This window comes from Bos indicus, chromosome 2 (assembly GCF_029378745.1).
Source record: "Bos indicus isolate NIAB-ARS_2022 breed Sahiwal x Tharparkar chromosome 2, NIAB-ARS_B.indTharparkar_mat_pri_1.0, whole genome shotgun sequence".
Taxonomy (NCBI): domain Eukaryota; kingdom Metazoa; phylum Chordata; class Mammalia; order Artiodactyla; family Bovidae; genus Bos; species Bos indicus.
In genome coordinates this window covers 90,772,326-90,995,199 of record NC_091761.1, presented here as the reverse complement: position 1 = coordinate 90,995,199, position 222,874 = coordinate 90,772,326, and the positions used below count along the sequence as shown (strand labels likewise).

The following is a 222,874-nucleotide window of genomic DNA, read 5'->3' as shown; positions in this document are numbered from 1 at the left end:
TGAGTTGATGATGCCATCCAACCATCTCATCCTCTGTTGCCTCCTTCTCCTCCTGCCCTTAATCTTACTCAGCATCAGGGTCTTTTCCACTGAGTCCGCTCTTCTTCCCATCAGGTGGCCAAAGTATTGGAGCTTCAGCTTCAGCACCAGTCCTTCCAATGAATATTCAGGGTTGATTTCCTTTAGGATTGACTGGTTTGGTCTCCTTGCAGTCCAAGGGACTCTCAAGAGTCTTCTCTAGCACCATAGTTTGCAGCATCAATTCTTACGCATTCAACCTTCTTTATGGTCCAACTCACATCTGTAAACCATAGCTTTGATGGGACGGCCCTTTGTCAGCAAAGTGATGTTTTTGCTTTTTAATATGCTGTCTAGGTTTGTCATAGCCTTTCTTCTAAGGAGCAAGCATCTTTTGCTTTCAAGGCTGTACCCTACAGTAAGTTATTTCTAAGGTCTACTTCATCTTTAATGTTTTAAAATAATATTAGGACAGCACTCAAGCCTCACAACACTAACACAGTTTTATCTTACCCCAGATTAGTAACAGAAAAATATATATGTAAAGAAGGTGGTGAGCAAAAAATATTACAAAAATATATATGTAAAGAAGGTGGTAGATAGCTGATTGTGAATTCAACCAAAGAGATAATTATAATTATTATCCCTTTTATCTCTTATCTGCTTGCCCTATGCCTGGCCTTCACTCTCGGGACAAAAAAGATACCACCCATGCTCTTGAGGAGCTGTTGGCCTAGAGGAAACACCTCTAAGACTCTGTATTCATAGATAATCTCTAATCTAAGTACTATGGGTCTGACCAAAGATCAAACAAAATTCAGTCTGTTCAGGAAGGTTTTGCCAGAGGCATCTTGGTAGGCAACTTCCTGGTTTCTTTTCTCTTCTTACATCTCCAACAACTCCCAAGCATTGCAAGCAGTAGGAGCTGCCTGGTCGGGGCAGGAACCCACCTGAAGAGCATTCCTAATTCATGCTAACTGGCCAGTAGCATGGTAGGTCAGACGCTGGAATGTCAAAGCTGTTCACTGAGAGTACTATACACAATAGATGTAAATAGCCATTAAGTTACATTTTATCAGGGATCAAAGCAAAATGCTAGGAACTCGGAGTGCACACACATGACTTTTCTCTGAAAATGGACAACTTGGCAAAAGCATCTCTTTCTGTTTAGGAAATCGAGAGCCAGAAGGGGTCTCTGACACGTGTACCTCTGCAGAGGATTCTTAATTCTAGAGGTAGGTAGTCTCAAAATTTGTCAGAAGTGTAAGCAAGGTGCTTAGTTCAAGAGGCCCTCTTTATTGTGAAATTAAATTTTCAAGTTCTGCCATTGTTGCACACTACCTACTTATACAAGTATAGTGTGCTAATCCGTTGCTACTCCATGTAACAACCAGGGTAGTAGCTGCATTTTCATGGCCATGCAGGTGTATTATATACAAAGTGAAAGCTTACCCTGTGGAGTTGTGTGCATAGGTAACCTTGAATTACTTTATGACGTCTTAACTTAGGTGTGTTGTCCTTTTATTCAAGTAGTACCTGTTTGGAGCATAAATTGCCCACGCTACAGAAGTGGGGGAAAGGAAAGAGAGACAGGACTATAAGAAAATAAGTAGAGTGGTAGGCCCAGCCTATAAGAAATAGCAGACTTTAAAAGAAAAATGCCTATAGTCAATTCTCCCGTGGTGAATGAGATATAAATAAGCACCTTCTGCTTCCTAAACTAGAAATCATAGACATTAGGGCTCTGAACATATTTACCCTGCTCTCTTTCTGGGAATCTACCCTCTTAAAGTTTTTCTTCTTTATTTAAGTATGAAAATAGAGTTCAGAGCCTGTCTGATCATAAGCCCTAAACCAAGATGAATCATTCAGTTATAATGTCACTGGCAACGTCTTATGATTACACAAAAACCTTTCCAAACAGCATCCAAAAAAGACTACACTGAGCACAGTCTGAGCACAGTCTGAGCACAGTGAAAAAGGGCACACTGAGCACTTCACTGCCCTTTACATGAGCAGGCCAACCCTACATAGGGGCAAACAGAACCAGTCAAGAACACTGAGTGAGCTTTCACATCCCACTGAAACTCACTTTAGCAGCAAGAAAGCTGAAGGAAAACTACCTAAGTAGAGAGCTGTTCCCTAAACCGTGCTTTAGGTAAAAGGTAGATTTCCTCATCTTCTCTGTGTGTGTGTGATGATGATGATGAGGGGGCAGGGAGGGAGGAGTTGTTTTTAAATATTGCAAAAATTTATTGTGGAAAAAATTTAAATGTACAATTAAGCAAAAAATAAGTTAACAAAAATAAAACAAACGAAAAACACTCATCATACCCTCAATGTAATTTCTATGCTTTTGTGTATGTACTTCAGACATAGAAGAGAATACTACTACGCATATTAATTTGTAGCCTATTCTTTTCACTGAGTAACATACATCATGAAATTCTTTCCATGTCATATAGATTACTAGAGCTATTTTTAATGTCAATATTAAAAATTTGCACATGAAATAGAATGTATATATTATGTGAATGTATAATTATGTGAATGAATCATAAAGTATTTACCTAACTTCCAATTCTTGGATTAGGTTATGCTATGGGCTGAATCATGTCCTAAAATTCTTATGTTGAAGTCCAAAGACCAGTGTCTCAAAATGTGAGTATACTTGGGAGATTAGATTTTAAAGAGGTAATTATGTTAAAATGAGGATATTAGCACAGGCATTAATCCACTATGATGGGTGTCTTATAAGAGGAGGAAATTTGGACACAGACATACGCAAAGGAAAGACTGTATAAAGGTATAGGGAGAAGATGGCCATCTACAAGCCAAAAACAGAAGCCGTAGAAGTAATCAATCCTGCTTAACTTTGAATTTCTAGCCTCCAGAACTGTGAGAAATTAACTTCTGTTAAGTCACCCAGTTTGTGGTGCTTTGTTAGGGCAGCCCTAGCAAACTAGTATAGGTTGTTTCTAATTTTTTCTTTGTATTTAACTCTCTGGGCACATGTCCTGTTATTTTCTTGGAATACATTTCTAAACAGAATTGCTGGGTCAAAGGGTGAATAGCATTTTTAGGCTTCTGATATGAATTGTCAAATGGCCCAGGACAAGACTGGGTTTCGAGTTACTGCTAAGGATATTAGTCAAGGTTCCGTAATTTTTCATAGCTTTCTCTTTTTCTTCTAATTATGTGTTTTTCAAATTTTCCATTGGGAATACATACTGCTTTTATAATAAGATATACTTCTTTTTAAAAAAGGAAAAGAGAGCCCTATACAGTATAAATGATTTCAACATATGACAGAATTAAAATAAAAGTTACAATGAAATTGTGGTCTGAAGAGACAAAATTGAAGGTTAGCCAAGATAATGAGAAGAGAAGCCACAGACTGGGAAGAAATATTTGTAAAAGACATATCTGATAACCATTATCAAAAATATACAAAGAACTCATAAAACTCAACAATAAGAAAATGATCAACCTGATTAACATATGAGCAAAAGACCTGAACAGACACCTCACCAGAGCAGATACATGTGTGTGTGATGATGATAAATAAGCATATGACTGATGCTCAACATCATATGTCATTGCTGCTGCTACTGCTGCTAAGTCGCTTCAGTCATGTCTGACTCTGTGCGACCCCATAGACGGCAGCCCATCAGGCTCCCCCGTCCCTGGGATTCTCCAGGCAAGAACACTGGAGTGGGTTGCCATTTCCTTCTCCAATGCATGAAAGTGTAAAGTGAAAGTGAAGTCACACAGTCATGTCCAACCCTTTGCGACCCCATGGACTGCAGCCTGCCAGGCTCCTCCGTCCACAGGACTTTCCAGGCAAGAGTACTGGAGTGGGTTGCCAGTGCCTTCTCCGTATTTTAAAGCAGAATTTCTAATTTCAAGTCATATGTTCAGTTCAGTTCAGTTCAGTTCAGTCGCTCAGTCATGTCCGACTCTTTAAGACCCCATGAATCGCAGCACGCCAGGCCTCCCTGTCCATTACCAACTCCCGGAGTTCACTGAGACTCATGTTCATCAAGTCAGTGATGCCATCCAGCCATCTCATCCTCTGTCGTCCCCTTCTCCTCCTGCCCCCAGTCCCTCCAAGCATCAGGGTCTTTTCCAATGAGTCAACTCTTCGCATGAGGTGGCCAAAGTACTGGAGTTTCAGCTTTAGCATCATTCCTTCCAGAGAAATCCCAGGGCTGATCTCCTTCAGAATGGACTGGTTGGATCTCCTTTCAGTCCAAGGAACTCTCAAGAGTCTTCTCTAACACCACAGTTCAAAAGCATCAATTCTTTGGCGCTCAACCTTCTTCACAGTCCAACTCTCACATCCATACATGACCACGGGAAAAACCATAGCCCTGACTAGATGGACCTTTGCTGGCAAAGTAATGTTTCTGCTTTTCAATATGCTATCTAGGTTGGTCATAACTTTTCTTCCAAGGAGTAAGCATCTTTTAATTTCATGGCTGCAATCACCATCTCCAGTGATTTTGGAGTCCTCAAAAATAAAGTGTGACACTGTTTCCACTGTTTCCCCATCTATTTCCCATGACGTGATGGGATCAGACGCCATAATCTTCGTTTTCTGAATGTTGAGCTTTAAGCCAACTTTTTCACTCTCCTCTTTCACTTTCGTCAAGAGGCTTTTGAGTTCCTCTTCACTTTCTGCCATAACGGTGGTGTCATCTGCTTATCTAAGGTTATTGATACTTCTCCCGGCAATCTTGATTCCAGCTTGTTCTTCTTCCAGCCCAGCGTTTCTCATGATGTACTCTGTATAGAAGTTAAATAAGCAGGGTGACAATATACAGCCTTGATGTACTCCTTTTCCTATTTGGAACCAGTCTGTTGTTTCATGTCCAGTTCTAACTGTTGCTTCCTGACCTGCATACAAATTTCTCAAGAGGCAGATCAGGTGGTCTGGTATTCCCATCTCTTTCAGAATTTTCCACAGCTTATTGTGATCCCCACAGTCAAAGGCTTTGGCATAGTCAATAAAGCAGAAATAGATGTTTTTCTGGAACTCTCTTGCTTTTCCCATGATCCAGCGGATGTTGGCAATTTGATCTCTGGTTCTTCTGCCTTTTCTAAAACCAGCTTGAACATCAGGAAGTTCACGGTTCACGTATTGCTGAAGCCTGGCTTGGAGAATTTTGAGCATTACTTTACTAGCATGTGAGATGAGTGCAATTGTACGGTAGTTTGAGCATTCTTTGGCATTTCCTTTCTTAGAAAACTGTAAATTAAAACAGCAGGAAGATACCATATAACACCTATTAGACAGGTAAAAATCCAAAATACTGACAACATCAAATGCTGGCAAGGATGGGGAGCAGCATTCATTGCTGATGGGAATACAAATGGTGCGGCCATTTTGGAAGACAATTTGTCAGTTTCTTACAAACTAAACATACTTTTACCTTATGACCCAGAGATTATGCCCCTTCATATTTACCCAAAATAATTAGAAACTTATGTCTACCTAAAAACCAGCATTTGAACTTTTATTGAAGCTTTGTTCATAAGTTGACAAGGCTTGAAAGCAACCAAGAAATCAACCAAGGATAAATAAACTGTGATACAGCCACACACTGGAATATTTTTCCCTGTTAAAAAAAAAAAAAATGAGCTACCAAGTCATGAAAAGACATAGAGGAAGGTTAAATGCATATTAATAAATAAATGAAGAGGTGGCAAGAATACACAGAACTATACAAAAAAGATCTTCATGACCCAGATAATCATGATGGTATGATCACTCACCTACAGCCAGACATCCTGGAATGTGCAGTCAAGTGAGCCTTAGGAAGTATCACTACAAACAAAGCTAATGGAGGTGATGGAATTCCAATTGAGCTATTTCAAATCCTAAAAGATGATGCTGTGAAAGTGCTGCACTCAATATGCCAGAAAATTTGGAAAACTCAGTAGTGGTCACAGGACTGGAAAGGTCAGTTTTCATTCCAATCCCAAAAAAGGCAATGCCAAAGAATGCTCAAACTACCTCACGATTGCACTCATCTCACATGCTAGCAAAGTAATGCTCAAAACTCTCCAAGCCAGGCTTCAGCAATACGTGAACCGTGAACTTCCTGATGTTCAAGCTGGTTTTAGAAAAGGCAGAGGAACCAGAGATCAAATTGCCATCATCTGCTGGATCGTCAAAAAAGCAAGAGAGTTCCAGAAAATCATCTATTTCAGCTTTATTGACTATGCTAAAGCCTTTGACTATGGGGATCACAATAAACTGTGGAAAATTCTGAAAGAGATGGGAATACCAGACCACCTGACCTGCCTCTTGAGAAACCTGTATGCAGGTCAGGAAGCAACAATTAGAACTGGACATGGAACAACAGACTGGTTCCAAATAGGAAAAGGAGTACATCAAGGCTGTATATTGTCACCCTGCTTATTTAAGTTATATGCAGAGTACATCATGAGAAATGCTGGGCTGGAGGAAGCACATGCTAGAATCAAGATTGCCAGGAGAAATATCAATAACCTCAGATATGGAGATAACACCACCCTTATGGCAGATAGTGAAGAAGAACTAAAGAGAGTCTTGATGAAAGTGAAAGAGGAGAGTGAAAAAGTTGGCTTAAAGCTCAACATTCAGAAAACGAAGATCATGGTATCTGGTCCCATCACTTCATGGCAAATAGATGGGGAAACAGTAGAAACAGTGAGAGACTTTATTTTGGGGGGCTCCAAAATCACTGCAGATGGTGACTGCAGCCATGAAATTAAAAGACGCTTACTCCTTGGAAGGAAAATTATGAACAACCTAGATAGCATATTGAAAAGCAGAAACATTACTTTGCCAGCAAAGGTCCGTTTAGTCAAGGCTATGGTTTTTCCAGTGGTCATGTATGGATGTGAGAGTTGTACTATAAAGAAAACTGAACGCCAAAGAATTGATGCTTTTGAACTGTGGTGTTGGAGAAGACTCTTGAGAGTCCCTTGGACTGCAAGGAGATCCAACCAGTCCATCCTAAAGGAAATCAGTCCTGGGTGTTCATTGGAAGGACTGATGTTGAAGCTGAAACCCCAATATTTTGGCCACCTGATGTGAAGAGTTGGCTCATTTGAAAAGACTCTGATGTTGGGAAAGATTGAAGGCAGGAGGAGAGGGGACGACAGAGGATGAGATGGTTGGATGGCATCAGCAACTCAATGGACATAAGTTTGGGTAAACTCCGGGAATTGGTGATGGACAGGGAGGCCTGGTTTGCTGCGGTTCATGGGGTCGCCAAGTGTCGGACACGACTGAGCAACTGAACTGAACTGAATAAGTAAATGAAGCCAATCTGAAAAGGCTATATACTATATATTTTTATCTATATAACATTCTGGAAAAAGCAAAACCATGGAAGACAGTGAAAAAAAGGGAGTGATTAGCAAAGAAAAGGAAAAGGGAGAGATGAGTAGGCAGAGCCCAGATTTTTAGGGCAGTGAAACTATTTTGCTAAATACTATAATGCTGGATACATGTCATTATATACTAGTCAAAACTTAAGGAATGTACAACAAGAAGAGTGAAACTTATGTTGGAGAATAGTATGGAGGTTCCCTAAAAGACTAAAAATAGAGTTACCGTATGATCCAGCAATCCCATTCCTGGGCATATATCCAGAAAAGACAAAAACTCTAATTCAAAAAGATATGTGAACCTCAATGTTCATATTTACAATAGTCAAGACATGGAAGCAACTTAAGTTTCCATCAACAGATGGATAAAGAAGATGTAGTATATATATGGACAATGGAATACTACTCAGCCTTAAAAGAAGAATGAAGACTGCCATTTGCAGCAACTGAATGGACCTAGGGATTATCATACTAAGTGAAATAAGCCAGACAAAGGAAGACAAATATCATATGATATCACTTACATGTAGAATCTGAAAAAATGATACAAATGAATTTATTTACAAAACAGAAACAAACTCACAGACATAGAAAACACACTTATGATTACCAAAGAGGAAAGGTAGGGGAGAGATAAATTAGGAGTTTGGGATTAACAGATACACAGTAATATAAACATATATACATATATATATGTATATACACATGCATATATATATATATAAAATAAACAACAAGGACCCAGCACAAGTCCCTGTATATAGCACAGGGAACTATATTCAATACCTTGTAATGACCTATAACGGAAAAGAATCTGAAAAAGAATATATATATATGTGTGTGTGTGTGTGTATATATATATATATATATTGCTGAATCACTTTGCTTGTACACCTGAAACTAACGTAACATTGTAAGTCAACTATACTTCAATTTAAAAAAAGAGTGAACACTAATGTAAACCACGGATCTGGGGTGATGGCACATGAATGTAGATTCACTGATTTTAACAAATGTATGACTCTGGTGCGGGATGTGGACAGTGGGAGAGGATGCAGACAGTGGGAAAGGCTGTGTGTGGCACCAGAAGGAATCCTCTGTATTTTCTACTCAATTTTGCCAAGAATCTAAAACTGTTATAAAAGATAAAGTTAATTAAATAACAAATAACTAAAAGCTCATTGAGAGATGCATTATTAGGAAACAGGTCACCAAACTTCCCATTTAAGTAAAAGACACCACCTTCCTTGGCTCAGTGGTAAAAAAATCTGCCTGCAATGCTAGAGATGCAGGAATTGCAGGTTCAATCTCTGGGTCAGGGAATTTAGAAAGATGGTAACGATGACCCTATATGCGAGACAGCAAAAGAGACACAGATGTAAAGAACAGACTGTTGGACTGTGGGAGAAGGTGAGGGTGGGATGACTTGACAGAATAGCATTGAAACATGTATATCATCATATGTGAAATAGATTGCCAGTCCAGGTTCGATGCATGAGGCAGGGTGCTCAGGGCTGGTACATTGGGATGACCCTGAGGGATGGGATGGGGAGGGAGGTGGGAGGGAGGGTCAGGATGGGGAACACATGTAAACCCATGGCTGATTCATGTGAATGTATGGCAAAACCCACAATATTATAAAGTAATTAGCCTCCAATTAGAATTAAAAAATAAATAAATAAAAATTAAAAAAAAAAAATCCCTGGGTCAGGAAGATCCCCTGGAGAAGGAAATAGTAACCCACTCCAGTATTCTTGCCTGGAAAATCCCATGGACAGAGGAGCCTGGCGGATACTGTCCATGAGGTTGCAAAGCTGGACATGACTGAGCACATACAGACACCACCTTTCTCCTAGTTATACAAACCAGTAACCCGAGGATCATTCTTGATGACTGCCCTTACCTTACTCCCTACTTTAACCTCTCTTGCTGAAAATATAATCTTAATATTTTCCCCAATACTGTTGCAACCTTTATAGGCCAAGCCAGACTAGAAACAGTCTCTCTTATCTTTCTCCAGACTAGAGACAGTCTAACTGTTCTTCTAGCTTCTGTTCTTGCCAGATTTTAATCCGTTCTCCACACAGCAGCCAGAGTAATCATTTGGAAACATAAACTTATGTCATTTCACTGCTTAACATTTGAAAGGATTTTTTTCTGCAATGTGAATAAAAGCCGAACTCTTCAAAGCTGGTCAGGTGTCCACTTATCTTCCAACCTCAACTCACTCCCCTCCCTCTCTTGATCATCAAGCACTGAAAATATAAGCCTTCTTTCATCGTGTTGTCTAACAGACTTTCCATTACTCTCCATTTCTGAATATGGTTTGTTTCCTTCACAGCCCTTGGAATTTATAACTTGCTTGTTTACTTATTCTCTCTTGACCTCTCCCACTAATGTGAAAGTCCCATGAGGACCAGAGTTCATTAGTTCTGCCTAATGTGGCATTCTAATACCTAACAGTGTGGCTTGAGCTTAGTAGGCAGCTGTGTACCAGGGATGGGCAGTGGGAAGAGTACCCTCCATGGCTCAAGCAATAAGAGGATGTGTTTAAAAACAGTAATTCAAGGCAACTAGGAGTTGGTTTACTTTTTATCATCACCATGAGTCTTAAACAGTGTGACAGAGTACTCCTCCCTCTCAAATTCTTTTTTAAAATTAATTTTTATTGGAGAATAGTTGATTTCCACCCCCAAAATTCTTTTGTTGACATAAATTCTGTAACAATTGTTGCTGGACTTCCCAGATGGCTCAGTAGTAAAGAATCTGCCTCCCAATGCAGGAACTGCAGGAAAGGGCAATCACTCCAGTATTCTTGTCTGAGAAATCCCACATACAGAGGAGCCTTGTAGGCTACAATCCAGAGGGTCTCAAAGAGTTGGACAAGACTGAGCAACTGAGCATGCACACAATTGTTGATATTACTGTTTCACTGATGAAAGCTTCAAATTAACATATTTGTATCACTTTTGCTTCAATAAACATTTTATTTTACATAAAAGTTAATTGGGAGAATCCCCAGTTAGACATGCAGACTCAGCTATACATAGGTACTTCAAGAGTAAATTTACGGGCCGGAAGTTCAAGAGCAAGGGGACATGTACGTATCATATGTATACATATATGTATATGAGGGGACATAGGTATACATATGTATACCTATGGCTGATTCATGCTGATGTATGGCAGAAACCAACACAACACTGTAAAGAAATTATCCTCCAGTTAAAAATAAATTAATTTAAAAAAGAGTAAGTTCATAACAGTTTAGAATTATTCTACTTATTTCGGGAGCAGTTCACATTTCAAGCCCCTGTAATACAACATATTCTTGAATTTAAACATTAGATTCAAAATAAATGATAGCCTGTGCTTATATAGATTAAGACATGGAATGATTTCTATTCTCTCACTCTATGTGATCATTTAAAGTTTCATTTGTGCTTAAAATTTACAACAATGAAATAGTGCATGTGGTAAGATTTTATCTGGTTAATGTATGTTTTAGTTCATACATGAAATAATTTACTGAATTTGAATAATATCTTTGAAATTGAAAGTCTTTAAAATTGTTATTCTTATTATTTAATAAGCTAAATATCATTATTCATCAATAGATGAATGCTGCTGCTGCTAAGTCACTTCAGTCGTGTCCGACTCTGTGCGACCCCATAGATGGCAGCCCACCAGGCTCCCCCGTCCCTGGGATTCTCCAGGCAAGAACACTGGAGTGGGTTGCCATTTCCTTCTCCAATGCATGAAAGTGAAAAGTCAAAGTGAAGTCACTCAGTCGTGTCCTTGGCAGTCCAGTGGTTAGGACTCTGTGCTTTCATTGCTGAGGGTAAGGGCCCAGGTTCAGTTCTAGTTTCAGTTCCTGGTTGGAGAACTAATATCCCAAAGCTGCATGGCATAGCCAAAAAAAACTTTTATCAATTACTTCTTTTCTTTTTTGTACTTATGCATTTTATTATTTAGTCATATCAAGAGTATATAAATATGTGTGTATATATGTATATATACATATACATACACACACATATAAAATTCAATGAAAGAAAATTTTTGTCCTCAGATTTCTTTTCTGGCTACTATTGCTCATTTCATTTCATGATTCGATAAAAAAATATTGTAGAATGTATGAATTAGTCAATTTGAAATGTCAGCAACATATAAAATGATTTAATCACTTTCCAATATAACTAGACTACACGCTATTTAACATTATACCTAAAGACAGTGACAATTTTATTTCCATCTGGTAAAAACCATTTACTTACAGAAAATTCAAGCCCAGACAAAGCAAAACATTCCTACCCAGAACATGACACTGACATCAAGGTTTGACCTAGACCATAGTCACAAAGCAACAGTTTTAAAACAACCCTTAAGTTCTGTGAAGTAAGCCACCCATTTTGGAAATGCAGACTCCTGCGCTCACCAGACAAACGTGTAGAACTGAGAGAGCACTGACGCTTCTGCTATTAGTTCCCTGAGAAAAGGTGGGAAGAGGGTCCCCCCACCTCCTCCACGAGAAGAGGAGGCAGCCTTTTCAAACCACCACCTCCTTTACCTTTGTGACTGTAACCCGCTGTTTCTAGGACAGTAAGTTCCCTATGTTTTATCACTTCTAACTTCTGGGTAACAACGTAAGTGAAATGGATTTTCCACTGCTCTAGGGATCAAAGGAGTTCTCCGCTTTGAGCTTCACAAATTCCAGCCACTGATACTGTTTTCTGTTTTCATTTTCTCTCTCTTTCTCTTACACACACACACACAGTCGCTAGGAAATAAAGTTCCCTAATCCCAGCTTCATAGGAGTTTTGGGTGTTGGCTCACACCTTTGAGATATCAGTGCCAAGGGTGGAGCTTATTTGAAAAATTCAAGGAACTGTTTGAGTTAAAGGGAAGTTCTTGCTTTGTCTGGTTTAGTTAAAATGTAATCTTAAAAAATAAAGAGTAAGCCTCCAAATCAATTTAATTATTTTGAAACTTATAAAGGAAGAGAAATTAATAAATATGTTTACTTTTTTTTTTTAATTGAGGTGTTAATTTGCTTTCTGTTTATCCATTACTTTTTGAGGGGAGAAGCTTATTTATTTAGGCTAGAGGATAGTAGAAATGAAGCCCTTTAAATTTCACTTTTGAGTAGAGACTTATTAAGAAAGGTGCAGGAAGATGGAAGGGAGGTTCAGGAGGAGGGGACATGGGTGTGCCTATGGCTGATTCTTGTATGACAGAAAACCACAAAATTCTATAAAGCAAATATCCTTCAATTTAAAAAATTAAGTGGCCAAAAACAAAAAAAAAGAAAGAAAGGTATAGGAAAGAGCAGTATAGAATAATTTGACACAAAGTCATATTGGTTCTTTCCCTAAAATTAGCAGTTCTTACATTGCTTCAGTTTGCACATAGTTTTCTTCTCACCCTCTCAAATTATACAAGTGCATGTTCATTCACACAATAAATGTATTACTGAAAAGATGATTTGTACCAGAGGAAAACCTATTTTAAAAAAAAGGGTGGGGGGAGGATTGGTGAATCCTTGAATCCTTTTAATTGAAGAATCTCTTTCTATTCTACAAAGCCAGGTTTTCAGGTAGTCGATTTGCTCTTAGAGAGGCACACCTGTCTGCTATATAATAAAACATACTCCTTTTGAATTCTAGCTTAAATTTCACTCAAGTTTTGGTCTAGAAAATCCAGTTTAGCAGGATTAGTCATCAATAACCTCCCCCAAGATGAAATTTTAAGTTATCCATTGAATGTTAAAGTTGAAGGTACTAAAGGTCTGATTTGGGCCACACAATTTAGGTGAAAACAAATCAGAGAAAGGTTAGCAATAAATGAGGAGAGAAAGAGGCTTACAGGAAAGTGGAAGGGGATTTTAGAGTCTGGAGATGAAAAAACTATGGGGAAGGTTTTATGTTAACTGTGAAAGCTGTTTAAAAGCACATCACCAATTATTTTTGTTGACATGAACAACTGAAAGAATATCCTAGTGTTAAAACCAGAAAAAAATTAGGTGAGCAACAGCATCAGTAGGTCTTGACTTATGAAGGAGAACAACACAAAGGTAAGTTTCTGAGGTCAGTATCCCTGTTTCTGTACTTCTCTGGTTCAGTGTGCCATGAAGCCGGGGCTCGACTTGGAGATAATAATTTCTGAAAGCCTCTTCTCTCTGGTCCCCCCATTCTAAAAGGCTAAAGTGAAACTTCTGTCTCACCTTTCCTTTCTCAAGAGTGGCCTTTCTTGTCTACTTTTCCTGACCATCTCACCTACCAAGTTAAAAAAAGTAAAAAGGATTAAGAAACAGAAGCTGTTACAGAAACCAAGCAGGCTTCAAGTAGGGGTGACTGTTGATGAAATTTTCTTTGGGTTTAAAGAAGCCATATTGGGACAGTATACAGCTGTATATATAAAAATATATATACTTTAAAAGTAGTCCTCTATCCCATGAGTGAGGATTAAACCCATATTCATGTTCAGGTTTCAATGGGAGATGAAGGGAGAATGGAGAAATACAACAACAGAGGACTTGCTACAGAAGAAGAGCGCTCACCAGTGGAAAGAGCACAAGAGTTGCCTTGCTTCACAGTTTAAGGTGGGGCTGTCACTCCTCTCAAGTTTACCCCAATATTATAAGCATTTTGTCTAGGTCCTTATTTCCATGTTATGCCTGGGATAGAAATTCTTGGAAAGGGAGCACAGATGAAAGTTAAAAAGATTAGGAAGTAAAACATAAATGGGTAAATCTTTGGTATAAGACAATAAGGAATTGCTGGATTTGGGGAGAGTTCAGGTCACACCTAAAAGACATTTAAATTAAAACACATTTTAAACATTATGCAGGTCAAACAGCTGGTTGGCTGAGTTCAGTTCTTGGCTCCTTTTTATTCCTTCCCTAGAGAATAAAGTATTCTCCTCTTGTGTGTCAGATATGGAAACGATATAGAGAAACAAAACTAATTAAGAGGAAGGTGGAGAGTACAATTTAGTGAACTTTTGCATAGCTTAGGAGAGGTTATTTCTAGAATTTTAGTCACACTGTGAATTTAAACCAATCCTGGTTCTGATTTCTTATTTTAATTCTTCAAATCAATTTTGGGCTGAGCAATATATTTTTGTATAAACCTTTCTGAAAGAATGGAGCTTCCCCTTCTCCCCCTCAAATAGTTCAAAACTCAATTACTGCCCTTTTTGGTTCTTGCTTACATTCTTCATTTTTTAATTTATTTTTTAAAATTTATTTTTAACTGTAGTATAGTAGATTTACAATGTTATGTTAGTTTCTGGTGTACAGCAAACTGATTTAATTATACATATGTATATAATCTTTCTTATATTCTTTTCCATTATGGTTTATTGCTAGATATTGAATATAGTTCCCTGTGATATATAGTAGGAACTTGTGTATCCATTCTATACATAGTAGTTTGCATCTGTTAACCCTAAACTCCCAATCTACTCCCTACCCAAGCCCCTCTCCTCCTTGGTAACCACAAATTTGTTCTCTATGTGAGTCCATTTCTGTTCATAGATAGGTTCATTTGTAACATAGTTTCAGTTCAGTTGCTCAGCTCAGTCCTGTCCTGTAGGACTCTTTGCAACCCCATGAATTGCAGCACACCAGGCCTCCCTGTCCATCACCAACTCCCGGAGTTCACTCAAACTCATGTCCATCGAGTCAGTGATGCCATCCAGCCATCTCATCCTCTGTCGTCCCCTTCTCCTCCTGCCCCCAATTCCTCCCAGCATCAGAGTCTTTTCCAGTGAATCAACTCTTCACATGAGGTGGCCAAAGTACTGGAGTTTCAGCTTTAGCATCACTCCTTCCAAAGAACACTCAGGACTGATCTCCTTTAGGATGGACTGGTTGGATCTCCTTGCAGTCCAAGGGACTCTCAAGAGTCTTCTCCAACCCCACAGTTCAAAAGCATCAATTCTTTGGTGCTCAGCTTTCTTCACATCCAGCTCTCACATCCATACATGACTATTGGAAAAATCATAGCCTTGACTGGACAGGCCTTTGTTGGCAAAGTAATGTCTCTGCTTTTGAATATGCTATCTAGGTTGGTCATAACTTTCCTTCCAAGGAGTAAGCGTCTTTTATTAATTTCATGGCTGCAGTCACCATCTGCAGTGATTTTGGAGCCCCCCAAAATAAAGTCTAACACTGTTTCCACTGTTTCCCCATCTATTTCCCATGAACTGATGCTAGTAAAGTAATGTTCAAAATTCTCCAAGCCAGGCTTCAGCAATATGTGAACTGTGAACTTCCTGATGTTCAAGCTGGTTTTAGAAAAGGCAAAGGAACCAGAGATCAAATTGCCAACATCCTCTGGATCAACGAAAAAGCAAGAGAGTTCCAGAAAAACATCTATTTCTGCTTTACTGACTATGCCAAAGCCTTTGACTATGTGGATCACAATAAACGGTGGAAAATTCTGAAAGAGATGGGAATACGAGACAACCTGACCGGCCTCCTGAGAAACCTATATGTAGGTCAGGAAGCAACAGTTAGAACTGGACATGGAACAACAGACTGGCTCCAAATAGGAAAAGGAGTAAGTCAAGGCTGTATATTGTCACCCTGCTAATTTAACTTCAATGCAGAGTACATTATGAGAAACGCTGGGCTGGAAGAAGCACAAGCTGGAATCAAGATTGCCGGGAGAAATATCAAGTAACATAGTTTAGATACCACATATAAGTGATACCATATGGTATTTGTCTCTCTCTGACTTACTTCACTTAGTATGATAGTCTCTAGTTTCATCCATGTTGCTGTAAATGGCATTATTTTGTTCTTTTTATGGCTGAGTAGCATGCCTTTGTATATATATGTACCATATTTTCTTTATCCATTTGTCAATGAACATCTGTTGTTGATTGGATGTTGTGAATAGTGCTGCTATGAACACAAGGGTGCATGTATCTTTTTGAATTACAGTTTTATCCAGATATATACCCAGGATTGGGGTTGATATTTTTATTTTTTTGAGGACACTCTATACTGTTTTCCATAGTGGCTGCACCAACTTACACTACAAGAATATCATTCTTGATGTTGCTAAAGATTTTCATGTTGAAAGAGATCCTCTTTGAAAACAAATGGAAGTCTTAATAAACAACCCTCAAATCCAAAAAGATTTGAAAGATTGGGAAAATAATTTATCTTTTGAGAACTTGAGAAAATAGTGGCTCAGATTTAGATAAAAGACAAAATAATATTGAAAATTACCCAACATTTCTGAAATAGGTAACTGAGGTCACATTTGACTCAGGCATGATCTATCTATTCTAGCCCAACGCTCTGATCATTTGGGGTATTTCAGTTTATCAGGATAGAGGCAGTGATGTCTCGTCCTTCCCTCACTATCTCATTTTCATTTTTAGTAAAGGAGATATCAGTAGCTTCATTTACCATCTAAAATTTTCAAGTAAGTTCTTAGAATTGGGGAAGTTCCTGTCAGTTTGTACATCTGAAGGCATCTTAATGGAAACTTAAAGACTCAAAAGCTTTAGAGTAAAAGAAAAAAATTGTACCCATTTCCCCCTTCTTATGATACTATACAAAGTAATACTGAAAGCTGCTCAACAATTCTGAATACTGATAGGAATGAAATTTTAAGGTAGAAAATAATCAGAGAAGAGAAAATACAAGGAGGGAAAATAATCAAAAATTGTTTCCTCAAAAAATTAAATATCAAGAAAGCCAAAGTAAAAATAATTAAAAAAAACCTAAAAGCTAAGTTTGCTTATAAAATGCCTTTATAGAATTTTGCTAAATTTTGATAGAATTCTGGAAAATGCCACTGTTTCATGAAAATGTTTGAACAACCTGCGATTAGTCACTTCTTCCAATGTCTCAGGAATTGTCCACCATGTTTCATTGCAGGGCTGTAGTGAAGTCATAAAGAAGGTCATGTTTGTCAAATCCAGGCTTTGGAGAAAAGGGAAACTGGACTAGTAGCTCAAACCTTAGTCAACACTGGACTCTTCTAATGTAAATTGCGTTCATAGAACCTGTACTGCTTATTATTCATAATCAATAAGAAAACACTATGAACCAAATTTGAGATGTGTAGACACTGAAAACAATGGAGAGGCCTCTAGTTCTTGGAACATGAAATAAGAGAGCCTCCTGGTGTTCAACATGAAATCAGAGAGCCGCCAGCAAGCACAGGCTTGCAGCTGAGGGAGTGATTTTACTATTTTATTAACATGACTGAAAATGTAAAGAGAAAAAGACTCTTGTTATAAAAAGCAAAAGATAAAAGCATTTAACTTAAGGACCTATTTCCCAAACCCACTTACTCTCACTCACTTTTTCTAGAATCATGCCTGTTGAATGTAGTTTTATAGGCAATACTGGTATTCGTTTATTTAAAACTCTCTGTACTTAAATATCTTAAACATCTTTAACATCTCTCTGTACTTAAACATGCTTAATTAAAATAAAGCACATCCACATGTTCTCTCAGTGCTTATCATTTTGGTCAATTTTAACCCCAAAGGTGTGCCATGAATCTCACAAAATAACTTACAGAAGGACCTGCAGTTAAGTTATTGCAGTTCGAGCACACAGAGAACGCAGGTGGACTAAGAAGTCTGATTAATAGAAGTTAGGTGAGAGTCTAAAATATTTTAAAAACTATTTTAATTTTCATCACTCCAGGTGGTGGATCACAAAAGATCTTGCTGTGATTCATCAGAATGTTCTGCCTATAATCTCCGTTAAAAGTTTTATAGTATCCAGTCTTACATTTAGGTTTTTAATCCATTTTGAGTTTATTTTTGTGTATGATATTGGTATCAGCATCAGTTCAGTTCAGTTGCTCAGTCATGTCCGACTCTTTGTGACCCCACTGAGTGCTGCATGCCAGGTATCAGCATATCAATCAAAATTGGAACTTCAGAGACAGAAAAAATTGATAAGGCTCCCTCCTTGAAGTAAAAAGATAAAAATCCAGTAAGAAGATAAACAACAAGCAGCTATAGACTACAGACGGAATCAAGTGGTGGATGATAAGGCTGGAAAGGAATTGGCTGACACACTGTAGACAATTTAGAATTTCAGGTCGAGGAGAACGAGCCAATGGCAACCTGATAAGGGTACTGACAAGATGACTGGGAGCAGAGTATAGAATTGCTTGAAGTAGGGAGAAAATTTTAAAAGGGAAGACTTAAGACCTATCAAAACAGCTCACCTTCTTAGTTAAGAAGGTGCAGTGGGTGTTAGGAGAAGGAGACAGAGATGTAAGAGGTTTTATTTCAGAATTTTCTCAATTACTTTTTTTTGTTTTTTTTTACTTTTCTAAATGTGAGAAGATGTGACTTACAGAGGGCATCACCAGTGTCACAGAGAAGCAAGTTTAATAAATGTATTTGTTTGCTTGAAAAACTAAATAAAATTTGTGCTTTAAAAAACCCAGGTAGTTCTGAAGTTCTGCATGACATTTAAAAGAAAATAGCTTACTTTCCTACATACATTTCTTTAGATGTCATCTTTTCTCTGACATCTTACACTGAGTATGGGTTCAAAGGAAACTTCCCTCTTACCTGTCTTATTTATCACAATTACAAAAAACAAACACCCATTTGGGGGGTTTGTTTCCTTGGATAGAAAAGTTTCTGGGTTTTCTACCTTCTTTTCATATTAAGTAGAGAAGGAAGAGCTCCAGTGTTGAGAAGTTAAGCTGCCTGAGGACGTGATGGGAAGGGGAAGCACCAGGCAAGAGAAGAGCAGCTCTCCTTGGAAGATCATGTAACTACAATCAACACAACCTCTGCAGTTATCTTCCCACCACTCACCACTTTAGGATATCTTTTTGTTGCCATAGTTTAAGGCTGCTTTTAATACTCTTTTTATGGGGCAGGATAACCCCCAAAATATCCCAGTACAAAAATTTGTCAACAAGGTGGTCTAATAAGGCACACAGTCAAAAAAATAGAAACTTGTGTGTGCCTTACTTTGGGCTAATTGTACTCATCTCACACGCTAGTAAAGTAATGCTCAAAATTCTCCAAGCCACGCTTCAGCAATATGTGAACTGTGAACTTCCTGATGTTTAAGCTGGTTTTAGAAAAGGCAGAGGAACCAGATATCAAATTGCCAACATCCGCTGGATCATGGAAAAAGCAAGAGTTCCAGAAAAACATCTATTTCTGCTTTATTGACTATACCAAAGCCTTTGACTATGTGGATCACAATACACTGTGGAAAATTCTGAAAGAGATGGGAATACCAGACCACCTGACCTGCCTCTTAAGAAATTTGTATGCAGGTTAGGAAGCAACAGTTAGAACTGGACATGGAACAACAGACTGGTTCCAAATAGGAAAAGGAGTACGTCAAGGCTGTATATTGTCACCCTGCTTATTTAACTTCTATGCAGAGTACATCATGAGAAATGCTGGTATGGAGGAAGCACAAGCTGGAATCAAGATTGCCAGGAGAAATATCAATAACCTCAGATATGCAGATGACACCACCCTTATGGCAGAAAGTGAAGAGGAACTCAAAAGCCTCTTGATGAAAGTGAAAGTGGAGAGTGAAAAAGTTGGCTTAAAGCTCAACATTCAGAAAACGAAGATCATGGCATCTGGTCCCATCACTTCATGGGAAATAGATGGGGAAACAGTGTCAGACTTCATTTTTTTGGGCTCCAAAATCACTGCAGATGGTGACTGCAGCCATGAAATTAAAAGACACTTACTCCTTGGAAGGAAAGTTATGACCAACCTAGATAGCATATTCAAAAGCAGAGACATTACTTTGCCAACAAAGGTTTGTCTAGTCAAGGCTATGGTTTTTCCTGTGGTCATGTATGGATGTGAGTTGGACTGTGAAGAAGGTTGAGAGCCGAAGAATTGATGCTTTTGAACTGTGGTGTTGGAGAAGACTCTTGAGAGTCCCTTGGACTGAAAGGAGATCCAACCAGTCCATTCTGAAGGAGATCAGCTCTGGGATTTCTTTGGAAGGAATGATGCTAAAGCTGAAACTCCAGTACTTTGGCCACCTCATGTGAAGAGTTGACTCATTGGAAAAGACTGTGATGCTGGGAGGAATTGGGGGCAGGAGGAGAAGGGGATGACAGAGGATGAGACGGCTGGATGGCATCACTGACTCGATGGACATGAGTCTGAGTGAACTCCGGGAGTTGGTGATGGACAGGGAGGCCTGGTGTGCTGCAATTCATGGGGTCGCAAAGAGTCGGACACGACTGAGCAACTGAACTGAACTGAACTGTGCTTGAAGTGTTTCTATAGAAAATAGGTGAAAGGAATCTGTATATATTTTTTGAAACAAAAATTTGAAAATGTTTTGTTTTCAATGTCAAAACAATGTTCCAAATGTCAAAAATGTCTATTTTAAAACCTATAAATTAGTCTCCTCTGTTAGCCTGTGCATTCCCTGAGATTCCTTTTTAATCCTGACCCAATCTGCTTCCTCTTCCCTACCATCACTGACTCAGCCTTGGTTCAGGCTCTCATATTCTCTCAAGAGTGAGTCTCCATACTCAATTACACTTCACTCCCTTCCTCTCAATCCATTCTTTATACTACCAGCTGAGCTATCTAATTTGAACCTTTCCTGCTTGAATTCTTCCATTGGTTTCCAGATAGGTCCAAACTCTCAGTATAGTATGCTAGAGTTTCTGTGTCCTAGTCCTGTTTGGGTCATCTCTTTCCACACTTCCAGCTAGCATTCCAAACTCTACATCCCAACAAACAAGAAAAAGCTCCACCCTTTCCAGCCTCTAGGGCTTTGTGGATGCTTCAACTTCTGCTAGAAGGTCATTGCTCATCTCTTAACTAATTCCTTATATTTTAAGACAATCAGTAATCTCAAAAGGAGAAATTCTGACTCAGTAAGACTGGATTAGCTTTCCTTGCCATGTACATCCATAATACCCCTAGTTTTCACTCCGTCATAGTACTTACAATCTGCACTATAATTTTAAGTCTACTGTAAGGGTGGGCTGTGTCTTTTATCTTCTACTACAGTGTTTCCAACACAACAGGTGTCAAAATTTTTTGATGACCCTTCAAAAAAGGAACTGATAACAACTGAAATTCCATTTGGCTTGAAGTTTCTCTCATGCCCTCAGTCCCACCACTCTCCTTTACTTTATCCTGCCCATCTGTGACTCTAAACTTCTCCAAATTACTTCCAGGCCTTTCCTACCTAAGAAACTTCAACCTCCGTATTGTCTATCACAGCAAGTCCAAAACCTGGCTTTCCAAAGTCTTAATGTCTGTTTGGTTCTGTATGTTCTGCTTTATATTCTCTATGCTCCTTTATTTCTGGTCACTTCAAGTATTATGCCTTCATTTTCCCTATTGAAATCCCACTTGTCAAGACCCAGCTCAATAATCATTCCCTCATTGTAGTCTTCCCTAGCTCTTCAAACACATATTGAATATGTAGTTTATCACTTATTGGGGTACTTACATGTCATCTTCTTTGATGTCACCACTTCTTGGATGAGCCTTCTCTCCTCACAAGATGCCTTCAGCTCCTGGGGGGCAGGAATCATGTCACACACTCAGTACACAATAATGATTCAATTTTAAGAAAGTGAACATATTATTTACATTATACCAATAAAATGAAGGCCACCCTAATATGGAATTTGGCCTTAAGTTTGAAAGACACCAGGTAGTGCAGTGGTAATGAATCCACCTGCCAACGCATGAGATGTGGATTTGATCCCTGGGTTGGGAAGATACACCCTGGAGGAGGAAATGGCACCCTGCTTCAGTATCCTTGCCTGAAAAATCTCATGGACAGAGGAGCATGGCTGCCTACAGTCCACGGGGTCACAAAGAGTCAGACAGGATTTAGCAACTGAGTACAGCACGAGAAGATAAAAAAAGATTAGTCACTATCTAAGTTTGCCCTTTGCAGAGAAGTATATAAACTGGGGAGATGAATCACACAGGTGTAGGTGTAAATGAGAGTAATTTTACTTTTGGCTAGTCGTTACTAAAGGTTCAGCAGTTCATTACTATACATTTTCCCCAGGTCATATTTTCTCTAGGGACATTTAGTTAATCATCTTGAATATTACATAGTGGGTTTTATAGAGAATTGCAACATCCTGTAACATTATATTGTTAAGGTTGGGCATGTGAGTCAAAAGGAAAAAGATACCCCACACCTATTATCCCCTACAATATCTTTTAAGGTGACAACAGAGCAAATGGGAGTAGACCATGCTTCTCCTCAAGCAAAAGTTCCTTCTAAAAATACAAAGGTCTAACTGAAAAGATTATTTGATGCTGTGAAGCACAACAGCATTGTCAAGCCAATAAAGATAGTTGTTTTGGTAACTTTTCAGTAATCTCAAATTGCTTCATGTTATGTTCCTGGAGCCACTAGCGGATTTCCATTTTTAATTTTGAGTTTCTCTTTCTATAAGCAGAAACTGAAAACTATATAGTTCAAAGCAAAATGGAAAATACATTAGAATCTCATCTTTACAAGATCTGTGGCTTTGGGCAAGGTCTGTGGCTTTGACTTCTCTGAGTCATTTTTTATATATAAAATGTTAATAGTAATATGCATTTTGTAGAACTGCTATAAGAATTACCAACATACATAAAATAAATAACACCATACCTGGCATACAGTGAGTGTGCAACTATTATTCTAATGTTAGTTGATTTTTGTTTTGATGTATCATACTGAGTAATGAAAGTCATACTATATCAAACAATTGCTATTCTGATGCAAAATACCTAAAATATCATACTAACAATCATATTTGTTGATAACCTCATAAAATCAGGATACAATCACTGTTGTCATTAATATGATCTTTAATAAATGGAATAATGCACCATTTTACAGCAAGCCTTTTTTAAACCTAAAGAACTCCCTTAAAATCTCCTTCTCGAATGTCTCTGTATCAATACAATCTTTTTATTTAGGTTTATATATATCAAAGCATTTACTTACAATTATTCATAGAAAACTCTTTAGTGGCTTAATGTCAGCTTTCATAGTGGCATCCATAGATAATACAAAAGAAAAGTGATTTGCTTTATTTCATACTCACACCGATCCATCAAACACAACTTACACAGCATAGCAAGGTCTCAGACGGCTTATACAAAAGCAAAATAACTGAAAGCAATTATTCATAAATTCATATATGATATTCTATTGGTAATGTAAGAGCAAAACACACCAACAAGAGATACCCGTTAACAAGAAAGAGGGTTCTGAGGAATTGCCAATATTTTTCAGCCTTTCTCATTAGAGAAAAGCATCCTCAGAAATGAATACTCTGTAGCTTATGTTTCTCCTGTCCATTTAGAAAAAGCACGGTGGCTACACATTTCCATGTTTCAGCTACTACAACACCCTAAGAGTTAGTGTATTTTACAATTATCCACTTATCTTCATCTGAAAAATTATCAACAGAAAATTAATGATGATTCCAGCTTATACAAACACTTATACAATATGATCTCTATGGAAACATGACAAGGCATACAAAAACTGCTTAAATAAGTAAATGTGACCAGAAAAAGAAAAGCCACAGACTCTAAGCAATTTAGCATTAAACCAGGACTTATCTTTGAAGTTCATCTTTTATTAGTATTTCAGTTTTCTTACTGTTAAGCTTTAAAAATGTGTTTCCCTATCACATTTCAGAGGGTTGGTAATAAGGTGGAGAGCCTGAGACAAGAGACTTGTTACAAGTAACTTCACTGCAAGGATTTTAAATATACAGCTTACTAATTTGGAGTTTGAACTTGTCTGGAAGAAAAATTCTATTTGGATGTGATGATGTGATAAATAGGTTACCGTAGGTTACCTTCTCAAAACCATCCAAGCTATTACTAAAGCTATAAACTCACTAGTTCACTTTTGAAGACAGTTTAATAATGTTAAATTACCTCTTGAAAAATTTTATTTCTGAGGAACTACTTTACCAAACTCCCCCATTAAAAAATGAAACGAAATGAACTGTCTCATGTATAACTATTTAACCAAACAACAGAAACGGGTTGAAGACTGTGCTTCAACTCTAAGGCCTACATATGCTGTAACATGTAGCGAATTAGTTGAGTCATTTCCCTCTATTCAGTAATTATAAAACTGGGCAAGTTTTTACAATTAATGAAATTTGGTATCTATGTAAGTTAAGTCAAATCGTAAGATGAAACATTAAATGAACTCTGTGTGTAACAAAAACTTAAATATTCAACTGTATCTAATTGCTTGTTTGCTATCAATTGAAGTTTTTCAATGTGCAAAGGGATGAAAGAGACCCTGAGTTTTTAAGTAATATTATGTCTATAGAGTGAGTCTAAAACAGGAAGATGGTTTTGAAATCTTAAAGTACAAATAAAATGGAAAAAAACCTACATGTTGCCTTTTAAAACATTAATGACAAAAACAAGTTGCAGTTTAAAATACAGTAATTTGCTTAATATTGTCATAAACTGGACATGCTAATCGGTGATAAGATTCTTTGTCTCTTACCCAGATTTTAAAATCTGGGTCTCAAATTAAGTTAAAAAAAATAATTTTATAACATTTAATAGTAACACGATGGATATCACAGTAATAACGGAATTAGAATTTTCAAGATATATTTATTTGGGGCATAATTTTAATACACAGCATAAATTCTTAAATATTTACTTTTCCAATGTTACCAGCCATGAGATAAACCTTTTCTTTATATGTACAACACTCAATTTTAACCACTTAAAAGTTAAATGAAAGTTGTTATAGTCCAGTCTATGTTGCAAAAAACAATGACAAGTATTTCAAAAGTGGTCTGCAAAAATGTTTGTAGATAATACTTGATTGTTGTAGGGTTTGCTTTCAAAAGTTAATCTTGCATTTTGTGTTTAATATTTGATGCAAAGAAATATGTAAAATGTTGTGGCTCAATCATAATGTTAAGCCTGCTGCAATATAGGTTAAAAATGACAATAAAGTGATATACAATTCTGTATGCATGGCTTTTTAGTTATAAACTATTGTATAAAATCACAGAACTCCACAATTTGACTAAAAAAAAAGTTAGATAATATAAACTGAAGTGCTTATTTGCTGACAATCTGATGGTTAGATCTACTGTCAAATGGAAACATCTTAATTCTGAATTCTACCCTATTTAACCATAAATGGAGTAATGAACTTGAATATAACAAAGCATAATTTTAGGTGTTCTTAAATATAAGTAGGTATGAAAATAGTAAAAACTGAGGAGAAAATGGCAAAGGAACCAAAGAAATTTTGTGTGAAGAACTGAGACTTAAGTGTCGAGAAGCTTGAAGCATCCTGAATAACAAATGTTGGAGAGGATGACCAGTCGGTCACCCTCCTTTTTATTTTATCTGCTGGTTAAGATAAACAGATACAAAATTAAACAGGAGGGAAGCAGAATAAATGTGAAGAAAACCTTCCAGACACAGAAGATTGCAAGTCAGATAACCAAGGGACAGAGTAAGACAGAAACTAACAGGTGAATGAAATAAAGTAGACCCAGAGTGCCATCCAGGGATTTCCCCTTTTCTTGTATGTTAATCAGGGAACCTGTAGAAAAGCCTACTTTTGATAATATTTGTGTAAACTAGTTCAAATAGTGATTTGCCAGATTTACTTAATCAAGGATTATCATCTATGAGTGGATCACACAAGGTAGTTTTGGCTAAAGTTTACACAGTCCAGAATCTAAAAGTTAAAATGAACTTTTATTTGCTGATGAGCAAACTGACAGTAAAAGGTATGAATATTTAGAAAAATCTTACTCTGAAAGACTCCTGGGGTGTCTATGGGATAATTACATAATTTCTAGGATAATTGATCTAGATAATCAACCAACATGTGTGTACAGATTCCAAGTTTAAGAAGTTAGCTTGGAAGATAGAGTAATATATATAGCAATCTGTGAATAGTTATTGATATGTAATAGCCTGCATACAACTGGTGGTAAGTTTAACATAAATTTATAAAAGGTTGTAAAGAAATAGAATGTAATCTCATATTCTAGGAGCTAATTACCTCCAATGAAATATTTTTATAAATAAGAAAAAAGAGTTTGTGAATTTCATTTGGCTTTAGAAGCCAGGATGGAAAATATTTTAAATAAACATACTTGCCAAATTTTGTGATAATTCCCACTGAAACACATACTTATTTGAGTGTTCCTACCTTTAATTATTGTCACATTCAGAACCAACACATTTTCCAGAGTGAGTGGATACACCTAAGGAAGCTATACAAATTGCTTTATAAAAACAGTATTTTCCTTCTATTCTTCCTACAGCCTCTTCTATTAGTTCTCTGGATTAGTAAAATTTTCTAAAGTCATTAAAAGTAGAAATTTTCAAAATGAAGTGCAAGGACTGATGGGACACATTAAACTAATTCCACCAGGTCAAGAATGGAATCAGTTTAGGAAAAGGTCTCTGTTCCCACAATTCACTTTTGCCTTTCCCATTTAGTTTTGTAATATAAGAATATCGGGAGTGAAGAGAAGTTAAATGATTTTAAGATTCATGATGGCACATGTGGGATTGAATTTCATCTTGAATTAGTAATTATTTCTCAAGCAACAAACACCACAGACATGTCTGTACATCTTCTTATGTTTTCCTAACTCTAAAGCCATTAAGGTATCTGGTTTGGCTTATATTCAAGCCACAATTGTGCTGGAGTTTAATGACTAAATTTCTTACAAAATGTTAGTCCATCATGCATTCTGTCATACAGCATGTAGGCAGTGTGGTGTGGATGAAAGAGATGTTAAGAGAGCAAGCCTAGGTTAAAAAAATCACAGCTTTGTCATTTACAAGGTGTAGACCTCAGGCAAACTAGCTAGCTTCTCTTAGCTTCAGTTTCCCCTATTGTAAAATGGGAATGGTAACCATAATGCTCATATGGTTGTCATGAGGAATCAAAGAGATAACGTATTTGTATCGCAGCATTCAGTATGTAATAAATGGCCAATTACTATTTGTATCTTTGCCTTCCCATAACTTTTTACACCAGTATTTTTTTCCCCCAACTATGCATTTATAAAGAGGGAACTTTTTAGGAGCTATCATTAAATCATTTTGTCTACATTCAATTCAAATTAAGTTCTTTCAAAGACTTAGTTCTGATATACAATTATGATAGTTAAGGGAATTATTTTGATTACCTATTATGATGCTTTTAAGGTTACAATACTTTTAAGGTTGAATTTTAGTATTTTTTTCATTAAATGAATGGCCTCTTATTCAAAGGAGCCCAAATGATTTTCTACATGCAAAAATTTTTGAATACAGTTAAATATTAGATTTAAGATACATTTATTATTAAATAGTTTGCAAATGAGTATTTTATGTAATTTTGCTTGCTTGTATATTTCCAAACAGATTCTAAATCAGTCTGAGGTAAATTTAACTTAAAATTTATTAAAATGATCTACACTCTCTATTTCTCCTACTTTACCAAGAGTCTGCTAATAAAAACATAGAGAAAGAAAATTATTTGTTTTAAGCATGCCTGCATAAAATGGGAAACTATAAGGAGTTCTTTTAATTTGGTATACCAATTTTTGAGAGCATTTTACTATTAAATACCAAAAAATCCTGAAAAACTTACAATCATCTGGCCCAAACACAGTGTAGTAGAATGTAAGGCAACTCTTCTTCTGTCTGGAAAAGATCAGTTAGACCTCAAATGGTCATTTATCTTTGATGCTTCCAATTGAAGAAGAAATAGAATTTATTTTGACTCAAAGGTGTTCTACAATTACTTAAAAATAATATCCTGAAATGCAGTTGGAAGACATTTAAAATTAAGAGAACCAAGGGAAATTTTACAGGAAAAAATATAAATAAATCATTACATAGATAAAAAAATAAATGAAAAATTTTTATGCCAGATGACTGAAAAATATATTAAGGGTCCGAATGAATAGAAGGGCCAATAAAATACAAAAGGTGGAAATCTTGGGCACTAGCAAAATAATGTCACTTCTAAGATTTCAAAACTGTGTTCATCAATCCAGCTGAATAAATGTTTAAGCACTGTGACATCTCTCTTCATAAGATCACAATAGATGGCAAACAAAAGAAGGCTTATATACACAAGTAAGTCATACATATTTTGGATAGCAAATTGAGAAACAGAGTCTGTCTTTTTTTTTTTTTTTGACAGAGTCTGTCTTTAGCTAAGTGATGCAGATAGAAGAATATGAGTGTGAAAACTTTGTCCAGGAGATAAAAATCTCAATCAGGAATTTGTGTTTTCCTGTGAGCTTTTTATCTCCAGAGAAATCTAAGAACTGAAAGTCTATGAAGTAATCTGAGAATCTGGGGGAAAAAGTGAGCTCTTCATTGTTTGCAAATTGATAGAAAATAATTTGTGCTTATAAAAAAGGCCCTCATTTGACATAAAGTGCTTTATTTATAAAGAAAAAAAACATGCAGAAGTTGTTTTAGAGACGATTATCAGTAATGAAAGAAGCAAAGGAAGCTTTAAAAAAAAAACATGATCTGAATATACATGATGTTATCACTAAAAGGTACATTCTAATATAATGTAAAATCATAAAACGATGCTCACATATCAAAGATATAAAAACTGGCAAATGGAAAAACGATGAAAATAAGATTAGTGAAGAAACACAGTTTTGAAAAGAGAGAGGTAAGTCTCAGTCTGCTCAAAAATTATAGGTTTGGCAGCAATTCTTCCTTCCACAGGGACTTGGCATGCCAGTTGAATGATTTTTCCACACAGTGTTTTAGGTCATGGGAAAAGGAATAATTTCCAGATAAAGTTACTAGGCCTCGTTTGGGAAAATATAAAAAGATACTACAGGTTCACAACTATGAATTACTTTTGAAGTTATTTTGAACAGGATGTAATTTTATTTATGTCAAACACAGCATATTCAGAGAATGAAGACTATAATACTACATTGTGTTAACCATCTACCTACTTAAAAATTCCATAAGGAAAGCTCTGTAAGTTTTCTGATAAAAATGTGCTTCTTAAATAAATGAATATGGAACATGAACATATATATATATAAAATAAAATGGAAAACAGCTAATATTTGACTTGCTCTTTGTTCTGTGCTCTTACGAACTTCCAAAACCAGAAACCAAGTATGTTTATTAAAATGCCCGGAAGGAAATGTTTAGGATTTGGAAGGATAAAAGAAATGGCATTTCAAATTAGGTTTTGGTAGTTCCTTCTTTAGAGCCCTTTGAGACGTTTCTGCATTCTCCATAAGGAGAGAGAAAGCAAGAAATCAGGTAGCTGCTTTCTCTTGTGCAAAAACTCACTGTCAAAGAACTGACCTGCCAAAAGTATGGAGGGTGGGGAAGGAAAATGTTCATATCTTGGAAGAATGTGTGCTCTGTTAGGAAGAGAGCTTACGAGAAAGCTTATTTGTGGCCTATAGACTATTGCACATTCAAACAAAACACAGAGAAAAGAATGTCCAACAGATGATGCGTTCAGGAACGTATCAACATACAAACTAGCTTGTGCCCAGAAATAAAACATGGATACCAGACACCACTGCAGTCAAACCTGTCTTAATTTGCTTCTGATTTAATGACCTTTAGAAACTGGTCCAAACTGATTATCAGCAATACATTGTTTCTGCTTTTTTTTCTTAAAAAAATATTTTGAGACCACTTTTGATACACACACATATAATTCTGTGGTCATAACAGACAAATATAACTTCAGCGAGACTAAACAAAAGTGCAAAACTTAAAAAAATTAAAAAATATGGAAGCATAAGCTAAATTTTTCTGCATAGCTGAAATCTATTTAAAGCAAGTCCTTGTTGCAGGGGTAGGAGGGGGTACTGACAGGAGGATAAAGCAGTTTTTTCTTTTAATGTCTTCTGCACATTTAAATGATGCAAAAAATAATTTCACTCCATAGGTTTGAAAACATTTCACAGACAGTTCATCCCTATATCTTTAGACACCATCGTCGTGGCAGTGCCTCCGTCTGCAAGGTAAACAGTGGTGCTGGATTTGGAATGCACTGCCCTGTCTTTGCCATTGTTGTTGACCTCACAGTCCAGTGGTTCAGTGGAAATGACCCAGGTGGAAGGGCGCCACCGCTTAAGAGAATAGGGAGTTTTCACTCGTTTCTTGATCTTTTCACCAGATCCTGATTTGCCATCTTGTGTTGAGTCACCTACTGAAAATAAAAGTGCAGAAAAATGAACTATACATAAAGAAACTACTAAAAAGTAAAAATTAGGGTTGTAAATGGAAAAGAGATCAAATGAACATCTACAGGAGAAGTTACCAGACATTTCTTAAAATTTATGATGCCAGATAGTATTTTTCTAACTTTACCAAATTATTTTTGAGATTCTTTAAGCACGATGTTTCTATAATTGGTTGAATTATTCTATAGGCAAGGAAGAAAATATAGAAAAACCTCAAAAAGCAAAAACAGAGGAAAAAATTCCAAGTTCTCAACTATATTCTCAAATCCTTTGGTTATTGGTAGAAATCCTAATTTGGCAAAATGCATTTAATCTTTCTATTTCATGATCAAAGCAGGCACCTAGAATATAATTATTTTTTCAGAAGAATGACATAAACACTAGAGTGTAAATTTTCTAGTAACTTCCCGTTCCCATACCTGACAAGACATTTTAAAAATGTGGACCCTTGCTATAATTTATGTCAACTCTTCAATACAAGCTACTCAAGCAAGGGGCTAGATTCTACAGATTTTTTGACAATCTAATCCCAGTAGCCCATTTTGTAGTCTTTGACAACAAACATAAAATGCAACTTCTTCATAACTGCTATCAGTCTAAAAGAAATGTCATTTTGTACAATAATGACTGTTTTAGTGAGCTCCCCTGTCTTGTGTTATAATCCCTCAACGGCCATAAACCAAGCATCAGGTTATTTGTGTAAGTGGCTAAGGGCCCCATAGCACCGTGCTACAGGCACACAGCTCCTGAAAAAACTGACATGAAAAACCAAGAATAACTTTGTAGTTTCTTTACAGTGACTTCTCTGAATTTTCTTTATACTTTTCAGATTTATTAAGATTAGTCTGATAAAACCTAAATGTGTATATAATAGGTATAATATGCTCAACAAAGTGCTTCTAAAGTTGTATTGATTATCATTTTACTCAGATGCTTTAAACTAGAAAGTACAAAATCTCAACTATGTACAGCAAGTATGTGAGCTGCATTATAAGCTGCATAAGATACACATTACGTTGGTAATTATTCTGATTATTGTGACATTGACTTTTTAATTATCAGCAAAAAATTACCTTTTTAAAAACAAATGTCTAATTACTTTTGAAATCCAACCAAATGTGGTAAAAGTAAATAACTGCTAGTTGAAACATAATCTGTTTCTAGCTAAGTATATTTAAATGGTCTCAAAATCCCTCCATTTACACAATCCCTCCACTTACACTGCAAACTGTTGCCATCAAGGACATTGGTGGCTGAAAGATCCAGAGAATTAGGCCTCTGTGCTCTTCTAGGCTTTGATGGTCCGGGGTCTGCTACTGTGCTTGGAACACCCTGTGTGAGAACTTCTTGCTCAGAACATGGATTGCTGTTGTTGTTGTTGGAATTAGTTCGGCCGCCTTCTAGGGGCCGTTCTCTCCTGTCCACAAGACGATCCAGAACACCTTCATCATGGCCAGCCTGCTGCTCTCGTCTCAGTAAAGGTTCATGCTCATCAGGACTAGAATTAATGTTCAGCCGAGTGTCCTCACCAATGAACTGATTCTGCAGCATTTCTTGGGCTCTGTGTGCCACTGTGTTAGCTGTCTGGCCAGATGGTACTACGCCATTGGCATACTGAGTAGTGGCAGTATGGGAATTAACGCTATGGTTTCTACCTGCCACACCATTCATAGTGACTGTCACTATATGAGGTTCTGCAGCATTGATTGTATTCATCTTGGCAACTCCAGTTTCTACTTGTTTCAAGTTTGATTTGTGCTTGCTGCCAAATTTCAGCCTGGGCTCCTTTGTCGAATTTTTGGTGTTTAAAGGCAAACTAGTAGGTCTCTTAGGAAGGTTCTGTTGCTTGGGGAGAGGATAGATCTGAGCAGGTGGGACATCAGGAATTAAACATGCTTGGCCATTTGCAGCCTGTGTGAAGTCCTGCTGCCCAGTCACTTCAACTGCAAGCTTTATAAGTGGGTAAAGCAAGCTAGAACTGGTACTGCTCAGTGGGTCTGGCCCACTGAATTGTTTAAGAGAATGCTCCATGAGATTCTCATCAGAACTTTCCTTGAGATTTTTATCGACTTCTTTTGGGTCCAGCTTGTTGGTCTCCAAGTCTTCTTCGGTCAGTTGTAAGCAGACAGGGGTTGGCCCGACTGGCTGTGAAACATTGGTGGCATGCAGACTTGTTTCATCTGGGTATGGCACCTCGGATATAGTGGTCATGCCGGTACTTGGAGTGAGGCCAGTGGTGTTTGTGGTTGTGGTGTTGGTAGACAAGCTGGTGACACTTGTTTCAGGGCTGGGGATTCGAGCTTGTGCTTGCTGCCGTTCATAGTTAATTGAGTTTCGGTTCTTTTCCCCTATAGTCAAAGGTGTGCTGGACATCGAATGCTCAGAGGAAATGTTCTTCACAATGCTGTCAGTGTGATGAATAGAATCTTCAATGTATGAGGAAGAAGAATAATCTGGATAAGGGCCAATCTTTGGCACACGCCTATTGTGTGACAGGTTGCTTAAAGAAAGAAAAAAGTGTCACATTGAGAATACATTTATGACAAAGTGACTCTTCAAGTTAAACAACTCTGATTTTTAAAGTACAAACTGCCCTCTCTTTTATTCCTAAACCCATGTTAATTCTTGAAGCTATTTAAAAATTCTAACCAAATGTTAATCCAGTATTGACAAATATGAACTAATAATTTGTTACAGGCTAGTTTAATGCCATTTAAGCCTATCAGAAAACGGATGGGGATCTATATGATTTTTATAGATTCTCATTATTTTAGTTTATAAGAGTTATTAATTTTAAAAAATTTCCCCTATAGTTTTGTAATGTTAGCAAATATGTCTTTATGAATTGTATATTTGCTCAATTAGACATAAATGTCCATGAAAGAAGGAACCAAGACACTTGTCTTTTGTGTTTCTGTAATTCTAGATACACAGTGGCTACTCAACAAATATATTACCAATTAAGTTCCAAATGGTAAAAAGAACACAAGCTTTTAGGCTGTTCCAAAGTGCTCCATTAAGTGGCATACTCTAGCAAAGGAACATATCTTCCTAGGTAGAGACTGAGCCATATCAATGGAAGTCCTAGAGCCTAGAGTATAAGGCAGAATGTGATACTCAGATTAAAAAAAAAAAAAATCTAAGACTCAGAACTGCTCTCCAGTTTACCAAGGGTTTTACACTGTCACTGTCACATCTTGAGAATGATGGTTCTTGGGCAGCATACTGTAACCTAGTTATGTTTTTAAAAATAAAAACCAGGCCAAGATACCTAAGCAACCCAATATTGTTCACTGATAGGTGAACAAATATACTATATGATTTTACTTTTATGTTGAATCTAAAAAACCAAACAAATGAACAAACAAAACTAAACAGAAACACAGGCAGGGATACAGAGAAGAAACAGGCAGGAGCCAGAGAAGAAGGGGTTGGAGGGAAGAAAAGGATAGGTGAAGGAGACGAAGAGGTATAAAATTCTACTTTCAGAATAAATGAGTCATAGGTATGAAATGCACACTGGGGGGAATACAGCAAATAACTATGTGATATCTTTGTATGGTGATATACCATAACTAGACTTATCTTGGTGATCATTTTGAAATGTACAGAAATAACAAATCACTATGTTGTATAACACAAACTAACATAATGTTGTAGGTTAATTATATTTTTTAAAAAAACTCACAGAAAAAGCAATAAGATCTGTGGTTAACACAGGCAGAGGGGAACAGGTAAGGGGAATGGGATAAAGGCAGTCAAAGGTCTTTCAGTTGTAAGATAAATAAGTACTAGGGATCTAATATATAGGATACAAACAATTAACACTGCTCTATGCTATATATGAAAGGTGTTAAGACCGAGTTCCCTGGTGACACAGTGGCTAAGCCTCTGAGTTTCCAATGCAGGGTATGCATGTTTGATCCCTGATTGGGGAACTTAGATCCCACATACTGCTTGACATGGCCAAAAAATAAAACAAACAAAAAATAAAATGAAAACTGTTAACAGAGTAAATCCTAAGAGTTCTCATTACAAGGGGAAAAACTGTTTTTTACCTATTTCCTTAATTTTTTATCTATATGAGAATGATGAATATTCACTAAACATTGTAATAATCATTTTATGTATGTAAGTCAAATGATCATTCTACACATGTTAAATTTATAGAGTGCTACATGTCAATTATATCTCAATAAAACTGAAAAGAAAAATAACATAAAAGTGAAGGGTAGTTTAAAATCAAGTATAAACAATCAAATATAGACAATGGGAACATTAACAGATACAAGCATTACAGGAGAAAAGCAACAACTAAAGGAAAACTGCTATGAAGAAAAACTGCTGAAGTTATGAGGCGAATGACAGGAAGGGGAGGAACAGAAAAGCTTTTGTATTGCACAAGAGGGATGGAGGGAAAGAGTCAATACAATGAACCCTAGAGTAGAATGAATGTGAGATGAATTACTATTTGAAGGAAAATTCCAAAGTCACAGGACATGAAAAGCAGCACAGGGTACAACTGAATGGCTCAGGAGGCAAAAATGGCCACAGCAAAGGAAAGCATCAAAAAAAAAAAAAAAGATTTCCTCCTCCCAGTTAAGGAAAGTTAAAGCACTTAAAGTAAAAGTAGCTGACTCTTATAAGACGTACAAATAGCATACTAAAGCACACAGAAAACACAGAGATAAGGGGTGATGGAAGCAGAAGACTATCTTCAAGGTATTTGTAAGGTGAGAAATTTATATTTAGAAATGCTAATTTCTATCTTCCTTAACTTGCTGATATATTAATAACAGAAATAAAGGTTTATACCCTGAAGGTAATTCAGTCCAAGCACAAGCAGTGTAAACCCAATGTGGGATCCATAGTTCAGAATACAAATTTTCTTGAAAAATTAGAACAGAAAATATCAAAGAAAATGATTCAAGAATTCAGTTATTTTTTATCTCAATTTTCCCTGCTTACTCTTTCTTTTCTGAATCCTTCTCTGAAAAATTTTAACATGTTTTATTTAGATAAAATGAAAATTTGTGGAAGACTTTATCCCCTAAACACAGAATGAAGAAACACAGATTACATGGTCTGAAAAGTTTCAAGTTTTAGAATTTTTTCTAAAAGCCCTTCTAAGAAGTTCTAATAAAGACAGCTTAAAAAAAAAATCATGGTTCTAATAAAGAAATGTCTCATAAAACAAAGTTCATGATGAGACAAAAAGACTTATGAACTGCTTTCATGTAAAAGTAGCAGCATTCTATAAAGAAAGACCACTGGATAGGGAATCTGGAAACCCTAGTTTCCAGTGAAGCAATGGTTAGATACATATGCAAGTTCACAGTTCTATTTGCTTTAAACAAACAAAATTCAGGGGAAAAAGAAATAAAAACCACGAAGGATAATCAAGACAAAATAGTACGCAGAAGTGCTTATAAAACTTTTGGAACTATGAAAATGCTTTTCCTTTATTATTGTAGGGAACTTTGTGCATTAACAAAGACTAATCTTTTACTGTATTGTTAGATATAAAAACCTATGGATTTCATCTTGCACTTACATTAAACAAGAATATTCAGTAAAAGAACAGGAATACTGAAAGAAAAGTTATGACATTAGACTGCACCAGTTAATCACTGTATGCTTAGACTGTTTTAATAGTATTTATTTTCTGTTCTCTAGTATCAGATTTAAATTCTGACAGACGGATTCCAAACCCTTAGTGTCTTACCGCTCATTCTGCATAGCAGTAGACATTGGATTGACTGTTGGGCTCACAGACTTGTTTCTTTCCCATATCATCATAAGTTCAGCCATCCTCTCTTCAGCACACTGAGCAGTAAGCCGAGCCTCTGCATCCTGGTCCCAACAGTCTTCGATTGTCTCCTTGAGTGATCTCACTGCCTGTAATAAAGTATATGTCAAACACTGTCTCTTACCAAAATATAACTGAGTTTTTTTAGTGACATGAGGTGAAAGAAAAAATATCAATTTTATTTAACCAATATTTTACATAGCTATAATAAAATATCTTAAGACATCAGAGATTTGTAAAGGGCCGTATTCTCAAAAGGTGAGGAACAAGTACAGTAAGAAAATTTTAATTGAACACATTGAAGAATTATCCACAAGAGCAAGCAGTTGTAGTAAGTCATACGTATCCTCAATGCCGTGTGTTTATGTTGTTGTGCATCCACAGCACTGTTATTTCAATCAAGAGCCACTAATTCTACTTCAAAAATGAGTTTAAAAAATTTTGACACTAGACTGTCTTTAATCTCTAAGCTCTTCCTCCTTTACTCCTAGTAGTGTGCTTCATTCTAATCATAAATCTTAAAAGCCTGACACTTTCTTCTTATTTAAACTAGTTTCATTAGTAGTATCAAAATCAGTCCTATTCTGTAACATTCATATATATCTGCAATGAATAGCAGTGTTCCGTTTGGAGAAAGTTGGTGCAAACTCCCTTTTAAAAAGACAGACTTTATATACTTTGATGGACTGGCATCCAGAATTCTTACTCACACTTGTACTCTGATTTTTTTATTAGGTGTCAAGCTCTTCACCTGCCAGTACATTTCTTGTGTCTTCAAGACACTTTCAAAATAGTAAGGCCAGGATTGCCAGATTTAACAAGTAAAAATATAGGATACTACTTACTTAATTTTAGTTTCAGATAATTGGACAAACCATTTTTTAGAGTAGGTATATTCTTGCCAATTCATAAATCAAAGTATTTTATCTGGCAAGCCTATTTTAAGCTAAAAATTTCTGTAAGGAATCTTGGTAACATTTTTAATGTTTCCTAATAATTTGTGTTCTGTAACAACTTGAACCTTAGGTCTCTGGGAAACATCTGTTGTTGCTGTTGTTCACTCACTCCGCTGAATCTGACTCTTTGCGACCCCATGGACTGCAGCACACCAGGGTTCCCTGTCCTTCACCATCTCCCAGAACTTGCTCAAATTCATGTTCATTGAGTCAATGATGTCATCAAACCATCTTGTCTTCTCTTGTCCCCTTCTCCTCCTGCCTTCAATCTTTCCCAGGATCAGGATCTTTTCTAATGAGTCAGCTCTTTGTATCCAGTGGCCAAAGTACTGGAGCTTCAACTTCAGCATCAGTCCTTCCAATGAATATTCAGGATTTATTTCCTTTAGGATTGACTGGTTGGATCTCCTTGCAATCCAAGGGACTCTCAAGAGTCTTCTCCAACACCACAGTTCACAAAAGCATAAATTTTGGGGTGCTCAGCCTTCTTTAAGGTCCAACTCTCACATCCATACCTGACTACCAGAAAAACCATAGCTCTGACTAAATGGACCTATGTTTGCAAAGTAATGTCTCTGCTTTTTAATATGCTGTCTAGGTTTGTCTGGGCAACATGATAGTGTTCTTTCTGAATACAGGCTCACTGGGTACACGCACCACGGTCTACCCTTAATACCATTTTCCCCTGGCTCTTCTGAGTTGTCTGCCTCAGTACAGTACTGCTGATTCTCCAATCCTGCCCAGAACACAGATCAAAGAGTGTATCTTTTAAGACTCAACTTTACTTTGAGTTTTGAAATCTATTTAAAAGTATGTTCCAGGCTCTATTGAGTAAAAATTAAAATATGAACAATAGACATAAAACACCAACAATCTTTTCATTAAGCAATAAAAATCTACCTATTTCTTAAGATATGGAAGAACCACAAGAATATATAATGATAATCTTGAGTTTAATAGCAAGTGTATCATCTCCCTGAGGTAAAAGTTTGGTGTTTATAAGTATGGTTGAGTCTGTTATCGATAGCAGTCATGTTTCTATAAAGTTGCTGTGCACTGAATTAATGATGAAACATTAATCCTAGAGGAAATCCTGTGAGTCTCTGAATATAACATTTTCATCAACTGATCAATAAATAATCTTGTTTTACTTGTGTTTCTGTTTAAAGACACCTTTTAAAATATATATTATCAGTTTAAGTCAGATAGAAAAGGAGAAATACTGTATGACATCCTTTATATGTGGTATCCACAAAGAGATGATACAAATGAAATTACAAAACACAAAGAGACTCACAGACTTAGAAAACAACTTATGGTTGCCTATACACACTGCTGTATTTAAAATGGGTAACCAACATGGACCTGCTGGAACTCTGTTCAATGTTATGAACAGGAACTCTGTTCAATGTTATGTGGCAGCTTGAATGGGAGGTGAGTTTCAGGAAGAATGGGTTTATGTATACGTATGGCTGAGTCCCTTCACTGTTCACCTGAAACTATCACAACATTGTTAATTGGCTATACTCCAATACAAAAAAACAAGTTAAAAAATACATAAAATCACTTCATTAATTTGTACTCATGGTCACAGCACTACACCCCATGCCCTAATGGAGTTTATCTAGAACATGTTTTCCTTTCTTCATAAGGAATATCAAACTTTTCTTGTGCTTAGGAATATCACATAAGAGTTCAGCGTTATACTTAAGGACTATTTTAAATGGTGAAATCACCAAAAAACGCAAAAAAAAAAAAAAAAAAGTGAAAAATAGGGCAGTGAATACATTGCAAAAAAGATACTTTTTTACAATACAAGATATGAAACAGGAAAGCCTTATTAGACCTTCAGTTGGGAACATGTACATCTGAACTCAAAATTTTCACTGCTCTGCACACATACACAAATGACTGGGACAGTGTTCTGACTAATGATTCGGGGATTACAAACACACTCTGGCAAGTAGTTGAATGCCAAATATGAAATTCATGAATAATGAGGAAAGACTATATTTAATGAATTTAAAAATGACTTGGATTTTAAGATAACTCAAGAAACTCAAGAATAACTAACTTTTTATGATAAATATACCTCTAAAAACTAGTTATATATTTACCTTAGTATATTTGTAATATTGGTTTGAAAAAATGAACTCGTCGTAAGTTATGAAGAGAGGAATTTTTCTTTTCCTTTTGAAATAATTTCAAACGTACTTTTCTTTTCTTTCATGATCTTGACATTTTAAAAGACTATGCAGACCTAAAAGTAGCCCAGTTACTTTTGAAAATGTTCCTCAATTTATCTGATATTTCCTCCTGACCAAATTCAAAGTTTGCATCTTTGGCAGAAAATCACAGGAGAGATTGCTGTTCTTCCCACTGTTCTTCCTATCATGTACACATTTTTTATTTGTCCCATTACTAGAGAACTTAACCTTAACCACATGACTAAGTTGGTGTCTGCCAGGTATCTTCCCTGTAAAGTTCCATTTTTCGTTTAATAATTAATCACTGTTTTGGGAGGGGGAGAGTACTCAAAGCTCCTGTATATATCTTGTTCTGCATTCAACTTTTCACCCATTGGCTTCAGCATCTCTTGCTGTTTCTTGGATGAATCAATTATTTCTATGACACTTGCCAGTAAGAAGACATTTAAAAAGTGATAGTAAATCCATAACAAGAATATAGATAAAGTGCATATAAGTAAGAAAAACAAACACCTTTAAAATATGCTAAAATGCTCAACCTTATTCACCATGTTGAGGTAGTACAATGAAGTAGTTAAGAATATTAGTTCCAAATTTGTAGTATTAGTACCAGCTCAATCAAGATCCTGTTTTCAAATACTGCCTTTATTTTTTACTAGGTGCAAATCAAAATAAGATTTATTTTTCCCTAACACATTAACTGATGAGAAGAACTGACTCATTGGAAAAGACCCTGATGCTGGGAAAGGTTGAAGGCAGGAGAAGGGGATGACAGAGGATGAGATGTTGGATGGCATCACTGACTCAATGGACATGAATCTGAGCAAGCTCTGGGAGCGTGTGATGGACAGGGAAGGCTGGTGTGCTGCAGTCCATGCGGTCACAAAGAGTTGGACACAACTGAGCGACTGAACTGAACTGAGCGCATTAACAAAAACAAAATTGCATACCACCTAGTGTTAGTGATGGGAAAACAGGCACTTGTATATTATTATTGGGAGTGCCATCACTTTGGAGGGTAAATTTGTATTTTAAAACTTACCCATGAAAAAACCTCCATGTCTGGATGGCTTTAGGAAGGAATTCAACCAAACATTAAAAAAAATAATAATAATGCCAAGTCTTAACAAGTCTTCCAGAAAATCAAACAAGGAAGGTTATTTCCTAATTCATTCTGTGAGGACATTAGTCAAAACAAAGCAGAGCAAGGAACTTTGGGAGGAAAAGCACTGAAAACTTCGCAAATATCATAATCAACTTTACTGAAACGCTGGATGTTAGTCAAATGTTTACAGCAACCAACTTAAAAACATAAATAGAAGGAGAAAGGTCACTGAAACAGGCTAGGAGACTCTGTCGTGTTTTAATTTAGAGCTGCCCCTGGAGTGATGGCACATATGAAGATGGCAGTCCGTTTTTCCCAAGACAGGCACCTGTTCCCAGAGGGAACAGAGTGACCTTGTTTCCAAGGGAATTATGCTGTCTGTTTTGACATGTCTTCCCTTGAAGATCCAATGCAATAGGCCTGTCTTTGTTCTACCTAACTCAGAACTCTCTTAGCATAGGGAAGTGGCTATGACTAAGTGCATAACATTCTTTGGAAAAATTGAAAGACCAAAGAACAAATGCTACAGCCTGGGGCAAAATGTAATAGTTGAGGCACACAAAAGAAATGCTTGAAAGTCAAGGAAGAAAAACTGGGTGTGAGAAACTTTGGGGAATAAGGGCATTGAAAAGCTTCTGCATATACTGAAGAATCTAAAAATCCACACACAAGTTCAGAGCAGGATGCAAGCTCAGAGAAGACCACAAGCTTTCACAGCTGACTGGCTCAGCCAATGAGAAGACTCAGAGAGTCTTTTCCTTTTTTGTTTCCTTTTTGTCCATAATGATATCCAAAAAGTGATTTTAAACAAAAAATTACAAAGCATGTGAAGAAACAAGAAACTATGCCCCATTCACAGGAATGAAAAAAGGAACAGAACTGTCCCACAGGAAATACAGACATTGGAGTTACTGGCAAAGACTTTAAATATGCTCAAAGAACTAGAAACCATGGATAACGAATGAAAGGAAACTGGGAAAACAACATCTCAACAAATGGAGAATAGCAATTAAGAGACAGAAATTGTAGAAAGGAGTTTAAAAGAAACTTGGGAGGTCAACAGTAAAAACACTGAAATGAAGAATTCACCAGACTGGTTAATTGAGGATTTGAGCAGAGAGAAAAAAGAATTACTAAACATGAAGATAGGAAATAAAAATTACCTAGTCTGAGAAGCAGAAACAAAAAAAGAATGAAGAAAATGAATAGAGCCTAAAAGACTTGTGAGGCACCATTAATCACATCAAACTACACAAAATGAGTGACAGCCCCAGAAGAAAAAATGGAGAAAGAATATTTGAAGAAGTAATAATTCAATAACTTTCCAAATTTAGTAAAAGAAATGAATCTACACATCCAAGAAACTCAATGAACTCAAGGAGAGTTCCATACTGAGACACATTATGATCAAATTATCAAATGCCAAAGAAGAAAAGAGAATCTTGACAGCAGCAAGAAAAGCCACTTGAAATAAACAGTTCGGTTCAGTCACTCAGTCTTGTCTGACTCTGCGATCCCATGGACTACAGACACCAGTTCTCCCTGTCCATCACCAACTCCCAGAGCCTATTCCAACTCATGTCCACTGAGTTGGTGATGCCATCCAACCATCTCACCCTCTGTGGTTCCCTTCTCTCCCCGCCTTCAATATTTCCCAGCATCAGGACCTTTTTCAGTAGACAACTTAATAAAATATATCATATCATCATTTGATATGACTAGAGCCCATATCAAAACATTTGATGACTGCATTTATGTAAAAATCATTAACTTTCTCATCTAACACAAGAGGGAGCTCTATAAAGGTGGAGGCTGTATCTAGTGCTCTCTATATTAAGCACACAATACACAGGATTCATTTAGTGAATGTTAATGAATAAATTCAGAGAAGGCAATGGCAACCCACTCCAGTACTCTTGCCTGGAAAATCCCATGGACAGAGGAGCCTGGTGGGCTGCAGTCCATGACGTCGCTAAGAGTTGGACACGACAGAGGGACTTCACTTTCACTTTTCACTTTCATGCATTGGAGAAGGAAATGGCAACCCACTCCAGTGTTCCTGCCTGGAGAATCCCAGAGATGGGGGAGCCTGGTGGGCTGCCATCTACAGGGTCGCACAGAGTTGGACACGACCGAAGTGACTTAGCAGCAGCAGCAGCAGCAATGAACAAATTCATTAACTCCAATAACCATTAACTCCAATAAACTCATTGGAAAAGATTCTGATGCTGGGAGGGATTGGGGGCAGGAGGAGAAGGGGACAACAGAGGATGAGATGGCTGGATGGCATCACTGACTCAATGGATGCGAGTGTGAGTGAACTCCAGGAGTTGGTGATGGACAGGGAGGCCTGGCCTGCTGCAATTCATGGGGTTGCAAAGAGTTGGACACAACTGAGCAACTGAACTGAACTGAACTGAATTAATAAATAAGCTGAATGACACTGTATTGGTTTCTTAATGATCTGCAGTAAGTTCAAAATTCAGTTCACTTCAGTTCAGTCGCTCAGTCGTGTCTGACTCTTTGTGACCCCATGGATTGCAGTATCCCAGGCTTCCCTGTCTATCACCAATTCCCAGAGCTGGCTCAAACTCATGTCCATTGAGTAAGTGATGCCATCCAACCATCTCATCCTCTGTCATCCCCTTTTCCTCCTGCCTTCAATCTTTCCCAGTATCAGGGTCTTTTCCAATGAGTGAGTTCTTCACATCAGCTGGCCAAAGTATTGGAGTTTCAGCTTCAGCATCAGTCCTTCCAATGAATATTCAGGACTGATTTCCTTTAGGGTGGACTGCTTGGATCTCCTTGCAGTCCAAGGAACTCTCAAGTCTTCTCCAACAACACAGTTCAAAAGCATCAATTCTTCAGTGCTCAGCTTTCTTTATAGTCCAACTCTCACATCCATACATGACTACTAGAAAAACCATAGCTTTGATTATACAGACCTTTGTTGGTAACATAATATCTCTGCTTTTTAATATGATGTTTAGGTTGGTTCCCTGGGAATTTTTAAAATGGGTTTTTACATTCATTAATTTTTAGAAGATTTTGAGTTTTGTTACTACAAAAATGTTTTGTAATTTCAATGCAACTATGAAGCAAAATGTCTTCATAGAAAGGGGGGATATTTCATACAGAAACTATGTATTTGCTATCTAATTCTAGTACTAGATTGTCATTGCACAGAAGCAGCAGTTCTATTGACTATAGCACATTAGATTTAAATGGATTTATTGGAAGTGAACCAAATATTACTTATTTCTTACTTAGCAACCTCATCTAAATTGAGAGTAAAAAGTTTTCAGAAAAATATGCATATGGTGCATATCCCATAATGGCAGGGTTGCCAAAAGATACTTTAGAATAAGTAGTCCAATTTCTCTGGTGAAATAAAACCATTTATGGCAGATGAAGTTGTATTTTAATAGATAAAATTTCACAAAGAGATTTTTCTTTGAAGCATACTCTGTTGTGAGGCTGGCACATCTAATGAACCCTGGGAAAGGATTCAGCCTCTTACCTGACATCAAGGACCTCTTAAGAAAAAATCTGTCCCAGTTCCTACCGGAGAAGGCAATGGCACCCCACTCCAGTACTTTTGCCTAGAAAATCCCATGGACGGAGGAGCCTGGTAGGCTGCAGTCCATGGGGTCGCTAGAGTCGGACATGACTGAACGACTTCACTTTGACTTTTCACTTTAACGCACTGGAGAAGGAAATGGCAACCCACTCCAGTGTTCTTGCCTGGAGAGTCCCAGGGACGGCGGAGCCTGGTGGGCTGCCGTCTATGGGGTCGCACAGAGTCGGACACGACTGAAGCGACTTAGCAGCAGCAGCAGAGGGAAGGGAAGGGGAGAGGGAGGGGAGAAGAGAAAGTAAGCCTAGGGCCAAAAAAATCAGAAAAGCCAGGGGATGGTGACTTTTAAAACATCATTCCTCAAAAGGCAGTAGCTTCTAGTGACTAACATAGGATTTTCACTTCCTCATTTATGAGTCCAAGCACAACAGTACATTGTGCCAAGGACGTTTCCACAACCATAATTCTACAAAATTCCCATGTTTTTATTTTATTAAAAATTTTAGATCTGTATACAAAATAGAAATTAATACAGTATTATACTAAATTATTATACTGTATTATACAAATACATTATTGTAAAATTAGGAGAGGATAAATGAGAGACAACATAAATAAGAATAAACATAATATTTAAAGTTATAATGGGAACTTCCAGAAGAGAAAGTTTAGAAACAAAAACAAAACCTCAGAACACTGTTAACATGAATTACTTCTGAAGGTAGGACAGGAGAAGTCTTTTCTTTTCTCATTTCCTCTTTTAGCCATTCCATTTAATTTGATTTTGTTTACCATATATAAGCATAACTTTAATTCTTCTAAAAGGTTTTTAAAATAAGAAATACAGGGTACTATCATGCAATTTAATAATTATGACATATAATGAAATACTGATCAAATGGAGAGAAAGTGATAAATCTATATATGTAATGACATGAAAAATTAGTAAAAAAACAAGCTTCAGAAATGACAGTGGATAATGAGATGATCCTACTCACATTAAAAAAATATATAAGAGTGTGTGAATATATCTGTTGTGTGCAAATGTTTGTTAAGATGCTTTTAGAATTGTAGCAACAATTTACTGAAATGGCAGGAGCCTCTGAAAATATTTCAGCATTGTAAACTTTATTTTTAATAAGCAGAATTTATACATGGTACTTTGGTTTCTTTTTGGTGCAGTTTAAATTTCTATCAGTCAGTGAATATATATGTCTGAACTAATTAACATTTTTGGTACCACTCTCAAGAGAATAAATGGAATGGAATTTCAATCATGTTTGAAATATTATCACGTTAATTATTCCAGCTGTTACCCAATGCGGCAAACTGCAGACATAAGTTAGTCTCTCTAAGGAGTATTTTATACTTGAAGAAAACAAATTAAAACACCTCCAACTTTGAAAATATACAATATCATACAAATCAAGTAAGTTAGATTTTTGGCATTAGACAACTCTAAAAACTATTACCATCAACAATCTATTTTTGCTTCAGGCAACATTTGAAACATATTCAGTCATAAGTCCTCTTTTTTAATAATTTAGTTTTTCCTTACCAGGCTATTTTCTTTCCAAGCTTCTGGGAACTTGGGTCTCTGTTTTTCCCTAGACACCAGAACCTGCATATCTTCAAAAGTGGGATGATTTCCAACCTCTGTCTGAAAAGCCATCTGGTATTCTGGTACAGATTCACCTGTGAATTTTTTTTTAAAAAGGAATAAAATTTATTATTATCATTTTGGGTTTCATGCATTATTAATAAAAGCTCTACTTGTAACAGTCTTTGTTTGATAAATTAAATGTTGCTATAAATTAAATGGTAGTTATAAATTAAATGGTAGTCCTTTTCTACATTTTATCTCACATATACTTCTTCAGCATTTCCATATCTAGGATAACAGGGTATCTTAATACCACTCTCTTCATTTTCCTTTATTTTTAAACTGTGGTTAAATGTACGTAACATAAAATTTACCATTTAAACCATTTCTGAATATACAGTTCTGTGGCACTAAGTGCATTCACAAAGTTGTGCGTTCATGTCCAGAACTTTTTCTGTCTTCCTAAACTGAAATTCTGTATACATTTAAAAGTAACACTCACTTTTTCCTTTTTTAAACTCTTTCTAACATTATTTCAATTCATCTTATATCTCCATTAAAATAACATTCTGCAAACAAGATTTAATTGCCTTTCCTGTGCAAACATTTGATATTGCACTTTATAATTTAACAGTACAAAAGCAATAGCTATTCTTTGAATGTAGTAACTGTTTAAAAAAACATTGCTGATAGCCATGTATTAACTTAAGCTGATACAAGAATCATTTTAGTCACATATGCTTCTAAAAAACAAAAGTTCTGGATTAGGATTTTTAAAATACTATGGCCGAAGTTTCAATAATAGAAATTAAAACTTATAAGGTTCCAATAATATGTGATACTACTGTAATCACTATTTCCAAAAAAACACTTTGAGTACCCAATCAGTGAGTCAGTTCAGGAGCTCAGTCCTGTCCGACTCTTTGCGATCCCATGGACTGCAGCAGGCCAGGCCTCTCTGTCCATCACCAACTCCTGGAGTTTACTCATGTCCATTGAGTCAGTGATGCCATCCAACCATCTCATTCTCTGTCGTCCCCTTCTCCTCTCGCCTTCAATCTTTCCCACCATCAATGTCTTTTCAAATGAGTCAGTTCTTTGCATCAGATGGCCAAAGTATTAGAGTTTCAGCTTCAGCATCAGTCCTTCCAATGAATATTCAGGACTGATTTCCTTTAGGATGGACTGGTTGGATCTCCTTGCAGTCCAAGGGACTCTCAATAGTCTTCTCCAGCACCACAGTTCAAAAGCATCAATTCTTCAGTGCTCAGCTTTTTTTATAGTCCAACTCTCACATCCATACATGACTACTGGAAAAACCATAGCTTTGACTAGACAGACCTTAGTTGGCAAAGTAATGTCTCTGCTTTTTAATATGCTGTCTAGTACCCAATACTTCTATTTAATTGGAAAATATACTTCTAAATAATAACTGATTGAATTGCCAGTAATCTAAATAATTATTAATTTATTCCATTATATTTTAGAATTATAAGCTGTCGATAAATGTTTTTTCTTTTTTAGGGGCTGGGGAATTGCACTGTGTGCCATGTGGGATCTTACTTCCCTAACCATGGATCAAACCTGTGCCCCATGCAGTAGCAGCACAGATTCCTAACCACTGGACCACCATGGAAGGCGCAAATGCTCACTATTTTTGAAACAACAACAACAAAAAAATCAACCACATTACTAATCTGTTTTTATTAAGTAGTTCCATTTGTCTAATGCTGGGTCAATTCACGGTTTTTCATTTCCCCATGCTATTAATGCTGTTATTCCTACAATATAGAGACCACTTATATTGGAGAAGACTCTTGAGAGTCCCTTGGACTGCAAGGAGATCCAACCAGTCCATCCTAAAGATCAGTCCTGGGTGTTCATTGGAAGGACTGATGCTGAAGCTGAAACTCCAATACTTTGGCCACCTCATGTGAAGAGTTGACTCATTGGAAAAGACCCTGATGCTGGGAGGGATTGGGAGCAGGAGGAGAAGGGGACGACAGAGGATGAGATGACTGGATGGCATCATCGACTCGATGGACGTGAGTTTGGGTAAACTCCAGGAGGTGGTGATGGACAGGGAGGCCTGATGTGCTGCGATTCATGGGGTCGCAAAGAGTCGGACACAACAGAGCGACTGAACTGAACTGATGTCAAATTATTTTTATGCAACCTAAAAGAGTGCAATGCACTGGTAAATACACTGGTAATTAGTTTAAATTTTTATTAATATATCACAATGTCATTGATATAATCATAACAAAAGGAGAAAAATACATACTCATTTTGCTATTTCAAGTTAGCCTCAAATAAATATTTACATTGAATGAGTTGTTCTTTCATGAAAGGAAGGAAGACAGATAGGAAGGCATGAAGACAAGAGAAGGGAAATTTTTTTAAAAAGGAAGAAAAGGAGAATTTTAAAAAAGGAAGAAAAAGATAATCCAATGGATAGTTCACTACTTCTAATTCCTTACTCAGTCAATTCAGGTAACACTATGAAGTGCAGCTTCGAAAATGCTCAGAGGTTGCATAAGGAAATGATAACTGCTAAAGCCATCAGAGACCAAACTGAATACAGGTAAGCTATTATGAGCAATTAATTAAATCACCCTCAGATGCAAACCCGGAGTTCTTTCTAAAAAGTTTTTTCCCACTGACATCTTTCTGCTAATAATATTTTTGAACACTAGATGGCAATGAAATTAAGGTTTAAATGAAAGCACAAACACATAAAAGTAGACTTAATATAGGTAGAAGAAAGATGTAACTGCTTCACTTCAAAACATACATTAATTCTGACAACAATTCCCTCACCTGGAAAGAGGTCTGTACATCTCATAAATATCTCCCAATAAATTAGTCCAAGTGCATACATATCTACTTGTTTCAAAGCTGATTCACAGTCCCTAAGGTTCACAGCTCCTTCCAGAACTTCTGGTGCCATATATCTGATTGTGCCAACCTGATAAAAAAAAGTGTTATGTATTTCAGGAAATAATGTAGCATATTCTGAAGGGCATACATTAGGCTAGAAGTTATACATAAATTCAGGTCAACAGTAGCTCAATATGCTTATTTGAACCTAAGTATGGCACTGAACCTTTTTAGATCTCATTTTTTAAAATATAAAATACCCTTTTCAGAACATCTTGGTTGCTTCTAGTTTTCGGCAATTATGAATAAAGCTGCTATGAACCTTGATGTGCAGGTGTTTGTGTGAATACAAATTGTTAACTCAACAGGGTCTATATACCTAGGAGTGTGATTGCTGGAATACTATGTTTTCCAAAGTGAATACTATCCAGCATTCCTACCAGCAAGGAGTGGGTTGCTGTAGCCCCACACTGTCTCCAGCATTTGAAATTATTGTTTTTTTTTAAACCATTCAAAGGCAATGGCATCCTGTTTTGATTTGCAGTTCTTGAATCATGAATCACGTTGAGTAACTTTCACATGCTTATCTGCCATCTATCTATATAAATACTATCTTTGGTCAGGTTTCTATTTAGATCTTCTATTTATTAATTGACTTATTTGACTTCTTACTGTTGAGTTTTAAGAGTTTTTATATTCTGGATACAAGTCCTTTATCAGATATGTGTTTTTCAAATACATTCTCCCAGTTTGAGGGTTGTTTTTTTCATTTTCTTAATACTGTCTTTCATAGAAGTTTTTAATTTTAATAAAATTCATCTTAGCAATTTTTTCTTAAAAAAAAAAAAAATACCCTCTTGAAATAATTAAGGTGTGATTTAGTCATCCTAGTCAATAGTGCTTATGCTTATGTGTGCTTAGTTGCTCAGTCGTGTCTGACTCTTTGTGACACCATGGACTGTAGCCCACCAGGCTCCTCTGTCCATGGGATTCTCCAGACAAAAGTACTGGAGTGGGTTGCCATGCCTTCCTCCAGGGCATCTTCCCAAACCAGGGATCAAACCCAGGTCTCCCACACTGCAGGTATGCTTTACCATTTGAGCCACCAGAGAAGCCCAGTCAACAGTATTCCTCCTAATGCTTGACAAAAATAAGGTTGACTGGCAGTGATCTCCATAATGAATTGATGAACTTCATGCAGTGTTTTCTGTATATCTTAATTCTGTAATTCCTAATATGCTATAATTGGATAAGGACAACTGTCCTGAGTACTTAGTAGGTTTTTAAATTCAATTTATTATGTTTTAAAAGTATGTCAGCTTGATACCCTTTGTATGCACTCACCTCACTAATGGCTGCATTATCTTCTTCCCCTGGGCGCACCAGTCTATTTCCAGTCAGCTTCATGGACAACCCAAAGTCACTAATAACGCAGGTTCCATCATTTTTCACCAGAACATTTCTGCTGTTCAAATCTCGATGGGAAATTGCAGGTTTATAATGATCTGTTTGGATAGTTTTCAAATATTTATTAATGCTTCAGTTGCACTACTGAACACAAAATGAGCAGAAGGTAATATAAAGAAGACTGCTTTTTTCGTTCCCTATACTTTTCTAATAACAAAAGGACGTAAATAAAAATTTCAACTCACAATCCTGTTTTCATTATATTTCACAACATAATTCCTTTTGCATCTATAATTAATTAAGCTTTAAACATTCAGTTGCAATCACTAGTCAATAGGATCTTGCTTCTAATTTTAACATATACTACACTTTGGTCCTTTTTTTTCCCTCTAGTAGGAAAAGGAGGCAATAAAAAAAGGAATATTTGGTAAAAACAAAAAGTAAATTTATCTAAAACAATTATCACTATAAAACTGGCATGGCTCTGAAATTGGTATATGTTATCTTATAACCTATGACAGAAAATCCCAGTTTTGCACTGAGGCTTAGCTATGTATCTAAGTCCACCACAGTTCTTCAAATCAAACTAGAAACAGTTTTGCAATGGATTGTTTTCTGATTTTACAAAACAAAACACTATTATACTCATTCTGTTACTTGTTTATCAGAAGACGTTTATGTTCTATGAAGGCAGAGAGAGGACATGTTCTGCCTGATTTCAAAAGGCCTGACACACAGACACACACACACTGCCTGAAAGAATATATCCAATCAAGGAGCCTAACTAAAATCATAATTCTTTTCCTCTTGATAAGAAAACCATGGAGGAGGGAGGAAGGAAGGAAAGGACTGGGAGTTTGGAATTAGCAGATGCAAACTGTTATATATATAAAACAGAAAAACAACAAGGTCCCACTGTATAGCACAGGGAACTACATTCAATGTCCTGTGAAGAGCGACAATGGAGAAGAATATGAAAAAGAATACATGTGTACAGCTGAGTCACTCTGTAGTACAGTAGAAATTAATAGAACATTGGAAATCAACTATACTTCAATAAAATTAAAAAAAAACTTTATATAAATCTTATATTGAAATAAAACCACAGCTCTTAAAAGGAAAAAAAAATCTATAGTACAATACTCAAAATTTAAAATAACTTCTTAGTTATATAAAGAAATAGAGCAATGAGAACAAAGTCAATGATAAAAACAAACAGAATGCTTACATTTAGGCACAAAAGACTCAGTATTTACATTTATTACTCTCATTAACATGTATTAAACTGCAATTTCACCAACAATAAAACCAAAGACAGAAGATAATGATTCCTTTGACCAAAAAGAAATGATACAAATGAACTTACTTACAAAACAGAAAGAGACTCACAGACATAAAATGAACTTACTTACAGGGCTGGGGAGGGATAGTTAGGGAGTTTGGGATGGTCATGTACACACTGCTATATTTTAAATGGATAACCAACAAGGACTATTGTATAGCACATGGAATTCTGCTCAATGTTATGTGGTAGCCTGGATGGGAGGAGGGTTTGTGGGAGAATGGATGAATATAACTGAGACCCTTCGCTATTCACTTGCAACTATCACAACCCTGTTAATCAGTTATAGCCCAATACCAAATAAAAGCTCAAAAGGAAAAAAAAAAAGGATTCCTTTGATACAGGGAGGAAAACGCAATAGCACAACTGGAAGAAAAATAGCAATTATTAGGTTTCTAAGAGTTGATTTCTTTCTCATTTGTTCCCCTTCCTACTTACTTCCTGGTCCAGTCTTCCTAAAGTTTGTACTAACATGGCTCACTCAACTAGTAAAAGAGCTACATTTCTTATTCTGGATAAAACCAGAACATAAGTATATATGGTTTAATCTTGAGCTGATATTTATATAACAAAATTTATAGAGATACCTGAAAATGTTTGTATAACACCATACCAATACAACGCAATGAGTCAGTGAGCCAGCAAGAGGGGAAACTAGGGTAATACTTTGTGATAATATTATAAAGGAAATAAAAGGTGGAACAACTGAGCCCACGTGCAGTAACTACTGAGCCTGGGCTCTAGAGCCCAAGAGTCACAACTACTGAAGTCCATATCCTTTTCCCCCTTCCCCTTTGGTAACCACAGTTTGTTTTCTACGTCTGTAGGTCTATTTTGTTTTGTAAATAAGTTCATTTATATCTTTTTCTGTTTGCAGACTCTACATACAAGTGATACCATATGATATTTGTTTGGCTTAATTCACTTAGTATGATAATCTCTAGGTCCATCCATGTTGCTGCAAATGGAATTATTTCATGGCTCAGTAGCACATAACACAATATTCCCTTTATATGTGTGTATAATTTATATATATTTCCCTTTTATATATATCATATCTTACTTATCTTCATCTATTGATGGACATGTACGTTCCTTGGATATTGTAAATAGTGCTGCAATGAACACTGGGATACATGTATCTTTTTGAATTATCGTTTTCTCTGGATATGTGCCCAGGAATGGGACTTTAGGATAATAAGGTAACTCTATTTTTAGGTTTTTAAGGAACTTCCATACTATTCTCCATAGTGGCTGTGCCAATTTATATTTCCACCAACAGTATAAAAGGATTCCTTTCTCTACACACTCTCTCCAGCATTTATTCTTGTAGACCTTTAGATGATGGCCATTCTGACCAAAGTGATTTGCGGAATATTTTTTAAATAATTAGGTACTAAAAATTTAAATAGCTATTATACTGATGTTTTCTACAATAGCATATACTCAGTTGTTTTTTTATTTAAGGTTAACTATTCAGTAATAATATAAGGTGATGTTTAAGAATAGAATCTGTGTTTAAATAAAACTCCTATATGATGGCAATCATTCTTTCCAGCCAAAGTTTGACTGGAAAACTTTCTGAATCATGCGAGCTTTGAAAAGGAGGATAGGATGGTATTTTAATTTTTGTTTTAAGCCAGCTCTTTAAAGGAGTTATAATATTTAAGAATAAAGAAACACAATACAAATGGTTAACGCACTAAAGTAAGTGCATCAAGTTGCTGACATAGGCAATAACATTGACCAATTCTGTATTCAAGAAAAGCAAGATGTCAAGATAAATGAACTGATAAATTATTCAGGAGAAATTACTTATATATGAAGCAGCAGCTAAAAATGATGATCCATGCTATTATACAATGGAACAAAGATCTAAGAAATTGATACATTAAAAATTCTCTTCATTACAGAGGTCAGAGAAAGTGAAAAAAGAATGTATGGCAAGAAAATTGCTGTAAGGGATGTAAACGCAAAGACAGTTTTATAGCAAAGCTAATTTTGAGGGGCCTGTGATATGATATGAGGTGTACTTTGAAACAAAGTGAAGAGAACAAATATATTTAAAAAGATGCTTTGGAAAACTAGCAAAAATGTACATAAAGGCTAAATAAAACTGTAGTTATAGCACTATACTCATTGACATAATACAACCATTCAGTATTGACACACTGGCGAAGACTGACTCCTCACCATGCATTCTCGTTATCTGAAGCAGCAATGCACCTAGCTAAAACTAACAAACACACATACACTGCACTGAAACATCCCTTGCAGCTAAGTGTGGTGGGAAAGCATGGACTAACCTCTGGGAAAGAAAACAAGCACAAGAGTGGGACTTCTGGAAGTAAAAAGGGGCATTTCCTTCTATTCTTTCTTTTCTCTGATTAGCATATAGCATGATGGACAATGAGGTGATCCTGAAAACATCAGCTACATATAAAGATTAATGGAGGAGAAATATATGAGTCTGGGCCCCTAAAACTACTATGGTGCTACCAAAAGAAATGTGAAGACTGTCTCTGTCTAGATTCTTACATGAGAAAGGAAAAAAATAGTCATTCTCATTGAAATCTGTTTTATTCTCCTCCCTGATAAATTTGAACAAACCTAATGCTAGCTATGGAGAAGGCGATGGCACCCCACTCCTGTACTCTTGCCTGGAAAATCCCATGGACGAAGGAGCCTGGTAGGCCGCAGTCCATGGGGTCACTAAGAGTCGGACACAACTGAGCGACTTCACTTTCACTTTTCACTCTCATGCACTGGAGAAGGAAATGGCAACCCACTCCAGTGTTCTTGCCTGGAGAATCCCAGGGACAGGGGAGCCTGGTGGGCTGCCATCTATGGGGTCGCACAGAGTCACACGACTGAAGCGACTTAGCAGCAGCAGCAGCAGCAGCAATGCTAGCTAAGAGAAGCACTGATTTATAAAAAGATACAATTGGGTTTTATACTAAAGACCAACCAAACTACAGAATGTGTACCTAAAGAAGTAACAATGCATTTGTAGTTCATTTAAATAAGCAAAATAAATACAAGGAAAATACAATGCAGTCCAGCTAAGAGGTTCTTAAACTAGGGCCAGAGAGGAACTTCAAAAGATTGAGAACCCCTACAATCACAAGAATATTTTTTAAAGTATGCCCATACGTGTATCTTTACAGGGAGAGTGTTCATAGCTTTAATTAAAATCTCAATGGAATCCATGACTTGGCTAGAGTAATGAAGTCCTTTTTCTTATTCTTCTTGTTAAATTTCAAATACGTTTCCTCACACTAGATCTTTTAAACAACTATCTGCTGTAATATAAAACATACTTTTATTCTGAAGACACAAATAAAGCTTCCCTTTGTGAATTGTGTCCCCACATGGTTTTCAGAGTCTTGTCATTGTCTTACCTCCCCGTGGTAATTCAGTATGAAGATAAGCCAATCCTCTAGTCACAGAATGAGCCAGACGGCAAGAGCTTACCCAGTCACTTGTATGGAGACTTAAATACTTGCATAGAGATCCCTATACGGAGGGAAAAAAGTAAAAGGGGAAGGGGAGAAAAAGTGGAATTACTTTATTTGAACATGAGGAGGTAAGTGAGCAACTGTATAAAGGGATTTGCATATGTCAGGATTCAAAGGAGGTCTAATGAATCATGACATTTCAGAACACTGAAGTAAGAAAAGACATTTCTGTGGTTAGAGAAAGGAAGAGAGAATGGAAAGTAGAATTTAGACATTATCAATTTTTATGCCTCAAGTATTAAAAATTATGAAAGGTTATTTAATTTCATTTTAAAGGCTTCTTTGATTTATCAACAAGATAGAAAAACTGTTTCTTTACACGGTTTCTTTACAACTGTTTCTTTACACGGTATATTTTACCAGGACAAAACCAAATTATCCTATTATGTTTTACAAGTAGAAAACTTTTTTACAATCAGAAGGCTTTTGTAAATATATGTGTCATTGCTACTCAAGGTCCTCATCCATAAATTCTTTATTACCAGGCTGAGATAAAGAGCACGCATCAGAGTAAATGTCAATCAAAGCACTGCCTCCTTCATCAAGAAGTCTTGCTAAGAGACAGACAGAGACAGAGTGACAGAGGTTCAGGGCACTAAACAGTTTCATTCACATTCTGGGATAAAATCCTTATTTCACTGTAGACCATTAATACTCAGTTTGCAAAACAGCAACTCTCTATGTAATGGGGATCCTCTTACAAATCCAATTAACATAAATGTCAGTAAACTTTTTAAGAAGAACTTACATTGGGATAATACTCCATCACAAGCAAATACTCCATGCGTCCATCTGCAGTGACTCTCTCATCTCCAACTATAAAGCGAGCAATGTTGTCATGTTCCATCAAAGGCACTCTGTAAATGTTCTTCTCATTGATAAAATTCTGACGGTTTGCAAAGGAAAATACTTTTACAGCAACTGGACGTTCATCTAAGGAACCTTTATATACAGCTCCATATCGACCCCGGCCAATCAGCTGTAAGTTTGTTTTGAAAAAAAAGCAAGATGTTATTTCTTCACAACTGAACAATCAAATTTACTAAAGTATAAATCCATATGTATCCAACAGGTCTCTAACGCTTAGTCTGAATTACTCCATTATCAATAAACTAACAAATTAGGCATCCTACACAGCTCAGAAACAAGTACCATACCCAGCCCTTCCAAAGATGACAATTATAAACTCTGAACAAAATTTTTTAAAAGAAATCTAAAAATGTGGTGGAATGAACAAAAGAAGGTAGATCCTGAGGGGAGTTAACATTTAAAAGAAAGAAATGGCATAGCCTGAGATATTCATTTTATAGTGTTCAGTCTGTGAGCAGGCTGAAATCTGCACTGTTATTGGGATCAAAAATTGCAATAGAAAATCTTTCAGGCCTCAGAAACCAGGGAACAGAATTTAGGGCAACAATTGCCGATGGAGAATGAAGGCAGAATCCCAAAAAGAAGAGTCAGAGAGTGGGAAATCCAACTAATGCGTGGGACAGACTCCAGGTAAAGGATCAATAACAAGAGATAAGTTTGTAATATGCCTAACGAAGATAACTGCCTACCAAAACCAACAATGAAATGAACACACTTTATAAGAATAGAACAGAATACAGTCTTCACAACATAATATTTATAGATTCTAGTATAATACAATAAAAAATTACTCAAAACCCCCAGCAATTTACAACTGTTCTCTTCATTTCTGGCTTCTGGAACTTCTCTGCCTTTTTACTGAAAAAAGCTTAGGAATTTACCACCATTTATTTAATGATTATTTGTTATATTTCATTCACTATTCCTAATTTAAATATTTACAAACAGATAAGATTGCCCTTTAGAAAGGCTGTATCAAAGCAAAGGTAAAAAGCAATGGTTGGATTGTTTCTTTTACTCAATCCAGAACAATATCCTAATGGTTTTAATTCATATTTTTTCCAATTTAGTAAACAGGACATCTTATTATACATTTACTAGGCATACTTCCCTGTAACTCAGACGGTAAAGAAAGTGAAGTCACTCAGTCGTGTCTGACTCTTTGTGACACCATGGACTGTAGCCTGCCAGACTCCTCTGTCCATGGGATTTTCCAGGCAAAAGTACTGGAGTGGGTTGCCATTTCCTTTTCCAGGGGATCTTCCCAACCCAGGGATTGAACCCAGGTCTCCCACATTGTAGGCAGACGCTTTACTGTCTGAGCCACCAGGGAAGCCAGATGGTAAGGAATCTGCCTGCAATTCAGGAGACCCAGGTTCGATTCCTGGATCACGAAGATCTTCTGCAGAAGGGAATGGCAACCCACTCCAGTATTCTTGCGTGGAGAATTCAATGGACAGAAGAGCCTGGCGGGTTACAGCCCATGGGATAGCAAAGAGTGGAACACAACTGAGCGACTACCACTACTACTACTACTAGGCATACTTCTGTGAATTGACAATTCATCTCTTTTGTCTATTTTTAATGGATTGTTTATTTCATGTTGATTTCTACCAGCTCTTTATCAATTCTTTACGCACTGAAATACCTTTTTTGAATTTTGCTTTTCACTTTTACTGTATTTTCCTCCCAAAAAGAAAGTTCTTAAAATGTTTTATATACCAGATCTATCATTTAACAGTCTCTGGTTTAGACATTATACTTCAGTTATCCTAATAAACAGCATAAAAACATTCATCATGGTGAGACTTTTAACACAGGTTCTGAGATATAACCAAATTAAAATTTAATTTTATGCAAAACATAATATTTGTATGTACCTATACAATACATAAAACACAAACAAGTAATGTTTATTTGGCATCTACCATGGATTCCTTGCCTGTACATTTTCTCTGAGAATCTGTATATCTGTATTCCCATAGTCTGTTCAAGTCTCTACTCAAAGATTTTCTCCTTTCTTAATATACTTTCCTTACTAACCCCTTTCTGTAACTTTCTCATCTCATTTGCATTTTTTTCTCCATAGCACTTACTACTACTTGAAATATATAGTGACCTTTCCACAATGTGGGGTTAGGGACACCTAATCTCCACATAGTCCAAAAATCCACATATAGCTTATAGGTGACCCTCATACAAACATGCTTCTTCTGGTCCATGGTTCTACATCCACAGATTTAATCAAATATGGATGGTGTAGTAATATCTATTATTGAAAAAATATCTGTGTACAAGTGGAACCATACAGTTCACACTCATGTTGTTCAAGGGTCAACTGTACCTTCATTTATTTACCCTCTTGTAGACTCCTTCTCACTAGAATATAAGCCTCATGTATCTGTATTGGTCACCAACATTCTCAGTGCCTTGAAGAGGTCTTAACACAAAATTCATAATAAATGGTCATTGAATAAATGAATTAATCACTGTCTCAGATGTACTATGTGGACAGAAAAAAACAAAAAAACAGTCTATAATCTGAATGCAATCTTACCTCCAGCAGTTTCAGATTATCTAGGTCAAGAGAGGGCTCTGATGCTGCTGCCTCCATCATATTCATACTGTGAAGACCTTGTTTGCGGTCTCCTACAGAAATTAGAAAAAGAACTTCCTAATTCGTGGTTCTCTTAAAAGTGAAAATATTTATTATACATTTTTATATATTACAGTTAAATAGAAGATCTGCAGAAGGATAGACAGCATAACTTATACCTAATATCAAAGGGACTAAAACTATTTACTAAACTAACAATCATCTATAAATGAAGATAAATAATGAATAACATGAAAACTGAACTCTGGGAGATGGTTCCAGTACACCCAGTGTAAAACCCTAAGAAATGGACAGAAATATTAAGGAAGGTTTTATTAAAATTATTCAAATCAATGAACGGGTGCTCATTTCCTAAAAAGCTTATCAAATCAAACGTTTATTAGAACCAACTAGACAGCTGAAGCAGAGAAGGCACTGGCGACCCACTCCAGTACTCTTGCCTGGAAACTCCCATGGACACAGAAGCCTGGTAGGCTGCAGTCCAAGGGATCGCTAAGAGTCAGACACGACTGTGAAACTTCACTTTCACTTTTCACTTTCATGCATTGGAGAAGGAAATGGCAACCCACTCCAGTGTTCTTGCCTGGAGAATTCCAGGGATGGAGGGGCCTGGTGGGCTGTCGTCTATGGGGTCACACAGAGTCGGACACAACTGACGTGACTTAGCAGCAGCAGCAGTAGCAGACAGCTGATGATTAGGAATTATTTTTAATTACTGTTATTTTTAGATGTGAAAATGGTATTGTGTTTATATATATTTTAAGTCTTTATACTCCAGACATAATACTAAAATATTTATAGATGAGGGATACTTTCAATTTATTTCAAAATAATCCAACAGCATGGAAAGGTAGGGTGAGTGGGCCTATAGATGATGTACAGATGTGATAATCATCGAAGCTGGGTGATGAGTATTCTGTTACGTTTGAAACCTTTCACAAAAACTAGGGGAAAAAGTTTAAGACAGAAGGATGGCTGCAGGGCTACTGCAGCAAACAGATGCTTTTTACAATGAAAAATTGTTTTTTAAAGAAAATCAATTCTGATTAAACACAATGTTTAATAAACATTACAAAATAAATAATAAACAAAACAAAAACCTGCATTTTTACCTGTCAGCATCCTATATCCAAAGCATAAGGCAACTATCAAAACAGCTAATACAGAGACTGATGCCAATGCAATGATTATTGTCTCATCTCGGTTAAATGAATGAGGTGGACCTAAAAGAAAGTAAAATTTTTAAATACAGTCATCCTTTCTATCCGGTATTTTGCTAACTACTTACAGACAGGCTATATCAATATACAGTCAAATCAGCAATGTTTTTGCATCAAAGGAAAAGAAAAATTAATAACAAATTTGTAATAATTGAAAATTGCACATATATTTAATCATACAAATTATTTTATATAGACCCACAACACTGAAATGCCTGGTAGCTGTGCTTCTATTTTCTAGGAGAAGTTGTAGATAACCGGCATCATTTCTTCATTAAACAGTTGCTAGAATTAAACAGTGAAACCATCTCAGCTTGGTACTTTTGGTTTAAGGAAGCATTATTTATTTATTGAATTTCCTTAATAGATAAATACCTATTCAGATTATATATTTCTCCCCATGTGAGTTGTGGTAGATTGTCCAGTACAATTGTCCTTTCAAGGAATTGGTCCAGTACATTGAAGCTATTGTATTTGTTAACAAAAAGTTGTTCATAATTTTCCTTTACTATCCATGGGATCTGTAGGTATGACATTTTTTTCATTTCTGATTATTAGATATTTATTTTTTTAATTTTATCTTGGAAGCCTTGCTAGAAGTTTATCAACTTTATTGATCTTTTTAAAAAGCCAGCTTTTGGTTTTGTTGCTTTTTCTCTATTAATTTCCTGTTTTCAACTCAACTGATCCCTCATCTAACTTTTATTCTTTTTCTTCGCTTTCTTTGGATTTAATTTGCTCCTCTACTTGCAGTTTCCCAAGGTAAAAACTTAGGAAATCACTACAATTTATAATGAAATAATAAAAGGACATACGAAATTAAATCCAATTTCATGTAACATTTAAAAAGAAGTACCTGCCTAGAATCTTAGCACCAATGTGAAACCAAGAAGGACCCTGTGGGGTTTCTGGGCACAAAACCCCATGTCCCCTGTTTCTTGTTTGAAGGAAATAGGTTTCATTCAGCCTTTAAGACTTCCCCTGAGTTTCAAAGGATAGATCCAAACAGTTGCTAATCAATAAAATGAGAGGGCTGCAGAGAAATGGAGGAGCAGTCAAGAAACAATAGTGCAGTTCTGAAGCAGGGTCCTGGTTCCTCCTCAAGGAATATACATATCAATATCCTTGAGTTCTTCTACAGTACTAAAACCTCCACCAAATGGAACATGTTAACTAGCTGATGAAGCATTCTTCATTCCAGAGAGAAGGTCACAGTTACCACAGAATCCCAGAATCCCATCAGGAGACCACTAGATGAATCCTAAATTAAAGGGATGCAGGCCTTGCAGGAACCCAGGTCCTTATAGGCAACCCCACTCCTTGACTGTGAGACTCCTCACAAACCATCTCTCCCAGGTTAGGACACAGTTTTGAGGGCATTAGCTGGCTATTGCCCCCTTTGCATGGCAAAGCAATAAAGTTATTCTCTTCCATTTCACACAAACTCTGTCCCCGAGACTCAATTCAGTGTGGATATACAGAGACAAATTATCAGTAGCAAATGTGACAGACAAAATTTATTTTTGATAGAATGAAGCTGTTCTCTAACTGGATTAATAAAATTCACAAATCTAATATGAAACAAAGATTTCCTATTTCCAAATTAGAAAGGCTAATTATTTAAATGGGTATTTATTTTCTTGTGTAATTCAAACACATACATGAGTTAATAATGTCTTAAAAACACTACAAGACATTATAAGACTATAAAAACACTGTAAGATTACTAAAATAGGCACTGCTAAGTCGCTTCAGTCGTGTCCAACTCTATGCCACCCCACAGACAGCAGCCCACCAGGCTCCCCCGTCCCCAGGATTCTCCAGGCAAGAACACTGGAGTGGGTTGCCACCTCCTTCTCCAATGCATGAAAGTGAAAAGTGAAAAGTGGAAGTGAAGTCGCTCAGTCGTATCCAACTCGTAGCGACCCCATGGACTGCAGCCCACCAGGCTCCTCCGTCCATGGGATATTCCAGGCAGGAGTACTGGAGTGGGGTACCATTGCCTTCTCCGAAAATAGGCACATAATAAATCAAATAAACCGGGCTATCTACATCTTAGAAGAATCATTGACATGGGATAATCAAATGATTTATTTAGAATGATCTATAGAAGGGGAGGGAGAAAAAAAACCATTTAAAAGATGTTAAGTATGAATATAATTAAACTGTTCTGCATAGCTGTAAGCTGTTGAAAAATCATTGCTAGATAGATCAGACTGATATGAAATCAGAAGTTTTGGAATGGTGTTTATGAGGAGAAGCTTGGCATTGATTATGAAGCCAACAAGAATGTTACAGAAATAAAAAAAGAACAGATTCTATAAGGAACAAATGCAGTCGTAAATCAAAAAAATGTTTCTCACAGTTGTATATCTATTCAGACAGCAGCCTGTTCAGCATTATCTATATGTAAATGGTTTTGATAATGACATTTTCAGATTACAAAGCAATGGCTACCATTAGAACCATAATCAGGTAAGGTTTTCTTCTGCAAAAGATCCACATTTTATTTAGCAAAATTAATAAACATGGCATTATCTTTAAGTAATGGAGAAGATTTAAAAACAAAGGGGTCAGAAACCTAAATAAAAATCCATCTTATTCTGTAGTGGAATTCAATAGATTTTGTAGTCATTATATGTTTTTTACTATGCAAAGAAAACCTGAAATAGCTGAGAAGAGATCTATGTACCCAGTCTTAAAAATGGTACTTGAGCCACTGACAGATGTTTTAAGGGGTGTGATTTAAACATGCTTGATAAGAATATAACTGCTGAATTTATAAGTAATAAAAGGCAAGTGATATCCTCTGAACAGGCCAGATGTAGAAAAACCACAAGGATGGAAATATGAGGCACTATGTTTCACATTTGGCCTAAATGAAGACATTCTTGAACAGGAAACTTGTAGGAAGAGTCAAAATTTGGATTCTCTAAACCAATGTTGAGGAGCTAGAACTCACAAGCTTTTATCTGACACAACTATTTAGCTGTGTACAAATAATTATGTGAATGCACCTTGAAAATCTCTTAGATTAAGACATAAACAGCTGATTTCTAGAATATATGCATTAAATAACTGCATTCTGCTGGAGAAGGGATAGGCTACCCACTCCAGTATTCTTGGGCTTCCCTTGAGGCTCTACTGGTAAAGAATCTACCTGCAATGCAAGAGACCTGGGTTCGATCCCTGGGTTGGGAAGATCTCCTGGAAAAGAGAAATCCTACCCACTCCAGTATTCCGGCCTGGGGAATTCCATGGACTGTATACTCCATGGGGTTGCAGAGTTGGGACACATTTGAGTGACTTTCACTTTTTAAACAATTCATGTGGATCACAACACATTGTGGAAAATTCTTAAAGAGATGGGAATACCAGACCACCTGACCTGCCTCCTGAGAAACTTATATGCAGGTCAAAAAAAAAAACAGTTAAAACTAGACATGGAACAATGGACTAGTTGAAAATTGGGAAAGGAGTACGTCAAGGCTGTGTATTGCCACCCTGCTTATTTAACTTACATCCAGAGTACATCATGTGAAATGCTAAGCTAGATAAATCACAAGCTGGAATCAAGATTACTGGGAAAAATATGAATAACTTCAGATATGTATATGATACCACCCTAATGGCAGAATGGACTTCCCTGGTGGCTCAGATGGTAAAGTGTCTGCCTACAATGCAGGAGACCCAGATTCAATCCCTGGGGTGGGAAGATCTCCTGGAGAAGGAAATGACAACGCATTCCAGTATTCTTACCTGGAAAATACCATGGACGGAGGAGCGTGGTAGGCTATAGTCCACGGAGTCACAAAGAGTCAGACATGACTGAGTGACTTCAATTAATGGCAGAAAGCAAAGAGGAACTAAAGAGCCTCTTGATGAAGGTGAAAGAAGAGAAGGAAAAAGTTGGCTTAAATTTCAACATTCAAAAAACTAAGATCATGGCATCTGGTCCTACCTCTTCAAGGCAAATAGATGGGGAAAAAATGGAAAACAGTAACAGACTTATTTTCTTGGGCTCCAAAATCACTGCTGATGGTGACTGTAGCCATGAAATTAAAAGACACTTGCTCCTTGAAAGAAAAGCTATAACAAAACCAGGTAGTGTATTAAAATGCAGAGACATAACTTTGTAGTCATGTACAGATACGAGAGTTGGACCATAAAGAAGTCTGAGTGCCTTAGAACTGCTGTTTTTGAACTATGGTATTGGAGAAGACTCTTGAGGGTCCATTTGGACAGCAAGATCACACCAGTCAAACCTAAAGGAAATCAACCCTGAATATTCATTGGACGGACTGATGCTGAAGCTGAAGCTCCAATACTTTAGCCACCTGATGCGAAGAGCTGATTCATTGGAAAAGACTTTGATCATGGGAAAGATTGTTGGCAGGAGGAGAAGGCAGCAACAGAGGATGAGATGGTTGTATGGCATCTCCTACTCAGTGGACATGACTTTCAGCAAATTCCGGGAGATAGTGAAGGACAGGGAAGTCTGGCATGCTACAGCCCATGGGGTCTTAGAGTCAGACATGACTTAGAGACAGAACAACAACAACAATCAATTGATGTACATACCATTCCTTTAACAAATATACTTTATATTCCCAATTGAATATTTTAGAGCTATCTAAACAACATACTTAGAACTAAGCTCCTTATTTCTACCGATTCCAATTTACCTTGCCCAGTAGCACCACGGTAAAATGATTAGTACAGAAGAGCAAAAAATCTTAGTAAAAGACAATGAGTAGCATGGAAGCATATATACTAACCTATGTAAAACAGACAGACAATGGAAATCTGCTGTATGACTCAAGGAACTCTGAAACAACCTAGAGTGGTGGGAAAGGGTGGGACATGTGAGGGAAATTCAAGAGGGAGGGGAATATGTACACATATGGCTAATTCATGTTGATGTATGACAGAAATCAAACCAATACTGTAAAGCAATCAGCAATCCATTAAAAATAAATACAATTTTTAAAAAAGATAGTATCTACAATATTTTTTTTAACTTAAAGCATTTTGTATAAAATGCTCTTAAAAAGTGTGTATTTTTTATGCCTTCTCAAACTAAACATACTGGAGCAAATTTCTACATGACTGGGCCATAATTTTGGATGTCCACTAGTCTATGGTGATATTCTCAAGGACTATTAAGGATTCTCACACCTTTGAGTTTTCCTGGATTACTGCATCTGATTTCCAATTTTTCCATCTCATCCTTTGCAATCTCTTCTTTATGTTGTCAATATGCTTACCTTAAGGTTTTTATAATCTAGCTCAGGTTTTAAAAACAGACAGCTTAATTTGTTATAAGTGAATATAAATTTTAAGAAAACACACTTTTAAAAAAGTCTAAGGGACTTTTCTAAAAATAGAGAAAATTTAATAGAAAAATTTTGTAGCATCTATTGTGGCCACTAATAGTAAAGAAAATTAATTGATAGAGACTCGGTACTGCAGCAGTCCATAAAATTAGACATTATTAGGAGTTCACTGAAATTTGATTTCCAAACTTTCCTTTCAATATCTGGTATGAGAAATTACCCAGGAAGTCAAAACAAATCTGCACTTTCACAGTGCAGGAAGCAAATGAAGCCTGTGTGTTTGGCCTTTACTGAAGACACAAACCTGTGTGTTACCCATGCCAAAAATGTGTAACAATTATGCCAAAAGACATTCAACCAGTATGCTACATGTGTGAAAAATAAGCTTAAGAACCCACTCTGACAGAAAACATTTCATTCTAAAAAAAAATTTTTTTCCCCTCTCCTTCCTGTTATTCATAATTTTGAATATTAGACATTTCCCCCTGTGGAGTCAAAAGATAGGATTCTGAGTGGAAAAGTAGAGGACAGATCAGGTATTGGCAGTTTTTCCATTTAAACCTGTATGTCAATTTTTAATATAAATGTGGACACACAAAAGCACAAATGCAAGTCAAAATGTCTCAGTGAACAAGTTTCAGCAGTTCAATGTCATAATAGTTATAAATAAACCTGTTGAATGTTTCTGGACAATGCCACCACTTGGATTTTTGTTTTTTTAAACTAAGCAAACTTTTTATTGACAGCAACTGAATGGTGTTTGTAACATTATCATCATACAGTATATTCCACCCATTTACTATACTTTTCAGAGTTGTACTACATGCAACAACAGATTTTTAATGTTGTCTGTCTTCCGTGCTGTTCCTGTAAGTTTGCTATTAAAATAAAACCATTTTCAAAAGGTATTTATACTTGGTGACTTCCAAAGTCCTTCTAACTCCAAAATTCTGTTTAACTCCTCTAGTTTTTTTTTTCTGAAGGTTCAGCATTCTCTTTGCTTTTATTCTCAAATTTGCACAAAAAAGTTAAACATAACATTTCATAAAATAATGCAAAATCTAAAATAGAGATTATTAATCCACATAATAGTAAGGAAAAGGGTGTTAAAATAGATTTTAAAACATGTTAAAATCATGCTAATGGTTAAATATTTTAAATTAAAAGCTTTCAGGATATGTCACATGATCTAAAATATGAAATCCCTGAAAAACTTCCAGGAAAAATATTTCAATATGTGTATTCACACACGTGTGTAATTAAAAAAAGCGTTTACCAAAAAAACTACAAACTTTTTTTTTCTTTTTATAAAATATATTTAAAAGAAACATATATGCTATATATAAGCTATCTTTGAAATTGCTGTGTCCCGCTAGTTCTAATACACCCTTTTCTTCTTCCCTATTAGCTTTTTCAGTTAAATACTCAGCCAAATGTAAACACTGCTATGTATGCCTGTGTGCAATGTCTGGGCTTGTGAAAGCAAGCGCTTCCTGAATGCATAACAGACAAGGAACTGCTGTCTGCCTCATTGGAGCCTGGGATGTTTCTGTTTACAAATCCTGGAGCCAGGCAGGGGCCACTACTGGAGGCGTGCTGTCTGCTTCCTTGCTACACTTAGCCTTTGTCTGGGTCTGTGTCAAAGAAAGAACAACATTGTTGCATGTGCAATAAGCAACAAAGGAAATCTTAAACATAACACAAACTGGTTATGTTGGCTCCTTAATCTTTTACAACTTCAATGCGGAAAGGCAAATTAGGGATTAAGTTTTAAAAAAAATTTAAGCATGTGCTTCTCATAAAAGCAGAGAAAAACATTTAAAATCAAAACAATTAATGTGATCAGAGTTAAATGAATTACTTAGCAAAATAATTCAGATTGCTAAATACTGTTCCAGGAATGATGATATACCGTGCAGCTCAGTGTTTTGAACAAACATTTTTACAAGGAATAAACAATGTTGACTTGTTTTAATTATTATGTTTGGAATGGCAACTATACCATAATCATAATCAGATTAATGTTTATGTTTAATGTCCCAAAAACAAACTGAGTGGAGGCAGATTTCTTATTTTTCCCAAGATGGTATTTAAACTTGAATATTTAAGATCATTTTAAATTTAATTTGCCTTGTTAATCACTGTAAACAGAACTAGCCTGTAAGAAACAAATACAACAAATCACAACAGTAAACAAAACATTTCATATTCTGTTGAGTTTAGGCATTCTATGACTGAATTATAAAAGGAACAGCAGAAAACTAAAGACAGAAAGCGAAACAAACTGCATTAACCCTCTTCCCTATAAAAACTTTAAAAGAAAACAAAGGAAAGGTAAAATCTATCAAACTTAATTTGTAAGTCTTTATAATAATTTTAATATCTTTAAAATAGTTTCTTTGTGATTGAAAAGACTGAATTGCAGGATTATGCTTCTCTCATTAAGGAATAAACTAAAACTAACAAAGTTAATTATATTTCACTGGAATAAAGTCATTAAATAAGTCTAAAATCAACATTTAAATAAATAGGTTAAAATTCTCAGTAAATATAATTAAACAGGAGATATAGATTAATCTGCAGACTATGCTACCTTCAAAAAAATTTCATAAAAGTATAAAGAAACACCATTAGTCATGTTCTCAAAATATTTTTGGTATAATTCTACCAGGATGTAATTGTCTCTATTTTTTTCAGATTTTATTTTTCAGCTTTACATGTAGATATGACAAAACAAAAGTATCATTACTGCACACAAAAGCTTTTGAAAATAATTATTTCTATTTCTTAGAAATCAATAACCTAATTGAGAAAAGCTAATTTGAGCCTACAACAGAAATCCAATCATTCCAATATTCATTATGTAAAACAAACCAAAAGCAAATTAAAATTCTCACAATACAGAATCAAACCAAAAAGTCAAATAACTCAAGAGATCGCTAGGCAATTTTTCTAACTGGCATATAAATGATACTTCGAAATCCAGAATTCATACTAAAGATCCTTCAGAAAATGACCATAAAATAACCTGACTATAAAAGTGGAAGTTGTATCTTCCAGTCATTTGCCAACCAGACAACAAAATATAAATTGCATTATACAAATAACTCCTACCCCTCTGACTGATGTTCTTTTCATTATGATCATAACTTGTGCCCATTCTTATAAGGAAAGCAAAATAAGATGTATTAAGAAAAGCTATCTTTTTTCCTATTAAATTTGTTTCCTAGTTTTTCTGATAACTGGCTTCCTTCTTTTAAACCATTTTTATTACAAAACATAATCCACATACACAAAACTGTTGATAATACAAATGTAGTGTTTGGTGAACTATTATGAAGTAAATACTCATATAGTTACCACCTAGGCCAAGAAACGGAGAAGGCAATGGCACCCCACTCCAGTACTCTTGCCTGGAAAGTCCCATGGACGGAGGAGCCTGGTGGGCTGCAGTCCATGGAGTCGTGAAGAGTCGGACATGAATGAGCGACTTCACTTTCATGCATTGGAGAAGGAAATGGCAACCCACTCCAGTGTTCTTGCCTGGAGAATCCCAGGGACGGGAGAGCCTGGTGGGCTGCTGTCTATGAGGTTGCACAGAGTCGGACACAACTGAAGCGACTTAGCAGCAGCAGCAGCAGGCCAAGAAATAGAACATCTAGGTTCCCCCAAAACCCTTACCTGCTCTTGGGTCATTACTATGACCCCTCTTCCCAGAAAAAGCCATTATCCTAACTTTCATGGTAAGCATTTCCTTGCTTTCATAATAGTATTATATTTTTTACCTGCTTAGTTTTGACCATTTCTCTATTCCATATAAATAAAACTTTTGTGCCTTGAATCTGTTATTCAATAGTACATTTTCAAGATTTAACTGTGCTATACGTGCAGATGAAATTCATTCAGGGCTGCTCTTCTATATAACAGGTTATTTTTCCTTGCAACGAGCCTAGGAGTTATGATAATAATAATGAACAGATCATTGTAGGTAATCCCTATCAAGCATCATAGAAACATTACACATTTCACTTATATTTAATACTTTTAAACTATCTAATTTTATTAATAAGAGAAGAATATTAAACCAAACAGACAAATGAAAAACGATTGGTTTCTACTGTTTTGGCAGCAGAGGCAGTAGCCGAAACCAAAAAGGCCAGAGTTAATAAAAGATGAACTGGGGCAGAACAGAGAAGAAACAAAAGCTTGGCAATTGAGATAAACGTGTCGTTGCTCAGTTGTGTCCAACTCTTTGTGACCCTGTGGACTGTAGCCTACAAGGCTCTCCATCCACGGGATTTTCCAGGCAAGAGTACTGGAGTGGGGTGCCGTTTCCTTCTCCAGGGGATCTTCCCAACCCAGAGATCAAACCTGGGTCTCCTGCATTGCAGGCACACGCTTTACCCTCTAAGCCACCAGGGATGGGGCAGAGGTAAATATGTCTTATTGGACAGTTTATATGTAATTAGCACCATTCAGAAAACCATCCTTAATATATATCTAAAACCTTAATTTACCTATTTCATGATTTCCAAACTATTTCCTCATCCCTCAAAGCACCTACCATGTTATCTGACAATTCTTTAAAAGGGACCTTTGAAACAGCACAGCTGGTCTTCCATGAAAAGATCATCAGCTCATCCATCATTGATTATTCCCACTCACACTGTTTATAGATATTTGCTCAGTTCCTACAAACCCCACTCCTCAGACAGTGAGAGAAGGGTGGTAAAGTGACACAATACCTAGGGCAGTGATAAAGCCAAAGTGGAGTTTAGAAAAACTGTGGCTGGTACTGTACTATTCTCCAACACAGACACTTCTCTTTCTTATGTCCTCAACTCTTCCTTTTTACAATTTGTCTTTTTATCTTTCCTTCTCTTTTACATTCCTTTATTTTCCCTGAACATATTTTTGTCTGCAAACTTGTCTTAAAGGCACTGACATCTCCTGCTTGAACTATAAAAATAGCTCAGCCCCGAAGAATTGATGCTTTTGAACTGTGGTGCTGAAGAAGACTCTTGAGAGTCCCTTGAACTACAAGGAGATTAAACCAGTCCATCCTAAGAAATTAGTCCTGAATATTCAATGGAAGGACTGATGCTGAATCTGACTTTGGCCACCCGACGTGAAGAACTGATTCACTGGAAAAGACCCTGATGCTGGGAAAGACTGAGGTCAGGAGGAGACGGGGATGACAGAGCATGAGATGGTTGAATGGCATCAATGACTCGATGGACATGACTTTGAGCAAGCTCTGGGAGTTGGTGATGGACAGGGAAGCCTGGAGTGCTGCAGTCCATGGAGTCACAAAGAGTGGGACATGACTGAGCGACTGAACTGAACTGTCCCACTTAGAAGCACTAATGAAAGTAAGAAGTTGGAGTTTCACCACAACTCTACCTAGGTTTTCTAACAAAAGCAAAATATATTTATCATATAATCTCTGTGAGATAAAAACAATTTATGTTTTTATAAATATCTTAGTATTTTATCAAATTGGAAAGCAAGACATATTACTCTTTAAATGAGTGACTTGTTTAGTAGCTCTTAATCCTTTGACAGATCCACTTCAAGAATCATCAATGAAAAATACCAACCTAATTTTTTAAAAGTATTGATCTGTACAGTAACTAATAGGCTATTTTAAAGTAAGAAGAAAATCACCTAACTAGAGTATCTGTAGTAAAAGCTAGCAGAGTGAAAATAATTTTGATTTATACCACTTGTGGGTATATTTTGGATGTCCATTCTTATATGCAACAGATTTTATTTTAAAAGGAGTGAGGAATTTATTAGGGAAAAAAAGAGCTGGTACTAAATATATAGGTGCTAAAGAAATTTTCCTTTTAAGTTTAGAAAGTAACTCTTCTTGGTTTCTAAAAGTCTCTCTTGCTGTAACAAATATATTGACATTCTCCTATGGTCTCATGATAGATGGAATGTACTTCCCCACCTGTTGATATTGAATTTGGCTACGTGACTTACGTGGACAACAGAAGGCTGGCAAATATATAAAACTAACAGAGATCTAAAATATGCTTGGGCAATTCTATTTGAGCTCCCTGTGATCAACTAGCCCATTCTGAGTAAAATGCTGCCCCTTTATCCTGAGCCCCAGACAGCGAAGGCCTGAACTGACCCTACATCCTGAACCTGAGTACAGCCTGTATCAGGCAAATCCAGCAGATCTTCAAGAATGGTGATCGTAATAAATGCTTGTTGATAAGGCCAGTGAACTCAGAGGTGGCTTACTGAAGAAGTATTATTGGCAACAGTTGACAAATAAATAAGTACACCTTCTACTGTAACATATTAAATAAATGTGTGCAATATATACAACTTTTGGTTATCTAAAAATTAGACATTTAGGAATAGTTTAGAAAAAAATATTTTTCTACTTTTACCTGTTTTTCTCACAATTATAGACATATTAACATACAAACAAGAGGCTATATAAGAAATGCCTATAACCCTGCTATTAACTACAGACTGAACTATTAAAACTGGAAAAATCAATGGTATTTGTTTATTTAAAACACAGCACTTTGGTTGTTTTCTGGAGTAAGACATGTAATACTCTCCAAAGATCAACATTTTATTTAACTTTTGTGAGCTTCAGATTTGCAAGACGAAAAGAGATCTGGAGACTGGTTGAATAACAATACTGAACGGAACTATACACTTAAAAATGGTTAAGATGGTCAATTTTATGTTACGTGTATGTTACCACAATTAAAACAAAACCACTCTACGAGGATAGTTCTCACTTTTTTCAAAGTTAACATTTTATTTTTAAAATCCAGGACATATACATATACATAAAGACCAGAACTCAGTAACATAATTTCTAGTAGTTATAAAAATGTTTTACAGATACTATTAGCATTTATTTCAGTATATTTTTAGTCTATGATAAAGGAAATAATAAGCTCAATTTCCTTTTCCTTCACTTCCAAGCAACGACCTCTGGTCAGCAGTTCTGGCAGCTAGAAATACCACGTGACTTGCTAGGTTGAAGGCCACTAAGATGTGTCTGATTGATTTTTTTAAAAAAGGAAAATAAGTGATCCTCTACTTAATAAAATGCACTGTGGCAGACAAAATCGTCCCCAAATTAGCATGGAGGAACTCAGGACAGATAGAAAAAGAGAAGTCCTTACAGTGAAATAATTGTAAACAACTCTTTTAAATATATGTATAAATTTCTATTGGGAAAAAAAATGCAAAAATCTCTCTTAAAATCACACATAAAAATCAGCAGGCAAAATTCTTTTCCATGGTAACAACAGCAACAAAAACCAAAAAACAAAGAACAATAACAAAAAAAAAACAAAAACAGCCAGAAAAAAACGCTCCATAAATTCTGAAACAGAAAGCCTAAATTTTGAATTGAACATTAGGCTTTTAATCTCTGTGCCAATATTAGTAGAAACTGAAATTAAAGAATGCCATCTTTTATTGCCATTTGCAGCACGGAAGGAGCTAGTGATGATCATACTAAGTAAATTAAGTCAGAAAGACAAATATTGTATCACTTGTATGTGGAATCTAAAAAATAATACAAATGAACTTATTTACAAGACAGAAACAGACTCACCGATGTGGAAAACAAACTTATGGTTACCAAAGGGGAAGGGGGGTTATAAATTAGGAGTATGGGATTAACAGATACACACTATACATAAAATAGATAAATGACAAAGATTTACTGTACAGCATAGGGAACTATATTCAATACCTTGTAATAAACTATAATGGAAAATAATCTGAAAAAGAATATAAATATATGACTATATATAAACATATAATCAAATCACTTTGTGTATACCTGAAACCAGAATTGTATATCAACTACTGTTCAATTAAAAAAAAAAAATGCCACTTTTCTCCATCATAAAACACTTCAAAATTGGGGTCAATAGGATACATATAACCATTTAAACATTACTTTCTCATAACTTTAAACCAATAGATCTGTTGGGTAAGCCATTTTCACCAAGCTATGTCAGTCTTTCTTTCTATCAATTGATTTTTAATTAATGTAACAAATTATTCAACATCTTGAAATACAGAAGAATAACTAGAAAAAAATAGGGATATGTAATGGAAAAGACTGAGGTCTTGTGGATGTAGCCTTTAATGTAGGATTAAAAGGTAATTGAAATAACTGGCAAGAATATGAAAAAAAATTTTAATTTAAAAAAATTAGTTAAGCCTTTATAGTAGTTAGTAAATAATTGAAATAAAAAAAGGGAAAGCCAAAAAATGGTCCAGTGATAAACATATTAGGGTGACTACATCTCCATGCTACTATCCAACATTTTATATCAAAAGGACAATAACAAGTGTTGGTGAAGTGCTGAGAAAAGAACACGCTGTGTGCTGTTAGTGGAAATGAAAATTGGTGCAGCTACTGTGGAAAACAGTATGGAGTTTCCTGAAAATATTAAAACTAGAAGTAACATATGACACAGCAACTCCACTTCTGGATACTTATGTTTGAAGAAAATGAAAACATCTACTCAAAAAGATACATGCACCCCATGCTCACTGCAGCATTATTTTCAATAGCCAAGATATGGAAACAACTTAAGCATCTACTGATGAATGTATGGATAAAAAAAAATGTGGCATAGGTATATAAACACACACACACACATACATATTCACCATAAAAAAGGAAGGAAATCTATTTGCAACAACATGGATGCACACTTGAGGGCATTGTGCAAGGTAAAATGAATCAGACAGAGAAAGAAATACCATATGACCTTTTATGTGGAATATTAAAAACAGAACCCGCCGGCCAATGTAGGTAGGTGTAAGAGACACAGGTTCAATCTCTGGATAGGGAAGATACCCTGGAGGAGGAAAAGGCAACACACTCCAGTATTTTTGCCTGGAGAATCCCATGGACAGAAGAGCCTGGTGGGCTATGTTCCACAGGGTCACAAAGAGTTGGACACAACTTGAAGTGACTCACCATGCACCCATAGAGAATGTCAAGATTACTATAAAGATTATGTTGAACATATGAAACTAAATACAATGTTATATATGTCAATAATATCTCAATTTTTAAAAACCAACGTATTATTTTAAAGACAGCTGCTATACAAACCACAACTGGTTTTGAGACAGGCTGGAACCTGGGACCTTTTGCTGCAGGGCCTGCAACTGGACCAGTGTCTCTTCAAGCAACAAAATACAAACAAACCAAAAGGGCCTTAAAAATAACCGCATGCATTCACAGATGGGGCAAATTGTGAATAAGAAGATACAAAAAAGATGAAAAACCTAACTGCCACTTCTGAGGAGGCAGGAGCAAAAGCAGGGTACTGCAAGTGACCCCTGTACATAGCGCCACCGATGAGATGAGTAAGCCACCCCATCACTCCCCTGGAAGGACTTGTGGACCCACCCCTAAAAGGGACCAGTTCCCATCCTTCGACCCTCAGGGAAGGAGCAAGGCAACATTTTACTTATTTTCACTCCCTCCTGCTGTAACAGAAGTCCCAATAAAGCCTTGCCTGAATTTCGTGTCTGGCCTCTTATTAATTTCTACTGATAAAAGAGTCCTGTAACCCAGTTTCATCTTGGCTTTGGATGTGCTGGAAAATTTTCATGTATCTATAACTCTACTTTTTATGATATGCTGGCATCTGAAACCACTAAATATTTATGGATTTAAGAATAATGAGTTCTTCCATATGAAAAGATGCAAAAAGTTCTCAGTAATCAAAGAGATACAACAAGAAAATGAAGCCCAATTAGTGCAGGCCAACAGGTACAGAACACATATGGACATGGAAATCATAAAAGACAAGAAAATTTATTGTAGTTATTGAAATGAAGACATGGAAATTATTTCTTGATCAATATCCACATTTGTATCTCAGAAGACGTTTATTTTTAAATATCAGTCTATTCTTTTTTAGAGTTAGGGTCAAGTTGATAAACATGGAATGGGATGGACTTTCAATGGTAGCAATGGTAGCAAAACTTCAGAATCAAAACTGTCTGATCAAGAACATATAATATGTATAAATAGAATCTTGTTACTATAGCATTATAGTCGATTATATTCTTACCAGGGGGCTTCCCTCATGGCTCAGTGGTCAAGAATCTGCCTACCAATGCACTTGGGTGCGATCCCTGGGTGGGGAAGATCCCCTGGAGAAGGAAATAGCAACCCACTTCAGTATTCTTGCCTGGAAAATCTCATGGGCAGAGGAGCCTGGAGGGCTACAGTTCATGGGGTCACAAACAGTCAGACACGACTGAACAACTAAACAACAACTACAGCATTAAAGAATTAATATTTTCTACAGGAATGCATTCCTCTATTTCTTTTGTGCCACCTCTTCTCCACTAATATTTTTTTAACATTTTAATTTATTTATTTTTACTTGAAGGATAATTGCTTTACAACATTGTGTTGGTTTCTGCCATACATCAACATGAATCAGCCATAGGTATACATACACCCCCTCCCTTTTGAACCTCTCTCCCACCTCCCACCCGTCTAGGTTATCACAGAGCCCGGTTTGAGCTCCCTGAGTCATACAACAAATTCACACTGGCAAACTATTTTACATATGGTAGTGTATATGGTAGTGTATTATGTCTAATAATATTTTTAGTAAGTATAAAAAGGAACAGCATATTTTGTTTTGATTCTTACTAAAATGCATCATGAAGTATTAAGCATAAAAAAATTTTAAGACATTCTTATTACCCATTTTCTGTCTACTCAATTGCTTTAATGCTGCCACAGAAGCAGTAAAAACCGAAAAAAATCACTATAAATTCACAATAGCTAAAAACCTACCTGTGGCCCTATGCCAATGTCAGTGTCTCTGAATGTAGGCTTTCATTTCTAGCTTAGTGTGAGATAAAGACATTTGCTGCCAGATGCTGAAATTAGAATTTCTAATCTTAACAAACAGCACAGCATAAATTAGAATTTCTTAAACACAGCATTAGATGCAGTTCAATCTTTATTTTTTTTTGCAGTTTAATCTTTATTATCAACCTGATCTAACCATCAACTTAATGAATAACATACAAGAAAAGTATTCTACATTTTTATACTGATTTTCATCCAAGAACTTCCAATACTAAACACAGTGAATAAAGTTTAATTCTTTTAAATGACAAATTTTTGCCTGCTTTTCTACTAACTTAATTATCTTGTTTATAGTTAGGGAGGTTAATTATACCAATTCCAGAAGTGTTATCAAGAAACTTTTCTAAAATAACTGCAAATACTGCATTAATTATATACTTCTTTCAAACTCTTGGAATTTACAAACACACGAAGGGTGAACTGAGGGTTTAAGAAAATAAAAGAATACTGTAGATACAAATTCATTTACTTAAAAGACTGGCTTTCTTTTTAAACAGAGTAAGTACCACAAAGTCCCTCATAGTTGGAAAAAACTCAATACAGTTCACTTTCCTAAAGTGTCAGACTTTGTAGGTGCTACATGGACATATATTAGTGAAGTTTCTTTCTTTCTTTTTGTCTGGTTATTATAAAATAAAATCTCAACTTGGTGACAGTTTAATTCTATTACCTCACAAACTTTGCTATTCTCTTCTTTAACACAAAGAAAGCAAGCCTGAAGTTTCAGACAATTTGATAAGCAACAATATCTAGCTAATTAACTAATTTACTTTCAACTTATTTACAATTAAATAAGTAATTTTTAAAATTTATTTATTGAAGGATAATTGCTTTACAGATGTTTTCCATCAGACCTCAACATGAATCAGCCATAGGTATACATATATCCGCTTCCTTTTGAATCTCTCTCCCATCTCCTACCCCATCCCTCTAGGTTGATACAGAGCCCGTTTGAGTTTCCTGAGCCATACTGCAAATTCCCGAATTCCTGATGTCTATCAATTTTACATATAAGTTCCATGTTATTCTTTCCATACATCTCACCCTCTGCTCCCCTCTCCCCATGTCCATAAGTCTATTCTCTATGTCTGTTTCTCCACTGCTGTCCTGTAAATAAATTCATCAGTACCATTTTTCTAGATTTGGTATATGTGTGTTAGAATATGATATTTATCTTTCTCCTTCTGACTCACTTCATTCTGTATAATAGGTTCTAGGTTCATCCACCTCATCAGAACAGACTCAAATGCGTTCCCTTTTTTTTCATGCTGGTTTTTTTTTTACATTTTAATTGAAGGATAATCGTTTTATAGAATTTTGTTGTTTTCTGTCTAAATGTATTTCCTTTTATGGCTGAGTAATATTCCATTGTGTATATGTACCAAAACTTCTTTATCCATTCATCTATCGATGGACATCTAGGTTGCTTCCATGTTCTGGCACCACTGTAAATAGTGCTGCAATAAACAATAGGATACATCTGTCTTTGTCAATTTTGGTTTTCTCAGGGTTTATGCCTAGGAGTGGGATTCCTGGGTCATATGGTGGTTTTATTCCTAGTTTTTAAAGTAATCTCCATACCATCTTCCATAGTGGCTATATCAGTTTACATTCCCACCAACAGTGCAAAAGCATTCCCTTTTCTCCACACCCTCTCCAGCACTTACTGTTTGTAGACTTTTTGATGATGGCCATTCTGACTGGTGTGAGGTGATATAAATAAGTGATTTTAAAGTTCTTCTTTCTTATAATACTTACAACACCTTCTACTTACCATACTGGCTTTCCATTTACAGTTGATGAGAAATTTCCCTTTAAAGTACTTGTAAGTATTTTTTAATGAGATGATACAAAGAAAAATAGATGTCCTTGAATTTGGGGAAAAAGTCATAAGCATGCTCAAAAAAATCTTTTCATTCTACCAAATGAATGAACAAACAAGTATTAATTTGTCTGCATTTGTGTGTAGAGAATAATGGTTAAGGATAACTGAGTATGGACAGTAATGGTTAAAACTAATAGAAAGTAATGTTTGGTAACACATACTCTGGAGTTAAAACATCTGGTCTGTAATCTTGGCTCTACCACTTACTAGCTGTGTAACTTGGTAAATTATGTATCTGTGCCTCAGTGTTATCCATGTGAAACAAGAATGTAACAGGAACCATTTCATATGTTTCTGTAAGGGTTAAATGTAAATGCTTAATGCATACAGAGCCCTTAATGAGTACTCAAAAAATGTTATTTAGCTAGTTTCAATTTCCCTATGTAATAAAGGCCTGGAGTCCCTTTAATATGTTTACTGAAACTGCTCTATCAATTGTATAATCCTGATAGACTGAATTGAAATTTTATTAGTAGATGTATCCTATCTGAAAAAAACATTTTCTAAAAATCTAAAGTTTACTGCAAGTAATATTTTAAGAAGCAATACTCATTGAATAACTATCTAACACTAATGTCTTAAGGCCAAAAGGAAATAGAATTAAGATCAGCATATGCAGATTGGGGAAGGAAACAAAGTACATCAAAAGTAAACCTATCATACTGGGCACAAAACATGGACGGTTTCCTAAGAGAAAGGAAAGGGCCACAGAAAAGGAGATCTTGAGGGAAGAAGAGTACCTAATCTTCCTGAAATCCATAACTGTGTCTAGAACCAGGTTTATTTATATTAATGCATAAACAGGTACAGAACTACTGGATACTGTTTTTTAAGATTCTCATACTTTCTCATTTTTAAAATACAAATAGTCAAAATCAGGTACCCATTCCCTTAAAAGAGACAAACAATTGAAACAGACTTAGTAGTAGAAGAGAAAAATCTTTGAAAAAAGTGACTGAGGAGCAAAGATCTACATGAGTTATCAATCAATCCATATATCTCCTTATCTCTAGCCAGTTTTATTTTGGAGAATTATCCGATAATGTGACTCAGTCTGAACACATGCTAAATGTTGACAACAACCCAAGATCAGGGGTTACAGCAAAATATTTGACATGCATTTCTAAATATCAGAAGCTATTTTTCTTTTCTTTTTCAACGGTAATAATTCAACATATAGAAACATACATATGGAAAACTATACTTCAGATGCTGTGATTGGAGGAAAAATGCTTGAGACCAAAGAGCTAGCGTCCTAACTAGCTAGAAATCATTGGTGATCTATAGTCCAAATAGAATGTTAATTTTTATGGCATATAACAATGCTCATACAACTTTTTTCAACATTAATAATTAACTGCTGGTATTTAATTATTTTAAAACAGACATTTCATTTATGCCTCAACAAAAGCATCAGTGGACTTCCTATTCCACTAAATTTTTTAGGAACCAGTCACACTTAACTTACAGCTGATATTCCTGTAACTTTTTGCCTATTATTATATTGGTAGACAATAAATGTCAAATGTTAATATTTCAGACCCCAAACCAAAAAAAATTTAACCTTTAAATTAGAGGTTATGTTAAACTTACAAAAACTTATATAAGAAGGGGAAGAAGGGGATGACAGAGGATGAGATAGTTGGATGGCATCACTGACTCGATAGATAAGAGTTTGGGCAAACTCTGGGAGTTGGTGATGGACAGGAAGACTGGCATGCTGCAGTCCATGGGGTCACGAACAGTTGGACACGACTGAGCAACTGAACTGACATTTTTAAGGGAAACAAACTCCCTTTTTGTAACAGAACATCCTTAATTTATGACCTGCCTGATTTACCTTTGTGATTAGATTTAGGATATGCATTCTTGGTTGAAATACAGTACTGTATTAGCACATTGTGTCCTCAGGGTATCATGGATGTCCATCTGCCCTTCATTAATGACACTATTAATACTTGTCTAAGGTACTGTCCAATTTTCTCACTCCATAATTACTAATTTTCCCTTGCAATATATGTTGGAGAAATTCTAAACTCAAATACCCTCTGTCTTTACTGACTGCCCCCTAGATTTGAGATCATTTGATGATTCTTGCCTGACCCAATACTTGGAATGATAGCTGCATAATGATAATTTTCTAACTTCTCGATTTACCACTTGGCATTCTACTATAAACAACTGCCCTATCTTCTCTCTCTCTGCTATCAACAGAGAACTAATTCATTTTCCCTCCAAAGGTTTATAACTTAATACTGTAGTTTTTTAGCACTACAAGGATCTCAAATGTAGCTCATGGAAGGATCCTTCAAGCTGATTACTGTGACAAGTCTCCATTCTTTGAGGGGGTACTTCTTTCCTTACTTTCTAGTGTTACAAGATGTTGCAGGCTTATTTTGTACCTATACTGCACCAATCCTAGAATAAGTCATTTTTCCAAGGAGCCCAAGTTTCATTGACTGAGGAGTCATCAGTTCAGTTCAGTTTAGTTGCTCAGTTGTGTCTGACTCTTTGTGACCAGATGGACTGCAACACACTAGACTTCCCTGTCCATCACCAACTCCTAGAGCTTGCTCAAACGTGTGTCCATTGAGTCAGTGATGCCATCCAACCATCTCACCCTCTTGAATCAGGTGGCCAAAGTACTGGAGCTTCAGCTTCAGCATCTGTCCTTCCAATGAATATTCAGGACTGATTTTCTTTAGGATTTACTGGTTTGATCTCCTTGCTGAGTGTTTATATGAAATATAACTGGCTTCATTTGCTTTCAGTTTGGAATTGTGGGGAGTCATAGTAGAAACTAAATCTGTGTGTTATGTACACTTATAGTTACCGGAGTGCTTTTGTTTCTTGTCAACAAACAAAGGGAAGAAATATATTTAGGTAGGTATATATGTATACACACACAAATACACACACACACACACACACAGCTTCATATAAATGCATATAACACATATATGTGGATATTTTTAAAGGCATATGTCCCTAATGATATTTTAAACTACAATCTATTCACATAGGATTCTCTTTTATTTCCACATCTATAACTATGTTTCCTTATTTCCTTCAGTGAGAACAAGAGATCCCAAGAATATCAACACCTACATTCATTTTCTTAATCCTATAATACAAATATATCTACAACTTCAGAACTGCTTTGTCGACACTACTGAATATAAAATCTTCTAAAGAGATTAGTATTTATTTGCAATTACCCCCACTATCTCTTACATCACATCTTGCATCAAAGAGTATATACAGTCAAATACCATTTTAGTAAAATGCTTAGTTCTTTCGTTTCCCCTTAAGTGTGATTACAATGTTTATGTGAAATACAGCTGGGCTCATTTGCTTTGAGTTTGGAATTGCACCCCCTTCCCATCCTTAATGACTTAGTTATACTTTTACACACACAGATTAGCAACAAGACTCCAAAATTCAAAACTACATGCATAAAGCTATGTTCAGAGGACTCTTTTTCCCTGTATCCTTTTTGCTCCATTCCCTCCAACCCTTGTAAGTAACCAACATTACTGTTTTCTGGTTTATCCTTTCTTCACTTCTTTTTGTAATGATAAGCTTTCTGTTTTACATAAAAGACAGCATATTGTATAAGCTTATTACACACCTAACATTACCTCCAAATATAGCTTTAAAATTAGTACTCCATTACACGTACATACCATAGTGGATTTCAATCAATCTTCTATTCTTAGGCTTTTACGTGGTTTCAATACTATGCAGTTACACACAACACTGCAACGGATACTTTATGCATATGCATTTAATACTGTTGGGGGTATGTCTTCAAAGATCAATTTCCCACAAATGGGAGTGCTGGGTAAAAAGTAGGCACACATGTTGTATTCTTAATATTGTCACTCCCTTCAAAATATAGTTGGAAAGTATTATATTTTGATTCATATCTTGGAAATCCTGGTGTACCTTTTTTCGATTTCAGCCATTCTCATTATGCTGGAACTCTCTCCCTTTTACTTTGGCCAAACCGGAATATTTGTATAATTTAAATTCTGAAAATCTTTGGAGAAAGGAATTTTCAGGAAAAAGTATGTTACTTTACTCACTGAGTGGTGTTGTGTCTGGAGGTGGAAAATTCTCAGTAAAGTTGACATTACACAAGTCTGTGCTACAGCAGCAGAACCGGTATGTTCCATTCTGAATTGAGGGTGGGGTGGTAGTTACTACACATTCTTCATAGTGACACTCCTGGGGATCACCAATGTGAGACCAACATCCTACAAGTAGATATTAATGTAAACAAGTTAAGAGTCTGTAGGATTAGAAAGAACTAAAAGGAAAACAACAAACAAATTGCAAACAATGTGATGGAGTACAAATAAGTTATAAAACTCTCTTGCAAACCAAAAGGAAACCACATTTTTTTAAATAACAGAAAAAGGTAGAGCATAAAAAGGCATTTGTGGGAGGAAAAAGCCATTAATAAAATGTTTCACATCATAATTAATCGAAGAATTTATTATTAAAACATCTATAGGAATACTTTTTTATCTATTAAACTGTTCTGGTTTTTAAAATAATGATATATAATGATAACAAGGATTCAGTAATACTCTCATACAGTGCTGGAGGGAATGTAAACATATACAACATTTTTAGAAAGTTACATAGTAGTTTTTATGAAGAGCCTTAAAATATTCATGTTTGATAATCTAAAAATTGTACTTCAAGAAGTCTATTCCATATGTATGGTTAAGGCCTTCTGCTGTTCACCTGAAACTACCACGACATTGTTAATCAGCTATATACCAATACAAATACTTTTGGTGTTTAGAAAAAATAAAGTAGAAGTCTGTTCTGGGGATTCCCTAGTAGCTTAGGTGGGAAAGAATCTGACTGCCAATGCAGGAGACACAGGTTCGATCCCTGATCCGGGAGGATCCTGCATGACACAGGCAACTAAGCACATGAGCCACAACTACTGAACCTGTGCTCTCTGAGTCCAGGCTGCACAACAGAAGCCACCGCGATGAGAAGCCCAACGCACTGCAACAGTGAGCGGGAGCCCCGGCTCACTGAAACTAGAGAAAAGCCCATGCACCGCAAAGGAAACTCAATGCAGTCATAAATAACATTTTTTAAAAAAAGGTCTATTTGAGATACAAAGAATTATGTTCAAAGATATTCACTGAAGCATTATATTACAATGAAAACCGGACAACAACATAATGTCCAACAAAAGAGTAATGCGTAAGTAAACTGAGATACATGTATACAATGAAATACTATATAGATGTTGAAGGTGTTCTCAAAGAATAGTTAAAGATAGGAAAATATCCATGATATAATTGAAAATGGGAAAACTGTATATTAAATTTTTTATATAGTATTACCATAATTTGGAAAAAAAATTACACAAACATATAACATAGGAGTACAAATGTAGTACCTGAAGGGAATAAACCAATGTAGTTTAAAAAAATTTTTATAGGTATGGAATTGTAGACATTTATTCTCTTACAGTTTTCTGTATTTTCTAAACTTCATAGAATGTCATTATATTATTAATATTGTAATAACATACTATTAAATAAGCTAAAAATCAATTACCCTTTGTAAATTTGGAGCTTGTTTGGGCATACATACATGAATACATACTTTTAAATGTACTATTCTCCTGCAGTGTTATACTCTATCTCCATGCCCTTTTTAGATAATCTTCAATTGTATGAAACAGTGATTTCAGGTAAGAAAAGTATTACTTGCCTTGTTTTACCAGATTGATGTCCCCTTTTGATTTCTCCCAAAGGCCATAGCAGGTGCTACCTTTTGAGCATAATATTGTTCCGTTTTCATGAGAGATTCTACTTTCACCTATCCCAAGGTCTTGTTGATATGGATCTTTAAATGCACAGAGACGTTCTTGATTCTGAGAAGCTAAAACAAAGGGAAAAATGACAAATTCGTTATATGATAATCTTTGCAAAAAATTATTACAAAAGCCTTTATAGTCTTTTTGAAAGCCACTTTAAATTTCCCTACTAAATTCCTAACAAGGTGTGGGTAACTGAGAAATTTTATACATATTTAGTAATATTTTCTATTAGTTTGTTAACTTCCTGAATACACATTTCTCAAAAGCAATACCCTCTTATACAAATTATTCTCATCACTCTATGGAATATTAATGTCTGAATTAACAAATATCATCAGAAAAATGTCCATGCTCTAAATTATTAAAAATTAAAAATAAAGAAATCAACAAACCTAGAAGGCTGAATAATTTTTGGAAATTCTACAGTATCCCCTTCTACCATATTTTACAGCAAATTGTAAAACGCTAAACCTAACATCATTAGCCATATTAAACTAAGGATGAGGACTGACTGCAAATGGATACATGATTTTTATCTGGACTATTCCAAAATTACATGTGGTAATGTCTGCACAGCTTTTTAAAATTTATCAGAAAAAAAAATAACTCTTCACTTAAAATGACTGAATTTCATGCTATTATATAAATTATACCTTAATAAACCTGTTTTTAAATATTAAGCCTATCAGTGGTCAAAAAGAAAATGATTTTCCATTATTAAAAATATCAATAAAATAGCCAGAAAAAGAAATGCTTAATAATCCCTTATACTAAAGGTCACCCGAATGTATTTTCAATGCCAGTCAAGCTTTCTCCATATACATAATCGATTTAACTAATCTCAGCACATTTGCCACATAATTTATCAGCTAACAAACATTTACCAACACTGCTGAGACTACCAAAGAAGTAAATGGTCATCAAAAGCAACGGCTGATCTTTATTTGGTTTCATAAAGCAGACACTCCTAATGGTTTGACTAGCTAGTAGCCAGGCTCTTCTGTCCACGGAATTTTCTAGGCAATTAATACTGGAGTGGGTTGCCATTTCCTACTCCAGGGGGATCTTCCTAACCCAAGAATCAAATCCGTGTCTCCTGCGTTGACAAGTGAATTCTTTAGCACTACACCACCTGGGAAGCCCATGTTAGCACTAAAGACGATCTATTAAAATAATGTTTCTTATACAAAACTAAGGACCAAACCCTAGAAAAGAAATGAAAGACCAACAACTGTGGGCTCAAGTCCATTCAGAAACACAGACCTGCCATATTTATTACAACAGACCACATTCAAAGTACTGGGCTAAGTAAATAGGGGATTTATAAGTAGATAATATAGAGTTCCACCCCTCAAGCATCTTAAAGTCTACTTGGAGACAGAGAGTAATTACTTAAAAAAAACACAAAAGTGATTTCCACAATTAAAAATTACCTCAGGCAGTCTTCTAGAAGATATCCACTAATACCAAATAAATGGCCAGAAAATACAGTATATCTTTTCATAAAAACTAATCTTAGGACATTAGCCTGATTATAATTCTACCATATTTTACCATAAATAGTCACATATTCAAATTCCTTTAATGACAAACATTTATATTATCTTGCATATTGAATATCAATATTTCCTTAGATATACCCTAATTTGCAAACTTTCACAAATAGGAAAAGGAGTACGTCAAGGCTGTATATTGTCACCCTGCTTATTTAACTTATATGCAGAGTACATCATGAGAAATGCTGGACTGGAAGAAACACAAGCTGGAATCAAGATTGCTGGGAGAAATATCAATAATCTCAGATATGCAGATGACACCACCCTTATGGCAGAAAGTGAAGAGGAACTAAAAAGCCTCTTGATGAAAGTGAAAGAGGAGAGTGAAAAAGTTGGCTTAAAGCTCAACATTCAGAAAACGAAGATCATGGCATCTGGTCCCATCACTTCATGGGAAATAGATGGGGAAACAGTGGAAACAGTGTCAGACTTTATTTTTTGGGGCTCCAAAATCACTGCAGATGGTGACTGCAGCCATGAAATTAAAAGACGCTTACTCCTTGGAAGGAAAGTTATGACCAACCTAGATAGCATATTCAAAAGCAGAGACATTACTTTGCCAAAAAAGGTCTGTCTAGTCAAGGCTATGGTTTTTCCAGTGGTCATGTATGGATGTGAGAGTTGGACTGTGAAGAAGGCTGAGTGCCGAAGACTTGATGCTTTTGAACCAGGGTGTTGGAGAAGACTCTTGAGTCCCTTGGACTGCAAGGAGATCTAACCAGTCCATTCTGAAGGAGATCAGCCCTGGGATTTCTTTGGAAGGAATGACGGTAAAGCTGAAACTCCAGTACTTCGGCCACCTCATGCAAAGAGTTGACTCATTGGAAGAGACTCTGATGCTGGGAGGGATTGGGGGCAGGAGGAGAAGGGGACGACAGAGGATGAGATAGCTAGATGGCATCACTGACTCGATGGATGCAAGTCTGGGTGAACTCCAGGAGTTGGTGATGGACAGGGAGGCCTGGCGTGCTGCGATTCATGGGGTCGCAAAGAGTCGGACACGACTGAGCGACTGAACTGAACTGAACTGAACAAATTATTATTAAGATCAAAATAAAATATATCTCTACATATAAAGTACATACAGCACAGAGACTGATACTTAAAAGATGTAAACTAAAAAGAAAATTCTATAATATAGACCTTTCAAAAAAGCATGCCTATTTTAACTCCCTATCCCCGTTTCTTGATTAAAGTTAAAGGCTCCTTAGCTACTACCACTTGCTGAAATTATATAACCTACTCTGCTTCCCTTTTTGTCATTATTGTTAGAAATTTTGCCATTATTGTTAGAAAGGTCAGAATGAATTTATAAACTAAACATCTCTAGTTTTTCACAACCAAGATAATCGATTTTTTCTCCTCCTCTTCTGTTCTTATCCATTTTGTCTAGAATTTTGTATTGAATATTGAGTTGATGAATAGGGATCTAACCATATCTGGAAGTAGAATTAAATGCCTTATTTACTTTAAAAATAAAAAGAAAATGAATATTATCATGAAATGACACAAAATAAAATTTTTTCCTCTTCCTGGATTTCTTTTACAATAGAAAAGCAGCAAAAGGCATGAGCATAACGGCATAAATTTTTAGTGCCATTATTAAATAATTCAATGAATGAAACCTAGAAGACTCCTTATAGATAAAGACAATAAACAAATCCAATCTCTTCTATGTTTCCCTCTCTCTTCGTCCCAATATCATCAAAGCAATAAAGGTACAAATGTAGGTACACTGAATCGTACCTTTATTGTCTCTCAGTTTTCACTGATTTTTTTCTTAAAATTACTTCAGCCTGGACTCCCCTGGTGTTTCAGTGACTAAGAATCCACCTGCCAATGCACAGGACACGAGTTTGATCCCTGGTCAGGAAGATCCCACATGTCCCGGAGCAGATAAGCCCAGAAGCCTCAACTACTGCACCCATCTGAGGCAACTACTGAAGCCCATAAGCTCTACAGCCCACGCTCCACAACAGAGAAGCCACCACAATGAGAAACTCCCAACGAAGAACAGGCCCTGATCACTACAACTAAAGAAAGCCCGCACGCAGCACTGATGACCCAGTACAGCCTAAATAAAAAAGTCTAATTAGTATAGGGAAAATCTACTTTGCTATTTTAAGAATAACTCTTTCAAATTTTGATTCAGCAAATTACCATATAAAATAAAGATGTCTAGCAAATCACCTTTTGCTCAAATAAAAAAAAAAGAAATCCGTTTCATAAAAGAGTGCTTATAGCTTTTTAAATGCTATTTGTTGGAATGTTTCAGCAGTATCTCTATAGAAAGTTTTGGATTCTTCATAAATCATGTAGGCAAAAAAGGCATGAAATAAACAGTATTATCAGAGAGTCTAGCCTAGCATTATACTGTCACATACAGAGACCTGATTATTTACATGTGGTTTTCTAAATTTATCAACAGCTTGGCAAATCTTGATCAGTTGAATATAGTCAATTAGCTCTCTTAAGAGACATCCTTAACCAAGTACTGTGATTAGACATGAGTCTTTTAAAAATTGCTCTCCTCATTTTAAAGAGGTGATATTTGGTTGTAATAAGCACTAAAACAATTTTGATTAACTTAACTATGTTAAAATGCAAATAGTCACATCCAAAGTGCTAACAGAGATATCTTCATAAAAGATAAAGTGGACCATGCTTAAAATCTATTAGCTCCCTGAAGTTGCTAGAATGAAATTCAAGCACTTCATTTAGCATTGAAGGCCATTTATAATTAAGACCCAATAGGAACATGACCAATTTTGTGGGCCCTAGGAACTTTTGTTTTCATGGGACCTTTCCTCCATTAAAAAGTATACTTTATAACTGCATTGGGAGAAAAACATTAACACTAAATATCAGAACATTTTCTTTAACAATAAACTTCATTTTTTTCCTTCTGATTTTAAAACAAATTAAAACATTCTCATGGGCCTGCAAAAATACTATGGGCCCTGGATTCTATGCCTTCTGTGCCTAACAGGTAAGTCAGCCCTAGGACTCAATCTACTACTTGCCATTCATGCTATTTCTCCATTCTTCACTTTCCACCACACGAATAGGCCAAGGGCTTTTACACATAATATACCCAATATCCAGAATGCCATTTTTGATGCTCTGCTTTAGCATTATATGGTACTATATTTTATCAATTTAACATACATATCTTCCCCACCAAGCAGGAGGGTGACTTCACTTGTTCCCAGAGTCAGATTAGATTTACATAACTCATTTTGTATACCATAAATCCCCAACAGTGTTAAGGGCAGTTTTCGTATCTACATGAATTATACTTAATATCATATTCCCACTCAAAGATTATATATCTGGGCAATAATCATCCAGTCCTTTGACCATGAAACTATAAATGAAGCAATAAAGATACTATTAGTATAAAGACAACATATACTATTTCGCTCCAGATACATATAAAACTGAAAATAAAGTAAACATTTTCTGTTTACATAAGCTTCCTGGGATCTGCATTTGCTAATCATATGCAGCATTTAATTTCCAGGAACAGGTGTGGCATGTCTAGAATACTCAGCTGTCGTACATTTCCCACTCTGTGACATAACACTATCAAGAATGCAGGGTATAAAGGTATGGCATAGTTTCATCATGTCAGCATGAGTTAACTGTCATTACAGACATAAATCAGCATCATTATGCTTACACTGAAAAATACTACCCACTTGCTTTTATGAGGGAAGAAAAGAAAGGAAAAAAAGGCTGTACTGAAAATATTAACTCTATGTGTACTCAGTCATGTCTGATTCTTTGAAAACCCATGGACTGTATAGCCCAATAAGCTCCTCTGTCCATGGAATTTTCCAGGCAAGAATCTTGGGAGCGGGTTGCCATTTCTTCCTCCAGGGGATCTTCCCCAGTGACTCGAACCTGTGTCTCCTACATTGACAGATTCTTTACCACTGCATCACCTGGGAAGTGAAACTATTAACTATTTGCCCTTTTAAAACAAACAAATACTATCATATTATTTGACCTTTCATGAAAATATATTCATGATTACTTATATGTTTCAAAGACAAAAGTTTTTGAATGATTTTATGTTAGATTTTTTACTTTTAAATATCAATATATCCATAGGTAATTGAAAAGAAATACAGGGAAGAGAATTTGATTTGCAAACTAGGTTCCCACTTCTCCATTCTTTGGCCACTGAATAAAATGTATGCTAGTCCAGTCTAGAAAAGAAAAAGAAAAATAGAGAGTAGTTCCAATCCCTCTCTCATCAATGCACACATCCCACCCACACAATCACTATACAGTAGTAACAAAACCAAGAGATCAATATTAGCATAATCCACAGAGTTTAATCATATTTTATCAACAATACATGTACCTATCTGTGTGAGAAAAAATTTAAGCAATTTTGTCATATACTATCACAATCAAAACATTCAACTGTATTATCACTCTGTTAACCCTTCAAAATCATGATCCCTTCGTCCCCCATTCCTAATCAATAGTAACCACTAACCTGCTCTCCAACTCAATGATTGATATTTCACAGGTGTTCATATAGTACATATTCTTTAGAGACTGACTTTTTTCACTGAGAAAAATTCCTTGAGGTTCACCCAATTTGCTGCATGAATCAATAGTGAATTACTTTTTATGTAGTAGCATTTCATGATGTAGATGAGATGTACAATCTGTTTAATTTTTCATCTTATGACGCTTATGGGGTAGTTTTCAGGTTTTTTTGGCTATTAGAAATAAAACTGTTATGAACATTTGTATATATGTTCAATTTTATCAGGATTTTTGTTTAGAGTAAAATAAGATTAAAGTCCTAGAAAAATAAAGTATGACATCAGCAAAAAAGAAACTTGACACTAAGACCATGTGCTCTACCAACAAAATACACTGCACCCCATTATATACATTAAAAGCTTATTTCAGAGCATTCAAAAATCTCTAACCTCTGTTAACCAAGTAGTTCTAGTATGGGGAGAACTGGGTTGTGCTATGGGATCTTGGTCTAAAGAACCATTCGTGTAGTATACTCTTTATATGTATATGTATAAATACAAGGTACACATGGCACAAAGTCTTTAAGATGAGAGATTCCAGTTTGGGGATGCTGGTGTTTAAAGGAAGCCTAGTTCTTTGTAACAAAGTCCAACAAATACAGCAGAGCTCTGTCCCTTTGATGCCTGGACACCCAGAGCCCTTTAATGTGGAAGCCTCTGCTGGTGAGCTTTTCCTAGAAATACAAGAATAACACTGATCCATCCATCTTTATTTCCTTTTCCTACATTAAAAACAGACACATGGCAAATAAATTTTCACATTAAAAGAATGTGACTCTAAAAAAAAACAAAACAAAACAAAAAAGAATGTGACTCTAACATGAAAATTCAAATTAAAACTGCAATGAATGATAAAATTCAATATCCATTTAAGACAAAAACTTCAACAAAGTAGATATAGAATGAATGCACCTCAACATAATTAAGCCCATATATGACAAATCACAACTAACAAAATACTCAATGGTGAAAAGCTGAAACCTTTTCCTTTAATATCAGGAACTAAGACAAGGATGCCTACTTGACACTTCTATTCAACACTGTATTCACAGTCCTAATCAAAGCAATTAGGCAAGAAAATAAAATAGAAAGCATCCAAAATGTGAAGAAAGAAGTAAAACTGTCACTATTTGCAGATGATATATTATATATAGAAAACCCTAAAGATTCCACCAAAAAACCAAAATCTATGAGAACTAGTGAATGAATTCAGTAAAGTTGCAGGACACAATTCTAACAGACTGAAATCTGCAGGACTTCTACATACTAAGAGCGAACAAACAGAAAAATGAAGAAAACAATCCCATTCACAGTTGCATCAAAACGAGTAAAATGCCTTGTGATAAATTTAACCAAGGAAGTGAAAGACCTATACTCAGAAAATGTAAAAAAAATGCAAAGAAATCCATTTATCAGTGCTCATGGATTGGAAGAATTAGTATTATCAAAATGTCCATACTACCAAGCAACCTACAGATTCTATGCAATTCCTATCAAAATAACAATAGCATTTTTCACAGAACTAGAATAAATAATTCTAAATCTACATAGAAATACAAAATGCCTCAATAAACAAAACAATCTTGAAAAAGAACAAAGCTGAAAGTAACAAATTCCCTAATTTCAAACTATATTACAAAAGTCTAATAATCTGAACAGTATGATACTGCCACAAAAAGAGATACAGAGATCAAAAGAACAGAACAGCAAGCCCAGAAATAAACCCAGGCTTATATGCTCAATCAATATAAGCCAAAGGAGGCAAGAATATTCAATGGTTACAGTCTCTTAAATAAATGGTGCTGGGAAAACTAGACAATGGAATGCAAAAGAATGAAATTGGACCACTTTTTTACATCATACACAAAAACAAACTCAAAAGGGGATACGGAATTAAATCTAAGATTGAAACTATAAAACTCTCAGAAGAAATCATAGGCAGTAAGCTCTTAGGCATTAATCTTAATATTTTTGGGGTATATCTCCTCAGGCAAGGGAAACAAAAGCAAAAATAATCAAATGGGATAATATCAAACTAAAAAGCTTTTGCACTGCAAAGGAAACCATCAATAGAATGAAAAATCAACCTACTTAGTGGGAGAAGATATTTGTAACTCCAATAAGGAGCTGACATCCAAAGTATATAATGACCTCATTCAACTCATAAGAAACTGTGAAAAATTCTTAAGGAGATGGGACTACCAGACCACCTTACCTGCCTCCTGAGAAACCTGTATGCCAGTCAAGAAGCAACAGTTAGAACCAGACATGGAACAATGGACTGGTTTAAAACGGGGAAAGAATTACATCAAGGCTGTAAATTGTCACCCTGCTTATTTAACTTATATGCAGAGTACATCATGTGAAATGGCAGGCTGGATGAATCACAAGCTGAAATCAAGGTTGCCAGGAGAAATATCAACAATCTCAGACATGCAGATGATACCATCCTAATGGTAGAAAGAAGAGGAACTAAACAGCCTCTTGATGAAGGTGAAAGAGGAGACTGAAAAAGCTGGCTTAAACTCAGCATTCAAAAAACGAAGATCACGGCATCCAGTCCCATCACTACATGGCAAATAGATGAGGGAAAAAATGGAAACAGTGACAGACTTCATCTTCTGGGGCTCCAAAATAATTGCAGATGGTGTCTGCAATTAAATCGCATTAATTTAATGAAATTAAAAGACACTTGCACCTTGCAAGAAAAGCTATGACAAACCTAGACAGCACATTAAAAAGCAGAGACATCACTTTGCCAACAAAGGCCCATACAGTCAAAGCTATGGTTTTTTCAGCAATCATATATGGATGTAAGAGTTGGACCACAAAGAAGACTGAACACTAAAGAATTGATGCTTTCAAACTGTAGTGCTAGAGAAGACCTGAGAGTCCCTTATACCGCAAGGAGATCAGAGTCAATCCTAAAGGAAATCAACCCTGAATGTTCACTGGAAGGACTGGTGCTGAAGCTGAAGCTACAAAACTCTGGCCACATGATGCAAAGGGTCAACTCATTAGAAAAGACTCTGATGCTGGGAAAGACTGAAGGCAGGAGGACAAGGGACAACAGAGAATAACTGACTCAATGAACATGAGTTTGAGCAAACTTTAGGAGAAGGCAATGGCAACCCACTCCAGTACTCTTGCCTGGAAAATCCCATGGACGGAGGAGCCTGGTAGGCTGTAGTCCATGGGGTCGCTAGGAGTCGGACAGGACTGAGCGACTTCACTTTCACTTTTCACTTTCATGCATTGGAGAAGGAAATGGCAACCCACTCCAGTGTTCTTGCCTGGAGAATCCCAGGGACGGAGAGCCTGGTGGGCTGCCGTCTATGGGGTCGCACAGAGTCAGATACGACTGAAGCGACTTAGCAGCAGCAGCAGCAGCAGGTAGATGGTGAAGGACAGGAAAAGCCTGACATGCTGCAGTCTACCTGGTCAAAGAATCAAACACAACTTAGCAACTGAACAACAACATTCAACTCAATACCCCTCACCCCACCAAAAACCCCAAACAACACAATTAAAAAATGGGCACATGTACATCTGTGGCTGATTCATGTCAATGTATGGCAAAAACTATCACATATTGTAAAGTAATTAGCCTCCAATTAAATTAATTTTTAAAAATGGGCAGAAGACCTGAATAGATATTTTTTTCAAAGGCATACAGACGGCAAACAGGCACATGAAAAGATGCTACATGTCAGCAGTTGTCAGGAAAACACAAATCATAACCCTTATGAGACAGACACCTCACACCTGTCAAACTATTCTCAAAAAGACAACAAAGAACAAGTACTGATGAAGATGTGGGGAAAAGGAAACCATTGTACACAGTGGGAATACAAATTGGTGCAGTTACTACAGAAAACGGTAGGGAGGTTCCTCAAAAAATTACAAATAGAACTACTATACAAGATAGAGATTCAACTTCTGTTTATCTGGAGAAAATGAAAACACTAATTTGAAAAACTATAAGTACCCCTAGGTTCACTGTGGCATTATTTATAATAGCTAATATATGGAAGCAATTTAAGTACCCATCAATTTAGATGTGATGTTTATATACACACAATGGATATACAAGAAAAATAAGATGTGGTTTATATATACACAATGGAATATTATTCAGATATAAAAAAAAGAATGAAATCTTGCTAATTGGAACAACATGCATGGATTTAGAGGGTATCACACTAAGTGGAATAAGTCAGAGATATACCATGTGATTCTACTTTTCACATGTGGAATAAGCAAAGAGATAAACAGAACAAAACAGAAACAGCTCCACAGATACAGATAACAAATTGGTGGTTTCCAGAAGGATGGAGGATGGTGGGGTGGGATATCTAGGTAAAGGAGATTAAGAGGTATAAACTTATAATTGTAAAATAAACACATCATGGTGCTGTAATATACAGTATAGGGATTACAGCTAATAATATTGCAGTAATTGCAGTAATATTGCAGTATGGTGACAGACAGTAGCTGGATTTATCATGTGATCATTTCATAATGTATAAAAAATACCCAATCACTATGTTATACACCTGAAATTAATATAATATTGCATGTCAATTATAACTCATCTTTCTTAAAACCATGAATGAAAAAAATTTTAACTACCATGAGATACTATTGCACACCTATTAGAATGACTAAAATTTTAAAACAACAAAACAAAAAACTCCTGACAGTATCAAGTACTGATCAGGGTGCTGACACAGATGGGACATATGCTTACCAATTAACTTAGCAGTCCCATTCCCTGATACCTACAGATACTGATATAAATGTAATGAAAATCTATGTTCACACAAAAATCTTTATGTGAATACTTATTGTGATTTTACTTATAGCCACATAAAACTATTTATAACCCAAATGTACCTCAACTGAAAACCAGATAAACAAAAACTTCTCAGCAATAAAAAAGGAATGAACTATTGACATGAGAAAGAACATGAATGAATTTCAAATACATGATTCTAAATGACAGAAGCCAGACTAAAAAAGCTGTATACTATTTGATGTATTACATGACATTTTAGAAAGGTAAAATTACAGGAACGGAGAAGAGATTACTGGTTACCAGAGCCCTGATGGGAGCAGGAGGGAGTAACTGATTATGGTGGTACTGAAAGAGTATTTCTAAGGGGTAGAAATGTTCTGTATCTTAATTGGGGTGGTAGTTAACATGATTATGTACTTGTCAAACTTCACAGAACTGTATAACCAAAAGAGAAAATTTCACTTAAGGAAATTTAAAACTAAACCTTAAAAATAATTTGGTACAGATAATTTTTGAATATGTATTAGTAGATAAATATATTAATTCCTTTTTAAATTCCAATTTGAATTCTAAAAAGGGATATCTCTACATTACAAGAATTAAAGTAAATTAACCCAAAATCTCTTCAATTTCATGAAGGCTGACAGAGGTGAAGAAGCTGCAGAAGAAGAGTTTGAAGTGAGCAGAAGTTGGTTCATAAGATTTAAGGAAAGAAGTCATCTTCTCAACATAAAAGTGCAGTGAAGTAGCAAGTACCAATGTAGAGGCTGTACCAAGTTACTCAGGAGATCTAGCTAAGATACTAATAATTAAGGAAGGTGGCTACACTAAACAACAGATATTTTTAATGCAGATGATGAAACAGACCTGTGCTGAAAGAAGATGCCACCTAAGACTCTGAGCTAGAGAAGTCAATGCCAGTTTTCAAAGCTTCAAAGGACAGGCTGACTCTCTTGTTAGGAGTTAATACAGCTGGTGACTTGATGTTGAAGCCAATGTTCATTTACCATTCTGAAAATCCTGGGGCTCTTAAGAATTATGCTAAATCTACTTTGCCTGTGCTCTATAAATGGAACAACAAAGCCTGGATGACAGTACATCTGTTTACAACATGGTTTATTGAGGATCTTAAGCCCACTGTTTGGACCTACTGCTCAGGAAGAATCCTTTCAAAACATTACAGCTCACTCACAGTGCACCTGGTTACCCAAGAGCTCTTAAGGTGTTGTACAAAGAGATTAATGCTGTTTCCATGCCTGCTAACACAACATCCATTCTGCAGACCAAAGATCAAAGTGACATTTCAACTTTCAAGTCTTATTTAAGAAATACATTTTGTAAGGGTATACTGGCATAGATAGTGATCTCTCTGACAGATATGCACAAAGTCAATTTAAAACCTTCTGGAAAGGATTCACCATTCTGGATGCCATTAAAAACATTTGTGATTCATGGAAAGAGGTCAAAAATTTCAACAGGAGATTGGAACAAAGGATTCAGAACGTTACATAAACTTAGTTGATAAACCAACACCTGGGTTTCAGAGGATTGGCTCCACTTTTGAAGAGTACTATTGTGGATAAATTGCTATCAAAAAGCACCACATGAAACACAGAAGTTTGTTTGTGAAAGGAAGAGTCAATTGATGCAGCAAACTTTCTTACTCTTATTTTTTAAATCATAGTCACCTACTTCAGTAACCACCACCTTGATCAGTCAGCAGCAATCAACGTGGAAGAAAGACTCTATGACTACAAAGATTATGAGCTGCTAAAAGTTCAGATGATGGTTAGCATTTTTTAGCAATAAAGTATTTTTAAATTAAGGTGTGTACGTCTTTTTTTAGACATAACTTACACATGTATTAGGAAAACAAGTAAGTTACATGACTTACTTTTTTGGTGATATTCTGGAACCAAACCCAGAGAATCTCCAAAGTTAAATAACCCAAAATAATACTCTAGGTTATCAATGCATACCTTATGTACTAAAACTATAGGTACATGGGAAAAAAAGCAGATTCATTCCAACTCAAGAAAGCATTAGTTTTGGGGAGCAGAAAATGGGATGAAATTAGGGAGTGGAGTTTTAACCAATGTGATCTACGCACACACACATTTTTAAACAAACATAGTACAAACATGACAAAACGTTAACACTTATTAAATCTTGGTATTCAGTCATTTCTCTGAGTGTTAATGTGTTTAAAATACTTCACAACAAAAAACTGTTTAAGCTTTAAAAGTTGGGATTTTTGGCAATGACAGCTTAAATGCTCTAGACATGATTCACAGAACTAGAGCACTGAGAAGAACTTAGGTGTTAATAGTTCAAAACTGGAGTAAACGAAAACAGTGCATAAAAGTAGAATACCTTGACAGAGTTTTGAACATACAAGGCTAAGACTCACCAGGCCAATCTACAGCTGAGCATTTGGGGAAATTTTTTTTAATGGGGGAATGTATCCCAGGTGTAGAAGGTTAGTTTGAAATCCAAAAATCAATTAATGTAATCTATCACATCAATAAAGAAGAAAATTCATATGATAATATCAATAGATGAAGGAAAAGTGACAAAATCCAACAACTACTCAAGAGAAAAGCCATGAATACAGAGGAACTTGTTCATCTTGATTCTGATAATGAAGGAGTCTGGGTTGGGGGAGGGGAGTAGGTATGTGGGAATTCTATACTTTCCAGGCAATTTTGCTGCAAACCTAGAAGTGCTCTAAAAACTAAAAGTCTCTTAAAAAAAAAAAAAAAAGGATGGGAGATAGGGAATGGAATGGCACCATGAAAAGGTGGGTAAAAGACGGAATTACTGAAACAGGTGCATTTTAAAAAACATTTAGATAGCCACTAAATGTATTTTAAGTGGTGGCGGTGGTGGTGTAGTTGCTAAGTTGTGTCCAACTCTTGCGACCCCATGGATTGTAGCCTGCCAGGCTTCTCTGTTCATGGGATTCTCTGAATACAAATCAACAGATGAACAGTCGTTCCTAATTTGGGCAGGATGGCCTGTGGTGGGAGGGTAGCAATTTAGAGACAAGTGAAAGAGGTATATTTTGTTTTGTTTTGGTTGTCAAAATGATTGGGGGGTTTTCACTGGCTTTAATGTCAGTGGCCAGGGATGCTAAATATTCAGCAATATGCAAAACAGCTCTGCAGGCAAAAGAATCACCCCTTCCAAAACGCAATCCCACTCCCACACTAGGGAGGTACAAAGGGAATTGCTGATATGATTTCTGACATTTAAGGAGACAAGTATAACACAGACAATTAATCCACATTATGTGAATATGCTTGCCAAATAACTAAGAGGATGTAAAAGAAATCTTTTTCTTTGCTTTATCATTAGGTAGTCAATTGCAGTCAATTCTTATTCTCAGCCAAATGAATTGTTGCTTCTGATTTCAAATTCTCATATTTTCTTCCTTCCCCTGATTCCTGGAAGCATCATTTTTATGTCAAACTTTTCATAGTGAATATCAGATTTTCAAAGATGAAGCTTGATTTTAATATTTCCTTTTCACCAACCTAGGAAGTTGGTAGACTAATTAACTGCTTGTTTTTTTCTCTTTACTTTAATAAATTTATTAGCATGAGTCTAAGTACTGTTCTCTTTTCATTATACATTTATTGACACTCAGATAATCCTTTCAATATAAACAGTACAGTCTTTTATTCAGATCAGAAAAAGAATACTGTTTCAATAACTGTTTTCAATCTTTTCCCTTGTTTTCAAAATGACAGTTATATTATGAACCCATGATTCCCAAATTCAGTACAATCTATATCACCAATTCTCCCACTTTCTTCTATGACATTGGGGTATCATTCCAGACCTCTTTAATTTTGTGGTACCACATCTATTTTTTAAAATATTTTTATTTATTAATGGCTATGCTAGGTCTTTTATCTTTTTTTTGCAGGGGGCGGGGTATTAGGTCTAAAAGGTCTTCAATGAACCATTCAACTTCAGCTTCTTCAGCGTTACTGGTCAGGGCATACACTTGGATTACCATGATATTGAATGGTTTGCCTTGGAAATGAACAGATTTGTCGTTTTTGAGATTGTACCCAAGTACTGCATTTCAGACTCTTCTGTTGACTATGATGGCTACTCCATTTCTTCTAAGGGATTCCTGCCCACAGTAGTAGATATAATGGTCATCTGAGTTAAATTCACCCATTCCAGTTCATCTTAGTTCACTGATTCCTAGAATGCCAACGTTCACTCTTGCCATTTTCTGTTTGACCAATTCCAATTTGCCTTGATTTATGGATCTAACATTTCAGGTTCCTATGCAATACTGCTCTTTACAGCATCGGACCTTGCTTCTACCATCAGTCACATCTATAACTGGGTGTTGTTTTTGCTTTGGCTCCATCCCTTCATTCTTTCTGGAGTCATTTCTCCACTGATCTCCAGTAGCATATTGGGCACCTACCGACCTGGCGAGTTCCTCTTTCAGAATCCTATCATTTTGCCTTTTCATACTGATCATGGGGTTCTCAAGACAAGAATACTGAAGTGGTTTGCCATTCCCTTCTCCAGTGGACCACATTCTGTCAGACCTCTCCACCATGACCCACAAATGGTATGGACTTAACAGAAGCAGAAGATATTAAGAAGAGGTGGCAAAAATACACAGAAAAACTGTACAAAAAAAGATCTTCACGATCCAGATAATCACGATGGTGTGATCACTCACCCAGAGCCAGACATCCTGGAATGTGAAGTCAAGTGGGCCTTAGAAAGCATCACTATGAACAAAGCTAGTGGAGGTGATGGAATTCCAGTTGAGCTATTTCAAATCCTAAAAGATGATGCTGTGAAAGTGCTACACTCAATATGTCAGTAAATTTGGAAACTCAGCAGTGGCCACAGGACTGGAAAGGGTGAGTTTTCATTCCAATCCCAAAGAAAGGCAATGCCAAAGAATGCTCAAACTACCACACAATTGCACTCATCTCACACGCTAGTAAAGTAACGCTCAAAATTCTCCAAGCCAGGCTTCAGCAGTACGTGAACTGTGAACTTTCAGATGTTCAAGATGGTTTTAGAAAAGGCAGAGGAACCAGAGATCAAATTGCCAACATCCGCTGGATCATGGAAAAAGCAAGAGAGTTCCAGAAAAACATCTATTTCTGCTTTATTGACTATGCCAAAGCCTTTGACTGTGTAGATCACAATAAACTGTGGTAAATTCTTCAAGAGATGGGACTACCAGACCACCTGACCTGCCTCTTCAGAAAACTGTATGCAGGTCAGGAAGCAACAGTTAGAAGTGGACATGGAACAACAGGACAGGAACCTATTTGAACATGGTTCCAAATAGGAAAAGGAGTACGTCAAGGCTGTACATTGTCACCCTGCTTATTTAATTTATATGCATAGTACATAATGAGAAACGCTGGGCTGGATGAAGCACAAGCTGGAATCAAGATTGCCAGGAGAAATATCAATAACCTCAGATATGCAGATGACACCACCCTTATGGCAAAAAGTGAAGAGGAACTAAAGAACCTCTTGATAAAAGTGAAAGAAGAGAGTGAAAAAGTTGGCTTAAAGCTCAACATTCAGAAAATGAAGACCATGGCATCTGGTCCCATCACTTCATGGCAAATAGATGGGGAAACAGTAGCTGACTTTATTTTTCTGGGCTCCAAAATCACTGCAGATGGTGACTGCAGCCATGAAATTAGAAGACACTTACTCCTTGGAAGGAAGTTATGACCAACCTAGATAGCATATTCAAAAGCAGAGACATTACTCTGTCAACAGAGGTCCGTCTAGTCAAGGCTATGGTTTTTCCAGACGGCATGTATGGATCTGAGAGTTGGACTGTGAAGAAAGCTTAGCGCCAAAGAATTGATGCTTTTGAACTGGGGTGTTGGAGAAGACTCTTGAGAGTCCCTTGGACTGCAAGGAGATCCAACCAGTCCATCCTAAAGGAGATCAGTTCTGGGTGCTCATTGGAAGGATGCTGCTGAACCTGAAACTCCAATACTTTGGCCACCTGATGCAAAAAGCTGACTCATTTGAAAAGACCCTGATGCTGGGAAAGATTGAGGGCAGGAGGAGAAGGGGATGACAAAGGATGAGATGGTTGGATGGCATCACCGACTCAATGGACATGAGTTTGGGTAAACTCCGGGAGTTGGTGATGGACAGGGAGGCCTGGTGTGCTGCGGTTCATGGGGTTGCAAAGAGTCAGACACAACTGAGCGACTGAACTGCACTGAACTGATCCTAGGTCTTCATTGCTGCACGGGCTTTTCTCAAGTTGTAGTGTGCGGATTTCTTATTGTAGTGGTTCGTTACAGAACATGAGCACATGAGCACGTAGTGGTTCGTTACAGAACATGAGCATGTTACAGAACATGAGCTTCAGGGCGCATGGGTTCAGTAGTTGAGGCAAATGGGCTCAGTAGTTGCAGCTCCAAGGCTCTAAAGCACAGGCTCAATAATTGTGGCACAGGGGCTTAGGTACTACATGGCATGCAGGGTCCTCCCAGATCATGGATCAAATCCATGTCTCCTGCATTGACAGGTGGATTCTTGACCCCTAAAGCCACCAGGGAAGCCCCACTTCTATCCTTTACTACCTTTAAATACTATTTTTCCTATTGAATTATTTTATTATAAAAAGTTTAAAATCATGGAAAAGTATAACATAAAGCATAGTACTCACCACTCAGATTTAACAAGTGTTAATACTCACCCATATTAGATTTGATCTAGTCTAAATGTTGGAAACTTACCTGATCTTTCCCTGATCTTATCTCCTGAGGAGTAACCACATTCATGAAATTTGTGTTTAACCCTCAAATTTATCTTTTAATATTTTTATTCCATATATATGAATATATGGATCCACAAACAATATTTGACAATGTTCAAGGGTGTTTTAAATTTGCAAAAAATGTACTTCATAGAATCCTGAAACTTATAAAACATTATACTTTTGAGACTCATCAAATTTTATTGAATTTTTAGTTACATCTCTTAAAATATAAGAATGTTCTTCCTCTCTGCTTTCAAATAGTCTTATGGTTTTATTTTTCTTAATAACAGCGTTATTCTAATGCCAAATGCCAAACAATTTAAACATTGTCGTGGTTTTAATTCTATCTAGTTCTCAGATGTGAATCAACCTCTGAAGAATTCTAAATAATATTCTATTTTTCATAGTATGTGTTTTTATTAGTTTTATTCACCAGAACTAAGTAGAGCTCTATTAATAAAGCATGTTTGCCAAATAACTAAAAGTGGATAAAAGGAGGAGTATGAGGAGTCGGAGTAGCCAGGTGGTAGCTGACAAAAGTTTTTATTAAGAAGAATCAAAAAAACTAGAACTTTAGGAAAACAAAGGAAGAGTTCACTTAAAGGGGAATGCTTAAAGAAAAATAGCAAGAATTCTAGCACAGACATGAACACAACAGTATATCTGGCAGCAGGACATCTTACTTTCTCAGTCCAACATGTTGAGAACAGCCTACACTTTTTCTATCTTTAAGATACAGCTTGCAAGCTAGGTCTATAAATGTAAAACTCTAGAAACTGTACACCAATATAGAGAATAATTTTTTCAAATTAACTCCACAACAGCTTTTTAGAACCTAGTGATAACCAATTTATACCCTGAGATTTGAGAGACATGAAAATTGTAGTTATAAATAGCAGACTACTTTATAGGCACAAACATATTGGAGAACAAAATAAATAAAATTAGTTTGAATAATGCAGAAAATTCACATCTCAAGTGAAAGGGAAGGCAACTTTTAAAAATAAAACGGAGGAAACTGTGACATGAAAGAAATATTTAGTTTGGTTGGCATTTACTTTGAATATCTGTTAAACTCAGAGATACAGAAATGGGCTTCCCTGGTGGCTCAGGGTTGAGGAATCTGTCTGCCAATGCAGGAGACACGGGTTCAGTCCTTGATCCAGAAGATCCCATGTGTCATAGGGCAGCTCGGCCCATACACCACAACTACTCAGCCTGTGCTCTAGAGCCTGGGAGATACAACTACTGCATTCACGTGCTGCAGCTACTGAAGCCTGCCAGCCTAGAGCTCCGCAAGAGAAGCCACCACAATGAGAAGTCCACAATGCAACTAGCGAGTAGCCCCTGCTCTCTCCAACTAGAGACAAGCCCATGAAGAAACGAAGACCCAGTACAGCCAAAAATAAGTAAATAAAATTATTTTTTAAAAATTCTAAGAAGCTGATCAAAAACATTTTTAAAGAGAGATACAGAAAGAATAAAAAGAGTTTGAAACAACAAAGCCAAGGTCAATACCTTCTAAAGAAAATAGTAACAAAGAAAACAAATATTAAGCATTCAAATTTTTTTAAAAACTCAATTTTATAGATGTGGCAAATGAATGCTTTCAGCAGAAAGTATCATTACATAGAACTGACCATGTGTTGTCATGCAATATAAGCAAAACGTGTCCAATAGTTTACTTTAAAAAGTGAAATTTGGGGACTTCCCTGGTGGTCCTGGGGTTAAGAAACCACCTTCAAATGCAGGGGACATGGGGGAGATCCCTGATCAGAGAACAAGACCCCAACCTGTCACGTGGCAACTAAGCCTGCATGCCTCAATTAGAGAACTCACACAACGCAACTACTGAGCCCACCAGTTACAACTAGAGAGAAGTCCACGCATTGCGATCAAGGGCCTGAATGCCACAATTAAGACGCAATGCAGCCAAAAACAAGTACATAAAGATTTTTTAACTGAAATTTTGTCGCCTATGTTTTGTTCTTGGAGTAAAAATGTCCATTTTGACACTAAAAAGATTTAAAAAAAAAAAAAAAAAAAAGCTTTGAAAAAGAATGAGCATGTGTTTCCCAAAGGTCTCAATGGCTTATCTATAATGCCTTAAGAAATATATAAAACCAAAGCTTGCTAAAAACAAAAATATTTATTTGTATTACTTTCTCTCCTAAAAAAATCATTAAATATACACACTGCTGAAGAAATTAACAAAAATATGATTGTGCTGAGAAACAGTTATCTTATAGCCATGTAAATGAGCTATACTAATAGAAATTCACTAAAATAGAGCTAGGGTGTTTTACTAATAAGAGATTCACTATAATAGAGCTAGGGTTTCCTCAATGGCTTAGCGGTAAAGAACCCACCTGCAATGCAGGGGACGAGGGTTCAATCCCTGGGTCAGGAAGATCCCTGGAGGACAAAATGGAAACCCACTCCAAAATTCTTGCCTGGGCAATCCCATGGACAGAGGAGCCTAGTGGGTTACAGTCCAAGGGGTTGCAAAGAGTAGGATACAACTGAGCACCCACACATAATAGAGCCAAGAGCAAGATTCATTAAGTGAGACTTTAGTATAAGAAATTTATTATGTTGAAAGTTTTACATAAGAAGTGGTTAAAATTTTTCACATATTATCTACTGTTATAAAACAGATCTCCACTTATGATCTATCTTGAAATCAATGTCTTACTATAGTACATATAGGGAACACACATTAATAAACAAATACTGATTTGGGGGCAATAAGTACATAGTACTACACTACATGCCATATGAAATCTTAAAATATTTACAAGACAATTGTCACGTGCTAAAAATTTGTTCAACAAATAACTACAGAGCACTTTCTTCGTGAAAAAGTTGTGTCAGATACTGAGGATGAAATGATGAACAAAAACTTCCATCATAAATAACTGAAACAGGATGTACCCATTGGCACATGTGCCCAAATATACCAAGGCTATTATTCTAGCTCAAAATCTCACAACATGAAGTTTAATCTCATTCATTATTTTGGATCAGATGCTAATAATACTAGGGTCTATAGATAGATGCACAAATAATAAATCCATTCTGAAAATAGGAGCAATTTGGCAGACACTGGTGTACAGGGTACTAGAAAAGTATATTCTCCCTCTAAAACTTCAAACTGATATTTAACACTTTTAAAATAGAAGGGAAGGAGGGAGGGAGGCGAGGGAAGAATACAGGTCAATTTTTATATTTATTACTATTAGAAAGGAAAATTTATACTACTCTGAACCTTTCAAGAGATGCCCACATGTGAAGCTATACATACTGTATAGTTTACACAATCTCCAAACTCATGTCCACCATTGTTTACAGAGGTATGTGAAAGGGCTTTGAAAAGTATTCTACATATAGAAATGACTTTTCTGAAGAGATCTGAAACAAGTAACTAGCAATACTACTTTTAAGTAAAAAGTATACCAAAGAACACACCATGATAATAATATAGCAAATAGAAGTTTAAAAAATCAACTTTAAAATGAAACGAACCACTGCTTCCAAACAAAAACTCTCTACTTCTTAAAAGGATTAATTATAGTGGATTTTTACTTTGTTTTCCTAGCCTCAGAGCAAGTACTATAAAAGTGTTCAGTGTCTTAACAAGATACTAGATTACAGAAGGTCAGACTGTCAACAAGCCTCTTATAAATCATGCCTCTTGCCAAAATGATTTCCTGCAAATACACTTGTTATGTATATGAAAGTTTTCAACATTGGTATTCTAGTAGTATCTTGATAAATTCTACTTAATCAGAAATAACCAAGAAAACTAAATAAGTAGTCATCTCAGTCTTACTCTAACATTCTGCTCATCTAATAGCAATCCTTATCAAAATTTAGGGTTAACACTTACAGTAACATTAGACTAAAACTTGATTAAAAGTAAACAGAATTAAAGATGGCAGGTAGAATTTCTGGAAATGAGGAGATTATAAAGTACTTACTCAAAAAACTTGATCACAGTACCTACAATTTGACCTTATCATTTCCTTGATTTTCATTTCCAAAATTCTTAAAATGATGTAGAAGGACCTTCTTGACTGAGTAACTACAGATACTCCCAGCTTCATCCAGACAGAAATGATAGAGTACCATTCTCTTTCTCACCTTATCACACAGTCTATTTCTTTTACCTAGAAGGCCTCATTTACTCAACCGCTATTCATCTTTACATTTCTTCTTCAAAGACTCTCTCCCTGTTCAACCCAGACCTGGGTGGGGGGATCTGCTTTCATATTCTCCATAACATTCTTTACACAACCTCCATTTCTTATTCCTTGTATGTGCCTGAATTATTCACCAAATTGTAAGGTCTAAATAAGAGCAGGGGCTGAGTTCTTGTTCACCACTGTAACTTCAGCACATGGCACTATATCAAAAGCATTCAATATATGTTCATTGAATAGGTGAAAGATTAATGTGTTTCCCTCCCTTATTTTTTACCTAGGACAATAAGTACAAATTTTTTTAAAAAGTGGGGCACACCAGCAAAATGAAACCCTATGCCTATGCAAAAACAAGTATAATATCAGCTTTGTTTACAATGGCCCCCAAATGGAAACTAACCAAGTGTCCATAAATTGGTAGACAGATCAACAAAATGTAATATATCCAAATAAATATTAATGAAAAGCAAAAGGAATAAACTATTGACACATGCAGTAATGTGGATAAATCTCAATTATCACTGTGTTAGTGATAGATACTATATATGATAATGTTTCATATGATTTCACTTATATGAAATCCTAGAAAATGAAAGAAATTTAAAGTAGAGCAGTGCTTGCCTGGTACTAGTGGTAAAGGAAAAAAATGACTACAAAGAGCACAAGGAATCTTTAGGGGATGATGACAATTTTGTGTATGCTGATTGTGGGGGAGGGATTTCATAAGCATACACAATTATAAAACTTCATCAAACTGTACAGTTTAAAGACATGCAGTTCCTCAACTGGGTCTATTTTCAAAGACAAGTACACAGAGTAAAACTGAACAAGAACAGGACAACATAGCTCAGAGGAATTTTTTCAGGCATGTTGTGAAATGATAATATACAAATGTTTTCCTGAGTCACAGAATCTTATGCCTAATCTGTAATCCTCTTAAAAGCCGGTTCTATGAATGAATATAAATTTTCCCTTGGTGTTGTTGGCAGGAATTTTTTTTAAGACCTTCACTGCTTATCTAAACAATCCAAGAGTCACATAACATCCATTTTTCAGTAGCTGTAATATATTTATCTGTACTGGAAAAGTCTAAATGCCTTATCTTTACCCTGGAACAAAGTTCAGGGACTAGTTCTGGGTATGCTGTGTGTTTGGCTTCTGTTTATCTAAGTGTCAAAATGAACTATCTAACATAAACAACACAGGAACCTTGCAGTAATGGGGCAAATAACTGAATAACTGAAGCAACAGTATCCTGTTCTTGGAACACAAATTTCTCAAGGCAAACATAACTGGGATTTCAGAGTATTACTACAAAAAGAGTGTCTTAACCTAACAGAAATGTTCCTTAAAAAATCTGGTATAAACTCAAATTTCTAAACTGAATTATAATACATCAAGTACTGACGTTTCTTCTTATGAAAGTTAAAAAATTACCTTTTAACTTACACATTTCTTTATCCAGATTACAACACATTAAATTGTCATTCTGCTGTGCATTCCCATAATGTCAAAAAGAGAGCAGAGTGGGAAGATTACAGTCTTCAAAAGGTGCCTCTTTAGGATGTTCCTGAATTTGATGTTATGGTGGGAGTCCTTCAAACTACGCAAGGACTCACAGGACTCGGACATCATCGTACTCATGGGTATAATTTACTAAAGCAGATAATCCAGAACCAAAGTCAGCAAAGGGAAAAGCTCTATGAGGTGATGTCTAGAGGAAACCAGGTACAACTTTCCAAGGGTCTTCTGCCCACAGAGCCACAGAGGATGCACTTAATTCCTCCAGCACCGAACTGTGACAACATGTGTGAAATGTCTAACCAAGGAAGCTCATTAGAGACTCAGTGTCCCAAAGTTTTTATCACGGTCACGTACACAGCCTCTGCCTGACACACACAAAAAATGCCACACTCTGAGAAGAAAAGGAGGTGCTCGACATAAACCATATTGTTGTGCAAAGAGTTCAAGCATAGTAAACCACTCTTATCAGTTATGAAATGGTGAGAACACTCCCAGAATATTTTTTTCCTCAGATGCAGGCCAAGGGCCAATCTTAAAAGCAGATCTTTCTAAGCACAGCAATCTTGCTGTGTTAACTCCTTTTCTGCATAGATTCTGAAAAAGAAAGGCAACCAAACGCTGATTAAAACACACACAAACATTTTGAGTACAGGGTTGCAAGGCTAACCAGTTGTCTGAACAGACATGGGCCTCAAGACACCTTGTTGCCAGGATCGACCAGCTGTCGAACTGGACAGAGGGCTCCAGGTCACTAGTTCAAATAATCAGACACGGGGCCCCAGGTCACTAATTCAAATAATCTCCTGGTGAAACATGGCTGAGGTGAAATATTAACTTTAAAGGTAAATCATAGAGAATCTCAGATAAATTCTCGTTCAGAAAACAGGCAAGAAATAATAGGTTTATCTTCACTGCAATTATTACCATCATTTATTAATGTTTCAATGTTGTAGCAGTGGTGGTTGCCAAAAGAAAAAAACCCAAGTAAAGTTTCTGTCCACAAAGATGCCCACCTGACTGAGGGAAAAAAAAAAAATGCGACACACCCTCAACAACAACTCTGGACTGACAAAATACCTCAGGTATTCCAAGCTCTTCAGAACAGCAGTGACATACATTGTTCTCCCCTAATTCACAGCAACATGGACAGAGGAGCCTGGTAGGCTACAGTCCATGGGGTCCCAAAGGGTCAGACACGACTAAGCGACTTCACTTTCACTTTCAATTCACAGCACCAGAAAACCACAGACTGCATAACAATCAGTCATTAAAGAGTCACTCAAATATTTATTAGTACCTGTTAACATGCCAAGCACTATTCTAAATCTGGAGATATGGTAGGAATAAGATAGAGTATATACATATAAAGTAACACATAGTGAGTCTACCTTCAAGATGCTTATATTCTAGTGATGGAAATATAAAAGTCATAAAACTATAAACAAATAAATATGTAAGAATTTCATAGGATGGTTTTGAATGACTCAGTTTTTCCTCCTAAGTTGCAATCAATGGTCATTCTCAGTAACTACTCTTTCAGGAGTAAATTTTAAAACATTCTAAAAGTAGTCTTTATCTACATAGTTTGCCAGTTTTCCAAAAGAGCAATTTAGTGTTTTACATAAAAAATTTTAATGCAGATGTTCTTAAGCCACCAAATTCCCTTTCAAATTTTTATGCTAGGAAATAAAGAACCAGTATGTAAGTATGTAAAAAGAAAACTTACTGGAGCACTGTTTGTAATAGTAAAAATTGGAAACAATCAGTTCGCTGCTGATAAATATTTAAGTTACCAAAATCAGATACATCCAAAAATAAAATACTATGCAGACATAAAAAATTACTTAGATGTGATTTCCTGATGGGGGGGGACGATGATATATTTAATGATATTATCGTCGAAAACACAGTATTAAACATTGGTGTATCGTAATTTCATTTTGGAAATTTACGTGGGCAGGAAGAGGAGGAGGAGGAAAGAATGTGTGTATGTAAAAAAAGTCTGGAAGGATATACTCCAAAATATTGTGAGATTATGACTTAGCATTGTTAACACATTATACTACATTAAACTAATAGGACATCAAAACTGGAGGCCTAAAAGACCCATTATTATGTTTTATAGAGACGATCAATCAGCAAAAACAGAAGCAGATGCAGTATTTCAGAAATTTAAAATTATAGTGAACATCTTTAATTATGAAGAATTTTCTCAAGAGTATATTAATCTTCAAGTTTAAAATTCTTCACAATTATGTTTATATATCCCAGGTGGCTCAGAGGTTAAAGCATCTACCTACAATGCGGGAGACCTAGGTTCGATCCCTGGGTCGGGAAGATCCCCTGGAGAAGGAAATGGCAACCCACTCCAGTATTCTGGCCTGGGAAATCCCACAGATGGAGGAGCCTGGTGGCCTACAGTCCACAGGGTCACAAAGAGTCGGAGACGACTAAGCAACTTCACTTTCACTTTCATCTTAAAAATACTTATTTACAAAGGGACACAGATAGTATTTTAAAGTATATGGAGACAGGCTGTAACTAGGATGTCACTTAACTACTACTCTTAAAAATGTCTAGTTCACTACAAACATTACTTGCTTTTGCTTTTTAAAACTTACCTGTGGTGGATTCATTTTGATATTTGGCAAAACTAATACAATTTGTAAAGTTTAAAAATAAAATAAAATAAAAAAAACAACGTAAAAAACCTAAGGTGTATTTCTAAATGGAGAGTTAATTATAGGGGTAAAGATGGGTAAACAAAAAAGGATTGTTCAATCAAAGATTTTACTGATCAAATTTCTAGTACTCAAAAACACACACATAAAAAGCAGAACAAAACAAATACTGGCACCCTGCATAAAAAATTTCTACCCAAAAGAGTTTCACATATGAACATACTAAGGTCTTCAAAGTCATGATATATATAAACTGACACACCAAAAAAACAACCTGGGAAAAAATGCAGAGCAACTGGAACTCTCATACATTACTGGTGAAATGCAAAACAGTACCGTCACTTTGGAAAAGTTGAGCAGTTTACCAATGTACACAGCAATATCTGTCCTCCGTGAAATGGAAAACATACCAGTATTCAAGATATTCATTTATAACAGCATTATCTACAACAGTTTAAAGACTACTACTCAATAAAGAAGGAACTACATACGCATGCAATAACATGGGTAAATCTTTTATATATATATAAAAGATTATATATATATATATATTCATATTCTGCCTGGAATGCAGGAGACCCCAGTTTGATTCCTGGGTCAGGAAGATCTGGTGGAGAAGGGATAGGCTACCCACTCCAGTATTCTTGGGCTTCCCTTGTGGCTCAGCTGGTAAAAGAATCTGTCGCAAAGAATCGGACACGATTGAGCGACTTTCACTTCACTATATACATATATATATATAAAATACTGGGTCTTTCCCCGGTGGCACAGCGATAAAGAATCTTGGGAAGATCTCCTGGAGAAGGAAATGGCAACCCACTCCAGTGTTCTTGCCTGGAAAATTCCATGGACAGAGGAGCCTGGCGGGCTACAGTCCATAGGGTCACAAGGAGTCAGACACTGAGCAACTGAGCACATATGAAATACTGCTGCTGCTAAGTCGCTTCAGTCGTGTCCGACTGTGAGACCCCAGAGACAGCAGCCCATCAGGCTCCCCCGTCCCTGGGATTCTCCAGGCAAGAACACTGGAGTGGGTTGCCATTTCCTTCTCCAATGCATGAAAGTGAAAAGTCAAAGTGAAGTCGCTCAGTCGTGCCCAACTCTTAGCGACCCCATGGACTGCAGCCTACCAGGCTCCTCCATCCATGGGATTTTCCAGGCAAGAGTACTGGAGTGGGGTGCCATTGCCTTCTCCGTATGAAATACTAGAGACAAATAAAAAATGTCTAATCACTATCAGAGTCATTTATTTTTAAAGATGAAAAAGAATAAGATACACTTCTGAATGAACCGTTAAATTTATGATACTAATCAATAAATTGATTTCACATATATTAAATACTAAAGATAAAATCATAGAAAATGTATCAATAGTAATCTGGAGCAAGGGTTGAGAACACAAAGCAATGGTAAACAGTTAAGAGGGAAAATTTTGAGAATGATGAAATGTCATTCTTTGTGGTGATAATCACACAAACATATTCATTTTCCAAAACTTATCAATCTGGGTACTTAAAAGAATGTTATGTACATTAAACTTCAACAATACTACACACACAGACAACTCAGCCATAACTTACTATTTACTACGTGCCAAAACAAATTCCACCAAAAACATCTCCAAAGTCTTAAGTAAAATACACATGCTACTGGATCAAATGTCATTATATAATAATAAGTGTATCTACAATAGCCACATGAATACTTAAGTATACATATATCCATGTGCCCAGGTATCTAAGATAAACTCTTAAAAGCAAGTCCTAAGCTTTTACTGTAACCAATTCTTCATTCATATAAAAATTTCTACCAAACCACTTATTTATACACACAAGTATATTTTTCATAATACGATCTATTCCAGAACAAATTAAATTGGTCAGAGAGAGTTTATTACTTCAATAAAACATGGAGTTATAGAGAAAGTACTAAACTGGGAACCAAAAGAACAGGACTTCCTAATGATATAATAGAGCACAGAAGTTTTGTTTTGTCGAAAAGCAAAGAGGCCCAACTTTTACTTTTTCAATCTATCAAGATTTTATTTTTAGTTTATTTTTCCATCACACTAAATACAGAAAAGCCTTCTCCTTCCAAAGATATGTCTTTAACTTAAAAAAAAAATTGATTAGCTTGTTTTTTTTTTAAGATCAGCTTTAGAAGTTGAACGCAAAATTGAGAGGAAGGTATAGAGGTTTCCATATGACCTCTGTTCCGACACACGCCTCCCCTATTATCAGCATCCTCAAAAAAACTGCTGAATTTGTTACAACTGATGAGACTACAAGGACTCATCATCATCACCCAAACCCTATAGTTACCCTAGGGCTCCCTCTTCTACATGTGAGGGTTTGGACAGACACATAAATGACATGAATCCATCACTAACTGTCTCGCTTTTTTTTACAAAATTGTTTTTTAACTGTTTATGATTATATTCCATCTATCATCTATTTTGGAGGTATGATATGAAGTGAGACTATAAATTAACTTTTACCTAAAGGCAACTGATCCTTCCATCCCCATATATCAAATAATTTACCATCTCCACTAAAAAACAAACAGAACAAAACTCAAAAAACAAAAAAGTACACCTTCACCCCCTACCAACAAAACACCGCATGTCTTTTGATCTCATTTCTGTCATCAGTCAGGTTACGATGGTACTTGAAACAAACTACGTAATTTCTCTAGGTTTCATTCTAAATATCAAAAAATATGCTAACTTAAACCTTCCTTAATGTCTCATGTAGCTCAGTATCTAGGGTTATGTAATTCTAAGAATTTCTTCACGAGCAAAATCTTTACTTTGAAAATAATTCTAAGGAAAAAAAATGAAGATACGTTATCCTACAAATCTAACTTCAAACTCACTGAGGAAAAACTTTCCCAAGAATTATCTAGCAAGTTTTTAGGCAACAATCCATTTTTCCTATTTGAAAGATTAAAATTCTGCTGAGCAAAATTAAATGCTGTGAATGACAAAAACAGCAAAATCCACACTGACAAAAAAAAAAAGGATATGAACAAAGAATAATATTTTCTTTCTTCCTCTAAGGCAGTAAAGTTCTCAATCAGGGGCAATTTTCCCCCAGGTGACTTACGGCACTATTAAGAGGCAATTTTAGTTGTCACAACTGTAGATGATGGTACCACTGGTATCTGCAACAGAGGACAAGAGTCCTGCCAGAAATTTTAAAATTCACAATACTTCCTCACGCAAAAAAAAAAAAAAAAAAATGATCCAGCACAAGATGTCAATAATGCCAAGGCAGAAAAGCCCTGCTCTAAGGATATTACAATGCAACAGATCTTCTGGGCAGGGATATAACAACAGTAGAATTATCTATTTGGAAATACAAATAAACACAAAATCATACTCTTTCTTGCACCAATCTCAAAAAACCTTTCTATGTGAAACATCCAAAAAATTACAATGGCGTGTACTAGGATGGCTATAATGAAAACAACAAACAATAAGTGTTGGCCTATCACAACACTGTTAATCAGCTATACTCCAATATAAAATAAAAAGCTTAATAAGAAAAGGACTGCTGGCTAAGTAGAATGTAGATACAATGGAACGCTCATATATTGCTCATGGGACTATAAAATGCAGCAGCCGCTTTGAGAAACAATCTGGCAGAGGCTCAAAACTCTCCTAGGTATGTACCAAGAGAATTGAAAATATATATCACATAAAAACTTGTACACAAATATTCATAGCAGCATTAGCCAGAAGAAAAACAAACTTGGAAGCAACCCAAATCTTTATCAACTGATAAATGGATAAACAAAATGTGATTCAGCCATACAATGGATTTTGGGATAATATTTTTAAAATGAAGTAATCATATGGAATCTCAAAGAATCCTGAATAACCATAACATTCCGAAGAAAGAACAGAGCTTAGAAGCCTCGTATTTCCTGATTACAATACACTATAAAGCTACAGTAAGTAAAATGGTAGGATACTGGCATAAAAACAGATACATACACCAAGAGAACAGAAAAGAGTGCTTAGAAATAAACCCTTCCAAGTCATCAAAAAAAAAAAAAAAAAAAGTCATCAAAACTCATTGATGTCCAACGCATGGATTGTCATGCTTAATAGTGATAAAATGCTCGGTTCTTTTTAGTCACTCAGTCGTGTCCAACTTTGCGACCCCATGGACCGCAGCACACCAGGCCTCCCTGTCCATCACCAGCTCCCGGAGTTAACCCAAACTCATGTCCATTGAGTTGGTGAGGCCATCCAACCATCTCATCCTCTGTCGTCCCTTTCTCCTCCTGCCATCATTCTTTCCCAGCAGATAAAATGCTAATACTCCCCAAATTGATCTATTGATATATACTCAATGTAATCCTTATCAAATACCAACCTCTTTCTGCAGAAATGATAAGCTGCTTCTAAAATCATACGGAAATGCAAAAGACTCAAAACAGCCAAAACAATCTTAAAAATACCATAGTTGAAGGGCTCACATTTCCTGGTTTCAAAACTCACTACCAAAGTGACACTAATCAACACAGCATGGTACTGGCATAAAGACAGACATACATATTAAGGAAACAGAACTGAGATTTCAGAAATAAATCCTTACATGTATGGTTAACAGATTTTTAACCAAGGGGTACCAAGACAACTTCAATAAGGGGGGAACTTTTCCTTCCTTTCCCATTTCCAAGAATGAAATGGGATCCTTTGACATCACACCACATTCAAAAATTAACTCAAACCACAGCGTCTAAATATGAGAGCTAAAACCATAAAACTCTTAGAAGAAAACATATTTTGCTTGTGACCTTGGATTAAACAACAGTTTCTTAACTGACACCAAAAAAGCACAGTAACAAAAGGAAAAAACAGGTAATTTGAACTTCATCAAAATTAAAAGCTTTAATGCTTCAAAATACAACATCCAGAAAGTGAAAACACAATAAAAGAATGATCCCCAAAAATTCAAATTATGTTTCATAAATGTCTCAGTTCAGTTCAGCTGCTCAGTCATGTCTGACCCTTTGTGATCCCATGGACAAAAGCATGCCAGGCCTCCCTGTCCCTCACCAACTTCCCGAGTTTACTCGAACTCATCTCCATTGAGTCAGTGATGCCATCCAATCATCTCATCCTCTGTCGTCCCCTTCTCCTCCTGCCCTCAATCTTTCCCAGCATCAGGGTCTTTTCCAAGGAATCAGTTCTTCGCATCAAGTGGCCAAAGTATGGGAGCTTCAGCTTCAGGATCAGTCTTTCCAATGAATATTTAGGACTGATTTCCTTTAGGATAGACTGGTTGGATCTCCTTGCAGTCCAAGGGACTCTCAAGAGTCTTCTCCAACACCACAGTTCAAAAGCATCAATCCTTCTGTGCTCAGCTTTCTTTAGAGTCCAACTCTCATATCCACACAACTACTGGAAAAACCATAGATTTGACAGAACAGACCTTTGTTGGCAAAGTTATGTCTCTGCTTTTTAATATGCTGTCTAGGTTGGTCATAACTTTTCCTCCAAGAAGTAAGCACCTTTTAATTTCATGGCTGCAGTCACCATTTGCAGTGATTTCAGAGCCCCCAAAAATAGTCTGTCAGTTTCCATTGCTTCCCCATCTATTTGCCATGAAGTGATGGGACCGGATGCCATGATCTTAGTTTTCTGAATGTTGAGCCCTAAACCAACTTTTTCACTCTCCTCTTTCACTTTTATCAAGAGGCTCTTTAGTTCTTCACTTTCTGCCATAAGGGTGGTGTCATCTGCATATCTGAGGTTACTGATATTTCTCCTAGCAATCTTGATTCCAGTTTGTGCTTCATCCAGCCCAGCGTTTCTCATGATGTACTCTGCACATAAGTTAAATAAACAGGGTGACAATACACAGCCTTGACGTACTCCTTTCCCAATTTGGAACCAATGTTCCAAATGTTCTGGACATCTAGTTCTAATTTTGCTTCCTGACCTGCATACAGATTTCTCAGGAGGCAGGTCAAGTGGTCTAGTATTCCCATATCTTTAAGAATTTTCCACAGTTTGTTGTGATCCATACAGTCAAAAACTGTAAACAACCCTAAATGTCCATCAGCTGATAAATGGATAAACAAAATATGATATATCCATAATGGAATATTAGGGAACAAAAACAAAAGAATTATTGATACCTGTTACAACATGGATGTACCTTAAAAAGACAGTACTAACTGAAAGAAACCAGACAGAAAAGGTCACATATTTTATGATACCATTTACATGAAATGTCCAGAACAGGCAGTTTCTTAGAGACAAGAAAGTAGATTCAGTGGTTGCCAAGGGCTGGGGGAAGGAATGAATGAAGAATTATTGTTAATGCACACAGAACCTTTTTTGGAGTGGGGGGGGGATGATAAAAATGTTCTAAAATTGCTTGTGCTGACAACTGAACAACTCATATGCTGCTACAGAAAATATTAGATATGAATAAAATGACATCTGTGAAACAGTATACAGTAAGCGAAAATTTATTTGCAACAACTGAAAATAGAAGAAGCAAAGACATAAACAATCAGTTGAAATTCCTGAGAGGTAAACATAAGGCTTTTGAGAGAAGCTCCCAAAGAGATGCTGCTGCTGCTGCTGCTGCTGCTGCTTAGTCACTTCAGTCATGTCCGACTCTGTGCGACCCCATAGGCGGCAGCCCACCAGGCTCCCACGTCCCTGGGATTCTCCAGGCAAGAATACTGGAGTGGGTTGCCATTTCCTTCTCCAATGCATGAAAGTGAAAAGTGAAAGTAAAGTCGCTCAATCGCGTCAGACTTCTAGTGACCCCATGGACTGCAGCCTACCAGGCTCCTCCCGTCCATGGGATCTTCCAGGCAAGAGTACTGGAGTGGGGTGCCATTGCCTTCTCCAAAGAGATATTAATTTACTAAAAAGAAAAATTTCCCATTTGGATAATATGAGAAAATATGAAGATAAGAAAACACAAGCTGAGTAAAGGACAATTCCTCCAGTAAGACAAAATATTTTGCAAAGACTTAGTAAAGAATTCTATAGTCATGTTTCTTGCAAAACTGCCAAGTTTGAAATAGCCAATTTGGGCTGAGGTTATTTTAAGTACAACTGAAAAAACTGTTAAAAAAAAAAAAAAGAATACATCATTTTCTAGGAACAGGACCTTAAATAAGCTAGAATCACAAAATATTACTTGGAAAGAACCAAACAAATTTCCCATAGAAAAGGCAAAATTTCACCCTATATGTAGCATCTTTGATCAATGATCTACCTGGATGTTTTCAGAGCTAATTCAAAAATAGGGCATGCACTGTTGCAAATGACAATGCCAAGAACCAAATGAAATTTCTGTATTTTAAGATAAAATTTTTCATGAAAATAGCCAATTTACTAACACTATTAAAAAATGATGTGTCATTTTACATAGTTAACTTATAACAGTGTAAGAAATGCTTTTTTTGAGCCATATGCCCTAGTACACACATACATACACATGCAAGTTAAACAAAAAATTCATGAAGCAATACTTTTACCATGGACAATGCACTATAATGCAAGTCACAGATAACTCAAAAGCTCAGAAGACAAAATTCTCCAAACCACAACAGGTACAGTGCAGGATAAACTATATCTCCTTTTGAAGGAAAACACGGTAGTAAAGCATGGATTCTGACTGCTCCCAACCCATTACTGGGTTAACTGCAACTGATTCTGCACTTACGCTTTTTCAGCAGGTGGCTGCATACTTTTTTAATCAAATTAAAGTCGACTCCCATCTTTGTGCTCATTTTTAAAGAACTTGGTAGGGCAGGTGAGGGTGTGGACAATTATCTTCTATTCCCTACACACATACAATAATAATGCATATGCCCGTGCATATGAGAGGATATTCCCTAGAATTAATATTTCTTTCAATTAACTTATACATATTTGTTGTCTATGACTGTAGATATAAGCTGTGTGTAACCGTATTTACAAAAGTTCCTGTTAAACAAATGCAACCAGTTATCAATTTTGGAAACATTAAGTTCACTTGTCAATAATTTCCCTTAAATTATATTCTTCCTCCCTTTTGTAATATCTTATCTCTATCAACATACTACTTTTCCTTAGAAAATAACAAACTTCAGCCTTTTCTAAAAATTTGACAATCAATACTAACAGGAAAAAAAAATTAAACATCAACAACTAAAAATGTCAAGACATTAATTTAGGGTTGTCTGGGTCCTAAAACACAAAACCTTAGGACCTAAGCCATGGCCCCAATCAGAAGAAAATCATCACAAAGAGCATCTTTGTTCTTCCCTCAAGGAGTTGCTTACCATCTTCAGTTCTACCACAACCACTATAATTAAACACTGTTTCTTAACAAACTAAGCTTTATTCTCAATCTCTGTTACAGGGGTCCTAAATCTAAAGTCTGTGAAATTTTGTAGAGGTGAATATGTACATTTTTTAATGGGAAATACCTGTAAGTTTGTCTTAAAGGGGATAAGAATTCTGCCCTTAGGGATGCCACTGTCTAATAGGTGAGAGAAACAGAGTACAATGTGCTGAATGCGCTACTGAAAGCAAAAAAAAAAAAAAGGATGCAGATAATCCTAACACTGCCTCATTTTTCCAGGGAAAGCCAAGGAATATTGTTAAATGTCCACATCACAGAACTGTAGCTTGAACTGAACTGTGAAAGAAAAGTAAGGATTTACACAGCAGACCAAGAGAGAAGGAAATTGCATACAAGGGGAAAATTCCAAAAGCAAAATCTTGATGAGAACATGTTAAGTTCCAGTAACCATTAACAGTACAGTGTTGCTGGAATGCAGACTGGGGAAGGGAGAGTAGTAGGAAATGATGTTGAAAATGTAAGCAGGAACCAGATGATGGATGTTCCACGATAAGGAGTTTGAACTTCATTTTGTGGGCCACAGGGAACAACTGAAGAATTTTAAGCAGGGGAATAAAATGAACAGATTTGTATTTTAGAGAAGCACTCTGGCAGAGTATGAAAAAGAGATTGCAGGAGGGAGAGAAGAGAGGCATTGTACCAGTTAGAAAGCTATTGCATATATTCAGTATTGTGTGATAAACCACAATGAAAAAGTATTTTTAAAAAGCTACTACAATAATTAAGAGAAAAAATGATAAAAGCAGTAACAGAAATAAAGAGAAGAGAATAGAGAAATATTTATAGGGCCAAATAAAACTAGCACAGGCCTTGAAGTCACATAAAAATGTTAACATCTAACCCTAGCCTCATTGAACCTGGTTCCCTCACCTGTATAGTAGAAATAAGAAAAATCCCTCAAAGACAAGAGCTAAGAAAATAATTTCTCTACATTGTATATGCTACAGTTGTTTCTAGATAATGTCAGTTATTTCCTTAGAAATGATACAATTACCTTGGTGTCTAAATGGATGCTCTGGTAGAAATGGACATGGAAACTGAGAGAATAATCAAGAACCAAAGATAACCCCTGTAATATGTGGCCTGGGCAACAGGGTAAATAGTGGTGTCAGTAACTTATCCAGGAAATAAAGGAAGAACAGTTTTGCACGGAAAAGTGCCATGACAGAAGTAAACAGAATGGTACAGACACATGCGAAAACTTCTAGTTAGAGGCATGAGGAATCATGACGGATATGTGATGGATTCAAAAAAATTCAGTAAGATATCAAGAGGCACAATGGCATTCAAAAACAATAAGAATAGAAGCAGAGAAATAGGAGCATTTCATGGTGAATAGACAGGGAAGCAATAGAAACAGTGAGAGACTTTATTTTTGGGGGCTCCAAAATCACTGCAAATGGTGACTGCAGCCATGAAATTAAAAGATGCTTGCTCCCTGGAAGAAAAGTTATGACCAACCTAGACAGCATATTAAAAAGCAGAGACATTACTTTGGTGGACAACAAAAGTCCACCTAGTCAAAGCTATGCTTTTTCCACTAGTCATGTATGGATGTGAGAGTTGGACTATAAAGAGAGCTGAGCACCGAAGAATCAATGCTTTTGAACTGTGGTGTTGGAGAAGACTCTTGAGAGTCCCTTGGACTGCAAGGAGATCCAACCAGTCCATCCTAAGGGAAATCAGTCCTGAATATTCATTGGAAGGACTGATGCTAAAGCTGAAGCTCCCATACTTTGGCTACTTGATGCAAAGAACTGACTCACTAGAAAAGACCCTGATGCTGGGAAAGATTGAAGGTGGGAGGAGGAGATGACAGAGGATAAGACGGTTGGATGGCATCACCGACACAACGGACATAAGTTTGAGTAGGCTCCAGGAATTGGTATGGACAGGGAGGCCTGGCATGCTGCAGTCCATGAGGTCGCAGAGTTGGACACGATTGAGTGACTGAACTGAACTGAATATAAATCATTAAGTTCTGATAAACTATGAACTACAGAGAGCAAGTATATGTATGTGATAGAAGGGGGAGGAAGAGAGGACAAGAGGGATGAGAGGAGGGAGGAGGGTGTGTGTCTGTGTGTGTGTGTCTTAGGGAAGGAGTTATAGGAAAAGGCAGAGGAGGGAGGGAGGGAGGGGGAGAGAGAGGGTGTGTGTGTGAGTAGGGGATGTAGAGAAGGGAGGTGTGGATGTGTGTGGGGGTGTGTGCGGGGATGTCTGTGTTCTTAGGGAAGGAGTTACAGGAAAAGGTAAGGTCAGTAAGGTGGAGGGTTATACTCTGTTCTATAAAACACTGGCTTACAGATAAGAGTCTACTACAGTTGGTGTGTGTGTAAAAAAACTGCACTGCAATTACACTTGCGCAAGATCAGACTGCTCAAAATATGGAGGAACTGTAGAGGGAATAGACAGAAGGTGTGTGAAACAGTAAAAGGTTATTTCTTACAGAGATGCAGTGGCGGGGGGGGGGGGGGGGAAATAAAATTTTTCACAGAAAAGTGCTATGAGAACAGAAATAAAGGTCCAAATGAATAAAGAAATCAAACTACCTGACAGACAATAATACAGAACTGAGAAAGTTTTAAGGCTCAGAAAATAATGGAATCTTATTATAATATAGGCCTAATTCTTTTTTTACTTAACAAATGCCAACTAAAGAATGTCACTTGCCAGCTGGTTCTACACAAATTAAATCACTAAGTCACTGCAGTCACTGACATTCAACAAACACACTCTGAAAGGAGCTCTGAAGGAGATTGGAATGAGGCATTCTGTGCTCTGGCAAAACTAGTAGAACAGACCTCCAGAATACTTCCAGGAGAAAATTTTATGAACCCAAATGTTCCTTCTTCTCATTCTTAGAAAAATCACTAAAATCATTAACTGAGATATGTGTTCCTCGTGACCAGTAGCAACCTTCTACTGAGATGTGTTCTGGATAGCATGTACCCTTTCTCCAAAATCACTGATATCACCCTCCACCTCTTTCGAACAGCTCCTCAGTCCTATGTTAGACACTGCCTACCAGGCTATAGTCCCCAGTGAAAGTGAAAGTGGAAGTGTTAGTCACTCAGTTGTGTCAATCAACTCTGCAACTGCCAGGCTCCTCTGTCTATGGAATTCTCCAGGTTAAGAATACTGAAGTGGGTTGCCATGCACTTCTCCAGGGGAATCCTCCGACAAGGGGTTGAACCCAGGTCTCCTGCATTCCATGCAGATTCTTTACCATCTGAGCCACCTGGGAATAGTCCTCAGTAAGATCCCAAATAAAACAGAAATACAACTCTCATATTGTGCATTTTTTATTTTAGTCAACATAACTTCATTTTGATGTTATGTTATAGTGAAAGCTTGATATAGGCCTACTTCTTTAGTTTTTACTTAAAGCTTGTTATAGGTCTACTTCTTTATTTTTTACTTAATCACTTTATTTTGGGCCCATAAGTGTATTATATGCTCACTGTAAAATTTCCACTGCAGAAATACATAATGTCCAATTCATCACAAGGCACAGTGAATGCTACCTCAAAATAGCTCTGACTCCATCTATCTATGTTAATCTGTACCCAACGCACCATCCTAGTTTTGGCTGTCATCATCTCCTGCTGAAACAACTTTGATAGACTCCCTACTAGTTCCTCATCTAGTCTCTACATGATACCAGAGTAATTTTATACTTTAATAGAATACATGCACAGAGTAATATAAAGGTATACCAGGACATATAAAGTCTCCCCTTCTTCCTAGTCCCAAAGCCATTTTACTGCCTCTTTTTACCAAAATAAACTTGATTATATGCAGTAATAATCCCAAAATCTCCATTGCCTTAAACAACACATTCTAACTCAGAGCCTAAGTAATATATTACTTCCAGCCACTTACTTGAATTGCTGTCAGACTCTCCAGAATTTTTTTTATCTTCTTTCTGGCATTTCCTTGATTAATCCTGTGGCTTTTCAGAAGCTTATTAGCCATCTGCTGCTGCTGCTGCTAAGTCGCTTCAGTCGTGTCCGACTCTGTGTGACCCCACAGACGGCAGCCCACTAGGCTCCTCTGTCCCCCGGATTCTCCAGGCAAGAACACTGGAGTGGACTGCCATTGCCTTCTCCAATGCACGAAAGTGAAAAGTGAAAGTGAAGTCGCTCAGACGTGTCCAACTCTTAGCGACCCCATGGACTGCAGCCTACCAGGCTCCTCCATCCATGGGATTTTCCAGGCAAGAGTATTGGAGTGGGTTGCCATTGCCTTCTCCGATTAGCCATCTAGGTTCCCTATTTTGTGAATGCAAAGCCTTTCCCATTTTCCTTTTGAACTACTTTTTTAATGTTTTTATTTTAGATAATAATCCTTATTTGATTATATATTTCACAAATATCTTTCTCAACCTGAGGCTGCTTTTTTCACTTTTTGTGTATCTCCAGTTGTACAGAAATAAACAATTTTTAACTAAGTTTTTTTTTTTTTTTTAATCTTTGGCTACTCTGGGTCTTACCTGCTGTGAAAGGCTTTCTCTAGTTGCAGTAATGAGGGCTACTCTCTAGTTGAGGTGCACAGGATTCTCAAAGCAGTGGCTTCTCTTGTGGATCAGGCTCTAGGGCATATGAACTTCATTCAGTAGGTACTGCACAGACTTTGTTGTTTTGTGGGCATGTGAGATCTTCCCGGACCAGGGACTGAACCCATGTCCCCTGCAGTGGCAGGTGGATTCTAACCACTGGACAATTAGGGAAGTCACAGAATTTTTTTTGTTTTTAATTTTTTGGCCACGCCATATGGCATGAAGGATCTTAGTTCCCCAACTAGGGATTGAACCAACACCCCCTGAATTGGAAGCAGAGTCTTAACCAATGGACTTCCAGGGAAGTTCCCTAGAATTTTTAATTTAATGTAATTATATTTATTAATTTTCCTTTATTGTTTTTTATATCTTTTTAAAGAAATCCTTTTCCAGACCACAGTCAAAAAGATAACAGATTTTCTTCAAGCTTTTTCACACACAGATTATTTTTCCACATATAAGTGTCATTTCTAGTTCATTTCTAATGACCTTCCTCAATCTTAGGTTTTATTCTCAGATGTTTTGAAATTTGAGTTTGCAGCCTCAGACTTCTTGTCTGTCCTCTCTCTCTCTCCCAACTCCCTCTCACCATTTCATCTCCAGGAGACTTTCAGGTATTTTCCCCCAGATACCTATACTTTGCTTGTAGTCCAAAACTATAATGTCATTTTGAAACTCCAACCCTGCAAATATAAAGGGGATGCTGCACATCCAGTCACAGATCAGAGACACCTTAGTTCTGGCCATAAAGTTCTGGCTAAGTTCTGGCCATAAAGGTGAAAGTCTTCATTCTGGTGCTCCTTAGGTCCACAGTTAATGAAAAAATTAAAAAAATTTTAACACTGAGAAGAAAGAAGCCGCTTGTTTTGCCTCCTTTCAAGAGAGAACACCTGGGATCAAGACAAGCCTAGTTCTGATGTTGTCACATGGTTACTTTTGGAACCTGCTAACCCTGAAGGATGGAGAAAGCAATGGCACCCCACTCCAGTACTCTTGCCTGGAAAATCCCATGGACGGAGGAGCCTGGTAGGCTGCAGTCCATGGGGTCGCTAAGAGTCGGACATGACTGAGCAACTTCACTTTCACTTTTTACTTTCATGCATTGGAGAAGGAAATGGCAACCCACTCCAGTGTTCTTGCCTGGAGAATTCCAGGGACAGAGAGCCTGGTGGGCTGCCGTCTATGGGGTCGCACAGAGTCGGACACGACTGACGGGACTTAGCAGCAGCAGCAGCAGCAACCCTAAGGGAACCTATTTTATACTCATCACTGCCAACTTCCAGTCCCAGAGCTTGGCTATTCACAACACTTTGCTCTTCTACTCCACAGAGATGTTACACTTGCTTTTGAGCTTACGAATGTTATCTTCTAATATTATACCTGTCAATGTTGTTTTTGGAACAGAAGTCACATATCAAACTATGAAGTAAGAAACACCTTCACTAACAGTGATATTTTCTGCTTTTTGAAGTGAGCGTAAGACTTCCCTGGTTGTCCAGTGGCTAAGACTCCAAGCTTCCAATAGCAGAGGGCTGAGTTAGATCCCAGGTCAGGGAACTAGATCTCACAAGCCTCAACTAAAGATCCATATGCCTCAACTAAGACCCAGTGTAGTCAAATAAATAAACATATAAATAAATAAATTTTTTTTTTAATGACAATACATGTTATTCACTATATAGTCACTTTTCAAATTCTTGAGTTTTCCTCACCCCACCCAACAGGCAAAAAATCAACAGGTGCTCCCACTGCTGCTTTCCCAATATCTATAACTAAGCGGAACTGTCTCTTTTCTTAGGGAAAGACAGTGGCAAAAAGGGGACATTTCTTCTCTGTGGCTGACCTCTAGTGATACTCACCCTTATTGCCTCTAAATTTCTAAACTCCCCTCCCTTAAGCACATTAAAAAAGTTTTTTAAAGGTAATAGTTTTACTACTAAATACTATAGAAAATGTTAACAGTAGTAATTATACAGACTTAAAATTCTGGGGGAGAAACCCTCAGTGATACATAACTATGTCTGTAAATATACCACTGCCTGATTTTAAAAGAAAAACGCAACTTTTTTTTTTTTTAATGAAATGCTAATTTTTTCTTCTATATTGTATCTCATATATTAAAAAAATAACTAAACTTTGTCATTACGACTCTTTCACTCTCCTATAAATATTTTCATATTCCAGGCAGGATGTAGGGTTACAAATGCACATTCAGGAATGCCAGCAGGCCCCGAGTGTATCTGTGTGTGGCTGGGTGGGTATGTGTACACACGCAACTCAGTTGTATCCAACTCTTTGCCACCCTCTGGACTGTAGCCTGCCAGGGAAGAATACCGGAGTGGGTTGCAATTTCCTTTTCCATGAGATCTTCCCAACCAAGGGATTGAACCCGCATCTCTTGCGTCTCTTGCACTGGCAGGCAGATTCTTTACCACTGCACAGGAAATCCTGCAGGTCCCATCCTTCAACTTAAACCCAGAACACTTAATTAGAAGCAACATTTGAAAGGAGTTTTTGGATATGTAAGACTAATCGATAAAATTCACTAAGTTTGTGTATAAATTAATTTCAAAAAATAAAAATAAAAAAAATTAATTTCATTAACTGTGCTATATTATTTAGTAAAAATATTCTCTTCAAGCTTAATTTTGCAATTGCTCAATATTTCTTAGGATATGTGTATCTCAAATAGAGGTTAGACCTTTCCATTATTGTCTATGGTAAGTCTTCTATTTTTTCTTAGTCTCTTATTTTAGAGACATCCTAATTCCTCTGTTTATGGTAAGCAATAAGCAGCACTAGGCAATTAATTAACCAATTCTACCTCTGAGAGAAAAAGAAAAGGGATAAGTAAGCATTGTTAATAGAAATATTCTGATTCCTTTTGAAGTAAATGCATATCATTCCCTTCTTTTATTTATATAATATATTGTTTTCTAATGTCTCACTGTGCTTTTTGGAAAACAAATAGTAGTGAAAAGCTTAAGAATCAACAAGATACTGTTTTCTTCTGGAAACGTTAGATACACTAAATATGTAAGACCTTACTTACAGAAACTGAAACTCTAATGTTTCCCATTTTCTACTCTAGGCTGTACTTAAAAAGCCCAGAAGAGAATCAACAAAAATTACCTAGAAAAAGTTATCCTAATTAGAATATTCATTTAAATAAATCAATCACTACAGAAAAAGGTATTTAAAGTTTAAAACAAAACAGTATATGATATTCAATTTTACCTTAAAATCAAGGCAATTTAATTATCAAATAGAAAGATGTGAGGGGAAAACTCACTATTCCTGGAATCTAACAATCACAGTTTTTTATATGATATTTCTTAGGCAAAGCAGACAGTAAGAATCTAAAAAGAAAACAGAATTTGGAGCCAGACCATGAATTTTGGCTATTATATTGTGTCTAAACACATTTTTTTCATTCATAAGAATATGGATGCTTTTGTAGGATTTGGTGAGAGCAGAACACATATAACACATATATAATTTATAATATATAAAATATGTAATATCACTAATAATATATGTAATTTATAATACAGAACACAGGTATCATAATACACACACACAGAGAATTGATTCTTATATGTTCTATAAAGTTGCTGCAAACACTGAATTAGAAAATAATGAACTGGAAGAAAATCAGGGTTAGATTCCTAAAGCCTCTAGTCACAACATTTTCATCAACCAAATATATAATACTGTTCTGTGTCTGTATGTCTCTGCTTAATAAACCTTATCTAATATATATTAAACCTTTTTTAATATATATTGTGGCTACATTAACACTGAACTCATGACAACAGCACTACAACTAATGTCTGAATGAAGTTTATCTAGTATTTTCTCCACAAGGAGAAAAGCCTTCTTGCATTTAGGAACACCAGACAAACTCACAGTACTACATCTGCAGGCCATTTTAAGCAGTGAAATCATCAACGAAAATGAGAAAATGTGGCAAATAAACAGACCATGGAAAGGACATTTGTTTATAATTTAAGAACTGAAACAAGGCAGTGCATTGCCTTGTTTGACCTCAAGTGGGAACATTCACATCAGATGACTCAAATTTTTCACAGTTCTGCGTATGTCCACAAGTGACCACGAAAGTGCCACAAGTATCCATTTGAGGGCTTACAAATTTTAATGAGTAGATGAATCTGCAAATAAATCACTACAAATAATGAGGATCAACTGTCCTATACTTACACATAGAGGCAAATGATAAATACACATGTAAAAAATAGTCTTCTTCATGCTTCAATTACATAATCCTAGAACTACCCATGAAAGAGTAATTACTGAAGACACTGGATCCATCATAGGTAGAAACAGAAAAGTAAGTTCGAGAAAAAAAATTTTAAATAGTGTGGTTAGTGCTTATATAAACTCTAGTTTTCCTTCAAGATTTATTATCTCCTGATTATAAAATTTACAAAACACTTCTTGCCTGTATTTTTATTGAGAATGATTGGTGACACATACAAGTTACATCTTCAAATTATGACAAAACATACCTTAATAAGTGATGACAGACTGGACTAATATTCCCACCATAGAAAAAGTATTGATATAACCTCTAGCAAATAAGGAAATATGCGAGAACACTTTGAATACTATAAAATACTACTAAAATTCAAAGTGATAATTGTTGATCTTGGCAAAGCTCCTCAGAAATATAATGGATATTTTCTTTATAAGACTTAAAATAAGGGCAGAAAATCCATTCCATTTGGCACAAAGCCAATAGGACAGTAGCACTGTTGTAAATTATCCATTTTAAAATGAGGTTAATAAGTAATGTGGGAGCCTGAAGTATGCTGTAGTTCATTTCCACAGACACTTTAAAAAAATTTTAGCGTGTAAAATACATTGGCCCACTATGGAGAATATTCAGAAAACTATCATTTGTACACCCAGGCAGGCTCTGACAAACTTCATCTAAAGACAAAGATAGTAGACAGAAATATATCATAGGACAATTTTAGTATATATAACATTAAGTTAGTAATATATAAATTATAGAATAATAGCTATACTCTAATGATCTATCTCTGGACGTGTACTCCAAAGTGAAAAGAGTATAGTTCTAAGTTCTTGATCATAAATATAAAGAGTATTTGTGATACTCATGGGGTTCAAAACACCACTCTAAAATATGGTACCTCTGCATATTGAATATATTAAGCTGAAGGAATCTGACTAACAACAGATGCAGGAAGGGCTTTCTGATCTCCCCCATCTCTTCTGAAGCAGGTCAAAAAACCTCTAGATGAGAGGTGGCACCCCCATACCTGGAGGAAAAAAGAGCATCCTTGACTCAAAGCCAGAGGGACACCAAAGGAACAGGTCTTACTCTGTTTCCCCCTAGTTTACTACCTTCATAGCTCGTATCCCATTGTCCTATCACATTTCTCACAATTCCCCACACTTCATCAAACCTAGTGTAAGGCTGCTCAAGCTCTTCTACTTCTCTATATATTCATTCTATTAATTTTTGAGAATTTGATACTGAAACTCCAACTAAAAATCTTAATTTATCTACTTTAAAAAAATTGTAACATATAGTGAAACTATATATGTAACTTTGTTCCTTATCTTCCCAGTCTCCTGTAAATATGTTATATTTTAATAATTTTTAAAAATTAAAATTAAAAAAAAAACACCTAGAAGACATCTTTGAAAAAAAAAGAATGCCCAGGCTTATCTGCTTCTTAGGGCCTCATTTCCTGATGAAAGCTCCTATGTCATGTACAACACCAAAAAATTTTTTTAATTTTTAAAAATAATAAATGTGTATGCCTTTCTGCTGTTAATCAGTCTTTTTTAACACAGCCCTAGTCAAGACGCAAAAGGTAGAGAAAATGGCTTTTTCTTCCCTACAATACTATTCTGTTTGCAAACATATGATACCCTTAGCCTCAACCTAAGACTTCAAGTCAAACTGAAAACAGCCTATGTAAACAAGGATAAACCAGAAAATGAAGTAAACTCAGAATTCAGTATCTACAATGACTCTCACACCAAACAGTGCTACAAACTGTAAAATCAGTAACATACTGGAAGGACACCAAGATTTATGAGAACCAACACCAAAAAGATGTCTTTTAACATCTTATACTGGGAAGATTACTCTCCTGCTGTGCAGATACCATATCAAAGCACGGTGTTTCCAAAAGCTTTAATTTAAGCCATCCTAAAATGATACAGGGGCAGCACAAAGACACTTGTAAGTGTATTCCAGTACAGATACAAGGGAAGTTATATATAAAGTATCACATGTCCACCCAGGTAGAGCTTTATTATATCTGATTTACTGATAATATTTTTACTTATTTGTCCAATACAAGTATATATTAAAAGTAGAAAGAAACCAACAGTACAGTATCTGGGTATAATATTTTTTGTCTTTAACTTTATGGTTTTTCAAAGTAACTTAAGCTTATTCTTTTCCTCTCTAACCTCCCTATGAGTATATATTATTCATTTATAATACAATTAAGTTATTACTTACATATATTTTTGAGTTCTTTCCACATCCTGTTTGATCTAAATGATTTGTTTTTGAATCACATACCTGCTTGCATGAGGATTTAAGAATACTTTGTTCCTTTGACTAATGAATGGGAAAGGAAAGAAAACTTATCTCCTTGACAAAAAAAACATAATGTTCCTGATATTAATGAATCAATTCAAGACATTCCAGGCATCCAGACACAGAATGCTCCATCCCCCGTATTCTAAAATAAAAATATAAAACAAAGTAGATAAAGTGATAGATAAAAAGAAAAAAAAAATCCATATACAACTATTGTCTGATGCTTTACCCTGTGTTTCCAAGATACTTCAAGTGGAATGTGAAATAAAAACATGGGTAGACTTCCTGTTTCCTTTTAGGTCCGACGCCCTATTTCCTGCTTCTTTCAAATCTAAAAGATAGAAGACTGATTAGAGTCCCTAATATAATTACTACTAATGCTTACAAGAATCTAAATTTTTGTTTATTTTAAAAACACTTGCTGCCCACATCCTCTATGCCAGGCACAGTGCTAAGTGCATCACATACATTTATTTATTTAACTAAATGAAAGCTTTGGGGAAGACCCACTAACTTCCTATATCACTGATTTATTTCTTCCCTAGATTCATATACCACTGTGCCAGTACAATTAACATCCAATAATTAAAAAAACCAAACAACAAAATTTGTTATGAGAAGCAATTTAACTGACCAGTGCAGATGGATGGATATTTGATAGTTAGAAGTAAGAAGCACCCATAGATATATGATTTCTGTGAGAAAAAGAACATATGGAATTATTTTGTAACGTAAAATTACAAAGCTTTTAAAAAACATTTTTTAGAAAGTATTTTATACAACACAATCCAGACTTTTGGACACCAAGACCTGGCATTACATCCTTTAGCATTTTATTCATCATGCCAGATAACTATAGTCAAGAGTTATGCATTATTTTTAGATAACAGATTTATTTTCCCTCAGTGAATTCTATTTTTCTTATGAAATTCTGAGTTTAAAAACCTCTTTAAAAATAAATAAAAACCTCTTTAAGGGAGTTCCCTGATGGCCAATGGTTAGGATTTTCACTGGGTTTTCACTGTCATGGACCAGGTTCAAACCCTAGTTAGGGAACTGAGAGCCCATAAGCACCACTGCATGGTGCCACTCCCTCCCCAGAGAACCTCTTCAAAACATTAGCTGTGTAACTCCTAGGTATAATATATATGCAGAATACAATGTGAACACAGTACGATTAAGGAGAAGTACCTGAACTAGATGGATCACACCAATATTTACACACCAATTCCAAATGGACAGAACAAATATTAGCACGGAGAATGATGTCTGCACAGGACCCGCTCAAATAGACTATCCCAGACCTCAGCCACTACCAATACCAATTACAGCATCATCAGAGCTGTAAATTTGTTAGAACACTGTTGCTGCCCCTGTGTATGAATCAGCACACACTGGTGATAAAGTGAAAACAGTTGAATTACCAAGTCACAGCCTCTAATACCATGTCTAACTTCAAGTTTGCATGACACCATGACCCAAAAAGTCTCCGAATCTCTGGCACAGAGATTTACTTACTCACTGATGTTCAATTTTGTTTGGTTTTCATTAAAATCAGGTTCAAATTATAATGGATTAATTAACTTCATGTAGAGAGAAATTTTAATTTGACAAACATATTCCACACTCATGAAACTATGCTCATGTCCCAGAAAACAGGACTTGTATTCTGGTTCTTCGATTCCTATTAAACAATTTAATTCTATGCAAAAGGTTAATATCCATTTCCTTAACTCACTGGTTACAACCTGGGGTCCTTCTGACAATTATCTACCAAAAAGGACTAGCAAGGATCCTCAGAAAAATAAAAGTCTCTTCCCCAGCCACAAAGCACAAAGACTACTCTAACAATTCTTATTTGGAGAAGAGGGCGCTCAAGAGGCCACAGTTTGCTTGGAACTCAGAAGGCGATGGTGTTCTATGAAACATGAACAACCAAAGAGCACTATCATATCCTTTCTTACTCCTATTAGTTGTCCATTTTAGGCAACCACTTATGCAGAATATGATGACAAAAAAAAGTTAATAATTTCTATTTTCTCTTACTGCTGCTACTGCTGCTGCTAAGTCGCTTCAGTTGTGTCCGACTCTGTGCGACCCCAGAGACGGCAGCCCACCAGGCTTCCCCGTCCCTGGGATTCTCCAGGCAAGAACACTGGAGTGGGTTGCCATTTCCTTCTCCAATGCATGAAAGTGAAAAGTGAAAGTGAAGACCCTCAGTCGTGTCCGACTCTAGAAACCCCATGGACTGCAGCCCACCAGGCTCCTCCATCCATGGGACTTTCCAGGCAAAAGTACTGGAGTGGGATGCCATTGCCTTCTATTCATCAGTAAGCCAATATGCATGTATCAAGAAATAAAAACAACTGAGTTAGTTTTGTGTTTCTACTGTTTTGGTAAAAACTACACATGCAAGAACAAGTTATAAAATATAATTGTATAATTTCAGTGATTCCACAAATAAGTTAAATACTCTTTTATTTTCATTTAAATGGGCATCATGCAAATATTAAAAATGAATGGTAAAATATATGATGATTTAAATTTTTTATTTTTATTTTCTTAAAATGACATTAAATGAAAAAATTTAAAACCCTATGACAAGTCAAAGGAAAGATATGGAAGAAAAAACTATATATTTTACTGCCTTTAGTGGCTTTTTTTTCGTTCTTTTTGAACAAAGGGACCCAAACTTTCACTTTGCCCTTGGTCCCACAAATTATGTAGTACCCTCAACCTTTCCATGTTTGGACTTCTAATGAATGAATAAAAGCATGATAGCAGAGGAAACTGCTTAACAGTTAAACAGTACTAACTACCATATCTGATTTTCTCTTCAGGCTTCAGGAACACAAACTTCATTAGTGTTCAATTCATGGTATAATAAGAAAAAGCTGGGAACCAATGCTCTAAATCTAGTTCAGTAAGTATTCAGACATAGTCTGACATGATAAAAGATAGCTCTGGAGGGAAGGTGACAGCCTTTGACACAGCATGAATTATAATAGTCTTTTTCTATCTATTATAATACTTTCTTAAGAGTAAAAATTTTAACCAAGTCACATTCTACAAAACATACTCCTACAAGCATGAAACACATGCCTAACCATACAATAATAAAATATTAAAACATACTATGTCAATTTTAAAGTTAAAATACTATCCTAATAAATAAGTCATCAAGTCAGATAGGAGTCACTACCTTTTAGAGTTAGAAAGGCTCAACTTCAACTTCTCATTTTAAAAGAACAAAGTCTAGAAAAGTTAAATGACTGACGTCTAGAAAAGTTAAATGACTTACCAAGTTCACAGAGTAAGAATGGAAATGTAGATCATTTGGATCCTAAGTTTTTTTCTGCCCAATACACTGTAGTGAATTTAATTGAGACAGTTTGCTAAATCAAACTGAATCACTATTTTATATTCTTTTAATTTTCTATAAGCAGAAAAAAGTTTTGAATTCTCTGATACTGAAAAAGTATCAAGCAAGTACAGTATAAGATATCCCAAAGCTAAAGCATAGTTTCCCATGGAAATTACTCTGGCCAGTGTTCAAAAGGTAGTGTGAAACTTTAATCCTGGCAAAGAGATCTAAATTGATTTACTAGATCCATTGAAACAAAAGTACCACAAACCTGGTGGCTTACCCAACAGAAAATTTATTGTCTTCTCAGTTGTGGAAAGTAGAAATTTGAAATCAAGACATCAGCACGTTTGGTTCCTTCTGAAGACTACTAGGGCAAAATCTGTTCCGCTTTTCTTAGCTTCTGGTAATTTCGTGGCAATCATTAGTAATTCCTTGGCTTACAAATCTCTACCTTCATCTTCACATGGTACTCCCCCATACACATGTCTGTGTCCAAAGTTTCCCTTTTTATAAGGACACAAATCATATTGGATTACAGGTTGGCCTTATTCTAGTATGGCCTCATCTTAACCAATTACACCTGCATTAACCTTATTTCCAAATAAGGGCATGCTCTTAGGTAAAGGACATTAGGACTTCAATGCATAAATTAGTAAGGGACAAAATTGAACCCATAACAGAATTTTAACTAGAAATCCATGAATGTGCTCTAGGAGACCAATCACAAGCTCCTGAATTGTTCACAACTTTGAGGGACAGTGTGCTTATGTGACCCTGTAAGTGTTTGAGTACATATGTGTGGGTCATGTGATAAAAGAGGGTACATAGATTTCATCAGATTCTTACATGAATCAGCCAGTTCAGTCACCCAGTCGTATCTGACTCTTTGCGACCCCATGAACCGCAGCACACCAGGCTTCCCTGTCCATTACCAACTCCTGTAATTCACCCAAACCCATGTCCATTGAATTGGTGATACCATCCAACCATCTCATCCTCTGTCGTCCCTTTCTCCTCCTGCCCTCAGTCCTTCCCAGCATCAGGGTCTTTTCAAATGAGTCAGCTCTTCGCATCAGGTAGCCAAAGTATTGGAATTTCAGCTTCAACATCAATCCTTCCAATGAATATTCAGGGCTGATCTCCTTTAGGATGGACTGGTTGGATCTCCTTGCAGTCCAAGGGACTCTCAAGAGTCTTCTCCAACACCATAGTTCAAAAGCATCAATTCTTCAGCACTCAGCCCTCTTTTGGAGAAGGCAATGGCAACCCACTCCAGTACTCTTGCCTGGAAAATCCCACGGACGCAGGAGCCTGGTGGACTGCAGTCCATGGGATGCGAAGAGTCGGACATGACTGAGGTACTTCACTTTCACTTTTCACTTTCATACATTGGAGAAGGAAATGGCAACCCACTCCAGTGTTCTGCTTGGAGAATCCCAGGGAAGGCGGAGCCTGGTGGGCTGCCATCTATGGGGTTGCACAGAGTCAGACACACTGAAGCGACAAAGCAGCAGCAGCCCTCTTTATAGTCCAACTCTCACATCCATACATGACTAATGGAAAAACCATAGCCTTGACTAGAGGGACCTTAGTTGACAAAGTAATGTCTCTGCTTTTCAATATGCTGTCTAGGTTGGTCATAACTTTCCTTCCAAGGAGTAAGCGTCTTTTAATTTCATGGCTGCAATCACCATCTGCAGTGATTTTGGAGCCCAGAAAAATAACGTCAGCCACTGTTTCCACTGTTTCCCCATCTATTTGCCATGAAGTGATGGGACTGGATGCCATGATCTTAGTTTTCTGAATGTTGAGCTTTAAGCCAACCTTTTCACTCTCCTCTTTCACCTTCATCAAGAGGCTCTTTAGTTCTTCTTCACTTTCTGCCATAAAGGTAGTGTAATCTGCATATCTGAGGTTATTGATATTTCTCCCAGCAATCTTGATTCCAGCCTGTGCTTCCTCCTCGACTTTCAATGAAAAGGAAGGAATCACCAGCCTAAGTGAAAAATCATTGGACTGAGGGTTTATGATGTTCCAAGACTCCTACAACCTTTAGCTGATAAGAGCAATTCATTACTTCTAGAAGAACTGGATCCCAGTACTTATCATCATCCTTTGTTATGCAACAGAAATACCTGTGCTTCCCATTTTGCCACACAAAATATTAAAAAGGCAATTATTTAATAAAAGACTAGATTTAATAAAACTAATTTCTGTAACTTCAAGTAAGTGATATTAAGTCAACTGGGTGGTTGTGTTTCACTTTTTTTAGTGAAGATCACAGTGAACGCTAGAACAGTCTGGTGTCAACACCTTGAGTTGTGCTAAGGAATCAGCTGTTTTACTTTCAATTGCTTTTACAGTACAAGTATCAACACAGTGAAAAAAGCAAGTAACATCCTTGAACTATGCTAAAAATATGTTTGACCTCACAGATCCTCTGAAAGGGTCTTAAAGACTCTCCAGAGATCCTTACTTAAAGCTTTAAAGACTTAATCTAAAAGTCTGCTAAACCCATCTGACACAATAAACTAAACAATAAGTTACTGTGTAAAAGTCTCTTCTACCACCCACTTCTACCTCATTCCCTGTACCACCTGCTCCTCTTGAGACTCAGAGAAGGCTTGGGGGAATCAACCAACTAAGTGTCTGGCTATAATCAGCACTAGCTAAATGAAGTCCTGGCAACTTTTAGGCATTACAGCCTTCCCCTAAAGGAGAGGAACCACAGGCCAAATTGTGCTAACGATAGAGAATTTTACAAAAAACCACTCTTGAATCCTTTTTGTTGCATGTTCATTTTAAGCAACCACTCTATTTTCTAACATTTTACTTCATCATAATTACAGAACAATCCTAAAAGTAAAATGTAGATAGTCTTGAAATCATTTAGCAACAAAAACTAAACTATACTTATTTGTTAAGAAGCTAGGTTAATATATATGAGATTCCTTGGTTGCTGCTACATGATTTCTTAAACTGGCACTTAAACGATTTTTGGACACTATATGTGCTAAAGATTAACATTTGGCTTAACTTTTGGCTTTAAAAAATAAAACTCTAGAAAATACTGCTCACTTCTATCAACTGAAATGTTACATAATAAAGATTTATCATGTTACTGACTTCTACCAATGGAATCACTGACTAAACACATATGTATTCTAAGGATTAGCAACCTATTCAAAATAAAGAAGATGAAGCTATTTTCACTGGCATGCAAAACTTGGAGTAAATGTGATCTTACTGAAAGACACCTTCAAAATTAACAGAACAAAATCACTTCTGTCTATTCTCATTTCAGAATACTTTTCCACTGAAATTCTTGGTACATTTTATCTGTACCAGCTATCAGAAAAATTTGCACCCACTATAGTTTAAAAAATCTACAACTGACAAAAAAAACAAAACTCTCTAACTCACTTTTAGAACCATCATCCTTTCAGGTACTGCCACTACATGCCATCCAACTTTATGATTACATGATGGCGGGAGATGAGATGAGAGATACTGCTGGCAATCTTCACTAGTTTCCCTTCCCTCACTGCTGATGAGTGATGGGTGGTAAGCAAACACACATCTGTATACTGGACAGGTCCAGTGACATCTAACTGAAATAAAGCTGCCAACCTTTGCCTGGCTTAGATAATAAGAATATTATAAAATGTTCATTTCATTGTATGCTCTTTCATTTAACTTCCAATTTTTTCATTATGGCATGTATTCTTCTGAACTACTTTTACCTTTTTAAGTTAATAATTTAAAACTATTTTATCTAAATCAAGCTTAATTTAGAGAGTTTAAAATTCAGTATTAGAATTAGAGAATAAAGAAGTAGAATTAGTTTAAATATGAAAGAGTTTGAATTGATTTACCTGAATAATAGAACACAAAAAACTAATCAAAAATAAGTCTCACAAGTAGTAACTAATATAATAACTGAGAATTTCTAGTGATAAAGCTGAAGACTTTTGACACTATGTCAGTTCTGTTCAGTTGCTCAGTTGTGTCCGACTCTTTGAGACCCCATGGACTGCAGCATGCCAGGCTTCCCTGTACATCACCAACTCCCAGAGCTTGCTCAACTCCTGTCCATCGAGTCAGTAATCCCATCCAATCATTTCATCCTCTGCCGATGCCTTCTCCTCCTGTCTTCACTCTTTCTCAGTATCAAGGTCTTTTCTAATGAGTCAGTTCTTCACATCAGGTGGCCAAAGTATTGGACCTTCAGCTTCATTATAAGTCCTTCCAATGAATATTCAGAATTGATTTCTTTTAGGATGGACTGGTTGGATCTCCTTGCAGTCCAAGGGCCTCTCAAGAGTCTTATCCAACATCACAGTTCAAAGCATCAATTCCTCAGTGCTCAGCTTTCTTTATGGTCCAACTCTCACAACCATAAAAGACTACTGGAAAAATCACAGCTGTGACAAGAGAGACCTTTGTCACCAAAGCTTTTTAATATGCTGTCTAGATAGGTCATAGCTTTTCTTCCAAGAAGCAAGCATCTTTTAACTTCATGGCCACAGTCACCATCTGCAGTGATTTTGGAGCACCCCCAAAATAAAGTCTGTCACTGTTTGCATTGTTTCCCCATTTATTTGCCATGGAGTGACGGGACCAGATGCCATGATCTTAATTTTTTAAATGTTGAGTTTTAAGCCAACTTTTTCACTCTCCTCTTTCACTTTCATCAAGAGGCTCTTTAGTTGCTCTTTGCTTTTTGCCATAAGGGTGGTATCATCTGCATATCTGAAGCTACTGATATTTCTCTTGGCAGTCTTGATTCCAGCTTGTGCTTCATCCAGCCTAGCATTTCGCATGATATACTCTGCATATAAGTTAAATAAGCAGGGTGACAATATACAGCCGTGACGCACTCCTTTTCCAACTGTGAACCAGTCCTTGCTGCATGTCCAGTTCTAACAGTTGCTTCTTGACCTGGATATAGATTTTTCAGGAGGCAGATCAGGTGGTCTGGTATTTCCATCTCTTGAAGAATTTTCCAGTTTATTGTGATCCACACTGTCAAAGGCTTTAGCGTAGTCAATGAAGCAGATGTTTTTCTGGAATTCTCTTGCTTTTTCTACGATCTATCAGATGTTCGCAATTTGATCTCTGTTCCATTACCTCTTCTAAATCCAGCTTGAACATCTGGAAGTTCATGGTTCACATACTGTTGAAGCCTGGCTTGGAGAATTTTGAGTATTACTTTGCTAGCGTGTGAGATGAGTGCAACTGTGCGGTAGTCTGAACATTTTTGACATTGCCTTTCTTTGGGATTTGAATGAAAATTGACCTTTTCCAGTCCTGTAGCCATTGCTGAGTTTTCCAAATTTGCTGGCATATTGAGTGCAGCACTTTCACAGCATCATCTGTCAGGATATGAAATAGCTCAGCTGGAAGTCCATACCTCCACAAGCTTTTCATAGTGATGCTTCCTAAGGCCCACTTGACTTCGCACTCCAGGATGTCTGATTGTACGTGAGTACTCACACCATCATGGTTACCTGGGTCATGAAGACCTTTTTTTGTATAGTTCTACTGTGTATTCTAGCCAGCTCTTCTTATTATCTTCTGCTTCTGTTAGGTCCATACCATTTCTGTCCTTTATGGTGCCCATCTTTGCATGAAATGTTCCCTTGGTATCTCTAATTTTCTCGAAGAGATCTCTAGTCTTTCCCATTCTGTTGTTTTCCTCTATTTCTTTGCATTGATTGCTGAGGAAGGCTTTCTTATCTCTCCTTCCTATTCTTTGGAACTCTACATTCAGATGGATATATCTTTCTTTTTCTCCTTTGCCTTTCATTTCTCTTCTTTTCTCAGCTATTTTAAGCTATTTCAAACTATGTACTATTCAGCTAATTTATTTTGAGACTTGGGCATAACTACTGTTTTTTACAGAAGTCACTATGTAGGAATAAAAACAAATTTTAAAATTCTCATTACATATAGTAAAACCATTATGTTTATTAACCATGGAAATACAACAAAGTATGTTGCTATTATTATATTCTACTAAGATGTAAGACCACTTCCCGATACTACTCTAAAAAATTTACTTTTCAGTCAAGGCACAGGTAAAATCTGTCTTTGCATCATTTAATATGAATTTAATTTTGCAGTCATAGAATACTACATTAAATATTAGCTAAAGTCACTGGGTAGCTGAAGAATGCCAGGATATTCTTTACTCTGTAGTTGCATTAAAGCATCCTTTCAACGGAAGTGAGAAATAGATTTAAGGGACTAGATCTGATAGATAGACTGCCTGATGAACTGCGGACGGAGGTTCGTGACATTGTACAGGAGACAGGAATCAAGACCATCCCCATGGAAAAGAAATGCAAAAAAGCAAACTGGCTGTCTGGGGAGGCCTTACAAATAGCTGTAAAAAGAAGAGAAGTGAAAAGCAAAGGAAAAAAGGAAAGATATAAGCATCTCAATGCAGAGTTCCAAAGAATAGGAAAGAGAGATAAGAAAGCCTTTCTCAGCAATCAATGCAAAGAAATAGAGGAAAACAACAGAATGGGAAAGACTAGAGATCTATTCGAGAAAATTAAAGATACCAAGGGAACATTTCATGCAAAGATGGGCACCATTAAGGGCAGAAATGGTATGGACCTAACAGAAGCAGAAGATATTAAGAAGAGGGGGCAAGAATACACAGAAGAACTGTACAAAAAAGATCTTCACGATCCAGATAATCATGATGGTGTGACCACTTACCTAGAGCCAGACATCTGGGAATGTGAAGTCAAGTGGGCCTTAGAAAGCATCACTACGAACAAAGCTAGAGGAGGTAATGGAATTCCAGTTGAGCTGTTTCAAATCCTGAAAGATGATGCTGTGAAAGTGCTGCACTCAATATGCCAGCAAATTTGGATAACTTAGCAGTGGCCACAGGACTGGAAAAGGTCAGTTTTCATTCCAATCCCAAAGAAAGGCCACGCCAAAGAATGCTCAAACTACCGCACAATTGCACTCATCTCACACACAATGGCAACTCACTCTAGTACTCTTGCCTGGAAAATCCCATGGACGGAGGGGCCTGGTAGACTGCAGTCCGTGGGGTCGCTAGGAATCGGACACGACTGAGCGACTTCACTTTCACTTCTCACTTTCATGCACTGGAGAAGCAAATGGCAACCCACTCCAGTGTTCTTGCCTGGAGAATCCCGGGGATAGGGGAGCCTGGTGGGCTGCCGTCTACAGGGTCGCACAGAGTTGGATACGACTGAAGCGACTTAGCAGCACACACTAGTAAAGTAATGCTCAAAATTCTCCAAGCCAGGCTTCAGCAGTATGTGAACCGTGAACTTCTAGATGTTCAAGCTGGTTTTAGAAAAGGCAGAGGAACCAGAGATCAAATTGCCAACATCCGCTGGATCATCGAAAAAGCAAGAGAACTCCAAAAACCATCTATTTCTGCCTTATTGACTATGCCAAAGCCTTTGACTGTGTGGATCACAATAAACTGGAAAATTCTTCAAGAGATGGGAATACCAGACCACCTGTCCTGCCTCTTGAGAAACCTATATACAGGTCACAAAGCAACAGTTAGAACTGGACATGGAACAACAGACTGGTTCCAAATAGGAAAAGGAGTACGTCAAGGCTGTATATTGTCACCCTGTTTATTTAACTTATATGCAGAGTACATCATGAGAAACGCTGGGCTGGAAGAAGAACAAGCTGAAATCAAGATTGCCAGGAGAAATTGCCTCTTGATGAAAGTGAAAGAGGAGAGTGAAAAAGTTGGCTTAAAGCTCAACATTCAGAAAACTAAGATCATGGCATCTGGTCCCATCACTTCATGGCAAATAGATGGGGAAACAGTGGAAACAGTGTCAGACTTTATTTTGGGGGGCTCCAAAATCACTGCAGATGGTGATTGCAGCCATGAAATTAAAAGACGTTTACTCCTTGGAAGGAAAGTTATGACCAACCTAGATAGCATATTCAAAAGCAGAGATATTACTTTGCCAACAAAGGTCTGTCTAGTCAAGGCTATGGTTTTTCCAGTAGTCATGCATGGATGTGAGAACTGGACTGTGAAGAAAGCTGAGCACCGAAGAATTGATGCTTTTGAACTGGGGTGTTGGAGAAGACTCTTGAGAGTCCCTTGGACTGCAAGGAGATCCAACCAGTCCATCCTAAAGGAGATCAGTCCTGGGTGTTCATTGGAAGGACTGATGTTGAAGCTGAAACTCCAATACTTTGGCCACCTGATGCAAAGAGCTGACTCATTGGAAAAGACTCTGATGCTGGGAGGGATTGGGGGACAGGAGGAGAAGGGGACGACAGATGGCTGGATGGCATCACCAACTTGATGGACGTGAGTCTGAGTGAACTCCGGGAGTTGGTGCTGGACAGGGAGGCCTGGCATGCTGTGACTCATGGGGTCACAAAGAGTTGGACCCGACTGAGCGACTGAACTGAACTGAACTGAAGTAGGCAGAGAGGAGAAAGAGCATTAGGAATACATTAGAAAGAGCAGCCAGCTCAGCAGTAAGAATGGAAAAACTCACAAGGGAATCTGATCTGCCTAGTTATATTTAAAACAGGACAAGAAAATACCTTATAGCAAAGACACTGTTGCATTTTCCCCTTATTCTTTGCTTTTTACCCAAAGCTGAAAAGACTACTCTAATTGTGTGATAGTCTTGGTTACTACTATTGTTAACTATTAGCATCAATTTTTCCAACTAGATTAGTTGGGTTGTATCAAAGTATACTCACAAATAAATAGAACCTCTCGGGTACCACAGGTCCTCAAGCCTTTATATGAAACCTTTATAACCAAATGTGATTTAAATTTTGAACTTTTCCAGGTTTTACAACGTATCATGTGCATATGCCACAACATTCCCAGCAGAGTCTGGGGAAGTTTCCAGTAATTAAATCTATCAGTATTTCTTCAGCAAAAGTATGAATATTCACACTTAGGTAATAGTTTTCAAATTTATTTTGCCACCAAATGATTATGGTGAAAGCTAAAAACAGTTTTAATTTGATAGTTTCATAAGAGAATGTAAACCTATAATAATTAACATTTGACTAGCATTTTCACATCTTTCATTGCATTAAATCATTATAACACCTTAGGAACTGAGGCCTAACAGAGTTAAGTGAACATCACACATATTTAATTAGAACCTAAAAAGCAGGTCTCTCTTCCATCACTTTAGAAACGCATAACAAAATCCACTGACTAAAATAAAAACCCATCATTCACATTGACATAAACAAATGAACAAAACAAATAAAAGAAAAGAAAGTTCTTCCTTATGGTAGAATGACAATTAATAAATGTAAAAAAATATTAGGTTTAGGAAAATATCACTAATTCTCAAGAATCATCAATGAATGATGAAATTAGTCTGTTGAGAAAAAGTCCATTCACAAAGTCCCCAATATCTCTTCACAAGTTGCTTTTTAATTACAAACGGGAAAATACTAACTTTCTCTGGCAGGTTATCGCCTTACAAGTGATAAAAGTTAACATTCACAGTAACGAGGAAAACTGACATCATATACCCCCAATAGGATGGGCTAGAATGGCAGAACCCAAATTATTTCTATAGAATTTCTGCTAAAAATGCATAACGCAGCTTTAATTATGAAAAAACACCAGCTAAATTCAAACTGAGAGATATTCTGCAAAATGACCTGTATCCTTCAAAACTGTCAAGGTCATAAAAGACAAAGACTAAGGAACTGTCACAGATTAGAGTATAAACAGACATTAACAACGAAATGTAATGCATGATCCTGGATTTGCCTCCTGGACCAGAAAAACTTTTTCTTTGGTTATAATGGACATTATTAAAACAATTAACGATATTTGAAGGTCTCAGTATTAGAAAGTGGTATTGTACCAATCTGATCTCTGGTTCCTCTGCCTTTTCTAAATCCAGCTTGAACATCTGGAAGTTCATGGTTCACACACTATAAAAACCTGGACTTGAGAATTTTAAGCATTATTTTACCCTCGTGTGAGATGAGTGCAATTGTGCAGCAGTCTGAACATTCTTTGGCATTGCCTTTCTTTGGGATTGGAATGAAAACTGACTGTGTGGATCACAACAAACTGTGGAAAATTCTTAAAGAGATGGGGACACCAGATCACCTGACCTGCCTCCTGAGAAATCTGTATGCAGGTCAAGAAGCAACAGTTAGAACTGGACACGGAACAACAGACTAGTTCCATATAGGAAAAGGAGTACGTCAAGGCTGTATATTGCTACCCTGCTTATTTAACTTATATGCAGAGTACATCATGCAAAATGCCGGGCTGGATGAAGCACAAGCTGGAATCAAGACTCCTGGGAGAAATATCAAGAACTTCAGATACTCAGATGACACCACCCTTATGGCAGAAAGCGAAGAACTAAAGAGCCTCTGATGAAAGTGAAAAAGACTGAAGAATTTGGCTTAAAACTCAACATTCAAAAAACTAAGATTATTGTATCTAGTCCCATCACTTCATCATGGCAAATAGATGGGGAAACAATGGAAACAGTGACAGACTTTATTTTGGGAGGGCTCCAAAATTACTGCATATGGTGACCGCAGCCATGAAATTAAAAGACGCTTGCTCCTTGGGAGAAAAGCTATGACCAACCTAGAGAGCATATTAAAAAGGAGAGACATTACTTTGCCAACAAAAGTCTGTCTAGTCAAAGCTGTGGTTTCAGTAGTCATGTGTGGATGTGAGAGTTGGACTATAAAGAAAGCTGAGCGCCAAAGAACTGACTCTTTTGGGTGCTGGAGAAGGTTCTTGAGAATCCCTTGGACTGCAAGGAGATCTAACCAGTCCACCCTAAAGGAGATCAGTCCCAAATATTCATTGAAGGACTGATGCTGAAGCTGAAACTCCAATACTTTTGCCACCTGATGTGAAGAACTGACTCATTAGAAAAGATCCTGATGCTGGGAAAGATTGAAGGCAGGAGGAGAAGGGGACGACAGAGGATGCAATGGTAGGATGGCATCACCAAACTCAATGGACGTGAGTTTAAGCAAGCTCCAAGAGTTGGTGATGGACAGGGAAGCCTGGCGTGCTGCAGTCCAAAGGGTCGCAAAGAGTAGGACACGACTGAGCAACTGAACTGAACTGATTTCACCAATGTTAACTTCCTGATTTGGATAAACTGTATTGTCCTTATATAAGAAAATGTCTTCATTTTTTAGGAAATAGCTTGACATATTTCGGGGTATATGAGCATCATGTCTACAATTATTCTCAAGTGTTTCAGAAAGAGAGAATATGAACAAATAGAGAAAAGAATAAAGCAAATTGGGGAAGCAAGGAATTCTTCCCCATACATATAGGAATTCTTTGTATTATTCCTGCAAGTTTTTATGTCACAGAATAAAAAGCTTAAAAAAAATGTTACTGCCAACAACATCATTAATAGCTAGACCTAAAAGAGCAGTCCCTCCACCAGTGCAGTGAGACTCATTAGTCCAGAAACAAACACTCTTTGTCAGGCGAGTAATCAAGGAATCAGTGCATAGTAAGGCTCAAGAATAAAGGCATACTGGAGGGTATACTGTTACAGAGCAGGATACATATGGATAGTTTCAAGCAACATTTGAACCTACAGTAGTTAATGGATTATGAGACAATAAAAAGGACTGGCTTGGTGGCAACTAAAAATGCAATAGCTTGCACTGAAAAGAGAAGTTTAGATGGACAAACAGCAAGTTGCAAAAGAGTTCAAAATAGCAAGGATATGGCAAATGATTGATTATACCTGAAACGCATTTTGCTTAGAACTTGGAAGGAGTCTGGCATCTTCTAATGAACTCTGCAGCTCTCTTCATCTAGGTATTGCGCATACAGTGAGCATGGTGTAGAACACTGTCTTCAAATCTGAAGTCAAGTCAAGAGTCAAACACCATTAGTAATTACTGAACCAAACAGACAGGCATCAGGCCAAGTTTCTAAATGGAGCTTCTGTGCCCTCCTGAAGTAAGATGCAAACAAACTACTACTCTTCTGGAATACAGGGAAGGCAGATGGCAAATAAGACTAACAACTCTGAGATTTATATATTATTTTCAGGATCTAAAAAATTACTTAACACCTTAAAAAAGAAAGAAATTCTCATATATGCTGCAACATGGAAAAATCTTGAGGATATTATGCTAAGTGGAATAAACCAGTCACAAAAAGACAGTGTATGATTTCATTTGTATAAAGTACTGAGAGTTGTCAAAATTAGAGACAGAAAGTAAAATGGTGGTTGCCAAGGACTAGGGAGAGAGGAGTTACCATTTAATGAAAATAGAGTGCAGATTCAGTTGGTTTCAGTTTCACCAGAAGAAAACAGTTATGGAAATGGATGGTGGCAATGGCTGTACAATATTCTGAATATATTTAATACACCTGAGCTGTACACTTTAAAACGCTTAAGGTGGTAAATTTTATAAGTATTTTACCACAATAAAAATAATTGGTTACATAATATTATGTCAATTATAACAATCAAAAACACAATAAATGAATGGATTGGGGGGGAAACTAACACCTTCTAAAGACTATTTTAAAAATGATGATTAATTGATGTGTTCACTTTATGAAAATTCAGTGAGCTGTATATTTAGGATCTGTGTGCTTTTTCACATTTATGTTATACATCAATAAGCATACTTAATAAATAGTTTACTTACAAAAGAAAAGCAACAATTACTAAATGGTTCCCAATACAGTTGCTACGTCAATCAAATTCTTTGCCTTCAACCCTTTGTCCTTACACAGGAACTCTTCAGTGTGGCCATCGTAGATGTTTGGGAAAAGTGGTTGTGGGGAAAGGTTGTTTTAAATGAAAATCAATAAATGAAAGAGGTAATTTAATTTATGATCTGAGGACTTACTTAAAATGTTAAGGGCTTTTTTTTTAACTTTATTAAGTACTACAGAAGTCAAGACATAGCTATTATTACTTTTTAAGATAGGTGAATAAAGCACTGGAGTCATGTACCTGAGTTCTAATGACACCTGTGATACTACTGATGAGCTATGTGACACAGGTTAGTCACTTAACCTCTCTGGATCTGTTTGTTTGTTTTTCATTTTTTAAACTGATGGAATTTAAATCATCTTTGTTAGGATTCTTAGAAAAAGAATTTCACAGTTCAAGGATCTTAACATAGACTTGTTTAAACCTACACTTGAGAGTTTATTGCTTATCTTCTATTCTTTGATGTCAGCCAAGACAGGAGTTTTCCCGTGCCTCTCTCCACCCAGCAAAATAAACTGAGAATTCTCTAGTGGCCCAGTGGGGAGGATTCTGAGCTTTACTGAAGCGGGTCCAGATTCAATCCCTGGTCAGGGAACTGGGATCCAACAAGCCTCAAGGCACAGTCAAAAAAATAAAGAAAGAATTTGTTTTGAACCTATATAATTTGATTTTTACTTCAAAATATTTGTGTTTATATATTTGTGTGTGTGGCTTTTTTTCTCGCCAACAACCATTTCAAATCTAAAGGACAGAGTATCTCAGAGACCAATTTGTAGTTCAATCGTAAAGTCGTGACCAACTTTTTGCAACCCAATGGACTGCAGCAAATCAGGCTCCTCTGGCCCTCCACTATCTCCCAGAGTTTGTTCAAAGTCATGTCCCTTGAGTTAATGGTGCTATCTAACCATGTCAATCTCTGGCACCCTCTTCTCCTTTTGCCTTCACTCTTTCCCAGCATCAAGATGTTTTCCAGTGAGTCAGCTCTTCCAGTGAGTCAGCTCTAAGCATCAGGCAGCCCAAATATTGGAGTTTCAGCAACAATCCTTCCAATGAATATTCAGGATTGATTACCTTTAAAATTGACTGCTTTCATTTCCGTGCAGTCCAAGGGACTCTCAAGAGTCTTCTCCAACACCACAGTTCAAAAGCATCAACTCTTCGATGCTCAGCTTTCTTTATAGTCCAACTCTCACATCCATACATGAACACTGGAAAAACCATAGTCTTGACTAGACGGACCTTTGTTGACAAAGTAATGTCTCTCCTTTTTAATATGCTGTCTAGATTTGTCATAGCTTTCCTTCCAAGGAGAGTCTCTTAATTTCATGGTTGCAATCACCATCCACAGTGATTTTGGAGACCAAGAAAATAAAATCTGACACAGTTTCCACTCTTTCCCCAAATATTTGCCACGAAGTAATGGGACCGGATGCCATGGTTTTAGTTTTTTGAATGCTGATTTTTTTTTTTTTTTGAATGCTGATTTTTAAAGTCAGCTTTTTCACTCTCCTCTCTTAACCTCATCAAAAACCTCTTTAGTTCCTCCTTACTTTCTGCCATCAGGATGGTATCATCTACCTATCTGATGTTTTGGATATCTCTCCTGGCAATTCTGATTCCAGCCTGGCATTTCATATGATGTACTCTGCATATAAGTAAATAAGCTGGGTGACAATATACAGCCTTGACGTACTCTTTTCCCAATTTTGAACCAGTCCATTGTTCCATGTGCAGTTCTAACTGTTGCTTCATCCCCTTCTCCTCCTGCCTTCAATCTGATGGCAGCATCAGGGTCTTTTTCAATGATTCAGCTCTTCTCATCAAGTGGTCAAAGTATTAGAGCTTCAGCTTCAGTTCCTCCAATGAATATTCAGTTTTAAGTGATGACTATTTATTTCAATATTAATTTCCTTGGAAAAGATAAAGATTTACTTTCTATCACTTTAACTGTCTTCTCCATCTTAGTTGTAAATATTATGTACTAGGACTTTCCTGGTTAAGAATCCCCCTTTCAAAGCAGGGGATGCAGGTTCAATCCCTGTTCAAGGAACTAAGACCCCACATGCTATAGGGCAACTAGGCCTGCAAGCCACAGCTACTGAGCACATGTGCTCTGGAACCTGCACACAGCAACAAAGACCTAGCGCAGCCAAAAAATAAATAAAATATTATGTATGAAGGTTATGGATAAGAACATACTTTTGTAAAGGATTTAAATTAAATCCCACCTTTAACATAAATACTATTATTGTAATAGAACTAGGTTCAAAAGAGAAAAACTCAATCTTGAGAAAGATTCACACTCCCTGACTTCAGATTACACTGCTGCTGCTGCTGCTGCTAAGTCGCTTCAGTCATGTCCGACTCTGTGCGATCCCATAGACCGCAGCCCACCAGGCTCCTCCATCCCTGGTATTCTCCTGGCAAGAACACTGGAGTGGGTTGCCATTTCCTGCTCCAATGCATGAAAGTGAAAAGTGAAAGTGAAGTTGCTCAGTCATGTCCGACTCTTAGCGACCCCATGGACTGCAGCCCACCAGGCTCCTCTGCCCACGGGATTTTCCAGGCAAGAGTACTGGAGTGGGGTGCCATTGCCTTCTCCGTCAGATTACACTACAAAGCTACAATAATGAAAGCAGTATGGTACTGGCACAAAAAAAGACATAGAGATCAGTGAAACAGGATAGACAGCCCAGCAATAAAACTATGCACTTATGGCCAATTAATCTGGGATGAAGGAGGTAAATACACAATAGAAAAAAAGTCTCTTCAATAGGAGGTGCTGGGAAAACTGGACAGCTATATGAAGAAGAATGAAATTAGAACAGTCTCTAATACCATACACAAAAATAAACTCAAAATGGACTAAAGATCCAAATGCCTCAGTTCAGTTCAGTTTAGTCACTCAGTCGTGTCCGACTCTTTGCAACCCCATGAACTGCAGCACACCAGGCTTCCCCATCCATCACCAACTCCTGGAGTCCACCCAAACCCATGTCCATTGAGTCGGTGATGCCATCCAGCCATCTCATCTTCTGTCATCCCCTTCTCCTCCTGCCCCCAATCTTTCCCAGCATCAGGATCTTTTCCAATGAGTCAGCTTTTTGCATCAGGTGGCCAAAGTATTGGAGTTTCAGCTTCAACATCAGTCCTTCCAATAAACACCCAGGACTGATCTCCTTTAGGATGGACTGGTTGGATCTCCTTGCAGTCCAAGGGACTCTCAAGAGTCTTCTCCAACACCACAGTTCAAAAGCATCAATTCTTCAGTGCTCAGCTTTGTTTATAGTCCAACTCTCACATCCATACATGACCAATGGAAAAAGCATAGTCTTCACTAGACGGACCTTTGTTGGCAAAGTAACGTCTCTGCTTTTTAATATGCTGTCTAGGTTGGTCATAACTTTCCTTCCAAGGAGTAAGCGTCTTTTAATTTCATGGCTGCAATCACCATCTGCAGTGATTATGGAGCCCAGAAAAATAACCTCAGCCACTATTTCCACTGTTTCCCCATTTATTTGCCATGAAGTGATGGGACTGGATGCCACGATCTTAGTTTTCTGAATGTTGAGCTTTAAGCCAACTTTTTCACTCTCCTCTTTTGCTTTCATCAAGAGGCTATTTAGTTCTTCTTCACTTTCTGCCATAAGGGTGGTGTCATCTGCATATCTGAGGTTATTGATATTTCTCCCGGCAATCTTCATTCCAGCCCAGCGTTTCTCATGATGTACTCTGCATGTAAGTTAAATAAGTAGCGTGACAATATACAGCCTTGACGTACTCTTTTTCCTATCTGGAACCAGTCTATTGTTCCATGTCCAGTTCTAACTGTTGCTTCCTGACCTGCATACATGCCTACTATTCATCAAAAATCATCTTTTAAATTTAAGTATTTTAAATGATGGCTATTTCTTCAAATATTAATTACCCTCGTAAAAATAAATTTTAAATATCCAAGATCAACCCTGATAAAGATTTATGACAGGAAACCATAACATTCCAAGAGGAAAACATAGGCAGAACACTCTTTGATGTAAATTATAACAATATTTTTTTAGATCTGACTCTGAAAGCAAAGGAAATAAAAGCAAAATTAAACAAATGGGGCCTAATTAAACTTAAGAGCTTTCTCATAGCAAAGGAAACCACTGACAAAACAAGAAGACAATCTACTGAATGGGAGAAAATATTTTCAAATAATATGATGAATAAGAGGTTAAGTGTGGTGTTAGAGAAGACTCTTGAGAGTCCCTGGGACTGCAAGGAGATTAAATCAGTCCATCCTAAAGGAAATCAATCCTGAATATTCATTAGAAGGACTGATGCTGAAGCTGAAGCTCCAATACTTCGGCCACCTGATGCGAAGAACTGACTCATTAGAAAAGACCCTGATGCTGGGAAAGATTGAAGGCAGGAGGAGAAGGGGACAACGGAGGAGATGGTTGGATGGCATTACCAACTCATGGGCATGAGTTTGAGTAAGCTCCAGGAGATGATGAAGGACAGGTGACCCTAGCATGCTGCAGTCCATGGGGTCACAAAGAGTCAGACATGACTGAGCAACTGAAGCACAAAAAGAGATTAACATACAAAATATATAAACAGCTCATACAACTCAACATTAAAAAAACAAAAAACCCTTCTGCCAATAAAAATGAGCAGAAAACCTGAACACACAGGTTTCCAAGAAGGAAATGCTGATGGCCAAAAAGAACAAGAAAAAAGACTCAATACCACATTAGTCCTCAGGGAAATGCAAATCAAGACCACAATGAGACATCACCTCACACTAGTCAGAATGGCTATCATCAAAAAGAATACAAGTAATAAATGTTGGGAAGGATATGTTGGTAAGGATATGAGAACCCTGTGCTGGTGGGAATGTAAATTGGTGCAGCCACTGTGGAAAACATTATGGAGGTTTTCAAAACACTAAAAAGAGAACTATATGAGCCAGCAATTACATTCCTGGGTATCTATCTGAAAAATAAAAACAACCCACTAATTTGAAAAGATACATGCACCCCAATATCATAGCAGCATTATTTACAATTGCCAAAATACAGAAGCAATGTAAGTGTCCATCAACAGATAAATGGATTAAAAAAATATATAGATAATACATACAATGAAATACTACTCAGCCATTAAAAAAGAATGAAATTTTGCCATTTGCTACAACATGAATGGACTTAGACGGTACTATGCAAAGTAATAAAAGTTAGAGAAAGACAAATACACTAGTAAACCTTGCCTGACTGAAATACAAAGGTTGTTTGGTGAGCAGTATAGGCATATCGTTGTTGTTTAGTCACTAAGTTATGTCCAACTGTTTGCAACCACATAGACTGAAGCCAGCCAGGCTCTTCTGTCCAAAGACTTTCCCAGGCAAGAATATTGGAGTGGGTTGCCATTTCCTTCTATAGGAGATCTTCCCGACACAAGTATCAAACCCATGTTTCCTGCTTGGCAAGTGGATTCTTTACCACTGATCCACCAGGGAAGCCCAGTACAGGTATGGGGTGACTTAATGAGCTACATAAACCATAATGAAATATCATTTTGAGAATGGGATCTGAGGTCTTTTTAAAACTGTGAATTAGGGGGAAATCTTCTGACTAAAGTAAAACAATTTAAAACAGAAAATAACTAAGCTTTATTCACTTGCAAAATTGTCAGATTTTTATACCCTGTGGAAATGTGAAATTGTTGCCATTGTTAAGCAACAACTATTTTTGTGTATTCTTTACTCTTACTGCTTCATTTCCCTCGGAAGTCTCCCAAACATGCATCTCCAGGAACTTTGAAACTAAGGGAAATTTAAGAAACAAGACTTTTTTTCTTCTATCTACTTGGTTCTATCTGATGCTAATTACTAACCTTCAGGTTTTGCTTCATGTTTTCAAAAACATCCAATAGTCCATTATGCCCATTTTGTTTCCTTTTAGTAGAAACTCTGCAACTGTTTATGTCCCTCATCCCCAGGAAGAGAGCTAAATAACATGTTCAACTGTCAAGTAAGTACAGAAATAACTGCAGTAACTGTAAGGCTAATAGAAAAATAAAGAAAAGAAAGTTATCAGGGGAAAAAAGCTGGATAACTAGTCAATATTACCCTGAAATTGGCAGAGCCCCACTGCCTGCCTACTTACATCGCTCACAAATGTCCTATATTAATAAATATACCTCTTGCTTATCAAAAAAAATTCTAAAATTAAGGAAAAAGTTAATTGCTTTTGCCTATTAATACAAGTTCAGGAAGAATTTTAATATAAGACTAAATTAGTAGAAAACCGAAACATTAGTCCTTCAATAAGTGCAGAACAGTGTGATGAGTGCCGAAGTTAATAATTACCATTCAGCCTACATTAAACACTAAGCCACAGGATCACAGGTCAGGATGGTGACGGAAAAGGCACAACAGGGCTTCTGGAGTTCTGTTACTGTACAGGGTGCTGATTACGATGTGTGTTTTCAGTCGGCGAAAACTTCTTGGTGAAAATCCATCATACTTAACGATTTGTGCATTTACAATATACCTTAGAAAGTCAAATATGGACAGCATGTAACTCTTAAAAGGTAATTTGCAATTTGCTTAGACCTGTTTTTCTTTATGAGTCTAAATATGCTTTACCAAAAAAACATATTTTTCAAATTTAAAAGTCTGAGAAACAAATAGTAAGGCTGCTTCCTTCCCCACAGAAAAGTACTAATTCATAAATAATTCTCTTAGTTCAAGATCATTTTTAAAGAAAGCATATGAAAATTTCCTGTAGAGAAAATAACTAAGAAAAGAATTATAACATATTGGGATATTGTAAGCTAGAAAAGCTTCTTCTGAGAAGTTTTTTTAAAAAAACAACAACTCTGATGGAAAACCTTTCTTTAAATGTATACTCCCTGTACATCCACTAGTTTTTAAATAATAGAAGAAAGCAAAGCAACTAAAGATACATCTCCTGTGAATTTTTAGACATCTACAAATTAAAATAATTAACTGTAAACTTCTGCTGCTGGAGTATCAAATTAGAAAAATAGACTCTGCCAGCTATGTCATGTCTTCCAGCAGTTAGCTGTAAAATCTTTACTTCATTTAAATTCTACCTTAATTCTGCCCCCAATTATTCTGTTACTTTATGGAGTTTTCACTCTACTATAAAAGAAAAATCACTGATCAAATTCTGTTATCAAATTCTCATAATTTAAGGTCTAGTTCAGAAAAAAATTTTTGATGAGACACTATAGACTGCAATCACACCAACTATTCTAGAGTCCAAGTAAGAAAACTAGAAGCCTCCAGTATTATTTGAAAGTAACCAAGAATGAGAAAACTTTACCCTGACCAAAAAAAAAAAAACTACTAGGGACATATGAATGAGCACTTCTCTGTGATAATGGGCAGAAGGAATATCAACAACAACAACAAAAAAAAAAATCTCAAAGTGAAATATGGACTCTGTACCTATGTGAGCAAAGAAAGACTACACGTGCTTTAAATGAGAATACAAATGAGACATGACCCTAGTCTTCAAACATTGCAATAATAAACTTTTTAAGAACATGACAAACAGGAAAGTCCTGATCTCAAAGGGCCATGGGACTAGCAATTATTCTTCTAGTCTGTATTTTCTGCATCATAAAGGAGTCCAGGAAGATGGACTCTACCCCTATTCTTTGAATCATTACTTGAGGCAAAATACTTTCCATGTTTACATTTTTCCAATAAATGAAAAATACAGATAATACTAATACATATTTGTAGTGCTTCCTGAAAATTCTAAACAACACAGATCTCTAAAATAAATGTTTGAGGGAAATAGGTTTTTAAAACTAATTCAACTGTACATTCCAAATCCAAGAAATAGTCCCTGCTATTTAGAAAACAGTATACAACAGAAGGAAGACATGTGATGATACCAAAATATAAGCCGACATACCAGGGAGAAAAACGCAACCTGCCGTCTCCCTTGTCCATCTGGATCACTACAACTGCTTAACCAGGATTCTGACTTCTCCTTAGTTCCTCTCTAATCTTTCTCCACACACAAGCCAAAGTCATCACTGAAAAATAAAAATTAGATCATGAATTGACCTGCTTAAACTCTTTCAATATCATTTCTCATTTTCCTAAACTAAAATTCAAACTCTTCATCTTCTGCCATGGCCTAAAAGGCCCCACAGGATTTAGCTCCTGGCTGCCTATCTAACCCCTTGTCATTGATCTCTCTCCCTAGTTACCATACTCTAGGCCACATCAGTTTCCTTTTTGGTTGTAAAATACCAAGCTCTTTCCCACCTTCCAGCCTTTGGACTTTCTGATCTTCTTCTGGCAATTATTCACAAATTTGACTCATTTTAATTCTTCAGAAGTTATCTTGTATGGAAGGCTTCATTAACCACCTTAACCCTTTAAATACAGCCCTGTTGACATTCACCATAATCTCTGCCTTGGGCATTTACATGTTTACTACTTACTTATGATCTATCTTCTGGACAAGCAAGTGCCATTAGAGGCAGAAATCTAGACGCCTTGTTCATGGTCTCTTAACCTAACTTAATCTTCATAAATATAACAGGTAAAAACTAGATTACAGAATGTAAGCTCTCCTACATATTTTGCTCAATATCTCCTTTCAACACTTCTAAACAGTGCTCAAAGGCCAGAAGATATAGGAAAACCATAAGAATATTCAAAACTCAGCAGGTAAGTCTTTGATCTTAGTTCATTTCAGGAGTGTTTCAAACTTGCCTTCTCCTTAAGCTTATGATGTCTTCAAACCTATTTTAACAGTTTCCCTATAGAAAAGCACAGCACTAGGCTGAGTTGCCTCCCTGGATAGCTAAATGGCCTCCTTGGCAACACTGGGTACATTACAGCATATAATTTGCTTCACGTACAGCCCTTTTATTTTAGCACCAGTTTTTTCTTTTCACATGTAATTAGAAAAGAGCTAAACGAAACATTTCCCCAAAAATAATGAAAAGAAAAATCTCTAAAGATGTAATACGAAGAATTTTGAATTTAAATTATCAGTGCTTTTCTCTACAGAAATGTCATCATAAAACATTGAAACCAGAAAATCATTTTTTCTTACCACTGTTACCTGCTTACATGAAATTACAGATCAAAAGTTCTTAGGTTTACGGGAAAGGTATGATGGGGACGGAGGTGGGACGGATGTTTAAATGAGAGGTGACATGGGTAAACTTATGGCTGATTCATGTTGATATTTGGTAGAAACCAACACAGTACTGTACAGCAATTACTCTTCAATTAAAATTTTAAAAATTACTTTAAAAAAGGTTCTTTGGTTTAGTGAAACAGTATTTTTTAAGGGAAGTGTTACTCACTAGAGTAAGATTTAAAATATCAATAAAAATTTCTTGCTCAAGAAAACTATAAGGCACTCCAGTCAAAGAGATATACTGTGGTTCTATCTATTTAAAAAAAAAAAAAACCAAGCATACAGTATCTCTGATGAATTATTTAATATTTATCATATAATACATTACCGAATGATTAAAGTGGGGCTTCTCTTCCTATATTGGTTTATGACACCCTCTGCTTTCTTTTGCTACTTGCTTTTCATTTTAAGTGCTTCCTCTCACCTGATTTAAATTCTGTCATCAAAGCAAATGTTGCTAGATAACTCAAAAACTCCAACTGTCAAGAATAAAAATAGGAGGAGGAATGTACGTGGGAAATACAATCCTAAACAGTATCAGTGAGCTCTTGCGTATGTATGTCTCTCTCTTCTAGATTGCTACTTTTATTGTTACCTCCTTAACCATCTATACTCCTTTTACAACCCTTTCCCCACAAGGGATGGTAAGCCATTAGCCAGATTTCAAGACTAGAGCTCAGTACAGCACGTGGGCCAATGGTGAATAAGAATATAATGCACCAAATAACCTCAGCCTTCATCACACTTCACCACCAGGGGCTTAGGAGGATGACCATCAATCAAATATAAAACTCAGTGGCCACAGGAATGACAAAGGACTACTCAGATAGCTGAATTTCCCCCTCTTCCTCTTTTTTGTACAGTCCAGCCCACTTGACTAGGCCTTTCTGAGCCTCTGTCCCTGCTCCTTACAGTTGTCTCACACCTATGTTTACCACACATTTGGTCACTGAGAGATGCTACTCTCAATATAATTCTTTTTATTCAAGTATTACATTATTAATGTCACATTTTTGGGAGGAGGTAAATCTTACACAACAGGTTCCTTTAACAATAATGAAATATTCATAAGCTGCAGAAATTCACTGCTTCTCCAACACAATTCTCAAGATAATTACTGAGGATATGACTCAGTTGAATCTCACAGGACTCTCTCTCCAAACACCTTAACTACATGCAATCTTCTAAACAACAAATTCTATAATTAGTGACCTAAATAAGTACAACGGGCTGAAAAGATTTCAGCAATCAGTTCACCTAAGTGACAAGATGATAAATACAAACACAGTAATTTTAGTACTCGTGACTGTATTAACTTCCTTCTGATAGTCATTTATTTAATTGTTCAAAATTATCTTTTCAAATACAATTCTTTGCTCCCAAACTTTCCAATATCATAGCTACTGTTTAAAAATATTTGAATTCACAAACCTAGAGGAGCTTACACAAAGAACGGTATGCTGCTTTGGAGTCTATACTAATTCAGAGATAAAAAGCAAGACCAAGCTGGGGAAGTTTGGGTGGAGAAAGACAGACAATTTCCTCTTACTTAAGAGGAAATTAAGTAAATTACGTTTTCTCCCTTCCCTCAGACTCCCCCCAGACCTATCCCTTCACATTTTTCTACCACTATTCTTTTCTCCATTTGTACCACTCCTATGAAATAGGACCACTGGAATGGAAAACTAGAATGACAAAAGTATTACACTTAGTGTAATGTATTTCCAGACAATGTATTTGGTACTGCAAAGAACAGGTTCTAACTCAAACTCGTTCAGAACACATTAAATGAATATTCATGCTGAGGCATTTAAAGCCGTTGATATCAGTCATATATTTTACTTATTTGATGCTCCCTCAACTTTTAAGTTAGAAACCCAAACAACTAGAGTTCTTAGAAACTTTTAAATTAAAGTAATAGGTAACGTGCTAAATGAGAGCTAAAATGTCTGGGTGCCAATGCTGAGGCATTGTAAGCAACTGATTATTAGTCACCTATTTATCAGGACAAGCAAAAAAATCTACTACAAGTTAGCAGAAGTACATTTTATATATTCCAAATAACCTGCCCCTTAATGATGCTCTTCACTACCCAAACAAGACACTTTCTCTACTTGGAATTCATCGAATAAAAGACAATTTGGCTATATAAGCAGCAGTAGAGTGCAGCAGTTAAGAGTATGAGTAAAAAAAAAAAAAAAGAGTATGAGTTGTCCATGTCTATATTCTCCCTATCACTTGTTAACTATATTGCTTTGGGCAAGTTTCTTAATTTTTCTGTGCCTAAAACTGCTCATCTGTAAATGAGGATAATACAGAATATCTACCACGTTATTGAGTTAATAAATGTACAACACAAAGAACAGTTCCAGGTGGATTAAATTATCTAAACATTAAAAAGAAAACAACTACAGACTCACCTACTATAAGATAAAATTTTTGGAAATTGTGGATATATTAAAGGCTTTTCTAAGATAACACAAATCCAGACCTCAAAAAGCAAAAATAAACAGTTCTAATCGCATAAAATCATTTTCTAATATTAATATCACCCTAAAACTAGTAAGAAAAAGAAATAAATCATCAGAAAAATTAATCTGATACCTGAACACATAATTCAAGAGAAACATAATTGTCCAGTAAGCATACAAAAAGAAACTTGGCTTAAGCAACCTAAATGTCCATCAAGAGAGGAATAGATAAAGAAGGTGTGGTACATATACACAATGGAATATTCCTCAGCCATAAAAAAGAACAAAATAATGCCATGTTGCAGCAACATGGATGGAGATTGTCACACTGAGTGAAGTCAGACACAGAAATACATGATATTGTATAATGTGGAGTCTAAAAAAACCAGAGGGTACAAATAAACTTCTTTATAAAACAGAAGTAGAGTCATGAGTGCAGAAAACAAACTTACGGTTACCAGGGGATAAGGGGAGGAGATAAATTGGAAGATTGGGACTGATGTATACATACTACTACATACAAAATAGATAACTAATAAGACCCTGCTTTATGGCACAGAGAACTCTACTCAATACTCTGTAAAGGCCTATACCCTGTAATTTCCTATATGGAAAAAAACACTCTGTAATTTCCAATATGGAAAAAGAATCTTAAAGAAAAAAGACTGGATATATGTATTCACTTTGCTGTCCACTTGAAACTAACACAACATAGTAAATTTACCATACTGCAATAAAAATTTTCAAACATAAAGCTTGGCTTCACTAACAATGAAAGCACTGCAAACAAACATACACAATGCTTTGGCAAAAAAAATTTTTTTTAAACTCACATTGTAAAATAGTTGGAAAAAGTATAAGAATGTATATTTGATATACCATTAGTAGAAATGAAAACTGCTACCAGCTTTTAACAGGAAATTTGAAAGTTGGTACCAAAATTTTTAAATGTACAAGCTTTGAACAAATGATTTTACTTCTAGAACTATCCTGTATGATAATCACAAAAATCTGTGTTATACAGTACATAATGATTCTACCTTTGTTTAAAAAATAAAATCTCATTATATCCATATATTTATTTATAGTACATACAAAAAAAGTATGAAATACACCAAACTAGTAACACTAGTTATATTAAGGGAATGGGATTAGAGAAAAAGTAAAGAGGGAATGGATCTTTTTATTTTTTATACTTTATTATTACCTATAGAAATGTTTAATGATTTTGTGTTACAACTTTAGAATTCTAAAAAACAAAGATTCTTTTAAAGAAATAAAATCAAAGTCCAGAAGCAAAAACAAGTATTAAAATACAAAGCAAAGTCAATACAAGTATATCTTACTACTTCCTACAGTCACTATCTGATGTACTATTACGCAAATTCCTTTTGTAGACACTTGAAAAGATCACATTTCCTAGAGGTTGGGAGACCATGAGGCTAAAAAGTTAAGAAAGTAGTATAAGTAGAAGTGGTGTGAATCTCTTCTAGGCAGAACATTTAAATGCCAACAAAGACCTTATACTTTACCTCTGGCAACCAACAACTTTCAAGATGGTGCCCCTCCACCAACCCAGATCCCTGTATGATGAGCAGAATACCCCTGCCAGTCTTCAATGGATAGGTAGCATGAGCAAGAAATAACCATTGCTATTTTATAACAACCTAAATTATCCACTGATACAATTCCATAACTAGAATTTAATCTTTTTCAGTTACTGAATTTAACCTATTTTCATTAACAGGATGATGTAAAGTATGAAACTTATTAGCTACTTAGTGTACAAATCTAAACTGACTTACTACAAATCTAAGAGCATTGCCTTGCTCCTAAAAGGCCTTAGCAAGAACCAGTAAAACTGAATTTCTCATAAACCTAATGGACAAAATAATAATTCCTAGAGGAGCGCTGGATAAGTGGAAGAAGTTGGTGCTAAAGTGAAAATGAAAGTCACTCAGTCATATCCGACTCTTTATGACCCTATGGACGGTAGCCCACCAGACTCCTCTGTCCATGGAATTCTCCAGGAAAGAATACTGGAGTGGGTTGCCCTTCCCTTCCCTAGGGGATCTTCCAGATCCCCAGGAACTGAACCTAGTTCTCCCACATTGCAGGCAGATTCTTTACCATCTGAGCCACCAGGGTAGCTAAAGACTAAAGTGAATTCATAGTTTAACATTCTTGATAAAATTTCATCAAGGTAACACACCGGTTTAAAGAAACAAATAATTAAATACCCCAGAAAATTATCTCCCACCAAAAAGTGTTTCAATAAGTAAAATAATAAATTCATGTATTGACATCATTTGACTGTTCTTAATCTTGCCTCTCTTGTCACCATAATATGGCCCTTTGTGTGGTAACTGGATATAAAAAGTTACTCTTCACACTAGACTGGCCCCTAGGGGTTCTAATCACTAACAACAGATGGAAACACTGAAAATGTATCCTCAACCAAATATTTTATCATCATTCTTCTGATCTAACTGGTTTTCCTTTCCAAAACTTAAAAACTTAGACTCTTCAATGAAAATTTTTATTATCTACCAATATCTAAATGCTATACAACCAAAACCTAAAATATCTGCTGTCATATAATAAAATAAATCATAACTAAGAAACAGTTTAGTCAAAGGCAATTATTTCTGAATTATTAAAATGCCAATAAGATTTTCAGATGCTTAAAATATTCCAAGTATTTTATACCTTCAGGCTAACACTGTATCTATTATATTAATGCTGTGCTTTGAAGGTATAAAGGACTTTATTTACTCATCTATGAAATCAGGAAAATAATAGTAGTGATCAGTCTAGTTTGAGACTGATGAGATAACACAGTAAATATGTAAGGCATTTAATGGATATATTAAAGGCTTAAGAAATATTCATGTGAAAAAAAAAAAAAGACTCGTCTGGCAGTCCACTAGTCCTTCCATTTACCCCAAACATCCAATTCCATCTAAAACTATTATAGCCAATGCCTCTATCACAGTTTTATCATGTTCCATAATTCCCTTTTTTTTTTTTTTTGGTTGCACCAGGCCTTTGATGCTGCAAGCCAGCTTTTTCATATTGTGGTGAGCAGGGGCCACTCCCTAGTTACAGCGCACAGGCTTTCTCACTGTGGTGGCTTCTCTTGTTGCAGAGCATGTAGGTTCAGTAGTTGTGGCACGCAGGCTTAGTTCCCCAGCATGTAGAATTTTCCCAGAGCAAGGATCGAACCTGTGTCCCCTGCACTGGCAGGCAGATTCTTAACCAGTGTACCACCAGGGAAGTCCGAATGTTTCATAATTCCTTCATCAAGCCCACAGTCAACACATTTCAGGTAAGAAAGATTATACAAATTTTGCATTACAGCTTGATAATCCGTGCAATGCACCTTCAGGGTTTCTTAATATGGTCAAGGCAAGGTTAATGGACAGTGTCGGACACAGGACTCTAGGTATGTATGTAAACTTTTCTATATCTCTTTTGGTAATAATTGCCCTTATATCTTATTGCTATGTAATTTGACATATCATATAGACTCTTAAAGTCACATCATACCATAGTAGAAAAATGTACTTTATATCTACCAGTTCCTTACATAGAATTTCTTTAAAAAGAATTTATTGGGACTTCCTTGATGGCCCAGTGGTTAAGACTCCATGCTCCCAATGCAGAGGGCATGGGTTTGATCCCAGTATGGGAATTCCACATGCCGAACGGTGTGGCCAAAAAAGAAACAAAGAATTTATTGAATAGATTGCATAATATTTCAAAGAAACAGGATGTTGGGCCCCTAATTTAAAGATGAAAGGACTGCCCTTTGTATAAATAAAATGTACTATAGTTTGAATACACCCTGAGAAAAATATTCAACATATATGAAGTCAGTGAGAATGTATTCAACAAGTTTTAGGAAAAAAGCAGGTTTCAAGGTACAATTTTATGTGTTTGTGTTGTGTATACAGGGTACAGTATCACTTTAAAATCTATGTATGGAAAAGGGTTTTAAAAGTATTAAGATTCTTATATTCAAGTAAACATGATTATGAATTTAAAAATTGTCTTTATTGTATTTGTATGAAATAAGCATGTACATTTTTCATAAACTTATTTTTTCATAAACTTATTTTTGAACAACTTTTGTTTTACAGAAAAACTGCAAATATACAGAGGTTTTTCTATACACCACTCACCCAGCCCCCACTATTATTAGTATCTTTTATTAATATGGTATATTTGTTACAACTAAGAAACCAACGTTACATTACTATTAACCAAACTCCACATTTTATCAGGATTTTACTAGTTTCCCCTAATGTCCTTCTTCTCTTCCAGGATAGTTAGTAGCACATTATTTAATCAGTCATCATGTTTCTTTAGGCTCCTCTGGACCTAAAGAAACTTTCTCCAACCTTCTGATAACCTTGCCTCTGATAACCTTGGTAGTTTTAAGGAATGCTAGTCAGGTATTTCGTAGACTGTTGTACATTTTAAGAGTGATATTTTTCTCCTGGTTAGTTAAACTAGGACTATGGGTTTTGTGGAGGAAAACCACAGAAGTAATGTGCCATTCTCTCATCTCACATCAGTACTATCAACATGACTAATCACTGATGATATTTATCTTGATTAACTGAGGTAGCATTTGCATTTTTCTCCACTTTAAAGTTAATTTCCCCCTCTACACAGTTTTGGTAATAAGAAAAATATAAGTATTTAAATTTTTCTTAACTTGTAATTTCATATTAGTTAATGGGTAATGCGCCAAAATTCAAAAAGTGCAAAAGACACCGAAAAGGACTTCCCTGGTGATACAGTGGATAAGAACCCACCTGCCATGCAGAAGACTTGAGTTCGATTCCTGCTGGGAAGATTCCACACGCAGCTGAGCAACTAAGCCCATGCATCACAACTACTGAAGCCTGCTCAAGTTTTAGAGCCCATGCTCTCCAACAGGAGAAGCCACCTCAGTGAGAAGCCCACTCACCACAACTAAGAGAAAGCCCATGTACAGCAACGAAGACCCAGCACAGCCATAAATAAATAAGTAATGTTTCTAAAAAATAAAAAAAGAATGAAGTTGGACAACTTACACTCCCCAATTTTAAAACCTACCATAAATTTACAGTAATCAAAACAGTATGGCACTGGCAAAAAGAGAGACATACAGACCAATGCAAGATGCTTTCTCTCTGGATTCTCTTTCATAAGGATACTGATCCCATTCATGAAGCCACACTGTTTATGACCTGATCACCTCCCAAAGGCCTCACCATTTAATATTATCACCTTGGGGGTTGATTTTAACATACGAATTTGAAGGAGAACATGCAGTCCATAGCATTTGAAAATCATCTATCTGATAAGGAATGGGAATATATAAAGAACACCTACCACTTGACAACAAAGACAAACATGATTAAAGAATGGGCAAATGCCTAAGAGTACCAACTCAGGCAATCAGTTCATAACGTATTCCTGGAAATGTAATGCATATCATAGTGAATTTAGACAATTAAATATTAAAAACTTCAAAGTTGCTAAGAGACTAGGTCCTAATTGTTCCCACCACAAACACACACAAAGAAATAGGTGTTAGCTAAATCTACAGTGGAAATCACACTGCAATATATAAATGTATCAAATCAACATGTCATACACCTTAAACTTACAAGCTGTTAAATGTCAACTATATCTCAATGAAACTACAATTTTAGTGAATTTTCTGGGGGTCAAATGATTAGGACTCAGTGCTTTCACTGCTGTGGCCCAAGTTCAATCCCTGGTTGGGGAACTAAGATCCCACAAGCCACGCAGCATAGCAAAAAAAAAAAAAAAAAAGTAATTCTTTAAAAATAGTGGACAAAGAATTTGAATAGATATTCCTCCACAGGAGATATACAAATGGTCAACAGGCACATGAAAAGATGCTCAACATCATTTATCATAAGGGAAATGGAAATCAAAACTACAATGAGACAACACTTCACATACATTAGGATGGTTATAATGAAAAAAAAAAAAAGATTGGCAAGGATGTGGAAAAGGCGGAACACTTGTACACTGCTGGTAAAATGGTAGAGCCACTGTGAAAAAAAGTTTGGCAGTTCCTCAAAAAACTAAACACAGAATTACCGTTTGATCTAACAATTATACCCACAGGTATTCTGCATAGGGGCTTCCTTCATAGCTCAGTCGCTAAAGAGTCTGCCTGCAATGCAGGAAACCCAGGTTTGATTCCTGGGACAGGAAGATCCCCTGGAGAAGGAAATGGCAACCCACTCCAGTATTCTTGCCTGGAGAATCCCATGGACAGAGGAGCCCAGTGGGCTATAGTCCATGGGGTTGCAAGAGTCAGACACGACTTGGCGACTATACCACTATATATATATATATATATATATATATATATATATACACACACACACACGCACAGGTATTGAAAGCAGGGACTAGAACATATACTTGTTCACCAGTATTCACTGCATTCGTTGCCCATCAACAGCCAAAAGGTGAAAACAACTCAAGTTTATCAACAGATGAATGAACACATACAATGAAATGTGTTTCAGCCTTAAAATGCAATGGAATTCTGACCCATTCTGCAACAAGTATAAACCCTGAAAACATTATGCTAAGCAAAATGAGCCAGTAACAAAAGGACAAATATTGTATGATTCCACTTACATGAAATATCTAGAGTAGGCAAAAATCGCAGAGACAGAAAATAGATTAGAGGTTACCAGGGGCTGGGAGGAGGAGGGAATTGGGAACTATTGCTTAATGGTAACAGAGTTTCTGTTTGGGGTGATGAAAATGTTTTGGTGATAGCTGTACATACTCTGAATATAATACCACTAAATTGTACAGCTGAAAATGGTGGAAATAGCAAATCTTGTTATATATATACATATTTTTATATATATATATATATATTTTTTTTTTTTAACCACAATTTGTATAGTTAATAACACAATATACCCAAAGCTGATGCTGGGAATGATTGAGGTCAGAAGGAAGAGAAGGCATCAGAGGATGAGAGGGCTGGATGGCACCACCAATGCAATGGACATGAACTTGGGCAAACGTCAGGAGATGGTGAGGGACAGAGGCGCCTGGAGGGCTGCAGTCCATGGGGTCACAAAGAGTTGGACACGACTGGGTGACTGAACACCACCACCCGAAAGAACTGAACTGTACACGTCAAATGGGTGAATCATGTGGTACAGGAATTATATCCAATAAAGCTGTTAGAAACAACTTACTAACCTAAAACTAAAATGGCATTATCACTAGTTTAGCATGTATGATAACTGGGTAAAGGCTGAGCTGAAATTGACCTTGGCATAATTTATTTTAAAATTAACATGAAACTCAAGATTGTAGAGAAGTCTAACCTTCTTAATTAAACTTCTACCTATTTAAAGTTTTACTCTAAGGTTTTTCCAATTCTAAAATTCTAAGATTTCAACTATTTAAAAAGCACTCTTTGCAACTTCCCTGCTGGCTCGTTGGTAAAAAAAAAAAACCCACCTGCCAAAACAGGAGACACAGGTTTGATCCCTGGTCCAGGAAGATCCCACAAGCATCGAAGCAACTAAGCCCACGCACCACAACTACTGAGTCTGTGCTCTAGAACTCAGGAGTAGCAACAACTGAGCCCAAGAACTACAACTACTGAAGCCGGCTCGCCCCAAGGCCTGTCCTCCACAACAAGAGAAGCCACCACCATGCGAAGACCACACCACACACCTGCAACTAGACAAATGCGTGCAGTAGCAAAAACCCAGTGCAGCCAAAAAATAAATAAAAAGCACTCTCTAGTTATAGACTTTTTTTTGGTGCCACACAGCTTGTGGGATCTTAGTCCCTAGACAAGAGATTGAACCCCTGCCCTCAGCTTTTAAGGCAGAGTCCTAACCACCGGACCACCAATAAATTCCCTAAAGAGATCTTCTTTACACCACTTTTGTGGTCCTACTTCAACACAGTCAAGACATTAAATACATCTGCAAAAAATTTTATATTTTCTTCAAAGTAGTACCTGCACAATTTCAGAATACTCCAGTTTCCCCTAACCTAAAAGTACCATATACTCCATAATAACCAAATGTACCATTCAAAGTGCTACACACTTACTAGTAACCAAGCATAACACTGGCTTTTCTCATATCATAAGCAAAAGTGTTATAAGTAGGAGGCCAACCTCCTCACTTTACAAGTGAGGATGAAAGTGAAAGTGTTAGTCCCTCAGTTCTGCAGACACTGTGACCCCATGGACTATAGCCCGCCAGACTTCTCTATTCATGGATTTCTCCAGGTAAGAATACTGGAGAGTGTAGCCATTCCCTTCTTCAGGGGATCATCCCGACCTAGGGATTGAACCCAGGTCTCCTGCGTTAGAAGCAGATTCTTTACCATCTGAGCCACCAGGGAAGCCCCCACAAGTGAGGATACTGAGACCAAAAAGAGGTGCTGTGCCAAAGTACAGCCAGGGACTACCCTGGTGGTCCAGTGGCTAAGACTCCATACAGCCAATGCAGGAGGTCCAAGTCTGATCCCTGATCAGGGACCTAGATCCCACATGCCGCAATTAAAGAGTTCGCATGTCGAAATTAAAGATCCTGCATGCTGTAATGAACACTGGAGATCGAGTATGCCACAACTAAGACCTGGTGCAGCCAAATAAATAAATAAAACAAAGTGAACAGTCAAGAATACCACTAAGAAGGAACTCAAGTCTTTCTAGTTTCCAATTCTGGTTGCCTATTTAACTTAGAAATCATCTCTTTTCAAGGATAATTAAAGCCTGGGAGAGGAGGAGCAATAAGAGAAAATCAACAAGGGACAGAAGTAGCAATAACAGAAAAGTATACTCAAAACAATCTAAGGGAGATTTAAAACACACACACACACTCACAACCATTTAGAAGGGGAAGTGAAGATGGAAAAGATATAGAATAGAGGAAAAGGAAAGTCACTAGTCAAAAGAGGAGAGCTGTAAGCAAAGAGTGATCAAACTACCAAATTCAGTAGAAAAGTCAAAGAGAACAAGACTGAAAAGTGACTGGATTTGGCAATTAGGAAGTCACTGCTCACCTAACATACAGTGTGGGGTCAGGAGGGCAAGTAAAGAGTTAAGGATAGGGAAATCAAGAAGTGTTCACTGCTCTTTCTTTAAGATTAACAGAGAAGATAGACATAAAAGGAGAGTTCTCTGGTGGTCCAGAGGCTAGGATTCCAAGTTTTCAGTGGTTGGGAAGCTAAGATTTTGCAGAGTGCAAACTCACCAAAAAAAATTAAGAAGTGTGGATCAGCTAGAAGACACACAAGAACACAGTCTCTTCTCCTATATTGGAGAATATCTACAGGAATTTCTCATCCTGAAAGACAGGCAGAGGGAGAAAATAATACAACGCTAAAGGGTTTACAAGATAGCGAAATACCTACCCATGCTTACAACAGCATGGGATTGAATTCCCTTTCATAAAGTGATATAGGTTATGGCATGAGACAGTTGGGAGAAGGGAAGCAGCGTTTCTTATTTTTGACTCCACCAACATTTAGAAAAGAACTATGCACAAAGGAAGCACTAATAAATATTTGTTAGCTGGACACTTTAGTTCTCCTTCCGAAAGTCCTGTATCTGTCCTATTAATGTCCCCATACCTTTCCAGCTGCTCCCATGAGTGCATATTGTAATAGAAACTGGGTCTAACACAAAACACTTCCAGTCAAACAATTACTGTATTGCAATTAAGAGCAAGCAATAAATGTTGTGTTCTAGTATTCCTGATGAGGTAATGTATTCCAAAATGTTCATATCATTTATTTACAGGCTTATTTCTAACCTTACATAGACTACATATATATGTTTTGTTGTAATCTTAGCTGTCATATCCATCTCACAGACCAAACAAAAGTTCAAAAAAAACAAAGTTAAGTCTATTGCACTCAAATGTCTACCAAAGTCACCTTTTAGAAAGCAATTAAAAAACTATTTAGATTATTTAACTAAGAGGGGGAAATACTTTGATAATATGAGTCTCTTTGGCATGTGTAAGTGCTATGCAAGACGGTCAAATCTCATGAATTTCTAGATACTATATTCATTTTCTTCATATTCACCTATACTTACTTTCTTCCAGAAGATATCAATCACATATTTCTTCTCTGGTGGACAGAAATTTAATATATGCAATTTATCCACCTGAAGGTCTCCATGTATTACTAATTTGTAACTGAAACCAAACAATGTTATATTAATATATTCTAGTTTAGCTTAGCACTAGTTCTTTTTTCTAAACTTCATCAACAGTTCTCACCTAAATTTACTAGGAAAAAAACCACTTCTTTCTTCCTTTTTGGCAGAAGGAAAAGGAAAACGGCCCAAATAAAAGTACAAACTAAATAAACATAATATAATACGAGGTGAGTAAAACACTTAATTAAATAACATATCATCCTTAAGACTGCTGCTGCTGCTAAGTCACTTCAGTCATGTCTGACTCTGTGCGACCCCATGGACTGCAGCCTACCAAGCTCCTCCATCCGTGGATTCTCCAGGCAAGAACATTAGGACTAAAAATAATCAATAAAAAAAATTGTGCAAATTTTAAGAAAAAGGTTTTGGGTAGTTACTGAGAGCATAAAAATAAGAAAAGTTTGGTTATCAGTACTGACTGATTAGAAGGTGCAGAATAGGTTACAACTGGCACAAAAAGTAAGAAAATAAATAAAGTAAAATCTCAGAAAATAATCTTAGATCCAGTAGTTCTCAAACTTTTAAGGTACATAAATTTTACTTGGGGGAAATCTGTTTAAAATGCAGATTCTTAAAACTCAATGCCATTCAATATTAAGTGGGTCTGGGTTGGTGTCCAGGAATCTGCATTTCAAATATAATCTTGTCCAATGCCATAATACTGCAACTAAGAATACTATGTTAAATAGTCTATTTATCCAGAATCACACAGAATGCAAGTCTCCTTAACTCAAGACAGTACTCTTCCTAGTATATCATTTAAACTATTTTGTAGTTAAAAGGCCTGAGACAAAGAAAGAATATGTTACTAATACATAATCTGCTGTATTGAGCAATTTTAGAATTCTTTTTTATTATTAATTCATTTAGTAACTCTTAAATTCTTGTATGTGCCTAGCAAAATGCTATATTACAAAACAATTTAAGATATGAACCCTGTCTTCTAGAGGTAATTATCAATTAGGAGGACAAGTGAAGTGAAGTCAAAGTTGCTCAGTCATGTCGGACTCTGCAATCCCATGGACTAGTCCATGGAATTCTCCAGGACAGAATACTGGAGTGGGTAGCCTTTCCCTTATCTAGAGGATCTTCCCAACCCAGGGATTGAACCCAGGTCTCCTGCATTGCAGGCAGATTCTTTACCAGCTGAGCCACAAGGGAAGCCCTAGGAGGACAAGACAAATACACAAAACTAATCGCCAAAAGCAAGGCAATACATGAGTAAGCACCAAAATCAGTGGTATGGCCACTACCCTAAAGCAATCTACAGACTTAATGAGATCCCTATCAAATTACCCAAGATATTTTTCACAGAACTAAAAAGAATAATCCTAAAATTTATAAGGAACAATAAAAGACCCAGAATTGCCAAAGTAATCCTGAAGAAAAAGAAAAAAAATGGAGGCATAACCTTCCCAGACTTCAAACAATACTACAAAGCTACAGTAATTAAAACAGCATGGTACTGGCACAAAAACAGACATATAGATCAATGGAACAGAAGGAGAGCCCAGAAATAAACCCACAAACCTATAGTCATTAATCTCTGAGAAAGGAGGCAAGAATATACAACAGAGAAAAAGAGTCTCTTCAGCAAGTGGTGCTAGGAAAGCTAGACAACTGAATGTAAACCAATGCAGTTAGAACACTCCTTCACACTACACAAAAATAACCTCAAAATAGCTTAAAGACATAAATGCAAGACATGACACCATAAAATTCCTAGAAGAGAACATGCACAAAACATTCTCTGACATAAATCCTAACAACGCTTTCTTAGGTCAGTCTCCCAAGGCAACAGAAATAAAAACAAAAATAGGGACTTCCCTGGTAAACTAGCAGTTAAGACTGTACACTTCTACTCTAGGGCATGTGGGTTCAATCCCTGGTTGGGTTCAATCCCCAGTCAGGGAATTAAGATCCTACATGTTGTGGCCAAAAAAATAAATAAATAAAAGCAAAAATGGGATCTAATCAAACTTAGAAGCTTTTGTACAGCAAAGGAAACCATCAACAAAATAAAAAGACAAACTAAGAACTGGAAGAAAATATCTGCAAATAATATGACCAATAAGGACTTAACTTTCAAAATATATAAACAGTTCATGTAACTCAATAACAACAACAACAAAAATCAAAAATGGGCAGAAGACCTAAACAAATATACAGATGGCCAATAGGCACATTAAAAGATGCTCAACTTTACTAATTACTAGAGAAATGCAAATCAAAAGCTACAATGAGGTATCATCTCACACCAGTCAAAATGGCCATCACTAAAAAGAACATAAAAAATAAATGTTAGAAAGCGTGTGGAGAAAAGGGAACTCTCCTATACTGCTGGTGGGAATATAAATTGGTGCAGCCACTAATGAAAGCAATATGGCGGTTCCTTAAAAAACTAGAGTTGCCATATAATCCCGCAATTCCAGTCCTGGGCATATATACAGAGAAAACTATAATTTGAAAAGATATAAGCACCCCAATGATCATAGCACTATTTACAATAGCCAAGACATGGAAGTAACCTAAATGTCCATCAACAAACTAATAGATAAAGACGACGTGGTATATATACAAATGGAATACTACTTGGTAATAGAATGAAATAATGCCATTTGCAGCAACATGGATGGACCTAGAGATTATCATACTAAATGAAGTTTAAGTCAGAAAGAAAAAGACAAATACCATATGATATCACTTGTATGTGGACCCTAAAATAGGATACAAATGAATTTATTTACTAAACAGAAACAGATTGATAAGACTTAGAGAACCAAAGAGAAAGGCAGTGAGTGAGGGAGAGATAAATTAGGAGTTTGGGATTAGCAGATACAAACAACTATATATATAATATATAAGCAACAAGGTCCAACTGTATAGCACAGGGAACTATATTCAATATTCTATAATAAAGCATAATGGGAAAGAATATGAAATATGTACAACTGAATTACTTTGTTCTACATCAGAAATTAACATAACACTGTAAGTCAACTATACTTCTATTTTTTTTAAAAAGTGATATGGCCAGTTATAAAATTAACTGATTTACACTGACTTCATTCTGTACCTTTTATAATTAAAACTTACCCATCATCTTTCACGGTTAGGAAAGTTGGGCCTTTAATGTAGTAAAGCTGGAATAAACATCTCTCGCCCCACATTTTACACACACACACACCAACACCCACTCCAACAATACCACCACTACAATCCACATGCCATGATAGCTTTTGTAGACAACGTGTGTGTTGCTGAAGAGATGTATGTAAAACTGAAACCTAGTCAAGTGAACTATTTCAAATGCAGGAAGAATCAGCTGACACCGATGAGGCAGAATCAGCTAACATGGGTGCCAACTGAGCCATGGACACAACTGAGCCAGACAAGGAGAGAGGATTAAGAAAGGATGTAGGACTCCTGAACTCCTTTGGGTCCTAGAGAACCTTCCAGGTTTGGATCCCAAAAATGAGACCATTCGAAATACCATGGACTCCCTGGCCTCCGAGGCCAACAAAGATGGCAGGAAGGACAAGAAGGATGAAAACAAGTACAAAGACTGGAGGAAAAACGAGTAGCTGAGTCTGGTTCCTCATATGGTGGAGAAGGACACAGGGTTAGATCTGTTTTTTGTAATCGTTACAACCTAAATGAAACAGCTTGGCAACTTAAATAAAAAAAATTTTTTAACAGAAGCTGACTCTTAAATAAGTACTGCATTGTATCACATCCTTTTATTAAAATTAAGACTTCATTTACAAACCAAACAAGCATGTATTTTCTATAAATTCTAATTTCCGCATACTAACTGTTCTTAGAATTAAGGATCCAAGAACTAGATAGAATAAGTGGGAAAGAGGGACCCAAAAGAAATAGGATTTATCCATGACCCCACAGAGGGATGTGATGTCAATCTTCCAGTGTTATTTTCCTGTTCAGCTGCACCATTTGCACCTGTCTAGTTACATCACTGCATCTGTACATCCCAAATTCACACAGGTCCTCTCTAGCTACCTTACACTTAATGAAACTGCACTAACCACTCCAATATTAGGCAAAGTTTTACACATTTAGAACCATGATATTTATAACAAGTGCTATACTAAGATCGTGTCAAGAGTCCCGGCTTCTTTTCAAAGGTTAATCTGAAGACACTAACCCTATCTCATGTTCCCAATTAGACTGAGAAGTTGTTGCCTTCATTAACATGGTAGGTAACATGGTAGGTGCAGGTTGTAATTTTAGCTCAATTTACTGTGTGGTGAGTTATTTAAATTCTCTGTACTTCACTCGGGGCTTCCCAAGTGGCTCAGATGGTAAAGAATCTGCCTGCAACGCAGGAGACCCCGGTTCAATCCCTGTGTGGGGAAGATCCCCTGGAGAAGGACATGGCAACCCACTCCAGTCTTCTTTCCTGGAGAATTCCATGGACAGAGGAGCCCGGTGGGCTAAAGTCCATGGGGATGAACAGAGTACTTCACTCTCTATAAAAGGAGCATAACTGAACCTGGAGTGAAGAACAGTCATGGGGATCAAAAGCGAAATTACATGTAAGGCTACTAGAACAGTTCCTGGCACATAGCTAGCACCCAGTAAATACTGTTGTTACTATTATTGTTACAGATCTGAAATCCAACTTCACAAATTTTAGCATCTGGTAATTAGTAATACTGAAGGAAAAAAGATGACGAAAATCACTTTTAAAGAGTGATTAATCTATCCCTTTTAAGGACCATTATTCTAATATTTCATTTATAAAACAAATCACATTTTTTTAAGTCAATTGATCTTTCTCTTACTTTTACCAGTTCTAATCACAAAATAATAATTTTGTCAACTATAAATTAGAATCTGAGTTGTACAAAAGTCAAGAATAACCAACACTGAAAAGTGTACGCTCTGAGATTTCTGCTCTTAGAATGACTGCTTAAATTTAAAGCCTTTTACTGTCCTCTTATTTTACAGGGACCAACCACATGGCTTATTACTAGAGAATTTAAAGAGGTAACACAATATAAAGTAATCTAGAGAAAAATCATTCACTTTTCCCCAAAAGGAATTGTGATGATTAGTAATATTAAAATATCAGTGTTAAAATAAATTCAGTTCATATCATTTTAACACAACTATCATAAACATAAGACATCAATCAACAATATCAAAAGCACAAAAGTTCAAAATTTTTTTCAGTGTTTTCCAAATGGAAATATGAAATCTCCATATCTAACACAAGAAATGAGAAATTTACTGAATGTGAAAATATGCAGTTTTTAAATGGAAATATGCAATCTCCGAATCTATCACAGCATTGAGAATTTTATTGAATGTGAAAATTATACTTATTAAGAAAAAATAACTGGAAAGGCGTTGTTGTCCTCTATTCATTTCTAAATGTATAATCTATCTGGCCATCCTAAACCCAATTTAAGAATTACATGCATAATTCACTCCCTAAAATTTCTAAAAGCAAATCACCAAAAGACTGCTTGAAAAGTAATTGCAAACAAAACGAGGTTTTTTCCTAAAGGTGTCTGAGAACTAAAGAACAAAATATCCTAAAGAAAGGATATTTACTGAAGCTTCCCTTTAAGCTTCAGTAAAATGTCAAAAGACTTTCAGGACTCAAATCTCCTAGAAGTCTTGATGTGAGGTCAAAGTTGCCTCAATGACAGGAAAGCCAATAGAAAGCCAGATGACTAAATGAAAACTTAACCGAAAACACTTCTAAGCCCAAAAGTAATTCCAAAAGTATACAAAATATGTGTCCAGATTGAAAAAATGAAAATTATTAATATACGTCAAAACAAAATAATGGTAATAACGATTAACAGTAGTATACAATGTATTAAGAATCTCTCAGATCTGCCTTCCTCAACATTTTTTGGAATAATCAAAGTACCAGGGATTCTCAAAGAGTGATCTACATCTAAAAATAAGCTTCAAGTGTGTGTTCTACAGTGGATGTCCTTTCTACTTACAGCCAATTCTGCTTCTTTATATTAAAAAAAAAAAAACTACAGGTCTGTTCCCAAAGATCTCCTAATAGGCACTGTTCACTGGTGATTAAAATATTATTTTTAATCCCTGCATTACCTCACAGCTAAAAATGTCAAGATACCACACCCTACGTGTCTTTCTTCCCCCCCGCCCCGGTGGGGGGAGTGGGGGGTGGGGAATACGAGGTGTGGGGATTTGAAACTCCATGAAAACGTGACAGGTTAGCTCTCCGGGAGGACCGGGAAAGGCGCAGGTCCGGGCCGATCAGGGGACGCGCGGAGAAGGGCGAGCGCAGGCCTCGGCCTCTGCGGGTTCCCACCCCGCCAGCCGCAGGGAAGTGGCCCGGACGCGCCACCCGGGGCGACTCACCGGCCGCAGCGCTGACCAGCAGGACGGTCCACAGCAGCGAGGGCACCCGCCGGGGCCGCCGCGGCGACGAAGTCATCCCTAGGTCAGCCGAGGAGAGCAGAGAAAAAGAAAGACGGAAAGTGAATACGGGCGGAGAAACGCGGCCGGGAGGCTAGTCCTCGCTCTCGTCGGACTTCTCCGGCCCGTATTACAATGCAGTTTGAAAGGACAAATGGCAGATGAGAGGACCGAGCGGCAGAGTTTTCATTCCGCTGCACAAATTCCCTTCATTTCTCTCCCTCGCGGCTGGGGGTGTTCATTCGCCCAGGACTGGGTGCCTTGGCGCCCCAAACTGAAGGCATGTCCGTGGGGAGAAGCACGGAGACGAGAAGAAAAAAAAAAGCCCCGCAGTTATTTCCCCCGTAGTTTCACGATATCGAAGAAATATCCAGGTCTGGGAGAAAACATATCCAGGGTGCCGAAGAGTGGGCAGCGGGCATTCGAGGGGCGCCGAGGATCAGAACAAGTTCCCGACTGCCAGGAAGGGCGAAGCCGGACGGCCGGCGGCGGCGCCCGGCGACCCGAGGCGCATCGCCTGTGCTCCGGGAGGGCAAGAATCCTTTTAACTTTCGCTTCGGTGCTTCCCTTACTCCGATCTTGAGCACAGCAAATCCTCCTCCTTGACTGGATCGAAAAAGGTGCCTGCCTCCATGGACAAACCCACCGCCTTCACGCCTTCGCGGAACAATCCTGCGAGGGTTGGGCAGGTCCCGGCCGGAGGGCTGAGGGGCGGTGGGAAGCGGGGGAGGGGAGGGGTCGGCACACTACCCTTTCTAGCTCTCCCGGGTGCGCTCCTCGCTCTTTCTCTTTTTTATTGCTGCCGCTCCATCTTGCCTGAGGTAAATTCCACCGTAAAAGCTTCGTCTTCTCCCTTCAAGGGCTCCTGTGAGCGAATCACAACCCCCTCCCCCGAGGAAGCCGCCGCCGCCGCCGCCTCCTTTTCCCGCAGCTCTAGGCTCCGGGCGGAGCTCGGGTGTCGCGGGCCGAGGGCGGGGGGCGGCGGGAGGGCGGATGTAGGTGGCTAGGGAGGCGGCGAAACACCCCGCGCCCCTCCGGGAAGCACTTCCAGAGGCTCCGAGCAGACCAGACACAAAGGGGGGAGTCGCCGCAGCTGCCAGTCTGCGGCGCTCCCGGTCACCGGAGTCGCCCCGCCTCCGCCGCCGCCTCCGCCTCCTCCTCAGTCTCCAGCTCTTCCCGGCCCTGTCTGTCTCGGGCCTGTGGTGCAGCGCGGGCGGCGGCAGCAGCGGCGGCGGCGGCGGCGCGAAGGCCCGCACTGCGCCTGCGCTCTCGCGGCCCCGCCCGTCTCCGCCCCTCGCTCCCGGGCTTGCTGAGGCTGACTCCCGGGCTCTCGCCCTGCGATTCTCCCCCCAGCCACCGAGAGTAGGGCGGGGCTGGCCGCCCGCGATGGGCAGCAATGGCCTTTCTCCTTGACGCTCACATACCTTCTAGACGGGCACGCGTGGGATTTGTGTGCTTAAGAGAGGGCAGCCGCGTCTGTTGTCCAACCTTTGGCAAACTCTTCCGAGCTCTGTGATTTAGCCTCTGACTCCTCTGGGACTCCTGGAGTAAAAGCCTGGAGGGGCAGAACTACCCCCTTTGTTTCTTGGGGCCGGCGCCTGCCTCTCCGCAGCTAAAAGAATCGGGACGGACCCGCCTTTCCCAGAACCAGAGACTTTGGCCTCCTCGGGCTACCCTCACTGATTCAAACAAAAGCCGGAATTGGAAAGACCACCCCTGTATTGATGTTTTTTGCTCTAATCGGTGGCCTGCTTCCCTCAAGTACCCATAACCGGAACCCTTCTTGGCTAACAGGAATATTGAACATTCGAAAAGATGCAAAGCTAGAAAGAACTCGTTCTTTTGCAATTCTGTTCGCTGTCCTGCTGTCTGTGCATATTTCTTATGCAGCGAGGTTTCCACTTCGAGGGTGGGCCTTTATTCACAAAGGCTGGGAGCCTTGGAAGCCCCTAAGGCATTTGAAAGGAAATTTGCGGTGAGGAGTAGCCTCTCAGGGTAAAGAGTAGCCTCTCAGGGTAAAGAGTGGGGTCGAGTCTACGCACCCAAGGGAAAGAGCAGGTCTTGCTGGTATCTAAGCCTCCTTTGAATCGGGCTCGGATCTATTTAGCAGGGTTTTTTGAATTGCAAAACCCCAAGCTACCAGGATTGTGCAAGGGAATTCTCCCCCCGCCCTCCAGCTTCTACACACTCCTGCAGGATCTGGTCGACTTGGGTGGGATTTTGCTAGGCGAAGAGGGAGAAGGTGACGTGCGTGGCGCCATGATCGGAAGTCTGGGTTTAATTCTTAGCTGCTAGGTGGAAAATCTGCGTGGGAGGGCGATCTTAGAGGTGAATTCTAGCCTTCCCTTCTCCTACTAAGCAGAAGGGTTATTCTGAAGGCTGGTTTTACTGGTCTTTCATTGTAGCTGAGGGGCAGTTCCAAAGATACCTTCAAATATACACTCCTGAAGTCCTAATCTTTGCTTGCTTATTCAAGTCCCCTTTTATCTCTTTATCTGAACTTGATGTAAATAAATCTGCACATTCCTTACACTAGTTGGTGTTATCATACTAAGTATCTTATATAATTAGGGGTTGTGGTAATCCCAGCTCAGAATTCTCAGACCCTTTTTAGTGGAAATATTTTTATACTGTTTACCCTTAAGGCGGAGAGGTTTTTTGGTAGTAAAATCCTCTAAACAGAGAAGAAAAAAAAGGAGCAAAGGCTTTGATTCACGAGCTTTATGGTGCATGTGTGTGCGCGTGCGCACGCGTGGCTTCCCAGGGGCTCAGTGCTGAAGAATCTGCCTGCCAAAGCAGGAGAGGAGGATTTGATCCTTGGGTCGGAAAGATCCTCTGGAGGAGGAAAATGGCAACCCAACCCAGTATTCTTGCCTGGAAAATTCCATGGACAGAGGAGCCTCGTGGCCTAGAGTCCATGGAGTCGCAAAGAATCAGACACAGCTGAGCACAACGCCGTATATGTGTGTATGTATATCTGTGTATATGTATATATGTATGTGTGTGTGTGTGTATATATATATATATTGCCCAAAGACCCAAAATTGTTTTACCATTTGATTTTCAAGAAATAAATAAGATTGAGCACTCAGAGTAACAGGAAGTAAGCACGTTAGAGGTGTAGACAGTGGTAGTATACTGTTTTACTTTCTAAAATTAGGATTAAGTATTTGATTACTCTTTTTACTTGCATAAAAATTCTCCTAAGAAACAGTGTACCCTTATATATATTATAAATGTATAATAAGTTATATAGAAAAGAAGTGAGTCCTAGAAAATTTACATGAAAAAATTATACCAACAACTTGATATGAATAATTAGTAGATAACTAGATATACAACCCCCTTCCCTCTTCTGTTTTTCCTTGTAATATCTCAATTGGGACATGGCTGTTCACTCATTATGAGAAATAACATCAGAGAAGAACTGCTGCTGCTAAGTCACTTCAGTCGTGTCCAACTCTGTGCGACCCCATGGACAGCAGCCCACTAGGCTCCTCTGTCCCTGGGATTCTCCAGGCAAGAATACTGGAGTGGGTTGCCATTTCCTTCTCTAAAAGAACTAGAACTTGGCAATCAATCTGTTCAAAAAGACAAGACAGACAATACAAGTCAAACTCAGGTGAGAAATAAAGATACTGGCAGGGCAGGAAAGTTTGTTATCTGTCCTAGTTAGGATAAACTGGGTTATAACAAACAGCAGCTTATTACAACAAAATTTAGTTCTCACACATGTTACATGTTTGATACAAGTGGTTAGGAAGCCTATCACAAATGTGGTTCACTGGAAACCAAACCAAAACATAGGAGATTTGGGGGTAATGCTCTCAAGAACAATTTCTGAAGACTGCGGGTTACAAGATCAGGCAGAGGGAGAAGTTGTCAGCATAGTTACCACTGAGGCTTCAGGCAGTTCTGCAGAGAGCTCTGGCACTAGCATGGCCCTTCAACATTGTCCTAAATAGAGGCAAGGGGCTAGGTCTTTATATCCTCACATCAACCCATCATTGGATACGGGCAGCCCCAGGGAAGGAAGGTGCTCCTTGGGTGAGAGGGCTGTCTTTATCCAAAAGCAACACCTCCAGAGAGGGATACAGCTGAGGACTGTCAGCTACCAATATTTCCAGCAGTTGGGAGAGATGGTGTTTCAATTCTAAATGGTGAATCTTGGAGTTCAGTACAACATCCACTACATGGACTCTGCTCATTGTAATCACTTAAGTCCCCAGACTGGTGGAGGCTTCACTAAGATACGTGCTTTCAGGATTACCGCAATAGGGATCATAAAATTTAACTGCTAGTTTACAGTGTCTTGTATTAGCCATTAAAATGCTTCCTCCCAGAAGGAATATGCTTCACTTCCACTCACTTGTTATTGGCCAAAGAAGTCAACATGGCTAAACCTAACTTCAAGAGAAAAGGGAAATGTAATGCTATCGAACATGACTAGAAAGAAGAGAACATGAAAATCTGTGAACAACTCTAATAACTACCATGGTGTCCAAGGGGAAGTTAATCCTCGGACCTCTAATCAAAAGCCCTACAAGTAGTATAGGAGGGTTTTCTAACATATGAGAAAAACTCTAGGGTAAGAAACTGGAAAATGAAGGGAGCAACACGACATTCAGGTGAACAGACCAAGATATGTCACTATGGATTATATGTTTCCTCTGAGGTGGAAGACTTGCAAAAGCAAAGTAAGGCTCAGGGTTTAGGAGGGGCCTGGGGGGACTAAGCAGATTATTAGAACTAGGATCAGAATAAGGACAGAAACCCTATTATGCTCTATGAGGACTAGTAGTAGTTACCTGGGCGCAGAGATACTGAATACTTTTAAGAACAAACTTTATCATCATAAAGCAGTGGTGTCAAGGAAAAATAGAAGAAAAACTCAACTCTAGAATAAAAAAAATACAGATGCCCAGAAGTTAGCATTGAAACAACCTTCAGGGTCCAGTAACAGAAGGCAACTTAAAGCTGCTTAGACACTTTAAGATTTAATCTTTAGGATATAACTGAGCAATATGCAACATGGCACTGTCTCCTATTGTAAGACTAAGTTTTAGTTCTGGGGAAAGGGGAAAACCCAGATGTGAAATATGAGGAAAATCAAATTGAAAATTGACCTCCACTCACCCCAACATGCTCTGGATCTAAAAGCAAACTTAAGTCTCTCTCTGAAACAAGCAAAGCTTTAAAAATAAAACAAACAAAAAAATTTGGAACATAGATCTATTGCCCCATCTCTTTCCTACTCTTCATATATAACTTTTGAAATATTAGTTAGCCTAGCTTCTGGGGTAACCCTTCCCTGTAAGTACAAAATAAAATCATCTGAGCCTCCCATCCTGAGTGACTCACAACAGGAGAACCCAGCCTCTCCCTAAGCATGTGAAAGATCCCAAACCTGGAATGGAGGGCTTATGTTTTCCACAGATTTATCTGATTTGGTCTGAACTTCTCTACTAACACCTTGTAAGAGCTTTTTCTTGCAGATGTCAGACACTGAGCTCTGCTTTCCTCCCAGGAGTAGCAACAGGACCCTTTCTTTATTTCCTAAGCTACTCTAAAATATGGTTAAAATTTTTACTAAGACTTAAATTTTTTTTGAAGTTTAACATAATAAAAGAAATCTTAGAATATGAGATATCCTGGCTCCCTATAGTCTTTGAAACACACCAATACCTGCCCAATGTATCCACTTTTCCCTTTGAAAGTAGTATTCCTTAGCCTATAGCCACTAACCATTTTTCTAGGATCCAGTCTTGTCCTCTTACTATATCTAGCTAAAGTTCATCCATTCATCCACCCATCTGGCCTTCATTCTTTTATTTATATAATCAATAAATAAACATTTCACTGAACTATGTTCCAGTTACTATTCTAGAAATAATGATACAGAAATGAACAAGGGAGCTAGGTTCCTTATGCTCATCCTTTCATGACACTTGTGGTTTTTTTCTATTGTTGTTTAACAAATTTCCACAAACTTAGCAGCCCCAAACCACACATATGTATTATCCCACAGTTTCTGTGGATTGAGTCCAGGCACAGTTTAGGTGGGTTCTCTGCTCAGAATCTCTCAAGGTTGCAGTCACGGTGTCAGCCAGGCTATGTTCTCATGTGAAGGACAAACTGGGGAAGAATCTCCTTTTAAGCTCATTAACATGTTGACTGTCTGCCAGGGACTGCTCTCAGCTCCTAGAGGCCCCTACAGTTGCTTGCCATGTGGCCTTCTCCATAACTGTTTTCACAGTATAGTAACTGATTTATGCCAAGGCAACAGGGAGAGTCTCTCTTGCTGGAGTCTGCTAAGACTGAGTCTTGTATAAATAACATAATCATGAGAGTGGCATCCTATCTCCTTTGCCATATTCTATTGATTAGAAGCACATCATAGTTCCCACCCACACTCCAAGGGAAGGGATTTTAAAAGGATGTGGATAATTGGGGGTCCCCTTAGGTTATGTTCATCACATTACTTTTTAGCAAGGAGAAAAATATGAGAGGGAGAGTCATATTCTACCTTAAAATGACTTATCAGAGAAGTCTTATCTAGGAAGTGTCACTTGACCTGGGATTTGAATGATGAAAAGGATTCCACCAGAATGATCTCTCCTAGAGATCTGGTAAAAGAGCCTTTTTGGCTTAGGAAACAAGCAAAAGCCCTGAACTAGTTAGGACAATCTTGGTATGTCTGGCTAATGAAAAGGGGGCCCATTTATTGGAGCATAGGAGATACAGTTGGAGAAGGCAATGGCACCCTACTCCAGTACTCTTGCCTGGAAAATCCCATGGACGGAGGAGCCTGGTAGGCTGCAGTCCATGGGGTCTCGAAGAGTTGGACATGACTGAGCGACTTCACTTTCACTTTTCACTTTCCTCCATTGAGAAGGAAATGGCAACCCACTCCAGTGTTCTTGCCTGGAGAATCCCAGGGACGGGGGAGCCTAGTGGGCTGCCATCTATGGGGTCACACAGAGTTGAACACAACTGAAGCGACTTAGCAGCAGCAGCAGGAGATACAGTTAAGAGAAGTAGGCATGCCTTACAAGGTTAATAGGCCATAATAAGGATGTAGATAATGTGCCTATTTGTTCTCAGTTCCAGTCCCTCCCCTTTTCTCCTTTGTCAGAGACTGATTCCTACAAATTAAATTTTCATGACTCCATTGCCCACTGGCTTCTAATTAGGTTCACCCAATGGGAGGTACAAGATTCAGTCCAAGGTCCTCTCATTTACTCCTTTGTTCAGCAAGTATTTATTGTCTACTGTGCTCCAGGATCTGTACTATGCTAGTAAGAACTTCTATTCTCTAGACCTTTATGCTAGCAAAGAATTTACAGTTCCTCAAACACACACACACCTTTGTGTCTTTATGCTTAACTTTGTATCAACCAAGAATGCCCTTTTCCCCTCTTGTTGTCTTATTAATTTTTGTTCATCACACAACATCCAGGTCAGACAGTACTACCTTTAAGAATATTTCCCAGACCCCAAATCCCAATCAGAATTATTCCCTCTTTGTGTTACCTCTGTGGCTTTTATAAACTTCTGGTATTGCACTTTTCAGGCTGCATTTTGATTATCTGCTTTCCTTTTCTCCCTTAATAGATTGTGAGCAATTTAAAAAGAGGGATGAACTCTTATTTATCACTCTATCCCCAGCAATAAGCACAATACCTAGCACAGAATACGTTCTCAATAAAGACTGTAGAAATGAATTGAACTGTTTATGATCACCCTTATGACAGTGTTAACAATGAGGTGGGTTTTGAGATCTTGGATTTTCTAGACTCTATGAATCTTCCTTATAATCTAGGTATGAGGTAGTTAGGATTAACAGCTGATCTTTATGAATACCGTCCTTTTGCCTCTCCTTATATCAATATAGGGCTTCCCAGGTGGCCCTAGTGGTAAAGAACCTGCCTGCCAATTCAGGAGACATAAGAGATACCAGTTCAGTCCCTGGGTTGGGAAGATCCCCTGGAGAAGGAAATAGCAACCCACTCCAGTATTCTTGCCTGGAGAATCCATGGACAGAGGAACCTGGTGGGCTACAGTCTATGGGGTCACAAAGAGATGAACATGACTGAACAGCTAGTACTTTTTCTCATATCAATACATTTTAAGGATACTTTTAGGTTTCCTTCTACACTAAAATAGCCTTTTTCAGGTTAGAATCACTAATGATTTTAGACATTATTAATTAGAAACTATTAGTTCTCTAGACCTAAGAGTCTAAGAAAGCAAGTAGGAGGTAATATGACAAATGTTTACTAATTTGGATTAAATCAGGTGAAAGGGCACCTGAGACAATGAGTCAATGAGGTCTGACTTGTACGACTTGTAAAATATTAAAGACACACAGCATGTCAAAGCAATAGTGAGTTAAATGTAATAATCAGTCTATAAAAGTTCATGAAAAGAAGAAAAAGTTTTCCTGGAATGTTTTCGATGCTTTTGAGTTAACCTGAAGTGTGTTAAGCAGAGGAGTGGCATGATCAAATATGCATTTTGCACAAATCATCAGACTGCTAGAGACTGGTTTAGAATAAGTGGTTCTGACTGCTAGATAGAGATTGGTTTAGAATGAGTGGATCAAGGGATCAGCTGGGAGAGATCTTTATATTAAGAATCCCTTAGGGGATTCCTTGGTGGCTCAGTGGTAAAGAATCCACCTGCCCATGCCAGAACCATGGGTTTGAACCTTGATCAGGGAAGATCCCACATGCTGCAGAGTAACTAAGCCCATGAACCACAGCTACCAACCCTGTGCTCTAGATCCCTCAAGCCACGACAAGAGAAGTCATCGCAATGAGAAGCACTGCAATGAAGAGTAGCCCCGACTGTTTGCAACTAAAGAAAAGCCCATGCAACAGTGAAGACCCAAAACAGCCATGAATAAATAAATAAAGATTATTAAAGAAAAAAAAAGAATCACTTAGACCAAGAGACCTATGTAACCAGAAGTTAATAATAGAACCAATAGTTCATGATTGTAGCTAATTACTAAAAACCAGCAACATTTTCTGGTATACTTCAGCTCTACTTTAGACTAGTTCTTTGTATCAGTCTCAAAATTACCAGCTAAAATAGGAATTCAGGTACAAGGAATAAAATAAGGATGAAACAGGACACAAGGTGGCTACTCTACTTTCAGAAAGAGAGAGAAACTTAAACCCAGAGTGAGTTTTAACCCAAAGGTTAAAATGCTAAACCCCAGAACTATCATTGCAGAATCCCTTCTTGTCTGTGCTCAGGGGAAAAGGTGAAACTAGGCTTGTAGCTGGAACTCAGGTAAACTCTGGGGAGAAGGATGCAGAGTCTGGACAATAGGCGACTGTCCTATAGGAAGTGTGGCTACTTTGACATTAGCAGCAAAGACATTGGTGCTCCACAAACATATTATCTGCTCCCCAGTTTTCCTAGCTCCTTTTTGAAGCTGTAGTAGAAGTAATGTGTGTCACTTCCAGCCAAAGCACAGAAGAGTCAGTATTACACTCCAGCCTTTCCCACAAGAACCATGAAGGTCAAGTATTCTAGGTAGTACAACTACAGCCTCCATTACCTCAGTTCTCTTACAACTGAATGGAAGTCCACATTAACCTTTGCTGGACATGCATCATGAGTGAAAAATATACCTTTATATTAAGATACAGAGATTACAGAATAGTTATTGAGCATAACCTAGTCTATGTGTGTGTGTGCTCAGTCATGTTAGCTTCAACAGATATAGTACTCAAGTGACAGGCTACATTGGTATATTACAACTAGTATTAATATCATGTCAGCGCATTTTTACAGAACACGGTCATAATTCACAAATTAGAATCAAAAAGTACGAAGAATACCTGAGGATCAACCTAAGGATCTGGAACACCTGACCTTAGTCATGGGTGCCAAGGGAACATCAGATATAGGCAAATTACAAAGACTGACCATCAGAAGAAAATCATCTGAAACTATTATGGTTTAAAAGAGTCACCAGTGGGCGATGGAAGAATATGAAAGTGGAATTTGGGGGCAGTTTTGCAAATTTAGGATTTGATTGTTTACATAGTAAGAGAGGGCTTCTTCCCCCATGGCTCAGTAGTAAAGAATCCACCTACAATACAGGAAAAAAGAGTTTGAGTTGGATCCCTGGGTCATGGAAGATCCTCTGAAGGAGAAAATGGAAATCCACTCCAGTATTCTTTCCTGGGAAATCCCATGGACAGACCCTGCTGGGCTGCCATCCATGGGGTCACAAAACAGATAGACTTAGCCACTGCTGCTGCTGCTGCTGCTAAGTCGCTTCAGTTGTGTCCGACTCTGTGCAACCCCATAGACGGCAGCCCACCAGGCTCCCCCGTCCCTGGGATTCTCCAGGCAAGAACACTGGAGTGGGTTGCCATTTCCTTCTCCAATGGAGGAAAGTGAAAAGTGAAAGTGAAGTCGCTCAGTCATGTCTGACTCGTGTTGACCCCATGAACTGCAGCCTACCAGGCTCCTTCATCCATGGGATTTTCCAGGCAAGAGTACTGGAGTGAGGTGCCATTGCCTTCTCCGGACTTAGCCACTAAACAACAACAAATAGTAAGAGAACCATATCAAGCTATCAATTAACCGGACCAATTCAAGCCATATCTTAAAAAAAAAAAAAAAAACAAACAAAACACTAAGCCAAAGGCAAAATTTGGCAACTGTAGAGTTCTACCTCCTCAAGTCAGTAAGCTATCGAAATCTCTCTCATTTGTGATTAAAGGAAGCAACTAGATGTAGTGGGAGAAAAAACATTAACTCAAAGCTTTAGAAACAGCTCTAGTGTCACTGATTCTGTGACATCAAACAAATCATTTCACTTCTGTAGACCTCAATTCTTTATCTGTAAAATAATTGTGGACTATCTAGCCCTGTTTCCCTCCGACTTTAAAATCCATTATTTATTTACATCACTGACTTTCCTATATTAAGAAAATTATTTATGACAGGTTTCATTTTTATCCTAAATGACATAAGTTGAAAACAACAATATTTGAGAAAAAAGCTTTTCTACTGTATATTACTTTATATTAGTGAAAAATGTAGTGATTTTTAAAAAATTATTTCACGAAATAGTTGGAGCTATTTTTATAATGTCGAATCCTGAATTAAGCAATTTTAAAAAAAGGAATTGTTGTTTTTGCATTTTTCTTCTTAAAAAAATCATAATTCTTGCTGTTCATAGCCAAAATGTAGAAGCAACAGATTTGCCCAGTTATATTCTAATATCTGCTCAGAGTACACAATTTGCCCTTTATGATGCCCAGAAAGGTACGAATCATACCTCACAACTTCCTCAGAAATACAAAGATTTGGAATTTCCCTTGCAGTCCAGTGGTTAGGACTCTGCCCTTCCATTGCACGGGGCACAAGTTTGATTCCTGGTCAGGGAACTAAGATCCCTCAAGTAGTGCGGCCAGTAAACATACGTGTGTGTGTGTGTGTGTGTGTGTGTAACACATATATATATATATCAGTGAATGCTTATTGAATCCCTTTGGGTGTGTGGTGCTGCTGCTAAGTCGCTTCAATTGTGTCTGACTCTGTGCGACCCCAGAGACCCTGTGCAGCCCACCAGGCTCCCCCATCCCTGGGATTCTCCAGGCAAGAACACTGGAGTGGGTTGCCATTTCCTTCTGCAATTCGTGAAAGTGAAGTCGCTCAGTTGTGTCCGACTCTTAGTGACCCCATGGACTGCAGCCCACCAGGCTCCTCCATCCATGGGATTTTCCAGGCAAGAGTACTGGAGTGGGGTGCCATTGTCTTCTCCAAACCTTATGTCTGCTGCTGCTGCTAAGTCGCTTCAGTGTGTAACTTTATACAAATGCTATAACAATACTAATTTTTTTTTTGGCTGTGCTGGGGCTTTGTTACTTTCTACGGCCTTTTCTCCAGTTGGGGCAAGTGGGGACTACTCTTTATTGAGGTGCGTGGGATTCTCATCGCGGTGGCTTCTCTTGTGGTGGAGCACAGGCTCTAGGTACACAAACGTCAGTAGTTGCAGCACTCTGGCTCAGTAGTCGCGGCTCACAGGCTCTAGAGCACTGGCTCAGTAGTTGTGGTGCATGGACCCAGTCACTTCACTGCATGTGGAATCATCCAGACCAGGGAATGAACCTGTGTCCCCTGTATTGGCAGGCAAATTCTTACCCACAGTGTCACCAGGGAAATCCTATAACAATACTAATTTTTAAAGCTCTCTATTTCAGTATGGTGAGCATAACATAATGTTTTCAAGAAATTTAAAGGCATGAGATATTCCTAATTATTTCATGTACAATTATTTGACATGTTAAAATCTTATTTTCCCAGAAAGACTCATAATACTAGTGGTGGTAGTGGTTTAGTCACTAAGTTGTGTCAATTCTTGAGACCCCATGGATTGTAGCCTGCCAGGCTCCTCTGTCCATGGGATTCTCCAGGCAAGAATACTGGAGTGGGCTGCCATTTCCTTCTCCAGGGGATCTTCCCAATCCAGGGAATGAACCCAGTTCTCCTGCATTGCAGGCTTTACCAACTGAGCTATGAGGGAAGTCCTGTAATACTGGAGAGCAGTGGCTAAATCATTTGCCACTACATACACAGAAAATGTTCAATAGATAGTAACTTAAGTGAAAAGCCAATTGACACAAAACAAGGCAAAAATATTTGACCCTACATAGCTTGTTTGTTGGAGAAGGCAATGGCACCCCACTCCAGTACTCTTGCCTGGAAAATCCCAAGGACGGAGGAGCCTGGTAGGCTGCAGTCCATGGGGTCGCTAAGAGTTGGACACGACTGAGCGGCTTCACTTTCACTTTTCACTTTCATGCATTGGAGAAGGAAATGGCACCCCACTCCAGTGTTCTTGCCTGGGGAATCCTGGGGACGGCGGAGCCTGGTGGGCTGCCTGCCGTCTGTGGGGTCGAACAGAGTCAGACACGACTGAAGTGACTTAGTAGTAGCAGCAGCTTATTTGTATCTTGAGGATTAGGGAAAAAATTAGAATTATTTTTTTTCTTATTGCACATTTTCAAAAGTTTAATACTTTTTATATACTTCTGTCAGTTATTAAGCATATCAATAGTTTCTCACTTAGATTGCTAAGGCTGTTGCATAAGCATTTGAAATACACTGATGTTAAAGAAAAAGAGTGTTTTACAGCCTTGCATTCTAGTTTTTCTGACTTTTGATAAATATTTATCTGGCCTTTCATAATGACCTCCAAATAACTGCATTACATATCTGCTTGCAGAAATTACACAAATAATTTCAGGAGCAGCTGAAGCTACTGTAATACTCATCCTGACAACCTTCACCCTGTGCCAAACAAGTACATATTCATCCTTTTAGATGCCCCTGAAACACAGAAATATCCACATCAAAACTTACTTTCTTCTTTCTTAATCTTGAATTTCCCTAGTTAAAAACTGATTAGATATTTAAAGCTAGATTCTAAACAAAACTAATCATGCTTTAAAATTTGAACTTCTTCCACTTCAATGAGTTCCTTTTCCCTCCACCTAAACGACCATTTTTAAGTGTATACTTCAGTGGGCTTTATTATTTTATTGAAGTATAGTTGATGTACAATATTATGTAAGTTACAGATATGTAAAAGATCATTTTTAAAACCTCTTTTGCAGTAGGAAATCAAGCGCTACAACAAATTTAGGATAAAACTTTCATCTCAATTTGGTCTCAAAAATGTTCAAAAAGCAAGGTGACTACCTATTCTTTTTTATGGAGAGAAATCCAATTTTCAGTTTTTAAAAATAACAGTTTAAAAGAAGGTCGAATGTATATTACCAGATGTAAAATAGATGACCAGTGCAAGTTCAATACATAAAGCAGGGCATTCAAAGCTGGTGCTCTGGGACAACCCAGAGGGACTTGGGAGGGGCATTGAGGATGGGGGAACACGTGTACACCCGTGGCTGATTCATGTCAATATATGGCCAAAACCACCACAATATTGTAAAGTAATTAGCCTTCAATTACAATAAATAAATTAAAAAAAAAGGTTGATCATGGGCTACTCTCAGGGCATATCACTATTTCACTCAGCATGAGGCTTACAGTATCTCTGGCATCTTTAATATTCTTTTGCTTCAAAACCATCACAGCCTTCCACTGCCTAACTGTTGCTCTTGAGGGGACTGTTTGCCCATATATAGTTCTCATATTAATCATTTTTTTCAGAATATATCTGCTACCATACAGAAACAGGCTCTATACATTTATACTTCTTAAAGCACAGAATTTAAAAATATGGAACTACCAGACTTGTGGATTTTTTCTCTTTTAAATATTACAGAATAATCTTTCCATATACCAAAAATAAATGCCTTTAGGAAAATGCACTAAACACAAACTATTACTAGAACAGTTTCACAGCTAAGGATTACTCATATGCATTTTGTTTGCCAAGTTTTTATGTAGAACATCTGTAAGAAATCTTATTTGCCATTGTCTTGCCTTCCTACATCTCCCTAAAAGGAGTTTTTTTCTCTTGGCCACCAAACTTCAGTAATAGAAAAATGGGAAAGGAGGGGTAAATCTGATGGGGTGATTAGGCTAAGTAACAATTTTCTCATTAAAAGGCTAATGATCAACATCGCATTTCCAGTTATCCTTTACCTCACTTATCTCAGTATAACTAAGGACAATTCTGTAGCCTTATGAACAAAAGTCCTCACAGTAGTTCCAGCTTTATACCTCTTTTTTACCCCCAAGAGTCCAGAAATCCAGACAGACTAAACCTCTTACAATTTGCTAAGTAATCCAGGCCCTTTTCTAAATCTTACCTTCTTTATAACTTAATTTTTTTTAAATTTCTTAAAAGGTAAAGAGACATCTATAATTTTCTAAAGATTAGTTATTTCACTGGCAAAGCCTTTTCCTGCCCCTTCTTCAGGCAATCTCTATACTTTTTTCAAAACCTAGCCTAATTGTTACATCCCAGGTTAGTTCAGTTCAGTTCAGTCGCTCAGTCATGTCCGACTCTTTGTGACCCCATGAACTGCAGCACGCCAGGCCTCCCTATCCATCACCAACAACTGGAGTCCACCCAAATCCATGTCCATGGAGTTGGTGATGCCATCCAACCATCTCATCCTCTGTCGTCCGCTTCTCTTCCTGCCCTCAATCTTTCCCAGCATCACGGTCTTTTCAAATGAGTCAGCTCTTTCAGATCAGATCAGTCGCTCAGTCGTGTCCGACTCTTTGAGACCCCATGAATCGCAGCACGCCAGGCCTCCCTGTCCATCACCAACTCCCAGAGTTCACTCAGACTCATGTCCATCGAGTCAGCGATGCCATCCTGCTGTCTCATCCTCTGTCGTCCCCTTCTCCTCCTGCCCCCAATCCCTCCCAGCATCAGAGTCTTTTCCAATGAGTCAACTCTTCGCATGAGGTGGCCAAAGTACTGGAGTTTCAGCTTTAGCATCAGTCCTTCCAAAGAAATCCCAGGGCTGATCTCCTTCAGAATGGACTGGTTGGATCTCCTTGTAGTCCAAGGGACTCTCAAGAGTCTTCTCCAACACCACAGTTCAAAAGCATCAATTCTTCGGTGCTCAGCATTCTTCACAGTCCAACTCTCACATCCATACATGACCACTGGAAAAACCATAGCCTTGACTAGATGAACCTTTGTTGGCAAAGTAATGTCTCTGCTTTTCAACATGCTATCTAGGTTGGTCATAACTTTCCTTCCAAGGAGTAAGCATCTTTTAATTTCATGGCTGCAGTCACCATCTGTAGTGATTTTGGAGCCCAGAAAAATAAACTCAGCCACTGTTTCCACTGTTTCCCCATCTATTTCCCATGAAGTGATGGGACCGGATGCCATGATCTTCATTTTCTGAATGTTGAGCTTTAAGCCAACTTTTTCACTCTCCACTTTCACCTTCATCAAGAGGATTTTTAGTTCCTCTTCACTTTCTGCCATAAGGGTGGTGTCATCTGCATATCTGAGGTTATTGATATTTCTCCCGGCAATCTTGATTCCAGCTTGTGTTTCTTCCAGTCCAGCATTTCTCATGATGTACTCTGCATATAAGTTAAATAAACAGGGTGACAATATATAGCCTTGATGTACTCCCTTTCCTATTTGGAACCAGTCTGTTGTTCCATGTCCAGTTCTAACTGTTGCTTCCTGACCTGCATACAAATTTCTCAAGAGGCAGATCAGGTGGTCTGGTATTCCCATCTCTTTCAGAATTTTCCACAGTTTATTGTGATCCACACAGTCAAAGGCTTTGGCATAGTCAATAAAGCAGAAATAGATGTTTTTCTGGAACTCTCTTGCTTTTTCCATGATCCAGCGGATGTTGGCAATTTGATCTCTGGTTCCTCTGCCTGTTCTAAAACCAGCTTGAACATCAGGAAGTTCACGGTTCACATATTGCTGAAGCCTGGCTTGGAGAATTTTAAGCATTACTCTACTAGCATGTGAGATGAAAGCATTCTCCAATTCCCGGGTCAACATTACCTGTCTTGTCCTCCCTTCACACTCTGGAGCAGTGTAACATTCCTCTTTTATTTATTTATTTTTTTAATCTTCTTCTATTTTTATTGCTCCTAATTTTGATTTGGGAAGGGAGGGGATTGTGGGTAATTTTATTTTCTTCTTTATGTGAAAGCGTGTGTGTTAGTTGTTCAGTTGTGTCTGTGACTCTTTGTGACTCCATGGACAGTAGCCTGCCAGGCTCATCTGTGCTTGGAATTCTCCAGGCAAGAATACATGCCCTTCTGCAGGGGATCTTCCTGAACCACGGATTGAATCCAGGTTTCCCACACTACAGGCAGACTCTTTACCATCTGAGCCACCTGGAAAGCCCTTTCTTCTTTATACCTTTTCTATATATTTTGAGTTCCTACAATGTATTGTATTTTTAATTAGAAAAATACAAATATGACAATAGTTCAGGACAAAGAAAATAAAAAACAAGCAATCTTTGCATTCAGAACAAAAATTACACTCAAGGTAAGAAAATGCAAAAAAATAAAAATTCTCTGCATATCATCAAAAAACAAATTACTTCACAGATAACACTTTTTCATTGGCACCGTATCCAAATATTTATTTAAATCTTCTGGCTATGTTAGTATTCTATTTAATATTATGGTTTATTATTAGTTATGAGTGTGATTTTATTTTCTTCTATTCTATTGTATTATATTGTTCATGTATTGTATCATTCCTCAAGCCCTTGGTGGAATAGAAAGGGTATACATAAGCCACTGGGGACCTAGAATTTTAACTGTCCCTGGCAGGTTCCACTAGATCCACATATTTAAGTGGAATGGGAATGCTTCTTCAGAGCAAGACATCATGAACACAGCAAAATAGCTATCCAAGTGGCTAAAATCCTTAGTTTAAAAGAGCTCCCGTAGGCAGTCAACATAAGCATGTCTGTATGCAACAAGCCATAACTGATGTGTAAATGATTCCTATATTTATTTCTGTCTCCTCTTCATTATAGAAGTGGTAAAAACCCTTAGCCATAGATGACTGTCGTGTTTTCTGTCTCAGTTTATCTTCTTGCATCATCCAGTGCTGATTTCCTTTCATGTATACTGTTCTTGCACCATGCAGATCTGACTGGGATGCAGGTGGCATCTGAGATCAATGAGTTTATTATTATTTGCAAAAGCAGTGATACTATACTTGTAATTGCTGAATGATCACTTCAAACAGAGACTCTGTCAGTTGTATTGGCCGGGAGGCTAGGCCAGTGCTCTGCACTGCAAGCTGTGCTCTGTGCCAGGGTCTCTTACTCAGCTGTCTCCAGGCTTGATGTGGTCAGTATTTTCTGTAACTACTGACTGGTGAGAGGTGTAATCTGTATATTTTTACTTTTTCCACCTTGAGCAGAAACATAGTCTCCATTATATTTCCTCTGTAACATTAATTAAAACATTCATGTCCACATCCCTGCAAGGATATACTGTAGAGCCGTTTTAATCTTTCACTGTGAGGTCCATGGTAGCACTTACACCATTGTATTGCAAATTACCTCCTTAGGAAGCCAGGAGATGATCAGTTCCTTAAGGAAATGGATTTTAGTCTCAGGATTTAGCATAAATCTGACACATTTTAGGTCCTCAAAAATTTAGTACTTATTTTGAGTAAATGAACAACTAAATCATACCTTTTAAGACACAGAGAAGCATCAGGAGAATTTTTCAAATTAATTAAAAATATAAAATGAGGGGGAAATTCCCTAGCAATCGAGTGGTTAGGATTCTGTAATTTCACTGCAGAGGGCACAGGTTCCTTAGTTCTCAGGGAACTAAGATCCTACAAACTTCACAGGATGACAAATATATATATATATATATATGTATACATAAAAAGTGAAAAGTGTTAGTCGCTCAGTCATGTCTGACTCTTTGCGACCTCATGAACTGTAGCCCACCATTCTCCTCTGTCCATGGAATTCTCCAGGCCACAACACTGGAGTTGGGGAGCTGTTCCTGTCTCCAGGGGAATCTTCCCAACCTAGGGATCAAACCCAGGTCTCCTGCATTACAGACAGATTTTGGTAAAGAATCCCTGGGTTAGGAAGATCCCCTGGAGAAGGGAACAGCTCCCCATTCCAGTATTCTGGCCTGGAGAATTCCATGGACTATATGGGGTTGCAGAGTCAAACACGACTGAGCGACTTTCACTTCATATATATATATATAATGATTTCCTGAACTAAAAGTCAACCAATTTTGAAAATAGGCAAAGGAGCTATATAGACATTTCTCCAAAGAATATACAAATGACCTTTAAAAACATGAAGAGATGTTAACATCATTAGCATTAGAGAAATACAAATCAAAACCTTGAGATACCACTTCACACTCACTAAAGTGGCTAAGATAAAAAAGACAGATAAAAGTGTTGACAATGACACAGAGAAATTAGAACCTGACATATTACTGGTAGGAATGTAAGATGATGTAGCTGCTTTGGAAAGCAGTTTGACAATTCTTCAAAAGTTAAGCACAGAGGTACCACATGACACTGCAATTTCATTCTTAGGTATATACCCATGAGAAATGAGAACTTGTCTACATAAACATTCATAGCAGCACTATTCATAATAACCATAAAGGAGAAACAACTCAAATGTCCATGTGTTATATTCATGCAATGGAATGCTATTTTAACTACAAAACGGATTTGAAGTACATATACATTCTACAACATGATGTTGAATGAAAGAAGCCAATCTCAAATGACCACAAGCTTTATGATTTCAATTATATAAAATGTCTAGAATAGGCAAATCTGGAGTTAGAAAGTAAACTGGTGGTTTCCTAGGGTTAGAAGGAAAGGGGTGTGTGCGTGTGTGTGTGCTCAGTCACTAAGTCATGTCTGACTCTCTGAGACCCTTTGGGGTATAGCCTGCCAGGCTCCTCTGTCCATGGGATTTTCCAGACAGGAGTACTGGAATGGGTTGCCATTTCTTCCTCCAGGGGAATCTTCCCAATCCAGGAATCGAATCTGGGTCTCCTGCACTTCAGGCAGATTCTTTACCACTGAGCAACTGGGGAAGCCAGAGCAAAGGGGAGTTGGGAATAAATGGGGAGTGACTGGTACTGGGTAAGGAGTTTCTTTTGGGGATGATGAAATGTTCTAAAACTGTGGTAATGGTTGCACAACTTTATGAATATGCTAAAAATTATTCAATTGTCTACTTTAAATGGGTGATTTATTCTATGTGAATTTTATCTCAGTAAAAAAAGATATTTTTAAAAAGGGAACTAAAAAGCATTTTGCCAGTAACAATTACATTGCTAATCCTCAAAATTTTCTTTTGCAGAATATTTTTAAATAACATGAAGATACTTGAGAAATACAGCAGGTTCTTAAAGGAAAAATCTGTTATTGTAAGAAATTCTCCTTGTATCACAGCTCTATCTCTTGCTTAATATACCATTTACTTATATATAAGAGTTTGAAGTAAGTAGAAAGGCCATTGGTAATTTAAGGGACGCTTACAAATTCTGGTATTTACTTTAAGGCCAAAGTTTACAAATTAAAGGTTTCTCTCCCCTTCGTATATCCTAAAGCAGCTTAAGATTTCACACATTGTTTTCAACAAACCAAATTGTTCATAAATATGCTGATAATATCAGGTAAAGACCCATGGGGACTAAGAGATCCCATTTCATCATCCTAATTTTATCCTGCTCTTAAATTTGTATTAAGAATAACAGTGTACCTGCACCCCTGCTGAGATATCATTGATTTGGTGAGACTTCTTTTAATTTTTCTCAAAGAACAGCCAGCCAGTAATACTATCATTCAATCCCATGCAACAATTACAGCAACCAAGATGATGAAACTGATAACCAATAGTATGACTTCATTACAGTGTCGGTGTTGGTCTCTACATCACGGAGGATTTAAGTACTAGGACTAAAGAAAAAGAAAGTTAATGAGGTCAGAATGGAAAGCAAATGACAAGAGAACAGTGAGTGAGTGGTCACTATCTCACTAGGAAATACTGAGAAAGTCAGATGAAGTCTGCTAGCATTTTTGCAAATAACATCAAAACAGGAAGACGAAGATGTTTGCCTTCTAGAACAGTTCCAGGAGGATGGATTTATATGATTTGTTTTAACAATTAGTAAAGTGACGTTTACCTAACTTTTACAGATTACAAAGCACTTTCACATTTATTTTTTTCCATTTGAACGTATCACTGGATAGGCAGCTAGAGCAAGTATTTCTTGTCTCATCATCCATTAACATAAAAATGACCTATATTGAATTCTTCTGCCTAGCAAAAAGATATTTTGACTCGACCATGTTAACCCAATGAATGTTCTGACTGGGTCACAGAAAAATAAAATGTCATGGAATGGATGAATTTAACTCAGATGTCCATTATATCTACTACTGTGGGCAGGAATCCCTTAGAAGAAATGGAATAGCCATCATAGTAGACAAAAGAGTCCAAAATGCAATACTTGGATGCAATCTCAAAATGACAGAATGATCTCTGTTCATTTCCAAGGCAAACCATTCAATATCACAGTAATCCAAGTCTATGCCCCGACCAGTAATGCTGAAGCTGAACAGTCCTATGAAGACCTACAAGACCTTCTAGAACCAACACTCAAAACAGATGTCCTTTTCATTATAGGGGACTGCAATGCAAAAGTAGAAAGTCAAGAAACACCTGGAGTAACAGAAAAAATTTGGCCTTGGAGTACAGAATGAAGCAGGGCAAAGGCTAATAGAGTTTTGCCAAGAGAACGCACTGGTCATAGCAAACACCCTCTTCCAACAACACAAGAAAAGACTCTACACACAGACATCACCAGATGGTCAACACTGAAATCAGATTGATTATATACTTTGCAGCCAAAGATAGAAAAGCTCTATACAGTCAGCAAAAACAAGACTAGGAGCTGACTGTGGCTAAGATCATGAACTCCTTATTGCCAAATTCAGACTTAAATTGAAGAAAGTGGAGAAAACTGCTACACCATTCAGGTATGACCTAAATCAAATCCCTTATGACTATACAGTGGAAGTGAGAAATAGATTTAAAGGACTAGATCTGATAGACAGAGTGCCTGATGAACTATGGGTGGAGGTTCGTGATATTGTACAGGAGACAGGAATCAAGACCATCCCCAAGAAAAAGAAATGCAAAAAAGCAAAATGGCTGTCTGAGGAGGCCTTACAAATAGCTGTGAAAAGAAGGGAAGCGAAAAGCAAAGGAGAAAAGGAAAGATATACCCATTTGAATGCAGAGTTCCAAAGAATGGCAAGGAGAGATAAGAAAGCCTTCCTCAGCAATCAATCAGTGCAAAGAAATAGAGGAAAACAATAGAATGGGAAAGATTAGAGATCTCTTCAAGAAAATTAAAGATACCAAGGGAACATTTCATGCAAAGATGGGCTCGAAAAAGGACAGAAATGGTATGGACCTAACAGAAGCAGAAGATATTAAGAAGAGGTGGCAAAAATACACAGAAGACCTGTACAAAAAAGATTTTCACAACCCAGATAATCACGATGGTGTGATCACTCACCTAGAGCCAGACATCTGGGAATGTGACGTCAAGTGGGTCTTAGAAAGCATCACTACAAGCACAGCTAGTGGAGATGATGGAATTCCAGTTGAGCTATTTCAAATCCTGAAAGATGATGCTGTGAAAGTGCTGCACTCAATATGCCAACAAATTTGGAAAACTCAGCAGTGGCCACAGGACTGGAAAAGGTCAGTTTTCATTCCAATCCCAAAGAAAGACAATGCCAAAGAATGCTCAAACTACCGCACAATTGCACTCATCTCACACGCTAGTAAAGTAATGCTCAAAATTCTCCAAGCCAGGCTTCAGCAATATGTGAACCGTGAACTTGCAGATGTTCAAGCTGGTTTTAGAAAAGGCAGAGGAACCAGAGATCAAATTGCCAACATCCGCTGGATCATGGAAAAAGCAAAAGAGATCCAGAAAAACATCTATTTCTGCTTTATTGACTATGCCAAAGCCTTTCACTGTGTGGATCACAATAAACTGTGGAAAATTCTGAAAGAGATGGGAATACCAGACCACCTGACCTGCCTCTTGAGAAACCTATATGCAGGTCAGGAAGCAACAGTTAGAACTGGACATGGAACAACAGACTGGTTCCAAATAGGAAAAGGAATACATCAAGGCTGTATATTGTCACCTGCTTATTTAACTTATATGCAGAGTACATCATGAGAAACACTGGGCTGGAAGAAGCACAAGCTGGAATCAAGATTGCCAGGAGAAATATCAATAACCTCAGATATGCAGATGACACCACCCTTATGGCAGAAAGTGAAGAGAAACTAAAGAGCCTCTTGATGAAAGTGAAAGAGGAGAGTGAAAAAGTTGGCTTAAAGCTCAACATTCAGAAAACTAAGATCATGGCCTCCAGTCTCATCACTTAATGGCAAATAGATGGGGAAACAGTGGAAACAGTGGCTGAGTTTATTTTTCTGGGCTCCAAAATCACTACAGATGGTGACTGCAGCCATGAAATTAAAAGATGCTTACTCCTTGGAACGAAAGTTATGACCAACCTAGATAGCATATTGAAAAGCAGAGACGTTACTTTGTCAACAAAGGTCCATCTAGTCAAGGCTATGGTTTTTCCAGTGGTCATGTATGGATGTGAGAGTTGGACTATAAAGAAAGCTGAGTGCCGAAGAATTGATGCTTTTGAACTGTGGTGTTGGAGAAGACTCTTGAGAGTCCCTTGGACTGCAAGGAGATCCAACCAGTCCATTCTAAAGGAAATCAGTCCTGGATGTTCATTGGAAGGACTGATGTTGAAGCTGAAATTCCAATACTTTGGCCACCTCATGCGAAGAGTTGACTCATTGGAAAAGATCCTGATGCTGGGAAAGATTGAGGGCAGGAGGAGAAGGGAATGACAGAGGATAAGATGGTTGGATGGCATCACCGACTCAATGGACATTGGTTTGGGTAAATTCCAGGAGTTGGTGATGGACAGGGAGGCCTGGCGTGCTGCAGTTCATGGGGTCAGAAACAGTCAGACATGATTGAATGACTGAACTGAATAGAATAATAGTTACAAAAGAAAGTTTACCATCGAAGTAGTTAAAATTGACAGCTTGATAAGGAGAAAACCTGATGACAGAAACAAATCTGATTGTAAAATATACACGGAAAAAGTTGATCCTGAGCATAGTCATTTCAGCATAATAAAAATGAGACTAGAGAGTCTTCCCTGGTGGTTCAGTGGTTAAGAATCTACCTGCCCATGCGGGAGACACAGGTTCAATCACTGATGAGGGAAGATCCCACATGATGCAAAGATCTAAGCCCGTGTGCCACAACTATTAAGCCTGTGCTCTAGAGGCTGGGAGCTGCAACTACTGAGCCCAAGTGCTGCAAATACTGAAGCCTTCGTGCCGAGAGCCCATGCTCCACAACAAGGAAAGCCACCACAACGAGAAGACCACGCACTGCAACTGGAGAGTAGCCCCCACCCCAAAACTAGAGTAAAAGCTCATGCATAAACCAAGACCCAGGGCAGCCAAATAAATAAATAAAATTTTTTAAAAATGAGAACAGAAAAAATTGGAAATAGTTTCACTGTTCGACATAGAAATGTGCTCATTAATTAAACTTTATATTGTTTAAATGGATATATTCATAAATATATCCATTCAAAATGGCAAATTAAAATCATGTGCCTGATTCAAGTGGCAGGGATTATAAAAAAGAAAAAACAAGGAGGAGAAAGCGGCAAGATCAAATTCAGCATTACTTACTTGATTTTTAGAATCCTGCCTTGCATTCTTACCTTATGTAATATGATTATGTAATGTTAAGTAAGTCTCACTATCAGGCTCTCTCTTTATCTGTAAAATGAGAAGCACAATGATAAGAACTGCTTCATCACGTTGTGGATTTAATGAAATAATGCGTAGAGAGTGGTCAGCATACTTGTGGCACAGGAAAGGATATTTTAACCCTGTCTTTTCTAAGAATTTGTTTTATCCTTTCAGTGTGCCAAGCCAGGATCCTTAACAATAGGATTCCCAGTATTTCCCTGGTGGTCCAGTGGTTAAGACACCTCATTTCTGTTGCAGGGGATACAGGTTCAATCCCTAGTCCAGGAACTAAGATACTGCCTGCCGCACAGGGAGGTAAAAAAAAAACAAAAAACAGGCTTTGTGAGGGAAGGGAGTTTGGGATTAGTAGATGCAAACTATTATATATATAATGAATAAACAACAAGGTCTTACTGTATAGCGCTGTATATTTAATAGCTTGTGATAAACCATAATGGAAGAGAATATGAAAAAGAATATATATATGTGTGTATATGTGTGTGTGTGTGTAACTGAATCACATTGCTATAGAGTAGAAATTAACATTGTAAATCAACTGTACTTCAATAAAATAAATAAAATTAAAAAAAAAGAAATATATAGGGACTTGCTTGGTGGTCCAGTGGCTAAGAAACTCCACACTCCCATTGCAGAGGGTTGAGTTGGATCCCTGTTCAGGGAACTGGATCCCACATGCTGCAACTAAGAGTTTACATGCCACAGTGAAAGATCCCAAATGCCACAGTGAAGATCTGGCACAGCCAAACACATAAACGAATTAAAAAAAAAAAGATATATATGGCTGATAAAACCCCTTATAATCCCATGCCCCAGAAACCCACTGCTAGTAGTTTGGTATATATTTCTTTTTATTTCCCATTTAACAAACACACAAAAACATGGTAACTAATATATATTACATAACTAATGTGTATATGTGTATATACAGTTAAACCTTGAACAACATGGTTTGACCAACACAGGCCCACTTACATGAGGATTTTTTTTCAATAAATACGGTACCGGTATTATTGTTTATAGACCTTTAAATTAACTAAGTGTGCAGGGAGAATTTGTGTCCGATTAGTGATCACATGCATTGGAGAAGGAAATGGCAACCCACTCCAGTGTTCTTGCCTGGAGCATCCCAGGGATGGGGGAGGCTGGTGGGCTGCGTCTATGGGGTCACACAGAGTCGGACACGACTGAAGTGACTTAGCAGCAGCAGCAGCGGTCACAGTATGTGGAATCAAAACAACTAGGGTTTGAGTCGTGAGTCTATCCAAACTGTTTCAGCTTCCTGTCCTTGAATGAGTCATTTACCAATTCCTTTGTTTTTGTGGCAAGATTACAGCACTTGGATTTTCAACCGCACAGGGGGTTGGCGCCACTAACCACCCCCTCCCAGTTGTTCAATAGTCAACTGTGTGTGTGTATACATCCTCCGAAAAATTTGTACCGATTTACACAATGACATATACATATATATATATTATTTAAAGATATAGGATTATATTATGTGTACTATACTACATGGCTGAGACTAGAATGAGGCAAGTGAGAGAGAGACTAAAAAGTAAAATTTAAGGATTCCACTCTCCGGGACCAACCCTGCACTCTTATTGTGCTAAAGGCGTGTGCCTCCTTAGGTATTGTGCACCAGGCCTAGGTCTTGCCTCAATTAATTCCAGTCCCTTCTGCAAACAGCCTTTTATTTTCTTGTAGTTATTTTATCTTGAGTATCTTTCCATATAGAACTCCTTCCAGTAACTAAATAACCTTCCATTTATGAATAGATCAAAACTTATTTATCCTATCACCTTTTAAAAAACATCTTTTGGCTGTGCATCTTAGTTCCATGGCCAGAGATCAAACCCAAGTCCCCTGCACTGACAGTTTGAAGTCTTAACCACTGGACTACCAGGAAAGTCCCTACCCAATCACCTTTTAAAGGACATTTGTTTCTAATTTTGTTGCTGTTCACTGTTCAGTCGCTCAGTCGTGTTCGACTCTTTGCAACCCCATGGACTGCAGCACGCCAGGCTTCCTTGTCCTTCACTATCACCCAGAGTTTGCTCAAACTTATGTCCATTGAATCAGTGATGCCATCCAACCATCTCTTTCTCTGTCATCCCTGTCTCCTCCTGCCTTCAATCTTTCCTAGCATTGGGATCTTTTCTAGTGAGTCGGCTCTTGTGCATCAGGTGGCCAAAGTATAAGAGCTTCAGTTTCAGTCCTTCTAATGAATATTCAGGATTGATTTCCTTTAGGATTGATTGGTTTGATCTCCTTGCAGTTCAAGTGACTCTCAAGAGTCTTCTCCAACACCACAGTTTGAAAGCATCAATTCTTCCACGCTTAGCCTTCCTTCTGGCTTCCCTGGTGGCTCAGACGGTAAAGCGAAGTTTGCCTGCAATGCGGGAGACCCGGGTTCGATTCCTGGGTCAGGAAGATCCCCTGGAGAAGAAAATGGCAATCCACTCCAGCACTCTTGCCTGGAAAGTCCCATGGACGGAGGAGCCTGATAGGCACTGTCCATGGGGTCACAAAGAGTCAGACACGACTAAGCGACTTCACTTCACTTAGCCTTCCTTATGGTCCAACTTTCACATCTATACATGACTACTGGAAAAACCAAAGCTTTGACTATACAGACCTTTGTTGGCAAAATGATATCTCTACTTTTTAATACTCTGTCTAGGTTTGTCATAACTTTTCTTCCAAGGAGCAAGCATCTTTTAATTTCATGGCTGCAGTCACCATCCCCAGTGATTTTGGAGCCCAAGAAAATAAAGTCTGTCACTGTTTCCATTTTTACCCCCATGTATTTGCCATGAAGTGATGGGACCGATGCCATGATCTTCATGATTTGAATGTTGAGTTTTAATCCAGCTTTTTCACTCTCCTCTTTCACCTTCATCAAGATGCCCTTTAGTTCCTCTTCACTTTCTGCCATTAGGGTGGTGCCATCTGCATATATAAAGTTATTGATATTTCTCCTGGCAATTTATACTCATCATATGTGCCTGTTTCCTAACACTCAGACCAACTCTGGACATTATTCATTTTTAAAAGCTCTGGCAGTTGGATAGATAAAAATTATAGCTTGGTTTTTAAAATTAATTATTTTGTTTTTGGCTGTGTTGGGTCTTCTCTGCTGCACGGGCTTTCTCTTGTTGCCACGAGTCGGGGTTACTCTGCACTTGCACTGCATGGGCTTTTTACTGAAGTGGCTTCTTTTGTTGTGGAGGACAGGCTCTAGGCACACCTGCCTCAGTAGTTGTGGCTTGTGGGCTTGAGCACAACTATTGATAGTTGTGGTAAACAGGCTTAGTTGCTCCTTAGCATGTGAAATTTTCCCAGACCAGGGATCTAACCTGTGTCTCCTGAATTGGCAGGCAGATTATTTACTATCGAGCCACCAGGGAAGCCCAATAGCCTGTTTTGCTTTTAACTTGTGTTTCTTTAAATGATGTGGGATAATTTTTACTCTTAATTTACCATTTGCATGACTTCCTTTGAGAATTGCCTCATCTTGCCCTTTGGCAATTTTCCCAAATTGTTTTTCCTTGAAATTTTATGACATCTTTTGTATATTAGGGATCTTAAACTTTTTCTAAATTTATTTTGACAATACTTTTCCCCAGATCATCTCTTGTCATTTTGTATTTTTATTTTGTTCGGTTTTTTGGTTTTATTGTTTGTTTTGTTTTGTCTTAGTTTTTTGGAGTTCTATTATTTTGATGGAGTCTAATACATCAGTCTTCTTTTATGGCTTCTGGGTTGCATTACATGTTTAGAAAGCCTTTTCTCATTCAAAACAATGTTTATAACAGCTTGAGATTTAATTCATATACCATAAAATTCACCCCATTAAAATACACAGTTTAGTGGTTTTTAGTATAACTCTGAGTTGTGCAACTGTCCTCACTAATTTTAGAACATTTCATTACTGCAAAGAGAAATCCATACCCCTTAGCAATCCTTCCCCATTGCTCCCTCCTTCCATCCCCTAACAACCACTAACCTAGTTCTGCTTCTCTATATTGTTTATGTGGACATTTCAAATGAATAGAATTGTGCAATATTTGGCCTTCTGTGCTTGGCTTCCTTCACTTAGCATAATGTTTTCAAGTTACATTCACCTTGTGGAGTGTATCTGTTATTAATTCCTTTACACAGCTGAATAATATTGTTTACAGATATAACAATTGATGGATATTTGAGTTGTTTCCACTTTTGGCCTATTTTGATTAATGCTGCAGGAATTCCCTGGCAGTCCAGTGATTAGGACCCTGAGCTCTCACTGCCAAGGGCCTGGGTTTGATCCCTAGTCAGGGAACTAAGACCTGAGCCAAAAGAAAAAAACTTCTATAATCATCAGTATACACATTTTTGTTTGAACACCTATTTTCAATTATTTTGGGTAGACACCTAGAAGTAGAATTGTTGGGTTATCTGGTAACTCTGTGTTTGATATTTTTGAGGAACTTCCTGTGTCCCAAGCAGCCGTAGTATTTAACAGTCCCACCAGTGATGTATTAGTATTATGTTTCCAATTTCTCCACATTCTTGTCAAGTTTTTGTTTGTTTTTTTTTTGGCCATGCTGCCTGGTTTGTAGGATCTTAGTTCCTCAATCAGGGATTGAACGTGGGCCATGTCAGTTGAATGCTTAAGTCCAACCACTGGACCACTAGGGAACTCCTGTCATACTTCTTATTGTCTGCCACTTAAATTTTAGCCATTCTAGTACGTGTGAAGTGGTCTCTCATCGTGGTTATGATTTACATTTCCTGACTGACTCATTTGAAAAGACTCTGATGCTGGGAAAGATTGAGGGCAGGAGGAGAAGGGGATGACAGAGGATGAGGTGGTTGGATGGCATCACCGACTCGATGGACATGGGTTTGGGTGGACTCCGGGAGTTGGTGATGGGCAGGGAGGCCTGGCGTGCTGCGATTCATGGGGTCGCAAAGAGTCGGACACGACTGACTGAACTGAACTGAATGGAAATAATGTTGAGCATTTTTCCATGTGCTTATTGGTGATTTGTCTAGTTTCTTTGGACAAAGTTCAGTTGAAATCCTTTTCTCATTTGTTAACTGGATTTGTTGTTGTTGGGTTGAGTTCTTTATATATCCTGGATGTGTGTGCGTGAGTGAATGCTCAGTCACTCAGTCATATCTGACTCTTTGTTACCCCATGAACTGCAGCCTTACAGGCTCCTCTGTCCATGGAATTTTCCAGGCGAGAATACTTGAATGGGTTGCCATTTCCACTCCAGGGGATCTTCCTGTTCCAGGAATATATAAGCTTATATATCCTGGATACTAGAGCCTAATTATATGTGTAATTTTCAAGTACTTTTTCCCATTATGTGAGTTGTCTTTTTCTTGGTAGTGTTCTTTATACTTAAAAAGTAGTGTTTATACTTAAAAAAGTATAATATTTTTGAATTTTGATAATTTCTGTATCAAAATTTAAACCCAATTTTGATAATTTTGATAAATCCAATTATTTATGTTTTGTTTTACTTGCTTGTGGTTTTGGTATCATATCCATGAAACTATTACCTTATCCAAGATCATATTTATTCTTATGTTTTCTCCTAAGAGTTGTACAGTTTTAGCTCTTAGTTTTAGGTTTTGGGCCCATTTTAAGTTAATTTTTGTGTATTAAGTGAGGTAGAGGTCCAACTTCATTCTTCTGTGTATAGGTAACCAGTGGTCCTAGGCTTCCCAAGTGGCTCAGTGGTAAAGAATCTGCCTGCCAATGCAGGAGATGCAAGAGACACAGGTTCGATCCTGGGTTGCGAGGATCCCCTGGAGAAGGAAATGGCCACCCACTCCAGTATTCTTGCCTGGAAAATTCCATGGACAGAGGAGCCTGGTGGGCTGCAGTCCATGGGTCCCAAAGAGTGGGACACGACTGAGTGACTGAGAACACACCCACGTACCCATTGGTCCCAGCACCACTGCTTGAAAAGACAATTTTTTTTCTTTAAATTTTTTTGGCCACTTGGCATGAAGAATCTTAGTTCCCTGACCCAGTATGGAACCTGTGCCCTCAGCAGCAGAAGCTTGGAATCTTAACCAGTGGATGCCAGGGAAGCTCCCAGAAAAGAGGATTCTTTATCTTTTGAGCTGTTTCAGCATTATTATAAAAAATTAGTTGATCCTGGGGACCCTGGGCTTCCAATGCAGGGGCCTGGATGATCCCTGGTCAGGGAACTAGACCCCATATGCCACAACTAAGACCTAGTACAGCCAAACAAACAGTCAAATATTAAACAAACAAACAAAAATTAAAAAACAAAAAACCAAAATCAGTTGATCCTGGAAATTCTCTGGCAGTCCAGTGGTTAAGGTTCTGCACTTCCACTGTAGGAGGCATGGGTTTGATCCCTGGTCAGGGAACTGTGATCTCACAAGCCTGGAGTTCAGCAAACACATAAATAAATAAATATATTGTTTTTAAAAGATTAGTTGATCCTTCATGTATGGGTTTATTTCTGAATTCTCAATTTTATTCCATTGATCTTAATATTTCTGCTTATGCCAGTAACATAGAGTCTTTTTTTTAATGTGTCACAAGTAAGATTGATGCAGCCAAATAAATAAATAAGAATAAATATTTATATAAATAAATAAATTTGGGTTGTTTTATGACTCCATAGAGTCTTGATTTACTGTCACTTTGTAGTAAGTTTTGGGATCAAGAAGCATGAATCTTACCCCTTGTTCTTCAAGATTGTTTTTGGCTTTAATGGGCTCCTTCCATTTCCATAGGAAATTTGGAATCAACTTATCAATTTCTGCACAAAAGAAGCACTTGAATTGTTCTCTTTAAAATTTTGTTAATATATTTACTCATGATTTCTTTTAGGACTTTTGCTATGCCAATATTATCCCCAAATCCCTCGAAATCCATCTTACTGACTTCAGTCTTGCCATCTAGAAACAGGCTGTGAAAAGATACAGAATTTGGGGACTTCCCTGTTGGTCCAGTGGCTAAGACTAAGTCCTCCAAATGCAGGAAGACTGGATTCAATGCTTGGTCGGGGAACCATACACAACTGAAAATGCCACATACTGCAAAGATCAAAGATCCTGTGTGCAACGACTAAGACACGACACAGCCAAGTAAATAAAAAGATTTAAAAATTTCCTAGCTCTCTGAATACTTACCTTCTCTGTCCAGTTAGGCATAAGAGATGCCAAACACCAAAATATTTGGTTACTACCTATAGGGCATAATTAATTTCAAATATAAATATAGCTTAGTGCTGTGCCCATATCCAGAAACCAGGTTATGAATCCTGTATTGCCACACTTGGTTTTCTATTGCTACCTTGAAAAGTTTCCTCCTTTTTTATGTCCATATGCCAAATGACTGAAACTTTAATTCATGTCTATCAGTACTTTGCTCATTTCTGCTCATTTATTCCTGGTAGCATGGTAAAGTCAAAGCAAGACATTCTAGTTAATAAGAAAATTCTATATCTTATTTTATGAAACACTTGTTTGTTTTTGTTGTTCAGTTGCTAAATCATGTCTGACTCTTTGCAACCCCATGGACTGCAGCATGCCAGTCTTTCCTGTCCTTCACTATCTCCAGGAGTTTGCTCATTTCATGTCCATTGAATCGGTGATGCCATCCAACCATCTCATCTTCTGTCTCCCCTCTTCCCCCCTGCCTTCAATCTTTCCTAGCAACAGGGTCTTTTCCAATGAGTCAGCTCTTTGCATCAGGTGGCCAAAGTGCTAAAAGTTCAGTTTCAGCATCAGTCCTTCCGATGAATATTCAGGGTTGATTTCCTTTAGGATTGACTGGTTTGATCTCCTTGCAGTCCAAGGGACTCTCAAGAGTCTTCTCCAATACTAAAATTCTCAATGTAATACAAAAATGAATTTATGGTAGATTTGACTTTAACTGCCCTGGCCAATATTATAATTCTGAGAGCTATTCCCTAGTTTATCATCTAATTCCAAATGTAGATCATGTGTGTGGCATTCATTTTAGGATACTTGGGTTAAACAGCATGTGACACATTTATGTAAGTAGTACCTTTGGGTCCTAGTCAAAATTAGCATTTGGCTATTCCTTTGATGGGGTTAACTGACAGTCTCTTCTTGTAGCAAGCATTTTTATTTCTTTGCAAACTGGTCTAACTGTTTATGTTTACTGGCTTCATTAGTAGAAGCCTTCCCAATTACCATTAATGATGTATCTTTCTAACCAATAATTTAAAAATAAAAGTTAATCAAGAATTCTCTGGCAGTTCAGTGGTTAGGACTTCAAGCTTTCAATCCCTGATTATGGAACTAGGATCTCAAAAGCCTGGAAAGCAAAATAAAAGGGAAATAAGTTAATCTAATCTTATATTTCATTGTGCTTTGTCTTCCAAATCCAAAACCTTTTCACCAGGACTTCTCCAGTGGTCCAGTGGTTAAGAATCCACCTGTCAAAGTAGGGGACATGAGTTTGATCCCTGATCCGGGAAGATTCCACATGGCATGGGGCAACTAAGCCCGTGAGCCACAACTGCTGAGCCTCCTCACTCTGGAGGCTATGCTCTACAACAAAAGAAGGCACCGGAATGAGAAGTTGGAGCACCCCAACTAGAGAGCGGTCCCTGCTCACCACAGCTAGAAAAAAGCCCACGTGTAGCAACAAACACCCAGTGCAGCCAGGAATAAATAAATAAATAAAAATGTTTGAGCAGCCAGAAAATTAACATGAATGAACATCTCCAAACTTTAGAAACGCATTCAACAGTAACTTGACAGAATCAGGTATAGGCTGTAATGAGACTAAGTGAATAAGGGAGAGACTTATCAACAAAGTAATACAAGGATCCAGTGCTAAGAGTTAGTTACTTACCATTTTCATGTTCTGTCCTTTAAATCCATTTCTCCAATTTCAAGGAAAGACATAGACTTCACCAATGAATGGGAGAAGTTCCAAAAAGTTGGATGCTGTTTTATAATCACCAACATTTGCTTTCTTTATGCACTCAAGAGACTCAAAGCAAATTTTTTTTAGCCCTCTATTCATGGTATAGTTCATGAGGTTCTCACGGCAAGTATACTGGGTAGTCTGCCATTCCCTCCTCCAGTGGACTGCGTTTGGTCACAACTCTCCAGTATGACCTGTCTTGGGTAGTCCTACATGGCATGGCTCATAGCTTCATTGAATTAAGCAAGTCCCTTTTGCCATGACAAGGCAGTGATGGTACAGCTCAGAATAACAGTCTCTAGACTGTGGTGGTCACTATTATATCCGGTCACTATTATTTCTTGGTCAGCCTAGATGTAGCAGCATGATGTGGAACTTTCTCAACTGAGGTTAAAAGTTGTTTCAACTGCACTGTTTATGAGATGAATCATCTGTCATTACCTACAACAATATTGTCTTATATGATATAAAACATCATAGATGTTATACAAATTACTAACAATAGACATAAAAAATGTAAAGATAATGTGAAAAAGAAATTTGTATTTATATACAGGTATGAAGATTCATTCACTGATAATGAAGAAGTAGCGATATGATTACTTTCCCATGGCCTAGCATAACCAATATGATTGCTTAATGGCAGCCAGCCTATATAATAATGAATGAGTTGTTATAACATTTTTATGGCATACAGTATTACAGTCATATTCATAATACAGTATTGGAAATGCGTTACTTAAAAAAAAAAAATAAAACCAAAAACACTTACCTGTGAAGACAGGCTGAAACACAGTTTCTCCAATGACCAGAGAGAGAAAAGCATACTGTACAGTAATTAAATTTTTTGAAAGCAAAATTATAAAACAGTAAGGAAACTAAAATATTATAAATTTTATATTAACTATTACTCACCTTATGCTTATGTAAGGATAAACTGCTGCTACTGCTAAGTCACTTCAGTCGTGTCCGACTCTGTGCCACCCCATAGATGGCAGCCCACCAGGCTCTGCCGTCCCTGGGATTCTCCAGGCAAGAACACTGGAGTGGGTTGCCATTTCCTTCTCCAGTGCATAAAAGTGGAAAGTAAAAGTGAAGTCGCTCAGTCATGTCTGACTCTTCCCGACCCCATGGACTGAAGCCTACCAGGCTCCTCCATCCATGGGATTTTCCAGGCAAGAGTACTAGAGTGGGTTGCCATTGCCTTCTCCTAAGGATAGACTAGAATCTGCATATAGTTTATGCATTCATGATCTAGTTAACTTGTTCTTAATTTTTTCAACATTTTTAGAGTATGCAGTTTATTTTTTCAAATTGTGACAAATGTCCAAATATTTTTCCAATATACTTATTGAAAAAAATCTGCACATAAGTGGATCCATCAATTTAAACCTGTGTTCAAGGATTAACTGTATTAAAAATACACTAAAAGGCTAGAAGGAAACATGGCAGAAATAGAGACACAGACATAGAAAACACACTTGTGGATGCAGCAGGGGAAGGGGGGAACAAATTGAAAGAGTAGCGCTGAAACATTTGCATTGCCATATGTAAAATAGATAGCTAGCGGGAAGCTGCTGTACAGCACAGGGAGCTCAACCTGGTACCAAGCTCGGGGCATGGGAGGGGCTTCCCAGGTGGTACAGTGGTAAAGACCCCACCTGCTACTGCACAAAACAGAAGAGGCACTGGTTCCATCCCTGGGTTGGGCAGATTCCCTGGAGTAGCAACCCACTCCAGTATTCTTGCCTGAAAAATTCCATGGACAGAGAAGCCTGGTGGGCTACAGTTCATGTAGTCAAAAAGAGTTGGACACAGCTGAGCATGCACACAGAGAGAGGGGGGTGGAATGAGAGGTTGGAGGGAGGTTCAAGAGGGAGAGAACATATATTTACTTATGTCTAACTCACATTGTTGTATGGCAGAGACCAATACAACATTGTAAACAATTGTTTTCCAATTAAAATAAGTTTTTTAAAAATGTAAAAAAATAAATTTTTTAATTAAAAAAATTAAAATTATCTTGAAAAAAAATAAAATTATCTTGAAATTGTAGGTTCATTGATTATTTTTAATGTTCTTCTTTAAATTTTCTGTACTGTCCAAATTTTCTGTAATCTCCAATCACACTTTCATGATCAGAATTTTTTTTTAAATATAGATAAAAGAAACCTGACAAATATTGAGATACTTATTTTAAAAGCTACTGCAAAGAAAACGAATCAAATATAATCACATTCCTCCCCTTTAACAACAAGTAACAATACAGTGAAGTAAGACCCACAAAAATTTGAGGGAAAATGATTGTGATGCAACAGTCTATTTCCAGCTATGTGGTTCTTCACAAGCTGTACAACAGAAAGTATCTTCACACGTTCTTCATTCTCTCAAGGACCCAGAAAATATACTCTCCATGTATATTTTGTGGCTTCCTAGGTGGTGCTGGTGGTAAAGAATTCTGCCAACCAATGCAGGAGATTCAAGAAATTTGGGTTCTATCCCTGGATTGGGACGATCCCCTGGATGAGAGCATGGCAACCCACTCCAATATTTTTGCCAGGAGAATCCCATGGACAGGGGAGCCTGGCGGGCTACAGTCCATGGGGTGTCACAGAGTTGGACATGACAGAAATGACCGAGCATGGCACACATTTTGTAGAATATTACCCAGAGAAGTACTACTCTAACTGACCACCAAATGATTTAAGTTCAAGAACTCTCTTGAATAGGAAATGCTATGATAAAAGGAAGTAAACTTCTCAAATAATACAGTTTCACCCAAATGAATTGTATTTTTAAAAAATGTTAACTAAGTTTCCCTACTAATTTACCTAAAAATTTCCTAGGAAGAAACTAGGACTCTTCACTCCTGTTAAGCATTTTTAAATGAAGTTCCATCATGGCAAATAACACCTACTCACTTGAGAAATCTTCATCACAAAGCAGAAGTGAGAAGAAAATCAGCCCTCAGGTGTTTGGACTGCACAGTATAGCTGTGTGATCTGACTTTAGTGTCTCCAGCCAAGTAATAAACAAAGAGTAAACCTGAATGTCTGTGCAGGACCTAACTTGATGTGGAATCAAGGGAATTCAAAAACAATCATCCAACATTACATGGTTTGGGCCTTTGTTTTTCAGAACACTGTAATTTTTCACAATCTTTGCTTTGAACTCTCTATTATTGTAATATCCCTTCCTGTGGATTCTTCTGAAAGTCTCTCATCATGTCACCCTGAGGGTCAGATTTGTTCCAGAAGTGAAATGAAAAGATGCTAGTCCTAGTCAAGATGCCTGGAGCCTAGTCGAGCTTAGATAGTTATGAGAGTGATCCTTGAGCTAGTGATCAAACACTCTTTCAGAACCTCAGTGTCCTTTTTCCTCACTATCTCAGTCAGGTCTAAATAAATTAATGGATGCACAGATGCTTTGCACATTCTCAGATGCTCTTATAAAGGTAAAGTACTATTGTTCATCTTTTATTTTTTTAAAACATTCTCCTTTTATTCATTTATTTTTTCTTTTGGTAGAGCCGAGTAGCATGTGGGATCTTAGTTCTCAGACCAGGGATAGAACCCTTGACTCCTGCAGTGGAAGTGCAGAGTCTTAACCACTGGACCACCAGGGAAGTCCCTAATTATTCTTTTAATTTGAAATCACTATTATTGTCAGTCTTTTTTTTACATTTATTTTTAATTGGAGTATAATTGCTTTACAATGTTCTATTAGCTTCTGCTGTACAACAACCTTAATCAGCTATATGCATACATATATCCCCTCCCTCATGAGCCTCCCTCCCACTCTCTCTTCCCACCCAGTCTTGAGCATCTAGCATGCATTATTTGCCCTTCAGATTAGTGTCAACATCAGTTCCACTGTCTTCATACATAGAACAAGTATCAGACATTTTCTGAGTATTAAGCCAGCTCTTACTGGAGATAAGCAAAGCTATCTTTGGCACTTTCACATTTTGGATAAGTTTTTCCACCTTGTTCTATCCCGCGTTTAGTCATTCTTTGCAACTCTTTGCAACCACATTGGACTATAGCCCACCAGGCTCCTCTGTCTATGGGATGTTTCAGGCAGGAATACTGGAGTGGGTTGTCATTTCCTTCTCTGGGGGATCTTCCTAACACAGGGATCAAACCCATGGCTCCTGTGTCTCCTGCATTGCAGGCAAACTCTTTACCAGCTGAGCCATGGGGGACACCCCTTCCACCCATGTCTTTGTCCTTAAAGTCCTCTCCATTCAGCAGGAGAATGGGTAGTGAAAGACAGAGGATTGTGCTTGGGAGGTTTTAATGGACCCAGGCATTGTTCCTACCACGCCTGCTCACATTCCATTGATCAGAACACAGTCACATCTAGGTGTAGTGCAAGTTGGAAAATGTATTCTAGCTATGCAGTCAGGAGAAAAAGAACACAATTATGGGTGAACACCAAGTCTCTGCCACACATCAGCAATCATGTGACACCAACACATCAGTGGGCCTGCTGTCTTAAATCCCTCTACGCCCACACCTACCATGGGGCCCAACCCTGTCCACCAGATGGTCCAGAACTCTGCCCTATACACCAGTGCTCCCGCACTAGCTCCACGACCCCCAAGATCCTACAGTCAGAGACCTTGTAACCTGGCTCCACCTACCAGTCGGCCAGCACCAGGAACAGCCTAACCTATAGTCAATGAACACCAGCATCGGGACACTTTAGATGGTGCAGCCAGGCATGCTGTGACCTGGCCCTGCCCACCAGCATGCCAATACCAGCTCTGGGACCCCAGGGTCCTGAAGCAAAAGACCCAAGAGGTCTAGCCAGTACCAGCTTTACAACACCCAGGAAAGGAGCACATCAAAGGGACAAACTGAAAGAACTCCAGACAGGCAAAACTGGGACAATGTTAGCAGCGTAATAACATAGTGTTGGATTATATAACTCAGAGTAAAGTTTAGTATATATGAGTCCACACAGATACAAATGAATTAATGAATAAGTAAATCTTCCTGACAGAATTCCATTTAATATATATATAGATTGGCTCTCTTCCAGATGAATCTAATCTCTACTCCTCCCCCATCCTGTTCCTCCTCTACCTTCTTCTGAGTAGTCTAGATTTATTGGCTTGCTTCAAAAAAAAAAAATAGATAAAAGAAAAAAAGTAATATTATAGTCGAGGAATCTGGCAAATTTTGCCTCAACCTAGTGATAAAGGTTAATTTCTCTAGTGATGTTACCTAAGGTCATCTACCCTTGATATAAGAAAGGCACTTCATCTCTAAAGTGTTCAGTTTCAAAAACCCATAACTCCAATCTATTTACGATAGAAAAAAAAAAAAAAAAACGCCAGAACAGAGAAATCCTAACTTGAGGGACACTCTACAAAGTATTTGACCAGTACTCCTCAAAACTATCAAGGTCATCAAAATAGAGGGAACATCTGAGAAACTTTCATAGCCCAGAGGAGCCTAAAGATTCATGATATTCAAATGTTGTGTGGTACCCTGGATGAAATCTGGACTAGATAAAAGACATTAAGGGAAAACTAGTGAAATCTACAAAGTGTGGGGCTTACTTAATATGGGTGGACCAGTGTTGGTTCCTTAGCTGTGACAAGAGTCCTATAGTAACATAAAATGTTAAAGACAGGAGAAACTGAATGAGTGGTCTATGGTAACTGTATTAATGATGCGACTTTTCTGTTAAGTCTGAAGTTATTTCCAAATTAAAGCTTTTATTTAAAAATTTTTACTAGGAAAAGTTATTTTTTGGAGAGAGCCTCAGGTTGTAAAATATGGTTTTGTATAAATTATTCCCTCTTGAAAGTGGTCCTACCAAGCAAGAAATAGTGGCTATGAAGGTGAAGATTAGGCACCCTTGGAAAAGATCCTTTAATTTTATAAACTGTGCTTTAGGTCAGAGCATATTAGCATTTGGTCTAAGAACTCCAGGCTAAGCACTTATGAGGAAAGTTCACAGAAGCAACATAAGGGCCTGCCTGTCCTTGCCTGAGGCCTTATTCATCTGTCCTTGTTCTCTGGTAGAAAGTATGGATTTGACATCTAAAGGAACATTTTCCCACTGATTTCTCATGCTAGCCTGGGGCCTCTGAGAACTAGGGGGTGAGCCTTCATGTGGAGCTCTGAATCTGGGGAGGGCCAGTAGGGGGGTGATTATGCAGACTGAGCTTTCTGCATTTTCTCCTTCTCCGCTTGGCAGCACAAGTACAAAGTTCTGAAGATAAAAGGCTTCCATTAACACCAAACCAATGGAAGTCAAAGAGATTTCTTGACTACAGTTAGGTCATATGTATAATTTCTCTTTTTCTTTCTTTCTCCATCCCCCCTCACCTCACCCTTTTTAAACATGTGTATGAATCAAAGTCAGGATTTTGACTCTGTTGGGCTGTTTTCCAGCTTCTACATTTTAGGAGTGCTGCAAAGATTCAGATGAAGCTTTAATAGTGAGTAGAAGCAAATGCCTTAATCCCTGGCAGCTCCTTTCCAGCTTCCAAGGAAGGGAGATAAATGGGGAAACAATAAAAACTGTCTTCTTCTATGCAACACCATTGTTCCTTACTTCATAGACATCTGCTCTCTTCACTCATTCAAAGAGCACTTGAAGAGCCTCCCCTGCACTTCAGGGACTCACACCCACTCTTATACCCGGACCTTATCAACAGGACTGCTCTATTTCCTTCACTAATGTGCTCTCTGGCCACAGTCTCCTTCCTTGTTCATTTATTTATTAAAAAACTATTTATTGAGCACATCCTCTTATACTGAATTAAGTGCAAGAGATACAGTGATGGACAGGATGAAACAGATCCTGCTTTTGGGGAATTTACAGTGTACCAAAGGACATAAGGATAGACAAGTAACATCGATAAAGAACTGGGGTTCTGAAAAGTTTGGGGTAGAGGGATGAGACTAATGTAAGAAACGTGGTTGGAAAAGGCTCTTTGAAAAGGTAATGCATGTACTGCAATCTGAATGAAGAATCAGCCTGGTGAGTTGTAGAAAGAATTTTTCAGACTGAGGGAACCAGAAATCCTAGGACCCTGAGGCAGGAATGAGTTTAAAGTACTCAGGGAGCTATGTGGCTGGAAGGCTGTGTTAAAAGAACAGAAGGAGATAAGGCCTGGAAGGTAAGCAGGTTCCACTTCTCAGGGACTTTGTATGTCCTAGTGAGTCTTCATTTTCACATCTTGGGAAGCTATCAGAGAGTTACTACCAGGGGACCAACATGATCAGTTTTTTTGGAGGATATATATCCTTTTCCATATGAGTGAGTGAGTGAGTGAGTGAGTGAAAGTCACTCAGTCGTGTCCAACTCTTCACGACCCCAAGGACTATGCAATCCATGGAATTCTCCAGGCCAGAATACCGGAGTGGGTTCCCTTTCCCTTCGATAGAGGATCTTTCCAACCCAGGAATCAAACTCAGGTCTCCTGCATTGCAGGCGGATTCTTTACCAGCTGAGCCACAAGGGAAGCCCAAGAATACTGCAGTGGGTACCCTATCTCTTCTCCAGCAGATTGTCCCGACCCAGGAATTGAACCTGGATCTCCTGCATTGCAGGCAGATTCTTTACAACTAAGCTATCAGGGAAGCCCCCTTTTCCATATACCTTTACTCAAATTCACCAACTGTTTTTTTTTTTTTTTTTTAATATTTATACATTTAGAAGTCCCTAACCAATTGTTTATATTTTATCCTTATTTGTTTTTCTCGCATCTTATAAAACCTCTCCCATCTTGTAAACAAATATACCAACAGCAAAAACCTGTCCCTGGGATTTCTTTAGTGGTCCAATGGCTAAGACTGTGTGTTCCCAATGCAGGGGTCCTGGGTTCAATCCCTGGTCAGGGAACTAGATCCCACATGTTGAAACTAAAGATCCCCCCCAAAAAAACAAACAAACAAAAAAAAAAACAAACAAAAAAGAAACTAAAGGTCCCAAATGCCAAAACGAAGGCTGAAGATCTATCTGTGTGTTGCAACTAAACCCAGCACAGTCAAATAAGAAAAACAACGACCTCTCCCTGGATCTCACTTTCCCTTCCAACTGCTGACCTTATTCTCCTCCTTCTCTGGCAGCTTTTCCACATCCTCGCCATTAGGCTTTCCTCTACCTAGATTGCTTACCTTTTATTACTTCCTCTTTCATGGGGCCAATAATTATTTCTTTAGGGTTGAACTTAAAAGTTACTTCCTCAAGGAGACTTTCCCTGACCTCCTGTGTTTTCCTGGAGTCCTGTACTTTCCCATCACAGCATTCCTCTACCGTGTGATTTACCCCCTTGCATGCATGCTCAGTTAGTTCCAAGTCTTTGCGACCCCATGGACTATAGCCCGCCAGGCTGTTCTGTCCATGGGATTCTTCAGGCAAGAATACTGGAGTGGGTTGCCATTTCCCTTTCCAGGGGGTCTTCCCAACCCAGGGATCAAACCTGTGTCTACTGCATTTGTAGGCGGACTCTTTACCACTGAGCCACCTGGGAAGCTCTCTTTTGCTCCGTGAAAATAGAGATTTTAGTTTTCTTGTTCACTGTGTACCCAGCATCTGACACAAGGCCTAAAACACAGTGCTTGATACATAGCTGCTGAATGAGTACGTAACTGACCTTCAGGCACTTGGTGGCTTACAAGGGCAATGAATGATTGAAGTGAGTGCTGTATGTGATGACAGTACTTTTGTTTTTAATGTTTATTTTTATTTATTTGGCTGCATAGAGTCTTAGTTGTGGCACGTGGGATCTAGTTCCCTGACTAGGGAACGAACCCAGCTCCCCTGTATTGGGGGTGCAGAGTCTTAGCCACTGCACCACCAGGGAACTCCCGACAGTATTTTTGTAATCTTAAAGGTTTCCGTTAACTCTGCATATGGATTGTTAAATTAGGAGATGAGCATCAGTTGATGAACTTGCAGAGTGGTGGACATAGGAGACTGGATATCTGGCAGATTTCTGGCCTTAATGTCCAGGGCAGCTAACTCCACACTAGGAGTCTCTTCAAAAGCCCAGACTGGCTCATTCTGTTGTGAAGTGAAAGTCACTTGGTCATGTCTGACTCTGCAACCCATGGACTATAGCCTGCCAGGCTCCTTCTCTCCCTGGAATTCTACCAGAATACTGGAGGGGGTAGCCATTCCCTTTTCCAGGGGATCTTCCCAACCCAGGATCGAACCGCAGTCGCCTGCATTGCAGGTGGATTCTTTCCCATATGAGTCACTAGGGAATGTCTCGAAGAAAGCTTTGCATCAGTCTTTATTGGTTTCCCTGACAAAGACAACTTTCAGATGTACAGCAAAATATTACCTGGCAGAGACACTGCCCAATCTATGCCCGGTTTTTAGTTATGCAAATGAAAAGACTCTCTTTGAAACAAACATGTTTCTATTTGCTTAAGAATCAGATATCGGTTTTTAAAAGAATGGGTCAGAGTGTGAGTATTCTGACACTGGGAAGAAAAGAGCGAACAAGGAAAGCTGGTGAGCCATGAATTGATGCTGAGGTAGACACAGGGTAAGTTACGCCTTCCTAGGTTTTGAAATGGGCAGTGAGTGTGAGTAAAGCAGGTTTAGAGAAGATGAAGAACATTTTTTGGCACATGGTGAATTTGAATTGCCTTTGAGACATCTAAGTAGCAATGAGAGTATATAAAATTTATACATATGTATGTTCATAGAAAATATTCTGGAAAGCTATACTCCTAAATTTTAAGTTATTATGCCTGAGTGGCAGGATTATGGGTGATTTTAATTCTTTTTATTGTATATGTGCTGTGATGAACATGTATTATCTGTGTATCAAGGAGGCACAGGAGAGGATCTTGAGGCATCCCTGTGTTGCTCAGGGCATGCATCCTAAATTCCTTGCTCTTAATCTACTTTCCACTTTGTTTCTTGTCCATTCAAGATTTTTTAGATTCTGATGGAAAATAACTTCAAAAATAATATATGTGTATATGTATAACTGAATCACACACACAAAAAGGAATTCTACTTTTTGAAAGTTAGTAATGTTTATCTTTTTGCCAGTTTTTCTAAATGTTCTATGGACATCTAATAACAAAGTATGAGATACAAAATTTTAAATATATTTGTGTAGGATATGATTAATATGGATATAAATCTATTATATTTAAATTATTAATGACATCATGGAGTTTAGTTCAGTCGCTCAGTCATGTCCAACTTTCTGCGACTTCATGGACTGCAGCACATCAGGCCTCCCTGTCCATCACCAACTCCTGGAGTTTACTCGAACTCTTGTCCATTGAGTCGGTGATGCCATCCAACCATCTCATTCTCTCTTGTCCCCTTCTCCTCCTGCCTTCAATCTTTCCCAGCATCAGGGTGTTTTCAAATGAGTCAGTTCTTCGCATCAGGTGGCCAAAACATTGGAGTTTCAGCTTCAGCATCAGTCCTTCCAATGAATATTCAGGACTGATTTCCTTTAGGATGGGCTGGTTGGATCTCCTTGCAGTCCTGGGAACTCTCGAGAGTCTTCTCTAACAGCACAGTTCAAAAGCATCAATTCTTCAGTGCTCAGCTTTCTTTATAGTCTAACTCTCACATGCATACATGACTACTGGAAAAACCATAGCCTTGACTTTGCACCTTTGTTGGCAAAGTAACGTCACTGCTTTTTAATACGCTGTCTAGGTTGGTCATAGCTTTCCTTCCAAGGAGTAAGCGTCTTTTAATTTCATGGCTGCAGTCACCATCTGTAGTGATTTTGGAGCCCCCCAAAATAAAGTCTGACACTGTTTCCATCGTTTCCACATCTATTTGTCATGAAGTGATGGGACCAGATGCCATGATCTTAGTTTTCTGAATGTTGAGCTTTAAGCCAACTTTTTCACTCTCCTCTTTCACTTTCATCAAGAGGCTCTTTAGTTCTTCTTCACTTTCTGCCATAAGGGTGGTGTCATCTGCATATCTGAGGTTATTGATATTTCTCCTGGCAATCTTGATCCCAGCTTGTGCTTCTTCCAGCCCAGTGTTTCTCATGATGTACTCTGCATATAAGTTAAATAAGCAGGGTGACAATATACAGCCTTGACGTACTCCTTTTCCTATTTGGAACCAGTCTGTTGTTCCATGTCCAGTTCTAGCTGTTGCTTCCTGACCTGCATACAGATTTCTCAAGAGGCAGATCAGGTGGTCTGGTATTCCCATCTCTTAAAGAATTTTCCACAGTTTATTGTGATCCATACAGTCAAAGGCTTTGGCATAGTCAATAAAGCAGAAATAGACGTTTTTCTGGAACTCTCTTGCTTTTTTGATGATCCAGTGGATGTTGGAAATTTGATCTCTGGTTCCTCTGCCTTTTCTAAAACCAGCTTGAACATCTGGAAGGTCTGTACCATTTCTGTCCTTTATTGTGCCTATCTTTGCATTAAATGTTCCCTTGGTATCTCTAATTTTCTTGAAGACATCACTCAAGATGTTCATATTCTTATTTTTTTCTGCATTTTATAAAATATTCTCAGAGGAATGTTAATACGTCTCACTATGACTATATATTTTTTCTTTCCCTTATATGTCTTCTGAATTTTGCTTTATGTGTATCTTTGTCCTCTTGTTAGGTGTCTAATGGCATATGATGTCTATCTTCCTTGTGAATTATACTTTTTATCATTAAAAATATTCATCTTTGTTTTATTTAAAAATAAATAATTTTTTTTTAAAGAAAAGACTTTTAGATTATGACATCAGGAGCTCTTTTTCCCTCCATGCAGGGGCTCAGACCAAACTCCAAGCACAGTCTCTTTGGCCTTGCCACTCGGTTCTTCCTTCTGGCACAGTTTGGACTCTCCCATAGGCCATGGTGCTGCTGAGCACCCTGAATGATAGAGAAAAGAGGCTGGGGTACACACAGCAAGGTGCTTTTCCCTGTGAAGTATTATTTCATTTTTTAGAATTCTATAGGACTTTGAGAACTTGGACAAAAAGATCACAAATGCAAAATAAAGGGTTGGCAAAATAAGACAGACTTATGGAGTAGATGAAAAGACAAGGCTTATTTAAGACTGAATGGTAGATTATTTCTTGAGAGGTTCTTAAAATGAGTTAGATAACAAACTATTCTTTGTCTCCACTGAGGGAAGAGAAGAAGAAAATGGGCTTAAGTTGAAAAGGGGAGATCCTGGTTAGATCAGTGACTTTTAAACTCTTGGCAATAGAACACTTTCTTAAAAAAAAAACAAAACAAAACCTAGCACTGTTCATAATAGCCAGGACATGGAAGCAACCTAGATGTCCATCAGCAGACAAATGGATAAGAAAGCTGTGGTACATATACACAATGGAGTATTACTCAGCCATTAAAAAGAATACATTTGAATCAGTTCTAATGATGTGGATGAAACTGGAGCCTATTATACAGAGTGAAGTAAGCCAGAAAGAAAAACACCAATACAGTATACTAATGCATGTATATGGAATTTAGAAAGAGGTAACGATAACCCTGTATGTGAGACAGCAAAAGAGACACAGATGTATAGAACAGTCTTTTGGACTCTGTGGGAGAGGGCGAGGGTGGGATGATTTGGGAGAATGGCATTGAAACATGTATAATATCATATGTGAAACGAATCGCCAGTCCAGGTTCAACGCATGATACAGGATGCTCGGGGCTGGTGCACTGGGATGACCCAGAGGGATGGTACGGGGAGGGATGTGGGAGGGGGGTTCAGGATGGGGAACATGTGTATACCCATGGCGGATTCATGTTGATGTATAGCAAAACCAATACAATATTGTAAAGTAATTAGCCTCCAATTAAAATAAATAAATTTATATTAAAAAAATAAATTAAAAAAACAAAACAAAACCTAAGAATCCAACACATAAAACAGAGAAAAGGAGAATGACTAATGGAAGCATAAGTGGGGACAGCCTAGCACACCAGCTCTTTCACCCCTCAGAGGACTTGCCAAAGCAACTTGAAAACTAGTGGCTTAAATCAGGGGTCAATAAACCTTACCTGGCTGCCTATTTTTGTTTCTGGCTGCCTATTTTTGTATAGACTATGAGTTAAGAATGATTTTTCCAGTTTACCACAAGTTAAGAATGGTTTTTCCAGTTTTAAATGGCTGGAGGAAGAAAAGGATTCTTTTACATGCCATGTAAAAATTAGAAAAAATTCAAATTTCATTGTCTATAAAGTTTTATTGGAGTATAGCCAATCTCTTTTGTTTAGATATTGTCCATGGCTATTTTTGCTCTACAGGGGTAGAGTTAAATGGTTGCAATAGAGAGCATATGGTCTGTGAAGTCCAAAATATTTACTGATCCTTTGCAGAAAGTTTGCCAAACTCTGATTTAGATGAAAGAAAGGTTTTATGATATTGTTTTTCAACACTGGAATATGTGATCAACAGAATTTATATGACTTTTCTTTTTGGAAAGCACTAAGGTTAGGCCAGGCTGTGGTTTAAAGAGGTCCTGTCTGTAAGGAGGGAAGTGACTGGTCTCAACCTCCCAGGATTCCTGAAAGTCAGTCCCTTCCAGCCCTGCTAGGCTGTGGTTTTATCCTTGGGCTCCAGCCAGTCTCTTTCAGATGGCTGAAGGGAAAAGAAGGCAGTTACCTGGCGGTATGCCAAAAATTCCCCCTCCCATCCTCCTTCCACCTCCCAGTTTGGAGCCTGAAATTCCTGGCAGTTAAAAAAAGGATTTCCTTCAGAAGAACACAATTGTGGTAATGCTCTGGCCAGCCAGTCACTACATTTCACAGGGTGGGAAAACATCTGTGATTTGGGAAGAGGAAAGAAAATCCAACGCTAAGAACTGATGAGAGAGATGGGGGAAAGCACTAAGTAAGAGCATGAGAAAGAAAAGCACAAGAACAAGAAGAGGCTGGATAACAAAAGCTTTCTTCCCAATTACGACAGATCATTTAAGATCAAATCAGATTATCTGCCTTAATTTACTACAACCCTTTGGTTCAGAGACTAGCATTTCATATAGATTAGTTTTTCTCCATTATATTGAACAGGTGACCCTTCTGTGATTCTAGTTCTGCTATAAAATGGGGTGAGACCCTAATATCTTCAAAATCATAGGGTGATTTCTCAGCATAAAGTGTGAAGACTAGTAATTGGGGGCTTAGGGAGAACATGTACAGGCAACTGATATATTTCAAATAATTTGTTCATTCATACTTTATGCTCCCCACTCTGTTCTTTATTTGAAAAGGTTTGGTGATTACACTGGTGAAACCACAAAGCTAACAAAAATATATATAGCTCTCCGGCTCTCTGCAGGGAAAAAACTAAATCAACAAACAACAAAATAAATAGCCAGAATCATGGCTTTAGATAAAACATATATGGTGGTAGCTTTGGACTATGCCTTCATTTATTTTATACTAAAAAATATAAAAATAATACATGTGAAAAACAACACAAGGGTATGATTTTTATAAAATGAAGCCATACAGGAAGGAATGGAAAGCAAAAATCTTTCTCCCTATCCTCTGATCCTCAAATTTCCAATCACTCTCTCAAAAGGTGTCAACTGTTAATAATTGTTTCTTATATATGGGTCCAGTGGGGGGAAAAAATTACATACATATCCTTTCAAAAACTTTACACAAATGGTGTAAATAGTTAACTATTATTTCCATTTTATAGATGCAGAAATTGAGGCTCCAAGAGGGCACAGGTCGACTTGTCCAAGGAAATGAACTAGTGGTGGACAGGGAAGCCTGTTGTAAGCAGTCCATGGGGTTGCAAAGAGTCAGACACGACTGAGCAACTGAACAGCTCATACTAAAAGGAAGGATATTTATACAGTATTTTTTGGCGTAAGCAGCACTTTCACGTGAATTACTTTCTCTGACCACTAGGATCTTCCATTTCTGACAGCCGGCTTGCAGCCTCTCTGTCATGCCCAGCTGGTTATTAGCATGTTGCTGGCCTAGCAGATTATAGGATATAAATAGATGTATTTGTTGTCTGACCAATTTTTTTTCCTGAAGTCAGGTACATTTAATGTTTACCATAGACAGAGGAGCCTGGCTGACTGCAGTCCATGGGGTTACAAAGAGTTGGACACAACTGAACAAGTGAGCACATACACACACACGCACACTTGCTTCTTGGTTCAGGTTAAGAAGGCAGGAGTTCTGAGGTCCCAAGAACTCACAGGATGGCTTCCCCACAGTTCTGTGTCATAGCACGGCTCCAAGTGAGTACCAAATCGCCAAGGCTCAAAGGCTGTTGAAGAGCAGTTGCAGGGTAAGGATGCAGCTGTACCAACAACTCTGTGTTGCGCTGTGCTTAGTCACTCAGTTGTGTCCGACTCTTTGTGACCCCATGGACTGTAGCCCACCAGGCTCCTCTGCCCATGGGGATTCTCCAGGCAAGAATATTGGAGTAGGTTGCCATGCCCTCCTTCAGGGGATCTTACCAACTGAAGGATCGAACCCAGGTCTCCTGCATTGTAGCCAGATTCTTTACCATCTGAGCCACCAGGGAGATTCTGAGCCACCAGGGAAACCCACTAAAAACTCTATTACCTGCCAAAGGGTAGGTCTCTGCTGCTGTTATTTCTGCTGTGCTTTACTTTCTTCAGAATTTCCATAAAGGCAAGTTCTACTTTCCAGCTTCTATCTTCATAATTTCCATATTTCTCCTCTTCTACTGAGATTTCTGCTTGTTGTTTCCCTGAATTTCCCCTTCCTTAGAACAAAAAAGA

The 222,874-nt window shown here is 37.4% G+C and overlaps 1 protein-coding gene across 1 annotated transcript; it reads right to left on the bottom strand.

The window, feature by feature from the left end:
• Positions 1-23,211: 23,211 nt before the first annotated feature.
• BMPR2 (bone morphogenetic protein receptor type 2) lies at positions 23,212-175,077 on the bottom strand. The gene is made up of 13 exons (XM_070770285.1): positions 173,804-175,077; positions 83,619-83,789; positions 81,959-82,129; positions 59,630-59,740; positions 58,458-58,549; positions 55,779-56,009; positions 54,914-55,028; positions 50,108-50,268; positions 48,704-48,851; positions 45,839-45,975; positions 36,352-36,524; positions 31,847-33,126; positions 23,212-30,592 (listed from the first exon to the last, which is right to left on the bottom strand). Exons 1-13 carry the CDS (start codon positions 173,877-173,879, stop codon positions 30,342-30,344), a joined length of 3,117 nt encoding a protein of 1,038 aa, XP_070626386.1. The 5' UTR covers positions 173,880-175,077; the 3' UTR covers positions 23,212-30,341.
• Between the last annotated feature and the right edge of the window lie 47,797 nt (positions 175,078-222,874).

Excerpts from the sequence above, each read along its gene's own strand:
- BMPR2 (XM_070770285.1), bottom strand. The coding sequence starts at position 173,879 with ATGACTTCGTCGCCGCGGCGGCCCCGGCGGGTGCCCTCGCTGCTGTGG. Across the intron at positions 59,741-81,958 it reads TCCAGACACAACACCACTCA|GTCCACCTCATTCATTTAAC; the intron begins GTGAGTAAAGTA and ends ACTTTCTTTTAG. Across the intron at positions 55,029-55,778 it reads TGATGGAGTATTATCCCAAT|GGATCTCTATGCAAGTATTT; the intron begins GTAAGTTCTTCT and ends CCCTCCGTATAG.